The sequence below is a fragment of the Seriola dumerili genome, unplaced genomic scaffold (genome assembly GCF_002260705.1).
Source record: "Seriola dumerili isolate Sdu_G_001 unplaced genomic scaffold, Sdu_1.0 BDQW01000161.1, whole genome shotgun sequence".
Lineage (NCBI taxonomy): Eukaryota > Metazoa > Chordata > Actinopteri > Carangiformes > Carangidae > Seriola > Seriola dumerili.
Genome location: NW_019174416.1, coordinates 4,293,055 through 4,572,759, shown reverse-complemented (window position 1 = coordinate 4,572,759; position 279,705 = coordinate 4,293,055). Strand labels below are relative to the sequence as shown.

The 279,705-nt window shown below is 41.9% G+C and overlaps 5 protein-coding genes across 5 annotated transcripts in view; 4 read left to right on the top strand and 1 right to left on the bottom strand.

Annotated features, from left to right (window-relative positions):
• The window catches only part of LOC111226770 (connector enhancer of kinase suppressor of ras 2-like), a 62,486-nt gene extending 28,912 nt beyond the window's left edge, over window positions 1-33,574 (top strand). The window contains exons 7-24 of the mRNA XM_022752081.1: window positions 1,347-1,406; window positions 1,546-1,614; window positions 6,185-6,331; window positions 12,970-13,097; window positions 13,205-13,416; window positions 14,752-14,838; window positions 15,642-15,850; window positions 22,687-22,724; window positions 22,834-22,876; window positions 24,262-24,310; window positions 25,007-25,179; window positions 26,393-26,466; window positions 26,601-26,672; window positions 29,069-29,139; window positions 29,243-29,343; window positions 30,196-30,793; window positions 32,987-33,249; window positions 33,365-33,574. Coding sequence (XP_022607802.1) covers window positions 1,347-1,406; window positions 1,546-1,614; window positions 6,185-6,331; window positions 12,970-13,097; window positions 13,205-13,416; window positions 14,752-14,838; window positions 15,642-15,850; window positions 22,687-22,724; window positions 22,834-22,876; window positions 24,262-24,310; window positions 25,007-25,179; window positions 26,393-26,466; window positions 26,601-26,672; window positions 29,069-29,139; window positions 29,243-29,343; window positions 30,196-30,793; window positions 32,987-33,249; window positions 33,365-33,574 — 2,604 coding nt within the window. The remainder of the gene's footprint in view (window positions 1-1,346; window positions 1,407-1,545; window positions 1,615-6,184; window positions 6,332-12,969; window positions 13,098-13,204; window positions 13,417-14,751; window positions 14,839-15,641; window positions 15,851-22,686; window positions 22,725-22,833; window positions 22,877-24,261; window positions 24,311-25,006; window positions 25,180-26,392; window positions 26,467-26,600; window positions 26,673-29,068; window positions 29,140-29,242; window positions 29,344-30,195; window positions 30,794-32,986; window positions 33,250-33,364) is intronic.
• Window positions 33,575-37,695: 4,121 nt separating this feature from the next.
• LOC111226498 (MICOS complex subunit MIC27-like) lies at window positions 37,696-45,827 on the top strand. Its single transcript, XM_022751682.1, has 11 exons — window positions 37,696-37,738; window positions 38,724-38,822; window positions 38,934-39,059; window positions 39,541-39,595; window positions 40,082-40,180; window positions 41,774-41,865; window positions 41,979-42,095; window positions 42,461-42,686; window positions 42,783-43,043; window positions 43,394-43,513; window positions 45,186-45,827. The coding sequence occupies exons 1-11, from the start codon at window positions 37,727-37,729 to the stop codon at window positions 45,272-45,274; spliced, it is 1,296 nt and encodes a 431-aa protein (XP_022607403.1). The 5' UTR covers window positions 37,696-37,726; the 3' UTR covers window positions 45,275-45,827.
• Window positions 45,828-50,544: 4,717 nt separating this feature from the next.
• Window positions 50,545-53,111, top strand: LOC111226737 (type-2 angiotensin II receptor-like). Its single transcript, XM_022752038.1, has 2 exons — window positions 50,545-50,735; window positions 51,316-53,111. Exon 2 carries the CDS (start codon window positions 51,382-51,384, stop codon window positions 52,645-52,647), a length of 1,266 nt encoding a protein of 421 aa, XP_022607759.1. The 5' UTR covers window positions 50,545-50,735; window positions 51,316-51,381; the 3' UTR covers window positions 52,648-53,111.
• A 3,545-nt stretch (window positions 53,112-56,656) lies between these two features.
• LOC111226654 (SH2 domain-containing protein 1A-like) lies at window positions 56,657-59,796 on the top strand. Its single transcript, XM_022751918.1, has 3 exons — window positions 56,657-57,114; window positions 57,459-57,522; window positions 59,176-59,796. The coding sequence occupies exons 1-3, from the start codon at window positions 56,978-56,980 to the stop codon at window positions 59,446-59,448; spliced, it is 474 nt and encodes a 157-aa protein (XP_022607639.1). The 5' UTR covers window positions 56,657-56,977; the 3' UTR covers window positions 59,449-59,796.
• A 1,171-nt stretch (window positions 59,797-60,967) lies between these two features.
• On the bottom strand, window positions 60,968-216,222 carry LOC111226769 (teneurin-1-like). Its single transcript, XM_022752080.1, is given in 38 exon segments — window positions 60,968-62,552; window positions 64,039-64,181; window positions 64,929-65,635; window positions 65,979-66,280; window positions 67,582-67,793; window positions 69,696-69,838; window positions 70,596-70,840; window positions 71,999-72,292; window positions 73,071-73,315; window positions 74,937-75,109; window positions 75,705-76,018; window positions 77,317-77,513; window positions 79,171-79,258; window positions 83,185-83,379; window positions 83,860-83,943; window positions 87,071-87,225; window positions 103,424-103,656; window positions 108,799-108,819; window positions 109,583-109,835; window positions 110,591-110,734; window positions 116,450-116,735; window positions 119,328-119,589; window positions 119,677-119,796; window positions 121,024-121,258; window positions 125,961-126,107; window positions 126,474-126,659; window positions 129,256-129,456; window positions 131,771-131,965; window positions 134,746-134,847; window positions 139,281-139,488; window positions 141,536-141,738; window positions 151,172-151,345; window positions 169,854-170,092; window positions 176,497-176,738; window positions 210,092-210,125; window positions 211,926-212,147; window positions 212,426-212,435; window positions 216,006-216,222. Coding segments are annotated over 38 exon segments (8,187 nt in total). The 3' UTR covers window positions 60,968-61,796.
• Between the last annotated feature and the right edge of the window lie 63,483 nt (window positions 216,223-279,705).

Sequence of the window (279,705 nt, the reverse complement as noted above, 5' to 3'; positions counted from 1 at the left end):
ATGTGAAAGGTGACAGTTGTATTGATGAACCCACAGAAATGTATTACCCAGCTCTATGGTTCCTCTCAGTTCTACAGACCATTTGAGCAACTTTTAGCTCATTGTTTTGGTTTTAAGGCCCACAAACTCTGCTCTCATTAACCTTGTAATCGACTGTACGCTACCTACGCAGCAACAAATGGCAAATATACAAAGTTAGAAACTAGCTGATGAGAATATAGAACATATGGAACATACAGAACCTAAAGAACCAGTTATTTCTTTTAGGAATCGATGGAGACCAAACCAAAGCTACAATGACTATTCGATGAATGAATGAATATTCGACTTAAATGGCACAAAGATGCGTCCAAATGAATGCTAATGTTCCTCCGCACCTTCTGTGCCTTCTGGATATGTAAATAAGCAACAGTTTGCCAACAACAACGACACAGTAATATGGCAGTGTTATGTTTTCATCTTCTTCCACTGCCCATAATCAATTAATGCAGCTTTAAATGGTATGGAAAAGTCAAAGTCAAGTCTTGTAATATCACCAAGTCTCGAGTCCTGGGGAACAAATAGCATTGAAGTCACAAGTCCTCATGAGGAAATAGGCATTTGAACTGTAATTGGACTATTTTTCACACAGCAGTTGAGCTTTCTCCTGTAAAAGCTGTCAGTGTTTTTACACAACTGAAGTCTCTTATATGCATAGCACTAACAGTTAAATATTCAAGGTGTGTGAATATGCACTGCCTGCCTTTTGCTGTCTTAATTAATTATTTACTTTACCTGGTCAAAACTTGAGACTTGAATGTTTCTGTGCTTTTAAGTCTCAACTCAAGTCAGGTCTTTAGCAAGTTGTGTGATAAATCAAAGGAAAAACATTAAGAAATATGTGGAAACAACATAAATGCAGACGCTTCTGTACAGGGTTTGAGGGGGTCACTGAACGAGTATGAAAACAGTTTGAATCATACACTTTCAAAGTCAACTTTGCTGAACACCTATGGGACAGAGATTTTGCATCAAGGTGTTAAGACAAATCCACTTCACCAGCATCATCAAAACACCAAATGTGGAATATGTCTTTTGGGAAAATGGTCTTGAGTGGTGTAGTACAGTTCCTCAGTTTTGTGATCTAAATCTGACTCAAGTCCAAGTTTGAAGTCACAAGTCTATCGCTCTGGCCAACACAGAGACAGAGACACAGATACAGACCCAAACTCACAGATGCTGAAGATACATATCATGTTCAATGTTCAAAAAGTCTGAAACCGCGAAAAGTGGTCTCAGACTTTTGGACCTCGCTGTATTTCTCTTCACACTCTGTATGATACTGAATCCTCCTGCTTGTGTTTCAGGGGATGTACATCAAATCGACATATGATGGACTCCACGTTATCACCGGAACCACAGAGAATGTGAGTTTTTATTTCAGTCAGTCTGAAGCTTAACACTCCACCAACCACAATTTATGGTCTCATATCTCACTATGACAATGAATCCACGCTTGCTTTGTTCCCATTGTCCTTTTCTGTCCTCCTCTTTGTGTCTCTGCAGTCTCCAGCAGACCAGTGTAAGAAGATCCATGCGGGGGATGAGGTGATCCAAGTCAACCATCAGACAGTGGTGAGTTAAAAAGCTTCCAATCACAGGAAATGTACTGTCTTTATTCTCCATCCTGTGTTACGTTGAGGAGCTGTCAAGGTACATGATGTCTGCTACCACCACCACCACCACCACCACCACCACCGCCGCCGCCATGGTGCTTCCTGTCCTGTGCCTGTGTCGCTATGTAGGCTAATTAGGCTTGCTGTGGGAGCAGATTATAGGATGATTGTTACAAGACCTTTGTTCAGTCCGGCGTGATTGTCTGCTCACTCTTTCTGGAATTTGTTTCCATTGTCGTAAGAAACCCCTGAAGGAGGCGTCAGGTTTGAAATGTGAACTCGTGTTCCACTTTCAGACTTGAATAAGTTGTACTTCTGCCTTCAACTCGTCACATCAGAGTGAGGCACGAAAATGGGCAGCCATTTTAAATGGAACGGTGGCTTGTGAGCGCATGTGATTGAGCGTGCTGTCTATTGCCTGTGCTGTCAGCTTTGGCACAAACGATTTGTTCCAGTGTTTATTTGAGATTTCTGAAGGTGGGGGGGGGGGTAAAATGGTTGTGTCTGTGTGTAGACATCTTTTGTGTGCTTTTCCCTAAGTATTTCCTCGTACGTCTCGGTAGGTGCTGCTCATGCGAAAGTGTGCATGCAGGCGCTGGGGAGCGGCGTTGATTGACGCGTGAGGGAGCTGCGTGTTATCTCTGTCCCTCTCTCTCCTCGGGGTGACAGTGCAGATCGCACCCTGCCAGGCTCTTAGCTCCAACCCCTCATTACTCCCTCAGCTAGACCCTCACCACTCTGATCCCTCGCTCTGGGGGACGAGATAAGCATGGGGGAGACAGAGGTGTGTGTGTCTATGATGGGGGGGGGGGTGTGAAGCAGTCAGGGGATACTGGGATGAGGCAGAGCTGGGAGCGTGGGGCGAAAAAGGGAGGAGGAAGTAAAAAGGGGATTTAGGGAGAAGAGGAAGAGGATGAAAAGAGAAGGGGGAGAACAGCAGAAGGCAGTCTCTAGTCAATATAACTTTTTTTTCAATCGTAAATGGAGCTGCTGAGGAGGAAAGATGGACACAGACTACCAGCAAACTCTCTGTCAACATCATGGCTGATAAGTTTATCTAGCGAGGCTCCATATTTAAAAATTAGATTAGTGTGAATATTGAATGAACAAATTCCATTACATTATAGAATCATTATGTAGGCCTATCCCACGTATTTAGCAACAGCGCTGCCTTCATGTCTATGCATGAGCTTCTGTTTGAGGCCCACTTCAAAACAGGAGTTGCAGTTTTTAGCTCAGCTTCTCTTTTGAGGTAAAATGTGGAATTTGCTCAAATAACAAACTGATTGTTTGAAGAGGCAACATAATTATGTGGAGGTAATAGCATCTGGGAAAATAATGAAGACCCCAGGGATTCGAAAAACCTCTCCAGCAGCAGTTTATGCTCTATTATTACTTTGGTAGGTCTCTCCCTGTTTCCCTTTGCTCTCTGCATGTTTGCATAAGAGAACAGTTCTAAACCAGCCTGGTTAGGACAGGCTTTGTGTTTGCTGTTAACGCACACTGGACAGTATGTCTGAACTCACAGTTTAGTTCACTTTGAGTTCAGTTGATTCTGGATTTACCTTTGGCTTAAAAATGTCCAACACCTTTAGAAGCATAGTGCCAATACAGTACCTTATGTATTGTCAAATTTCTATTTCCATTTTAGCCACGTTGTTGCCACTTTAGTTTGTCTGCAGTTTTTTTTTTTCGACTTCTTACAATTTCACTATGTATCTATCTCAAAATTGAAGGTTACTCAAATTATTCTTTGCTTATTATTCCAGGTCTCCAAGTAGACAACAATATCCTTCCTTTTACACAACTGCAAAAGTAAGAAGTTACCGTAGGAAAACATAAAAAATCCCAATGAATGTAGCCCATCTGGTCAAAAAGGCTTTATTGGGCTAAACTAGGAGGTGGCCTTTACCATTGATGATTAATCACAGCATAATTTAACCAAAAGCAAAAATGAGCAAAGTCTCTCTTTGAACAAAGATTATTCACAACTCTGTAGGAATTATCCTCATATATAATTATTCAATAACAGTAAGAAGTATATTGCAGTAGAGTAAAACAACAAAGAAACCCAAAACCTTGTTAGTACGTTGAGCCGGAGTTGGCATTAGAATAACTACTAAGGCTGTGTCAGCCACTGCCAGTTACAAGCTAACAAGCTAGCACACAATGTAAACAAATAACAGATGCTAACTACGCTTACCGTTCTGATTAACCATGTCTGGAGGGGAAGTTTAACAACAGAAAATTACTTTGTGCAATGTTAAAGGTGTTATTTGTAGTCACAACCCTGACTTATCACGACTCTTTCAGCTCATTGTTTTGTATTACAGCACACAAGCAGCAGACAGCTGCTCCAGTGTTGGAAGGTTTTTCTCCAGGAAAACACTTTGAAAACTCACTGTAGTCTAGCTGCCCAGCACCAAACTGCAGACAGACAAAGTCAGCAGTTATTAACTGGTGTGGAGTGGTACCCAAAGAGCCAGATATTTTCCTTGGACTTGGTTTAAAACAAAACCAGAGCTGAGAGGAGAGTGAATAACATTCTTCACATGTCCAGAAATATGACTCCACTAATGTTGCTCTGTGGCTGCTGGATGTGTTAAAAAAAGGCGTTTGCTTGCTAACTAACCAACAACTTTATAAGGTGATAAATCAGATCACAATTGAATGATTGCAGTGTTGAGTGAGTCCTGGTGCGTCCTAGTACACCTCCTTTTTGTTTTGGACAGTAGTAACCTACCACTGTTGTCGCTGACCATCGCTAGCAGAACTCAGAACTCTGACCTGGGCCAAAGAGAACAAGAACCGGGCCACTAAATGACACAGGCTGGTCATCATTATGTCAGGAATAAGGTCAGAGCGGTTCTGTCTTTGCGTGTGTATATGTGTTGTTTGTGTGTGTGGTGGCCTCTGTGGACACTTACAGTAGCTGAGACCAGTGTAGCCAATCAATGGCCTGACGAGTGCTACGAGCTCTGGAGACAGGCTGCCTGGAACCACGAGGAAACGCTGCAGTCAGCACTCCTTTTGTACTTTTCTCTTTGGCTTCCATAGAACTTAAGCATACTGACTTAGACATGTTTTATTTCAATATACCATTGTTTTGAGACCACTGGTACTGTGTGTGGTTCATTGTGGAAGTGTCTCGCTGTACTGATAGCAACAAGGTTCGGTAGATAAAGACTCATTGTTGTAATCCATATAATAGCAGTTTCCTGGATATCATCTGAACCATATAAAAACTAGAAAGCTCTCAGACAACTTATACCTTACTGCAAACAGATTTCTAAATTTGTTAGATTAGTCATGTTTCAAACATTTTTAGATAAACCTATTTTAACATTCACAGTTTTACATCAAAAGACACATGGTGATGGACAATTATACAGATTTACTGTTGCAGTCCATCCTTTCTGGGAACATTAGGTATTTTTCTCTCAATTTCAACCCTTCGTCCAGAATAAAATGATGTTTTTTTGTTATCACCAGAGCTGTTCCCATTAACCTGGATTTATGTTGATTTTGTCAGACAGCGTCACAGATAAAAATAATCATTTTGTCACCGCAGTCAAACTCATGACCACTTCGTTATGGCTGTTTAAATTTGTCACAGTGCTGTAGTGCCTTGTTGGAGAAATCAAATTTTGCAGGCTTGCTTGAATTGTATTGTGTTATACAGGCCAGTGTGTCTAATCAATAAGCAGCCCACTATAAAAGCTTCACAGTATAACACAATGCAGTTCAACATTAGCCCACACTAAAGCCTCTAAAACAACCACAGTGTTGAATCAACGTGTCTTAAAAACAACCTCAACAAAAAACAAACATTATTATCTTCTTATTATCTATATTATTATGATCTATTACCAGGCTGATGTATTAGACTGCATTAACTTTAGCTAGGTGTACCTAATAAACTGGAAACTAGTCTAGTTTGCCAGATAGGCCACATTTAGAACAATTTGGTAAACAGTTATTGAGAAAAGCTATAGCATAAAAAACTTTTTATGGGCTCATCCAAATACTATCCACCATATTTGAAGACCAAGTTGGCCTGTAATAACCTTACTCTTAAACCAAGGAATTCAAAAATAAAGGAAATTTGGCTCTGCTCCACTGTTCAGGAGTGAAAATGTGAGGTATTTTATAAGGAGTCACATGGTTTACTACTTTCATCAAAATGTCATTTGTTTCTCCTAGGCCCTCTCTCTCCCTCCTTTCCTATCATCTCTCTCCTGTCTCCGTCTAATAAGGGCATAAAATGCCTAAAATAAAAAGATAAATGATTAGTAGCATATGGTGTTTTGGACAGGTAGTATCAGAACCCATGTGTGTGTGGTGGTTAATATTAAGCGTAATATTCGTGTGTGGTGGTTTTCCTCAGCAGATTTATATTTGCTCCCAGTACATTCTGTACAGCATATGTGTGTGTGTGTTTGGTTGGCATCAGTTGTTTCGGTAGCCCGTGTGTGTGTGTGTGTGTGTGTGTGTGTGTGTGTGTGTGTGTGTGTGTGTGTGCTCCTCAGGTGGGCTGGCAGCTGAAGAACCTGGTGAACGCTCTGAGAGAGGACCCATGCGGAGTCATCCTCACGCTGAAGAAGAGGCCCCAGAACACCCTGAGCTCCACACCGGCTCTGCTCAGGAACGTCCGCTGGAAACCACTGGGCCTGCAGGTAAACACCAACAACACATGGACACGGGCTTCGCTGCGGTGTTAGAACAGGCTGTTCTGCCCAACCTCACCTGCGAAGTGGTAAACTGACAGTGGTAAACTGACTCAGTGGCATTTTGCTCCCCAAACATCACTGTATTTGAAATTTTAACAAACAAGCAAGAGAGTGTAATTTGACAATACTGTCTTCCACATTTATACCTGTGCACTTCTGATACTAACAGCTGAGGATTTAAGGGGGGGTGATTTAGCCCTGTGTACAGTAAGCTGTGTACCTCTGGCTTTATCTTTGACTCACTCTCAGCTCTTGTTTTTACTGCCCACACTGCATTCTCCTATTGGCATTTTAAAACAAATCTTTTCAAAGTAAACTTGTCCACTGTTTGACCTTGCATCAATCCTCCTGTTGAGCATTTCAACAAATCTCTTGCTGTACCGCTGGCACACTTCAAAGCCATTCACAAATGTGTTGGTAGCTAAACCTCTACCTGCAGAGAATTTCTGTATACCAAAAGCATATTTTTAGATAGATATCATTCAAATTTGAATTAGAAAAGAGGAAAAATATCTAATTAAATCCTATATTTGCACTTTGGAGTTGTGTGAATGATTCGAATGGTATAATGTAGCCTGCTCAGGATTTAGTGCAGGGCAATACAAGGTCACCATCCACGCTCTCACTCACATTCACCTTCATCTTTACTGAGACTTTACTCTTGATTCATTCAACCTTTGCCCCAAAGGATATCTCTTTTTCAAAAGAGAGTAAATTTTTAATGTACTGTACGTCTAAAAAAAAAAGGAGGTGGAGCGCTTATTTGAAGGCTTACAGCTCAGAGCTGGTGTAGACATTTCACTTAACAGCAAATACTTTGTAAATCTGTCACTCAGTCATTCAGAGTCCAAAAAAAAATCACTCAACAATTTTGGTGCACAGAAAGAACAAGTTGTGCCCGAGACGGTCAGAGGGGTGAGGCGAGGGCTAGTCTGACGCTGCCTGAGTGCTTTGTGAAGCGGCGACTGTCTTGTCAGACCCCTGTGTTCCACGGCTGCTATTTTTAACCTCGCATCAGGCTAATTCATTTACATGCTACACGCATGCTTTGATCTCTGCTCGGCGCACGGCTGCTCTTTGGTATTTTCTCTTTCTTTCTCTGTCTGTTGTTTTTCTTTATCCCCCCCTTTCAGAGTCTCCTCCAGCATGTCTCTTCTTTGTTCTCTTCAAGCGGCTGCTGTTTGTGTTTCTGTTTGTTTCTACGGGTCTGTGAGCATATAAATGCAATATTTAGCAGTTTACTGTACATGTGAGCGAACATGTGAGAAACAGATTCAGCTACCCAGAGTGTTTTGTGGAAATTGTTTCTGTAATGGCCTAGAAACCATTAAACCCTTGTAATAACCATAGAGCTTAATGCAACTTCATCACCATCTCGGTCTTTAACAAGCTGGAGGATTGTTCTTGTTTCCAGGTTGCTGTCTTGTTAGATCATCACTCTTAGTTGTAACCATGAGCTTATCGTTGCATTTGCTGCGTGCTACAGCAGAGGATTGTGGGAATTCTACCCTGATGGGCTGCTAAGACACAAACGCGCCGTGAGCACCCAGATCAGAGCGCTGAAATATCTGTGGGAGAAGAGAAGAAAGGAGTGTTTTAGATTTGTTCTCTCTCCGAAAGACTGGAGCTCTTAATTATTCATAAGCAACTACAGGCAGCTCCACTGGCTCTGAAACAAGAGCCTCTACTCAGCAAATACTGGAGATAATTCACTGAATCCAAAATACCCTGCTAAACAGCCATGTGTGTGCGTGTTGGGATGGGTGGGTGTGCACACACATCCGAGCATGGCGGTATGCATGCCTGTCCATCTGTATGTGTCAACTGTGTTTCTTTGCGCGTTTGTGCAAAAAGATGTTTTTCCGTTATCAGTCCTGTCACTCCTTTGAGAGACAAAGGAACTGGGTCACTGCACTCTGTAAGCTTGGTTTTGGATACATTTTGTACATAGACACTCCCAAAACAAACACACACACACAAACACATGCACACTCATACCTCTAAGCCTGGTTTTGGAGGATGAATTGCGCGGCTGTGAAGTTTAGCCCAAATGTGGCAAACGTTCAGCTGGATTATAACTGAATCCACAAAGGAAACAATTTATCTCTGCAAATTATCATGTGATTCCAGCCCCAAATCCCTGCATGGCAACCTCTTTTATTCTACGAAATAATGGCACATATCTCTCTCTCTCTCTCTCTCTGTCTCTCTCTCTCTCTGTGTGTCTGTGTGTTTGCATGTGTGTCTGTTTCGTCCATGGACAGATGGAGTAAAAGCAATTTGATGATGCACTGTAATTACAATGATGCTGGCAATAATTTTAGAAAAGATGACGAGGATTACTGTGACGATGCATATTACATACATATCTGCTGCGCCGCTGCAAAATGTGCATGTAGGGAGTGAAGTGTGTCCACAATACAGGTCACTTCACCAGTCACACATGTGCCTCACATCGTCCGTGACCCCGATTTCATAAATCTGTTCTATGTTTAGACATATAAATTATTTCTCTTTGTAAATACCTCCTATTTTAGGTAACATGTATTGGCCAGTTATGTATTATTGATGGAGCAGCTGAATAGGTGAGGGGTTATGACTTACTTAGAGTACATTCCTTCTGTCTGTTTTTATGTTTGAGGTAGAGTTTTGGACTCAGTGACACAAAATGCAGACTTCTACCACCCTTTCAAAAGAAATGTTTAATCCAAAATCTTTATCATGATAAATTACTCCATAACAGTAAATCTAATAACAACTGAAACAATCTCACCTGAAGGTTCATGTAGTAGCTGTTCTCCACCTTTCCATCATATCCCATGATCTTCATCAGCAGTCGAGGTCTTAGGCTAAACTTTTAATCCAACATGGATGAGAAGCCCTCAACATGCTCAGAAAAAAATGGAAATTCATCTTCTGATGAAGATCAGGGGATATGACGAAAAGGTAGATACTGTAACAGCTAATAAATAGGAGTCCAGGTGAGATTGTTTTGTCAAACTCTGGAGTTCAGTAATGATACGGTAACTTTCATTTTGAAGGAACAGTTTGACAGTTTGGGACATGTGCGTATTTGCTTTCTTACAGAGTCACTCTCATATCTGTATCGTAAATATGAAGCCACAACCAGCAGCCGCTAAATTTACCTTAGCATAAGGGCTGGATACAAGGGGAAAACAGCGAGCTTGGAGTCTGGTTGCCTGGCAACCTCACAGTGAGAACAAGACTCCAGGAAGTCCCTGCTCCCAGCCAGCACACAAAACCACAACGTGTTGTTTTCATGCTTATATACATTTTTATTTTATTTTTTTGCACAGATTAAATAAATAAGATAATACATGTTAATTGGTAAGTTTTAGAGATGATTGATTGTTTGAGTAATTGATTTTTATGTATTATCAGACACAAAAACCAAAAAATCCAAGGGATAATATGATATGACGTGACGTGAAAAACCCTGATTTCCAACATGGTCCGAAGATGACAAAGAAACATAAAAGGGAACAAGACAGTCAACATAAAAACTAATCAATACAATCCTGACAACCAAAACACATCACCACAATTTAAACAGACAAAAATAATACTACAACATCAAAAACAGTAACAGTGTTATTGCAGATTTCATTAGAAACCTGCTACCCTATAAAACAGTTTTATAAGCCGCTCTCATGTTTAAAAGCTCGATGTTCCATAACATCGTATCAGTGTAAAAAAGAGGAACTTCAGGCTGCATTATTCACTTGAGGCACTTTACATGAACACACACTAGCCCTGGTATTCATAGTCATGCTGAGTACGGACCATTGTTATCTGAAAACAAAAGTATTTGAGGAGCATACCCACTGATAGTATTGAACATATGATACAGCTTCTGTTGTTCCACTCTGAGCTGTACTGGCAGCAGTCCTACGCTTCTGAATTTATCTCTACCAACATGAGTTTGACGGAATGCATTTCCTAAATACAGAGTAATATTATTTTGCATCACCTGCAATTTGTTCCTAAAATTAGCTGTCAAACCACTGTACCAAGAAGAACATGCGTAATCGAAATGACACTGTACCAACGATAACACGAGAAGTTTGTCACCAGGAAAATTGAAAAGCCTTGTTCTGCGAAACAGGAACTTGAGTGTGCAGGATAATATTTTGGCAGTAATAGATTCAGAGGAGAGTGACTGGTCCGATTCCCAAATATGAGACACTTATCTGAGAAACTGTGTCAGTTGCAAGAGACTTTCAACTTGTTTGTTCTCAACAGTTTCTTCTTACTTCCAAACAAATAGCAGCATCATCGGCATACAACAAAAGCTTACATGCCGCTGGCATATCTGATCAATTAAGCAGAAGCTAGCGGGCAGATTATGTTCCCTTTGGACAGAGGCAATTTAGCTTTTTCCACCTGTTTCCAGTGTCTGTGCTAAGCTAAGCTAACAGGTTCGTAATGGCGGCTTGTTTTTCATGCAGTATTTGGTAGGGCCAATATCAGCAGCTGATGATTTTATATTAATTATATTAGATGGTCTTCAGCTTATCAGTATAGGGCTACATGTTGGTTGATAAGTGGAATGAAAATGCAGTTTATAGCAAAAATTGAACGTTTTATTTTAAGCTGTAAAATGTTGTACTGTATTGTACTGTAAAAGTTAATGCAAAGCTTAGTCACAAATATCAAAATCTAAGGTATCTTTATCAAGTTGCATGTTTGTTTATGTCATGTCCTTATGAAAAAATGAAAATTGGCATAAATATCATTATCTACTCCAGTTCAAGTATTATGTTGTTGATTTAATATACCTTTTTTTACACACATTTTAACATGTCGCAGAAGGAAAAACACTGCTGTAAATAATTAAATTAATGATGACTAAATTCCATTTAGCTGCTTCAGTTTCAGGGTCCTGGTATTATTCATGCTGGCTCACCGTCACACTGTCGTGACTGGGACACCTGAATGGAACTAGTTAGTTATTGTGCTTTTCTTATCTGCTGTGAAAAAGGCTAGTTATGTATTGAATATTGCAATGTGAGTAGATTTCATTCACAATGTTGGCAATTGAATAAAATTAATATCAGTTCATCATCCATCCCACTGTAAACTTTTTAAACACAGACAAATATCATGTTAAGCGTATTAGAGTATGTGTGCGTGTTCAAGTGAGCTTGCGTGTGTGTGTGTGTGTGTGTGTGTAAAGGCAGTGGGATGGATAACATTAGTGTGGGAGGGGTTTGAGCAGTGGATTTTGAGGTAGTTTGGAGTGGGCACAGCAGGGGTCAAATGGTTTAAGTGCTGTTTTAACAGACTGGAATTTCTCCTGCTGTGGAAGTCCCATCTCTCTCTACTTCTACGACCCCCCCCCCCTTTCCATGCAGGCAGCAGTGGGCTGTAATCACTAAATTACTGTTTTCACTCTCAGCTCCAGTCACCACACTACACAGCTCCCCCGCCTCACTCTCCCTCTCCTGCACTCTCTCCCTCTGTCTCTCTCTCTTTGTCCTATTTCCTTTGCTCTCTTCTCTCTTGCTCACATCCCTCTCTTTCCGCCCCGTCTTCATTATTTATCGTGAAGCCGTCTTACTGTACGCTGCCTTCATGAGAGGACGACTGTGCGGGGGAAAGAGATGAAGATAGAGACAGGGCCTGGGGATGGTGGTAGTGAGGGAGGGAGAGGAGGGAGGGAGGGAGGGGGAGGAGGGTGGAAAGTTTGGAATATGAAATGAATTCCACTAATGCACTGTTGATGAAATGATGAAACACTGGGCTTCCTTAATGAGAACGCTGCCTGCCTCGCCATCGCTCAGTCTCTGTCTCTGTTTATCCATTCTGTCCACACTCACATCTCCTCCCTAAAATGAAGCGTATACTCCTCCAACATACAGTAAAACACCCCATTCTTCAAAATCTGGGAAGCCTCATCCTTGGGGAGAAACTGTCAGCACAAGCTATGTATTTGTCACCCCAGCTGTTCCGACTGAGAACAAATATAATTCATTTAAAACTTGGAGTGAGTTTCCATGACATCAGAAGCGAGGCGTCCTGTCCTCGCGGAGGACCCGATGACAAAAGAATCTACGTGTCCTTGAGTTAGGAGGTAGGAGGCCACGCTAGCTTTCCTCTGTCCTCCTCCTTCTCTTATAGCGGGGGGTGAGGAGAGGATGGGAGAAGAGGGGTTGTCATGGGAACAGACATGGAGAGCCCTGTGTGAGTGAAGAGGCTTGAGACAAAATGACAGAATAGTGAAGCGATTGAACGTGGGAGAGGCTGCACAGTCAGAAAGATATAAAAAGAAAGACAACATACACAACATGGCAGCTCTGTGGAAATAACTCTCTTGTTTGTGATTCAGTATTAAAACAAGCGCCGGCTGCAGTAAAAGGAAGATATCACAAATAAAAGGTTCCCTTCCCGCGTCACACTGTAAATTGTGTGCTTGTTTGTGTTTCTGTGAGGTAGGGAGAGATCTAATGCTCAGTTTCAGGTTGTGCTCTGAGATCCCCTCACCATCCTCCAGTTATTCTTCAATGAAAAACTGCTGAAATAGAGTCATTCTCTCCCCCTTTCTCTCCTTTTACTCTCTCCAGCCGGTCCCCACCAGCCCCACCAGCACTTCCCCAACACCCGGTGGAACTTTAGGCATGTCCAAAATGGACGCCCCCAGCATGCAGGACGTCTATATCCTCTCTCCTGTCTCCGGACTCTACAGCACCAGGTCAGACGCTCGCGCACACAGATGTTTGATGGTGATCATTATGTTGATTATTATGATCCAGCTGATGATACTGATGACAGCGATGATAACAGCTCTGCTCTCCCCAGGGAGGAGCTGGGTCTCATGTCATGTGACGACATCAGCCGCTACAGCGTGAGCTCCCAGTCCGGCTCCAAAGGTTCAGAGGCAGTCAGCTACTACCTGGACCAGGACAGCGGTCAGTACTTCTCCTTGTTAGAGGGAGATGGACCCCCAGGGCCTGACTATGACAGGGGCCGCAATACAGGGGTTCGTCGGCGGGACAAGACCCCCACCCATGGTAAGACAGAGAGTGCAATCCAACAGTGTGAATGAGGCAGAAATGGCTCCAGCTCCCCGTATTTGTTCTGAGGAACAGCATGCTCTCTCTCACTTTTTGTTTTCATATTTTTCTCAAAACTCCTTCCTTCTGTGTTCATCACTCGCTTCATGGCTCTGCTTCTTTGTGTTTTCACCTCGCGTACACACGTCCCAAAAACACTGATCACATGCCAAAGGGTCAGTCCAAAAACACTGTCTCCAGCTCCCTTTCTGCCCCACCACCTGTGTCCACCCTTGTCCGAGACAGCTTCCTAGACATCCTGTACCTCCCTGGGAAAGCCTCGAGGGACTGCTATGATGTGTGAGGTGAGGGTCATGTGACAGACAGAAGCATCGGAAACCTATTTATGATAGCCTTGCTAGCTATACATATATTAATATATTAATAATATATCAAATGACTCTGTTAAGCGTGAAAGGCATCGCTCATGAAGACCCACAGAGAATTATCACCCGGCTGCAGTTTCCCTTCAGCCACACTGAGTATTGTCTTTAAGCTCATTTTTTGGTTTCACTGCTGACAACTTACTGTTTTAGCTGACTCTCACTGCGTTGTTTCCAGCCACAGCTGTATTTAGCAAACAGTCTACCTGCCCAGCATCAAACAGCAGACAGACAAAAGACAATTGCTATTTAGCAGGAAAAGATATCTCACTTGGAGACCAAAACAGAGCTAAAAGGAGAGCACATATTGACATTAGTCAGGTCGCCAGAAACAACATGCATTGAGGCTACTTTCGATTCATTTTGCTTTCTAATCCACGTATTATAATTCTATAACAGAATATTAATTTTATTTGTGGATGTGTGGTCCAGCAACTTCAACCATTTCTGTTCAGTTTTCTGAATATTTGGCCCGAGCTGAAGTAATCTCAGTTAACAGTGACTTTGTACTAAAATGTAAAAACTTCACAATTGACATTTTTTATGAAAATCCACAGCCTTGTGCAGCTCACCAGTGGTCATCAGCCAACAGTTAACATGCTAACAGATTAGCTAGGAAGCACTACTGCTAGCTCGGCTACCCATGTTGCAGTACAATTTACTAACTGTGAATATTAAACTACGGGTTTAACCGTAAAACCTGAAAATGTGGCCATGTGATCTTTGCCTCCCACGTCAGAGCAGTTCCTCAAGGGTCTTCCGTACCTTCCCCCCTCACCTGCACACACTTTGTCTCACCTGTCCACCCCTCCAGCTGTCTCCCACGCTGTCTCTCAGCCACTGCCTTCCCGAGACACCCCCACTCCCTCCCCCCACAGCCGACTCTCTGATTGCTGATTGGTCGTTCCAGGTGACCTCAGACCTGTTTCCATGCCTCCCGAATATAACTGGATGGCCGAGGCCAAGGAACCCAGCATGGGCAAGAGAGGGAGCCGAGGTACACACACACAAAAACACAAATACATGCAAAAACACGGGCCCTCACAATCTTGACACAAACGGGTCGGACTGGTGCCGTGCTTTGCTCCATACTCAGCTCAACACATTTCAGCTCATCCTCTGGTTATCCATGGTGGTGTGGTTGTGTGAGGATACATATCTGCCAGGTATGTATCTGACGGAGCGACAAATAAACATAAATGCAAGAAAATTGCATTTATACAGCCGCTCTGGAAATGAGGGTATTTCTATGTGACCAGTTCTAACCAGCTTCACCCTTTTGCGGCGAGACTCGATCTGTATTCAACCGCGGATCCTCCACTCTACCATCAGAAAGTCTATGAATAACATTAAAGCACAATACTACTGTCGAGGTCCGCCTTTCTCCTTCTCTTTCTCTGAGTCACTTTTTAGTTTTTCACATTTAAGTGTATGGATAATAAACAAATAAGGTGAGAAGCTTTTTCTATCCGGAGTCAAAGCAGAATAAAACTTTCTGTGAGTGACAAGATTTAGCAGTAGTGCCCTCCAAATCAGCATAATCACTGCAAACAGATTAGCTGTGTGTCCCCAGCTCTGGATCCATATCAGAAGCTCTGAGGCACTTTTATCCCTTTCTGTTGAGTTTTTATCTGTAAGGGTCTATTCACCCTCATCTGTTTCTACTCTGGGGTTCTCCCTCGACTCTACGATGATATCTCCCTCCGCCTCTGTGGTTTTCCTCTCTCTGTCATTGGTTCTGTTTAGCCTGTCCATCCTCTAACTGCTCCATGTTACCTCCATTCCTCCATTTCCCCACAGATTCGGACAACTCCCTGCTGCGTTACCTTAGCGACGACAAGATCCTGGTGATCGAGGAGGAACCCGAGGGTCCAGGCAGAGAGAGCCGGCGGGATTCCACCAGACGCTCTCGGCGCAAGAGCCGCAATCCCAGCAGCCCTAGCTTTCCCATCAGTCCCTCCATGCTGTCCTCCACCCTGCGCCTTGACCAGCCGCCAGACGCTTTGCCTGTATGTACACAGTTGTTTCCAGCTGCTTTCTGTAGAATAGCACTTTACTGTCCCTGAGGGGATACTCGGCTTGCAGACAGCAGTAAACAAATAATCAGCCAATCAAATCAGTCCATCATCTGCTCCTTTGTAAATGTAGTTATAACTGTGTTTATATGTCTAACGTTTTGCACTGCTGGTTGCACTTATCAAGTCATCATCATGGTAGATATATTTTATGGTCACTTCAGTCCATTGGGCAGTAAAAAAAAACAGCTTCTTTACTTTTGTGTATTACGTGGTCTTTGAGGAGTATGGTTGCTCATGAAGTTGACGTCTATTATGTGTACACATGGACAAATGCCTGCACATGCCATGTTAATTTATAGTGATATTCTATACTTTTATTCTGATCAAAAAATCCCATGAAAAGACCAAAACCAACAATGAATTGATCCTAGTAACAAGTATTATCTATGTAAATACAAATTAATACAGCTAATTCCTCTGTGCCTTCGACCTAGACTGTTGTCCAAAAACTATTAAAAACACATCAAAGAGCCACACTGTCGGGAGGCACATGGGCACTGTAGTTTATTTTGAATCCCAAATACATTATCCTGCTGCTGTAAATACTCAATTGTGTATTGATCCGTGGCCGAAAAGTCCTCAACAAATGCCTTCCCATTTGAATATCATTAACTAAAAACTACAGTGGACACATTATTTTTTTAATATTATTTTCATTGAGTTTTGTAAACAAAATAAATTAGAGGAAATGGTTACATAAACAATTATAAGAAGAATAAGAATAATAATAAGTAAGAATGAACAAAACATAAATAACAGTAAAAAAAAATAATAAAAAATGACATAACTTGAACTGCACAAAAAAAATGAAACTGTACATGTGTGACCTAGTTTTAAGATTTACATCTTCAGTCGGGCTAAAAAGGGCCTGGGTGTGCATCCCCTTGAGGGTTGTGACACCAACCATGGGCTGCAGCATCCAAGGGTCTGGTCCAACTGGAGACTTGTCATTTCACTGCTGTCCCTATCTAATAAATATAATCTGGAAAAAAAGCCTTGGCATAGATTTGGGAGGAGGAAAAGGAAGGGTGAGTTTGGATTTGATCTACTTTATAATCTGCACATGAATATTCCAGACACTCAGATGTGTCACACCAAAATGAGCCTCATATCAGATATACATTACCTTATGCCTGCAAAAGGGAAAATCCCCAAAACCCATAATACAATGGCAGTTTCACAAATGAAAGTTGGAAAGAGCTAACTATTTAAAGTTCAAGAGGTGTTTTTGTGGAAAATCTCACAAACGGCAAAAAAAAAAAAAAGATGAGAAGAAGAACTTGAACTGTAGCCTCAAACTTTGACCAATTTGAAAAATTTCAATGGATTTGTCCAGTGGATTATCTCAGCTAACACTTTAAGTGTCATAAAGGGAATTATGATTCTACAGTGGACACTAATGGGTTAAATGAAATTACTGAATTTATTTGCACTTAAAAGAATGAAAGAAGCAGAACTGTGTTCTCTGAAGCTAATAAACAGTGCTTGTAAGAAAATGAAAACAGTCTTTAAGGAAGTCCAAAGTCCATTAACTAATTACATCCAGGTATTTACAGCAATAGGTTCTTCAATGGTTTTCCAGACTAAAGATCTGACTAAAAAACACAGAGGAGCGTGTACGTCTATCTAAACCCAGAAAGAGTACAACAAGTTCATGACAAACAGGAGTTATGAAACAAAACTGTGCGGTAGCTGATATCTAATGTACCAATTTGCTAATGAAAGTTATATTCTTTAGCTTGATAAATAGTCTAATTCCTAATCCATAAACGTAGGTTATATAGGCTACTCCATAACAAATGGAAGTGAAGATAGTGAAGGCCTTAAATGTTTATGTTATATGAAGATAATGCACTGCATGTGTGCTTAGTGTGTGACTGTATATGTGAGGGCGTGCGTCAGAGAGAGAGAAGTGAAGGAAGGGGTTGTGACCGCACTTCTTTTCTTGGTGCTTTGAGGGTGGAAGTGCTGGGCTGAAGCGTCTCGATTTTAGCTTCGCAAATCTGTTGATGACCTCCCCACATTCGCCACCATCTCCCTCTCGCTTGACATCATAGCCAAATTACTTAGCCTGTCCTGACCCATTGTATACATGTGTGTAGTCAGCACTTAAAGACCTTTCATAACTGCAGCTGTTGACTGGGACAGTCAAAGAAGCTTGAAATATGCCCCAAAAGGGAAAAGACGCTTTGAATGCTGGGTACTGTCTTTTATTTTTCTGTCAAGGAAATGCTTTGCAACAATAATGCCTTCAGGCTGTAGGTGGATGCTGTAATGTTCAGCGAGATGTTTGAGTGCCCCTTCACTCAGGAAATGCTGTGAGGCAGGGTGACATGCCTGTACGCCCATTGAGATTTTCTCTCCCAACTCCAGAAAACCCATTCTTAAGCTCCTCTAGTGAACTTCATTGAGGTCTAATCTGGTGCCACAAGATGTTTGGACTACATGATCCTCCATGTTGTTGCTTCCACTGTGTTGCAGTAGCATGAATATCAAGATCTTCACACAGGACCTTGGTCCTCTCTTACACTTCATGTTTCTCATGGTTCTGGTAACTCTTGAGTATAATCTAAACTTCCCTTTTATATTTTATTGCCTCCACCAAATCAACTGTTTCTTACTGTAGGTATTTGTGCAGACCCTGAGTTACTGAGAGCAGTATCCGAAACATGACAAGCGTGTAGATACTGGTACTGAATCTGCAAAGCTTGCCTTTTCATCCAATAGCTAGAGGTGCTGAAATACTCCCTAAGGTCTGGATTAAGGCAGAGAGGTTTTGTAGAGTGGCATTCAGACTGAATCTGGCACACCCAGCCAGTCTTGGGCAGCAGGACAAGTTCTCTGTCCCCTACCCTTAGTTGCTTCTTAAAGGTTTGTAATTTATGGTGGTGGACATGAGAGGTGGAAAATAAAGAGCAGAGACACTCCAGGAGATCAAAGAAGTTACATGCCTGTGGGATTGCCTTGTAAGTGGGGCAAAGGACAAGATTTTGTTCATGGGCAATGGATATATAGTCCCTCTGGATGCTTTTGTCTGAATCGATCTTGGTACACCTCTCACTGCTCCACTGGCACCATCGTAGGATTGAGTGACTCATGTAAGGTGTCTTATTCCATGTTTCTCAAGTTGCTTCTCTATGGTGTCAGTGACGGAGCTAGCATCAAATGCCTCAAGGTGGTGGGAAAATTCAAGGAATCTCTCTCTCAGTAAACCCTGTGGACTAACGACTATCACACGCACTATGCAAGTTGCTCCGAATGATGATCCCTTGCTTCATCCACCATTATCGAGAAGAGATAATCCTTGAAGTTTTAACACCAGAGGTGCTTTGAATCTTTCCATGAGAGTAAGGTTATATATGATGCTGCAAAGGCTCAAACTTCTCGAGAGGCTGCATACGCTCCATACAATTCCCTTTATTGTCACTGTCTGGGGCCTCATTGTGACCTAAAAAAGGCAACGCCCTGCTCTTTCAAAGGAAGGCTGTCACTTCTATACGTCTGAGATACTGCGTACAATCCACAGTCTCACTGATGTTTGCAGCTTGTAGCTTGTAGCTGCTCTGTGATGTCCCTGTGGAGCCGTGTGTCTTTAAAGCTCTTCCAACTCATCACTGAAGCCTTGTGCTTGTTGGATGTTTCATGTTCCCTAAAAGAATCTAATTCTTTCTTCCAACTTGTGGTGGTGAGTGTGTCCATTTGATCTCTCGCTTGTTTTGGTTATGCCACATGAAGCAAAATGCTGCATTGGCAGTTAGACAGTATTCCAGTCACTCAAAAGTATCAGATCAACTTGGTAGGAAATGATCTTTTTTTGTTGGCCAAACATGCTTCATGGAAAAGCAGAGATGTTTTACTTGCCTTAGCCCTGTATCTGCAGTCCCCAGACCCACTAGTTCAGTTGGGTTTCCTGTTGCCTCTTGGGACATTCGCTGCCCTCTGTTCTGGTCTCCATCATCTTTGCTGTCTATGGTTTCTCCTTTCCTTCTCCTGTTCTCTCTTCCTCTTCTATCCTGTCTGGCCCATTTGTAATAATTGTATCAGTAGACACAAAAAATAATGGTCAAATCTCCAGCTCCTGTTAAATGTGTCTCCATTAAAACGAGCCAGCAACCATTATCATTATTACTATTTAACAGAAGATCCGCAACACATAATACAAATGGCTGAGGACGGTAATTTTCCCTCTGCAGCTTATTTTCATGCTGATCACCAAAGAAATCAGTCTTAAAAAAGCCCACGCATGGACTTCTTTCTGTTTTTGACAACAAGACATAGAATAATACAATACTTATCCCTTAAAAGCAACTGAAAAATCTGCACACTGTGAAAGTATAGGAACATATTGGTTAATTAGCAGCACGTTCCAGCCTTTCCTCTGCATTCTTAATATCAGACACCAGACCACACACAGGTGGCAACAATTAATCAGTATTGAACTGAGAAGTCTACAAGATGGATCTAGTGCAAAAAACAGCGACAGGATCAACAAAAATGGAGAAGTATTTCACAATAGAAGCACATCTTGCTGTTGACGTTCATAAAAAAAAACATGTCAGTGAAAAGTCTTGGCACCGGGTGTGAGGGATTTTAAGTTCTAGCAAATGTAGAATACAATGGGCATTGTCATGGAACTGATCAAATACAAGTACTATTGAATCATTCTTATTATCGAGTTTATTTAGTTTATTGTTTCACATGCCATTTTTTTGCTTTTAAGAGTTCTTTTTCACAGAAAACATTTTGACTTGTCACAGTAGGAAAAGCGCAGGTGTAACTAATTACAGTAACTTCAGTTTTATTATTTACACCTGTGCTATTCCTACTTTGACATGTCAAAATGTCTTCTGTGAAAGTGATCTATTAATGTCACTAAAGTCACCTTCAAGGCTTTAATCCTGATTGTTTCATTTAGCAAACTGGAGCAGAGTTATGTCACTCGCTCACACAACTTTCTTCATCTCACAGTTGATGTCTTTGTCCTTGAACAGGGGACTGTTTGTGGTTGTAGGTCATGGTGTTCACAGATTCACACACATTGCTGTGTGTGTGTGTGTGGGTGTGAGTGTGTATGTCAGGTAGAGGAGACAAAGGAGAGAGAGGATGATGAGTGTTATTGCATGGCTGCCAGCATCACGGATTATGAGAATGACAGTGACACTCTTAGACACGCCCCTCTGTAACCAACACACACACACGCACACGCACACACACGCACGCACGAACACACACACACAGAGGCATACAAAAACAAACACACACTTGCACACACAGGAGTGCATTTGTATGCATGGTAGCCATCTCACGACTCATCCTAACTCATCCTAATATCCCCATCTCCTCAGACACGCCTGAGTCTAAATAGGAGTTTATTCTGGACAAACACACACATTTGCACACGCGCACACACATACACAAACAAGTATCCCCGTGAGTAGGTGTATGACTCAGCATCAGCCAGACCAATTACAAGCGCGACTGACAGACTGTGCTTAAAACACGAAGCACGCAAACACACACACATTCACAGCTTAGCTCACACCAGCCCTCTCTAACCCTCTCAGCTGTGTGTTTCTCATGGTGGTGACTCATATCTATTCAGTAGCACATGAAGTATACTATCCTGCACTAACAAGCATATGCTAACCCTAATGGCCTGCTCGTTTCCCCTTACTCATTCTCTCTGTAGGATTCTTTTCCATTAATGCAAAACATTTTGTCAAATAAAATGCTACACAAACTCATCGTGAACATTTGTGGAGTTTTCCTGTCTTTGTCTAGAATTTGTGTATTTTACCACAGTGCGTGACAATACATAGCTTACACAGTTAAAGAGGCATAAGAGGATTTTATGTAGCTTTATGTAGCTTTAGGACTGTGTGACTCCTTGATCCCCCAGCCCTGTGCCCATTTAGGCCCGAAATGTTAACGGTTTAAAGGACACCACAAACCCTTTCAGTAGAGTATATTTTGTGGAGAGAGCTATATTAGCACTTCACAAACGATTGAATTAGTGGTGGTAATGAACTATTCTTTTACTGCTTCACCTTATTGAATTATAGTCATCTGGACATCAAGCCTGTAATCTGCCAAAAGTGCTGTAGGCTGGCGATGGAACTGTTCAGATACCTGTAGCAGCTGAAGTACTAATGACAGGAAAGAAACAGTACAGTACCTTGTCCTGTTCATTATATAACAGATTATATTATAATGACATTTGAGATAACATAGTAACATGACAAATAAAGATTGATCTTCAAATACTGTACTGAGTTTTACTTCCTAGAGTTGTATTGAAATGTGTTTTCATTTTCTATTTTATTTAGGTACCTGTTTTATCATATAAAACATCCTTGGTATAAAAAAAATATTAATAGCCTTTTAGCTAATCAGATATGTAGCATTTGGCAGGAAAGTAATACTGGACCCATTAAATTATTAAAACAATTTTGAATGCCTGGCGTTACAACTATATATAACATATTCAATTATAAAATATGCACAATATTAAAGAGTTTAAAATTACAAAAAAAGTGGAAGCCATCTTTTAAATTTCAAACATATGTCCTACCAAAAGTTATCTATGCTTTCAATACATTTTCAGAATAATGATAGCAAATAACAACACAGATGCACAATAGACGTGTGTGTGTATGTATCTGTGTCTGTGTGTGACTGTGTACGTTTGTAACCATGTACAGAAGGTAGGGAGGGTTTCTGGAAGCCCTTAGATTAAGTCTTTGTTTCTTTTTTCCTCTGTCCACCAGCGAGGTGCAGACACACTGCGAGCAGACACAACAGACAGGTGAGTTTGTATTTGTGGTTGGTTGTGGTTAGACCACATGCTTGTGATTGATAGAAGGAGCGGTGAGAGTTGTTTGTGGTTATATTTAATCCTGTCTGTCCCTCTGCAGGTACTCGGGCTCAGGAAGCTCAGGAGGGGCCTCCATGAGGAAGGTAGGAGAGCAGACAGTGTCTCGGTTCTGACTGTCTATTTATTGTTTTTTTTTTATCTATGCACACTGGTTCTGATTTTTAAACAATGCTGTCTTTCCAGTACGTTTTGATTCTGACTCAAACCCCATTTTAATGAAGCAACAGTGGCTTCACACTTACATCATCAATCTCCTAGCAACCACATCCACAGTTACATGGAGATCAATTGTGTCCAAATAACGGCTGAACATACAGCCACACAAGAGTAGGAGAGATACCTGAGATTAAATCCATTCAGGGCTGTGATAATTAAATAAAAGATAACAGTCGGATTAGGTAAATTGGTTTCCATATTTAGGTTACTGTGACACAGGAAGCTGCCGTAGTCATTAGCACTAGCCTCTCCTTCAAAGCACTGTGAGTTGTAGCATACAATGAGTCAGCGTAGATGACTATAAACAGACATTTATTCATCTTTGTCACCTAGATAAATAGCCAGCAGACTTATTCAGCTGTGTCAATGTTAACACCTATAGCCACCAGGCCTACTCACACTAGCTTCTATTGGCTACATTAGCTAGTGCACAGTTCAGTAGTGTTTGCAACAACATGCTAGCTTGCTGACATAATCTAAACACAAAATACATTTTAAATGAATAATAATTAAATAATTTTAAAACAATGCTATGTAACTTTTAGAAGAAGAGAGAATATTTTTCTTTCACAAATGAAAAGTTGAATTCATAAGCAATAAATGGCACCATTGTTCAACTGTGGTTTTGCTGCTACAACCATAGTTGGTCTAATATGACCAGTAGCTTGTGTTGCCTAATGTTAGCTAATGTTAACTCACTTAAGATAGCCATTGCTGTGTAACAGACATTAGCTACTGAGTTACTGACTTCATCACTCTTTTGTTTTGCTACATTAATACACAGCATTAAATGTGTCACAGTCACTTGTGGTTGTAGCCACTGTTCAGCAAAAGTCATGCTGGCTAAATTTTGACCACTGTGGGTGGATTTCATTATCAGTGCGCTTTAATTTGAGAAAAATTCAAATTTCTGACCTAAATATCGACAATCCGACTCAACATTTTCAGCTATGCTGTGGCAGGCAGCTTTTTGATCTCCGTCACAGGTTGTAGGTCACTTCCCGGCTGTAGCAGTTTTAGTATTGTGATCCCTCTGTGCTTGTAATCCTCTCTGTTGTTTGCCTGATAAAATGAAAATAAGATAAAAAAAAAAAAAAGAGAGAGTGAACTGGCTGTTCCTCTTTATGTGGGAAATTTATCAACAACAACAACAAAGAAACTTTCACCTGAACATTACTTTCTCCTTATTTTTACTTGTGTGTTGTCTATTTCAGGATTTTTTTAGCTAACATCTTTTTTCTTTCTTCCCTAGTCTTTCCATTACACCTCTCTAAGAACGAAAACCAAAAAGAGAAGTAAAGGTAGGCACTCTAGTATTGCAGTAGTATTTACCCTATGTTAGCATATGTGGCCCAATAGAGACTCAAATGTTTTACCAAGAAAATATGACTATGCAAATGTCTGAACTCAGACAGATTTTAGGTGCTGCGAATTTTCACTGTGGTGCGTCATTGCGAGAGAATAGCTTGACATATCAAAAGGAGAGCTGAGACAGGCTTGATGATATAACACAATGCTTATGTGTGTCAAAAGCCCAGATTTACAGTACATGATGAAAACAGTAATGCCCACACTATAATAATAACTCTGCGCTTACAAAATAGATAATTTACATTTACAGAGTTTCTTGCTAATGCCTGCCATCTCTGTTTTTTCCTTCATTTTACTTGCACTGATTGACTGTTTCCTATTTTTGGATACTCCTAACTTATCACTGTCACTGGTGTAATACTCTGGGTATTCATCAGAGTTGCAGATGTACTGAAAATCCTTTAGTTTGGAGGGATTCAACAGTTCACATTGCTGATTTTACAGGAATAAAATCCTACTGTGAGCTGCTGCAGACTTAGAGAGAGTACAGACATTTGGATTCAGTCTGTTAGATTGGAACCACTAAATACATGACCACACTTATACTTCTCTACTAGTATTTTTCTCAATTTAGTTCCAAATGCTATGAAAATCACTTTCATTATCAACATTTTCTTCCTCCTCAGGTTCCCTCACTAGTGCCAGTCGAAGGAGAATCTCCTGTAAGGACCTGGGCCACGGTGACTGTGAAGGCTGGCTGTGGAAGAAGAAGGACGCCAAAGGCTACTTCACTCAGAAATGGAGGAAATACTGGTTTATCCTCAAAGAGTCCTGCCTCTACTGGTACACAAACCAAAATGTAAGGCATCACATTCAAATATTGTTAAATGCTATCCTTATTATCAGAGTCAAACTCATCATTTTCATTATTCTAACTTTGCACTATGCTTTGAATGCTTGTTTAAATTTCCATTTAAACCACTTTCTTAACAAAGTTACTGTAACACTAACATTACAGCTTAAACAAAAGACAGATTTTACACATAAAAAGTACAACTCAGAATATAAAAACAGTCGAAGGAGACTGTAATGTCTCATTTTAAAAATCCACACATTATAACAATGTCCCCAGTTAGATTCTAGCTGAGGATTTTTACAAACAACCAAAAACATGAAAACACACAAGACATTATTTGAAGGAATTAAGTATAAATGTTACAGATAATTAGTGTAACATTTAGGAATTCATTTTCCATCCTATTCACACAGTGGTGTTTTTTGATGGTCACTATTTCCAAAGAATTTTTATAATGAATCATTTGTAAATAAAAAACGTTGAAGGTTTAGGGATTAAAGAATATAAATGTTAGGTCCTTTTTTACTTGCATATATGGGGAATCCATTCAGTTGCTTTTCATCACTCAGAATCAGTTTTTTGTCATTTTGCCATTGCAACTAACAATTATTTTCAGTGTTGATTAATCCACAAATTGTTTTCTTGATTAATCAGTTAATCATTCTGTCTATACTCCAGAAAAAAGTAGGAAAGCGGCTAATTCTCACATTTGTGAAGTTGCACCCTTTAAATGTTTTGCATTTTTTTCTTGAATATTGACTTAAAAAGAATAATCGGTTATCAACATAGTTACAGATTAGTATTCTGTCAATCAACTAATCAATTAATCAACTAACTTTTGCAGCTCTAAGTCATACTTTTAGATCCGTTCAACACATTCAGCGCATTTTGACCTCATTCTGACTCACTGTGAGACTCGAGGATGTTGTTTAGATGTTTGGATCAATGGATTGAATGGAATAATTGTAATATTATGAAGAAAAAGACAACTGATCCAGACCTGATCGTTAACTGTAAATATGTTTTGTTTATACATCTCAGTTTTTTCATGTTAAGTGGTGAAAGGAGTTTATCCCGCCAATGTAAACAACATATGTTGTTTTCATATGCTTGACTAGAGTACTACTATCCCAAATGTAATGGATATTTCAGTATGCATGACATTTTGTTCTGTGTTGATGATGTACCTCCACTCTCCATCTGTCTCTGCCTGTAGGACGAGAAGGCTGAGGGCTTCATCAGCCTCCCTGAGTTCAGAATAGACCGAGCCATAGAGTGCAGACGGAAATTGTGAGTGTCCCTCACATGTCGCCAAAATTACTAATCAAGCACATTTGCGCTCGCCCACACAACACGAACGCACACAAACCCACCGCGCATAAACAAAAACACTAATCAGTCTTCTTCTCCCTGTCTGACTGCAGTGCCTTCAAAGCCTGTCATCCCAAAATCAAGAGCTTCTTCTTCGCCACAGATTGTCTTGAAGAAATGAACAGGTGAGCGATTGTGTGTCTGTGTGACTCTCTGAGTGTGTGTTTGTCGGAGACTGGAGATGTCACGTGTTCTTACATGAATACTTTAACTGAGTAAACCAAGTTTGCACAAGGCAACGGCTCGCTCAACACAACACTGTGCATGAATAAGACATGAACCGGGCCCTGTGTTGTTAAATGTAGAGCTGTGTATGTGTGTGTAAATGTGTGTTAGTGTCACGTGTGTGCTTGTGTGAGAGGGAGAACATAGTGTTATTTGATGAGCTCTAATTATCCTCACCTCTCCTCAGTGACATGGGGAGATAATTGGGGGAGAGTAATTAACCAGCTATATTTGACTTCCATACTGTGTTTGGAGTTGTATGTGTGACACCACTGTTGCACACATGTTCGCATGCATTTGCATGTAAGTATGAATAGGTAGTTATTGGCATAGGAACCAGAAAATTTGTCTTATACATGAGCTTCATAAAGCATTCAGACCCTTCACTTTTTGCACACTTTATTGTGTACATTTAATTTTAAATTGATAAAATTGGCAATTTGGCCGATCAGTCTACACTAATCAAAACATTGACCCTTTACTGTGGTACTCCAAACTGTGGTCACGTGCATCCTGTTAATTATCCTTGAGATGTTATCTGGAACTAGCTTGGAGCCTGTGGCACCTCTGTCAAACTGAATTGATTGGACACAGTTTAGAAAGAGCACACACCAAGGTCCCACAAGTCACACTGCATGTCAGGACAAAAATCAAGCCATGAAGTCAAAGGAGCTCCCTGTAGACCACAATAGAATTGTGGTGAGGCATGGATCAGGGCAAGGGTATAAAACCGTTTCTAAAGCTTTGAGTGTTCCCAGGAGCGCAGTGGCCTCAATAATTGTGAGATGGAAGAAGTTCAGAACCAACAGGATTCTTCCTACAATGGCCAAACCGAGCAACAGAGCAAAAAGGGTATGGTCATTGAGGTGACCAAGAACCCAGTGGTCACTCTAACAGAGTTTCAGAAGTCCTCTGCAGAGATGGGTGAACCTGCTGGGAGGACGACCATGTCAGCAGCTCTCCATCAATCAGGCCTTTATGGTAGAGCGGCTGGACAGAGGCCACTTTGAGTAAAAGGCACATGACATCTCACTTGGAGTTTGCCAAACAGTATTTAAAGGAGATAATATGATTCTCTGCTCTGATGAGAAAAAATAACTGAACCCTTTGAGTACTCCAGACACTGTCCACAGTCAAACATGGTGGTGGCAGCATCACGCTATGGGAGGCTTCTCAGCAGCAGCAACAGGGAGACTGGTCAGAACAGAGGGAAGGATGAATGCAGCTAAATACAGAGAGGTCCTTGACGAAAACCTGCCCCAGAGTGCACACGACCTGAGACTGGGGTCGTGTGCACTTAAAGTTAAATTTACATCACAAGGGGTCTGAATACTTTCTGAGGCCACTGTATAACCAGAAGTCACACTGAAGGTTTATTTCAAGGAAAGGACTAAACTAACATTCATAACTGACAAGGATAAAGCAGGTGTCATTCTATATTTTTCCTTATTGTCAACAAATTCTATGCAAAGAGTAAAACCTTTCACTAGTGCTACACATCCTTCTATAGATGTAATCTTTTTACGAAACAGTCAATAATTTCCTACAAAAAGTGGGCACTGTGGTTTTTAGAAAACATTACTGAAACAAGACAAAATAATGCATCTGGTGGGGACTATTTTCAGCTGTCGAATAATACAAATTGTTGAATAATTATAGCAGCAGGATGTTGTATTTGGGATTAACTCAACGTAAACTGCAGTGCCCGTGTTCAACAATATGGACAGTTTATGTGTTTTTAAGTTTTTGCACAACAACAACATCAGGACTGGCCACATTTATCCTACTTGTTATTAGGACCAGTTGATTGTCAGTTTGGGTCTTTACATGGGATTTGTTGACAATTAGAAATCAGTTCTGTTGTTCGTGCCACAGACTGGGCCTCTATTCTTGGTAGCGACCTTATTATTAGGTGTCTGCAGAGGACAAGTCAGGACGGGAAGAAGACAAGTGTGAATGCAGAGAAAGAACACCATCTGAGACTCAGTGTTGAGAGACAATGGGACAGAGGAGTGTCACTTCTCTCTTTTTGCATTCATCTCTCTAATTATCTTGATTCTTTTCTCTCCTCGTCAGGGGGATGGAGTCAGCTAGACAGATATCAACTGTTAAGAGACAGCACTTAAATTATTTAGAATGAAAGTCTTTATTCATCACCTACCATTTACCCACTATAACCCATCCTCTCCTCTCCTCTCCTCCTTTCTGCTACTTTTCTAATACATCCCCTGATGCTTTCCTTTCTCCTAACTTTTCATCCCTCCCCTTTCCTTTCTCCTTTCCTTGTTTCCTATAGGTGGATGAACCGACTGGGGTTAGCTGCTATTGGCTACACACCAGATGACAAGGTGCCACGCCCTGATGAAGGTAAGATGAATTGGCTTGGTTTGAAATTATTTCTTCTAATTTTTCGCCAATGAATCTCTTACATTTGTGTGTGTGTGTGTCTCTGTTCTTATCTCAATATCAGACTACTGGAGTGAGAGTGATCAAGACGAGGTCGACGGCTCGATGACACTCAAACAGGAGGGACCCTCATCCCTCTGTGATACTTATCACCGCACACCATCAGTAAGTATACACACACACACACACACAAACACACACACACACACGCACACACACACAAACACACAAACTCACCCACACTCAACATTTTCTTTGCAGTGTTTCATTCTGATGGAATATTTTATTCCTAAAAGCCCCACAGTTTTCAGAGCTGCATAGACCAGAGCTCTAAGCATTAATAAAACATCAGAGTGTGAGACTATCTGGTTCGGTAAGCAGCCAAGACCATCACTTCTCTGTGTTCTGTTGCCAGAACTAAGACACAATCTGACCTCTAGGGGGTGACAATTGACAATGCACATTACATCTTGAAAATAAATATGAAAACATACCCTTATTCAGATGAAACTCAGACATTTATATTAAGGCGCAGTGGCATTGCTACCATGTTTTCCCACTGAGCATTTCAACAGTCATATCAATCCTTCCTGCAGTAACTCATCTGCCATCTCATTGCTTCTTTTTTCTCATCTATTGGTCTCTTTCTGTCCTTTATACTTTCCTGTCCTTTCTTCTTCTCTCCTCTCTCTGTCCTTGCACACCTCCTCCTCCTCCTCCTTGTTTTGCGGGTCACATTCTCCTTGTATCTCTGTATCTGTGCTCACACTTCACACCTTTCTGTCAACTTTTATCTGTCCCTCGTCAACCCTCCCCATACTAACCAACCCTGTCCACCTCACCTACCCCTGGGCCCTTCAGTCAAACCTCCTCCACAGTTATGACCAGTTGCCCCGCTCAGTCAGCTCCATGAGCCTCATGCGTTCCACTCCGTCCCCACTCCCTCCACCACTGAGTGCCTCCACCTCCCCAATCCCTCCACAGATGGTCTCTTCCACCTCCCCTCTCCCTCCCCAGGTCAATTCTTCTAGCCCCTTCCCGGAGCCCAAGCACGGCCGACACTTCTCCAGCGAGTCCACACACTCCCACTCCTCAGCTGAGGACCAGCGTGGAGACGGTATGGGCATGGGCACGGGCACAGGCAGCACCAGTACACACTCATCCGGCTGCCGCTCTTCCCATCGTGAGCGTCGTTCCTGGCAGGACCTCATTGAGACCCCTCTGACCAGCGCGGGGCTGCACTTCCTCCAGACGGCGCCGGGGGAGAATGATTACGGAGGCCTAATGGGGACCATGGCCGGAGACATGGGGCTCTACGGAGGCCTGGGCAGACAGGGCATGTCCCCGGAGAGACGCAGGCAGGCCACTCTGCCCGTACGGAGACATCACGCCGCAGAGAGGGACAGGGAGCGGGACGGGCCCTTTCCTCTGGAGCGGGGGCCACACACACACAGTCACACACACCGACGCTCCCACAAGCAGCGGAGCCAGAGTCTGCCCAGGAACAGGGACCCAATGCCAGGAAAGCTGCTACACACCTCAGCTCATATGGAGGAGAGGAGCGAGGATGAAGAGGCAGAGGGGCAGGCTGGAGATATGTTCGAGGGTGAGGAGGGTAAGAGAATTACACACAGTCTGAATTATACAGTACAAAGAGAGCAGCAGGAATATCTACAGGAAGAACAGACTATTAAGTAACAAATGACTCAAGAACATTATACTATTCATTATAATACATACAGTATGTACTGCATATTCATTATGTTGTAATTAGTAACAATACCACACTGTCAAAATACTTCAGTATAAGTAAAAGACCTGCACTGAAAATGTTCCATAATAAAGTACCTAAGTATTATTAGCAAAAATACCTTCAGCATCAAAAGTAAAAGTTGCCATAATGCAATTTGGCTCCTCTGCGTGTTTTAGTATTAAATATTACATTAGCAGATTATTATTACTGATGCAACAACATGTAAGTAGCATTTTATTGTTGTAGTTGCTTGAGGTGAAGCAGATTTTTATTTTTTAATATACTTTGTGGTTTAGGTTGAAGTTAGGTAGTTTAATGGAAGAGCATATTATTTTGTACATAAAATCTCTTGTGGCTCTTGGAGACCCCAGGCCCTCTGCAGCAGCTCAAAAAATATACTGTATAATATTGTTGAACTGATATGTTGACATGTTTCGGAAGTCAGCTTCGGTTTGTGGTCTCAGAGACCCCAGCTGTAAAACAACGTTTAATATAACAGATGTTCATCTGTTCTTTTACGTAGCACTGCTCTAATGAATCTATTAGGATTTCTAATAGCTACGTGAACATGAAAAGTACGATACACTGTACATTTTTTGGGGGAAAAAATAGAATAGAGGATATTTGTTCATACATAGACCATGTAGATTTGAAATATCTCTTCAGCTGGTGTAACAATGATGCTTTACGGTCATTTCTGTATTTTAATACCTTCATATATATCACTTCACAAAGGGATTAGAATTATGACCTCACTTCATGTCTACATATTGGGTTTTAATAAAGTCAGACAAAAAGCAAAGGAGTATGTAATGGGGAAAGAAGAATTTAATTTTGCATTCATTATTATTATTGTTTTACACAAAACAGCTGTGCAGTCTTTGGGGCCACAAACAATGAGGAAGTGATGTCAGTCTAAACAAAACACAGGTTTAATCTTCAAAGTAACAAGTAACTAAAGCTGCAATATTTGTGGCTGGAGTGAAGTAGAATCATAAAGTGGCATAATCTGGAAACACTACTACTACTAAAGTACAAGTAAATGGGGTGGTGGTGGTGGTTTTTGGGAGGGGAGGAGGGGGTGTCAAGGACTCACATGGGTCCTCACTGACTCTCAAGGTGTTAAAGACCCCACAAGAAGTTAAATGCCTGGAATTCCCCACTAGTCTGTTAGAAGTGAAGAAGCCTTCTGGATGAGAGGTGAAATGTCTTCAAGAACCTCATGCAAGTCTTGTCAAGCCTTCATATAGCACTGGGGATCCTCACAGGCCTAACTAAATGTATTTGTTTTGGTGGCAGTGTGTGTGTGTGTGTGGTGGGGCGGTGTCTCTGATATTTACTTTTTTCTAATCTATACCCTCTAACCTCTTCAGGCCTCCAAAATTGATTCAAATGAAAGAGTCTGAGGAGGGAAACTCAATCTTTGATATATATGCAGTATACGGTACATGTATATACACACATCAGTAGCCTGACAGGCTCTATGAAGACAGGTCTGGTTAACCATCCATCCTGCTTAGAGTGATAAACATCTCAAAGCAATTACAAAATCAAGAAGGCACATCTGACAGAGTGGAAGCACAAAGGCAGTACATCACAAATATCAACAACACATCAATAACTAAGCTAGAAGAAGGAGAACATTAAAATGTTGCACAACAGCATCTTTAAAATGCATTTACATCCCACAAAAGTGACATCAGGAAATCTCCACACAGACGTATTGTATTAGTAGGGATCAAAGTGGTTCAAAAAAGCAAAGAAAGATCATTTGTGAATGCAACAAGTTTTGCTAAATCCCTCATATGTGCCACTTAAACACTATTCTGTTTGGATGAGTGGTTCTTGCATGAGGCCTGATGTCAGAAGAAATAAAAATTAAAGTACATTTTTTTAAAGGTTTTAATTTGCTACATGAAAATGGCACAGTGCCACTGGGGAGGAGCACGAGGCAGTAGGTCATGTTGTTTGGTAGCATTTCTGCTCTGTTAGCATTAAACACACCAGTGTACATTATGAATCTGACTCTTACTGGTCGTCTCCTGGCTGTCTCAGACCTGCGGGAGTTGAGAGTTGAGAGCAGAGAGAGGAGGGTGTCAGAAGGAAGGGAGCGGCGGGTGTCAGAGGGCCGTGAGCCAGAGCCATTAGATGGTCTAGAGCAGCTGTACCGGGCCTTGGAGCAAGCTAACGTGACGGCCCTAGGAGACCCCAGACCTTGTAGCAGGCAAGAGCTTCGACGCTGTTTCACCCAGAGAGCCAGGGACCCTCTGCTCAACGACAGGCTACACCGGGTGCGAGCCCTCCGCAGCACCTTGAAGGTAGCACAAAGAGGGGATTCTGTCACAAACACAGCAAAGATTTGGGGATTTAAAGAAGATTTAGATGTGCGAGGACACAATGTGGTAATCTCTTGGTGTCTCTTTGCTCCCCCAGGCCAAAGAGTCAGAGCTGGCAGTAATCTGTGCCCTCCTGGAGGACCCTGGCCTGTGCTCCCAGACCTTCAGAGAGTGGAAGCAGTGGCACAGCGAGCTCTACTCAGACATCTGCCAGCTCAGCCCCGGCACCAACGGCCAGGACGACCTGTCCCCGCTGGCTGCACCTCTCATGACCCACACACACTCCTTCATTGAGACACACGTGTGAGACAGAGAAGAGAAGCAGAGACTGAACTGATATGCACACTCACTTACACACACACACACACACACACACATGCACACACGCACAGACACACACACACACACACACACGGAGCTTTACATTAGCTAAACCCTCTCCCCCTGATCACGACTCTGAGCACGCACTCACACAAACACACATACAGGAACACACATTGTAAGATGTGTAAATATCATAGAGGGAACAGTCTGAGACCTGCGTGTATGAACTTTTGATAATCCTGAGGACCCCACAGGGTGCCTATTGCATGCCTGAACAGAAAGCATTAATCTTCCTTTGTCTATGGAACTCAGCATAAACTCCACACGCTTGTCGAGCAAAATGGAAAAAAAGGAGACTTTTTAACACGTTCGTTCCTTTGTATTGGTTTTGCTATTTTTTTCCGGTTGATTTAAGGGGGCAGGGGGAGCTATGTAGCAGCAATACAGAGGAGAATCCTTTTCACCACAGCACTGTACTTTTGTACTGATGAACTTTGCACCCAGAGCCACCAGTTCTCCCCCTTTCTCTCTCTCTCTCTCTCTCTCTATCTATCTCTCTATCTCTTTTTTTCTCTCACTGCATATCTCACTGATTTACAGGGACCTAACTGTTGCTCCAGGCTGATCTGACGGGACAGTGTGGGGAAAGTAAGGGCAGCGACTTTACTGTAAGACTGTGAAAGGTAGCCATCAATGCTGGTTTATCTGTTTTAGCTGATGAAAACACGTGTCACGAGCATTGTGCTGGCTAGATGCACACTATTTCAAACTGTGAACTGTTAAAAAAAAAAAACACACAATTTTATCTGCAGAAGGAGGCTCCTCTGATAGAGTGCAATTCTACGATTCAGTTTGCATTCTCTCTCCCTCTCTCTCTGTGTTTCTCTCCATCTCCTCCTTCTCTTTTCTTAATTTTTTCCTCTTGTTTCTTCTCTCTCTCTCTAGTCCTCAAAGACTTGTGTATATGTGTATACTGCTGTGTATACTGATGTAAATGTTTGCGTTCCACTACCACTGTGATATGCTTCTAGAGGTAGCGGAGGGAAGACGGAGAGTATGTATTTGCGTGGGTGCAAAACAATTTGTTATTGTTTTGTTTTGGGTTTTTTTTCTTTTTTTTTCTTAAACAGCGAATGCAAGAGCTAGAGAGTTCTTTTCAAAGGAGTCACTCACTACAAAGAATGCACTTTCTATATCTCTATATCTCATTGGCTGCATCACAGGGTCTATGTCTCATCGGCCTCTTTACCATTGCTGTTCAAAATATCAGGTAAAAGCATTTGCCGTCTCATTTTCTAAAGATTTGTGTACAGTCTACAAATATATTTAAACATAGAAGAATATATAAATCTATTTACGTTTTGTGTCATAGATATAATGTAAAGTATGATGTATTCTATGCCAAGGTTTTGCAGTGTCCCCCTCTTCACTCTGTAGATGCAGGGTGTTTAGCAGTTGAACAACTAGGAGGCGAACAACAACAACCACCACCATCACTGACAGATGATTGACAGTTTTTACTGGTTTACATCACAGCTGACTCTTCTCCTGGTGATGTGTTGCATGAGAAAAGGCCTGGGACTGATTTGATTGGACAGGGTAAAATATCGTGGATCATTTGTGTTCTTTTTTGTTTCTTTTTCTTTTTATCTTCCTCTCATGATTGCAAGATAATTAGACTTGTAGCGCATGGTACATGCAAACGTATTGTTGAAGAATTACTTTTTATTTGTATGTTCATAGGTTTGAAGTCTTTTTTCATTAGATGGTGTTTGAAGACACAAACTGTACAAAAACTGAGGGAGGCATTTTTGCCTCTCAGTTATTCAATCTAATGCAGATCCTTCTTTAGCATCTAACCAGGAGCTTTCAGTTTGATGTTTTGGTTTACATAGAGACTGACGCGCATCCAAAGGGTTCAGAAGTCTTACCTGAGAGACAACAGTACAATTACTTCCAAAACAAAAGCTTGTTTTTGACATTCCCTCCAAGCATTTGATTGATACTGGGTGGTCAAAGACCTCTATATTAATTGGTCTGTAATGTCTGTGAAACTCAGATGAATCATTTCGTCTGCAATATCAGGCCAAGGACTCAATGGTGCCCCCCAGTGTCGAAGACTCTGAGAGACATGCGTAGCACCTGCTGCATCCAGCACTACCTGTACTTATTCTTCATATTTTAACTGTAGTTCTTTGAGTGTAGGTTCAGGTTTTTCATCATGTCACACTGTCGTGAAATATCAAACACACCCCAGAGATATAGCTCATGTTTTTTTGTTTTTTTTGAATGGTTGATTTGAGAGTACCACAAAGAAAACTAAATGATGCAAGCACTTTCCCTGTGCCTCCCAACCCTCTCTTTGGCAACGATGGACTGACTTTACTGGCGATCCTACACACACACAGCTGTAGAAGAGCTACAATACAGTTTTAGTCTGCGGACCTCTCTCCGTTTCTCATCTGTAGTGTTGGTCTTCTTTTTCCAACCGCTGCTCCACTGAGCAGGCGACATACTGTAGATTAAGGAGCTATGTGAGTTATGATTTGTAGGCACAGACTGTGTTATCCCTCCCAGATCTTTGTGTGTGTAGACCTGCAGAAACAGGCCGAAAAGGGAGATTCCACTGTGTGTTCTTTCAGGGGTGTACACCTCATGGTACATTGCACAGGTGTTTAAGATGTAAGTTGCACTGCGACATTAAAAAAGGAACATATTGCTCTTTTTCAAGGATAATATTAGCTTACTGTTATTCTGTACATTAAACTGACTAAAGATGATATTAAAAAAGAAAGAAAATGACATTTATTCTTCCTAAAGTAGCCTTTTTTTGGTTTCATATATATGAATATATATTACAAAAAATACAGATTGTAAACTTAAGTTGTTAAACTTTGACTTCAATAAACTGAATCCTCTGCACTATGAGCTATGTTCTGTTTATGAGTACCTCTTCTTGGATTTATTGGAACAGCATTGCAGTGTCTTCTGAGCTGATGTTTCCAGGACAAAGACGACCAGATTTCAAATTAATGGCAGGTACAATATGTTCTATTCTGCAGTAACTAATGTGTATATCTAAAATGTCTTTGAGCAAACTGAACCTTTACCTGTTCACTCTTCATAATCTTCCATCTAAAAATAACCACTTTGAGTAGCTATTATGCATGCACTACTTTACATATATTCATGGCATCCATCCTTTATTTATATTGCTTATCCTGTACAGGGTCAAGGGGGGTAAGGAGGCTGTTCACACTGGGGGCAAGAGGTGGAGTACACCTGAAACATACTGACAACCATGCACAGTCACAATCAGTTCAAAAAGTTGCTGTTGGGTCCATTCTTCCTGACCACCCACTCACTGCACTCTGTGTAATGTGTATGTATCCTATCACTTCCAATTTACCAGCAAATGCATTATAACCAGTGCTCTGTGCTATGCTGGAACAATACTTTACTTGGGTTAGCTTGTGGTAATGTGATTGAAGTTCATTTAGGAGCATGCACAAAGTGAGCACAATTTACTAGATTTTAACAGAGAGTTAACATTGCACTTAAGTTGTTGCAGCCAGTTCCCTAATAACTTTTTTAGTTAATCTTCTCTTTGGGTTGTTGTTGTTGTTGCTGTTGTTGTTGTTGTTGTTTGTGTTTTGTTTTTTGTTTTTCACTGTTATTAGTTAATCAGAAAACGTTCTCTCTCTCTCTTTTTTTTTTTAAGTTAATCACATTACCAAACGCATCAGACTTGCAATGAATATGGTGCCCGTTTGGATCTAGGACCCTTGGGTAATTTTCTTGCCTCTAATAAATCGCGAGTATCATCATTAGCAATTGCTTTACATGCGGAACATGTGGTACCAGTTAAATAACTTCCATGCAAATGTATTGTAAAATAAAATGTGATGTTTAAAACTTTAGTTACATGCATGCACATTTACAAAAGTCATCACCTACAGTTACAGTGTACTCAGAGCTTGAGAGCACTGCGTGAGCACGTTTTTGCTGGCTGAGATCACCTGAACACCAAACTGGTGCAGGTACCTCCTCAGACCACTAGGTGGCAGCAGGTGACCATGGTTTGAACCAGTCGAAGCTGTTCACCAGGGCCCGAAGAAGACGGAGGAGTGCTGTCATGGCGGCCAAGGTGAATCCTTGACATTTTCTCTTCGGCAAAGTTTTTATTGTGTTTGAAATGTATATTTTCAATGAAAGCGTATGTGTAATGTTAACGTCAACTGGCCCCGAGCCGTCAATACTATCCTGAACTGACTGTCACTTTCCAGGATTTCGTGCTGCATGAAAACAGCTTTGCTAACTGTGTGTCCACTGTGTTAGCCTCACTAACAGAGTCTATGCTAACTTGTACTCCCACCATCAGGTTAATAGTCTCCTAATCATGTGTAACAGCTGATAAACCTTAATACGTGTCAGCCCTGGCCTTATTAGTTGAAGAAGAATTTGCACACATTTCGCTGTTAGATAACGGTACTGTTGAGCTTAGTTAGCTTAGCAGGACGCGGCTGTAAGTTGTCCACAACATCCATTAGTTTTACACATTGTAATAATGACTCTTATTTACGTTGCAACATATTTCCATAGTAGTGATGAAAAGTAACTAAATACATTTACTCCAGTGCTGTGTGTAAGTACTGTTGTCTCCACTAACGTTGCATTGATTTGACAGATAAAGGTGCTGTATGTTACATACAAAATGTAAAGTGCCGTGAGATAATGTATTTTATGATTCGGCGCTATACAAATGAAATTGAATTGAATTGAATTCAAATGATGAACTTGTGAAATGTGACGCATTTTCTAATTTAAAATAGTCAACATTTCACTAAGCCATTAAATGAGCCCCCACTGAACCTGCTGTAACATTAAAATGCAGTTTAGCTGTCAGTGCTTTTGTATGTGAATATATAATAATATACAGGGAGAGCGGAGTAGTGTAACTTCACTGTAAATTTCACACTGTGGTTTTGCTACTTTAAATAATGCAGAGGATTTACTTCTTCCGCTAATGATCCACAGGAGTCACTTGTCTGTCAGTGTCTGCCCGAGGTTTGCGCTGTTTCTTTGAGCTGACAGATAGGTAATGACAGACGTGTACTTCTATTGTGCACCAGGTGGTGATGGTGGCCGTCCCGACGGTGCTAGGAATAGCCTCCATCCGTGTGTACACTGTGAGTGAAGCCCCCGCTGATGGGCTGGTTACTCGAGAACAGGTACGTCTGTCCCAAAACATCATCAGATGTGGTGTATGGGGGGAAAGCTTATTGCCATTCACTGAAATGTTGCATCATAAAATAACATGCTGACTCTACATCTGTCCTCAGCTGAACATCTACACACCGCTGCCACAGTCTGCCCAGGTTCAGTTTGTTCAAGAGAGGCCTGGTGTTATTGAGAGTGGGTTAACTACAGCTAGAGAGAGCATACTACCATTGGCCCAGGCTGTAAAGGTATTTATATTTTGCCATTTGTATCTAGCATTAGTTCACATCCTGTGTAACACTTCAAACACAAAGAGATCAACTCTTTTACAGATATAAATAAGTGTTATGTAAATGGAAAAACAGCTAAAACACATCGAAGACGTCTTATCTTGCACCTGCAAAGTTAGTTTTCCAACCCTGATTTTTGTTCCTCTTGTTTGTGGTTACAGAGCACAATCCCACGTGCTGCAAGTGCTCTGTGCAGGTACAATTTTGCAAAAAGCAAAGTTGAGGAGTCAGACAGGAAATAGTGTTCATGCAGTTAACTCCGCAGCTGTAAGGTCTGCTGCAAGGAGATTTGACAGTTTGATACAGTGGAAGATGGTGGAGAAAAAAAACATCACACTGACAGTTCACACTCAGATGCATCTGTGTTAGTGTTGTCTAGATATGTGTTCTTTCAATTATATATTGCAATGATTTCAGTTTTGTCCATCGTTTGCTGCAGGGTGCCTGTGTTTCTGTGAAAAGGGGAAGTGTTAATCTGTACCATGCAGGAGAGGGTGAGTCAACAGTAGGTACCTTAAGGTCTCATTTATAGCTAGGATCCTCCCTTCACGATAGTCAAAACCTACATTCCTTCTGTTCCTTACAAAGCAGAGTAGAATAATATAGTTAAAACATATCTTACTGTCACTTACAATCACTTACTGTATGTAAGCCATTTATAACAGGATTCATTTACTTCTATAAAATAATTTTACAGAATGTAACATACTTAGATATGCATAGTTCCCATTTCACAAGTAAATAAGGAATTTGTGACTGTGCATTTTTCTGGTCTTTGTGGTAGTGGGTGTGTAATGAAAATATGCATATTACTGTCGCCATCATGTTGTGATACTGCTGTGCATCGTATAGCTGCTATTACTCCTGTTGTTGCTACTGCTAGTAAAAAGTAAAGTAACAATCTGAGTCAGATGTCCGCTGAAGATCAGATGAATATTTGGCAGCATGTTGACTGTGTTCCTGTCTTACCTGTTTCCCAGATGCATACTATTACCTGAAAGACCCTCCCCCAGGTTTTCTACCCAGATTTGGCACCATCACCATGGCTGGCCTGCTTGGAATGTTCTTGGCACGGAAAGGTTAGGGATCCCCTGTCTCTACATCACAAACACTTGAGGCCTGCTGGGAACAATTATTATGACACCTCTTAATCTCTCCATTTATTAGTGCTTACAACAATATTACAGTAAAAAAAAAAAGGAGAAAACAAACAAACAACAGTTAAACATGGGGAGGTATCATCATAAATGAACATGTCAAATACTGTGATATAATATATGTTTAATATCACAGTATTTAAGCATATAATCATCATAAAACTACATTTTGCCAACATACATACATACATATGCCGAATGTTTTAGCACTAAGCTGGGTGTTGTTCAAATTTTCAGTACTATTGCCAGTATGATATCACAGGAGTACCTTTTCAGTACTACAAGTTGCTGAGCACAAAAAGGTCTTCCTACAATTGTTTTCATTTAACAAAACAAATCAAATTTATCCAACTCCAACAAACAAAGTAAAAGTAAAGAGGACAAAAAAACTCTGACCAAGCATTTGGTGTGGGTCTTTGATACACAGTGCTGCATACACAATTTGGTTGATGCTCAGAGAGGATTAATGGTCTGACACCCACATCTGTGATGATCAGAGACCTTTGTTTCTTCCTGTAAGAATTCCTTTTGTACCACGATAGACCGGAAAATAACAGATATTTTTTGTAAGAAATTTGTTCCACCAGAAATCTAAATTTTCAGTATGTAGTGTTAACTGTAGATGTTTCAGCACTGTATTTGAATCAGGCTATTTAGCAGTAATAAAAAGGAACTGCCTCGAGTCCTTTGCAATATTATAGTAGCATGAAAACTAGCTCAGTGTCATTACAGCGTACAGTTACATTTGCCATGCAGCAGTGTGGTAATGTAACAGCTGTAAATGAAGCATCACATTTGTTTGTTTATGTTCACAGTGTTGAGTGTTGTCATATTTGGGACTCAAGATATTTTATATTCAATCTCAATTATCCACCCTGAATCACCCTGAAACAAATTCACAAACAGAATGATGTCATATGTTTATGTGACGTACAAATAACTAGTGGAATCAGAAGATCTACTTGCCTTTCCTCTTTCTCATACCGTCTTGAATTACTCATTCACTTTCACCTCTTGCATCATGGAATTGCATCTATGATGCAGACCTATCTGATGCGCACTTAACCTGAGGTTGATCTGTTCATATGAGACAGCAGTCACTGATAATATCTGGTTATCAGCATTTCTTAGCTATAGCTCACTACTAAACCACATTAGTACAACACATAAGAAACAAGTAAAGTCAAGTTTCCATTTGCTTTCTTGAAATGCTTTGTTTTTGTCTCACCCTCTCTGTCTGTCGCTTTGGGGTGTCGGTTAAATGACATTTAAACAGTTTGTAATGTTTTCTAAATCTAGGCAGTGTTTGGTTGATGTACAGACTGGGCTGGGAAGAGGGTTGTGAACCACCGATCCAGTTTTAACCTGTGTTTTCTGTGTGGGTCTAAATAGGTTATAATAGCCTGTGTGTGTGACCTGTGTGAGTACAGCAGTCCCAGATGAAGTTGAAGTTCATTATCTAATCTGTGCCAAGTTCGATTGATTGCCATTCTTCTTTGTAAAACTTAATTTTAGGCTCTCGTTTCAAGAGGTTAGCTGTTCCGCTGGGCCTGATGAGTGCAGGAGCTTCAGTGTGCTACCCAGCCCAAGCAGTGGCTGTACTTAAGGTGCCTACTTCTTCAAATTCTGACATTTTGTTAACTACTCCCTCCATCAGTACCAAACACAAGCCTCTTTATTTTCAGAGTTTGACGCAGTTATTGTCTGTTGTGGTCCCTAGGTGACGGGTAAGAAGGTGTACGCTGCGGGGCAGTGGAGCAGCGCTGCAGTGTCTTCATTACTCACCTCCAAGCCCAAAGAGCCTGTTGCCAAAGAAATTACTGCTTCACAAAAACAGGTTAGCAGTCATATTGAGTATGTGAACAGATTGATAATGATCATCATGTATGGATTCAGTCGGCTGGTTTTAAAATCGAAACAACTGTAAAGCCGTTTTTCTGAGTGTGACTAAGACCAAAACAGCTGTTCAACCTAATTAATTGTAGCTCTCTCCCCACTGTTTTATTTTCCGTTTACATAATTTACTTTCTCAAAAAAAATCCCTTCTGTCTCTTAGTAGGTCATATTCTATTTCCTTTCCAAGCAATTTGCCTTTGATCATTGTATTGTTACTGGAATTTGCACTTTTTGCTTCATGTGAAGTCACTTGGAAGTTTTGTGATTTGGAAATTAAAGCTTATACTGTGTTATGCATGTTGTCAGTCATCTACAGTGTCAAATCTAGAGTCTGCAGTGGTTGAGGTGTCAGAGCCCAGATCTACCACAGACAGCTCATCCCAAAGTGCTACAAGCCCAGAAACAGAGGTGGAATCAGCTGAGTCTGTTCCTCTCTCTGACGAGCCCATCGCCGCTGTCATAACAAAGGAGGCGTCATCAGTAACACTCTCAGAGATCTCCCCCGACCAGGCCCCCACAGAGACCAACACAGGTATCATAGATATTAATCTCTGTCTCCATCTCCGTTTCACACACAATCACACAAGGGCCTCTTCTGATGATGTGCTGTGTTTCCTCTCCTGTCCAGATCCCGTGGTACATTCAGTGCCAGCAGAGACAGAAGCTGCTTCTCCGTCTGAGGAACGACCTGCCCCTGTTGAAAGTAGTGAGGAGCCCTCAGACACAAAACAAACACCACAGGACGTCTCAAATGAAGCCAGCCCAGCCGAGTCCACGGCGGGTGTAGAGCCAGAGACGGTACAGGCAGCCCCGGCTGAGGCTGCCGAGGTCGAGTCCGCTCCTTCCTCTGAAGAACCACCTGCTCCACAGGCTTCAGATGAGCCAGCAGGTACTAGAAACATTCTGCCCCTCCATATCAAAGAGCAGAAAAAGCACTCAAGATGCTCAAGATTAAATTTCCAGAATTAATGTTCTTCCTTGGAAGATCAGTGTTGGTACAGAGATGGTGTTCATTGGAATTGAAGGAACTAATTAAAATATGCATCTCTTGCTTTACTTCTTATTAGGACCATCCTGCACAGTACACTTAATTTATTGTAACCTGCCAAATGAGAACTTTCTAAACAGCATCACTATTAGTAATACTATTCTAACCTCACAGTAGCTTTTATAAAGGTGGCAACACATGAGTTCATGTCTCTGCTGCTGAACCTGTGTTTTATTTTGACTTCTCCTCAGTGCCAGTTGTTGAATCAGCTGAGCCAGAACCCGCTGCTCAACCAGAGGAGACTCCAACCCCGACACTCACACCACCACCACTACCACCTCCTGAACAGCCTGCAGCAGAAAACAGCAAAGGTACTGTGATTACCTGCGGCACATACACCACTGCTTCAGTTTATTAGCTGGGCATTGACTTACTCAAGCACACAGACTCACACATACACGCAATGAATCACTTCTGGGAATGAGCCGAATTCTTGTTCTTTGTTACTAGGTGTGGTGTTCGTTCTCCAGACTTTTGATGAGCTGAGATTTTCTCATGCTATTATCAGTTTTTGCCCAAAGTTGACGTGCGTCACAAGCTAACCCTGAAACACATGAAAAAAACTGCAGTGCACTCAGTTTCTTCCCATAACGTGGTCTTAGAGCAGTTTACCTCTTACATCTCATCTTTCAGCCAAACACACACCGCCTTTGGACTTTGGAGAGCCCATCTATATTTTAACAGTTAAACAGATTGGGGAGTAAATGTTCTGCAGCCATTTAACTTTAATTTACTTTACTTTACTTTACTTTACTTTACTTTACTTTACCTTTACCTTTACTCTTCTATTAGATGGCAAAGAATAATAAAATAAAATGAGTCAGCATTTAGAATGTGCAGTTTGAAAACTTTAGTCAAGCATTGGACTCACAGTTTGTAACAGTCAAGATGGTCTGATTTTAAGATTAACAGAAAGGCAATTTCACCAGGCAGTGATCCCATATTGCAGGACCCTGTAGAAAAATAATCAAATCTGTCTCCAAATAAACTCAGTCTCCATGGAAAATAAATTTCCTGTCGCTGCCGATGTCCTCCATATGTGTACTCCAAAACAAGTAGCATCCAAATAAATTGCTAAATATTTATGGATTGTAAATGGTGAATAATAAGACTCCTCTGGAAGAGCAATGTGGATTTATTTCTTAATTTGTTTTAGTTAATAGTAGGGGTCTATTAGTATTCAGTGAGAGTAGGTTGGTTGGGAGATGAGACTTGAGACTTAAACTGACAATATGTATGTAAGAACCTCTTTATCTTTGCATATAAATTATGTCTAAATCAAATAGGCCTTTCACATTGCATTAATACACAGTGGCTCATTGTTAATCTATTGCATGCATCTTAAAACATATCTTTTAGTTTTCTGTTTTCTGATCAAATTTTAATCCATGCTTTTATGTAATGGGTTTAAATAAATCATGTCATATTTGTATCTCTCCATCCATTTTATTTTGAAAGTCTGAGGTCTTTATCAGAAGAAGAAATTGCCAAGGTTTATTAATCCTCTCTATTTATTTATAAATTTATTCCATTATGCATTTTTTTTTACCTGTGATGCAAGATGAATTCAATTTGTATTTGATAAAGTATAAACAAAGTAATTTAGTCTAGGAATTGTATCAGAAAACAGAACACCTACACACAAGCACAAGACCCAGCGCATGCAGGTGACCTGGAGTTCATGTAATTCTAGGAGCTCGGGTGTGTCTTTGTGCGTGTCAGTCGGTACGCTTGAAAAAACCAATGCCCATTTTCCTGAGCACTAGCTAACCAGTACTGTGTGGTCTCAGGAACATTGACAGGACACTGTGGCTTTGACTCCAGTGCTCTTTATTTTTTTACCAGTTCTAATTTTAGAATCTAGTAGCTGAGGTTTATTCTACTGATGCTTTAATTGTCGTTGTAGGTAAAGAGGAGCTGCTCCATTACCTTTAAGTAAAAGATGAAATAATTCTGTGTTGCATTTCTCTTGCCGCCCTCCAGAGGGCTCTGGTTTCAAAGCAGACCCTTCTCTCATGGACTTTGGTCAATCCAACCCTGAGGATGAAGACCTGTACAGCACACGCAGCTGAGAGAGCAGTCGGCAACAGGACAGACCTCATTCCCACACTGCCATCTCATCCGGGCTGACAAACACTCTGTCATTATGCATTGTAAATTGCCATTTTGCAAGCAAGCATAGTTAGAAGGTCTTTTATCAATATTTCCATTCTCATTTTTTTCTGCCTACATCATTTATATTTCCACAGAAAACAGCCAAGTGAATTTGCATTGCAAATAGCAGCAAGCAGTGGCAGTTTATGTAAAAGAACTGAAACCCAGAAAAAAAATACACACCCACAACTGTTTACAAGTCTTTTAATTCACAGATGGCAGATTGTGAAAATTTCTCTCTGTTTGTGTCATTTAACAATCACTGGCTTTTGTGCTAGAGCTTTTACAGTCATGAGTGCATGGTGCTTTTATTTATTGTAATTTAGCCCACTGTGTTGGTAAGGTGAAAACACTGCTCATGTGCTGGAAACAGTTACAAGATGGACTAGTGCTGTTCCATTTTGTTACATCAAAAATGGTCTTCTCTTTGTTGATTTGAAGAACTCAAAATAAATCTATATTTTTCAGGGATTTATGTTGTCTTCTTGACTAAGTATTCGGTTTTTGGACTCCAGTCAAGTTCTCGACACATCGTGACGATAATTAAAACAAAAAGGATGAACCTGGCCACAGTTTGGAGTGCCACAGCAAATGGTCTGAATATTTTTGTAAATGAGAGATTTCAGTTTTTGATTTTTTTAATAAATTTGCAAACAACTATAAAAAAACAAACAAACATGTTTTCACTTTGTCATTATGGGCTCTTAAATGTGAATTGATTAGCAAAAATGGCAATTTTATCCATTTGCAATTAAATCCACAACACAATAGTGTGCAAAAAGAGGTGGGGTCTGAATACTTTCTGAAGCCACTGCAGGCACACAGATATAGATATATACACACATATATTTTCTTTTGTGAGCCTGTGCATGCTGACATTAGTATTTAGCTAAAAAGCACCAGTGTGTCAACATACAGCTACACAGAGCTGCTAGCATGGCTGTGGATTCATCAGACTCATTTTACAAGTTGGAATACAATTTACTCATTTAGTAAAGCCAAGTTAAACCAAGTCAGAAACTGACTGATTTGAACTGAACTGTTTCATTGGTCAGTAAAGTAACTGCCAAACTGGTAGCAATATCTCGCTCCAAGTGATACAGTCATTGTGGTCTCCTGAAGTAAAATCTGGGACGTTAAAGTCATTAATATTTAAATAGTAGATGTAATATCTGTATAGGATGTGAGCAAACATTAGTCATGGAAGTTATTATTTCAAGGCGGTCTGAAAGTTTGAGCAACAAAAACGTGTGTATGAACCCTGAGAATTTCACGTACACTTTGCAAAGCATTTTTGGTGCCACATGTTTTTGCTTATGTCCGTGAGTGCACTGTTTGTACCAAGGGACAAGGCTATCTGTTAACATCTTTATAGCCTCTTTACTGCTCCTCAGAGGAACCAGAGCTGCCTGGACCTCATAAACTCTGCATGAGGTTGACCAGAGTCATGACCCTCGGGCGTGTGTGTCTTCATATATGTGTATAAGAGAGAGAAAAAAGAAAGGGAGGTAGATGGCAGATCAATTAGACGTCAATACTTTTTTCATCTTCCTTCCTGTTGTACATGGAGAAAAACACACATATGGGAACCAAGCTTTCTGTAGCATCTGAGATTTCTTGTTTGAGTTGAGGGGTTGAGGGATTTGCTGGCTGGTGTGACTGTGCTGTGTTTTAGACAAACACTACCAAATGTTGTGATAAAAAAAAGTTCAGAAAGCTCCAGAAACTCTGTGTCCTTCCACAAAACAGTGTTAATAAAACCACATGGAACATATTGACTCAGTTCAAAATAGAACAGAGCAGAGAGAGTGGGAGTGCTGGAAATCTGTGCAATCTTTTCTTCTCACAACTTGTTAGGAAGGATGGACATCTTGTAGCTATAAGCTGAGGGCCACATTGTTAGAGGTTTCAGAGCCCACCCTGCCCCCGCAAGATGTGACACTAAGTATAGCCTCATCTCACCTCTCTCAAGGGTCCCCTTCACATATGGGGCCCCATTTCCTTACAGTATCCCACACAAGCAGCAGCTATGATAATGTCCTGAGAACTAACGTTAGAGAGTAGTCCAAAACTCTCTCAGATTTTTTTCTTGACCAACAGAGAGGAAGTGGGGCTCACAACCCTGACCTTTCACCTTTCACCCCTGTGAGCCAGATTTTCCACAGAGGACTTTGCAGGGGTTATGGTTTGTGGTGGCTATCTTCCCAGGGTCCGGTTAGTGAGAGAGACCCCCACCATCAAATAAACACATAGCACATTTATCAGCAAAATATATAAACACAACAATTATGTAAGCCATTTCAGGGCGTTTGTGAATATAGTGTATGTTTACTTGTGCACATCTTATTCCTTTTTCGTCCTGTGGGTCCGTGTGTGTATATAGTATGTGCACATGTTTTTGTACAGTTTCCTGTTCCTGCAGATAAAATGAGATTATGGCAGTTTATTCTGTTTATTGCAAACATACTGAGCATTATGCCCGCTTAGAGTCACTGTATGTGTTATTCATTAAAAATAAATAATTAGTTTGGCAGTTTTGCAGACTGCTGTTATATAAACTGTGTTAACTTTTTGGTTGCTCAAAATCCACTGTTATATAATCATTACATCTTGTTCAATGAGTGGAAAGAAAAAGAAACTTTTGAAAAACAAGAGTAGCAAAGAAATTAAATGTCATTAAAAAAAAAATTGGCCAGGAAATTGATGTCCAGTGAGGGCTGTGATGTAAGTTGATGTTTGATACTCTCTGCTCCATTGCTCTTCTTATCTACTGACTGTACAGACACACACTCCCGCACATGCTCAAACTATTAATCACTCAGCCTTTCAATTTGTGCATGCCATGTAACAACCAAAAAAAACATGGCAGATATTGAATTTGGTAATAGAAATACCTTAAAAAGTGAAACAACTATCTATGTGCTCTACAAGCTTGTTTCATTGATTGGAAATAGGATAAAGTTAGATTGCCATTCCAAATGTAGACAAAGGTCAAAGGATGGCAAACAAAAGCAGCTGAGATAAAACAGGTGAAAGTAAGACTGACTGTAACAGAATGAGATGTCTCATTATGAAAGTCAGTCATGTTTTCACTGTGTCATGGAGAGTTAAAGCAGTCGTGGAGGAAGTAGTTTCCTCTTTTACTTACACAACAGTCATAACAACACAATGTGAACATGCTTTGTTAGCAGCCTTGTAGACACAATGGTGTTTTGAGCTAATTGCTAACACTAACACAGCACCATGCTTACAATGATGCTAACATGCTGATGTTACCTTACCTTATTGTGGTAGCATGCTAACATTTGCTAATGAGCAATATACATAAAGTAGAGCTGAGGCTGCGAGAGAGTCACTCGTTTTCCAAGTATTCAGTCATAAAGCAAAGTATTGGATTTTGACATGTGCTAAAGTGGTCCACTTAAGACAGATTGACATTGCTGCTAGCATGGCTAAAAATGTTACTTAAGTAGAGGTATTATCACCAAATTGTACTTAATGTATTAAAAATGAAATCATTATGCAGAATGCGCTCTTTCAGAATGTTATATCATTGATATCGGCCTATTAAATTACTGGATGTTTAAACATGTCACAAGGATTTTAATGCTGTAGCTGGCGGCAGTGGCTAATGTTGGGTAGTTTTGTCTATAAGAATATGTGGTTTTATGAACTGATCATATGTTTTGAATGTTAGTGTGCAAGATAACTAGCTGCCAGATAAATGTAGAAGAGCAGACTACAATATTTCTACAATATTTCTCCATCAAATGTGGTGAAGTCGAAGCATAAAGTAGCAGAAATTGGTACAGCTCCTCAAAATTCAAGCACATTAAATGAAATGTGCAATGTGGAGGCAGAGACACATTTGTTTGTTTTCTCTCTTCATCTATTTATCTTGGCCGGCATGTCACCACAAATTTCTGTTTTTAGTTGTTGCACGTCATGACTAAGGGCCCTTGGCTTCTCTCTCAGTGTGTATGTGTCTGAGAACAACTGTGCATACCCAGCATGCCAGTAAAAGAACACTGCATTATGAAGTTTCCATTTTGGAAAGCATTCCCATTTTAATAGTTCTGCAACAGCGCATTCCCAATTTCTCATGTTCTGCAAGTAGGCAACAGCAGAGCTCTTCATTTGCAGCCTCCAAATTCCGCTGCTTTCTTTCTCACCTTCATCTGTCATCCTCACCGTCAGCTTTCCCACGGCTTTTAGAACATGGCACATCCTGATAGATACTCAATGGAGCAGACACACACACACACACACACACACACACACGCACACACATCTGAACACACAGAGAGAGGCAAGCGCATTCTGTCAATGCATTCATGCCAGGCTGAGATTTAGATACAGTTGCACAAGTATTGAGGCATAGATGTACACACGCACGTGCACACGCTTGTGCACACGTAGGGATAGATGCATGCTCACACTGTTGATCAAAGGAGCTGTGATGTAATCAGTCTCAGAGCTTTGCACGCATCCCTCATTAACTTTCACCAGAGGCTTTAATGAAAAACCACTGGAGGGAATCTCCTCTTTCTCTCCCTCTTTCCTTCTCATCTTCTCGTTCACTCCCTGCAGTATCCGCTCGTCCTCCTCCTCATTCATCTTCCGCACTGTGCCCCCCCCCCCCAAACTCTCCCTCTGCCCCAGTGGCTGGCTTGACTTCCGCTGAGACAGAGTAAATATTTCCCATGGCTTATCTGACCGCTGGCAGAACGAATATGACACAAAGTGCGAGACTCTGCTAATTAACGCAGCCTCCATTCCTTGGGTCAGAGGCCCTGACGGGGACAGTTTGACACCTCAAACACACTCGTGTCCTATTCATAATAGTAGTATAGGTATGGCATGTGATTGTGTGTCTACAGTCATTTGAGACGCAACTTTTACTGTAACACACATCTTGATTTGGTTTTCTTAGTTTTGGCCTTTTCTCGTTGAGACTCTGAGAGGGATGGAAAGAAAGGGAGGATAAAATGAAGAACAGGGAGAGAAACTTTCTCTTTCTCCTCCCTCTCTTGCTGCAGGCTGGCTTGAGTCCAGGTAAGTCCAGCCCCTTGGTAATGTTGAAGGTATGACGTTAAGCAACTTCCCTGTTGTGCAATAATCAAGAGGGCTCCTGGGGGCTATAAGACCCCCCAACCTCATCTGGTTTCTCAGAGCCTCCAATCTGTTTTCTCCAAGCGCACACACACACATGCACTCACACACACGCACATGAACACAGAGGCATGATATGGTCCAGGGTGCTCAGCTGCGCAGATTTCACTTAGAGGGGTCGAGGAGCAATTGTCAAGACATGGACTTTAGCCAACAGAAGCACTGAAAACCGCTTGACTGGTTGGACTGGATGCTCATTAACTTCAGGTAAAATTAATTCTTTATATAAATAGAAATTATATATTAAGTCTGGTTGATTTGATGATACATATCCTCTCTTTTCTACCACTAAACGTTTTTATCTATAAGATGTTTTTTGTATTTCAAAAAGTTATCTGAAGATTTCCCCTGTATTACTGACTGCCTGCTTTAAATTCTATTTGTTGTTTTTTCTGTTATTAATAATGAATTCTTCCCGTGCACTGGATGGTAATAGGATCACTTTCTGTGGCTTTTAAGATTCCTGTAAAACTATTAAAACGAAAATTAAGCTGACACTTTCTTAATCTAAATCATGAATGTTTCAAAAACGTATTTCAGCCATTAATACAAAATACATGTTTCTGAGGAACCCAATAAACAGACAGCTTATTACAGCCCCTTCATTTGTATTTCATTATTGCCCAGCCTCGAAAATGGTGTAATGTATTGTTGCTGCGATTAGTTATCAAGAAGGACAGCTAATAAACACTTGAGCCAGCTACAGATTACCACGTAGGAATACTTTTTCTTCATCCATAAAAGGCAGCAGAATTTTTTATGCTCTCCTATTTTGTTTTATTTCCAGCTGACCTTGGAAAACCGAAAGGAGGGAAGTCAAACTGTGTGACGCAAGGGTACATCCAGTTCCATAATGGCGATCCCAAATGACCTCTCCATTTTCAACACCTCTGCCCCTTATTTAACTACAGAGATCTATTCAAACATCTCTTTTGCCCCTTCTGCCCAACCCTGCGCAGACTGGCCTCCTGTACCCATGACCACAGTCATCCCCACCATCTACAGCATTATCTGCGTGCTGGGAACTGTAGTCAACGCCCTGGCGGTGTCTGTGTTGGCCCACGCCGGTACCTCAAGGAGAACTGTTGCCAACACTTTCATGCTGAACCTGTGTGTGTCTGACCTGCTGTTCTTGCTGTCACTCCCGCTGTGGGCTGTCTACTACTCCCGGGGCTACAGCTGGCCCTTTGGCCGGGTGGCCTGCAAAATCTGTGGGTTGCTCCACAACCTCAACCTCTATGCATCTATCTTCTTTATCACATCCATGAGCATGGACCGCTACCTGGCCATCGTGCATCCGCTCCGCTCCCAGAGTGCACGAGACCCCAAACGTGCCCGGCTCACGTGCATCCTGGTGTGGGTTCTGGCCTGTGCTTGCTCAGCCCCCACCTTTGCTTTGAGGGACACACACCACCTCAAGTGGCTTGATGTGGAGGCCTGTGTGATTTTATATCCTGACCATACATGGTATATGACCCTGATCTGGATGAAGATTGTTCTGGCCTTCCTCCTGCCGCTGCTGATCATCTCCTGTTGCTACTGTGCTATTGGCAGACATTTGTTGGCTGACACAGGGCTGGTAAGAATGCAAAATCCGTCGCACCCCTCCAGCATGCCCTCTTTTAAATCGTCGGAGTCCCAGGAGAGCTGCGGTAAACCAGAGAGACCTCCGACCCCCTGTGTGAGCCCCAGCTACAGCGGGGGCAGACCCCTGGAGGGCAGGGGGCTGGAGCGGGTTTTGTGGACTGTAGCCGCTGTGGTCCTGGCCTTCTTCCTCAGCTGGTTTCCCTTTCACTGCGTGACCTTCATAGATATGTTGAAGAGCGAGGGCTGGTTAGACAGCTGCTGGGTAAACTGGACCATCCACAACCTGACCCCTCTCACCCTCTGCTTGGGCTTCTCTAACTCAGCTATCAACCCTGTGCTCTATTGCTTCATTGGAAACCATTTCCGGGGCCGTCTCGGCAGCCTCTGCAAGGGCCTGTGTGCTTGTTTGAAGGCGCGTGGGGAAGATCACAGCCAGAAGAGGGGCTCCTTCAGCACCAGACTGAGCTCCTTCTCCCGAAAACTCAGTGACCTGAAAGACCTTGCAATTCTGGAGCCCAGTGGTCCTGCTTAGCCAGCTCCCAGAGAGGACACTTTCCTTTCCCTCCACTGGCTTCACACCCTAAAGAACGAATGTCAAATGACTGCTGAACTTGGGATGTGTGAGACAGAGCTGGTACTATAAAATTCTATAAAGCTATAAAACTATAAAATTCCAGCAGAGCTCAACTCTGCCCTACAGAGCTAGAAAAAGTAACTACAGAAAAGATGGAGATGAGAAAAAAATGGGTTGAAAGTTTTGAGGCTGGTGAAAACAATGTGACAATGTGAAAGGGGTCACTTGTAGTGATGAATTATTCACGACATCTGCAGCTCTACGCAGCTTCACTGGGCTTTATAGTGAATTTCAGCTCAGTGCTTAGCCGTCCCACCCCCAGCTTTCCTGTTTTGGTTCATTCTCATCGCTCTCATGGTGTTGTTTTCTGCAACAGCAGGCAGCTGCCTGACTTATTTTCGGTCAAAAAAAAAAAAAAAAAAGCACTAAAAATCCACTGTACACTATGTGCAGACAGACAGTTAATGACTGGTGGACATAGTGGAGCATTTAGTAGCTAAAGATCCAGATATTTCCCTAAGGAGTTGGTAGAGACCAAAAACAGAAAAACAGAGAGTGCATATTGGACCCACATTCATCACATGGACTGAGACACGACTCCACATGAATCATTATGTTGCTCTGTAAATGCTGGATGTGTAAATACACAACTGTTTGCTAACAAGTTCTCCATATCAACTTATGTTAAAATGTGATGATGTGTCCTGTGTCAGTGTAAATAAATCAGTTATTAAAAGGTTAAAAGGTACAGAAAAGAGCCTTCAAACCTGTAGCGAGTCCAGCTGAGATGACACTTACAACTACTCTGCTAAGCTAATGTTAGGCTTGTTAGCTTTTAGCAGGACTAGTTTAGCTGCTGCTACCATTTCTGTTTCTTCATCATAGTAAGATTTAGCTGCTGCCTCATTCATGTGGGATGATTTCTGTAAGCTATTGGATGATCACAATTGATTTTTCAATTACAGAAAAGGAGTACAGAAAAGAGACGGTAAATTTAGCATGTGGTTTGTGGCTATCTCACCAGCTTTTTTGGCAGTCTTGCTAAATATACATGCAGTTTTCTCTAAAAGTATACTTTTTTGTACCATAATAATGTTTTATATCGGAAAACAAATATGAAAAAATCTTATTTTGCTCTTAATTCAATTTTGACTAAATGTGTAGTTACCCTGTTTTGGCTTTGTAAGGCAGAACAGGCCAAAAGAGATTGAAATAAAGCTATATAAGGATAATTATTAACCAGTCGTAACAATGCTATTTTCACTGTTCTTTTTGGGACCAAGATATTATATTTGTAATCATGTAACTTGTACCATTTATTTTGTATTATTCTCTAAAGATAGTTTAGAAATAAAAAAATCACTGCATTTCTTTGACTGAGGAAGAAATAAAAAAAATGCAGTTTCATTGTTTGATATCATTCTCTCTTCTAAAATGGGGCATTTGTTGAATAATTTTGGTCCAGCTCCACACAGGCATCGATTTTGTGAAACCCATCCCATTTACAATTTTATGTTCTTTTTCCCAATCTTACCCTCCAACAGCTGTGACTGAGAGCTTCCCCCACCTGGGAATGAGAGTGCTGGGATTACTGTCGGCCTGGCAGATGGACATTCAGTCTCCCCTCTTTTTCCTCTCGTCCCAGAATGCCTCACATGGATTCCGTACATATCAAGGCCAGATATCATAATCTCATACTAATGTCCTTATGAAGCATTCCAGTCAGGCCACTTGTGTTGGTTGAGGGAGCCGCCAGCTAATCAATGATGTATCTCTGTCTGCTATTTGTGTCCAGTATAGATCCAAAGCATTCTGCATTGACCCTGGGCTGCCTCTCTGAGCTGAGGGCCAATGGAGTATGGTGTAATTTTGTTTTCTGGGGAAGGGTATGAGATTATTACTGTACACACAAGAAGGTTAAGTGGCTAACACTAGGCGTGCTTTTTTCTGTGAAGCTGGAGTTTTTCTATATCATACTTATAACCAAGGTAGTCTGAATGTTTTTACACATTAATATAGCACCCAAAAGGTATCCGGTCCATACTTGAGTCTCCTTGAGGTACATCATTCCTCATTAATCCTCCAGACTTTGCCACTGGATGGCGCTAAAGTGCTGTAGAAGCAGTGAATAAGGTGCCCCTGGCTGCTAATTCAGACAGAGCCCCCTAGTCCCACCGCTCATGATCTTTTTGAGCTGAGGGAAAAATGGCTGTGACACAGACTGATGACTCATGTAGGCTACAGTTCTGAATGTATAAAAACAGACATCCTCAACAAACGCTGCATTAAAGAGAGCCACAGGCTCAAAGAACATACCAAGTGGTAGAATCACATGCTTTGACTTTCTGTTGGGTCTTGTGGTGGTCTGAAGGACTCCATGTGGTCGTGACCACGGTCTAAATGAAAAGCATTGAAACCCTGAATAAAATACATCTTCACGACAGATTAAAATACCAGATGCAGTGCTATCACCTTGGTAAAATCTCATGCCATGTTACTGCTGCAAACATTCAATATTTGATTCACCAGCTCCTTAATTTGACACAACAGATCTCTCCGACTGACAGGACAGATTGCAGGATGAGTTTGTTGCTGCGCCACAGTATGTTCATGCACACAACTTCATTAGCTGACACCTCACTCTTCTATAGAGCAGGTGTAAGTGTCCTTGACACATGTTTAATAAAAAACAGGCCGGTGATGTGACTGAGAACATGTGCTTTGCCGAGTGGATGTGTGATGAGACAATGTGAGCCGAGTACGTATAAGGAACTTCTTTAAACAGCACCTAAAATGTCTTCTGACACTTTAATCCAACATGTGAAAATTGTTAATCTGATATTATTAGAGTAATGTAATTAGACTAAATGTAAATTAGTCTTTTTTCTTTTCTTTTTTTCTTAAGTAAAATAAAAAAATAAACTGTTAAATTGCAAGTTTAGGTAAAGAAATGAAAATATTGCAGATGTTTTTTCTAATTTTGCCAATGGAGGAAAATAACTGAATACATATGCTCAAGTACAATCTTCAGGTATTTGTACTCACTATATTTCACTTCTTTTGGGAAATATTGTCCTTTGAATGTGTTGCATTAATTTGACACCTATAGTTCTTTTTAGATCATGATTGTACATAATTAAACCAATGATTCCCAACCTTTGAAAAAAAAGATTAAAAAAATCAGTGTGTACTTGATGCCTCTTGTCATATTTTAGATGTGTATGAGTTGTTAATAGTTCCACCAAAGAGATTTCCCCCTCAGATGTTTTCATTTAAATAAATGTTCTGGATCTAAAGAAGTAAAATGATCCAGAATTTCAGAATTCATATCAGATATCAGAGAAGAGTCCAAACACTTTATACAAATTTTAGGATTCAAATATTAAACTAGTTCCACCTATACCAACTATAATAGTGAACTACTGCTTACACATCAACAACATAATTCTTTCATATGTAATAAAATATCAGTCACAGGGGCCATTTTTCTGCTGAACAGGTACTTTATTTTTTTTCATATTTTAAGTACATTTTGCTGATAATACTTCTGAACTTAAGTTGGATTTGGAATGCTGGTCTAACTTGTGATGAAAGCATTTTACATTACTGTATTTACTTACTGTAGATAAAGGATCTGAATATTTCCACCACTGAGTTTTACACATCACTATTCATGGAAATCGTGGTGGAAACAGACAGGATAAGCAAACTTCTCTTAATAAGAAAACAAAGCAAGGCCTCCAGATAATTGAACTGGAAACAGTGTAAGTCATTGCATAAGCACAATATACGTTTTCCTGTTTGAAAGGATTGTATTGTGTTTTTTTTATCCCTCTCTTGTGCTTTCTATTGTTGTGGAAATATTCAGTTTGAATCTTTGAAGTTATTTCCTGTTGAAAAATACGATCATTTCCTGAGAGATACACAAACCCACATTTTACGCGTGTGTGTACGTGCACATGTTTGTGCCTTGTTGAAAAGAGGAAGACTGCGAGCACCAAGCCATAAAGGTTAGAGGTTAGACAGAGCTGTTATCAGTCTCGGCGAGAAAGTGGAAAATCAGAGAGCTCAGGATCCCAAACAGACATTTGAAACAGCAAGGAGCAAATATCAAATGAGAGGCTTGACAGCTGCCTTACCTGTGGTGTTCCCAGTCTACAGCATATGCAGTGACGACCAAAAGGCTTGCCTGCAGTGAAAAGTTGAAGACAAGAAAGAGTGAGAGCGAGTGAGAGAGAGAGTTGGCACTTGGGAGCAGAGCAAAAAAGCAGATCTGGGGATTGCCGTGATGGAAAACCTGCCTGTCTACCATGGACCCATCGGCAAGGAAGAGGGGGAGAGGCGGCTGGCCCAGGACGGCCGGGATGGGTGCTACCTAGTCCGCAACAGTGACTCTGTACCAGGCGTCTACTGCCTGTGTGTGCTGTGAGTATAAACAAAAATTGTACAATAGCTCTTTTTGTTCTGCTTCTGCTTAGGCCATTACTGAAACCTCAGCAATCACATCAACACATAATCCTATTTTCTACTGTTGTAGAGATTATTGATCTCCTCACATTTAAGAAGATAAAAGCACAAAGGGATAAACAAACAATCTGGATGTTAAGTGAAACCAAAAAATATGGTGACCTATCTTTAAAAGTGTGAGTCCCACAAATAAATAGAGCATTCATGTTTACAGTATTGGCAGATACCTATTTCATTACTCGATAAACTCAGGGTCAAAGGTGTCTATGTGTGTGTGTGTTTCTGTATGTGTGTGTGTGCAGGTGCAATGGATACGTCTACACATACAGACTCCAAAAGGATGAGGCAGGCTCATGGGCAGCAGATGTGAGACATTTCATCTTATTTTAATTTATTTTATATTTTTGCTTTTTTGTCTGCAGTGACTAAAAAACCTAAAAGCTTACGGAGCCAGCGCAACAAGCTGCACATCCACATCACATCCGCCTCACATCCGCTGGTGTTTATTAGTTTTAGAGGTTGTTTTGGGGACAGTTTAATTCAGCAAGCTGTAAATTTGAGGCGAACATGTAATTTTTGGGCGGAGGGAAATGGCTTCATTTCTTTTCCTTTAGCAATAACACCGTCTGAGATAGCCCACCCGCACCCCCAACCACGACTCAAATTTGAGACACCTCAGCATCAGCATATACGCCAGAGATGGGAAACGTAGAACTGCATTTGACAGCATTTCTGATGGGATATGTAATTGAGCGCTGAGGATTGGCAAACACCCAGAGATGTGAATGTATAGAGACATCTGAAGGCTGTGTCTCTCTCTGACAACTAAGCTACACGTTGTTGTAACTACATTTTACCCTCGCTCATTTTCACTGACAGCATCAAACAGATGGGGGTGGGGTGGGGTGGGGGGTGGGGACTTGAATTACAGGAATTTCACTACAAGCTCAATAACAGTTTACATTATTCATGTGCAATATCAATCACTTTAATGAAATATTCTTGAGAACAGAGGTAACACTTGTGGCCGGAGACAGAAACATCCAAAGTGCTTTGCTGTGGGAAGTGCTCTCTGCGTTTGATTAAGTCACTTTAAAATGCATTCAAACAAAATTTTCACCATTTCATACAGCATGATTGAAAGAAGAGAATGAAAACACATAATGCTTTTTTAAAAAGTACTTACTTGACAAAATTAGAATACTCTGAAAGCTTTAAAACTTTGTAGTTTAGAGAGATTAAATATTAAACTAACAGCTTTAGGCAAAGTGGAAAATGTATGTGTGTTTTCAATTAGAAATAACCAAAAACGCCCTGAAAGATCCTTGATTAAGCTGCATTTCATTAAAACCAAACGAAAACCGACAGATAAGACATAAAATCTTTGTTGCAACAAAAGATGAATTCTAGACATTATATTTTATTTTTGTTTACGCCACAGATCATTTCTAAAAATGATCTTTGAGCTATTTCAGTTTGATTCAGTCACAGGTAAAGCTGTAGAGATAATGGGATACTTTAAGCATCTTAGATGTCACACATAAATCCTAAAATAAATGCTTTTTGTTGACTAACAAAATATAAAAAATAAGCCCAGGGGAGTGAATGCTTTCAGAGGCAACTGCATCCTGAATTTTCTGAATTTAGCTTTTAAACCCCTTGAGCATATTATCCATCTGGGTCTACAATAGTGTTTACAGCAATCATAGACCAGCTTCTTTTGCATCATCTCATTTATTGATGTGTGTCCTGTTGTCTTTAACTGTGGATCAGTGGTCAGATATACATTAAAAATAATTGCCATGATTCCCGACCCTTTGCACAGTGTTTCTGTCTGTACTTTTAGCGCATCTGATGTCTTCTATAAAAGGTGAATCTGTGAGAGCTCATTTCAAGCCGGCCCTGTCCCGTCCTCCTCATTTCCCCTGTGGGGGTTTGATGTTGAGATGGAGATGATGGAGATGCTGAATTCTCTTCTGCCTTTTTTTTTTTTTTTTTTTTCTTCTTCTTGTGTTACAGACCACTCCTGGTGTGCAGAAACGATATTTCCGGCAAATCAGGAACTTGATAGCAGCTTTCCAGAAGCCTGATCAAGGAATTGCCATGCCTCTGCTCTACCCTGTCACCGCTCAGAGACGGGCACAAACACACACAGAGGCACAGACACCCAGTAATAGCCTGTCGCCGACACACAGCAGCCCAAACGCATACCTCCATCTGCAGCAGCCGCCACATGCAGCTCAGGGACAGAAAAAAAGGAACAAGAAGGAGGTGCGGAAAGCTTTCGGTTAGGCGCAACCCCTTATCTCACTGTTGACCCAATTATAAACACAAATACTGTCTTTGCATGATGCCTACTGCTGCACTTTGCTGGCTGTGTGTGAAGTAACTGTCATTTTTTTTGCAATTAAGCAGCTCCTGTTTGTTAAATGCAGTCATTTAGACTCTAGCAGTGACTCAGATCTCAGTATCCATCCAGTCTCTTTTTCCTTCTGCATATGCGGCAAAGAGAGGGGCTCATAACTTTCAGGGATGTGATGTAAAATATTCAACTTCTCCAACATTAATATCCATTACTGCATACGCAAGTTGACAACAAATATTGTGCTCTGTTTTCTTAATGCAATTCAGTTGTGTGAATGGCAAAGAAAATAAATGATATTGGTTGAAATAAACTCTTTTAAATGAGGTCATGCATACACAGCCATACACACCCGAGCCTCCGTCTGACATATAATGTGGAACAAAAATTCAATTTGACATATTGAAGTACTGATTTCCATGGAGAGAGTGCTGACTGCTGGAGTGGGAGGGGGGAGGTGGGTGGGGTGGGGGGTCTGTCATTCATCTGATTGACATCACTGGCTCCTCATGAAAAAAATGACGGAGAGAGAAAGAGAAAGAGAGAGAGACATTGAGCATCCATTCAGCCCATACAATTCTTCAGTGCAGCCGTCTCCTAGCAACCGGACACTCCATCTTTTCACCGCCGAGATGAGGTTGGACAGTATCTAGCGGAGCATATGGTTTAGAAGGGAAGGTGCATCGCAGCTGATCAGCAGAGTGCTACTCAGGAACGTATATCACCTGCTCGCAGTCAGAACATATGCATTGTGTGGCTCTGTCATCCGCAGCCCAGGAGAGAAACACAAACAATTAATGGTGGGCAGATGGTGGAGTGACGGTGGGAGGGAGGCGAGCGGGGGATAGGCAGACGGACGGGGAGGTGGATTAGTGGTAGCTAGATTAAAAAAAGAAAAAAAGAAAATGACAAACAAACAAACTTCTTTACTTTCTTTTTTAACTTTTTTGGTGGGGAGAGGCTTGGAAGTGGTTCACATGTAGTCTGATTGGCATTTCCTAATGAGAGGAGACAAGCTGTAGAGAACAGCACAGCCAACTCCAGGTCCTGCCCCTTCTGCACTCACCACCCACTCGCTGAGCCTCAGCTGTCACATTTCTTTTTCCCTTCCTCTGTGCTTTTTTTTCTTCTCTCTCTCTCTCTTCTTCTTTTGACAGACGCAGGTTTCTCATGCATATCTCAGTTTGAGCCATAATGATGGGTGATAATGACAGCACAAGATTTGAAAGTTACAAACTTCCAGAAACAAGAACAAAGAGCACACAACAAATGTGTAGAGTGAAGGCACAGAGACAGAGGAGACGCCTGAGAGAGAGCGAGAGCGAGAGAGCGTGAGAGAGCGAGAGAGAGAGAGAGAGAGAGAGCGAGAGAGAGCGCAGACACAGAGACACAAATATAATAAGGAACAATGCCTATGAAATCCCAGGGAGCAATCTGGTAATTCACACATAATAACTTTAATCAGCATTGTAACCCAATAAAGTCAGAATTTTCAGCGAGAATATTTACTATAGCCATGTATAATTCTTTGCAAAAATGTAACTGTTTTTCTATTGATTAACAATACTGACACTTACTTATGAACAACAGAATTTCCAGTTGAGCACTTTTTTTCAGTGTGAAAGCACTGGCTATGTACATTCTTGATTTTAGTATACACACTCATACAAACTACTGTTGGAGCACACCAGAGGTGGAAAACCCCATGAGGTTTCCTTCTCTAAAGGGGAGTGTCAGAGTCGACAAGGCCTCTCTTACACAATATGTAAACGATAGTATTTCCGAGGTAAACCATGTAGGAACTCAAATGGCAACCGGAGAGCTCTTGATTTGAGTCATGAAGAGGATTATTCACTGGCAAATCCTAAAGTCTTCATCTCTACAGTTCAGTGAGTTTGAACAGTTTCAAAATGATGAACAGTGTTGAAACAGCAAATGACAGACAGACAGTCAGTCAGTCAGTCAGTCAGTCAGTAAGTCAGTCGGTCGGTCGGTCAGTCCCAGGCCAGTTGGGATACAAAAAGCAAAGCCACAGCCAAACCACACTGCTTGTGCCACTGTTAGAAATTGGAGAAACTGGACGATAATAATAAAATACCATCATTTTGTCACAATTAAAGGCATTTGGAAATCATTTTTTCCCCCAATCTCTCTTCTTGTTCTTCTTTGTCGTCATCTTCTTCTTTTTTTTGATACAGTATAGAAACAGTAGAACAAATCAGAGTAGAGTAGAAACAGGCAGTCTTTGGTGGGGTGGGGGGCTGCTCGTGTGTCTCTGTTACCTGCCCCCCACCTCGCTCAGTGTCATAAAGTGGATGTTGGAGGGGCAGTCGGACAGCTCCGGCTGCTGCTCTATAGGCAGGGAGTAGTAGCCGTCGTAACCCTGAACCCGTCCTCCGGACAGCAGCTGCTGCTTCTCCGCCTCGCTCCACACCCTGCTCCCTACGTCCCCTAAATCCACCCTTTTCCTCTCCTTCTCCCATGCCCCCTCTACCGCTCTCTTCCTTGCCTCCTCCCTCACCCGTGCCCTCTCCTCCTCCTCGTTCCCGCCGTAGCGCACGCACAGACACAGCGCCCCCTGCTGGAGAGTGATATCGGCGAATCGTCGAGTCCTGCCGTTCACCGTGGCGCTCATCTGAGACACGCTCACGTTCACACCGCTCTCTAGGACACGTCCCCCAACTCCCAGCCCCAGGGCGAGGTCTTCTTCGATTGGCCGGGACTGGAGGAAGTGGTGGGTGTCGCAGCCGTGCACAGTGAAGCTCAGCCCACTCAGGTGGACGGCGCCATTCAAAATGGCTGCCACGCGACGGCTGTCCTCGCTGGCTACGCCGATGACTTCAGCGCTGACTCGGCCATGGGCGACTGCAAATCGGATGCTGGGGCCGAGAAGAGAGGGTCTGGAACCAAAGGGAGGAGGGCGTGTCGGCCTGTGGCAGGTGGAGCCTACAGGCTCTGAGACCAGAGGTAACCTGTCCAGTGAAATGAAGCTCCTCAGCTGTCTCCGCAGCTCACACTGGATCCCCAAAACCACCTGAGAAAATACACAAATACATGAAAGTGGTTAACAAAAGGTATTACAGAGGTTTAAATGGACTTTGAGAGGTAAAGTAAAAGTCTCATCCATGATAGATGCATTTTTACAGCAGACATTTAGACTTAGTCATGACATGAAAACTACAGGTTTTACTAATAACATTTTAAAAGACGGCTCTGTTCCACTGGAGTGCTGTAGTGACCTTCTGTCAGTGAGGCAGCGTCACAGAAACACGTCCTTCAAGACAAATTTACAAATTTACAATTCATTTGAATTCATAAAAAAAATCACCAGTGAATTTCCTGCTATGACTTGAAATGGCTGCTGTGAAAATTGTTTATTCAGAAGTGATAAAAACATATTTTTTATAGTGTCTTTTTGATTTAAAAAACACTGTCCAAATTAAGTCCAAGCGAACTGTAGTTAAAAAAAATAGTTTTTGTTTTATTTGGTAGAAGAGTCTTTTACACAACAGGGACACATATTAATCGCATTAAAGATGCTATATACAAGTTTTCTCTGTTGCAGCAACAGAGTAGCAACTGCTTTGGTATTTGTAAGAGCACTTTTTATGCACAAATCTTCCTTACGAAGACAACGAGAATCGTTTACCAACATGCTAACTAGCTTTCAAAGCTCCTCAGACTACGGTTTGTTGTTGTGCAGCCCTCTCCTACTGTGTAACGATAGACAGATGATTCATCCAACCAATCTTTGCAGCACTAATATTTATATTGGTAAACGATCTAATTGTGAAAGTGGTGTATATTTCAGCCGTTTTGCTCATTTGGATCAACGAATAAAGTCACAAAACAGTTTAGAGCATCTTCAGGACTGATGGCCCCCAACCATATGAAGGCTTCAATATTAAACAAACAAATAAATAAATAAGCAATTATGAATTAAACACTGCATGAATAAATTGTGTAAAATGTAAATGAACCAATATTTTGTGAAATCATTTTTATGAAATATAATTTTATCATGATATTAATATTAACAGTTTTACAGGGTTTTTTTGGACCCAAATACCCATTTGCGTTCCCGAGTTTAGTTTTTACTACATTTTTTTTTAAATGACATGTCATCTCCCCTCACCTTTCAGACAGTCACATCCCCCCAGCATCTCTTGAGCAATCTCAATTTCTACCACCACATTTAGCCAGCTAGCTAAATGACTAATGACTAATAACACACCTCCTATTCTGACACTACTGGGTACCACAACCCATAAATTCAATGATCATGCAAGGTAAGATATGTTGAGTGGGCTTAGTCAGTTACAATATGTGAACACGGCCAAGGTTAAAATGACTCATCAAAAGTATTTAATTGTTCTACTGAAAGAGAAAAGACAGATAAAAGTAACAAACATATATGTGGCATGAGAAAACTGAACTATAAAAACATGGACACAAGGTTAGAGCTAGGAAAGAGTCTTGTTCCTGCAGCTGACGGGGGTTTTTAGTGGTGAAAAGCTCACCTTGCTGGAGTCCCAGTCCTGGGTCTTGGTCTGGGTCTTCATCAGTTCGTATGTTTGTTCCATTCTGCCCACCTCAGGCTTTGGGAAGCCTGGGACAACATTATGAAGCTGGAAACCAAATAGCTGCAGCCAGCTACCGATGTCTGGAAAAAGACACACACACATGTACAGACAGAGAGAAAATTGCACAGAGGGAGAAAAGTTAGAATATAATGTGTATACTGTGAAGCAAACAAAAAGTCATAAGGCCAGAGAAACAGCACCTTGTACAGGAAATCACACAATATTTGAGCATAATACGCAGCTGAGATGTTTCGGCTGGTGTTTCTCTCACAAACAGATTCCTTCTGTAATAAACAATACTGCTGCAGGAAAACGTGACAGGCCAAATGAATGTTCCATTAACCAGAAGGACATACGCCCCCGGCAACATCCTATATTCATCCTCCTACTCTCCTATTCCATCTCTTTCCCTTGCTTGAGTTTCTATTTTGTCTCTCGGGGAAACAGTATGTTCTTGACAGACAGAGGGAACAAAACATAACAGCCTGTGTTAAAAAACAAGATGATCACAGGCATGGCTGTCCTTTCTGTTGCCAGTATTTTCTGTCTGTCACATCTTTTCTCTCTGTAACACAGCTCACCTGTGGTTAACTGTGGGCCCCGTTCACTCGCTCTTTATGGCAGATGTCTCTTGTGTAGGTGTGTTTGTGTGGGAGTAGGTGCCGCTGAGAGAAATATCAGCCTGTATCTGTGTGAGAGCTGCAGTGTGGCAGCTTGTGTGCATCAGTCAGTGATTCGGTGTTGGAGTTGGACAGTGAGTGACTGTGTGTGTGTGTGTGTGTGTGTGTGTGTGTGTGTGTGTGTGTGTGTATGTGTGTGAAGCTCACCTGTAGTAAACTGTGTCACCTCCTCCACCCTCCCAACTGGGCAGTTGTTTTTGAAGGCATACAAGTTAAACGGCTTCGGTTCCTTGCCCAGCTCGCCCCACAGTTCATGGTTCGGCGAAGTCCATCGGCCTGCTAGTGTGTCATAATCCCGCCTGCCCAAATGTACCAGCCGTGTCAAAGGGTCATACAAGCCTCCGTGGAAGCCGATGACAAGCTGGAAGTCAGGGTTGGTGTCCTGATAGACCTCTCCATAGGGGGTGTAGAGGATCTCTTTGACCAATCGCCCCTTGCTAGAGAAAACCGCCCTCGGACTCCCCACGCTGTCGCAGGCGACGTAGTACTCCTCTCCGCTGCTCAGCTCCATGGCAATGAGATGGCCCTGGAGGTCGTAGTACAGCGATGTGATCAAATTGCTGCTGTGGTTGTACAAGTGGCTGACCCTGGTGGGGTGTGACAGGTCAGCATAAAAGAACTGCAGCTGCTCGCCCTGGCTGCTCTTGGTGGCCACACGTCGACCCAGCCCGTCATAGCGGTACACCACGGTGTGCTCAGTCACTCGGTTGAAGACGCGGGTCAGCAGCCCGTTGGAGTTGTAGTCGAAGAGGTCATTCGCTCGCTGGCGGAGAAAGCCATCGTCATCTACGCTGTATTGTAACTCGCCGAGGTGTGTGATGCGGTCTCTTTGGTCGTAACGCAGCGGCGTCAGCCTGCAATGAGACCACACGGGTGTATGTCACTGCTGTGTACTTGTATAACAAACTATGTATAACATTAATATATCAATGAGTCCAAAATACTTCCAATGATAATGCCAACATGCAAATGGTTAGCATGTATGAAGTTTATCCAATCACAATTGTAGCGCAGCGTGTTAGCAGGATAACATTTGCTTGTTAGCACTAAACTAAACAAAGTCCATCCAACAGTTAATGAGCTATTGAACCAAAGTGGTAGTCTAACTGACCGCATTGCTAAAAATAGGATCATACCACATGCATGTTTTGACATGTTACCTGCTGTAAAATGTAAAGCTAGTTGGTGCTAACTCACCTAGCGCTGGTCCCGTGGCTGAGCAGGTTGATGTTCCCGTTGAGGTCGTAACTGTAGCGCCACTGAGGCCGCTCATTGACCGAGGCACTCTGCAGTTGGCTGTCAGCGTCGTACTCGTAAGTGTAGCGGGTGACGTTGCTGTCCACGCCCACCCTGATATCACAGGTGGTGGTGCGCCCTGCAGAGTCATACTGGATGGTCATCCAGTAGGCGATGGATTTAAGGATCTCATACTGGACCTCTACCACTTGGCCGTAGGAGTTAAATACCTTGGTGTGCTTCATCAGATGGGTGGTGATCACCTAAATGATCACAGACAAAATTGGTTAGACATCTCTGCAATTGAACACACACACACCTAAATAAAATCAGGAGGAAGTGCTTCATGTTGCATTATAGCTGGATGTTTTTAGGCGGTATTTATTGATTTCTTTTTGGTCACTTGAGAGTAGTGCAGTCAGTGCTTCCCATCCCATTATATCTCTCTAAGGTCCAAACCATTTATAGTGTAATATCTTAGTTAGTTTTTATGATGCACAATTTGTCTTTAGTTTACAAGCAATACAAGACAGACACACACGTTATTTGCACTTTTTATTATATTATTGAAGCTCGAGCATTGAAGCACCTTGTTTCTCTTTGTTAAACTTAAATGTATTTAATTTTTTTTTTGCATTGTCATGTGATGCTATTTTATTTGTTTATTTAATTTAAATTTATGTGTGTGTACTAACATGTTTGGTTGGTAAAATAAATATGTTGTAAATTCAAATCAGAGCGTCTTGTGTGTCTGGAATGGATGTATTCTTGAGTCTATAAGGTAACAATAATATAATAATAAGATAACCTTGTTTGAACTGTGAAATGGGTTTGGCTAAAAGAAAATTTTGGTTTTGTCTATACTACTAGGTACTTATACTATACTGGGTTAAATAGAATTGCATTACTAGAAAGAGACTAAAACAAAATTTTCATTGACTAAAACTAGACTAAAATAGTCATGGATGATTCTGACTAAAATAAGACTAGAATGCTCAGACTTTTAGTCGACTAAAACTTGACTAGACTAAAAAGAGTATGAACGTGACTAAAACTAATAAAAACTAAAATGACAGCTTGACACAGAGACTAGACTAAAACTAAAATTAAAACAGGCCGCCAAAAACAACACTACTACTACTTGAGAGCAGCAAAACAAGCCTGGCACTAAAGCAAACACCTTATAAAGTTGCTTACACATCCAGCAGACATGAAGCAACATTTCATTTGGAGTCCTGTTTTTGGCCACCCAACACTAAACTAATTTTCTATATTCATTTTTGCTCTGTTACGGTCTCCACCAAGTTGTGAGGAAAATATTTGACTCTTTAACTGATAAATGCATAAAATGCTTCTGGTTGCTAACTTTGTTTGTCTGCTGTTGGACAGTAGTCTTAGTGTATAGTGGGTTCATCAGACCAAAGAAGAACGGCTGCCTGTTGCGGCTGGAAACAAGATTGGTGAGAGTGGTGAGAACATCAAAGCCATAAAGATTAAAAGGTAGAGTACAAGAGGCATTACAATTCATGCAGTTCAATATTTTAACTCTGAGCACTTTGCCTACCTGGTTGAGGTCATAGAAAATTACGCTAAACTTTCCAAACTGCTCCACTCGTCCGGATACGTCGACATAACGGTACAGATCTATAGGCAGAGGTGTCTCATTGATTACTGCCTGCATGCTTGTCACTCTGAAGTTGTTGTAGCTGTAGTCGAACCTGGCGTTAACCAAACCTTCCTCACTGAAGCGGAAGATCTGCCGGCTTGTCAAGGGACCTATGTAGAGAAATCAGAGTGTAAAATTCAGTGGCATTGAAATTTGGATTATGCACATTAGCATGTGTGGACTTTATGCATAATGCGTGCGCACACATGTGCACACACACACACACAGTACTCACACGCACACACACACACACACACACACACACACGCACACACACACACACACACACACACACACGCACACACACACACACACACACACACACACGCACACACACACACACACACACACACACACGCACACACACACACACACACACACACACACGCACACACACACACACACACACACACACACAGCACTCACAGTTGGCCATCTCGCTGCCCATACAAGCCTGCCTAATTAATTCAAATCAAGGACTAATTCAACATCATTAACACAGACACACACAGCGCAATCCATTCAATCTTAACTATCCCCACACCTCTATGGCATTTCCAGTAGTGACCTTTAATATGGAGAGATAATGAAATCTAAAGACAATAGCCATGATGGGCCAATGTGCTCCTTAATGTCAGAACATCAACGTTAACAACACCATTCATCACCTCCGCTGCTAGCTACTAAAGCTCATCCTCCATTTGGAAAAAAAGGCCTGCTAATGAAACACCATTATGATGCTATTTGAGATGACTCTGATTGCAGTTAAAATGAGAAAGTGTCTAGCTTTGGAGACTAGAGAGCTGGATCAGCATTACATCTTCTATTTTTATTTTCTGTGGAATGTTGATTCTAAACCTGCGCTAATGGGAAAATGGCAAAAGCAGCGAGAGAGAGGTGGAGGCTTTCCTACAGCCCTAGGGAACTCGCAGTCTGTTCGTCTCGCTTCTCTGGCTGTCACTTCGCCAAGCTGTCATCTTTCCCTCTCCTTTTTCTGTTCCTTTTCTCCCTCACCATATCCCTGTCGTCCCTTTTTTTTTTTGGTCCCTTACTTTTCCTTGTCTCCTCTCAAGGGACAATTACCACTATCTCTCCTCTCTCCAAGGCTCCGTTTGTTCTGCTGAAATGAGATCAGTTAAAGGAAGGTGAGAGTCTATTCACCGTGAGGGCAAACCGATAAACACACGCGCGCGTGCACGTGCACGCACACGCACACGCACACACACACACACACACACACACACACACACACACACACACACACACACACACACACACACAGCTGTGCCTCACAGATTAGTGACACCTGATCATGGCGAGCCAATCACAAAGCCATGTGAAGTGAACCAGCAGCAGAGATGAGAGTGCTCTCAACCACCCTGGAAAGATTCTGTAACTTGAGGGAATTGGTGAACTGCATTAACAATGGCAGTATCCTAACATAACAGCTAAAGGGGCCCACTGATGGCTGTGCCTGCACTGGGTAATACTGAAATTTATGAACTGCAACGTCTTTCTGAATCAGACCTGGTACAGTTGACAGATAATTAGGGTTATAACTGATTTCCTGTCCCACATAGACATGCATGTGTACAAACATGAATACAGGAGTGCAGGCATGCAACACAAATGTAGTACCCACACGCAGCCAACCACATATTAGCTTATATTTATACATTCACTTATTTACTTTGATCAGGCAGCCTGGTTGCGGAGGTGGGGAAAAGATAGCAAGGCTCAGAGCCCAGGGGGTGGTCTCATATTCACTGCTGTGGTAGACCACAGTGTCTTCCAGTTGAGCATGCTCGGCCTGATTCACACTTCTAACTGTGGCTGTGTCAGTCTCAGTGTAAACGATCATAGCACTAAGGCTGCCTCAAAAGCCAGACATAGTTTTATCACAAAAGAAATCCATGATCCATTTAAAAGACTCATTGCACATAGTCAATATTTTAAATTTGTGGCTGTTGGTCCCTTTAATGTATATGGTGTAAATGCATGTGTATATGTACCTGTCTGTCTGTATCGTATGGAGCTTATGAAGCCGTTATGGGTGAGATGAATGGTCTTGACGGTGCCAGAGGCCTCGTCATAAGTGAAGGTCACCAGAGTAGAGTCATAAACCACCTCAGAGAGCCGCGCTGCCGGTGTATACCTTGAAAAACAGATTAAAAAAAATTGAAATTAATTCTTACAAAAAATAGAGCAACTTGTGGAAGACATGATAAATTAGTTAGCTGTTAGCTGTGTCAGAAGTGTCTAATGAAATGGTAACACATACAATAAAATATACATTTGAACTTCAGTATAACTAAACATGCTTTACCTCATGAATAATACAAAGATGCCTTGCCATTAAGGAACAAGTTGCATCATCCTTCAATATTTCATCAAAATCAGACTGGCTGCTGTGGCAGTTATGGCCTTTCACATCTTGAAAATGGGGCCATTTATTATAGTGTCCCCATCAAGCCAATGAGTATTAAAAATGTTAAATGCCAGAACAGTGCCCGAATCAGTCCTCCAGCTTTCATCAAAATCAGATCAGTGGTGTCTGACATAGTATGATGATAAAAAATTTGACCTTTAATCAGTCTCCCCCATTAGTCCAATCAGTGTAATTTGTAAGGACAGATGTGTGTGTGTGGCATGTTTTGGTGTCAGCTAGACTTGGTCCTAATAGGGCTTTTAAATTTCTGAGATTAGCCTTTAATTAAAGCACCTTCATCAAGCCAATCAGTGTTATGTTTTTATATGCCTGACTGTCGTGCCAAGATGCGTAATAATGCCTCCAGGCTTCATCAGAATCAAACCACTGCTGACCGCAATGTCACCCCTTCCAAACTGCATTGCCTCCCTAAATGAACTGATAAAACCGACAGCCAGTAATATTTCTGTGATCTGTGTCATACCTGTAGATGACGCTACGCCCTGTTCCCAAGTACTGAGTCCTCATCAGCCGCCCATCGAGGGTGTAGTCCTGCATGAAGGAGGCTTGGCTGTCAGGAGGGGTGTAAATGTTCCGATAGTAACCGATGGACAGGAGAGACTGCAGGGTGTGTTTCACCATGCTGGGCATCGTCACAGCAACCAGACGGTCCGTTTGGTCGTATTCAAATACGTAGCGCCGCTGGCTATGCAGGAGCAGCATAATGGACTGAAAGAACACAGACATTAGAATACTGCAGCTCTGTTGTTTGATGAGCTTCCCCCTTGTCTGTCTGGTGTATTTTTGTATTTCAGTGCCATCTGGTGAAAACATTTTATCACCAAAATAGGTTAGCAGATGCAACCTTGGTTTTAGCTTGAAGTTTTCACATTTTTATTTTTCTCAGAAAGCTTTAAAAACCTGTACCTGCAGTCCTGTGGCGACTGGAACAGTCTGAACTGAAGCAAAATAATGTTGTGCAAAAATGTAACTGTAAGGTATAATATTAATTTATTAATAATACATGCAGGTATAATTCATTTCTGGATGGTTCTGTAATATAAGCTCATTTACACTCTCTCTTAGACCAAAACCTGATACTAAATATATTTCAGGCTGAATATAATTTCATTAAATATTTCAATTAATTTCAAGTACGGAAATTATAACCTCTGGTGGCTTTCAGCTTTGTCACACACTTAAATGAATGTAGCTGTCTTGGTGTGTTTAAGCCCATTGACTAAAAATCACATGGATTGTACATTACTGTCTATTATTTCTCACCATTAAGAGCACGATAAGTGTTTACTGTGAAACCCACTTTCAGTAAACTGCTGGTTTCTTTTCACCACTGAAAATCTAGCTGCAGAGCCTTTTTTGAGTTATGTAATCCATCAGAATGAACAGCTTTTACTGTGCTCGAAGCTGTGTTATTAGTTATGCAGCTATAAGTGCAGATTGATTCAAAAAGTCTGTACAATAACTGAACTTAAAAAAAAAAAAAAAAACCTTGAACTTAACTCTGCAAAGTGATTTTCATAGTTTTGTAAAATGAATGGAAACCAATGGATGCCTCAAAGGAAGTAAAAATATTTTTAAAAAATAGTTGGCAGTACAGCACTGTGAATTATTGTAATGTGCTTTCACTTTGTTACTTGTATTTCCCACAACAAAAGTACTTTTTGTACTTTTTACTGTTAGTTTTGGTTTCATATAAATGCAATAACACGTGAAGCAGCAGACAAAGAAGAGCAGATGTGTTAGATTTCTTCTAACAGCAGAAACAAAAAGAACAAGTGAAACCATCAAACAAATCTTAGCATGATACAGACAGAACCTGTCTATCACATTCCACCTAAACCTGTTTTCTATGAGTGCAGCTCTTACTCTGTCTGCGTATGTGTAGCTCCAGATCTTGCCGTTGACCCAGGCTCTGGAAACCACCCTGTCATTCTCGTACTCCAGCCGTTCAGACCACTCTCCACGGTGAATAGCTGACAACAGACCTCCTCCAGAATAGCTGATATTTACTTCAGTGTATTTGCTACTGGGAGACCACACCACAGGCCGGCCCAGCAGGTCATACTGGATATGGAGGGTGAACTTCCTGTGGTCATCATAGATCTTCCCTACTCTGGTGCTCTGATCAAAGTCTATGGACAGCAGGTTCCTGTTATGTGCCTGGAAAGAAAAACAGTAAAATGTCAGTGAGTGGTAGCAGAACAAACTAAAGCTGCTTTCTAATCACCATAAATTCGAAATAAGGCCACAGACATGCAAATAGAAATGAAGAGGCATGTCTGAGACTAAAAGAGATTTCATTAGTTAAGATAAATTAATTGTGACATTTAGAGCAAACCAGGTCTGCATAAAAACAATAAAGTGCCTGGTGAACAAGTGATGAACCAAGTCCTGGGGATTGCTAATTAATTAGTAGACATCAGATAAAATGCTCTATTCTTATGAAATATACTGTTTGTGTGGTAGACCTTGTGCAGAGGGAAAAGAGAAGAGGTGTTGCAGTTGGCGTGTGATTTGTGGAAAGTACAGCCAACGGTGACGTCATCAATAACTCAAAACTTCTTAACATGCTGTGTCAAAACAGGCCATGGCACTGTTCAAACTCACAACAAATGTTAAGATCCACTGAAAAGATGTGGGTACACTGCACTTAGAAGTGACATTTCTTTGTCACTGTTAATGGAGTGTTTAAAGGTCAGATTGCACAACTTTGGCTCAACACAGCATGCTTCTCAGATGTGGTTGCAGTGATGTAATTTGACCTATTCACACAGGTTTCTATGATATTTAGTTGGTGTTGGAAGCTTTACTGGTTCCATTGTGTATTGGGCATTCTGTTGCTAATGCACTCTGCGTTCGTGTAGTACTCCATTTGCAGGACTGGATATTCTATATTATCTGTGTTAACTGAAGAATATGTTAGTATTTAGTGTTTTACCCTCAGCCTGCGTTCATAAGTGCTGTAGTTAGTCTTGCTCTGCTCCTTCCTCTGCCTCCACTCTATCAGACTCGGGGCATGGTCTCCTGGCAGGCTGATGTTACAGCGGCTGGCTGTGGGACTGACTCCTCCGCCGATGCCTCCGGGAAGGAGGGGCTCTGTGCTGAGTGACAGCTCCATCCCACTCGCCAGCGTCACAAGGAACGACCCGTCAGCGCTCACTCTGTATGAACTCTGAGCATGGTCTGGGGGTCGATCATATATCATGGGGGGGTCACACACATGCAGAGAACAAATGAAGAGACACACAAAACCACACGTGCACAAAAGGATGTTAATATGCAGCAACAGATGAAAAAAAGTGTGAAAAAACATCAGTCACTGTCACTCAAAAAACAGCCTTGAAAAAAATCAATGAGATAGAGCAGTAGACTACATGAATGCATTGAATACATGTCTGGCTTTTTTGTATATTTGTTTTGTTTGAATTAACTGCTTAAATCTCTGTGCTGAGTGGGTTTTTTTCCTAACATTTTCTCTGCAACATCGGCCCTGTACTGTATCTGCTATTGTATCTTTTGAAAACTGTAGTATACATGTCTGTATATATATATATATTTAAGTTTATATATATTTAGAGAGAGAAAGAGAGAGAGTGAGAGAGAGAGAGAGAGAGAGAGAGAGAGAGAGAGCAATAAAAAGAAGAAGAGACAGACAAAGAGAAAGCAGAGGGGTTAGGGTGGGGTGCTTGGCTGTAACAAGTTTTCACACATTGCACAAGTTTCTCAGAAACTGTTCTCTCTTTTACATCTACCAAGTAAGATTTCATGCAGCATTTACACATCTCAGTATCAGTTTGCATCGTGCCTTTACTGTTAGTAAAACAAAATTAATTTTTAAAAAATAGCAAAAATAATCATAAAACTATATTTTAATCATAAAACTTAACACAGCTAATAAACTGGATAGTAACTTCTATTCCCTCCACCACTATAAAAGGTTATTGTTGCCTCAGAGGCAGGAGAAGACAGTGAATTTGTGGGTGGCGGAAGAAGAGGGGGCGGTGGGGGGTGGGGGGGACTCTGAAATAAGGGGTCACTTCAATTCTTCCCTGGCAGCTCTGTCATACTGTAGCACCGTGCACATGCCTGCATGCGAGCAAGTGTATTTATGTGTGTTGGAGCAGCTTTTCTCTCCCTGCAGTCCTGTCATTGTGACAACTGCTAGAAAGCAATTAAAGGGATGACATGAGAAGAAACTGCTCCCATGAGCGGCTTCTCCACTCCACTCTCATTTTCTCCTCTTCTCATCTCTGCCCTCTTTTCCATTTTTTTCCTGCAGTCGTTAAGGCATTTCACACGTCAGTCGGATCTATCTCTTCTTTTGTAAATAAAAAAATTAAGCATTTTTTTTACTACCCATTATTCTGGCTATGTAAAGAGGTCATATCAGATCCATATTTGAATTATTTACAGAAAGAAATAAATCCTTTTTCAAGCTGTGAATCTCCTGCACATACCTTCAGTGCAGCCGGTGAAGGAGGAGAATAAGAAAACCACAGGTCAGAGCGTCTGACCTGACCAGAATAACAGCCACGTTATTGCAGTTTGTCAGTCATAAATGTTTAAATATCACTATAACCTTAACAGTCTGCCCTCTTTATACATCTGAGTGTGTTGTCTATAGTTTAGTCCCCCCCAGATGAGTCATAGCCTTTGCGGCATGTTTGTGGTGAAGTAGATGGCGACAGATGCATTGTGTTGAGGCTGTAATCTTTCCTGCATGTCAACTGGTGAATACATTATGTTTTCCTACTGACCTACATGGAGTAAAAAAAAAAATAAAAAATGCACCATGACGCTGTACCTTGTCTGAAGGTGTAGATGGTGTCACTTGCAGACAGGTTGGTGCTGGTGATGAAGTTTTCACGGTTAGACACCTCAACCTCCACCCGTGACCAGCGCTCTAGGTTGCCGTGGAAACCACTCACTTCACCCGTGGGGAGGGTGATGTTGGTCACACGGCCCTCGCTGTTGTACCTTGGAGAATAGACACAAAGACGATGATATACAAGCACAAACGCACACATACAGATAACTGCCGCTCTGGATAAAGGAACTCAGCTGTACACACAAATACACACAAGCACACAAACACATACATGCACACACATGCACACTCACTATCACTCTGTTTTTGCCTCTCATACACAAACACCAACACAGAGTAGGCGTCAACTGTGATATATGTGTAATTAACCAGCTGTGGAATTTGACACAGAGACTTGGTCGGTAGTGGTGAATAATTCAGACTGATGTGTCTTTGCATGTGTGCTATATGTGCTAAACGTGTGTTATCAAACCTAAAAAGAAAAAAAAAGTCTCAATAGCTCTCTGCACCAGTGATGATGCAGTTGCTACCACCAGATGGCACTCACATGTCACGCCGCTTACGTAAGTTCTATCTCACATTCACACACACGCACATACATGTCATCCCATGTCCACACAAACATTCAGTCAAGCAGTAAAGCATGAATGAAGGAAAAAGTGAAAGAAGGAAAGAAAGAAAGACAGAACGAAAGAAAGGAGAATAAATACAACAATAAATAGAAAAAAACAACTATAAACTTACTCATAAACAGTGGTCCAACTGTTCTCATCACTCTTGGTTGCTAGGAGACCTGTGTTGCCATGGTAAGTGATGTGGGCGATGTCATGGCCTTGGGCCGACACCTTCCTCAGTGTTCCACTGTTGCTAAGAGACAGCCAGTACACCTGTCCTCCAGGTAGCGCCAGCCAGAGTGGAACTCCATGAGCATCTCTCCTCACCTGGAGCCCGTGGCCGTCGCGACACGTCAACCCAGACAGCTGACCGTCTGTGCCGTAAGAGAAGTTGAACAGGAAGTGGCCGGTGATCAGGTGTTTGGTGTACATGTGGGAACCGTTCTGTCATGGAAAGGAAGAGAAAGAGAAAGTGATCAGGATTGCTTTGCAGCTGCTAGTTATAAATCCATTACTAAGTTTGTGTATACAGTCCCTCCTATGTTTTTATTAACTACGGTTTGAAACTAGTGATTTACAAAATCTTTAAAACTTAAAATACCACCTCCCACATGTGGAATGCTTTAGCCTTGGTACTGCTACTATAGGTGTGCTTTGGTCTGTACTGGACTCAGTCCTCACACAACCTTGACAAATTATACATGATTTGAAAGCTCTAAGTCTCCTGATTCCAACTGTGCAAAGCATTCTAGGATCCTCATATCACTGAGACAGCTGGAGACACAGAATTGGTTCAGACCTGTGCCTGGCTCCAAAGTATTTTCCACACATAGTGTACTTCTACAGGCCTTGTATTCCCATGTTTATGTGAAAATAAATGAATAAAATAATTAATTAATACAATTGTACTTTGGTTCTGCATCTCTTATACTCACTCTGACTCTGTAGTTGTAAAATTTATAGAGTTATCTTTCAAGGGAAACCAGTGTTATGACTGCAATCACAAGGTTTGAAGAACAGTAACCTTTTTATTTTGAATATATCATTTTCATGCTTGTGCACAAAAATGAGGGTGTCTGGTAACAGGGTAAAATCCAAAAATAACAGTTTTAGAGGGCAAATAATATATTACACTTAACCGCTAATCCTTTGTAAATGCAGGTTTTACTTTGTTTTATTTGTGCCTGCATAGATGGAGAGTTTGGAGTGTTTCAGAGTAAGTATTATTAACGTAGTTTATTGGAATATGCTAACCTAGCTAATATGCTATTGGGTCTTTCAGTCTAACATTATTAGCATTACATTTTGTAATTTGAAGCATGTTGTGTTATTTTTGTGAAATGTAATTCAGATATATTCAGATATGTCAAGCACGTTTCATCTCTTTCACGCTTCATCTAAACAGCTTATATTAGCAAGATAACGTTAGCTTTGTCAGTTGTTTCATTTGCCGCTAAGCATTACATATTTAGTGACAAACAATGTCTATGTGAGAACTAGTTTTTTTGGCTCAACCTGTTTTAATTTAGTGACGTGTGAATGTCAGTTAACACAGTTATAATGTCTGAAGTCTAAATCTGAACCGCACGAACCGCACACAGTTACACTAAATTAATTATACAGTGGCAGTGATGGTGCTCTTACAAAGGTCTTCCTTCATTTTGACCTAACTGAGCTCTCTGGTTAATATTTTACATGCACATACACATTTTATATAAAGAGCTTATAGAGACATTGTGTACCTGGCTGAAGAGATAGAGCTCCTGGTCCAGTGGGGAGCTGATCTCCACCAGTCCGGCCGGGCTGGGCTGAGGCTGGTTGGGGCTTACAGCTCTGATCCGGATGTTGCCCAGATCAGCAATATACAGGGTACCATTGGGGGCCACGGCCAGAGAGGAAGGGGCTTTGAGACGAGCGTCACGGGCGTAGCCTCCATCTCCTGATAAGACACAAGAAGACATTATTTCAATGAGGACAAACCCTTTATCAACAAAACAGAATAAGTGAAGACACCCCGAGTTATAAACACACTGAGAAATACAAATCATTCTTTAGAGAAAGGGAGAAGTTGCAACCAGTACACACAAGCTTTGCAAAATATGAAGATCCCATGGTGCCGCTTATCGGTTTAGCTCAGGACTTGGACTTGTTGGGATACCGTAGGTTCCCAATGGAGTGGATATGAGCACCTTGATAGTGACCTCAGTCTTATCAGACGGTGGTAGTGGGTGACTGAATGCATTCAGATGTCTTTGGAAGCACAGCGGGATGATAGCTAGGTGAAGCCCTTTAGATGCTGTCAGCAGTAGGCCCAGGGCCTCTGATGGGTCTGTGCAGACAGCAGGGTGGCAGTTTATCTCTTGACAGCATGCACATTATGTGTGTGTGAGTATGTTTTTATGCGTGTGTGCGTGCTCATGTCTGTTTGTATTTGCGGGTGTGTGGTCACATATGTGCGCATGTTCAAAGTGTGAGTGTTTATGGTGAAGGGATGGAAACGGAAAGCCTCTGAAGAGAGTAATCATCTGTTAACAGCAAGACATGATTGAAAATATGCAAAGTACAACCCAAGAAATAGGGATGGTTACAGCCCATTGGCTTGTGTCATGGGAGAGACACTTCCCTCCATTTTGAATAGAAAAGAGACTGATTTTTATGAGCAGAATTAAATGATAAAATCACCTCCTCTGACACTTACAATGAAAGCATGGCCTAACTGTCAAAAGAACATCTGCTTATTTGTTTGGTCCTTTCCCTCTTCCCTTTATTCATTTCAGGTGCCCTTCCATGATACACCAACTAGTTAAAACCTTCAGCGGCTAGACGAGAGCCTTTTCTTTCCCCAGCTGTAAATTTGAATGGATTTGAAAGGTTTTTTTCGAGCTGGTTCCTACTGAAATTTAGCTGGAGGTTTCTGTGAAGAAGGAGCCTCCCTATGAATACAAATACAAATACAACCCCCCCCACATACACATATGCACTGTCTGCATACTCAACACACATACATTCACAAAGTCAAATTACATTCACTTTCTTTTCTGCTGTGACATTAGAGATGGTCATATCTTTCCTGAGCACTGTCATAATTCAAACGTCATTATCATACTTTTTTTCACAGAGTCAAAACAGCCGTGCTTCGATATTAAAACTCCATCGGACTTAAATAATTCAGACAGATTGAAAGGAGGAGGAAACAGTGCAGGAGACAGACGTAGAGAAAAAGTTCTTCTCTAGCTCTGATAATAAAATCATTGGCCAGCAGGGACACACAGGCAGCAAGATTTAATCACTCAATATAAAACACACTGACTATCTCATCCAAGTAAGTTATGTCAAAGCTTTTAAATTGTTCCTGTTTTTGTTTAATTCAGATATACGTCTGAGCCAGGCCATGAGCGATATGATCTGGAATGATGTTTAAGTGCAGTTACATGTTGTTTTTAGGAGCATAATCTTATTTGACATAATCTAATGCTCTCACATTACTTAATCCTGCACGCATATAAGAAGTGGGTATGTGTGTGTGTGTGTGTGTGTGTGTGTGTGTGTGTGTGTGTGTGTGTGTGCGTGTGCGCGTGTCCTGCCTGATGACCCACCAGAGAAGCAGTCACAGTTGGGGTCTATCTTACAGTCACAGTCCGTGGGGGCTCCAGAGATAACAGATATCTCCCCGTTGGTCGACACCTGTGGAGTGTTCAGAAGAAAAAAAAAACAAAAAAACAACACGTCACACACAGCTATGAAAAGCTGTCGGAGATCATTGTTGGAAAGAAGATAATGTTCAACAACATCCTTTGTTACATTTAATCTCCCTGGCAAAACAGATAATGATGACATTTCATAAAAACCTGAGCTGAAAATGCAGATGAATGATATTAGAATGAAATAAAAAAAATAAAAAAAGAAAAGAAAAGAAAATGACAACAATGTGTTTGGCTGTGTTTATCCACCGGTTTTTCAACCGCCCCCCCCCCCCCCCCCCCCAAAAAAAAAAAAAAATCTCAGATGATATCTTAGATGCCTTTTTTTAATTTTAGGAAAAACAAAAGGAGCACATGTCTTCAGTGTGTGGGAACATTCATTGTTTGGCCTAAATGAGGATTTGTTGACTAATCTTTGCAACATTAAATCCAGCTCTCCAAACACTCGAAACTGAGTGTCCTGATGGCGTGTGTGCTTAATAAGCGATTATGTATTTTAAATGATTTAAATTAGATGAGGAGATTGATACACCACCCTCGTGTCTGTATCAGTGTTTCTCATACATTGATTTATTTGTGGCAGTCTGCCACAGTATCGACATTGACAGCCACATATTACATTTCTTTCTTTTTTTTTTTTTTTTACTATTTCAAATGGGTAAAATCTTACACTGTATTTCATTGTAGTGCTATGCGCAGTGCATTGATTCGCTCAGCTCCTCCTTGCCCCACCCCTCTCGCAAGCACATTGACAATGTGCGTGTCTGTCAGTCAGACTGGCCAGGGAGAAATCCCGCCACATCAGAGGGCCGGTGGCTTGTCAAATAATCCATTAAGTTTTACCGTCCCTGTCTGAGTATTTACCGGCCGTCTCTGTGTGCCTGTTATTCAGAGTGTGGGGACTGGGCACAACGTTAAGTAATGGAGCTGTACATATTGTTAATTTGTCCCAAAGTACTTTTTGCAATGGAGCACCTTAATAACCCCACCACCCCCGCTTCAGCTACTGCTACAAATAAAGTCTAACTCTGGGAAACACTGCTGTACGGTACCTTTAAAGCTCAACAATTAACACATTATATCTTTATGTTTAATCTGTACAAAAACTATGGTGTAAGAAAAATATATAACATGTTATTTAATGATATTTAGAGATGCTGGTTGGTGGATTTTGTTACGTTTGGACAGAGCCAGGCTGTTTCTCCAATTCCAGTCTTTGTGACATGCTAGGCGAACCAGCTGCTGGCTGTAGCTTCATAATTAACATACAGATACGAGAGTGGTATCGGTCTTCTCATTGCATTCTTGGCAAGGAAGCGAATATGTGTATTTCCCTAAATGGTGAACTATTACTTACAAATTCGATAACCTCAGTCTGTATTTATTCCAGTTTCTCAGAGTAAGAAATCAGTCGTAATTGGCAAAAAGTTCTCAGAGACATGAACATTTGTTCCTGTTGTTTTAGGCTCGGGTGTGAAAGCGTTTCATCAACATTCTTGACCTAGGAAATTACTCATACTGTATCTCCTCCAAGATTTAGGAGAGCTGCACAGCTGTCCTAACAGTTTTGAGTTGCAACATGAGGACAGTGATGAGTAAAACATTCAAGGAGAGAGGGGAAACACAATCGAGATTCTTTGATTTAAAATGATGTCAAGCTTTATAAAAAATATCAATTGGACTTAAAAGTATTGTCTGATTCGTCTGCAATAGGAGCTCCACAGTTCACCCTTAACTGAAAACAAACACACAGCCGCAACAGAGCTAATTTGGAACATAATGAATGTGATTTTAATGCACCTCAAAGCTCAAATACCGTGCACATTCAATGATTTCCCTGCCTCTATACAAGATTAAAAGCAATATTGGTTATACATATTTGTTATGCATATGTGGTCCTTTAGGTTTTGGCCAAATGTTCTGGGTTTGCGTGGCAGAGAGACATGCCTGGGCCATGGGAACAGACTAACAGCAGTGCCAAAGCATAGCCTATATACTTACTGCAGCCAAGGCACGTTCACGTTTAATAGAGCTTATAATACTGCGAAGATAGACTCACTAGCTAAACAGTACAAGATGCAGCTGGTGTCAGCCATTTAAGATGAAATGTAGTGGTTAATTTATGTGTCATTTTTTTTTTTTTTTTTGATCATTTTTAAACATCCTGTCAGTCAGTACATGTGTGCAGCTATTTTGTCTTACAAGTGACACAATGTTCTGTATTTCATTTTTTTCCTACATGACATTGTATCTGCATGAGCCTGTCAGGTTTTTTAATGTGTTGATTGCAGAAACCGCTGAGTAAATCTGTTACACATCATCATTAATTTTATTTTTCGGTTCACTGTCACGGAACAGTTTCATTCACTCTCAAAGTCCACTCCACTTCCTGCTGCTGACAGTGTGTGTGTGTAGGAACTTTCATAAATAACTCAAGTTCTACTCTGACGCAGGAGGAATTTTCACTTCTGGTTTGACTTTCTGTGTGAGTGATTCTGAGATGCTTGACAAATATCAAATATCAAACATTAAATCGGTGTGACAAATACAGTAAAAAAAAAAGTGTATTTTCATTGCCTTATCCAACATGGCTGCCTGGTCTCCATCAAAAAGCATTCGAGGCATTTTATGTTCCTCTCTGCCTCCACATGGACTCAGCGTGGTATTGACCACAAAGAGACTATCGATTGAATCCAGCAGGCTGTGTCTTTGTGGTGCTGGTGCCCAAATGCCGTAGGCCTGTGATAGCATGCTGCTAGCTAATGGAGCTAACAGACAAAAAAGTAATTTTTTCCAAAAAATGAAAAATAGGCTTTTAGATGATCTTTTTGATGCACCAGAGTTTTGTACAATTTTCAAACCTTTTGTTTTTATGCACACTTTATTGTGTTGTAGATTTAATTCTTTACTGACAAATTGCATTTTTTTTCCCACCAATCCACACTCAATAACTATATCATAAGGGAAAACATGTTTTCAGAATTTTTTGCATATTTATTAAAAATCAAAAACTGAAATCGCTCATTTATAAAAATGTTCAGACCCTTTGCTGTGGCACCCTTAATTATTAGAACTAGCTTGGAGTCCAGTTTAGAAAGAGCACACGACAAGGTCCCACAATTCACACTGCATGTCAGGACAAAAACAAAGCCATGAGGTCCAAGGAACTCCCTGTAGACTATGATAAAATTGTGGATTGCATGGATCAGGGCAAGGGTATAAAACCATTTATAAAGCTTTGAGTGTTCCCAGGAACAGTGGCCTCAATAATTGTGAAGGTTTGGAACCATCAGGACTGTTCCTAGAGTGGCCCGTCCTGCCAAACTGAGTTACTGGATAAGCAGGGCCGTAGTCAGTGAGGTGACCAAGAACCCAACGATCCCTCTATCAGAGCTTCAGTCGTCCTTTGCAGAATTGGCAGAGGCTGCTGGAAGGACAACCATCCCAGCAGCACTGCATCAATCAGGCCTTTATGATAGAAGGCTAGAAGGACTCAACTCTGAGTGAAAGGCACATGACATCTTGCTTGGACTTTGGCCAACATCATTTAAAGGACTCAGAGCATGAGAAAAAAGATTCTCTGGTCTCATGAGACGAAAATTGAATCCTTTGGGCAGAACTCCAAACACTGTCTGGTGGACACCAGGCCCAGCTCATCACCTAATACATGTCTTCATGATGCAGCCAACATGAAGAAAGTAGTGGCTTTAAGGCTCTCTCATGTGAGAGCTTTCTGTAAAGACGTCTAAAGACGGGAACCTTGTGGTTGGTATCAGATCAGTTGATTTTAATGACATTAAATCCATCATTGCTGCCCTACAAAGAACAATCAGAGCAACCCTCGCTAAAAATAAGCTGAGAGTAATTACAGTGTGTGTGTGTGTGTGTGTGCTGTGTATTTTTAGTGACCTGCTGGATGCGGTTGATGCGCCGCTCATCAGTCTCTGCGATGAACAGTGTGCCCAGGTGGGACAGGGCGATGGCCTTGGCAGCCTCCAGTGTGGCGCGCACTGCTGCCCGGCTCACCAGATGGTGGTCAATACCCGGAACCTGGCAATGGATGGGACGTCCCGCAACAATACGCACCTGAAGACCTTCTGACACCTAGAGAAATACACTATCATGTGTTAGCTATGTAAAAGAGAGACAGAATATAAACAGTTACAACAGCTGCAGTTTCTGTATTTGTTTTTGGTAAAAAGAATCAGCCACTGACAATAAAGCTTTGTTGATCCAGTGTATCAAACTTCAAGAGACATAAGTCGGCCTCGTCCTATGACTCATTAATTTTCTTAAGATACACTCAAACAGGTTGTTCATTAATTTTGTAGAACAAGTTTTTGGGTCATAAGGAAACGCTGAGTGACACAGCATGTTATTTTTTTTTTAACAAGGTGCTCTTTTCCTCTCTTTTATGTTAGCAGCCACACTCACTCTGAATGCACCTATAGTGACAGCACTGCAATTTGCAAGAAATATTTTATTACTCTTTCTTCCTCTGTTACATATAGTGGCAGAGTCTCTCACAAAAGCATAAGCTTGAATAGGAAACAGGTTTAGAATTTATTCACTGTGTTTCTCTACCTGTAGGACAATGTTGTTGTCCAGGATGTAGAGGGAGTTGTCCAGTGGGTTTATGGCCAGGTCTGTTGGCCACTCTAGCCGTACCTGTGGCATAACACACACACACAGACACACACATTCAGTAACTGAAATGAGAACAAAAGAACATGAAAGCCTTGGTGGCGATCGCCCACATGAGTCAGTTACAGCTGATACAAATAATATCTCCTTAATAACATAGCATTAGGCCTCCTGACCCTCCCTGCTCATGCAAAGGTCAGTAGCGGGCAGGGAGCCTTCCCCGTGTTTATTCAAGACTCACACTGGCTCGCCTCGGCACTGTTCCAAATGTCAGCCAATAACCGTGATCGCCGCCTGCTCAAATAGCACAACCTGCCCGTGAACACTGCGGGGGTCAAAGGCAGACAAACCTACACTAGCGCATGGCCACCCACATCATTGTCTATCTCTCACACACACACAAACTGTGAGCTGCATGTGCTATGAAACCGAGGCGGCGCGTCTCAGGGATCAGTGAGGTGATTGATGACTCTGAGGATGGATTGGTAAATAAATGGATCATGTTAAATTGCCACTGACATGTCCAATTACAGGCTCTGTCAAATGAGAGAGAAGGGGGTTCACTCTGAAATCCCGTTCGAAGAGGTAAAGAGATTCATCAAGCAGGACTCACCCTGTCCTTAGACAAAGAGGACACGCATCAAATCTCCCCTGCTTATGATACTGAACTTTGCAGTGATGCCAAGCGATCACTTTTACAAGTTAAATTGAGCTGCCCTGCTGAATTTAAAGTCAAACTGAAATTAAAATAAATTTTCGCCAAGGAATGGATATATATTCTGGTGGTTTGCTATTGATTTGATACTTACTTGGCCCAACTGGTAAAAACTTGTGAAAAAAAAAGAGAGAATTTTCTTTGTTTTAAAGTGAAGGAGCGGGGGCACTATCACTTTAAAACAAAGAAAATGATATTACTATAGGGAACTAATATACGCTCTGACATATACACTGACATACAGTATTGATATTGGTAATTTAGTTGGTGCAGTGTGTGGGCACCAGTGGTGGAAGAAGTATTGAAATCCTTTATTGACAAGTAGAAGTCCAGCATTCATAATCCTACTTACATAAAGAAACAGAAGTTACCACAAAGCACTTTAAGTATCAAAAATAAAAGTACTCAAAATGTAAATGTAAATGTAGTGGAGTAGAAGTATAAAGTATCACATCATGGAAATGATTATGGCAAGTACAAGTACCTCAAAATAGTACTTAAGCACACCACCCATCCTTCTATCCATTTTCTAACACTTATCCTGGGTCAGGTCACGGTGGCGGCCCAGGCTTCCCTCCCACCAGCAACATTTCCAGCTCCTCCTGGGGGATCCTGAGGCATTCCCAGGCCGTGTTTTATGTGTATTTTATGACTGAATTTGTCTTCTTTTTAAACGCCTGGCTGCAATCAAATGTCCCCTGGTGGGGTAATAAAGTTTGACTTGACTTGACTTGCCTTGACATATGTAATCTCTCCAGCGTGTTCTAAGTCTGCCCCGAGGTCTCCTACCAGTTGGACATGCCCAGAAGTCCTCCAATAGAAGGCGCCTAGGAGGCATCCTAATTTCCTAATCACTGCCCGAACCACCTCTACTGGCTCATTTCGATGCAAAGGAGCAGTGGCTCCGAGCTCCCTTCGGATGTTGGAGCACCATATCCTATCTCACCCTGTGGGCCCACCACCTGCAGGGATAAGAATCAGGGTTGGGTGCAATGCAAGCAAGGTTGAGGGGCTTGGGTGTGCCGATCCCTGGCATCATAGTCTTAAGTATAATACTTGAGTGAATTATATTTAGTTTAATCACTGGTGGGAACCAAAAATAGTTCAGAATATCACTTTAATTCCAGTGCCTACACAGGCAGTTAATTAACACACCGATGTTTTTGGCTGTTGATGAGCACCATCTGTGAATCGAGCACTGTGTATGTTACTTCATGACTCCATATGTCTGTAACTCTGTGTCGTGTTTCAGATCATAGGGTAATGTGCGGAGGGCTGTGGTTCCAGTCTGGTCGTTTGCCATTTGCACATTTGGTTCCTTGAATGGGAGACGGCTAACACTAGCTAGCTGCTCCGTACGCAGGAGGAAATTAACAGCACAATGGATCCTCTTAAATACTGAATGTAGTAAAAGGATAGATGACCAAAATTTTTGGCAGCCAACATTATTGTATGTGGGCTTGTTGAAAAAATGGAGAAAATGAAACAAAAAATGTCAAGTATCATCATTGGTATGTGGCTCTAGTCCAGAGCATCGCAGAAGTTGAAGATACCAATTACACACTTACGTCCAGAAACGATTTTATCCGTCGATGTTTGATTTGGAGAACAAAAAAAAAAAAGTGTATACATATAGAAAAATGTGCACAAGATCTGCAGTACTTTGTACTCTGTACTTTATTTCACAAAAAGTGAGAAGAATCCAGATTAACTCAACAAACACTCAGCCAACAATTTAGCATAAATACCTACAGTGATTTTCATCTAGCCATTAATCATCAGTGTCCATCACTAGGACGCCAGACTGATGTCAAAGCCGCTTATAAGAACAAACTGACGGAAGATGAATGCGGCTGTACACGATCGGACGTGCTGCAGAGGCCGATGATTTACAAAGAGGACTGTTGGGTATCATGGGTCCCTTTACATATAAAAGCACCACTGGGAGTTCACCTGGGCTGTACATGCATATTAACATACAGGTACACGCACACACGCACATGCACAGGCGCTTGCATCCCTATGTGTGGGCAGTGATGCCTCTATAGAGCCAACGGTTCATCCATAATTCACCCTCTGCTCTAATAGGCCTGATAAGTCAGCAGCGTGATCTGAGGGCTGGCTGATCAAATCTGTACAGTGGCTGTCTTTGGTCTTACTGCGCACTCTCTCTCTCTCTCTCACACACACACGCAAACACCCAAAACCTTAAAGAAGTCATTAAGAGTTTCTATAGAGGAGGTCAGGCAATTTAGATTGACACAACAATCACTGACTGTAGACCTTTTTGATCTAATTAGTCTAATTAGTCAACACAAAACATATGCTGGAGAAATAATTTAAACAACACTTAAATGTAGAGGATGAAGCCAATTTTAGAGCCAATCACGTGGCTCTAGCTTTCTACCAGTCATTTAAACCCGACTGCATTCTTACCTGGCTGATGTCCATGCGTGCATCACAGCTTAGTGGCTGCGTCGACATCAGTCCGTTTGAGCCAATCACAGTGGAAAGCAAACCCCTCTCATTAATCTTCTGAATGGTGGTGCCATCAACGAAGTAGACAACACCTCTTTTATCCACTGCAATACCTGGGCGGGTGAGAGAGAGAGGCAGAATGAGCTTTTGGAGATGACAGAAGGAGTGAGTGGGGGTGAGAGAACAAAAAGGGAAAAGGAGAAAAAAAAATCGCAAAAGAGAGTATGAGAGAGAGGAGAGAAGAGAAGAGGTGGGGAGGAGTGAGTAAGGGAGAGAAGTAGAAGTGGAGAGAGGAGAGGACTTCGGAGAGGCATCCAACTCGGTTAGACATTCAGCTCAGCAAGCGGCTGTCTTATCAAAGGCACTGCACCACAGAAATGTAATTATATTTCCATTCCAGAGCCCACTAAAGGGATTAGAACAATGCAACTGGAGGAAGAAGTTATTTGTCACATTAGATGTGAGCAGGGTGCTGCAGTGAACTTTTGACATTTGAAGCTTGTGTAAATGTGCATTATAAATGTGCTCCTACCGATGTGCATTTGTGCAGACGCTTGCCTGTATTTGCGCAGCACATGTGAACACGCGCTTTTGCAATGAACAGCATACACTTGAACTCTCCTTGCAGCGTGGAGGTCTGCAGCAGACAGTGAGCAGAGGGACAGAGAGAGAGAGGTAAGTCCAGGTACTAAAGGTCAGGGCAGACTATGAATCATCTGTTATGGATGAGGAGCGACCTTCATCCCCGTCTCATCTCCATACAGAGAATAGCCCTTTGACTCAACTCCTCAGCAATAATATTCCACGACTTTACCCTCACCTCTCATACCGCATGCTGCCAATTCTCCTTGATTGCTTTCACTTAGCATCAGCGAAAATAAGCCATATTTCAGTATTCCTACCTGCCATCTCCAATACATGTGGCTCATGATTGCGCCATTTAAAATACATTTTATTTATGGCTTATCACCGAGTCATGGCAAGTTTATCTCAAGCATGTCTTAAAGGATTTAATGGAGACAAAGCCCACTTATATCTAACTACACAACAATCAATCACAAAACTAAATGGTGCAATACAATACTGTCAAAGATCTGGAAAGATACGCCCAATATGTTTTGCTCTCCACCAACTCCGGAGGGAAATACAATATGGCTCTTTAGCTGTTAACTGCTTTACTATGTTCACTAACTAGATGCTTAATTTGTCTGGCTGCCCTTTGCTTCTCTCGAGGTAGCGTGCATTTGGTTTATTAGAGCTTTTGTGCTGAAAACAGCTGCCTGCTGCAGCTGGAGAGCAGATTGATTAAAGTGGCGAGAGTGAACCAAGATATTAAAGATAAAGATAATAATAAGATGAATGAAAGCAAAAAAAAAAAAAATTTAAATGACAGAAAGAAGTGAAAAATGCCCATCGCAATATCCCTGAGCACAAGGTAACAGCTTCAAATTGCTTGTTTTGTTCGACCAACAGTCAATAAACGAAAGATATAATTCATAATTCACAATATGAGACAGAGGAGAGCAGAGGGGAAGCTGGAACCAGTGAGTATTTCATATTTTTCCATACTAAATTACACTGACTATCAAGATTGTTGTTCATTAAAGTTCTGTCCACTGACTGAATTTTAATTCTAGATATAGCAGGTCTGGCTGCTTTCCCAGCACTACCCACATTAGAGGAAGAAGGAACCTTCTGAAAAAGATTCAAAGAGTGATCTGACCATGCAGAGGTGCCAGCACATCATAATAAAAATGGACAAGACACAGCTCCAACTACTCTTCCCTCATTCAGTCATCTTGTCCCATTTCCCTTGATTTTTTTTTCCTCATCCTGTCCATCTTTCTCCTTTCATACTCCTGTCATACTGGATTATGTGGGGATGTGTCTGTGCTCACGCTCTGAGCCCAGGATAGAAATCACTACTGCTCTTTTCCCTAGGCAGCACTAAGATCGCATCCTCCTTGACATACAATGGCTTTCTTTACAGGTGATTTCATTCAACCTGTGCACACACACACACACACACACACAGACAGACAAACATGCAAACATGGCCCACCGCCACACACCACAACTAGATTCACAAATGTCCTCAAAGCGAGCAACCCTGGATCAACCCTGAGAGTCATAAATCGTGCAGGTGGAGAAGAGAGGTGGGCAGGGGGAGGGCCAGGGTCAGTGTGTTTCCTCCAGAGGCCAGAAGGTGAACTGCAGAGCTCTCTCCCTCCTGGCCCCTTCATCATCCCTCTGACACAGACAGATTACACCACCCACACAGCCTCCCCCCCCCCCCCCCCCCCCCCCCACCCCCCCCCCCCCCCCCCCCCCCCCACACACACACACACACCTCACCAACACCTTTCCTCCCCTCCTCTAGCTTACCTTCGCTCTCCATCCTCCCTAACTTGATCTTCTTCAGCTCTCTTTTTTGCTCGCTCTTCCCCTCTCCTTTTTTTTTTTTTGTTCTTGTTGTCCTTTGCTTTCTTTTTGTTGCTGCACTCCCTCTCTCTTGCAAGTGCTAATCAAATCAGTGGCCTTTGACCCTTCAGTAATGTCTGGGCTCCGTCTCCTTCTGTTCAGCCCATTTTTTATTCTTTCTTGTGTTCCTCTCGGCCTTGCCATTTCTCCTCCTGTCACCTGGCATTATGCAGGAGGGACGTCTCAACCCACAGCGCAGTCTGAGCCTACTTAGGTCTGAAATTCAGCTCACTCTCCCTGCTGTAACGCCATCCTCGGAACCTTCCTACTTTCCTTTCACTTTCCCATCCATTCCTCCTCCTAGCACCCTAAACCTGTCCCTGATCTTAGAGCTCATAAATCCTGCACGAGGACATAACGAGGCAGCCAGGACTCACTCTCAATCCTGAATTCTGTCCTCCTCCTCCTCCTCCTCCTGCTCCTCTGTCCCTGGATATTCGTCTTTCTTCCCCTGTGCTTCTCTTCCATTGAATTCCATCCTAAATTCCTTTCATTTCTTTCTTTCTTTCTTTCTTTCTTTCTTTGTGGTTTTGCATGCTCAGGATCTGCATGTCTTATATTCCACACAAGCAACTTCGAAGTAGCTGCCAATCCATCATCAACAATAAATACAGGACTCGACTGACAACTTATCCTCACAACAGCGCAACAGTGTAGAAAGATTGCTATTATTCCTCGGCATTGGCAAAACGATTCACAACAGTTTATGTGTTGTTTAAGAGTATTTCTGCCCTGTTTATTGAAAAGGCAGCAAATTAGTCCAAATTCTCCTTGTCAGGGGCTGGATTTCCTGCCGCACTGTGTGCTGGTGTAACAGTTGCAAGCTACGGCCCCTCCATACAACCAATGGATACTCACAAGACATCAAAAGATTTACCGTTTCTCCCTGGGTGGACTTGGCACTCTGATAGTCATGTTTAGAAGTTGGCAGACGTACCAGGGGAAAAATAATGGCGATAAATCTTAACTCCAGAGGGAGACAGACATTTGGCTAAAGTTGGGACTGGATTTTTACCATCAAAGAAAAGTGAATTAGACTGAGTTACACTGACCTTGGAAAAACAAGGGAAGGGGAGAGGAGAGGACTGAAGGAGAGGATGATACAGTGATGCTATTCACATTAAGCTCAGATTTAGGGACAAACGCATCCAAAGAGATAGAGAGAGACGGTGCCAAAAGAGGTGGGAAAGAGGAGAGAGGTGGTGATGAGACAAAGGGACATGATGAAGAATTGCTTCAATTAACCATTACAGGCCAATCACTCTCAATCAAAGAATCTCTTTGTTCTCTGTCCTTGTCAAAAGAATATCAGTTATAACGGCCCCCTGTGGCATCGCAACACAATCCAATCTGATTAATGCCTTGGAGAGGGGTCTTAGAGAGCATCAGTGTTGATTACAGCTATTTGAAGAGAAGGAGCCACCAGGGATTTTCCATGCAGAGAGCAAGGGAGAGGTGAGGAAAGGTGTAAGGTGAGAAATTATATGAAGTGAGAAAGACTAATTATAAGATAAGTTGTGGATTGTGTATCTTATTTAGCAGCAAGAGCAGACAGCCCTGTTGGGATACAGTAACATCAGGATGTGGTGCATTTGCGAAGTGCAAACTGACTGCTAACACCTGAGCCCTCAAGAATGCAGGAAGTCAGCCTACTGGTTTACCGTCTACAGTACTTTCACCCTTCAAATGTTGACAGCAGAGTTGCTGAAAGAGCCGCCTCTATGGATGAAAAGCAGTAGAAGTGTAAAATCGTACAGAAAACAAACACATCATTGGCTGTCAGCTGGTGGAACGGCCACTCAAGTGCAAAATAAGCACACGCTCTGCAGAGGAGACCTATTTAAAGGATCTGCGTATGGAGGATGGAGCATAATGTGTGCATGTATGGAAATTCCATTTATACCTGAAAACTTTTACACCCACACAACCGCAGCATGTGAACACAAGGGTGAGTCGGGCACACACACACACGTGCGCACACACGTGAGCACACACACACGTGCACACACACATGCGCACACACGCATGCGCACACGCGCACAGACACACACACACACACGTGCGCACACACATGCGCACATACGCGCAGACACACATGCGCACATACGCGCGCACACACGTATGCGCACACGCGCACACACACACACACACACACACACACGTGCGCACAAACACAGAGATTGCCAGCAGCCTGAGGAAGAAGTCATTCAATCTGCCCTCCCATATCCCCAGGCTCAGTGGGTGTTAATGATATGGACTGACATATTATTACAACATCTAAATGATGCTAGCTGTAGCTGATTATGGCCTATGGCATTTCTGTACAGAGTAACTGTGTGTGACTGACAAGTGAATGTAGACAAATAGACAGCTTCACCTGCACAACTGGCCCCTGTGAGGGACCCTGGCCATAAATAAAGTCAACCATATTAGCTGGGCAAAAAGCCTGGAGGGTTCACTAACTGCTACAGTCCAACTGTAAGTGAAACTGAACAACACACACTGTTTGAAGGAGTCTTTAGCTGGCTGTGTGGTTTACTGTTCCCTTTCATCATTTCTCCTTGAGAACGCACAATGCTGTTTGTATCTGAACGTGTGAAAACATGTGAACGTATGCGCATTGCAAACCCGCGTGCAAGTGTGTGTGTGCATGCATGCGTGTGGTGAAGTAGCTAGGCGAAAAGATAAGGCATGGCAGTTAATCACATTGTGCGCGTATGCAAATATAGAGAGGATAAATCAGAGTGTCTGCAGATGAGAAATTCACACTCCCACCCACGCACACACAACTTTTGCGAAGACACTGAGGGGGGAAATTAAACCTGTTCACTCAATCTCAGACCTGTGAAACGGCACTATGCACCATACTAATTTTGTGTGTGCGCACGTTGCTCGAGTGTGAGTACCCGTGTGTTCAGATGTGTTCACTCTATACATTCTACATCACATACTGCTCCGTGATCTATGACACACACATCTATGAACTGCAGTGCTGTAGTACTAGTGGTACACGCGATTTCCAGTGGTCTTTATTTTCCCCAATCAAACACTTATCATCAATCAATAGAGAGATAGCACCATAAACGAGGACGGGCGTGTATTTCTGGTAGATCTTTGGTAAGCAGAAATAATTCATGCTTCTTGTAATTAATTATTCATTAAAGCCCCACAGAACAGACAGTGGCTTAGTAATTAAGTCTGAATCAGACACTGTGGCTCATCTAATTATCAAGCACTATAAGTTTGTTAACATATTAACCCGTATTAATTAATTATTGATAGCTGCCTGTTTTTTTTTTTTGAGCTGGTAGTTGCCGACTACACATGTACGGTGAAGCGAGACATTACGAGAATGCAGAGAACTGGAAGGAGATTTTGCAATAGTTGCATGCTAATTTTTGTGCAAATCATTTTTTTTTTTTTGAGAATATGCGACTTGGCAGTAATTGCCTTGTTTGATAGCAAAAGAGAGATCCAAAGCAATCACACAGGCAGCAGACAAACTCAATTATAAAAGCAATTGAAATGCTTTGGACTAGAAAACTCCATGAAAGGCTGAGGGGTTTGGATCAGTGCAAAGCGTCTGCAGATTATGTTGCACTGTTTAGAACGTCAAACAAACACAAGGAGGTCTATCAATAGAGGCTCTTTTTACCAAACACGCCATCGCAACAACCAGTCAGTGAGGCTGTGCAGTGGCAGAAAGAGGAAATGGGATCAGATGGGAGGAAACAAATGTTTTTAACGACTGAAAAAGTGGAAAAGAGGCACTAAACTACTATGGATTCCAAATCTGTATGCGCAGCTTCCACCCAAACAAAGTTTCCCCACATACAAAGACATCACAGCAACTGAGCCAGAGGCAACTCCAGTACAGTCTGTATCACAGATCGCTGGCTTTGCAACCATTTCAGATGCTCGCTTCCACATTTTCCAAAAGAACAGTGTGAGTGCTTCTTTGGATGGAGCTCTGGCCATTGGCTTGCTGGAGAGCTGCAGGTGATAATGGTACCCAGGTGCAAACATTTACTGGCTCTGTTTTCCCATCCCCATAACAACAGCTGACCCATCCCTCCCCCTCCCCACTCTCACGCAGGCAGGTTCAATTGGACTGCCAAGCCAAACTGTGCCTGCCACCATCACTCGTCTTATTCATCTTTTTGTCAGTGTGCTTAAAGAATCAAGGTAGAAACGACCTGCATGGGCACAAGTTCACTATCTCTCCCCTCATCAGAACCCCATCCACTCCCCCTGACCGAGACAAATGCTTCCATCTGTATGTGCGTGTGTGTGTGTGTGTGTGTGTGTGTGTGTACTGGGCATTCACCTCGAGTAAATGCAATTTATTCCTCCACAGTGGCGTAGCTCCACTCCTCCTGTCACCTTGCCAGGCTCCCAGTGGAGGTTGACAGGCCAGCTGCCAGCAGCGGCCATCTCGACCAGTTAAAGGGACACGTGTGTCACATTTCCCATGATCACGCTGACGCTGACAGCCTGACATACTTTTAACAAGACACCCATAACTAACTCAATTCACTGGGAGAAGGAGAGTAGGTCCAGGGACCCAGAGGCTGTCAATCAACAACAAGCATGCACAAACACACGGACTCCCACAAACGTAGCACCTTTGATGCACAGGCTCAGCCTTTGGCCTTGAGCCTGCATCTCTTATTGACTCAGGACTTCATTACACACACAGCGAGCTTCAGTAATCTCTCTGAAGCTACCCTACACACTCCGACTACAAACAAGGTAGCTGTCAGTCTGTATAGTGTTCTACCTAATACATTACTTGAATAGCAGGCATTTTACAGGTAGAGCCTTGTTTTAAGTCAGCATAAATTTGCCTCTACTAAGCCCATTGGCTATATTTTCTTTGGTCCTTAGGAAATCTTGGCAGTGGGTTGACTATTTCCTCCCAGAATATCTATGGCTCCTCCTCTGAGCCATGGTGATTAGAAAGGCAGAATACCTACTTACTGAGATGGATCCCTGTTTTGGGGAAAAAACTAAAAACAAAACAGATTCTGGTCAATGTCAAAAAATGCATCTGATGCAAAATTGCAAAAAAAAAAAAAACTGTGATTCTTCTACTTGATCTTATCTTAACCACATGCAACAGGTAGAAATATTGCAATGTCAGAATTTCAGACCAGTTTCAAAGTAACAGTCTTCCCAGTGCCACCATCAGGCCAAATCTGAGATCACATTTCGGGCTATAACATGCTTGTGTATTTGTTCTGCTGTGTCTATAGGTCAAGACAGACCCCGGTGAACGAAGTTTGATCAGTTTTCTGTAAAATCAGCAACTATTTGGAGTTTTGTTGAAACCATTTTTTGGTGTTTGACAGCTGAGTCCTCATTCTGTCTGGAGGGAGCTGTCTCATCACATTCCAGACTGTCTTTACCAGAAAAAACATTTGTTCAAATGCTTAAATGACCTATGTCTACATTTCCCGACAGGCAGACTCCTGTGGTAGTGAAATAATGATTATACAGAAGCAGTGTGACCTTGTTGCAAGCCAAGAGGTGGCTTTCACGCCAAAAGCTTAGGTTCCGACACTGCACACAGCAACATTATTTCCACTGATGCTCACTGCCTGGATTTTCAACCAGGTTCTGCAATTAACATTCATCTAAATTGAACTTTGACCCCAAATATACAGAAGTTAAGATGCAACAGTTTTTACAACAGAGAGGAATGGAGGGAGTTAATATCGTGCATGTCTGAATTTGAAAGAGTTATGTAACTCTATTCTGCAACACAACTGATTCTGGAGTGAAAAGTCTCAAGCATGGCAAAAAATGTGAGAAAGCACAGCGTTGGCAGGTTAGATAACTCATAATGTTTACATTCCACTGTAGCCTGTAACATCAGAGGATTATGTGTTGCTTTTTATTTAACGCCCTCCCTTGTGTAAACTATTAGCTCGTGCATATGTGGTGACAAGCTATTTTGTCTTTTGTGGATGTGAACTTGTTGCTTTATTCAACAGTTTTCAAACTGCACAGTGTTTGGCCTTGAAGTTGACTTCAGCTAGATGAAAGAGCAAATTCTGGCCTATCAGTATAAAGATGCTAACACATCTCACACATTTCACAGTGTTTCTTGATAAAATCTTAATTCCATCTTAAAAAGGAAAAGATAACATAATTAACATTTGGGTCACTCAAATTCCTACTTTATTTTAATCAAGAGTTTTGTGACATTCCTGTAGTATGACTGTTATACAGTACTGTACCATTTGTCCTGCACATGAGATGTCATATGTTCAGGACCAACGGTCAGCTCGGAATTTCCTTTCTTATAGTGCGAGGGCAGACATTATTTACCAAAACTGACTTCCTAATGTGTCACATGCTTTACATTTGATTGGATTTATCACAGCTTCGTAGCAGTGAGTGAATAGTTTTAAGACTCCTGCAGCTCTGTCAGGGACGTGCATGTACTGCAGACTGTCACAAAGTCAGCAGTAAACACACAAACAGGACATGGGCTGTATCTCTGCAATTCTTTCTCCAATCATGTAAAAAATTGCTCAGCGGCTGGACAAGTCCTCCATGTACCTGTGCGCAGCGTGCTCTGCTTGATGCTCTGTTGCCTGGCCCTCCGGATTTGCCGCTGGCAGCTTTATTATTAGCATTAGTGTTTGGAGAAAGGAGTCTCTGGCAGAGCCTCATATTGTGGCTGCTCAGTGATGCATGTCTGTTGCACAACCCATTGCCGATCTTCTAATTATCATGGATGCTGCAGTGAGAAAACAAGCTGTGGTAGAAATAGCATGACCCAATGGCGTCTCTCTGTTTTGCATTATCATAGAGTATGCTGCTGTTTGCCTTGCTGTGTGATTAATTCATGTGTGTATCATTAATGCAGGAATGTCCAGGGGCAAAGACAAAAGCTCGGTCAATGTGGAATGAAACACAGGAGCAGGCTGTTAAAAATTGCGCACACATATGCACACGCTCACACATAAACCAAATCTTGGAGATAAAAACACAGTATGACTTATCTGATGCCCTTGTTTTGCGAAGCAGTGCTCTGTTTAAACCAACAGAAACAATGATAGTTGACCCTCTGAGAGGGAAGGCAGCCACAGGGCCAGTTTAATATGCAGATGAGGTGTGGGACTGCTGCTGCATGCTGCAGGATTTAGACGCAAAACACTGAGTTCTCTCTCTCTCTTTATCCATTTCATTCACTCTCTTGTTCTCTCTTTCCCTCCATTCCCCATTTTTCTCTATTAATTTCATATTATTTTTGTTCTCTGTTGCACACAATTTCTCCCTCACTCTCCAGCTCTTTCGGTTCTGAGCTCCCTCTTTTTCTCTATCAATTTAATCCTCTCTCCCTCTCCCTTTCTCTATTTTGTGAGACGCAACAATCACTCTGCCCTAAATGCTATGGGAGCCAGAGGTAGAATAACAATGGCATATTCATTCCAAAGTTATAACACAAAGCAGCTGGCATAGAGGCTACACAGCCCTAGGAGATCTTATAACTTCACTGCTGCAGCCAGCAAATACAGTTTGGGAAGTGGCAGATTCGGGAAATGTGAAAGGCAAGCTGCAGTGATTAAAGCTGTGCAGTTAAAGGACACTACCAGTCGTATGACTCCACTGCTGGAGTAGAAGCAGGGGGCAGGTGTTTGCTGAGTTAATGGTTTGAGTACAGGCTTGCTGACAACATCCAATGCTTGATTCACACTGATGAAACAAACTGGGAAACGCTCCTTTGCACACTGCCAATGTTTTCCGCCATCTCTGTAAATGAGACCGGCGCCCAATGCGTGAAGATATTCCTTCACCTGAGCCGCGTAAACGTCAACCGCCAGCCAAGACACATACTGACAGATACTGTACGATGCGAAGCCTGGCTGGAGTTTGGTGGCTGAGCAGCAATGTGCCATGTGAAGCAATATTTACCCCTGGCTGTGTCTCTTCTTTTTAAAACTCCCTGGCTGTTCAACATGCTAATAACCGCGACCAGTCTTAAACCCTACTGCTTCATTCGGCACCCTGGCCCTGCTATCTCGACTCTGATGGCGTGCCTCGCAGCTCTGGGGCTCAGTGAGATGGGGACAAATGTGTTGTGTCTGTCTGTGTGGGGAAGAGAGAGAGATGGAGAAAGAGACAGAAAGAAAGCAGAGGAAGAGAGAAAAGAGGAGGAGAGAGAGAGAGGCCGACGGGGCAAGAGGGAGAAATGTGGTGGCAGCATGTCAGCTTCTGATAAGGGCATTAGTCTGCCCCCTGTGGGTCAGAGTGAGAGACTGACACTGCAAGTGCTCACACACTGCCATGCGTGCGCGCGCACACACACAGACACGCACACACACACAGACACACACACACACACACACACACAGACACGCACACACACACAGACACACACAGACACGCACACACACACACACACCTCTCTCTGTGGATGTCAGCTTTGCTGTCTGGGAGTAGTCAACAAAAAATAGATAAGACCTGCGCATGGCAAACAACAACAACTAAACTCTCAATCACTGGAGTCACTCTGAACTCCTCTGTCCAAACCGACACATGAAACACAGACACAGACATTTTTACTTCCACATATCTATTACTCACCAAATGTGTACAAAAAAAAAAAAAAAAAAGGGCCCCTTCATGTTGTGAACAGAAGGAGTCCAGAGATGCGAGCCAAGGCTGCAGAGTCCTGTGGGACTGACGTCTCTTTCATGTCAGACATGGGATCCATCCTAAATGGAGCAAGGCCTTTTATTTACCACACTAATTGACTGCAGAAGCACATGCGGAGCCAACTCTAAACAATGCCCCAGATCTTGTATTCATAAGAGAGTGTTTGAAGGACACGAGATAATCCCGGCAGCTTACGCTATGGAGAGACTACAAACTTGGGCAATGGCAGTGTGCTCAATGGTGCTGCAACATTGTTGGCTAAATTAAAATTATGGATTACTATTTAACAACTGTTTGCCATGTTGTAACAATATTATGCGTCGCAGCAGGCCTACTGCAGCTATGTCAACACTGGGGCACAAGGATGATTCATCAATGAGACAGGGGGAGGGATAGAAAAAGAGAGTGAAGGGAGTGGGGAAAATGAAGGAAGGCTCTAATTTGGTGCGAGGAGCTCACCAGAGGACACAAGACAAGATCAATGCCGGAGAATCACAGAGCCACAGCTTCAAAAAAGGAACGGACAGATATTTCTCTGTGAAGTCTACCACTCATTACCATTGGTAAGAGGGTGCGAGGAGGAGGAAGAGTGTGGGCTGTGGCAGATGGATGACAGGGAACCAGGGGGCTCCAGGCAGAAATCTCCAGAGCCTTTATAAGAGCTGGTTAGTCGGAGCACAATGGCCACAGAAGAGAGTCTGTGAAGTGCAGTGAGTCAAAGAGTATAAAATACCTGACCGTGAGAGAACAGGCAGTCATGGGACAGAATATTCTATTACTGTATAAAGGCAGGGATACAGCATGTTCTAAAGCATAAGGGGCATGAACACTGAGAATAATAGTCTTCTGATCGTTCATCAGATTGTAACAGAAATCAGATCCAATCTTGTTTTTCTCTTATCATCTTCTCTTTTTTCCCTTTTTTATTTTTTTCCCTTTTCTGTCTGTATGAACTTAGGACGTTCGGGGAAATAAATATCAAAGTTCTGCTATCAACTGTGGAGCTACTTTGTATTTAGAATCAGTGACATTTGAAGAGTGGAGACACTTGTGCAGTACATTTGTTTATTGTGCTCCATATCGACTGGCTGTCTGCCTCCGACGTCAGACTGCATTGCACGCACAAGCTGAGTGTGACTGACGGGGAGAGGCCACGTAGGGCTGTGGGCGCAGCCTGAGTGACAGGCCTGTGGCTAAAACTCCTGTGCGACCTGGGGACTAAGAGGTGGCCAGGTGTGTGGGTGTGATTGGTGAGAGCGGTAAACAGATTATTTCTTCTTCTTGGCAGCTCATGTTTTTTGTACAAACGCAGCCCCCACAAGCCAGATCTAGTTCTATTAGGGCCTTTACAGACATCAGTACGGGATATTAGCTACACAGTGGCCTGATTCCACCGATTGCTGGGCAGTGGAAACAAAAACATACGCTTAGGAACCTCAGCTAGTGGAAGACAAACCAATGCAGCATATGATGCTCCATCAAGAAGTGAGTGGGGAGTTCAATGTCACTGAACAAAGAACAGAAAACTGCAGCATTTCTATTTGAAGGATTTCATTCATTCAAGTGTTGGAAAGGTAGATAGATTATTAGACATACTGTCCTCCTCTATGCTTCCGTAAACAAATGCAGGTTCGTGTTTTGCTGTGCATGGACACGCCGATGACGTTGATGAATGATAGATAATGTCGTTCCCTCCTCCCCCGACTTGTTCTCAGTTCAACCCCCTCGTCCTTTTCTCTCATTTATATTCACGGTCGTCATTGTCAGGCATGTATTGAAAATATACTGTATGTCAGAATACGAACCAAAGCAAATATACCTAGGATGAAATATAAGCACAACACTATACACAAATATTACACATTTGTCATATCTAGAAAAAAATATGTGATCACAGCATACGCAGGATAATGTGATTTTTTGGGGGGAAATTGATCTCGGCTTAGCTTTGGTTGATGAGTGTGATCAAAAATGTGTCAGTACAGCAAGAAAGAATCATTAGTGCAAGTTAAAGTTTGGACTTCATTTGTCATTTCAACGATTAAAAAAATATATAAAACATATAATAAAAACAAATGATGAAATATTGTTTATCTCTCAACACCACAGGCATGCTGCTTTCACTGTTTTAGACAAACTGACACTTGATGTCTACATTTTACTTCTAGGGCCTTGTGCAATGAACAAAAAAAAAAAAAAAAAACTTTCCAAACTCCAGCTTTCCCCTGGGTGACAATGTCTTATTAATGACAAAAGTCAGAAGACACTAGCACGCCTTGTTCCAGCCAACAGGCAGGGCAGAGGAAAGGAAATAGAAATGTAGTGCAACAGCAGAAAAGACACATTGCTGGAATCCACTCCTGTCAGCTAATAAGTAAGGGTAGAACGATTAACCAATTCAAATCGACACTCCAGGCTTAATGTCTGAAATATATGTGCATTAATTCAAATAGCTCGAACTGAGCTAAAGCTAGGAGGGAATCAGAGCTGAATCTGCAGACTTCTCTGTATTAGAAAAGCTTAATATGACAGGCGTATTTTGGTTAAGTTTAGCGCCTACAAGTGCGGTTTTCTCCCGTAAGCCAGGGGAAGCCATGCTTACCCCATTAGTCAGGCTATTATTGTCATTTTAATAAAAAGATCAAATAACTTGTCTTGTCATGACAATTACCGTATTCTTATCTTGTTCTCACGGCCAGCTACTTTCTCTTTTTCACCGAATATCTTCAAATTACTGAAACGGCCTCCCTTTGGACGGCAAAGTGCGCAATTATTGGTCAGTTTGTGCAGTGTACTGAGCTGCTGCCACGCAGGCAGAAGCTCATATAGTGGTTAGATCTGTCGCCTCACAGCAAGAAGTTTCTGGGTATGAAGCTGCCAGCTGACTGGGGCCTTTCTGTGTGGAGTCTGCGTGTTCTCCTCTTGCCTGTGTGGGTTTCCTCCAGATACTCCGGCTTCCTCCCACAGTCCAAAGACGTGCAGGTTAATTGGATACTGTGAATTGCCCGTAGGCATGAATGTGAGTGTGACTGGTTGTTCGCCTCTATATGTCAGCCATTTGATAGACTGGCGACCTGTACAGCGTGTACCCCGCCCTCGCCCAATGCCAGCTGTGATTGCCCCCCCCCCCGTGACCCTAAAAGTATAAGCAGTATGACTAATGAAAGAATATATATGTATATATATATATATATATATCCACACAGACAAAGAGACAGTGGGAAAGTCTGAGACCACTTTCCCATGCTCAGACATACATGTGTGTTCGTGTGTGTGTATATACACTAACATGAGCACAGCACCTCTGTGTGTATGGTACTTACAGTAAGTACACTGTTGTGCCACTGTGTCGCTGGGAATGATCAGGAGGAGAAAACAAAAACAACCCATTCATGGGAAAGTGGTCTCAGACTTTTTGGACCTCACTGTACTTTTGACGTATTTCCTTATGATTCTTGTAATTCAGGCTTTGTGGACGAGTCAGTGCAACCCAGAATAGACTGTTCCATTTCCAGGGCTTTAATTGTAGTGAGTTGCACACTACAAAGCTGACACAACAAACTATTTTTCTTCACAGTAAACATTTTGACATTATAGCAACAGAAGCACAGGTGCAACTAACAGCATTTATAATGGCCTTATTCCATTGACATGTAAGCCTTGACAATGAGCCAGCAAGCACAACACCAGGGAACACGTGAATGGACTGCAGCCATGATTATCGGTTTTATTAGCCACACTTGTGCTTGTCCTGCTGTGACACGGCAGAATATCGGCTGTGTGAGAGGACCAGCAGTAGTTTGGCAGACAAGGCAGTTTTCTTGTTGTAAAAACAACATTTTGCAACAGTCACTTATCTTTTAAGGCGAATCACATGAAGAGAATTAAATAATTACCTTTAAGTAACTTTGACCAACAATGATAATTACTGAAGAGTGGGAGAATTAATGCTGCCTGGTTAAATCAATTTTTACTTAAAAAACGCCGGCAGGGTCGAGAAATAGAAATAGGCACAACCAGCGTGAAACCATCAATCCATCATGCCAGGTGACAACAATACAGGCTGGTGGTGGGGCTGTGATGCGGTGTTTATGTGCCAGCGCACAGTAGGATCCTTGAACCTATTAAGCATTATTTCAATGCCACAGCATATCTAAATATTTGAGGGCTTACAGTCAGTAAGTGCAATTTTATGGATTAAATGACTGTGTGTTTTAGTCAAAACATAGAAATCAGCCATAACATTGAAACTTACATTGTGTTTAGATATCTTATACAAACATTTTTACATATGAATAATAAAGATAAACAGCACTGTAATTTATAGAGCAAAATTAATTAAATTTGACTTGGACCACAATTGTCTTTTGTCTGATATAATAGAACACTAGTTCACTATGTCTGCGATCCAATAATTAATAATTTACACATAATTCAAATTGTCAAGAGTCAGTCTGGAATGAAATAATATAAGTATCAAGCAGGTTTCTGACTACTCTACAAAAACAGCAACGTCCCACAGGAAGGACACGTCGCAGAAGGAATTTATAGATACCGATATATGTTCTATGATTATACAGTTTGTAATGCGGCATTTTGACCAACTTGAATTGGTGGATGACAAATTCTGTGTAAAATGTGAGCACAATATTGTTATATGAAAAGAATCCTACCACCCTCCCACACAGATTACGATTTTCCAAAAACTATACTTCAAGGAGAACAATGTTCAAAGCACACAGATAGAGCACAGAGACAGTTCCAGGGTTATCAAAGTGACTTTTTATGAGATCATGATAGTAGTCTCTGTGCGTCCCATGAGGATTTCAAGACAGATACTCAAAGTGTTGCACTCGATGTTATGAAATACAGGCAAATCTGAAATTTTTTTTGTCATGAAATCAGGAAAACACTAAATTATTGAAATTGTCAGTGTAATGAGCTGCTTCAATACAAAAATTCTGACCTTCAGGAAACTTGTCAAAGCCTAGGTGTACCGAATATTACTGAATACTGATCGGTGAGTACTGATTACAGATTACTGATCTCCATATATTTCAACCTGGAGGGATTGTAAATACAGTTCACACTCATGGCAAAAGTGTGTCGTGACTTACTGAGGAAGTGAGCTCTTCAGATGTAGTGCGTCTTTTCTCTTACCTCGAGGGTTATTGAGAGCAGCTTCGGTGGCCTTCCTGCCCTCTCCACAGTGGCTCTGGTCGAAAGGCAGACATTGCTCTCCCGTCCCGGCCACCACCTCCAGGTTACGTGACGGGTCTTTTGGCTGTCCAAGGTTCCTCACCCGGTACACTCTGCGACTGCTGGTGTCCGACACGTACAGAACCTCCCCCATCGGGTCCATGGCCAAGTAGTACTTATGAGCAGGGCTGGTGCTAGTAGGAGAAGGTTAATCAAGGTCAATCAAGTTAGAAAGCAGAGTAAGTTTAGGTGGTAATGTGTGTATGCATGTATGTAAATCTTACCATGACACACTAGTGGCAAATAACAGCGTTTTGATTTTTTTTTTTTTTTTTCTGTTGTTCTATTTCCCCAGAGTGACACACACTGATGCTTCTTTATGCCATGATATGATGCAGTTTAAACTTATATTGACAGTGAGACTGGCCTATTTCAGGAAATTCTAATAATACTCAGTATTCACAACCACACAACACCATCAGTTGAAGTCAAGGCATTTAGCAGTAATCAGGTCATCCCAGTGAAAAGCATTAGTGTGAGAAACTCCAGGAGCCTGTGCTGGAACAACAAGATTAATCTCTTCTAATTTAAATAGTACAGATGGCCACAGCCATGGCAGCCGAATAATAGTTCTCAGTGATTATCTCATTCTTAGGATTTTGTATCAGTAAGTTTGTTAAGAAAAGAAAAATTAATAAGCTTACGAATTCAAAGTATTAAACCAGAGTCTCACATGTTCCTTGCATGTCCCTGCTAACACGAATAATCCCATGCAGTGAAGCCTACCTGAGCTAATCTCTACATACCTTCAAGATACGACATTTAAACCACTTAAAAAAAAGAACAAAACATTTTCACATTCACACGTCAGTTGAAAAAAAAAAAGTAAAATTCCCCCCAAAACTACAGTAAACCATCCTTTAAACAAGGAGAACTAGACCTCTTCAACAGGAAAATAGTGCCCCTGGATCAAGAGGCGGGATAAGGCTCTCGGTAATGTGCTCCACCTTTTCTACATTACTCTTTTATATGTGTAAAATAGACTGTACGCTGCATAAACCAGATAGTCCTTATATCAAGGTGAAAATTAAGTAAATCCTTTTTTTGTGGTATATCTATTCACTGTAACAATAAAACAAAACATGGACCTTTTTTTCTTATTTCAAACTGAATTTCAGTTACTCTGGAAAATAGCAATGCCATAACTACAGAAAAGAAATACACTCATGTTATAATACTCACTCATTTTTGCTCTTTTTGATGAGGACATAAAGAAGAGCTCTCTTTGGGGCCAGATGTACCCCCCTGTAAGCCTCTCCTACAGTATTGTTATAAAATAGTGCTATAAAGGGATGTACACTTACTTATGATGAAACCATGAGGGTATTTTTGTATGAGCCTAGATTTTAATGCATTAGTCATTTGTTCATCAGCATTACAGCATCCACATGTCAGGCAGTGATAAGGAACCTTATGCATAAATGTATATGCAGATTGAATAAGGTAGGTCATATTAATGCCTTGGTAAATCCTACCAATAGCTGCATCCTAATATAATGTTTCTGTGACATGATACCTGTTTTGCAAGAGTCTACTGGTGCATTATGACCGTGTGTCATGTTCAGGAATCATATGTTATGTATGTACTGTATGTCTTTGATTTTTTGATTTTCTGCGTTGTACATAATATGTCACAAATATAAAATGTTAGATGCTAGATTGTGAATGCTTTCCTTCGCTTCTATGGAACTTGCAAACTAAAGTGGGAGCAACAGGAGAATAGGTGGGACAATAACAGGGAGAAGGGATAACATGCAACAGAGGTCCAAGACCAGAATTAAACCCAGAACATTCATATGGCCAAATTTGGTCTAAGCCAGATGAGCTTTGAGGACACATAATTGTTTATTGTTCTAGTTGTAACTGTTAGTTTATGGGAGGTAACAGTTGACATAACACTGGAAGTGTATTCAGCATAAGGCTGAAAAATACACTATGTTTTATTTTCATACTGTTTTAATAAAACTGTCTTTTATCCTCGGTGTAACCCCTGGATTACACCTGGGACAGACACGTTGCCTTCCAGCTGCGACGCGGCCTTCGGAGCTGATTGCGGCCACTCTAGATTTGTGATTTCACCAGATGCGTCGCAGCGAAGTGTCCCAGAAGCAGTTCTCCGCTCTGCTCCACTAAAATTACGCACCTACTCTATTTTTGACATAAGTCACATCAAGCTGCAACGAGCGGATTGAGCCGTGCAGGAAGTCAGACACAGGAACAGCATTGAACATCGATTTAAAACACCCTTTCCAGATTCCAGACCGTATGTTACATCATTACATCAACACCATAACCACCAGGCCAGAAGTTAACCAGTCCTTGTGGGGTGGGAAGCCGTGCAGAGGACGGACCAAAACACAGTGACAGACGTGATGTCATACACTGGCAGCCAGTGGGATCCAGGGGTAAGCCTCAGGCTTCAGTTGGCACACCATGAGCACTGACTTCATTTAGTCTCATGCCGACTGCGAGCGATGTACTGTCCCTTGAGTAGGAGCGCCAACACTGTGCGCATGTAGCTGAACAGAGACGACTTTATTTGCTTCAATACATATAATCTTCAATTCATTAATCACAGAAAACCTTTTTAGTAGATTATTGTGTTGTATTGTTGAGAATCTAAATTTTGCACTTTGAACATTGTAGCTACCTTTTCACTGGCCATTTAATGAAAAACATCTTACGAGGGAAATCACAATGTCAAGAAAAATATTTCTTTTGTCATGCTTGTCAGTGGCATGTGCACCGCTTACAGCCCTAAAAACCCTTTAGACGTTTCTTAACATTTTTCTCAAATTTTACTAACAGTTTCCTATAATTGTCTGTTTGCCTTGCGCAGCAGTCGTGCACTACGAAACTATTCTATCCTCACTCTCTGAAGAGAAAACTTCCCTCTGATATAAGCCGGAAACTTCTCACAACCCAGAAAAAAAAGAAAGAAAAAAAAAAACACAGCAATATAGGCAAGAGTGCTGTCAGTCATCTAGTCCATTAAGTGCATAACTGTTTACAGAACTCTGCACTGAACTGCACATACATAATTTAAGGTTGATCCTAAGAGAGTTATTCGCCGTCTTCCAAAGTGTGCCACTGCTCTGCGCAGTATATCATATTTGTTGGGCCTCTTGAAGCAACCTCGAGCGTCGCATGGTGAGTACAACTGATTACAAATAACTTCACCTGTCTTTTCCTCAATTAGATGCTCACAGCTCGGAATACATTTATCCAGTGGACGGGAAATGAACAACAATAACAACCACAACACAAACAATCCCACTCTAGCCTCCCTTGTTCCCCGCACACATAATAACAACAACAATGATCAGAGTTGATAGACACAGTAATCTAGCTGTTCCTGACCGTCTCTCTGAATCGAGCGTCTGGGCTCTCAGATAATATTGCAGAGGACTTCCTTCCCTATTTGCTTTACTCTTTGCTCAAACTCTTGAAGGGAGAGAATAGACAATGGTTTTACAGTGAGTACATCCCATATTGTCTCCCCTCGGAGAGCACCTTGTTTTGAAGCCCTGTTGGCTGATAGGCACTTTGCTGGGAAGAATGTGGAGTGAAAAGCTTTGAAAGCTGAATATGGATGAATAATTAATGTATTTGACTTGGGAGAACAATAGTATAGAATAAAAGAGGAACAGTAAAAAGCTGGTGTGGAGAAAAAGGAGGAAGCGGGAACTAAAGGAGAAACCTCCGGGGTGAGGTGAGGGTACCCAAAGTGCCTTCAGAAGAATCCAGTTGCTACAGGCTAAGACCAGTGCTTCTCCACCTTTTTTTTTTTCTGATGTAAAGTTTCCCCACAGGTGTGTAGGATTAACTACAGCACCCCCCCACTGACACCTCTCCCTGTGCTCCAAATCTGAATCGATTTTAAACTGGATGTTACTTTACTATTAATAATATTAAAGTGGATATAATAGTGCATGGTACAATATTTTTTTCACATAATTCAACTGTGGTTTAGTTAAATTTGCATTCATACCATTGGCATAGCAAAAAGGACTGATGGATGTTTCAACCATTTAACCAACAGGCCTACTTTGAGCTATTTTGACCATTTAGCCAATACAACTTTACAACTGCTTATCCATAGATTTTAGCTAATTAGCTATTTATTCATACCTTTAGCTAACTATTTTAACTGGTTATACATTATTGATTTTATCCATTATATAGTAATTACATATTACTTTTAACTAATTAGGTTAATATTTATTCATTACTTTAAGCTATCTCTTTAAACATTTATCCAGTTCACACTATATCAGCCATTCATCCAGATATGTAATTATCTGAGCTACTCCACAATCTTTCTACTTGCCCCCTGGCAAGGCCAGAAGTATCCCCCCAGGGTACAAGTACCCCTGGTTGGGAATCACTGGCTTAGGCTTTCCAGTAGGTATTTACTATGGTTTGTGCATCACAGGCACATTTACATTTTCCCACTTGCAGACATTTGTACACACCCACCTATACAGTGCAAGCATATACACTCAGCCACGTTATCCTTTTTGCACGGTTGAAAACTCTGGCATGCTGGAGATATGGCATCTTGAAAACCCTTTCCCTTTTCAAATCGGATAAACTCTCTCTGTCTCTCTCACACCCACAAACACACGCACACACACACACACACACAAACACCGGCTCGATATAACCCCTGATAGTGGTGCACACGCAGACAGGCACTCAAACATCCGCGCGCACACACACACACACGCACGCACGCATGCACGCACGCACATACACACACACACACACACACACACACACACCCTTTAACATCTGTCTAATCTTCTGTCGAACATGGTGTATAGAGCTCACACAAACATCACAATGTCGAGGCCACACCAGGCCTCGCGCTTTTAGTCCAGCTCAGGAAGTGAATGAACCGCTGCATCCTCTAAACAGAGTTCTGCTAATCCTCTGAAACGGGAAATCCTTGACATTTTGGCTGATTTCCAGTTTACAAATTTAATATCACCCAGTGATATTCAAATGGGATTCAATAGATCTAACTGCAACCTGAGAACATGAAGATTTTGGGTGTTTTGTCTGTGTATGTGTGTTTCTGTGTGTTTGTGTGTGTCTGTGGGACGCAGGAGAAGTCAGGTCAATCCAATTTGCAGCAAACAAACCAAGATAAAGTGCTGTGAGACATTTTGCAACATATCCTATCTTTTCTCTTGACACATGTCTTTTGTGTGTATGTGTATATTTTTCTTTTGTCAAGATATATAAAAGAGGTGTTAATCACCAGTTCTCACCTGTGTCTGGTGTCCCGGTTCCTGATAATAAAGGAGTGTTTAAAAAGGAGAAAAGAGAAGGTAAAACAATAATTTGTGATGTTAACAAGAGTCACTTAGAATTTCATTGGCTACAATGAGTCAATTCTCTCCCTATAAATTGAGATTAGAGCTGATTTAGACAACTGTATTGTTTCACATTAAATATCAACCTAAACAGGAAATTTCTTGGCATTTCCTCCCAGAGGGCAGGGAAGTATCAAATACAGACACCATGAAACCTCCGTCTGAACCAGGAATATTAGTCAGAGATGATAATAATAGAGAATGAGAGAGTAAAGTTACATAAGAAGAACACATTACAGGACAAATGACTGTGCAATCCCATCGAGATTCTACGCTTGAGAAAGTACAGAAATAGAGACTGTAGTGCCTGCAGCGCAGTAGGAGATATCATCGTCATAATCCACGGGTAAAAAATATCTTTGTTTCACAGCAAAGACTTTGAGCTTCTCTCACATCCTAAAGAGGTAGATTAAAGCCTGTGATGCCTGAACCTCACATACTTGGCTTTTGCATGAAGACAAACTTCAGAGTGTATTCTGTTGAGATCAAAAAGATCACAACTGCAGATGCCAACCCGAGCTAATGCCATACTAACCCGTATCAGCCACACTAATTTTGTTTTAATTGTGCTCAAGTCAATCCAGTGTTCAGAATCTCACTGCTTCCCACTATGGGAGATCCCTGCCAAGATCAGACTGGTCTTATCACAGGCATACTCAACAAGAATCATGAGTCTCACTTGAGTTCAAGTATGGTTCTGGTGTATCCATCAGGATGGACCCTGCGGATGAAGTTGAAGTCGCCCACGTAGAGAGAGCCATCAGGGCCGCTGGCCAGTGCCACGGGGGCAAAGAGCATCATGTCTCTGGCTGCACCGCTGCAGCTTGGACCGCAGGGGACACTCCGGTAGAAGCCATTCCCCATTACAGTGCTGATGACAGGAGGCTGCTGGGAAAGGAAGACGTTTTCGCCGTTTCCTTTGTGAAGGATTCCTTGGGGGAGAGGAAAGCAATAAATACCTTAAAGGCCGTTATTACAGTGAGTGATGGGATCCTACATGAACACACAATTTCCTGCCAAAGTTAGAACACTTTTGATTATTTCACATGATTTCAGTATTTTTTAATTTTGTCCGAGCTCCTCTCACTGCTTTTTATGTAGGTGGCTTTCACATGAAGAAAGTCGATGTCACACACCTCTCTGCACCAATCAGGATTTAGCAATATTTGAATCTAAATGTGATGACAGCTATCTGGTCAATCAAATTCAACTCTTAAATCTTAATAAAGAATAGCTAACAATGTTGTTTTTTCCCCATAATATATGCATTGTATATTTAGTGAGGAATATTTAATGTTACAGACAAGTGCTTAAGATTTGAAACAACTATTTCCGGGGTTTTAATGCAATAGGTATTTAATGAGATGGTTTATTCATAGTAGGATGTAGCCTTCTCAGCTGGACTACTTCCTGTAATGTCAGATAAAGTAAACTAAAATATATTTAAAGTAGGAGCATTCTGATCCTTAGTCATATGGCTACAATGTATGAGACCGACTCAAAGGAAGCAAGATATCAGTGCTACTTCTCGAACAAAAATGAACAAAAATTCATTTAATTTCAATCCAGTTGAATTCAATTAATTTCAGTTCATGCATCTGAAACTAAAGGCAAGTGCAGCAGCAAAACAAAACAAAAACAATACCCAGGTATATTTTGTGTTTATGAGACTTGTGTTCGTCCTCACCGCTGCGTATGTTGAGGGTGTGGTGTTTGTCCAGAGACCAGCCTCCCAGGTTTGAAGGGACCAGTTCAAATCCTTGCATCAGAGCGGTCCTCCTCTCCCACTGGATCACGCCAGGACACGACTCATACTCGTAGCCGACCGATACTGAAATGCAAATATACACGAGAGGGCTTGATGTTATGCACGGTAATAACTATGTACTGTTCACCTGCTGTGCGTAACACTAAAGTAGCAGCAAAATAACTATGTGTGGTGGTATTTGTACAGAACTTGACAGCCAGACTTTACACACAAACACGCACACACACACACATATTCTCCATTGCACTCAAAACTACATTGTATCGAGTGGTGAAACAGATGAAAGGCCTGTAGCGAGCCCTCATCAGTGTGCGTGTTTGAGAGAGATCAGTGAGAAGTGGAGGCGTAATCAGGAGGAGCCCGTCTTCATGAAGGAGCCCTAGAATTAGCTGCTTGGCCTCTTAGTTGTAATGATACGCTGTGCAGCATCCCACTACAACTAACAACTATCAACAGCTTTTTTTGGCTTGGCAGGATTAAATATGTCTCAACAGTAATTTACCACTTCAGACTTGGAATACGTTTAAAGGCAGAAGGTGTCAAAGCCGTAGGGGCTCTCAAAAACATGTAAACACACAGACACGCTTCCATACACGTCATTCTGCAACTCACAATCACACATACATGTAGAAAGAAATGCATGTACAAAGTCACCGGTCTTTTTCAGAGGTGAAAAATACTTTCACTAAACTGTACTTAAGGACAATTACTATTATGAGGGATTATTTCTAATTCATATGACTTTCTAATTTAACTCCACTACAATCATTTGACAGCTCTAGTTATTAGATACATACATATTAGATACATCTTGCTAATTCAGTTTAAAGCTGCAGCCATTGATTTCTTTTTTTTTTTGTTGGCTAACTGAAGGCAGAGGAAAAAGTCAGTGACACTGAGCGACATGATGAATTTAAGTCAGATATTTATTTTGCTTACCAAATATCTTGCTGTTTAGCAGCTAAATGCTACATTCACAAGCTACATGCTAACTTTGTCCATCTGCTGTTTGGCTCTGGGTCTATCAGAGCTTTTTTCATTGAGAACAGCTGCCTGCGGTTTTTGGAAACAACTCTGATTGGGGTTTTAGGGCTGGAAAAACCCCCCTAAAAAATGAGCTGAAAAATGCTAAAACACTAAAATGTAAAGCTGGGATGAAATGCAGAGTTGGGTGATTATTTTCTGTGGCCTTATCGCCTTCAAATTACACTCAGTAGTTTAATCATTTGTTAATATAAAAATATTGATCAGTGCATCTTTATGTAAAGCATTTATTAATGTAATATGCACATTTTTGATGCGGCCAATGCTTTCATTAAAAGTACATTTTTACAGGGGCTGCAAGATTAATGGAAATATAATAAAAATTGCAATACGGCCAAGTTGTGCATTGTTAGCACCACAACCGTTGTGTTGCTACACAGATGCCCCGGCCTATAGATCATATTCTCCAGACGTAAGGGAACATACTTGTTTGGTACTAGACTCAACAAAAATCACATCATCATCTTTAAATTCTTTTCAGTAAACTCAGTGACTCATACTACAATTGCAATATGATTTTTTTTTTGCATATTGCGCAGCCTTACTTTTCACCAAAGCTGAATTAACCTAAAATAAGTTGTTGCATATCTCCTTAAGTAACCAAATGATGTTCTAATTCATTTGTTTCCAACTTAAGTGTATGAAATGAAAACAAAAAAAACACACTTTAATAATTTGTATAATCAAAGCAGTAAGAGTTCAATACAGTTAACTTTTCACACTCACATTTTCACAAATGAAGATAATGATGTACTGTACAGTAAGAAGAGCTTGACAAGTCTGACACAAAAGCTGTATAGAAGAATAGTTGTCGCTGTCAGTCACTGTTGGCACTGATCTCTCTAACTCGCTTCGTTGTAAACCAGCACGCCTCTGAATTGATGGGCACTCAAGGGGAACAGGAGAGCACAGTCAGCATAAAGAACAGCAGGGATGGTGGAATACGTTAAGTAAAGGCGCTCACATTATGCACAAACTCAGGAGATTCCCTTTAACACGGAGAGAAACTCTCAGCAGGCACACGGGGCCAACTTAAAACTCCAACTCAATGGGTACAATCGATAAAGTGATTGGGGAGGGGAAATAATGGGTAATTTGGGACACAGGAGATTCTGAAAGAGAAAAAAAGAAACCTGATAGTGGACAAAAGTTCTCAGTCCAGGAACTATCTCTTAAGTTCATTCAAAAGGCTCATTTATTTCAATTTTATGTGTCTTCAGCTCTGATAGGCTTGTGATCTTGTGTTTTTGAAGGACAGAAACAGAACTGAGAGCCTATGAGTTTAAACTTATATAGAAGTAATGCTTGGATAGACAGACTTTAATACAAAAAAAGACTTTCCTAAAATAAAAGCACGTTTTAATATGTAACATTCATTTCTGACCCTTAAATTCACATTGCACCCCCCTTGAAAAACCGGTTTCATGACCTGGAAACCAATCCATCCTTATGAAAATGCATCAAAAGTTGCCATAAATAAATTGCCGTCAACAGGGACATTGTCTCGTTTTTATTTTAAATTCTACAATAAAACTGACTTTATTTGAGGAACAAGGCTTTTCCAGGACAAAAGGGGCAAAGCAATCTCAGAGGGAAAGTGTCAGTGTTTTGAGAACTGCTTCACAACCTAATATTACTGTAGCTATATTACAAGAAATGACACAAAGGCACACACACACACGCACCAGCACATACACACTCTCTCACAAACAATGCACATGCACACCATAGTACATAAATGCACACTCAATATCTCACAGGTGAAAGCTTTCATTCCCCTCTGCTGAAGCCTCAGGCAATGTGTTCACCCCAGCAAACAGAGCATGATCTCCCTTTCTCTGGCTGTGTGCGAGCACATGGAGTGAGTGAGTGAGTGAGTGTGTGTGTGTGTGTGTGTGTGTGTGTGTGTGTGTGTCTGTGTGTGTCTGTGTGTGTCTGTGTGTGTCTGTGTGTGTGTGTGTACGCGCGCAAAAACACCTTGGTGTGCTCGCGTGTGTGTCTGTGCACGTCTGTGTCGTTGTGCCAACAAAGCACCAAGAACTATAGAGAGGGAAGGATCAGGGGAAAACATGGGAAGAGAAGAGAGAACAAGGGAGGGCAGAGGAAAACAGGAGAGAGGTAACAGGGGAGATCAGAGAGAATGGAGGAAATAACAAGCAGGGAAGAGAAGAAAAGAGAGTTCAGGAGAGGACAGGAACACAGGAAACACTATGAGGGTAGAGGAAGACGGCAGACGAGGGAAGGGGGTAAGAAGGGCAGGGAGGGAGATGGCTTGGCAAAGCAGGGCAAATAAGAAAACAAGATCATTTGAGTTGAGAAAAGGTGAGAGAGCTGGAGCAGATGAAATGCAGCTCTGGCAGATAAGGAGAGGGAGGAGGGGATGGATCAAGAGAAGGCCTAGGGATGCAGAGATGCAATCTGTGTACGAGACCATACACTTGAGTGGACAAAGCTTCTGGTATGCCTGCGATATCTCAGTGCTTATGGAAAGCTCTCGCTCGCAGCTCCACTGTTTGTCTACAACCTTCCACAAAGAAAAAGTAGTGAACACAGATAGTGGAAACATAATCTCTCATATCACCAATAGAAAGTTCAAAGGTTTAAGCCTTTATGGCATCTTTAAAATGGCTGTTTTTTTCCCATAATGAGCCCAAAGTGCAATAACAGTAACAGTTCTATATCCAGTATATCTTTTTTGCACAGGTGGGAGACGACCCTGGTGAGAAAGAGAAACGGGACACATCCGTGAAAACTTTCCATGCACATATTTGTGTTTAGCATGTGCACACACCTGACTCCATAGAGCCAGTTCTGTCAAAACTATCCAGACGTTTGACAGTATCGCTCTGCCACTGCAGACATTATCTTTACTGCCAGGTACTCCATGGTATATTTGTGGAACCATCCATCCTGCTATTCCTCCTCCTCAATACAACTCCTCTCCTCTGTCAGTCCTGAAGGTCCTGCAGAGGTCGCACAAAGTCTAAACAGTTTGTTGTTCCCTTGTTCACGTCATCCACTTCCCACTGTGTTTGTTACAACTTTTTAATTTCCTGGCCTGTGATATTTTAACGATAGTGAACGCTTTGTTGCAAGCTGGTAAAGCTGCAGTTGTCAAACCAATTATTCAATAAACTAAATCCAGATAAAGCTATAATTATTTTTTTTCATAATCAGGCAATCTCCAATTTTTAATTTCTCAGTAGGAGACTGATTACCTGCTGAATGGTCAATCATTTATATGACGAATTCCAATCAGGCTTTTGTGCTAAGCAGTCTCTCAAAGACCTAAGAGTTACTGTGGATGACAACAATATTTCTGTCCTAGTTTGTATTTGAGCATTCAACACAGCTGACCAAAACATTTTATTTCAAAGGCTGGAAAGACAGTGCTAACGAGACTAAGCTGTAAAATCCACTTTTCCATGAAAACCCGAGTCCTGTTGTAAGGAATGTTCAAATATTTTGGGAAGTATCCTTATTTGTTTTCTCGTGGAGATTCATACCGCTCTCATGTCTGCGCTTTAACTACGAAACTATTGCAAGGGGGCAATTAGCTTAGCTTAGCATAAAGACTGGAAATGGGGACACTGTGTAAAAACAACAAGTTAAGGTTATATGGTGTACGCTGTAACAATTTGTTCGACACAGCGGCTAAGAAGTGGCTATTGTCTCTGCCAAGAACCTTCCAAAGTCAATTACAGCACTTAACTCCTAGTAAAACCATAATTTGTTCACATTGAGGATTTAAAAGATACCAACTCACTGAATAGTGAACTTCATAGATGTTCACAGACAATTTTTTAAAAACTGGACTAGAGACATCACAACATACTAGTACTGGCGATGGCCGTGATATTAAAAACATTGTTGATATTGTGTTAATAATGCACAAATGAAAATATAATGATGGCAGATGTTAGGCCTTGAGGATCTTTTGTTTATCAGACCATCTGGTTGCCTTTTCTATCCATTAAATGTAATTGTTCTTTTTGCACACTTTTGTACAGTTGTGGTTACAGACTCTCTCTCCACCTCCCTGCACTCGTATTCAAGTCTAATTCATTTGCCAAAAAAGAGACATATTATTTTTAGTTTTCTATAGATATCGTGATAATATCTTTAGTGTGAATTCTTTTGCCAACAATAACTGTGTCGTGGAAATCTGACATCGTGAAAGCACTATTCTGTACACAGCCAGGCTAGCCGTTTCCCACTGCTTCCAGTCTTTATGCTAAGCTAATCGCTGTACTTTACACACGGACATGAGTGGTACTAATTGTCTGGTCTAACTCAATAATACTGGCAACTTACCTAAAACTCCCTTTAATCACATAAATCAACTTATTACATTTGCAGGAGGACTGATATAAGAAATGAATTATCATCATTTATGGTCTTATGTTCTTCTTATATTTCCTCACGTAAGATGGTTTCCACATGGCCCAGACGGCTGCTGCTGTCCTCAATGAATCTGAGACTATTTGAATGTTTCTGTTTTTTAGCAGATGTTCATTTATAATTCATGTGAGTGAGATGAAATCAGTAGTTTGCACACTTTTCATAACCCAGATGTTTTCTGATATTTGCCTTTATTCTACAGAGAGTAGAGAGATTACATGAAATGAGGAGAGACAGAGGACATCACATACAACATATGTCTTTTCTCTTATTTAAGATAGAAAAAGGAACACATTTGTGGATGGGAACCATTGTATTTCATTTCCTACCTACCAGTTGCATGAGTGAGGCCCCAGACTTCCTGGCCATAAACATCAGTCTTGTTCCACACCAGCCTATGGACCAGACCAGGCCCAGCAGGATACCAACGCTGGTACAACCTTCCCTGGACTGACGCACGGACGTGCACCTTGGACAGACCGCCCAGTGGGGAGACAGGGGACGACGGGGAAGGAGGTGTGAGGAGGATCCGCAGCAGGGAGAGGTACCCAGCAGCACGGGTGCTCAAATAGTTCAGCTTCACAAAGTCTCCTGGGATTGAAACTTCTTCTTGCACTGCCTGGGGAGGACATGATGGAGATCAGAGTGAGAAATATAGGAGAGAATAATTTAGTAAAAAAGGTGTTTTATCTTTGCTTTGCATTTGAATAATGAGCTAACACAATAAGTGTTATTGGCAGGTACAGGTATATCAAATAATGTTAACCATGTTGCACTGATAATTATGAATATGGAGACACTTCTCTTTTGTAAAGAAGTGTTTTTCATGTAAAGATGCAACAGTTAGTCTATTAATCAATAAGTAAAGTAACAGAACATCAAAAGGCAACTATTGTGACTAAGTGAGTGATCAGAACTACAAACATCTGCTAGTTAATGTTTCTAAGTTGATGATTTGCTGCTTGCTGCTTTCTCATATCTGACTGTATGTATGTTGAATATTCTTGGGTTTTAGACTACTGGTCGAATAAAACCAGCAATATGAATATGAATTCATCATCTTGTGCTCTGGGTAATTATAGCAGGCATTTTACAATTTTTTTTCATAGACAAAATGATTAAGCTATTAATGTGGAAAATAAACTGCATATTAACTGAAAACAATTGTTCATTGCAGCCGTATTGTGATGAATGAAATAAAGTGTGAATGATGAGATCCGTCTGTACCGTGAAGGTTTTCTTGTAATGGAAAAGGTGGAAAAATGATTATGCTTCATATACCTTACAGACTAGCAAATAAACCATAACGTTTATCCTTCATAAACATTTAACAAGCCACCGGAGGAAACATTTGTTCATCCATCACAATATTTCTGTTTGATAACATCATGCCATTTCAGTCAGTGATTACCTCAAATCAAATTATCTGTTAGACGACGATACATTTTTATCAAAAGTCTAAATCCTTTGATTCCTTTTATTAACACAGGTGAACACAGTGGGTGTTGCTAAGCTCACTGTGAACATTAAGTACTGTTCTTTCCATTTATTTGCTTGCTGCCTGTTTGTCCTGAGGTGTTATTTGTCATAAGGATAAAATGTTCCCTCATTTTAATGATCTGTTCGTTCCAATCATCTGATTTTGTAAAATGAGGCTGAACTCAAAAGAACAGATGATGTGTTGTGGGTATGAGTGATATGTACAAATAAAAAGTTATTTCTTTCCTCTGCCACAAAAGGACGGTGTGACCATAGCACATATTGGATATGACATTTTCTGCAGTCTATCATGTGTCCAGGTAACAGGAAAACAACTTTCTGTGCGCCAAGAATTTTAGTTGGAGCTGAAATAAAATCTTGGTGGTCACAGTGAAAAAAATACATTTGGAGCCACATTGAAGGGTGAATACGTAATCACCAGTCTGACCTCCACACCTGACCTTCAGACACCTAATTTGCTTTTGTGGTGGGGAAGTATATGGATGGAGCACAAATTTGCATTTTGCTCATTTTTTTAGCTCAGTTCATGTTTGCATCATGCAAATATGAACTGAGCTATATTTGCAAAATCCTATGAGACCAGGTTGGTTTGTTGCTGAGCTGTTACAAATTGAGTCTGAGCATCACTCTCACTGACTGACATCTGTACACATTAGAGTGTGTTGTTACATTTTATGCAGGTTTTTACCCATGCTTGTGCTTTTATTTGTCCAACACAACACTTATCACCAAATAACTGTAAGTCTAATGACATTTCCATCTAAGGCTGCAACTAAAGATTATTTTGATGATGGCTTTTAAAATTAATGAATAGTCAAAGCTACAATATGTAACTTCTTTCTCATTTTTTTTTTTTTTTTTTTTTTTTTTTTTTTTTTGCTGGAATATGCTTCAAAATGTATCAGTGTGAAGAGGTGCTGTCAAAGGCTTCTGTGACACAGACCCATTGAACAGCCTGACAGCAGTGCAGAAATATTCCTTATATTTTTGGGTGAGCCTCGCCCTTATAACCAATCAGAGACGGCCAAAGTCATGGGTGGGAGCTCACAGCTGCCAATCAATACATGAACATGTTTCTGGTCTACTGCTCCTGTCGCACCAAGGCCTTAAGCTAGTGTTAGCTGGTGGAAGACATTGCTATGGCTGACCCATAGGCTAGCAGGCTTCAGATTCCAGCGTTAGCAGAGACGGACTATGGCGAGGATGTAGGTGTGGGGCTGGGCGGAGCGTGAGAGAGCAGGAAGAGGGAGGGAGTTGTGGAGGGTGGTGGTCTCATGCTAGCTCATGATTTCCAGAACTTTTATATTTAGGTCTATAAAATGTCCAAGTTGAAGTTCAGAGTCATGTCCAAAAACCCAAAGACCTTCTGTTTACAATGATATTAAACAGAGAAAAGCAACCTGCAAACAACAATTAAACAATTAAATGATTATCAAAATAATTAGCTGGAGTAGTTTCAGTCTAATCCATTTGTCGACTTATTGATTCAGCTCTATTCCTGCCAGCCTCAGCTGTACATTATCTTTAGTATTAACTAGCAAAGGTTAGCATGTTAACACGCTAAACTAAGGTGGCAAAAACAGTAAACATTATAAACATTGCTGCTAAACATTAGCATTTTAGCACTGTCATTATGAATCGGTTTGCGTATTAGCTTTCAGCACAAAACACCAGCGTCACACAGCTGCTAGCAAAGCAAAGTGGACAGTACCTGTAGCTCAGGTACAGCTGGTCCCTTCTCTGCACATGCTCCCGTGTATCTGGGAAGAGGGTAGGGCAGGACCAGCGGGTAGGGACTCAAAACACTCCTGATGTCACATTTAGGAGTTTGAGCTTCGTCCCTGGACATTGTAACCTGATCCAGAACCAGGAAGTTGTTGTTTGGCGTCCAGATGGTGCGTGTTTGTGGGAGGAAGGGCGGGCGCTGGAACATCAAGGTCATAGACATTGCGCCCAAGGTCACCAAGTCAAAACTAGAGATAAATGAGAGTAAAACAGAGTAAGACTGGAGGAAGACAAAAAGAAACAGACAAATGTGTATCTTGTATTTGTGCCTGTACCTTCCATCCTGCCTGCTGATAGTGTAACCATACTCTGGATGCTGTGGGAAGGTGATGTTGACTCCAACCAGAGGAGAGCCGTCCTGCAACACGACACTACCTCGAATTACCGCTACCCGACTGGAAAAACAAAGACGGGAAGCAGGGAGAGACAAAGAGGGGGAGAGATGACAGGTTTACAATGATGGAGAACATAATCATTGTTTGAAGAGAAAGGCATATTGTGATGCACTAGCCAAACAACCTTGTGCGTGAAGAGAAAGCAACTGCATTTATTCTGCTCAGTACAATTCCCTTCTGTAGCACAGAGAAATCTGCCAGAGATTGCCAGGATACAAGGACCATAAATATAGCTTCACCCACAGTAAAACCTTTCAACACCCTGTCATATTAAAAGCAAAACTTCCACATCATGTTTATATTACAGTGACAGTGGTACCTGCAGCGAAAGGGCTGTGTTGTTCTTTACATAGCCCGTAAACTATCAGTCATATCTGCGCTGTTTTAAAATATTCATCTTGATTTTGCAGGTAAAGTGTGAAATACACTGCTCAAACCTGGAATAATCGCTGAACTGTTCAAATGAAGACAGATTTAGACCCACACATGTGTCACACAAACACACACACACACACACACACAGGTTCCCTGATGGAGTCTATCTGTTACTCCAGAAGAGGGATAAATGAAGGATAGTGAGGTTTCTCCGGGTGGCTGTGTTGCCCCGTTTGTTACTCCAACCCTGAAAGCTGCCATCGATTTCCCCTCGGAAAAAAACGTTCACATAATTAATTTATTTGTTTATTCCACAAGTGAACCAGGGAAAAAATGCCCTTTGTCATTTTTTTCAGAGGCATCACTTCTTGTTTTCCAAACTGAACTTTCTGGGTCATCATCACGCCGGCAAGATGTATTTCCTCTGTTGGATGGCAGTGAGAGGCCACTGAAAAATTTATGGTGACACCTTTACGACTGGTGTAACTGAATGACACATTAAGCATAAATATGTAACAAAGAAATACTCTGCAGTTGTAGCCTGACACTGATAGCGGACGACACTGCACTGCCATGTGACTGCTAATCTCCAGGGGAACACAGATTACTAAGATGTGTGCAAAGGCATGTGAACGCACGAAGAGCCTCATTCACATGCAAACACACACTCTCATTAAACAAATAACAGGCAATGGGCGATTAAATGCATTAATACAGACGCATTTACTTCATTACTGAGTACTTATGTCTTTGAATATACAGTGCAGCAGGACAATTCAAGGACACAGACACACAAAGCAAATACATGAGGCTATTCAGACTCAGGCGAGCAAAGAGTAAACAAGCACATACCTGGTATCAAAGGGCACATCTCCAGGGAGAGTGTGTGTGGCTGCCTTGCCAAGGAGGAAGCGTATGCGGCGGTAGAAGCTGTGTGTGTGTGTGCTGGTGGGTGAGGGCGGCGTGGTGGGGGTCAGCGGGCTCTGCTGCAACAGGGCCAAGGGGTCGGCCGAACCGTGGCACAAGGGGTCAGAGCCACAGCTCAGCTGCTCGCAGCAGTCGGGGTCCACGCAGTCCATCAGGCCATCTGAAATGGACAGGGAGTTTAAAAATGAAATAAAATGAGACAGTTAAAATAAAATTAAACACACATTCACATGCAATATTATGTGAGGAAATGTTTAGCGGGTACTTGAGTTTACACAGTTAATATAGGCAAGACATTAGCGTCTTTATTATGCATAGTTAATGAAGGATCGAGATTTAAGTGACAAAGGTGCTGAGAACACGTTTCTCTTCTTAAAGGTCGAGGTGCTGTATATATGTGCAGCAGAAAGAAAAGAAGAAGGAACCATAAAACCTCAGAACTGCACCGCTGGCAGGTGAGAAACTCCGCTATAGTGATCTGATCTACAACAATGAATCGCACATGTATCATCATTATCACGAGTATCAATCAAATGAGATTCATCAGGGGCCATCAGTGCACGATTGTAGCATCTGTTGCTATAAATCAGACCCGAATCACCATTCATTATTTGAATGTGGTCTATAAAAGTCCGGCGTAAACAATGGGCCGCGGACACCAGCCAATGCGGCAGGTAATAGGAGCCAGGCTAGCATTTGTGTTTCCCATTTCAAGCCTGTTCCTGAAAAGGCAGGAAACACTGCTGACATTTAAATGCATCTGACCACAGAGCAGAGAGCTAAAGGCCAACAATATTCTATTATAACCTCCTTCTACCGAGGTAGAATAGTACAATGGTTGATTTCCATAAGATTCACTACTTCAGCTTGAAAGCACACTGTTACTTGTTATTAAAAGAACACACAGGTCTGTAGCGTATTACGCAGGCATGGCTATTAAAGATTAGGCACAGAGAAGCACAGTGAAATGTAGGTTTTAAGTATAGATGTGCATGTGATTTCTCTGCCTTGTGTGTGGAATAAATGCTGTTTTTTCACGAGGAAGACAATACGTGCACTCCTCTCTCCCATCCAGGCAGAATAATTGAAACTCTCTCTTTAAAGTTCCTCTTTACTCTCTGATTACTTGTGATAGCATCTTTCCATCTCTGTCTATCTTCAGAGACAAAAAGATTACTCTGAGAGAGGGCTATGAGAGCCTACAGTATATCTGCCAATTAAGGGAGATGGCTGAATTGTGTGGTAGAAAATTATGGTATTTGAAAAGCTGTGCACAGAGGTGGAAGGATAGAAAGATAAGAGAAGTGTAAACGGTCTCCATACGGCTTTGTCAGTGAGTCTTACCGTAGCATTATCATACCTAAACTGAACAGTTTTGCACCTATAGTACAGACACGTGAGGATATTCATCAATATTCATACGGAATCATAATACCATATACTGTAATGCCATTCAGCGTGCATATACTGAATTCTCTTTTGCATATAATGCCATATATATCATGCTTGGCTCTTAATCCACCCACTCATCACCTCAACCTCTAGTGCCTCTCCTCAACCTACTCATACAGAGAGAAAGAAAACATGATCAAATCAAATCAACACATATGTATCAAAGGGCTTGTCCAGCATTATGTATAACACTTGCTGGGTGTTATACATAATGCTGGGTGACTCATAAAAGACAGGAAAAATGGTCATAATCAAGGCAGCAGAGCTATATATTATGGGAAGTGTGTGCCCACATTGGAACTAAAAGGCACACTTCCCGTAAGAAAATTCAAAAGCACCTTTCTGTGAGACCTCCCAGGCCTGCCAATGGAATATTTTGACATTTTGGAAAATATGACTCTTTGCTTTCTTGCCGAGAGTTAGATGACAAGAGTGATACCCCTCTCATATCTGTCCATTCAGAACAAGCCTGCAGCCAGCAGCTGGTTAGCTTAGCTTAGCAAAAGGACACAGAAAGTCTGGCTCTGTTAAAAGGTAAGAAAATCTGCCTGCCAGCAACCTCTAAAGTTCACTAATAACATAGATGTTACGTAGTATGTTGTTTATTTGAAAACAACATTTTGTTGTTTTACGTTTTAATAGTAAAAAGTAATAAAAGTAATCATCATAAACAGTCACTCTTTGAAAACATTCGGGTCCTTTTATACTGTATATGGAGGATGCAGATTTGGTGTGATGAGGTGCAAATATAAGTGGTCCTTGGCAGTTGTGTGAAATACTTTACTTTCTATAATTCCATTTTAATATTCAAATGCTGTGTTTTCTATGAACTACTGTATGTTTGTAGGTTTGACATTATTGTTGTTATTTACATTTTGTCACTATATATATATATAATGTTGGGACTATGATCTACTTGGTTTTGATATATTCATTCATACTGGATGCGAACACATTTGCTTTTTTATTGTTGGATGTGGAAAATATCGAATCAATGACAATATCAATATCTTTATTGATATTTTCAAATTGATGGAAAAAAAGGAAAGACATTATCCAACTGTTTTCACAGACTGAGTAGTTCACCCAATGACCAGTAAACTGATCTTTATGTGTGAAATCAGGAGGCAAAATGAGAGTTTGTTTAAGGTGTGACTGAATTAACTCATATATACGATGTGTAAAATTTATTGAATGCACAGTGTGACAATCCTTTTACTGTTGTCATAATTATTATTGTTATTTATTCCTGAAAGACCATAGATGAAACACACATTAGTAACAAAAAATATTCAGAACAATGACACGGAGCATAATCCATTAATATAATACAGACACATAACCATTAGTGCCTACACTGTTGGCAGGCCGCAGTCCTGCTGTGACTCGTTCCCTTTATTCAGCCCATAGTTTTATAGTCCACAAGACATTTTTTATTGCATGGCTGCGAGGTTAAATCCAGAGTAGGGGCCTGTAATTCACATTTTGAGCAGCCATCTACACTGGTTTTCTGAAGTGTTGGCTCAGTCAGTCATGTATCTTTGGTAAACAATGTGCAGGAAAAAAAAGGTTACATTGCAGTAACAGCACTTCGCACCACAGCCTGAAAAAGCGATGACAAAACAACTATGTATGTGTTTGAGGTTTCCTGCTGCTGTGTGTGCTGACTGAAACGCCGCTGTTCATGTACGCCTTGTCGTGTGTGTGTTAATGTACCAAGCTTTAGACACTTGAAGGATTCTGGAGGCCAAGGCAGCTGTAGTATTACATATTGAAGAATGAAATGCCTCAACACAGACTGATATGAAAATTCAAATATGATTTGACTAACAAATTAAGTGTGCAGGACAAAGTTGCACCAGTTTGTACATCGACAAAGTTGGCGATCATGATATCAATAACACCAATTTAGCTCATTTGTGCACCGTTTTTGAAAAATTAAACATTACATTTTAATCATAGGCCTCAGCACCCCATTAACGTCCAAAGTGGCCAATCATTTGCTTGCACATCGTTTGTATACAATTGTGCAAACAAACCCAACATTTTTGCTCCATTAATTCAAGGCATTTGGCCGTTAATGGGGTGCTGATATAGGTCTTTCCTTAAAAGTTTAACATTTAATTGCTCAAAAGTGGTTTGTGCAAAAATCTTCATTTAGTGCACACAAATAAACTGAAATAGTTTTATTCATATCTTGATTGGGGTGCCGACCTGTGCACAAGTGCAATGTTTTTGCACAAGGTTTGGTAGACGTCAGTAATTGAGTACATGATCATACATTCTGCCCAACCTGAGTAATTAATGTGAAATGAGCAAGTATTATGGCAGTGGATGGAATAGGCTACACAACAGTGTGAATAGTAAGTAAAAGATTTTCTGTTAGCGAAGGTACGCAGGTCTACCTTGTCGCTCTGCCGAGTCATTTTGACCAGCTGCTGCACACGCATTCACAAACAGCCTATGCTGAACCACTAAATGGTGCCTTCACTGTGTGTATTTGTTTTTGGGTGTTGTTTCATATGAGCCCTAGTCAGCTGTGCGCAGTGTAGAAAGCGCAAATTGCAGTGGTTACATTTGGCTGTTAATATTAATGGACAGAGTGAAATTTCAGCAGCTGCATTTAGGGACAAAGAGGAAAAAAGAGAGAAAAAAAAAAAAAAACCATACAAAGAAGCTTTTCCTACAAACAAAAGCGACACTACCTTGTTTGCCATGATGGATTACAGCAGCGGCTTAACAGGCATGTCCATAATGAATATTTGATGGAGTTTGTGAATGGGCACAATTGAAAACAATGTAATATTGCACTATGTTTTTAAAACTTGTTGTTATGTATTGGAGAAGAGCTGCAGATGATATGATGAGGAAATGATTGTAATGAGCAGCGCCCCCGTTACTGTGGAAATGTTGCTTTCTTGTCTCTACACATGAGGATAGAAAAACACAGCTATGAAGCTGAGCAACACACGCACACCTCTCACCTGTCACCACACACCTCATAACCAAAGAAGCAGAAATCTATTCTGCATGGTTTGCTGTATTTAAACTTTTGAAAATTTCACTGAGTGCCTTTTATCCTAGCAGGTGGTATGCATATTAGACATTTAGCTGTGATAAGAGGAAAAACCGACATAGACACTTGCACATATGCACACATGCACACACTCAAACACACACACAAATACATATTCAGTATAATAATGACCAGCAGGACTCTACAGGAGTCTCAGCAGGACTGGGACAACACAGAGGGATGAAGGGGGGGAACAATGAGGCAGATTTTTCGGCGGGAGAAACAGGAGGAGAAGTAATGGAATGGAATGGACAATCTGCTCAAAAAGACAGAAGTGAAGGAGGTAAGAAAGATAAAAAGAGATAGAAAATGATAGATGATGTTAGAATGTCACCTCCGTCGTTGTCTGTTCCATCACTGCAGTCAGTTTCCATGACAACGCTGCATCCAGGCCCACTCCATCCAGCCTGGCAGACGCAACGCCAGCCGCTCTGCTCCAGGGTACAGCGCCCATGCCCACTGCACAACCCTGGGCAGCCGTCTGAAAAATGCACACATGTGTGCGCACGCATGCACACACACACACACACACACACACACACACACACACACACACACACACACACACACACACACACACACACACAGTTTTGGTATTTGTGACAAAGTGCACAATATGAAATTTAAATCCTAAAATAAAGATAAATTACCTTTCACAACGACGTCCAAATCATGAGTAACTGTGGAGAAAAAGAAGAAGTGAGAATTGGTCAAGAAAATGAAATTGTAGAAGGAAATTAATCCAACAACAGTCACAACTTTTTTTTATCCTATTAATCATACTAATCAAAATATCACAGGGAATAATTCAACACTCCCACATGCTAAAACACAACACACAGCTCACCAATGTTACAGTGCTCTCCCTCCCAGCCAGGCTGGCAGATGCAGGTCCCGTCGTGGCACTGGCCGTGTTCTTCGCAGCGAGGGTGGCATGCTCTCTGGTCACACGCAGCGCCGGTCCAGCCCTCCTCACACTGGCACTGGCCCTCTGAGCAAACACCATGGCTGCCACATGGCACCGGGCACAGCTCTGCCAAACAGGTGGGTGGGGATATACGTGAGAAAAAAGCGTGTAAGTGTGAGAGGAAGAGAGAATGAGAGGGAGGGGAACAGATGGAGGAATTGAGCGTTGGAAGAATGGAAAAGGTAAAAAGAGGCACAGGGGACACGGAGAGAGGAGAAAAAAAAGTTTAAAAATTCAGAATTGGGGGTGAGCCATCGGATATAGGTGAGAGAGAAAAAAAAAAAACAAGCGATAGAAGAGGATAACCTCAGAGGCTAAAAAAGTCTACTTTCTCACAATACACAATCTTCCCACCTCTAATAGCTGAGCTCCCTTAAGGAGGAGAAGAGTGAATAGACTCATAATAACAGCCAAATGATTCGTATTTGCACCGCATATTTAAACTACTGGGACTCCAGTTCAGCTCTATTATTCTTTTCTGACATTTTGATCAGATTTGCTGGGTATGTTAATACCCTTTCTTTTTCTTCATCTCTCCATCTTTGTCTCTGTCAGCTTTCTCTTTTTCTCTATATCTTTCTCTCCCTCTCTCTCGTCCTCTCTTGCAACATCCCTTTAAAATTCTTTGCTCCTCTTTTTGTCTATTTCCTTTTCTGTGCACTCCTCGCCATCCAACTCTCTCTCTCTCTCTCTCTACCCCTCTCCCTCTCCCTCTCTGCAGAAGCAAAGCCTCATCCATCAGTAAAGAGAGCAAAGTGCTGGAGGCACATAAAGACTACTTATCCAGCTGCAGTAAAAAGTTATTTCAATTTAAATATACATAGCATGGAGAGGAAGGAAAAAGTGGATTAAAGTTGGAGAGTTTTTCAGCTCTCTATTAGAATTACATTAGCTTAGCTATGCTTCAACAAGACCAGGATGTAGAATTGCCGGGTCCTTTTGATTAAAAGCCCGGCAGGTAGAGAGAGGCCGCTCATATCTCAGATATTCAGCCACGGTCTATCATTATCATGGGCTATATCACTGTAATAAGGCATGCATACACCTGAGAGAGGGAGCTAATGCCAGCTGCCTTCAAATCATTTGTCTGCACGGTAAAGCGGATCCTTCCCAAAACCGGCATTGAGTTCGGGTGGTGGAAACAGTGGAAAGTCGGTCTTATAATGGCTATTTTCCTCGCTGTCAGCTTATACTGCAAGGACAAGGACACTTTTCTCACTGTGCACCGCAGAGTGCTGCACGTTATATTTGAGACACTGCGGTACACACGCTTTACTGGTCTACTACAATGGCTGGCTCACTGTGTTTTCTTTATCTTCAGTGTAGAGTGTACTGGGTGCGAACAAAAAGTTAAGGTAGAATCTTTTAGAACTATATTCAAAGAACAGCACACTAACTAATATCTAGAGTACAGGTAAATGGGTACTCTGAATAAACATCAGCAAGCTTTTAAATGCCAAGCTGAATGTTCCTCAGAGTAACAGTCTCTGAAAGGCCTCGGAGCAAAGTGAGAAGAGAGGTCTTTTTTTTTTCTCGCCTGGCTTTTTTTCTTCGTGTAGCTGAAGGGAATATTTGTGTGCATGAGTATGTGTGTCACAGTGTAAATGCACAGTAAAGTGAGTGCTACTGAAAGGGGGGGGGGGGTGGGCGCGGGGTGGGGCCGGATGTGTGGGGGTGGGCGGGCGTGGGGGCGGAGGGGGGGGCGAGGTGGTGATGGGGAGAGGGGAAGCGGGGGTGGGGTGGGGGGGGGGGCAGGGGAGGCGGGGGAGGGGGGCGGCGGGGGGGTGGGGGGGGGGGGGAGGGGATGGGGGGGGCGGGGGCGAGGGGGGGGGGGGGGGAGGGGGGGGCGGGACGGGAGGGGTGGGGGGGGTGGTGGGGGGGGGGCGGGGGGGGGGGGAGGGGGGGGGGGGGGGGGGGAGGGATGGGGGGGGTGGGGGGGGGGGGGAGGGGGGGGGGGGGGGGGGGGGGGGGGGGGGGGGGGGGGGGCGGAGGGGTGTTGTGGGGGGGGGGGGGGGGGGGGGGGGGGGGGGGGGGGGGGGGGGGGGGGGGGGGGGGGGGGGTGGGGGGGGGGGGGGGGGGGGGGGGGGGGGCGGGGGGGGGGGGGGGGGGTGGCGGGGGGGGGGGGGGGGGGGGGGGGGAGGGGGGGGGGGGGGGGGGGGGGGGGGGGGGGGGGGGGGGGGGGGGCGGGGGGGGGGGGGGAGGGGGGGGAAAGGGGGGGGGGGGTGGGGGGGGGGGGGGGGTGGGGGGGGGGGGGTGGGGGGGGGGGGGGGGGGGGGGGGGGGGGGGGGGGGGGGGGGGGGGGGGGGGGGGGGGGCTCCAGAGTGCTGCCGTCACAGAGTCATGAGGGGAAATCTCATTTACGACCAGCATGAAGGGACTGCAAAAACACATGCATGTGCGCTCTCTCTCTCTCTCTTTCACTCACACACACACACACACACGCACGCACACACACACACACACACACACACACACACACACACACACACACACATTCCACAGAGTGGCTCAAATCCATATTCCTCTCTCATGTCTATCAAATCCCCAGAAAATAGAATCTGGCAAGACCATGCGTGCTACAAGAACACTGGCAAACTAGTGATGTGCAGTTGCAATTTTCAGTGTTTTTTTCTGTGTGTGAACAATAATCCTCAGGTCTTACCAGTGTAGCAGTCTGGTCCCGTCCAGTTGGGTTGGCAGGCGCAGGTGTCTGACTCAGGGAGATAGGTGCCATGTCCTGAACACTGCTCCTGACAGGCTGGCAGCTGGTCATCACAGCTCACTCCTGCCCAGCCTGCTGAGCACACGCACTCGCCGCGTACACACACGCCGTGCCCGCCGCACTGAGGGTCTACACAGTCCACTGCGGAGAGAAGGAGGACGAGAGGGAAAAGCAAGAATGAGTCAGAGGTGAGCGGGGGGAGTGAAAGGGTGGGGGGTGGGGATGTGGGGTGGGGGTGCCTGTCTCATTATAATCATCAGTTCACCGAGTATGAAAGCAGTGTTCTTTGCATCCCATCCAGGAGTTAACCACCCTCGCTACAATCCCTGTATCTGTTCCACAACATTACACTTCATAGGACACTTAGAACTGAGGCTTTGATAAGGGGTGAAATGGGTTGGTTTGTGTGTGGGTGTGTGTGTGTGTGTGTGTGTGTGTGTGTGTCTCTCAGGGTGGTCCGCGCTACACTGTGTTAGTGTGTGTAATTACAGCTCTGAGCAGCGAGCCAAAGCTCAGCATAGTTCGGCTCAGCTCAGCTCAGGTCAGCTCCGCTGCTCAAGGTCAAACACCTGATTCAGTCTCTAAAGGCCCAGATACTGGAGGCAACAGCAGGGCGGTCTTTAGTACGTTGTGCCATCAGGTTATGTTCAAGTGTAACATCATAATTGTTTTAAATATGGCTTTGTTTGTTTTCTGCTAATTTATTGGGTGATTTTACAGTGAGCAGCTGCAAGCAGATGAGAAAGAATGATGATGAAAGAAATAAAACAAATCATTTATACTGTTGAACCCTAGGCCACTTGACTTTGTTTTCACGTACTGTACTTAAACATTTATGTCTCGGCTAACGATAAATAACATATACATTTGCTACTTGTTTTTTTTTTTTTACAATTGTTCAGGTTTTTGGGCTGTATCTCCTCAGTTTGTCTGTCCTAATAGAACCATGTTGATAGGACAGTCTGTGCTTTAGTACTGATGCAAAATCTATTGTAAAATGAATGAATAAATTTAAAAAAAGCTATTTTAATAGATTGTGTCATTCCTTTTATTTTGTTTTTTCTTGTATCTGTCTGGGTTGAACGTTTCTTGAGTTCTTGAAACTGTGCTTCCCACAATGCTTTAGGTGATGTAACAGAAAGGAAAATGTTGCATTTGAGTCCATGCACCATGAAAAGTCATGCTGTATTGGCTATGAGCAGTTCCTGTCAGTTCTGTAACCAGGGGTGTAAACAACAGTCTGTTGCTTTTGATACTGCACACAAAGTCTAAATTTGATGTGAAATGATTTTGAGGTAAGATCTGAGTGTGTTTTTTTTTGACATTGCAAGGTGGATTTATGGACATTTATCCTTGATGGGCACTGAAAAGAGAAAGTTATGCAGATTGTAGCAGTACATATGATTTTTATGGATTTCAGTCTGACATTGGCGCTGTCAAACTATGATACTGAGAAGAGGGAGAGCAAGTTATGGATATGTATTTTATTTGAAGCCAATTGATGCAATTGCATTGAATTTTAACTTGCAATTTTAACTGATGGAGCCTGCAGAATTGGGTGGTAACCTCTGTCAAATTACACATAGTCATTAGATCCAGTGTCAAAACAAAAATACTGATTAGCGCAGCTTTAAATTAAATAATTCAAAATAGTAAAATCATTAATTAAAATCATTATTAACACTGCATTTACTGATTATTGGCCACTTAGGGGTAAATTGAACAAGCAGAACACTCACATATTATTACTTTATTGATTTGTTACAGCTAATAGGTTAACAAATAATGCTTATTTATACATCCAGCAGACAGGTTGTAACATTATCAGCATCCATAACGAGTTGTGTTTCTGGCAACCTTATGAATGTTAAGTCGAATATTCACTCTCCCTTTAGCTCAGTTTTGTTCTCCACCAACACCTGAGGGGAATATCTGGCTCTTTAGCTGCTGAATGCTCCAATATGTTCACCAGCTAGTCTCTAACTGTGTCCGCCTGCCATTTGGAGCTGAGTGGGCTGAAAACAGCTGCCTGCTGCAGCTGGAATGTGGGTGGATTTGCTGCTAGAGAATGAAAACTATGATGAAAATATATATATTTTCACTGAGTTTTTTTTTTTAAGAGTCTGATGGTCTAAGGATAGAGGGTGTTTGAAAGCTATTTGAGGTCAATTTTGTTTTGTATATGGGCCATATGAATTAAAACTGATTTGGCTGATTTCACTTGACGTGATTAAAATGTTATGTAGGGCTGATGGAGTCTGCAGAATCGGGTGCTAACCTCTATCAAATTATACATAGTCATTTGATCCAGTGTCAAAACATGGATATTGATTAGTGCAGCTTGAAATTAAATAATTAAAAATAGTAAAATCATTAATTTAAATGCGTGTAAGTGGAGCCAGTTTTTGGTGTGCTGACATTTTGAGGTGTGTGTCTCTGCTGTAAAACTTCTTACCTTGTTCACAGTTAACCCCCTTGTAGGCAGCACTGCATATGCAGATTCCCTGGATGCAGGAGCCGTGGTTGGAGCAGGTGGGGTCGATACACTGACCTTCCTCCACATTACACTCTGCCCCCTTCCACCCCGCCAGGCATACACACCTTCCTTTCTCGTACACGCCGTTGCCGCTGCACAACACGGGGCATGAGTCTGCAACAGGACAAACACAGATTACACCCACATACACTAGTAGTACACACATGCAAACACGCACACGCACGCACACACACACACACACAGTGCTGCAGTATATTAGCTGGAGACCGCAGTAACCTACCGTGAGTGGGGCTACGCTCTCTTATCTCAGCTACAGCGCGGATTCAGCAAATCCTCAAGCAGCCTCTGTCTCCCTCTCTTTCTCTTACACACATACGCACATACATACACACTCTCCAGCTTATCCCTCACGCTGTTTCAATTTACTCAAGCACCACCTGAGCCCAGCTACCACGGCAACCCAGGAATTGTAGAAAATCCCCCCAATGTCACCTCACTCGCTCTGAACAGGCCGTGAAAACAATCGTGAAAACTGAAGATTAGGAAAGAGAGCATTAGGGGTTTATAGAATGAGGGTGGAAAGCAGAGCTATCTCCATGCAGCGATGGAGAGCTGTGTGGCTAATGTAATGACAGCCAGGTAGAATAAAGTCAGTGAGTGTCTGATGATGCGCTGACAGTTACATCCCCCCTCCTCATTGCAGCTGGAGGAGGTATGGCAGCTCGAGACTTCAAATGGATTAAAAAGACGATCCAGAACCAATGTCTTTTTTTCTGGGATAATTTGCAATGAAGGCCCGGTGCATTCATGCGTGTGGGCATGTGTTATGTGTTTGTTTGATCCTTTGTTAAATCCAACACTATGTACTGAGAAAATGAAGAAAGAAAATGAGCAAAGATGAGAGGAGCATATAAATAAATGATGAGCCTAAATAAATTATAGGATGTGATATCATATCACCTGTTTTTACACAATGAGACAGATGCAACTACAATCATTTTACAAAGAAGGACAGAGGAAGAGCGGGAATGGAAAAACCGGCAGAGGTAGAGAGCAAGGAGGAGGAAGAGTGGAGGAGAGACACCAATAGGGAAGAGAGTCAAAAATAAAACTCATTGATTTCAGTTGTTTCTACTCTGCTGATTTTCAAGCTCAGTTAAAGTTGCTGTCAATAAAACTCAAAACTTCCTGCCGATGTTTCACATTAAAAGTCTGCCAGAAATGACAGGGGGGGTGGGGGTGGGGGGGTGCCCATTGAGACAATAGAAGGTTTTTAATGTGAAACATCTCTGCAGGAAGTGATGAGTTTATTGACTCTAGTTAAGCAGTGCTTGTACAATGGAAGCGACTGGAGACGATTGAAAATGTTAACCCTACGTCTGCTGACGAAGACAAACTGGGAGCAGAGCAGAGGTGAGTATACAGTGGCTTCATAAAGGTTTTGCACACTTTGTGTCGTAGATTTAATTATAAATAGATGAAATAGCCATTTTTGCTGATCAACCAAATCAAAAACTGAAGTCTCTCATTTTCAAAAGTTTTTAGATCCTAAATTCAGTACTTTATAGAATCTTCTTGGGTAACTCTCTACAACCTTTACACATGCAGATCCTCTGAATATCCGACAGACTGGATGAGAAGTATCTGTGAACTGCCATCTTCAGGGTTTATGTCTGGGCTTTGGCTCAAAGACAGTTGGAGACTTGTCCCAAAGCCTATCCAGCGCTGTCTTGGCTGTATGCTCCGGGTCTGTGTCGTGGTGAAAGGTGAACAGTCGCCCCAGTCTCAGGTTGTGTGTGGAGCAGGTTTTCTTTAAGGACCTCTCCGTATTCAGCTGCATTAATCCCTCCCGCAATTCTGACCAGTCCCCCAGTTCCTGTTGCTGAGAAGCCCCCCGATAGCATGATGTTGCCACCACCACCATGTTTCACTGTAGGTGATGAGCAGTGCCTGGTGATATAGTGCTTATAGTGCAGATATAGTGCTTAGAGTTCTGCTCAAAGGGTTCAATTTTGTCTAATCAGACAAGAGAATCTTTTTTTCTCATGCTCTCAGGGTCTTTTAAATTCTGTTTGGCAAACTCCAGGTGGGCTGTCATGTGCCTTTCAGTGAAAGTGGCTTGCTTCTAGCCTCTCTACTCTCAACTATAAAGGCCTGATTGGAGTGCTGCTGAGATCGCCATTCTTCCACCTGGTTCTCCCATCTCTGCAGAGAACGTCTGAAGCTCCGAAACTCTAGGAAGACTCCTGGTGGTCCCAAACCTCTTCCATTTCACAATTATTGAGGCCACTGTGCTCCTGGGAACACTCAAAGCTTTAGAAATGACACTTAAGAAATTTTATACCCTTGCTCTGATCTATGCCTCACCACAATTTTATTGTGGAGGTCTACAGAGAGTTTCTCGAACACTTGAAATCGTGTCTTGGTTTTTGTCCTGACATGCAGTGTGAAAAGTGGGACCTTGGTGTGTGCCTTTCTAAATGATCAATTCAGTTTGCCACAGGTGGACTCCAGTCAAGTTCTAAGCACATCTCAAGGATAATTAAAGCAAACACTTTCTGAAGCACTGCGTATGACTCTGTTGGTGCCCTGATGGAATTGGTGCTGTGGAAATGTACATTATATAGAATATGTCAAGACCACAGATAAACATGGAGGAAGTGTTCAGTTTTCATTAACAAAAAACAGTATCAACTGTCAATTAAAATGGGGGAGCAGGTCAGAAAACAGGATAGGTCTTATTTTGAAGTCCTGGTGCTATAAATATCTACTAGTACACCAAATGCGTAATCCCTAGTAATCCATAGCTGAAAAATATTCCTGTTGGAGTATTGTTTGCTGTTTTAGAAAGCTACTGAGCCTTTTGACAAATTCATATATATAATTGTGTCCCATTTAAGAAACAATTACAATTGAAATGAATGAACTCTCACCTTTGGCACAGTCAGGACCCAAGAATCCAGCGAAGCAGTGGCAGTGTCCAGCCACACACTCTCCATTTCCATTACAGTCCGTGGAGCAACCGTCCATTGAGTCTGCACAACCGCACACATTCACAAATCAGACATAAAAGGCAGAGAGAAAAAACAAACTTGAAATATTCCACATGTAACTCCATAAGCTGGCACAGCTCACTGTTATTGAATGAGAGATCTGATAAGAAATGGATGGCTCCCCAGACACAGGGGCTATATTAGATTAGTCTGATCCAGCTGCTATCGCTCTCTGGGGAATGGCCAAGCACTCACTTACACTCAGTAGCACTAAGCACATTATACTGCATTACAGGTTGGAAACACACTGCACGCAAATTTACAAACATCAAGGCTTAATCAACAAACTGTTTACAAGGGCGCAGTTTGGAACGAGATTGAACAACATAAAATCTGACATTGTGAGTGCAGAAGTTAGTGCAGAATGGGTAATACTGTGTCACTACAGTAGCTGCACTCTCAGCATGGCGAAGATCAATGTGATGCTTGTTCCTCCTAGCGCTTTGTCTCATCTGGATATGTGTGTTTCATCATATCCTTCTGTAGGCTATATGTGTTTCATCATAGTCCTCTATCGGACTTCAATTAGCTGCTTTCCTTTTACCGGTCTCCTTTTCTCCCATTGATATGTCCATCATGTCAGATCTCATTCTCAGGGTACAGATAACATGGCAAAGACAGATAAAGAGGGAGAGCACTTTTATGCTTTTAGAGCATTATATTAGCCCGCCAAGCTCCGTCAGCTACACTCTAGATTGAAGATTCTGGTGGAGAAGTACCCAGAGGCTAGCAGGGTTGGGGGATCTGAACTGTGCTGCTGGTTGTCTTCTGCCAGGCGAGCTCTATCTAAGCCAGATAGAGTAATTAAAATGGGTGTCAAGGATGTCATCCTTTATTTGACCCTGTGCTGTCCTGCTCGGCTCCTCTGAACAGGCACCGAGTCCAGAATCAAACCACTGCAGTCCCCTGGCTCGGTCTGTTCAGGGAGCATGGATGACAAATCCTTCAGTGGCATGGCCGGCGCACACGCGCACACACACACACACACACACATTTACAAACACGTGCACGCAAAGTTATTATGTGACACCCGCCTTGAGGCGCATGTGACACATGCTAATGAGACAGGCCCTGCCAGTAGCCGGCAGCGCGGCGTTATCCTCCACAGCAGCGCATCACTACAGAAACCAAAGTCATTTTCACCTCCATCACCTGTCATCGTCACACTGATGGAGAGAAGGAGTGGCAATCATCTTTTCTCCCACACAGTCAGGAGAGCTCACAAACCTTTCTCCATATGTGCGTTGCTCTTGCTCTTGAGAAAAAAAAAAAAAAAAAAGCCTCACATACACAAACTCCAATATTGTATCTGGCACCTGACACATACAATGATCAAAAGCTCATCTGCAAGGTCACAAAGTCGCTCTTTAACCAGAGGAGATGAGTGATCCGTCAGAAGGCTCACGGGGCTGTAACGGTGATATAAGCTCTGTATCCTCCAGGTCAATGTCTCAACTATAAAAATCTCCAGGCAATTAACAGGTAATGTATTAAGAGTCATGTCTTTATTTGTTACAGTATAGTAAGTGTGAGTGTGTGTCTTTCTATGTGTGTGTGTGTGTGTGCACATGTGCGGGCATCCGTGAGACACCCGCTCGGCTCTTTCCACTGACTAAACCCTTTCCAGTTAGAAATCACTCATGCCATAAGTTATTGCAGTTAAATGCTATTATAAAATGGGTACTTCCAGCCAAGTGATCTGATTGGTCAAATAAGCATTCCAATTGTACTTTATGAGCCCGTAAAGTTCCAGCCACGCTTTATGACCCTTGCGCTTTATGAATTGATGGAAAAATGAAATGGCTGCTCAGCTAACTAGAAGTACACTGCCGCTAGCTAACCATCGCTTTTGTTTATCATCTATTTTTTGTTCAAAGTTCCAGTTATGTACATGAAACTTTTTTCTCATACTTTGTTGGCTGTTGTATAAAAGATATAATATTCGAGAGGACGTGTGATGACGGGTGAAGTATAGCAATTATGCATAATTAATAAGCCCGCAGGAAGCACCACTCTCTGCCTGGGTCCAGGCTGAGTAGAATTAAAGAAGATGAGGCTGGAGTGGAGGTGGCAAAATGGCAGAATTCATGAAGCTGGAGCTTTTGTGGATCACAGGTAAATGTCAATAACTATAGAGGATGGAAAAAAAAAGGTTTTATCTGCATCTGCCACTGTTTTTGTCAGGGCAAAATATGCTTGAAAATTCAATCTCTTGCCACATAATGATGCTTTTTTGAAATCAGCAGATGCTCTCTCTCCTTTTTATACAACATTTATGTGAGAGCCATTTATGCATGATGGTCAGAATCAATGAGAAATGTATTTAAGTAAATGGGAAAGACCTCAGACTTTGGGACCCCACTGTACATTACACTACGTACAGTATATTAGCATTTGTAACCGACAATTTTCTGTCCAACTCAGCAGCAGCACTGAGTTGGTTGTGTATTGAGATGTAACTGAAGGCTGTGTTTGTGTGTGTGTGTGTGTGTGTGTGTGTGTGTGTGTGTGTGTGTGAAATGGTGTGTGAATAGATGACAGAACAGCGTAATGTCTTTCGACTGATGCAGGTCAGTTACCAGCTGACCAAACACATGAAGCTTTGAAGGTTCTGCCACAACTCACTTCTTTCTTCTTTTTATCTTTATCAGGCTGATGATTATTATGATTGTCCATGACAGCGTTTTCTGTCTCATGTAATCACAGACTTCATTTCTCTCTCAAGCATGTTGAAACATGTGAAACATGTTATGTCCCCTTATTTCTGTGAGGACAAGCATATTTTGGTGCTTCAGCATCAATTCTCCAGGTTCTCATATTTTCCTTTTTGTCATACTGTACTGTACATTGTATTGATTTTATTTTATTTTATTTATTTATTTTTACGACAGTCTTTTGATATTCTCTTATTTATGCTGAGTTTCTTTGTTGTATCCAGTTACTATTTGCTGCGGAAAAGCTCAATTTCCCGACAGAGATCATCTCATTTCTCCCCCATCTCCCCCCATAAAGCTCCACTCTGGGGCTACAGCATACTGTGTCTCATATTAGAATTTATCGCACTGTAGCTCAATGATTTGTTTCTGCCTCCAAAACAACGCAGTGTCTGTTTGTAACCCTTGTTAGAGGTGTAAATGGGCAGTGAAATGAACTTTGACATCAATCCATTAATATTATTTTCCTCTTTCAAGTCAAATCACTTGATTAATTATTTGAAAAACCTTAGCAGACTAAGAGCTGCTATTCTCAGCCCATCTGTTGCATGTATATTTGTTTTGATTATTGAAGAGAGGGAAATAGAAAAAAAAAGAAAGAAAGAAAGAAAGAAAAAAAGAAAAGAAAAACGGAACGTTAACTCTTTGTAAACGCTGCTGTTTCCCGCTAGGCTCAAAATATGTGACTCAGGATAGGTCTGGTATATTCCAGACTTTACAGACAGCACACGTGTCAACAAATGTTTGACAGCTCTGAAATAAAATCTGTCTTTAGTTGTCGCATGCTGTCAGTCATTATATAAAGGACTCTGTCAATATGAAGATAAAAGATGTCTTCAGTACAAATGTTTTGGCATTGCGGAGCTGTTTACTGATTGGCTTACAACTTGGGTTTTTAAGACGTTGGTGATAGACATATCTAACTAATAAGCATGGAGAGTGCTCTGTTCCTTATCATTTACTGAATGACATAAAAACTGTATAATGGGAGGGCAGTTAAAGATCGCTGGGAAAAAATTCAAAAACAGTGTTTTTCATGGAGTGCTTCTGTATCTACTCATCACATACTGCATACTGTAATTGCCATATTACCTGTCTGCTCCATAAAAATTCCCCCCATTGATGTGACTGAGATGCTACACTTCCCAACACTTTTTTTTTTGCTTTTTCAATACTGTATTCTCTTAAGGGCTACTGGACAAAGTGGGAGTGAAGAAAATGCCCCGGTAATTATCCACTTGTCTATATTCAGCCACGTACTCTTGCATTATTCACATCCTTCAATTTACACTGCCATCCGTGTGTGTCATAGCAATGAGCTGCAGTTAGCAAGCCCTGTCATTACTACAGGAGCTGTCCTCCCCTTTCTAACGGCTGTCTGTTGCCATGCCAAGCTCACTCTTGTAATAGGAAAAGTTCCCTTCAAATGTCAATGAGTTTCAATCCACTTTTTTTTTTTAAACCACTGTTTTTTTCTTCTTTTTTTTTTTGTCCTGTGTGGTTTGTTGCTTTCTGCAAGTCAGCAGATGAAAAGGGTGAAAGGACAAAGAGAGTGAAGCAACCATGAGCTACAAAGAGTGGAATACATATATGATACAACTGTATAACTAAAAAGAGGACACATACTCATGCTAGCACTAAATGTCTAAGAAAGGAAAGAAATGCCACTACTTTGAGTGAATTTGCACTGATCCTCCTCACCGATGGGGCTGCTGTGGAGTAACACTTGCTCCAGGTTGCGTCCGTCGTTGTAAACCGCGAGGTGCCAGGTACCGGGGTCCATGTACTCGATGAAGCCCGTTTCTTGGAGGCCGCTCAGCAGCAGGCCTTTGGGAGCTTTGGCAGTTGAGATGGGATCGGTCAAGGACCTGGGCAGCGCCTTCCCATCCAGCAGTTTCACAAAGTCGAACTGAACACAACACAGTGACACAATCAAATCAAGCTGCAAAAAAATGCGATGGATACTTACAAGCCAAGCATCGGGCAGTGGTGTGTGGCTGTTGCTGGGTTAAACTGCCAATTGAATATTATTGGAAATAATATATAATATATTGGAAAACTGCCTACATACAAGACATGCATGTAGGGGAGTAGCATTAGAAGTGGATATCTGCAAAACAGGAATCCACAGAAAGAAGGGCAAATCATCATCCATGGCAGCTCAGTCCTCCACCACACATGTTCCACAGCAGTTGGTTCAACAACTTGACGTGCTGCTAATAGCATGGGCAGACTTTACCACCCAAGGTTTCAAGTGGATCAGACTATTATTTCATCCGTCTCAACCTTTCTCTGCTTCTTTCTCACCCTCTTTAACTTTCCCCACCACCCTCGTCTCCCCCTCCCTTCCTCTCCATCCTCAGACCTCCTTGAACTACCAAGCACTCGCTGAGTCTTATTCCCCCTGAGGGCTGTGTGTCACACTAGTGTCAAAAACAGCTAATTAGACCTCTTCATGCAGGCAAGAGCAGGGGGGGCACGGATGTTAAAAAGCAGACGACTCAGTGTGTGTTGTATTTTCATCTGTATGCGTTCTTCTTGCATGACACAATGCTGTTCTACACTGTGTACAACGTATGAGTGTGTGTGTGTGTGTGTGTGTGTGTGTGTGCGTGTATTGTTTCTGGGAGTGAGACTGAGACTCAATCAGACACACAGCTGACTAAATCAGAAATCACTTTCTTGTGAAAACATTGCGCATCCATTCTTTTTGAAGATCTCTGCCCATGTGGGGAAAACAGGCAAAATCTCTTCTTCCTCCGCTTTCAGTTGGCAACAGAATTTTGCATCACAGCCAACGTTTGTTAGGAGCAGGAGACACACAGCCTGATTACTCTGCTGAGTATAAGCAAGTACAATCTTTGTTCTCCATCATCTCTTTTACTGTGTTTTATAATACGGCTGAACTCAAAATGTATTTGTTTTCATTTGCACATTTTGTGTTGCTGTTGTCGGAACAAGTATAAAATAGTGATTTGTTCATGGCTCATAAATGCAACCTGTTTAACAGGGAGACAACAATTGCTGCTCTGGTGCACTGAGAAGTCGATCAAATCATTATTTCAGTCTCGCAAATCTGTCTGACAAAACAAGCCTAAATACAGTTTATTGACACCTGTTATTGTGTAACTGGCTCCACTGATATTTAAAATGAGTGATCACAGACAAGGTTAGAGGTGACAGGAAGTTTTTTTACTGCTACACAACCCCTGACCTGTCAGCTGAGTTAAACTGCCTCAATCAAGTGTGCAAGTCAAACAAGATAACAAGGTAGACATGCTTATTTACCTTTTTCACAGCGCTTCCTTACTTACCCTAGTACTGTATATGAATCCTTAACACTAAATCTTCAAACTGAACTGACTTTACTGAATCAATCTAGTGACTGCCCGAATCACCAGTTGTTAGTAACGGACCCTTGCAACTTTTTACTTCTATTGTACAAGCAATCTACAAGCAATTGGATTGGAGACAAAACTGTGAATCGACAAAAGCCCATTCCAATTTTCAGATTGGGTGAAAGTATGGCTCACTATGACACATTGTCAGGTTGAGTGAGCTTGCAGGCAAAATTGAGAGCGTACCAAGCAGAGATTGTGAGAGAGAAAGAGAGACAATGTATGTGGATAGTAGGAAACACACAAAAGAAATGACATATATTGAGTAAAGAATGGATTTTTGTCAGCTCAAATTAAATAAGTAAAAATTTCTCTACAAAATACAATTAACATGCCCCCGAAAAGTCTTTTTTGTGTGCTTAAAATGGTGCCTGTGTGTTCAAAAATAGAGAGATCAGGATTTTAGAGTTAGTATTAGAGTCGAAAACACTGCCTAAGTGTAGATGAAAGGACAAAGCGGAGAGAAAAAAGGTGCATTAGTCTGGATGTGATCTGAGGTAGCTGAAGCAAACAAGCCCATCTGGGCAAACAGCATGCTACAACAGGAGCTTTCTTTACCTGAGTGTGTGTAGGCGGTATGTTCCTGCGTCCATAGACCCCCAGCAGTGCGTTGTGTGAGAGAGAGAGGTTGAACTTGATGTAGGTTGGATGGTGCACAGTCATATGAAACCTCCAGAAGAGTCCCGGTGGGATCGCCTGGCTCTGCTGGGTTCCGATGTCGACCTCGCCGCGGTCGATGGCTCGGCCTCGCACCCACTTCTCTGCAGGTAAGAGCCGCAGACAGGTGACAGTGTTAAGTCACATACTGCAGATTTATCAAGGTGGACAGGGAGTTCTATTCAGTATCAGAGGGAGCAATTAATAACCAGGCTGATGTCCTCAAACATTAGTGTGATCAGCAGTCGTACTAATGAAGTGAGACTGTATAGATATCAGGAATGACTGAGAGCTGGTAAAAATCCTGCTTTTCAAGAGACTTTGCTTTGGCAGTCCTTTGGATAGGGTCTGCATAAAGATGAACTACTTTAGAAAGGAAGTGTTTTGTCTGAGAGCTGTCTACCGAGGCTTTGTCATGTGCTGTATTAGCATCTTCTAACAAGAAAGAAAGAGTGTGTGTGTTAGCATGTGTGTAAAAGGAGAGACAGAGGGGTGGATGAGAGAAAGTGAGGAGTGCAGGGGCACACACACACACGCATGCCGGCATTCACAAACAGCGTCACGGCACACAGATAGTGTCTTGAGTGAGAGCACGTCTTTGTATGTGAAGAGAATAGGTCTTTCCAGCAGTCCCTAGCCATCAGCTGCTCCCCTCTCCATAAGCCTTTATCAACCACCAGGCCTGAGTCTTTTGTGCAGGGGAGCAGGCAAGGCTCTCCAGCCCTCTTTGTGTCGGCCTTTATGGAGAGATATATCTCTGCTTCTAAACTAAGATGGAGGAAATACGGTGACAGAGGGGAGCCAGCCGATCGTTACGGCCACAAAGGCAAAAGAACAGTTAGGGGCAGATTCATGGACGAGGCCGCTCGCTCTCAATCTATAATGCCTGCAGCTTTACCACTCCATTATGGCGACACCATGCACACCCACAGGCTAGCTGACATATATCACATGTACTGTCACAGGGACAGGGAGGCAGAGAAGTCAGGTCTGTGAGGAGCTCCTCTTTCTACTGTCACTGTTTCTTTGTGCTTTGTGTTCTGTTACTTTATTGTTTGTTTTTTTCTGTACTACTTTTATGGTGCTATCTTTAAGAATTTTACTTTTGTGAAGCACTTTGTGACTCTACTCTGTGAGACTTTACTTTTTAGCTGTGCTTGAGGCGTGGTTCTGGTGACATGGTAATGTTGATCTGCCCACCACTTTCCAGACTGAAACGCATTGATGGATTGCCATGAAATTTTGTGCAGACATTCATGGTGCACATTAAAAAGCTAAGCGAAGATGACAGACATGGTCAACTTAAACTATTTAACTCAGTTAGCTAGCATGCTTCTGGTGTCACTAGCATGAGCTCAAAGTAGCACTGTGCTAGAGCTGCTAGCATGGTGACAAATGCTTACTCTTGTTTCTTTCAGACAAAATCTTTCACATTTAACATCTACTCTCACAAAATGTCAAATATTATTCTAGTAAATGCCAAAACATTGTATTGTTCTTTTATCTTCCGTCCTTCTTTATCTTCGTCTTATATGGACTATGGGATTGAGAAAGTAAATTGATTAATTGGTTAATTGATTGAACTTGACTGAGCTGTGACATGAGAGTGGGAGAGACTAAAAGGAAAAAAGACAAAGGGAGAGAAAGATGAGAGGGGGATGAGAACAAAAAGAGAGTTCAAAAAGGTTTGTAATGAAAGAGAGAAAAGAGACAGGTGTCCTGTGAGAAGCATAAATTGTCCCTCTACTAAAATCTCTACCAAACAGAATAAAAGCTGCTTGGCAGAACTAAGGTATGCATTCATGCTTCCTGCAGAGTCTACCTCAGCAGTCTATTCCTTTTAATGCTAATCCTCACTCCTGTGCCTCACCACAAAAAAATAAAGGCCAGTAGAGGGATGGATGTCCCGAGGAAAGCAGCCTTTTATTCAGCACTAGATGAATAGGACATGAATAGGGCATGGCAGTTGGCAGAACATTGGCAGGCAGGCAGGCGTGCAGGCGGGACGGCAAACAGGCTGACTGGCAGGCTGGCGGGCAGATGAGCAGGCAGGTCCTTCTGATGCTAATTACTGTATAGCGCCTCTCTGAGTCTGATGCAACATGGGGACAGAAAGTGCTGCTTGGGTCACCCGCGAGGATGGGTGGGTTGGGGTGGGGTGGTGTGTGTGTGTGTGTGGGGGGGTTGGGGGGGGGTGGGGGGGGTTGGGGGGCAGGAGTTGTAGAAAATAGGATGAAAAACAGGAGGAGGGAGAGAAGAGAGGACCATGTCCAAAGAGGAGGTTGCGGTGTCAAGTTACAGCTGCTGATGCAAGAAAGAAGAAAACCCCTCCAATAGCAATAGAGAATAATACTGCAGCTGCAGTAAAAAGATTGGGGGATTGAGGCATTTTTGGGAGTCCCACAGAAACCACACAGATCGTGACAAGGGCTCCTCCAGGCCTCCCCAGCTGCTCAGATTACTGCTGTCAATCAATGTGCTCCACCAGCAACGTAACCGTGTGTGTCCCAGCACAAAACCTGAGACCATACTTTGAAACCTATCTTTCAAAACAGCAAACCTGTTTATTCCTATTTGGCAGGCAAAAGGAATACAAGCTTAAACAAGCCAATATGCGAACAGAGAGGTAAAATTCCTTCACACCTTGCTATCTTTAATAAGGGAAAAGCAGCTTGAAATTCACACTTGGTTACTTAAAATAAAAATAAATGGCATCGCATAAATCTCCTCTTGTGCTTTTCATCATTAGTTGGCGGAAGAAGCAAGTTGTAAGCAAAAAATGTGTTAAGGTTTATTTCAAAATGTTGAGCTTGTTTAAAGGGGCGATCAAAGTGATGCACAGTTTATTCATGTCCGCCATCAAGCACACCGTGCCTAGTGGGCAGGTCTGCTTATAACCAACACACTGTACAATATAATAATGATGCTGCCTCGGCCAATTACAGCGGTGGTGCGATATGGTGTATATGTAATAGCGTTAATGCCCTCATTGACACTATTCAACCACAATATGCAAGCACATGTACACATTGTAATCTTCTGTTAAATTAGCCCTTGAAAGGTTTCTGTGCCACAGGACATCTGGACAAGGATGGTTAGATTTGCTCCTTTAACTTCTCACATTTCTAATGACTAGCAAACATCTCCACACTCCAAGTCGTTGTGAGTTTGACCATCTGTCTGTCTGTTGTGCGTCTCTGAGTGTTTTGTGTGCCTAGTGTGAGTGTGTGTGTGTGTGTGTGTGTGTGCGCCAGGCCAAAGATGGAGATGAGCTACATTAGGACTTGGGACACAAGGTCTAATTAATTTCTCTTGCCTACGGGTTATTCAGGTAAAACAATTACACCTGTAATCTATTTTCGAAGGAACTAAACTGTCTTTGCAATTAATGTTATTATCCTTCAGATTCTAATGAAGCAGAGAACAGACTAAAAGTGCAGTCAGGGTCTTGGTGATGGGACATGTCTGGGGGGACCGGAACTGTGTGTGTGTGTGTGTGTGTGTGTGTGTGTGTGTGTGTGTGTGTGTGTGTGTGTGTGTGTTAGTCGATATTGAAGCATAGGCCTGTGTGTGAATCTCACACACGTTGGTGCAGACAACATTAATAGTGTTCCAAATGCAAGAGAGATTGAGTTTGCCGCAGGATGAATAAAAATATCACAATGGGCAAGGTCTCTATAATTACTTGAATTCAATTAAGGGCCTTTTGAGCAGGTGGCTTAATAAGCTTTCAGCCTCCTCTCTCCACTGTGCAGCCTAATGAGTGTCAGTCAGAGTCAGGAGAAGATAATGCTCTTGGCCGTAGGGCCTTCCATTACTCTCGTCCTCACCTTCTACCATCAGGCCTCGGGCTATGTCTGTGACAGACATGTCTGACTGTTCACAAACTCATTCACTCCGAGGCACTCCGAGTGCACTTACATTGTTACACATGTAATATGTGCTGTATAAATTGACATGTAGATAAAGCACTCGTGTTTTTTTTTTTGTTTTTTTTTATTGCCGTCTACAGAGCACATACAAATCTAGTTTGGACAAAAGCCTGGAAGGAGTGAGAAAGTGCTCAGTAGATATCCATGCTGCTAATTTTGATGAAGACTTAAATGCAAACTTTTTTTAGTCCCTTAATAGCCAAGACTTCAGTTACCTCAAGACAGTGGTGAAAGTACTTTGCTTTTTTTACTTGAAAACTTGTTTCAATCAGTTCACCTCTATGTGTGATGGGATCACTTTTATACACCAATGTTAGATCCGTCTTGTTATTTCACATAAGAGATCTCTGTATTTGTTTCTTTTCTCCGTGCTCTTGTCACTAGCTTGAAGTGGGCAGGGCTCAGCTAAAAAAAGCTGTCACATACGTCCATGCAACAATCAGAATTTAGCAACACTGGAGTCAGAAACTGACCCCAGTTTGTGGGCTGTCAGTACTTTGAGTGAAACTATTCCACCATGACGTCATTCTCCAAATATGTAATATTCATGACAAGTTTTGGCTAGTTACCCCTTTAAAGAAATCAGTGTCTGCTTGCGACCCTTCATTACAAGCGCAGAGATGCCTTTGTGTGGAGTTCATTTTCCTTCTTAGACTGTTCCGTTTGAAGGATTTTTAAGTATTCAGTATTTTACAAGAAAAAAGCAAAATGTATGCAGAGAGTCTGAAAAAGCAAATAATAATTTTGTGAAACAGCAATATTTTAATCATCTTTTGAATTACTATGGGAGCACTTGGGGAAGTGTTGACCTGCAGGTGTGGAACCACTGTTAGAGAAAAATACTTGAAGCCAAGTTGTTAACTAAAAGTAACAATACAACTATATAAAAAATACGTAATTAAAATTAAAAGTCACGACTTTAAAATCTAGCTAATATTAATTGCTCTATATAATATATGTACATATAACCTAAAATCCCGTTTAACACGTGCTGCCCACACTGTCGTGAAAGGACTATTTTATTTTTATTTTATTTTTTATCAAAAATCAAATCAAAAATGAAGTTCTACTCTGTTTCCCAGAAGATGAAAATTGACTTTGATTTTTTTTTTTTTTCTTTGATGTCAGAGCCTAAGACTTCAATCTCCCACTCTCAAATGTCAAGAGGCAGTACTACAAAGCCCTCTGCCTTTGATAAAATGTGTCGTCTACACTGTAAATACTGACTGCAGCTTGAAATTATGTTTAATTTCTTCAGCAATATTTGGATACGATGTTTTGAATGCAGGCTGAATAACAGATAGACACGTTGCTGCTGTTAGGCTTTCTCAAGATGAGGCACTCAAGCAGGGGGTTCACTAAATGATCTATACTCTGTGCGTTTGTGTCAGAGTGTGTGTGTGTGTGTGTGTGTGTGTGTGTGCGTGTGTCTATGCATGCATGTGTTACATCCTGAGACTGTATCCCAGCGTGAGAAAATCAATGAGACCAGTGTAACAGGGACCAGTCCATCAGCATTTGCACACATGCATGAACTCATGAACACTCATCTCTCTCTCTCTCTCTCTCTCACACACACACACACACGCACGCACGTCTCGTTTCCCCACATACATGCATACAATATGCACACTTCCTTACACTTGTGCACACATACACACTGCTCAGCCCTCTCTCGCCTCCACTCTCTCTGCACGCAGTCTAGAATATTGATGTGCTCTTTAAGAGCCCTCCTCTCTGTCTGTGTCACATTCCATCCATCTACTCACCATTTCCAACCACACCATCAGATAGAGTGAAAACAATTCAGCACTAACTCTCCTTTCATACAGTGGTTTATACAATCATCACATAGGCTCAGATGGCATTCCACAAGCTCCACATTTCATCATCTCCGCATTATAATGAGGCAATATGCCGCTCTACTGTATGTCAGTTTGTATCATTTCATATCATTAATTTATCCGCCGTCCTACGGTGAGTGAAATATTATTCCCAAACTCCGACGTACTTCATTAAGGCAGGGAATCCACTGACAGAAAAATTTCATCTCTGGGCACTTCTTCTTTCATCTGCACCAGAGGAATTTCTATGTGTGTTTGTGGGCGTGTCCGCATGCTCGTACGCATGCATGTCCAATATAGTGTCAGCCCGAGGTTGATTATCATGGGGTGAGTGGCAATTAATGTAGCACTAATTAGAGAGGCTTTTATGTATGGAGGACTAAGAAGGGCTCCTGGTGATCTCTCGAACCTGCAGGAGAGATAGCAGGAAAGAACATAAAACACAGCGCGCCCAGCTCGACAAGACACTAGCCTTACACACCTGACACAACATGTCAATTAGTATCTACTGCCGTGCTGCAAGCTGCCTCGTAAGGTAGATTAGAATTCTGCTGCTTCGGATCCTGACTCCGGCGCAGGGCCAACAAATCAAACAAAAAGCCTATCTTTATGGCATTGAAGTCGGCATAAAAACAACACCACTAAAAATACATGAGCAAGAATGCAAGAAGATTACTACCTTCCAATCATTCCACCGAGCTTGTTTCATCTCTCCCTACTGTGTCATCAGTTTATATCAAAACAAGCAGAAACTGATAACTATCCTCCAATCAGTCTCCTCAGCTATCTTTATGCCCCCACTGTTATGCTACTTGTGTTTATAGCAGTGCATCAAAAATAAAGTCATTTATTCCAAATGTAGAAAAAAAAAGACATTTACTGCTGCTTTGTTTCTTTGTTTTGTGGACAAAAGTCATGAAATTGGCTAATAAATTGTTTCTTAAAATTTTTATTTTAATGTCAGCAATTATATAGATCCCTCAAGGTGATTGGTGTCCATCAATCATTCTCCTCTCCTCCCATCACTCACTCTTCTCCCTCCCTACCGTGTCATGTTTTTATCCTTTCCGTTCCCTGCAGCCTCCTCTCACCATCCTTCGCTGTGTAATCTAGGGGATTGTGTGGTCTCTTGGTGTGAGAGGTGATGGGTACAGCAGGATGAGCGTGATAATCTGCCACACTGGATTACAGCCTAATCTCTAATCTCTCTGGCCCTCCTCTGCCCGGGGACCACCTCCACCGTGCCAATTTTAATAATCTGAACCCCCTGCATCAAAGGCTTAGCTTTGTCCATTTTGATTTCCCAGCTTTCATCAAGCACATAAAGCAACAGCAGTTGAAACAATAGATTGTTGTGACGCAACACTTGGAAGTGAATGCCGTGACCCCCGCGTGCTCTATCGGAGGATTTAGCTACTGATGAGAGTGTTAATCTGCAGAATGTGAGGATTCATCAAGAACAGTTGCTTTAGGGATGTCCCAGGTTGCCTAAATTGCAGCGGGTTGCAGTTTGGCTCGCACATTCTTCGTATAAGTGCTGAACATGGGCTCCAACAGCATCCAATGTAATATCCATCAGAGTCAGACTAAGCGTGAAGGTTGCTGTGTCCTGCCTGACTTCATGACCTGGAACACTCACAATTAATGTCCCATATCATGGGGTTAAATTGGTGTTAGTAATTCCTCTGGCTAGTTGAGAGACAGCCGAGTGCAGAAAGGCTATTCTAGTCACGTACTGGCTAAGAAGGAACATGATTAACCAATTACCTTGCCTTTCTAATAAATGAGTAATCAGTTCAAGGCTGATCTCTGCACTGATGTCTCTCTAACGTATTGGAACATTCATTGTGCCAAGTGTGTTATGTATGCAAGCCAGGATGCTAATGCAATAGAAACTGATTGGAATTCATGCCAATGGATATATAGTCAGTCTCAACATGGCCCAATCATCATGTTTAAATGCTTGAATTTACATTTGAAGAAGATTTTCTCGTCTTGCCACTATTTTAATAATCATGTTTCAATTAAATCCTGTAGCAAAAGAATTTGTGAGTGTCTTGTCCTTGCAGAATTTCTATTTTATCAAGTGAGCAGACAGACAAAGAAACAGCAAAGCAGTGAGATGAGTTTAGGAGTTAGAATAACATGTAACCGTGTTTGCGTTCATGGATGTATTGGAGCTGACCTTTCTAGTGTGTGGGCATGTGTGGACTGGGCCCAAGGGTGTTTAATTTCATAAAGTTATCCCAGAAAAACAGGGCTTATTGTGAAAATCCTGCTTCATAAATCTTACTTGTAGCTAATGTGAGCAGACTAAATCATATGTGGTTTATTCCATGACCTTGAAAAGCAGAACTTTGACATCGGGAACTGATCACATCAATTCAACGCTGAGGAAAACACACGTGCGATGGGAAAAATGTGGAGCTCACAGCCACAAAGCAGCATTGTCGAATGAATGAAATGGAGAGTAAAATATTACAGCAAGAATAAACAAAATCATTACCTTGATAAAAGCAAAAGAACAGCTTTTGTTGTTGCCCATCGGTGAGCTCACACTCCAGTAGACATTAATTCAATAAATAAATGCTAAAATCCATTGTTAGCTAAAGGTGTTGCAGTGCTTTGCTTGCAAACATTATATTTTGGGTTGGCGTCTCGTGTCGGTAACGTAGATGTACAGGATGCAACATCAAATAGGATTTTTGTGAATTTGAAAATTTGACAATTAGCATTTTTGTTCCTTTTGTATTTTCATAGACTGATTCGTGGGTAATTTCATTCAGGCGACATAAAAAATATTTCTTACTATGAGGCTACAGGTTGGGGTGGATGTTATTTCTTGGCGTTATTTTCATTGCAATCAGTTTAAAAACACATATGCTGACTGGAAGACTGTGCAGATGTAGCAGAACTAGAGACATCATCTTTTTCATTCCACACATTCTGCTTCTCCATCTCGAGCAGAGATGAGGAACGGGCTACAGAGGTCTAGCAATCTCATGTCCTTCTAACTACATCCCCCCTCCACCCCCCCATTTTCAAAATTGTAGTCTTCAGCCCCAACCGACACTTCCTCCAGAGACATCATTTGCGGCAACTTATCAGATTTCGGGAAGCTCCAAGGAAGTTATGTGGCTCCAGAGGGGTTTTTTTTTTTCACATGTGCAGTAGAACTCCCCAAAATCTGTAAACACACTTTGATGTGTAAAAACCAGTGGAGTTCCCCTTTAAAACTCAAAAAGATATGACCTCAGATTTTAATAAAAGCAGCATGTGCAGCCCATGTCAAAATGAGATCAATTTCATATACTACAAACTGACTCATGTTCACCCTGAAACCAGGAGCAGGCTAGTCTGGAGGGATATGTTTCCATGGTAACTTAAGTCGGACGTATTTGGACCTTAATGAAACTGAATTTCCTTAAAATAAGTCTGACTTACCAAAATAAGTCTGACTTAAATAGCAATCTGACTTTATGAAACACCCTCTGATTTAACTACACACTCGCCTTATTGCTTTAAAATTGTCATGAAATTACAAAAAAAGGAGCAGCCAAGCTGTGCTGAAATGAAGTGAAATGCTTTAAGCCAGTGTTCATTCAATACATTTTATATTTACAAATTGCTGTATTACATTTGTTCTGTTGTTACTGACGGGCAAATCTTGTCAATAGTTGAGTTCAGAACATCTGTTATTGTGGTGCAATACTCTGTGTGTGTGTGTGTGTGTGTGTGTGTGTGTGTGTGTGTCAGCTCACCTCTGTCACCAGTGTGCGTGTTTTCAGGGTTGAGTGTGTCCAGCAGGTGGATGGAGCTGGTAGGTCTGGTTTTGCCGCGGTCCTCCTGTTGATGGTCCGCCGAGCTCAGGCCGTTCTCATACAGCTGGCTCTCGCCGTGCCGCAGATGCCAGGTCAGACCTAACAGGTGGACCGCTACACACACACACACACACACACACACACACACACACACACAGACACAGACACAGACACAGACACAGACACAGACACACAGACACACAGTGACAGCCAAAGGGAGAGGAAAAGCAGAGAGGAAAGATCATTATTCAACGCATGCAGAGGGGTGTGCCTGAATCTTCTTTAATGCCCATCTTAGAACTCTGACTCAGTTTATGTGCTTATTAGCGCCTGGCAAGACAATGGACAATTAGCAAATACACTGAGAACACAACCACACAGAATTCTCTCTCTCTCTCTCTCTCACACACACACAGACAGATACGTCCAGTTTGTGCACGTACGCATGAACACTGAGCATGGCAGAGGTTGGCAATTAAGGCAGATCTTCAGAGCCTGAGCCTAGGGCTGGTATTAAAGCGCTAACACAGTCTTTTATGCATGACTAATGATGCTTTGAAAGCTGCTGCCGATTCACAATCCATATGGGCCTTTTAAACAACAAAGGGTATGGGAGTATACTGGGTTCCCCCTCCCACTTATAAAACTGTTTACTAGGACGACAATCCAACATGCTGTTAAATAAAAACAACTAACACCTGCCCATTAAGGAAATTAATTAGTGTCTTGCAAGTCTGTCAATAAAATGTTCAGTAAAACATTCACCTTGCTCTGACCAATCATCAGGTTCCATTCATGTGAGATTGTACTCCAACACTGCTTTAGTTTTATACTTTAAAAGAATCTAAAAAGGTAATGTCTCCTTGCTGATAGGAAGAACAAAGCAAATGAAATAAATCATTGCAGGTTTTTTCTCCTCTGACACATTCGGAACATCAAACAAAAGCAAAGACTCAAATCAAAAAGTTACTAGGCGCTGGTGGCAGTCAGAGGATGGCTGCTGCATGCAGATCAAGGTAAGGAACTTCTAACGACTTCAAACATCTTCACTGTCTGTCTTCTGTCTGCTGATTGCCGCGCCGACACCCAGAAAAAGCACTTGACACGCGCTTGCACAAAATGGCTGCTTAGAAAAACAAATCCACAATTATACATCATGACCAACACAATCACACAGGTACAGCACAGCTCACACAAGTGCATTAATGTCCCCGCTGTTTTCATCTGTGCATGCATGGCAGCACACACCCGCACACCTACACACTCACCCACACTTGAGCCCCGGCTGATGAGGAATACCTAATTAAAACTCCAGATAGTTCAAAGCCATTTGCATTCACTTTACCATTGCAGAAGCACGGGGGGGGGGGGGGGGGGGGGGGACTATTTCCTCTGAAAAATACAGCAAATCTATGATGAGCTCTGAGAGTTGAAGCCAATTTGGTCCCGTGCTCCACTCTGGCATCTATGGGGATCAGAAAATCATACATTTCAACATTTCAACTTCTGACTAGCCCTAGCCACTGTTGGTTTAGCTATCTACTCATGCACAATATGAGCTCTTCAAAGCAGAACACTGACGATTACTAGGGCCATGAGGGAGACGTCATGCATCATTTAATTCAGACTAATTGAACTGTCAGCCTGTGACGAGACCAGACTTGGACACGTGCAGATTCTTCCCATCAGTGTGGGTACGAGTCACTCATTTTAATTTTTTCTCTTTTTCCTTCACTGTAGTTTTCTTAATTTTCCTTTGAAAAGATGCAATGTGGGGGATTTTCTCATTAACACGTCGGTGTGAAATTAGTTGTGATGACTCATTCTGATGCTCGAAAAAGAAAAAAAAAAGTATGACAAACAGTAACCCAAATGATCTGCCATGTACATTCAATTTCATGGGTATAGTTTCCAGCAAAATCCCTTATGGTTGTCTGGTGCTTTAAGTACTGCATATTTAGCAGACAGGTGGGAGAAAGAAAAAAGAAGCAGGTGGAGAAAAACTGGCAGAGAAACCTACTGATGATAGTCAGAATCATATTTTATTTAACAATGACAGATTTAGAGACAATACCACAGAGATTTCCTTTAAAATATGACCCATTATCAACTCTCTGCTATTAGAATTAAACATGAAATATAGTGTTGCACCTACAAATGTTGGTTTGTATGCATCATCACTGTTTGTACTGCATTATATTATGCAGCGGAGTGGAACAACCTATCATGGTTTCATAAATTAGTCTGTAAGAGTGCTCGGTAAGGGATAACAAGTTATTCCCAAACTGAAACATTTAGCATTTTCACCATTCAATCTCTCATGCACCATTCTCTCCACACTTCCTCTCATCTGAATTGCTTTTCTTTCTCTCCTTGTACTCTGGTGCCCCCCACACCTCCGTTAGCCAAGTGTTACCCACTCCAGTAATGACTCTGCAGCGACAGTCCTCATGGGCTCTCCTATCTTCTCCTCTTCACCATTCCATCCCTCCTCAAAAGCCCCTCAGACCACACTCCTCCTGCTCCAGCTCATCAGCCCCTCTCTCCCTCCGTCTCTCGCACTCTCTTGTTTTATGGCTGTTGACCTTTTGCTAGAACACTTAGCATCTAGAGTCACAGAGCACACACACACGCACGCACACACTGAAGCGAGGTTGGATAAGGACCTGTAAATGTGATGAGGAGAGGATAGCGGTGGAGAGTGCAAGTTTGTGTGTATGCTCTTGTACTTTTGAGGACCTGATGTACTCACGCTAATCTTAAGTCTAGAGAGGACATGTTTGTTGCTTTTCACTTGACCATGTTAATTCTGGGTATTTAAAAACTACTTTTGGAGCCACAGGCTAGGACATGAATAGGGCTTTAATTTAGGTTTATATTTGGAGATACAGTTAAAGTGGGACTTGTTTTGGATGCCTGGTCCCATTCATTTGCTGCAGGTGACAGGCACCTGGAGCATTTCTGAGTCTTGGATGAACATGAAACTCGCCTGCTTGAATCAGTACAAAAGATGTGCAACTGCTGAAGGTTCATTCTCGACCTCAGAAACATTTTTTGACATAATAATCCGAAGGTTCACTTACTAGCGCCTGCCCATGGACAGATGGAGTTTGCTCAGTTGTCAGGGAGACACGTTGCTGTCATAAGATATGTTGTTGCCATAAGCTCCAGAAAAAGAAAAAAGAGTGGACCTTGAGTTTGTCAAAGGAGCAGTTGTGTTACTGTATATCTCGTTTGCTGTAAGGTCAAACGTACATGTCTATGTACATAAAAAACTCTTTAGAGAAGTCAGTTACAATGTAAACAAGAGCAGGCTAACCCGCAGTGGGGGCCAGCGTCAAATATTTGATTAGCACCTCTTGATGCTATATAGGCATGTTACCCCAACCCATTTTGGCCTAGTCTTAGTAACTAACCAGTATTTCTACACTTGATAGCTCCCCCAGATTTGCTGTGATATGAGGTTGTGGTAATTTGATTCAAATTTAATTTTTTTAAGTAGCGAAAACTCATTTTGACACAGTGTCCCTCCAGAAGACTACGTCCCAAGGCAAAAAAAGGCAGTTAGCGGTTAAGTCATCAGTTAAAAGAAAGGGTTTGAAATTTTGGGAAATACACTCAGTCCCTTTTTTGCCATGAGTTAGATGAGAAGATTGATGCCTCTCTCAAGTCAGCTGGTTAGCTTAGCTTAGAATAAAGACCAGGGAGAAACCGCTAGCCTGGCTCTCCACAGGTAACAAACTCCACCTACCAGTACCTCTAAAGTGACATGAGTGTGGTATCAATCTTTTTATTTAAATGTCCCAAAATGTCATATTATTTAAATGAATTTACTGTCACATGTCAGAATTAAAGTTAGATGAATTCAGTAAATATGCCACAGTATTTTGTTCCCAATTGCGACAACAAAGTGAATTCAAAGTGAATTTGCTACAGCTTTGATTCTTGCCACTGACTGGCTTCTTATTCCCGATAGCAATGGAAACTATGGCTCATGGGTGTTGTAGTATTTAGAGCCATCTGCTATACCACAATGGAAACAGCATGATTTCTCAGAATCGAAGATGAAATAATTAAAAGTGAGCGTTGGAACATAAACATATAATAGTAGGATATTGTTTAATTGTCTGGAAACTTCAGTGTTTCTGTTCGTTTTGGCCTTTTTCTTTAATCATTCGTGGACGGGTTGTTGTATTGAAACAGACAGGAAGCTATGTTGCAGTTAACAGTGTATGATTTGCCCTGTGTTTCTATGCCCCCCACCCCCACCCCCCACACACACACACACACACACACACACACACTTCTTAACTCTACTGCTTACAGGATTTAATACATTTTTCATGGTATGTGTGGACACATAACGTACATACACACTCACACAGACACACTTGAACGCAGCATGCAGTCAGTTATACAAGCAGCATGTGCTCAGCGTGAACCTTCACTCTCACTCTCTTTTCCCCCGTCTCTGTCTATCCATCTCTCTCCCAGCGTCCATCTTTCTCCCTCGCTCTCTCACACAAAAACGAACATAACCGCCACACGTTAGAGAGAGAGAGAGACTCCGAGTGAGTCCAGTCATTATAACGCGAGCGGCGGCAGCAGCAGCAGCACAGTGGCGACAGCGAGCAGCAGTGCAGCGAGCTAACAGGCCGAGGCCCTCGCACACATGAACCATTGATCAGTGTGACAGTGAGATGACTGCCAGAGGTAATAGGACAGCACTGCTGTGAGGGGATTCTGTACTGTACCCTCGCTGTCAGCTACCCCGCCGAGATGTGCGCGGAGGATGTGGCAGGCTGAAGAGAACAGCGCTGGCTGTAGTGAGAGACTGAGACAGTTCAGTAGTAAGAGAAAGAGGCACTTGATGTGGCTTTTTCAGGTTTACTTAAACTACCGTGGAGAGAAATAAGAGAACAGAAGCTGGTGGAAATTTGTGAATAAAGTTACGAAAGGCTGCTGAGATAACAACTGCTCCCCTACAGCTGTTGCACATTAACAGCTGGAATGCCTGGCTGTATGGATGGCATATCTTTATTGTGACTGTAATAAATGGCAAGTCTGAACCACTAAAGTCTCTCCACCAGTCTACCCAGACAGCCAGGTTTTAAAAGCAGGCTATTTGAGCTGGAAGACGTAGAGATAATGCTGGCTTGCAGTTGCTGCTGCCGTTGTTACTATTGTTGTTGTCAGGCATGTGTGTGTCTCCAGATTAGATAGAAATGATTGTGGGCTCCAGTGATGATTAGATTTCACACTTGTGGTGGGAGAAAGAGAAGGAGATAGAGAAAGAAAATTGTGTTCGTGTGTGTGTGTGTGTGTGTGTGTGTGTGTGTGTGTGTGTGTGTGTGTGTGTGTGTGTGTGTGCGCGCATGCACTCCTGTTTAATGCATCTGTATCAGTCCTGAGCTGGGTTGCTGGACACAATGGATGAGACTGACTGTGAATATACTGTCTTATCGATAACCATTACAGCCAAGGTAGCACCACAGTCAGTTAAAAATGATTTATCAATACTCTCGCACAAGCGGAAACACACCCAGGCCTGATTGCCAAGTTCTTTTCTCTCATACACATAGCTAACCGCCAACTATATTCCATCTGACAACCAAAGACTACAGCTGGCTTTGCCCGGCAGCAAACACTTTCAAGAGCATCAGTCATTCGATTTAGTGTGTAGTTTAGCATGTACAGTAAAAGCAATTGCTCATCCGAGTTCTGCATGGCTGTGTCAGCCTCTAGCTAAGCCAAAACTTCTGAGGGATGGGAGAAAGAAAGGCAGAGCGAGAGAGTGGGGCAGAGGGAGATAAAAGACGGAGGGAGAGGGAGAGAGGGGAGCAAGAGAGAAGGAGAGACAAATGGGGAAAACAAGTGTGAAGGAGAGTGAAGGAGAGGGACTTCAGAGCCAATAAAACAAATCTGTGTCTTAGTCAACGTTAGAGTAGAGACTGAGAGCCTGAGGGTCCCCCTGCCCTCCTGCCTTTTTGCCTGTCGGCCCTTGCTCCACTCTGACAGACAAGAGGTGCTAAAGTGTTTTTCTTTCTCTCGTCCACCAGCCCCTTGAAAGCTACTAATACCACTGTCATGACTGTTTAAGTGTGTATGTTTGCATGCATGAGTGTGTGTCTGCTGACATTTGCTCGTCTCCAAATGTGTGTGTGTGTGTGAGTGAGCAGCAGTGTAGCAGCAATTTCTAGACTGGTATAAACCTCGGGACTCATCATTGGTGTGACCTTGCTAAACTGGGATGGGAAGTCCTGTTCGGATAAAGGGATAAAATGACGGAAAGAGGGATAAAGGAAGAGCGGAGGTGGTGACACACTTCCCATGTCTTGAATGATGAGATTTGCTGTATATCCTGGTGTTTATTTACCAGTAAAACTCGCCGTCACTGTCATCTAGTTAGTCACGGTAGCATCGGTACACCAAGTCCAACAGATCACAGCTTTCTGCTTCACGCATTTCTCTGTTGTTCTTTCATTTCTAATCACGCCCCCTCTCTCTCTCTGTCAGAGTCCCCCACTCTCTCTGTCTATCTCCCACTCGCCGTCTTGCGGATCTGGCCCCTTTCTGAAAGCTGAGTCATGTTACAACAGACAGAATAGTGTTAAATGAGCAGGGGATCGGCGCCATGTTAGATTCCCCTCCGGCAGCCACCATCTACCACCACTGAGAGCTAAAACACTGCAGACAAACAGCGACTCACAACTGCCGCTCACAGTCACATACAGCTCAATCCCTGCGTGCTTGTGTGTGTTGGTGCGTGGGTGCGTGACCGCGTACGTGTGTGTGCGTGTATGTGAGTGTCATAGAGAGAATGGGAAAGAAAAAACGGCGCACGTGTGAGTTAGTGTGTGCCCGCGTGCATGTGTGTGAGCATGTTCTTGCCCGGTGAACTATTGGAGCTATTGAGGCTATTTTATTGCAGCCTCTCTGACCTTCTGAAGACATTTTACCAAAGGGCTCTCTCACCATTCAGAGCTTTCTGACCAGAGACTGTCTCGCCATTTAAAGCAATTTTACCAAAGGCTTCTGTAGCTGTTAGGGCAGTTTTAGCAAAGGCCAGCGGGTTTCTTTGAGTTGCATTAGATGACCAAAATAGAGGACTGAAAACAAAGAGAAACTGGACCAATCAATACAGACCCCAATGAGGCATGAAGCAGCTGGCTGAAAAGAAGCTGGGGTGAGGAGCACACACACACACACACACACACACACACACACACACACACACACACACACACACTTATACACACACCCGATTGCAAGTCAGGCACACACCTTCACATACACGTCCACACACATTTGGACTCAGATACAAGAATATGTGGGGCTCATTTTTCTTTACCGATTTGCACCAGAAATAATACTAAGATTTTGTGAAGGAGCAGAGCATTTTCAACCAATTTTCACCTTGAATTTCTTTTCCCATGCTCCAAGGCCCTCAACACCAGAGGTTACAGTAAACAAGCCCAGAAAATGCTCCTATAAATAGAAATTGAAGAGAAAAATCATGAGAAAAACCCAAATGTGCTGCTTGTTGAGCACCAGAGTCATTCTAAGTTTGTAAACCCAAAAAAAAAAAAAAAGTAATTAAACAATAAATGGTTAAAAGACAGAATACAAATGGGATTTTTTTTTAAAATAAAACCCGTATATTTTTATTACTGACTTTGGAAAATTTGTGTAATAGCTGCAATAAACATCAATAGATCAGCTGATTTTCTTTTTGTTTTGAAAAAATAATGAGCCCTTAACATACACATACATACATACATACATACATACACACACACACACACACACACACACACACACACACAGCCTTAAACACAGACATACGCACAAATTGAGACACACATAATGACTTAAATGTGAAAACCCTCTCAGTGTGAGCTACAATTATGCAACAGATTAAAAACATCTGTTGAGACAAAGACATTAAAGCGAATAAACGACGCAGAACACGGCAGCCTCGCTCTACTGTGATTGAGTCACGGTGTGTGACAGTGTTTTTGTGTCCAGCTGAACTGTGCTGAGCAAGAACACTGCTAATAGAAAAGGGTTCTGGTTCCCAGGCCCGACTGGAAACAAGTTGTAGCGGCCAATCTTACCCCACTCAGCATTGCTGAGTAGATAATTGGTTGCCGGTTGCCCTCCTTGACAGAGCAGCACAACGAAGCCGATCACAGCTGATCCCAGACAATCAGGCGACCACCTGTTCAAAAACTTCCCTTTGGGAGAAGGTAACATTTCATTAGGAGCCGGCCGACTGAGCGCTTGAACGGCTTCATCCAGACAGCCGTCACCGGACTCAGCCGACCCTATGACTTCACCTGTACACAGTCTCTGGCCTCCTGCCCACCACCTGCTATCAGAACAGACTGCAATCCCCACTCCTCTGACTCCTCACTCTACTGAGGTTATTATAACTATACAATGTAAAAATCCGCTAATGAATGTACTGCAATCCACATAGCATCATCATAGACACCCATATTCATCACTACCCAGGGCTCGCTCTTTGTATTCCTCAGTTTGTCTGCACTTTGTGCTCTATACCACCTACCTATAGCTTCGGGAACTGATGTGACTCAGTGTTCAAAACGTTTTAGAGCATTTTTATCCCACTCAGTGCAACTACCTCAAAGAGCAGTACAATATGCTGTGCAATGGCCTGCAGATTGTGCTGTCTGATTGCATATGGGGCACAGTTCAGGGTGAATAAAAGTAGCAGATCTTCAGCAGACTGAATCAGCATATTTGAGCTTCATTTCCAATTTGAACTTGGACTATCTTTTTTATTTTGGGCATGTCTTTGCTTCCACGTAGATTTGTTCAACATCTTTGCCTCTTTGTCCTTCCCATCGGTACACTGGAAAATTAGGCCCAGGAATTTTTCACTCCTGTCTTTTTGTTGAGGTATTTCTTTAACTACTTTGCACACAGTAACTGAATTGGAGACATACTAGTGTTTTTCACATTTTTGCCTTTATAACTGATGTGTTTCATGACAAGTTAAATATTTTCAATAGTGTTCAGATTAAATGGCTTTTTTTTTTTTTTTTTTTTTAAAGACAACCACTTTCACCAAGTCAAGCTGTAATGTTCGTAATACTTATACTTATCAGTCCTGACTGGGTGTTGGTAGGAGGGATCGGCCTCAGCTAAAGCTGTACCTCACTGGTAACACTATTTTTCATGTTTTCTCAGCTCTGTACCAAAGAAAAGTTTCTTTGTTCAGATTTGCTGTGTTTGCTAGTGATGAGAGATGAGAGCCTGGAGCAGTGATGCTGAAGAAGGATGGATTATTACTAGCCTGAGACCAATGTAGGTCATCTTCTCTTATGCCTGACAAAAGTTCCATCATGCACCTCAGTCCAATATGTCCACCAGAGGTTGTGCTGGCTCGAAATACTATTGTCTGTTCACCTAAATAAGGAGGCTGGTTGCTATGACATTACTTTGAATCTTTCTTTCTTTCTTTTTCTTTTTTTTTTTTTTTCACAGTGTTGTCAACAAGAAAAACAACTCAATCAGATACACGATGCATAGTGTCTATGTACAAGACAATTCCTTTATAGCGCTTGTTGAATAATTCTGGTAATGGGTTAGTAATGGTATGGTAAGTTTTTTTCACATCTTACATTTACTCTAAAGTGGACATACCATTTTTAATATATACTTAATATACACTTTTTCTAAGTCTATACTGCTCAGCCTACATCTGCCCTCAACTCCACACTCCTCTCGCCTTCAGTGTTCACAACTTTGTCACTCGATTTGGCAACTTTCCAGAACCCTTTAGCACTTTTGTATCAATAACGAGCCTTAGCAACAAATGTAGCAACTTTTTGAGCAGGCATCAGCTACTTTCCCCAGCTATACTTTCATCAGCTGCAGCTTTCCAGCTCATATAACAGCTGCTGGTTATGCAAGACAAGCCTGGTTCAATCAACCGACCGGTATATGTCTGAAACATAAATGAGCTGCATTTGTGGGAGCCACTGTGATGAACCACCAAGCACTGGGTCACAGTGGTTCCCCTCCATCACCAACACTGTAGTCTAAAACTTCTAGTGCTTTCTTAGCTAATTCATTACAATTAATTAAAAGCTAATTGTTTATTTTGTTTTTCCACTATTCTGCCTTTAAAAACAGAACAAATCTTGACAAAAGAGATTTACACACTCAACAAAACACATAAGACTGTTAACTATCATAAAGCAGACTTAAATATGATCAAATGTAGCAAGCAGCCCGCCTTTCCTCTGACGGAAACATGGTTCTTGCTCCTTTTTTTTCTGTCCTGTGGTTCCCTGCTAACTGCTAACTTTAATTTTAATGAAGGCTAACCGAAACCGAAAGTTACCTAAGTACACACGGTTAGATTGATCAAGCCAAACCTTGTTGCAGTTGCAGCGGAGGACTAAATCATTTCCATCCTATGAAGGTGATCCAGGGAGACACAGGGCAGCCATTTTTTTTCTTTTCTTCTCTTTTCTGTTTTTTTTTTTTTTTTTTTTTTTTTTTTTTTGTTTGTTTTTTTGTTGGGGGGGTGGGGGTGGTATGGCTTCTAAAGGTCACACACGCCGCTCAACGGTGTGTTAAAACAGCCGTACAACCGCCCCCCAGCCCCACCGGCGGAGGCTAGACGTGGCATCCCATCCTGTGATACTTGTTCATCCACGCTCGCTCCCCCTGAGAAACGCATTTTTTTCCCCAGGGAAAAAGCTGTTTTGTGCTTCCCGGCTCCCGTAGCAGCTTGACTTCCCTATCATTACCGCTCCCTGTCTCTGTCGCTGTCTTTAAGGTGTGTACAATGGACGGGGGGGACATTTCTTGTTCAGGTTGAGAAATATAAAGAGCTATACGACCCACAAAGACAATGGCAATTGCGTGGGAAGCCATAGCTCTGGAGATCGCCTATACAGATGAGAATCAAGTTCAAGTAGTGGGTGTCCACTCCACACTCAAATTTAAGTTCCGCTGTCCCGACCTGTGTATGGTCCTGCTGGCGCGCTGCGCTGCCAGTTTCTATAGGTGAGCCGCAAATGATGCACATCATATAAGGTGCCGCAGCAGCTGTGCTTTTTCAGCTTAAGTCACCCTGTTAACTATTTATATTTGAGGTGATATTATTTATTTAATACACGAATTACTTGTACACTTTAGAGCAAACAAAACTATTACACATAGAGCTTCACCTGCAACTTTGGGGCAGTTCATTGTTATAGAGAGAAGCGTTCACTGCTGTTACTCTACTGCATCCATTGAGATTTGCACAAATTTAAAATTACTTGGCTTACACTTTTCAAGTCTTTTTTAAAAATTTAACATGTTAAATCTTATCATTCATTTTTTTCCCTCCATCCTTACAACTTGGTTAATGATGAATGACATGATTTATAATTCATCACTGTCAATAGCCAATAGGTGCTCTCTGCTTGGCTCACATCAGCACAGCAACAGTGACAGCAGGCATGGGAACATGGGAACACCAGTGTTTCCAGCCTAACCTCCTCTGTTACTGTCAGGATGTGATAGCAGCAGCTGAAGGAGTGAAAAATGGTTACGTTTCCAAGAGTGTTACGTCTGCACCGTCTGTGGTCACACATTTTTACTCTCATGAAAATGATGCAACAGCAGTCTTTAGACTATTTGATATTAATTGCTGAATGATGCTACACTTGTTGCTGCATTTCGCTTCAGCTTTTTAGTTTTTTCCTTTCTGTCTGCATGTTGTAGTTCATTGTCTACGAGCCCTGAATTAGACAAGGCTTAATGTGTTCCTTGTGTAATTGGTTCAGCCTTCCTGTTCCTTTCCTCCAGCATACAGGGGTCTAAAAAAAACAAAAAAAAAACCCCAACAACAAACAAGCCAATATTGATGCTCCAAGCTCTCCACAGATCCTTGCAGTCTGAACACCAGCACTAAACATTCATGACTTATGACATATTGTTGTTCAATGTGAAGGTCCTCTTGGTGTAATATATGGTATGCATAATGTGGCCCCTCAGCTCCCAGTTGTAATTTTTCGACTTGGTTGCCGGGCTGGTCAACAACACAGAATAAAAACAAGCACTTAATTCATGATAAACTGTGATCAGCTCGGCGCTTTGAGACAGACAGAGCCTGCTAGGACATTTAGAGGAGAAATCCAGATCAAGAGGGAGCGACTTACTGAAAGAACTCTTATTTAATTCAAGCGGCTTGAATTAAATAAGCTAACTAGGGTTGCAACATGAGCATTATTCTAATAATTGACTGATTGCTCTGTAGATTTTTTTTTTGTGATTAATAAAACCCAAGGTGACATCTTCAAATTGCTTGTTTTGTCCAACCAACAGTCCACAACTCAAAGTTGTTCAACGATATAAAAGAGACACTGATCTGAAATTAGAATCTGAAAGCAAAAAATTCCACATTTTTGCTTGATAAATTACTCACTTGATTAGTTGATCAGAATTGTTGTCAATTAATTTTGTCACAACTTCATTTAATTAAGAAATCATTTTGGCCCCGCTGTAGGCTACACATGCATAAACATTCAAGGTGAAGCAATTAAGTATATTAATTGATTAATGAGTTCACACAAAATAAATACAACTCTATTGATAACTGATCAATCGCTTGTGTAATTCTTCAAGTAAAATTGCTAAATATTTGCTGGTTCCAGCTTCCAAAATGGGTGTGTTGTTTTGTCTAATATTCTTCTATGTTTGGAAAAACAAGACATTTGAAGGCATCACTTTAGGGCTACAGGAGACCAAAAAGAGAAAACAATCTGCTGATTTATTGATAATTGAAGTAATTGTTAATTGTAGCGCTAATAAAGACACAGAAGCACTTTTTTTTTTCCGCTCGAGTTCAGTTGGAGACTGAACAGAGCTTGACCCCCATGATTAATGGCTATCCTTTAAAGCAGATGCTTTGAATTGCCATCAAACTGTGAAAGTAGATTTACTGAAAGAAAAAGCGTGAAAGTAATGAACTTAAAGCCGCTAACGAGTCATTTGGCTCTTTATGGAACCACCAGGGCCCCTGAAGCCTCACGTACCGCACAACAGAGCTATAAAGAAGGTCTTGGCTTAAAATGTGCACTGTCTGTGTCTCTGTGTGTGTACAAGTGACTGAAATGTGATTTGGAGGTGATTATTTGATTGCAGGATGCTGCTGACTTGCTCATTTCACTTGCATCAGAAGCTTCTCCCTGTTGCCATAGAGATGATTATCTTTCATAACTGACACATCCCACCCTCTCCTCATATTCAATTCAACAACTGAGAATTGTAACTGTTTAAAACAGCAAGACATTCATTAATGCAGAAAATACTCTAATTAGCTTTTTTTTTTGACAGCATGATAGAGCAATAGTCGGTGGGTTTTACGGAGGCAGAACTTAAATGAGGTTTAAAATAGAAAATGGGTTACTTGCAGTGTTGTCAGCAGCAATATTCTTTAAGATTACAGATGCAATCTTAATCTGTCCTCTATCTCTCCTTAAATGCCCCGTTTGCTATCATAATGCCTGCTCCTCATATCTGATGGCCGTGTTGTGCTTAATAACAAGCTACGACTGCAGGAGGGAGGGGTACGTTGGGAGATAAACAAATTAACAAAGCTATTCACAGCCCCTGCAACACCAGGGGGTATGGGAGGAGGGGAGAGAGGGCAGTAAAGAAAGAGAGGAGGACTGTCTTAGCTAATCACAACAGGGGGCATCCGCTGCAATCATTTAGGCACAGCATTATCTCTGCAATCATGCATCGTCCCATTGTTGTGCTAATTGGAAACCTTAATTTGAGACATAATATTATTGCCTCATTATTCGCTGGGTTATTTTTCCCCAAATTAATAAACAAGTCCCATAACTTGAACAAAGAGCGTTCAGGACTGGGAGTAATTTGAGGTGGGTACTACGAGCTGCTTCCAAACTGTCAAAAACGGAGGATTTGCTCCAAATCATCAGTGTCAGATGTGTTTAGTGAATTATGAAGAGCTATATCAAGTGTTCGAGGAGCTCACTGTTGCAGCACTGGTCACCCTGTGCCTCCACTTAGCATTTTGAGATCGGTTACCAGCTCTGTTACATGCTGAACCGTGGAAGACTGCGGCAAGCAGTGCAAAGTTTGGCTGAGCATCACGAGAAAAGATGAAGATTCAGCCAAATGTAACAGCTGCGTTAAGATGATTTTCACCAAGGGGAGGGGGCGTCTCCAACATTCTGAAATGTTTGGCTCCAGCTTGGCACGACTGTAAAGGAATATGTCATATTTTTTTTTAAATGTTGCAAACGTCTTGATTCAGTCAGCAGTATCTGCAGTAGGAAACCGACAGACAATACACACTATATTTACCAGTGATGCAGTATAATGACGTGTTAGGACAATTGATGCAACAACTTGGATGTAGGACTGTTTTCATTATCTGCCAATCTATCTAGAAATTGTCTTTTTATAACCCATTAACATTCAGTCTATAAAATGTCAGAAAATAGTAAAAAAAAAAAAAAAAAAGCAGCCATTATAGTTTCTTTAGCCTGTGGGATATCTCTGAGCAGAACACAAGACCTGACACCCCTGAGGTGTGATGCAGTCCAGGCAAACCCCAAAGATTCACCCGCCCCCCTTTGAAAGCCAAGGCCTAGGACCTTTCCCACAGCTGCAAATGAGTTGTGAGGCCAATTGCAGCTCGGACTTGGTACCAAATCGGGCCTGGTGTTTACATCCACCGACAATCAAAGACGTTTTTGGAGGAAGCAGAGATAAGACCGGATTAACAAGCAGCTACTAATGGTCGAGGGGAACCACACTGGACATTTCACAGGCCCCTCCAGCACCAGGGGCTGCTGCCCTGCTTTGACCGTTGGGTAACCTCTAGAAATGTCGGTCATGCGTTTCATGAAAACACATACAGAATAAATATCAAGATGAGATCAAAGAAAAAAAGAAATGGACTCCAACATGAGTTTTGGATTGACAGGGAGAGGATAGAACTGCCACACTCGAATGTTGAACACATAACCTCTTCACAGCTACACATCCCCCCAGATATCTCAAAGCCCCCCTTCTTCTGATGGCCTCTCCTCTACTCCAGAGACTCTTTCAAGAAAACGTGTAATTATGTGCCATGATTTTATTACTTTTAGAGATATGCTGTCATTTATAGTTGAATTCTGCAGGTTGTTTATCTATTACACTTATTAATATTTCCATAATCATTAGAAATGAGCATCAGAGCGACAGATCTTTATTCATTTGTGATTATGGTTACTTGAGTGTGAGCGAGCTGCCTACAGATTGTCCAGGCGTCTCTCTTGATTCTCTGTCCCAAAACATTCCTTATAAAAAAAAAACATTCAATGGAATACAGCTTCAGACTTCCTTTTCTAGGTGTCCTCTCTGTCTCTGCGTTGCTCCGCTAATCTCAACTTCAACAGAATCTTCACCTCCACACCTTCTTCCCCACTCCAGACACTGCCACGCTCAGTCAGCAGTTACACAGACACGCAACCAGCATAGCTTCTTCTCTGCTGCCCGGGTGAATTCAAAAGTTAAAACTGGCTTCTCTATCCAAACGTGATTCTTAAGTTTCTGCTTTTACCAGTAAAAGTTCGCACTATTTTTGTTTATTCCCCTGCTGCATATTTCCTTTAATCTATTCCTTCACTGTAGCATCACTGTGTGTGTAGTTTGTTGTGCCGTTGTTGTGTCAGTCTTTGTAAGCAATGTGTAGTAATAAATGTTTTTAAGTATAGTCATTGCCTTTGTTTTCTGTAACTTACTTTCAGTCACTTTATGTATCCGACTCCTGTGTTTCTTGTTGTATCAAGTTATTTCTTTCTTCTTTCTTATTTTGTGCATGATTGACACTCCTGACTGATCACCAGGGGAAACAGTTATTAGTTTTATTGTGCTGACGCTGAAATTATATCGCTAGTTGAATAATTAAAATGGTTCTGCATGATAATTCAGATTAATGCCATATTTCCCCAAATTGAGCTAATTTTCCCTACATAATGAAATCAAATAGTTTTTTTTGTGTGTATGACCAGAACTCCAAAAGCTAGAGATATTATAACAAAGAAAATCAAATCCTCACAGACACTGGCACAATGTTTGAAAATTTGAAAACTGGCTTAAATGATTAGTAAACTGTCAAAATAGTTTCTGTTTTAAGTCAGCATGTGGTTACACATGAATAAAAGAAAATTTAAAAAAAATTGTTTTCCTTACTGAGGAACATTTTCAATGTGTATAAAATAATAAAAATATGTACAATATAACAACTGCTTACCAAAGTAGAATAGAATAATAAATAGGAGCTGATTATATCTGGAATAAAGTAAAATTCATTATCATATTTTGAAAAAGGAATAAATTAATTTTGTTTTGTATTGCATTATTTATGATAATAAGAATGAATCTTCAATAAGAACCTGATTTAATGAGAGGCGGACTCAAAATCAATACGTACAGAAAAAGTCAGCATGGCTTTTATTTGATGAAGATGAAAAAGCAAGGGAGTGTTTTTTTTTGTCTCTCCTCCTGTCAGTGGCTTTTAATTAATTCATTAAAATTACTGAATCATTATGTAATGAGAGAACCTAATCATCTGGTGGCCTGTGTCTCAACCTCTCCCCCCAGACAAAGACATTAAGTCCATGACCACTTTAATCTTGCTATTTGAATATCTTTGATTTACAGGCGAACATATCATCTATGCTTACATCCCATACATCTTGGTGCAGTTGCCATGGTAATGTCAACATGAAGATCAATCATTACCAAGCAGGAGTGGAGCATGACACCAATTAAAAGGTGATGTCGTCTCCAAGTCATCACTCACACTCCTCACTAATGCACTAATTACCGGGGCCGGGACATTAATGGAATAGCATGGTTCAGCCTGGGGATTAATCTGCATGGATTCGCCAGTGCGCGTGCATGTGTGTGTGTGTGTGTGTGTGTGTGTGTGTGTGTGTGTGTGTGAGTGTGAGACGTCTGTCTGTGACGTGTGTGTGTTCGTGGATGTATGCGTGGGTGTGTGTGTGTGTGTGATTAATGCGAACCCCCGCCTGCTCCGGCGTGACCTTGAGCACCACCACAGGAGGGAAATGAACTGGCTGGGTGGAGGGTTGGGTTATCTGCACTAGGGGCGGTGAAGGGGAGACGATGCGCTGGGGTGGAGGGCCGGGCCAAGGTTGAGGATGAACAGGGAATTGGTGCAATTGGAGGGGATCGATGAATAAATTTAGTATTTGACTTTGACAAACTGCGCTGATGATCTTCCAGACTGCAGGACAACTCCCGAAACTTTCTCGATTTTAAAGATCCAAATTATTTCTAAGTTAGTATCAGTCATAAAAGCTGGAGTTCATCTGCATTCATGAGTGGCTCAGAAATATGGTGCTTACTCAAGCAATGCTGCAATATAAAATACTCCATTACAAGTAAAATCCTGCAGTGAAAATGTCACTTAAGTAAAAGTATGTAAGTATTATTAGCAAGACAGATTTAAAAGTATGAAAAGTAAAAGAACTCCTAATGAAAGAAAAACACCTCTGCAAGTGTAATGAACTACTCCATATACAGCTGGGCAGTTTAATCTGTAACAGGGCATCGTATTCATTCTATGTTCTATATATAAAACCCTGGCAACTGAAGCTGTCACATAGGAATAGTGGAATTTTTAAAGTACAATATTTCCCTCTGAACTTTTGTCGTGTAGATGTTTATCAGCTTTAATTTAACTTATGTTTATTTGCAAAAGAAGAAGACAAAACCAAAGCAATTTATAAATAATCACTGTTGAAATTTGTAGAGGTGTGATAAAACAAAATAAAAAGAGAGTAAGTAATAAGGCCTCACCTTTAAACAAATGAAAAATTAAATAAATTATTTTAAAAAAACAAGATAAACAAATATAAAATGTAAACATAAAAAAAGCACAATGAAGTCATAAACCAAGACAAAGCAGGCCGGATTAATATAATAAGAACAAAGTGGCAGAAGAGTAATAAGGTGAATGTATGAGTTTGTGTAGCTCTCAATGTGTGTGTGTGTGTGTGTGTGTGAGCGAGAGAGAGAGAGAAAAAACAGTGCATGAGTTAGTAGCACTTTTTGGATGTGTGTGTTCATCACAGAATAATTACCAGTTGGTGTGCTTTGGTCTAGAACAGCTAATTTAAATTTTCGAATACCCCACAGAGGGTCACATTTGAAAAACATTACCTGCTGCTTTTAAAGCCCACTCCTTTAAAGTAAGGGTGTAAAATTTTCAGCAGTCCTGATTTTATCCCTATTGATTTCCTTCTCTGTTTTTCTTTTTTTTCTTTTTTTTTTTTGGTTAGTTTTTTTTTTCACCCTTTGATGCCTGCAACATTCTGTATGTGTATAAAAATTGCTGTTAGACTTTGTTTGTGTATTCTTTATTGATTCCGTTTTGAATTAATTAGGCAGTCTCTTGACAAGCTTCCCAATTTCCTTGCTCCTCTAGCAATCTGTTTTGAAAATGTTCATTCCTTGAATAAAATCTGAACAAACAAAGCAGAAACTTCTTGAGCTGTCACACATGACAACCCTGCACTGTTGGCTGATGTGCTCTGTAACTCACCGATGACGTATGTGAGCAGCAGGGCCAGGGTGAGGGTGAGGAGGGACGCGGACAGGGCCGTGCACTTCCAGTTGCAGCAGCGGTGAGGCTTGTTGAAGGTAAACAGTGGTCTGGTCACGCTGCTGCGAGGGAGGGGCCGTGGTGGAGGGGAGTACACTGTCCCAGAGGTCAGGGGGTAACCCTGCCCTGCCCCTGACAGTAGAGCTGAAGAACCAGAGCCTTGTTTGAACAGGAAGTGTCTGTGGGACAAACACACACACAGAAAAAAAAAATTAATCTAACCTGGAACTGTTCGCTGAGCCCCATGCTACACCTGTCATCCGCGCGGCACAATGCAGATTACAGTGATAATGGTGAAAATTGTTAGTAACATTTGAAACAAAGAGATCTTGATTTGCGACAGAGGCAGACAAAAGCAGGCTTCTGATTTCTAACCGGCAACCGTTGATTTTGTCGGCTGTAATGACAACCGTCACTGGCAGAGTTGATCACCTCTAACTAGCTAGCCAATTAAGCCGACGTTAGCTTCAGGAGTTTGCTTAAAACACTGTCTCTGGCTGATTTTTTAATGCTTACAGTTGACTTAGTCCAAAAGGAGATCTATAAAAAGCGCTCTGAGGCTACATACTGTTCACAATATAGGACTAAAAGACTGCGGCTAATGGCTAAATGTGGCATCCTCACCCCTCTATTAATCAAATAGAAGGTGTGGAAATAAAGAAGCATGTAGCATTCTCTTGTTGTGTTGAGCTAATTAGTTCTACAAAGTAAAAGGAAAAATATAAAACTCTTATTTCCTTCCTGTTTGGAGAAGTCAGCTGTTTAGCTTACTTCTAGGCTAATGTCTGTTTTCACTTTTGACATTAAAAGGGGAAAAGCAGTAAAGATGAGGATTAAACAGTGTGCTTGGCAAAATTTACAGTATCTCAAGTAACACTGACAGGGGTTGCTGGAGTGCAAACTTCCTTAAATTAAATGCAGAGAGATACAGAGCTGCTAATTACCCTAAACTCTGACATACTGAGCAGTGAGCTGTGGTGAACCTGTAACCTCACAATCATGTAGTTAATGGTGTACTGTACTCCTTGGCCTTGGGAGAAATGCTTGGTTATTGTAAACTAGGTAGCCATACATGCTACCAGTTGCAGCTCACGTTAAAGCAGACAGGTTTGGTCTTGGGTTTTGGGTTTAGAAAAGGTAATGAAAAAATGACACCATCCTCTGAACTATTTAAACACACTATCACTTTCACTACAGCCCCCTGAACTTTGCTTGTGCTGCTTGTAATGAGGAGAAATCCAAAACTCGTCAGACCTGCCTGTTTACGGTTGAAAAGCTATGATTGGACGATCGCTGTTCTCGGGAGTTGTATAGAGGACGGTCAATTAATGGCTGTTTTTATCTTAGGAGCAGGAAGCCGTTTTCGCATTGTGTCCCACAAACTACTTGCCATCTGGGACCACTTCTTGTGTCTCTCTAAAGTAGATTATGGTGTGAAGATGGAAACAATCACAGTTACTATGCAGGCCTATCTAGGATAGTGGTTCAATTAGCTTTGCACAGCACAGACATCATCTTTTCTCAGGTATCTGGTATCTTATTCTGATTCTATTTATGCAAATCTGCACTCGGTGGAATTCAGTCTCACTCTAAAGTATGCCTGACTGAAACTCATTTAAATGGCCCCCAAGGTGGGAGATTTTAGAAGAGACCCCCTTTTCCTGCTATTTTTTAAATGATGCTTACAGGCTGGCTCAGGATTCAGGTATCACACACATGACAGACTGTTCCACCTTGCAACTGCATGAAAGTCCTACTAAAGCTCACTTGTCTAGAAGTATGTAATTCAGTTAAAGCCTTAATATACCACATGTTTGGCCACATTTGTGTGCTTTTAATTTAAGTGCTCTCTCTAACTTGCAAGTAATGCATCATCAAAGATTAAGCCAGAAAGCTAATCAAGGAAGAAAAGTAGTTTAAGGAAGTCCCTAAGCACCATGATTCCACTTGCAATTTATATTCTGTTCCACCATAAATTCAGCAGGGTGAGCAGTATGTGACAAATGTAAAGCACAGACACTATTCATATTTAGCACACTATAACCAGTTAAACAATAGAAAACAGCCACAAAATGCTTGCTACAAACTGCTCTGCAATATACCCACAACACACTACGGCTGATACAGTCATGCAATATTAAACCATAATCTCATATCCAGCCTAAGCCCTTCATCAGAGAGGAAGCCCAAATTTGACAAAAAAAAAAAAAAAAAAGGCACAGTGTCTGTCTGGTGCAACACTATGAGCAGCTACTGTAATGCAGAGCAGCACTCATATGAAGGAGAATGAAAAAGCCCTGGCAGCCAAGGATCAATGACTTACCTATTCCTTTTTTAACTCATCAAAGCGACTACTTAAGTTATACGACTGTATTAGTTAAACGAAGATGAGGTTCATTTTCATTATGAAAAAGAGCGCGTTAGATGGCAGATGATGATAGGAACCTAAACTGAAGGGCAATTAATCTAGGTAGCATTTCATCTATATTGTGTTTGGATAATGGAGGGCAAGGGTTGGAGGGTGTCATTTGAGGAAGCAGAAATATCGGGGCTAGGAAATTATGCAATTTTGGAAAGTGGAGCTGGGCAGGCAATTATAAGCAGTTCCAGTGCGTTCTGGCCACACTGACTTCCATCAAAAAATGAACAAAGGCTGCTGGTGTAGGGAAACAAAGCATGGGTATGCTGGAGAAAACATCAGAAGCGAAGAACAGGTATGACTCATTGTTTTTTCCCTTCAGTGTGTGTGTGTGTATGTGTTTGTATTTTCCATAACAAAAAAATATCTTGAAGCTGCTGGAATTCTCTGACAGCAATGATTGCCCTAGGTTACTGTGTGCTCTCCGGGGGTTAATACCGGCTGTGAGTGTGATATGTCGGGGCAGACGTGCGGCTTGCCAGAGTGCTATTCTGTCCGTGCAGCGGCAGGTGTGAGGTCACAGGCTGCTGGTAGGATCGCGGTCTCTGAAGGACCCTCAGAGGACAGGCCATTAAAGTGGGGCCAGACAGCAGACTGACAGTGTCGCTGGACACCAGACTGCACCCGCCTTACACCTCGTCCATTTGCCCTCATGCACGGCAAAAACACATCCATCTTCTGAAGTCATTTTATCTCATGTTCTGCCTTGAAGACAGATTGTGGTTAAAAGCAGGAGCAAAAATTCTACAAATGGTTAGAGAGTTTCAAGAATTTTTTTTTGCTGGAAATGAGTTTGAGTATCATGATGCATGACAGAATGAAGCTGATCATAGCATTTGTGTCATGCAAATTACAGGAAAATGTGTGAAACAAGATCATTTGCATAGGAGATTTGAGAATTTATTAGCTATTATCTTATTTCTATAGGACTTTTCAAACATAGAAGCAATTCAAAAGGGAAAACATGCATTGGAGCAATATTAAGAAATACAAAAAAGAACAAAAATAAAATCAATTCATTTAGACAAAATGAAAACAGACAAAAATAGGACAGGAGGAACAGTTTCAGTGTAGAAAGAAAATCTCACGCCACTGACTGGGATTTTTTCATTTAATTTTTGCTTGTTTCAGACTCATTTATTTACTTAATTTGCAATATGATGGATAGTGTTTGTTACTGACATGTCTTTTTTTTTAAAATCTGTTTTCCTTCTTCACTTAAATTCCATCTCTTTTGATTTTGACAGTCATCTTTACTCTGTTTCTCTCTTTTCGTGTTTGTCTAAAACGCGGCCCCGTGGCTGAGACAGATGACATCCATCCCTCTCTGTCTGTCTCCCTTCCTCTCTCCATCCACCCATCCAGCGTCTGCTGAAGGCTGTGAGTCAGATGGGGGACACAGGAGGCTGCACATGGAGCAAGCACACACCTAAGGGTCAATGGTAGTTCAACTCTGAAAGGCCAGAGATAAACTTAGGACAACCACACACACACACACACACACACACACACACACACACACACACACACACACACACACACACACACACACACACACATGAAGATACATAGCTTGTCTCAGAGATGCCTGCACAAGACCAGCATACACAAAAGGATGTCAAATACAGGTGAGCATTTTCACATTTTTGAGGCCAGTACACAGGTCGAGTCCACAGCGATGCTTTTATTGCTCTGCTGAAGGTGCGTTATAGCAAAAGGGATCAGAATCCAGCTGAAGAAATTGCATTTGTCAACGCTTGTGCAACTCTATTCTTCTTGTGTGGCACTTTTAAAAATTCTTCACTGTTCTTCCTGGCTCCCTGCCTTTGATCTTGCCAGACAATATCCAGGGGCGACGCCCATGAAGCTCTGAATTCATATCAGAGGGCAGATTTCCCCGGAGACAGGAAGAAAATGAGAGTTCCCGCTCCGCAGGAGGTCGGAGTCTACGGCCCAGGGGCTGTCTCTACCTGGATATGTGTGAATGACTGTGTATGTGTATGTGCGTGCGTGTGTGTGGAGACCTTCGTGCACAGGTACATACAGATTTATAGTATGTCTGTTTAGGAGTTGCTTTCAGTGTGTAGCTGCAGATGCACACAGTGTATGATTCAAGTAGTCTCATCTCTCAACGATAAGAGGAAGAGGAGAAGGCAGGGCACCAGTCAATTTATTACAGTCCCAACATTTGTTATGCCTCTTAACACACCCAGTGTGAGATCCAGTTAGATATATCGAATATCCATATCTGCATCCTTCCACTTACACAAGCTGCCCTCTCCAGAAACATAACGGATATGCAGCTGAATAGGAAATCTATGCACACTTCAAACAATCTTAATCTCAGTTGACGCAACGTCAATACATTTCAATACAGATTCATCAAATACGCATCAAGGAAAATGGAAGTGTTCTTGACAACAAGAGATATCATCCATTTTTTTTTGCCATCTTGAATAAGGTCATAGCATTACTTATAATTCTGTTGGCATGAGCCCCCGCGTCAAGTTTGTAAATACTTGATAAATCTTTAATCTCACGCCTCAGATTGAGCTGATAGCAGCATCAGGGTAAGAGTAGGAAAATATAAAATCATTATAGTATTAGTAAATCTGATAATATGGAAGAGAAGAGCAAGAGAGGAGGGTGCTTGAATATTAAATCCAACCCAAAATAGTTACGCAGTGAAGACTTTTTTTTTGCCCCCCCCCCCACCCCAAAAGCCAAATAGGAAAGAGCCAATAATATCTGAATTATGTTACGAAGGGACACTATTCTATTGACTATGAATATGATTACATTTTATGGTTCAGAACTAATAGTGCACTATCAAATGAAACTTATTTGACTATAAAGTCCCAAATGCAAAAATGTATTACTACAAAAAGCCACCATCCAATATACAGAGCCACTGCGGAAATTGTGTTTTATAATCACATCTCTCTTTGGGAGAGAGTTCTTTATGTTCAGCAAATATTGTTTGAGCAATTCGAAGAAAAAAAAACAAAAAAAAAACGTATATTTTTGTTTATGGTGGATTTTCATTTAAAGCACACACACATAGATAAGTCATGTAATTACAATGCACTTCTGACAAGTCTTTCACATTGATACACATGTCTCGTCAATGATTAATTTAAATTGTCACTGAATCTAATTTTATTCTTCCTTTCCTTTAAATGAGGTAAGATCTAATTATGGCCTAATGCATAACTTATTAAAACCTCTTCTTCTGGCGTGGCAGCCTGCCAATCTTATCCACACTCATAATACCAGAATTCAGCTGCCGCACCGAGCTCTCATTAAACATGCAAACATATTCTTTTGCACCTTGCTGCTTCTTCTCGAAAGCAGCCCCACAAATGAGGATCTCCTAAATAATTCTCTGATCAATTATTACTTATGCAGCAAGCACATGCCTAATTCTGTTTGATGGGACGAAATTCCAGCGGTTCGTCTCCGGGCATTTGGAGGAAATGTTTTCTTGGGTACTACAATTGAAAATGGAATCACAATGTGTTCCTGAAAAAGAGGATTCCTTCTGGATACGGAATTTTACTTTTATTTTTGGGTAGTATAAACTCAGATACAGATCCCCTGCTAAATTTCTCTGCAGTTGGGGGTAAGAAAATGAAAAGAGCCCAAGAAAACCTGAGAGGTTCCTCATGACTTTGATGGTGTGCAGAGTACTGTAATAATACCCGAGAGGCCTGCACGGTGTTCCACTTCCTGCTCACTACACGTGCAAAACATGTCCATCCTAACAATTTTTTTTCATCCAACATTTATTCTTAATCATTCCAGTCTGATTTCTCTAAGAAATTGTTCAAGTCTACCAACTCCTGATGAAAGAATCCCCTTTAATCTAATGATCCTCATTTGTGGGATTAGAGAAATATCTTTAATCAAGTGACATTATGTTGAAGTAGGGTAGTTTGCCTGCAAGGTATTTTCATTTCAAGGGTTTCAGTGCAAAATGACATATCTGCCGTTCTGGACTGAAAGCATTTTGGAACGAAGCCGTCCATTTGTTCCAAATTCTTTCTCTTTTTTTTTCACTTGTGAAAAAACAGTAAAACAAAAAAAAAAAAACAAAAAAAAAAAACCCCATCATGCTAAAAATAACCTTTAAGAGGGACCTTTCCATTTGTTGCATTCTCTTACCTGGTCTCTAGGGGAATGTTGCTGTTGAGCACCCAGCTGTTGTGAAGCTGTGCCTGGTCTGTGCTCGAGCTGGTGTCTGCCCCCTGGCCGCCCTGACTGGCCTGGCACCGCGTGGGCATGGTCTTCCTCTGCAGGCTGACTTGAGTGTAGGGCGCCGGGCGAGCACAAGTGCAGGCGTGGGGCGGCGGAGGAGGCGGGGGCAGTGGGCGAAACGTGAACTGACCACCTGGACTGCTGGGCAGCTCTGCGCAGAGAGACAGGGCAAAGCGGAGGAGGAGGAGGAGAAGGAGGAGGAGGAGGAGGGAGGAAGGGACAGGGGAGAAATAAACAAAGGTTTATTAGGAGCGCAGTACCATAAATTACAAATAAAAGTGGCATGTTAGTTGACAGTTTATTGTTATTACATTGATTGAGGGGCATAAATCAGCTTGAAAACTGTCCCTGTCCAAAGCCTTCCCTTCCTACCTGCTTTGATACACTTCCAGCTGCCCTATAAATAGGTTCTTGGCTGCCTGCAACATTGAGCAGTCTTTAAAGAGCTAACAGCTCTGGCTTAATCTGCACCCGCCAGCCCAAACTACCCATGTGATGTTTATTATGAGATCTGTAGCTCGACGGAATGAGCTAGCCAGCTGTAACTCCCTCACACTAGTAACCTCAGGGTCTAGCTGGAGCTCTCTCAATCCATCATTTATCATTCTCTTTCACTATAACTCAGCCGCTCCTCGTCTCTTCCCTCCTGCTACTTTCTCCCGCTTTTCAATCTGTCCTCTAAAACCGAGCGCGGACTAATTACAGTTTTGCCAAATGCAAAGTGTGCGCATATGTTTGTTTAATGTGTGTGCGTGCATCTGCGGTTGCAGAAGAAGATGGTTTGCATGTATTTCCATGTGTATATCAAGCATCTCGGGACATTAGTTATCTGTGTTTAGGGGGGGACAGCTCGTGCCATATGGCTGCAGCATGGTTGTACGAGCACGGCAAATCCCACATCCCAAAAGACCAACTCTGTCCAGCTGTATTGACAATGAATGTAACATTAGCCTTGGACCCGTTGTAAGGGAGTCAGGACGCCAGAATCTGTGAGACAAACACAATTGGCCCTCAACTATATTTGCTGCCAAAATGTCAGCGATAATTTAGTATGAGGATATGTAGCCCACCTGGGAGATTACCACAATCTTCTCTATTCAAGTGTTAAGTATTAAACAGACAACATGGGAGAACAGATTTTATGATTCTTGCCAGAGATGAATTGAGAGAAGTAAAGAATTAAATAATCTTCTTCCTGTTTCCTACAGTTTCTATTGCCGGTATAAAAACCTGCATGTTCCCGGAATCTGCACTTCAGCTGCCATTATGTTGAAAATTGAGGCAACATCTTTTCCAAATATTGCAGGGGAACAGTTATGGATCGTTTTATCGCAAACATTTCCATAACACTAAATCTCTGCACATGCACTGACATTATATTGCTACTTTGATCTCTTCATGCCAAATTATTGTTGCGTTTTCGCACCAACATGTCAACCAATATGCTATGTCGTATCCACCAATGAGTACAAAGTTCGTTGACAGACCACATAGCACATCAGGTTTTATGACTCTAAGTTGTTGTGATTTCACATTTACAAGATATATATTGTAGTAGTGTTGCAGGAATGCTGTGGCGAAGCAGCTCTGTAAATGGTCTATAAACATTTCCTCAGTAATACTTCCATGATGCCATCTGTCCAGCTGGAATGGCATTTTGAACATGGTTACAGTAGCAGTTATGGCAACGCCTCCTCTGCTTGTCTTACGTGTGCACGTATCATTAAAATGCTCTTTGAACAAATGACTAGTTTTTTTATCTTGCGAATCGCATTGCTGCTTATTGATCTTCCAAAATGGCTGAAATGTCTTTGTCACATTTCCAGAGCATGTGATAAAATATTTGTCTCCATCCTCTGCATTCTGACACAATGAAATTATCTCTTCATTACTCATGACGCGCCATTACTCATGCTCAAGACATGCTGTGGGTTCTAAACTAAACATTGTCCTCCCTCCATTGTTGTTTATTGCTCTGGGCCATCTGTGATGATGCACATTTCACACTCACACATAAAACTTGATATTTTTAGCATGCTTAACATGTTTCTGTTGAATAACAACAGCTGAACGAGTGTGTCAACTTGTAGTTTGAGAATGTACTTAACCAGCGGATGTATCATATTTTTACACCCTACAACAGACACTGCTCTGCATGAATCTGAAAAGCTGATTTTCTCAACATAATGTTGCATTGGACCATATACATCCTACTAGTTATCACCGCGCTAAATCACAAGAAGATTTCAGCCTGGTAAAAATGACAGGGATGTATTTGTGTCATCACCTGGAGGTACTGTTTAGTCTAAACTAATGGATGTGGAAAATGGAAGTTATTTTTGTCCGAACCACCTCTGAGTATTAAAAATTACACGCTTAGGGAAAACTGACAGCACATTTTTAGAGCACTACTGCACCGTGTGTCATTGTAATGCACCAGGAGCTTTAAAGTGGTGCTTCAGTTTTTAGCACTCTATCTGATTCATCAGTAACTGGGAGTCCTTAGATTTCAGCCAGAAACCTCCTGCTTTCATGGGTTTTGTCTGGAGACTTGACGTTTTTAGCATTTGTTACAAAAAAAAAAAAAATCTTTTTCTTAAAAAGAGCCGGGTACTTCAGTTAGGAATTTCTATTCAAGTCGTTCTTGAGGCACTAAGTCAACTTTAGATTTGAGTTTGTAAATTCAGGCTTGATTCATACTATGTTAACTCTGTAATGACTTGAGAGCAATACAAGCCATTCACAGGCTGTAAAGCAGCTGTGAACGTTTCTGCCAAAGCAAAGCTGTGATTTCTACAATGCTGTCAAATTCTATTACACATCACAATGCGCACCTGCCAGCTAAAGGTGTGACACTGACACTGCCAACTTTTTTCAGGCTACAGCATGCTGCAAATGTCACAAGCAGTGATGGGAGGAGAATTTAGATCCTCCACATAAGTAAAAGAAGCAATTGCACAGTGTGAAAATATTCCATTACATGCATTCACAGTGGTACTGAGGTAAAGGTACAGCAGTGTCATCAGATAAATTTACTTAAAGTTCTCAGTATACAAAATGAGCTTTTCCAGAGTTTTATATCATTACACTTATCAAATCACTAATAAGATGTTACCAACATTTTAAAGATGTAGCTGGTTGAGATGGAGCTACTTCACTACTTTATATACTGTCCAGTAAAATGCTATATAAATAAGTTTATCATTAGGCCTATTATGATATTATTTTATACTGTCCAATATTTTGATCTATAAAAATGTAACATATCTCATAACATAAACAAATGTTATGTATATAAAATGTTAATCTGTAATGTAACCAGTAACTGTAGCTGTACAACAATCACATACATTTAGTGGAGAAAGAAGCAAAAATGTTTTCCTCTGAAAAGCAGGAAAAGGCAGTGAAAGAAGTATAAAGTATCAGAACAATGTAAATGCTCAGGTTAAGACTAAGCAGCAGTTCTTGAGTGAATCTACTTGGTTAATTTCCACTACCATTCACCAGATGGTCACACAAGCTAACTCATGCTAATTTGTATATTTGTGGACATCATATGCGATAATTGCATATCAACATTTATGTTGGAGAGTGACTTTCTGTGAACGTGATAAAAGCAGCCATATGCATGTGAATTTGAACAAGTGCAGCCAGTTACAGGCTTACAGCATTGAGTCTTTCAAAGTCCTTCTGTTTCCATTTGGAAATTCAAAGGGCACTCCATTGATTTAGTATTGTACTTCCCAAAAGTTGGGAGAATCAAAGCATCAGAGACCTATAGCTTCACCTATAGAGACTTTTAGCAATGTAACTCCACAGCATCTTTCATTGGACCTGCCTGGTAAAATGCCCGTGTCTTTCAAACCCCACGTCCAAGTTTGTAATGGAGGCTCCAAGCCCAAGCTAAGCTGACCCTGATGATATCAAGTAAAGTAAAAAAAACAAACAAGACAACAATCATCAGCAACTCATGGTAAAAACTCTTTTTCACATGTGAATTCTGCATAGAAACAGCTATATTTAAAACATCATCTTCTCTAATAAGACATTAAATGACAAATGCTTTTCAATGCAAATGGCTCACAATTATATTGACACCAAAATAATAAATCCCAATCATTTCCGCCTCTTAAATCTCAGATGATCTCTACTTCATTATTAATTGAGTCTTTTTAGAAAACCTGAGCATGTTTTAACAGCTCTGGGTGTACAGTTGCCACAATTTCACCTGCTCCGTTTATGTTTGCTGGCGAGGGGAAAGGGGGAAAGAGTGTAAAGCAGACAGGAAGGCAGGAGAAAGGCCAGGGATAGAGGGCCAGAGGAGAATGTAATCTTGGTGAGTAGGGTGACACAGGGGCCCAGGCTGCCAGATGGTGCTTTAGAAGGCTTAGCTAAGGCAGCTTTGGGTCTCCACTCCCAAAGATCCACAAACTGACTCAATTCCTCTCTTCTCACACAAACGCACAAATGGCAGAGGAACACTTGCTAACCCACATCCCCCCACCCCCACCCCCTGTCTCTCTCTCTCTTTCTCTCTCTCTCTCACTCTTTCCCACAAAGTCATATCAAACACACACGCTGTGATGTTGTGTTAAATAGTAGATGTAACCTAAATAGGCCTGGCAATGTAGGCCAGAAGCCATGCAATATTTGGCGGGCTAGCCAGGAGTTCAAAAACATCAAATTAACTCTGTGGGGAGCAGATAGAGGCCAGAGGAGGGGCCATTACAGCTCGAGATGACAGTCGTGACAGTGTAGAACATCCTCTGCCCTGGGGTTTCTCTGGGACTTAACCCTCCAGAAAAGACACTTTTGGAAAGTCGCTTATGAGATACTTTCCTGGAATCATCAGCTTTTGGTTACATAAGCGAGATATGAGGGAAAGCGTTTTATAGCCAGCAGAGGAGAGATCTGGGGGGATTTACTGGGAAATGTAACAGGTAACAGGTATTGGGGTATTAAAAATGCTTGACTGTAGGTGAGATGGACTGAAAATAGCACAGACATTAAGTATTTGTGACAATTTGTGCATTTAAAGCCAAGTCATACTTATGTAACACGAGGACAGCGTAGTTAAAAAAAAAAAAAAAAAGCCTTACACACATGCACAGTGATTGTGGTGTTGTGTGTGTCATGAGTTAGCTGTCATGATGGTGCAATTCTCTTTGGAGGGGAAATTTACATGCGTGCATGAAACTGTTCGAATGAAAAATGAATCACGTGCTAAATAATCTCATTCATGAACGCTCGTCATGCTCATTAAAATGTTCTACCTTCAGTCTGGATGTGGCTGCCAGATGTTCAGTGCTACCTGAACATGGTGGTTTTGTAATTGGGCAGAGAAAAATTAAAGAAAAAGAAGAAAGAAATGTTCAGGAAAAAAAAACTGTTCCCTGGTATTCTAATTACGGACAGAAAGGGACAGGGGGTCTCTTTGCTGGGAGAAGAAGTTTAGGGTCTTTGACTTGTCTTATCCCGTACTTCATTCATATTTTATTTCAGCCTTGTAATGCGAAAATTTAGTGTATTAAAAAAATGAAATAGTTACATCAAAAAGAAGCTTTTGTCTGTGCTGCTAACAACTAACCAGCTTCTCTCTCTGGGCTTTATTCTTCATCTCATCAAAATCAGCAGCCTGTTCTTCTGTTTACTCGTCCGGTAGCTGTGGCAACCTGACTGTAGAGAGAGGCTGTTTCTTTACCATTTTCTTTTACAAATATATTTTCTAGGGCTGAATGACATGCAAAAAAAAAACAACAAAACAAAACAAACAAATCATATTGCCATTATTTTGATAGATATTGTGATTGCAATATGAGTCATAATAGTGGAGATGGTAATTTTTGTATTTCACTTTCACTGAAAAAAAAAAAAAAAAAGATTGAAAAAGAAAACAAAAACTGATTTTTGCTGGGGTCTGTACCAAACAAGCGTGTTCCATTACATCTGGAGAATATGATTTGTAGGCCAAGGCATCTCTGTAGCACCACAATGCTTCATTTATGGTATGTTGTGACACATTTTCTACTTTTATCAAAAGATTGCAGCGCCTGTGATTTGGATATTGTAATATTTTGATTAAATGTTCAGCCATGATATTTTCTTTGACATATTTAGAGGAGGGTGTTGCCATTTCTTTCTAATTCAGAGGGGAGGGTAAAATGCAATGATTAACAATTCTGCAGTGGGCGTTGCTTTTTTTTTTCTTTCTAAAATTAAGCTTCAGGTCCCTTCCCCGCATCCCAAAAATTTTCCACCCAGATGCAGGAAACACAGAACACACAGCTCCTTTAATAAGTAGCAACCAATACTTTTGGCATGTAGCAGGCCATAAAAACACGAGCCACAATAATATCAAAACCCAATATTTAACCAGGTTTCCGCCTCTACCTCGCTCGCTGTGTTTGCTCGCGCCCCACCACCTTTCTCTTTCTTTTCCTCCTTCTCGTCATTACTGTGCCCGGCGCCCGAGTGCAGAGTTAATTTCACTTATTACAGGGAAGCTGTATAAAATCCATAGAGCCTGACCTCAACTATATCAAACCTGTCTGTCTGACGGAGGAATGTGATTGTTTTAGAGAACATTTAACACTATTGTTGGACCAAGCCCAGCGAAGAGCACATCATCCACCCCACTCTAAAAATAAAAGCTTAATAATTTCCCCCAGGATAGCTTTTCATCTATCTCGCTTCTTAATTGACTTGCATTAAATTGCCACAAAGTTTATTCCACTGCTGTGCTTCGATGAAATAAATAATTAACCCCATAAAAAGGTCAGACAAGTGAAATTAGAACTCACTGGTTTTTGTTCTTCTTTTTTTACGGTAATGAGATGGGATCCTGGCCTATCTGACCATCTGACTCTCTGTAATAATTTGTCTTTGTCTTAGCAGAGTTTCTGACCAGAGATAACACATTATCTCATCACTTGTTATGAGCTCCAATATGACTCCTTTCACTGGTTGGCTGCTGATCAAATATTGCTAATGATCTTGGCGACAATGATGACGTTGATGAAGATGATGTTAGCGATAATAGCGACGCTGGTTGTGATGAAAATAACAAAGATAATGATGATAACATTGGTAATAACAGTGGTAACAATGATGATGAAAACAGCAGTGATGGCAGCAGAAACACTGATAATTACATTGATGACAGTGGGCTCTGAGACAGCAATTAGAATAAAAACAGCCATTGATTCATCTCTGCAGACACCAGGATAAACGGTGGGATCTCCATTTAACAAAGTGACACAATCATGTTGTCCAATTAAAGCAAGAAAATACAAATGAAGAAACAGAGTGCTCTAAGAGCTTTTCCCTCTCAAATGGAACCCAGTCGATTTTCATACAGAGGCTGATAATTAGCAGCAATGCATCATCTGGCTTTTTCATACCGGAGGACACTCCCTGTGTGCATGCAGCTATATGTGTGCGTATTGGTACGTGCATGCATGCGTCTACGTGACGGTGTTTATCTATGAGCATGTTTGTGTAATTGCTTGTTTGTACCCCCATCTTCAAAAATAACTGCGGAGCAACTCCACGATCATGTTTAGGCTGCAGGTGATTCTGAAAGTAGCGTTTCCCTGGAGAGGACGTGAAGCCTCCCGAGTCTAGCTCCTCAGCTCTACAGGAAGAGGCTTACCATCACTCAAACACTTCACTGCAGGGGCCCGCGCTCAAATTACATTTTCAGAAGAGCACCCTCCTTCTGTCCTGCGCTGTTTAAATGATCTGTTTAAAAACTTATGATTAATCATCCGGTGTTTCGCAGACATGAGCTACCTGACCAAACTTTTTTTGATGTTAATGAATTATGGCTGCTTTTGCAGAGGAGGCCAGCGCATGTTTGCCTGGATGGAGCTAATAGTGGAGTAGCAGCTAGCTGAGCTCAGCTCATCTCTCCTGAGAGCACAGCAGTGTCCTGATCCTTCATGACCTTGTCGGTGCTGCAGGGTACCCGGTCATTGCCACCTGCCGTGGAGCTATGCAGGCGTGTGTGTGTGTGTGTGTATGTGTGTGTGTATGCGATGGTGCATGTCATACTTCCATGTGTGCGCATGCATGCTTGCATAAGTATGCACATGAGTGTCTGACAAAGTGTCAGAGCATGCATAGTAGTGGCGTGATGTCATGTGAGTTATTAGCCTTGGTAGACATTTACATCACTAGGAAGAGGGCGTGACAAGGTGTTTGAGGCTTGGGAGGTGAAACACCACAATGGTCATTACAGTGATTAGTGCGCACATTCATCTTTTACAAGTCTCATGATTCTCTCCCTCCTTCCCCCTCGCTCTCCCTCCTATATGTGAACACACAATGCATTTCCCTCAACCCCAAAACAATCACAGCATGCACACACAGAGTATGGCAGAGTTTCACTTGCATACACATACATACACTATATTTCCTCAGACTCCGACACTAAAACAGGAGAAAGTGCCTGGGCTTGACAGCAAACAAACCAACATGAAGAGATTCCTGGCAGGCTAAAGAGAGAGTAGTATCAAAGCTACAGGAATGCACCACCAGCAGCCCATTTTTTCACTGTGTGTGTGTTGGAGAGAGAGGGAGAGAGAGAGAGAGAGAGAGAGTATGCGCAGTGTTGTAGCAGACCTGAGCTGCTGGTAATTAGAATGGGCTCTGAGGAGAGACAGGCAGTGGAATGAATGCAAATGAATTCACTGGCTCCGGCACTGGGCTCCACAACCTCACTTTTCATATAGCTTGCTTTACAGACATGAAGCTACTGGCACAAACAGAGCGGGGCTACACAATAAACACTGAGTGACATGACTGTGCACACAAGCACGTGCAAACACGTCTACACAAACACACACGCACGCACGCACGCACGCACACACACACACACACACGCCCAGAGTGTGAAAACCGAAACGTGAGACTGCATCTGCAGGCCTGACACAAACATGAACCCCGCCGCGCACAATCGAGCAAGCACATGCGAAAACACACGAACGCACAGCACATACACACAAACACATTATACTAATCCCTGCAAATGCCACAGTGTTGCTTGTGAAAAGAGAAAGGGGGTGAAAATGCTTGTTCCAAGCAAACATCCACGGCATGTCCCACAGCGGAATAAACAAACCCTTCTTAATTGGTGTCGATTTGGAATGGAGTGATGATTCATCATGCAGAACTCCCCAGTAGAATATTGGAAACCCAATCATTTCTAATCCATATGACCTTGACAGAGGGCCAGAGTTAGACTCTCACTCCTTCCACGTGCATTGTCCGTCAGACAAAGTCAGGGCATTGTAACTGACTTTACAACTCGTTGAAATTGTAATCCACCAAAGTCAGATCACTTCACTGATTACTCCATCTCAGCCAGCGGCAAATCTTTATGAAGCACTCAATTCTCCACAGCAGTCATAAATCAGGGTACTATAAGCTTTCCGTCTCGATGATGGCACACCAGAGACACTATTTCCATACCACGCTGCTCCAGTCAATAATTCCTATTCCCATTACATCCACCAACGCTGCTCTTGACTTAAAGACGTCCACCGGTGCTACCTCAGCTCACCTCCGGTTCCCCGGTGGTTTGCCATGTGAAACTTTGATCAGTTACTCTGTGGCTCTTCTCAAGGAGAAGCAGGTCATCTGTGAAGGGGTCCTGCTCTTTACTGGCTGGTGCTGTAAATGAGTCTAATTAACACATCTCCTTTCCTTTCGTAACCAGACATCCGAGGCCAACTAGAGCCTTATTATAGTAGATTATGCATGTAATGTCCCCACTGAGATTATAGTATAGAAAAGCGATGCATTCAGAGAGGTGTACACATATATGTACTGTGCACGAGGAGGACAGGGCTGTGTGAATACAGGGGGAATAGCAGAAAGGATGAGGGGCTGCTTGGTATTCCGACTGGAACATATAATAGATGGTGGAGGGAGATAGAGATACAAAGGGTGCGCAGAAGAGAGCGAGAGAGGGAGAGAATGCGAGGAAAAGAGATGTGTCTTCAGCACCACCTGCAGATTCGACTGGCGGCCATCTTGCGGTCAATGAGGTGAGTGCAGCCACCGCCCTGGGTCAGCATTAACACAGACCAATGACAAGTCGGCACTTGCCCTCTAGCGCAACAACACCTTGTCGTTCCACTCCACCGACCGCACCTATCACACCGATCACGACGCGCACACACGCATACGCTTTTGCACTCTTCCTGTGTTCGCCTGTCTCCCCGATCTCTTAAAACACACACATACACACACACACACACACACACACACACGCCAGGAGAAGCTTAACAAATGTGGGAACAGATGCCCCACATCAGACTGCAGTTGCCCTCTGCTCCCAGCGTGCCTCCAGAGAGACAGAGGAATACCGTTAACGAAGATAAGACACTGCAGTCCTCTGCTGTCCCGACACATGCCTTCGATGAACACACACACACACACATTTTTGAGTCATTTGTTAAAGTCCGTATCAGTATAGAGCAATCAGAATATCTCTAAGACCTTCTTGATACCCTCTGTATGCGCTCAGCCCTCCTCCTCGTCACCTTTCTTTTCCAACAAAAACACACGCAAACTTCCAACCATTACTTTTTTATTCTTTCTTTTGAGGACACAAATTATCGTCAATCCAAACTGCAATTGCCCTCCATTCACCTATTGAACTCAAGTGGCTTCTTTGATAGGTGAAGAGGAAAACAAGGCATTTAGTGGTCCTCTTGTGCTCAGACGTCCTACTGAGGCACTATTTTTTTTTTTTTTGTCAAAAAGCCTCAATGCTATCTTCAAAGTGAGAGCGTGCACCTCTCCCTTATCATATGTGATACAAAAATGGCTCAGATACATTGATGTGATACGTAACTCTTCGTAACTCGATATGATTCGAATCAGCTGTGATTTATTACTGATCTGGCTCAGATCCAACAGGATTTGATATTGTTACTTCAGTATGAAATAAAATGTGTTCATCTTGAATCACTGAATAATAAAGGGATCGATATTTCTTCATTTTTCTTTCAAGTACAGGACTAAAATTCATGTCCACACTCACACTAACAGTAGCTAGTACCAAAGAGGATGTATTTTTTTTCCCACTAAAACGCTGTCAACAGGGTGTTGTTTACCTCGGTCTCCACATCAGTTGCATGAGTCTAAATTAGTGTTTTCACTAACAGCTCATGGCTTCAGTTATTGCCTTCAGTCGGGCAGAGTTTAGGGCTTTGGAAGCGTAGCATTAGTCTGTGTTTTTTACTGTCAGTGCACACTTAGCCCTCTTAACTCAGGTTTCTGGTGCCATGTTTTAGGATTTTACAGACTGCAAATGCAATAAAAATATTTCACACAAAGGAGAGTCAGACATTTATTTTTCAATATTTAGCAAGAGGGTCGCTCGGAAGTAGATATGTGATTGGAGAATGTAGCTAGGTAGCAGTCAAGGGGTAGTTCATGCACCTACAGAGGCGGGACAGCAAATTTACATTTATTTGTGTTTTTACAAAGATGAATTTCAACCACAATTTCAAATCTGTGGCTGTGACTGTTGTATCAGTTTTTCAGTATGAATTGGTTGTTTTTAACACATACCTCTATTAAAAGGCGACTGTTTGGTTAATAAAGCTTCATGAGCGCGTGCTTCGATATACAAGGAGGTAAGCGTGGTTTAAAAGTATGTGACATTTAGGGAATACTATATATAGAATGCAGTCGACTGAGGAACACTGGTTGGCCGCAGGGTCAGCCAGGAGATCAGAATAAATAAGCATCAGCGAAAAAGAGGGAAACAAACACACACAAACACACAGACAGACAGACAGACAAACAGGAAATAGTAGCTCATGAGGTTGATGTTTTTGGCCACAAATTAAGCAGCAGCTTTTCATTTGATCATTGGTGGATCAGACACGTAATCACAGCTCTCCAGACACACAGCAGATGAGGGGCCAACGCTGAGGATATGTGGACGGATCAAGGGTTTAGGGTTAACACTTTCTGTGTCGGACTGGCTGACATCAATCTATCATCCCTTCTAGTGTCTCCTCTCTATCTGACATGGCCTGGATAGCCTCTGGTTTCCTAAATGACATGATTAAAGATCCGTCAGCACAATAAAAACTAAACCCTTGGGCTGACGAGATGGCAGGAGCCCACTGACCATTGATCCCGTGACTACAGTCTTGTTCTGAAAGTACCTCAGTGGACTGTTGTGGCACACAAATACCTAGCTCTGCAAACGTGTCAAGAATATGCAGACGTGTCACACTGTGGTATGCAAATGCAAGATGAAAACATGCATTGCATTCTCAATATTACAAGTTAGGTCAATACACTATTACAGAGAGACAGCTAAGTGTGCACTTAAACATAGCCAGATAGAAGGATGTTTAGATAGTCATTAGCTAACAACATTTTATGACTATTCAGAAGCCACTTACAGGACACATACTTCGAGACGCTCACAGCTATTAGCGGCCATTAACCTTCTTGTATATTCATGTGGAATAGTGTACGACGGAGACTCATCTGCGGCAGCAACAGCAAACTCAGAGAAAATTTTAATCCATCCAGAAAACGATGACAATTCCGCAGCAATACATGTGTGCACACAACGCGCACACACCCCAGCACAGTACAGTACATTTCGGTCTCGCATACACACAGGCACACATTGGCACTGATGTTAGGACACGCAACAGCTGCAAAAACTAACACGCCACAGTTGGGGAGAGGCATAAAAAGCCCAGATATATGCATCAACCCTCAATTTTCATACCGACCACCAACAGGGAAAATGTGACACCGCTGCCCTCTGCCTCACCCATCTCCTTTCCTATCTACAACTGTGACTAAAAGGGTTACTAACCTATGACACAGTAATGAAAAGAAAAGCCACAACAACTAGAAAAGACTGCCAGTGACCCCCCTCTAAAAGGGTCAGTTGCTCCAAGGCTATAAAATCTTAAAAAGCAAAAGATAATATTCTGCCTTAGCTATGACCGTGGAGACAGCGATGAATGGCGAGAGAGGGGGAGCTGAGACAGGACCCCAGCCTTAATGTAGTTTGTAATTGTAAGTGTTGGTCTTTAATAAAAGCCCAGAGTATTTGGTCAGGCTAATAGACTGGGCTCTCTAAATCCTGCCTGCCATGCATTATTCAACAGCCATTAGCTATCGCCTCATCTGGGAGGCTTTATGAGTCCCATCATCGGCTGGGGCCCAGGCTAGGCACACCAGAGGTGTGTGGGGAGGGGGTGAGGAGGGGATTAGCTGGGGACAGAAAGAGAGAAAGGAGGAGATGCAAATACAGGTACGGGAGGGGGAGGGGGGGGAGAGGGGAGGTTAAGGAGGATTCAGAGGCAAAGAATCAAAAAGGAAAGCTGACGAAAGATGGGCGTGATGTGGCATAGGTGAGGGCTGTGATATGGAAATGACCACAGGGAGATGAAGAAACAGCTGGATGAAAGCCAGAGGTCATATGATAGACAAATGAAAACGGGAAGAGGTTGACGCAGGGAAATGAGAGGAGAAGTGACCGCGGGAATCGCCGACGAGATGTATGGAAGTAGGTGTGGGAGGTGAGGCTCGGGTCAGAGGGAGGCTGGAGAGAGCAACGGAGAATGAAAGAGAGATGCCAGCCTGAAGTGGCATTTTCTGTTGGCCAGGAACATAAATGTCAGATGCTTCCTCCCTCTCCCCTCTCAACCTTTTCTTCTTTCAATTCCTCTCACCTCCCTCTCAACCTCTTCCTGCTCCTTCCACTCCACCTCCTGCTGCCCTTCTCAATCTGCCCACCTCTCCCTTGCCTCTCTCCATCTCCCCAGAGTAGTGCCAGCGGTAATTTTGCTTTCAGAGACGAGAGAAGGCCATGGAACACATGGAGATGCAGGCTGCTCAGTTACCATGGTATCACTGGCCAACAGGAATGGCGCCAAGACCAGGACGCGTACGTGCGTTTGTGTGTGCACGGGTGTGTACGGGTGTGAGCGTGAGCGTGCACTCTTGAGTGCATCTACACGTCTGGGTAATGGGTGTTTAGCAGGCCTGCCAGACTTGTCCCAGCCACTGCTCTTCCAGACTACCAGGTTCTCCTGACCCTCTGCGGCAGCCCAAGGACACACTCCTGTCTCTCTAATTAAAACACAACCCTGACACACACACCGCACACTGACACACACACACACATGCACACATACACACACACACACACACACACACACACACACCCCGCAGGTCTGCAGCTTAAAATAACCTTAAAAGGAACAAGCAGAGCCATCATCCCCCTTGCACTCAACACCTCTTCAAAATCCGCACACTTTTCTCACCAGGCAGCTCCCAGGCAGCCTCTGCCTCGATCTGCAGGAAGATTTGCAAAACAACAAACAGCATATTCGAATGTAGCACTCATTTATTAGAGGACTCATCAAAGGGGCTGCATTTATTATTGCATGTCCTCTGTGCAACAATAGCACCGCTGTACTGTCACTCTGTTCTTGAAAATAATTGGCTTCAGAACTATTTGGCACCATCAGAAAACCGCAAAAAAAAAAAAAAAAGGTTTCTGCAAAGCTGTCAGTGTGGCCGTGGTCTAAGAAACAGCCAGTTATTTCAGAGGCTCAATGTTAAGTGTCCAATGCATAAAATATTACTGCACATTTATGAGTCCGGCAATTTCAGATTGTTAGGAGGTTAGTATTTTTGCAACAATAAACCTCACCATCGAGAATTCATTATAACCATTGTGAGTACAATTAAGCCTTCCACATGTGTTTGCAAATCTATCATTATGCATAGCCCACATGTCTGCAGCATACAACATTTAACATTAATGTAGTGTGTTCTCATAAACCAATGCTAAAGCTTGCTTATGTTTTCTATTTAAGGAGCAACGATAACTCTTAGCTGTGTATTCTCCCTGTGGTATGTTTATTGCTTCAAGTAAGCAAACGAACTTGTGTGCACATCACACGTGACGCGCAGCATTGAGACAGGCTCTTCACTTCATCTCCAACAGACAATTTAGCATGTTTACTTCCTCGTTAAGCGCATGAGAGACCTTGATGGAGGAATCCCAGGGAGGCAATGGCGTCCTGTCACTGCAGGTTACCACTGCAGCATGATTTAATGGAACTGTCTGTCAGAAGACTGAACAACAGCCTGTCATCCAACCAGCAGAGGTAACGTACACACACACACACACACACTTGCAAGTACATGCACACAGTCAAAAAACACTATGGAGACAGATTATCAAAAACTCTCTCTTTCACTCACTTGCTCTCTCTCTCTCCCTCTCCCTCACACACACACACACACACACATACACAGGCACACATAATCAAAAAGCAAAATCACATATGTCCAAAAATGGTCTGGCAAGAGCTAAGACAGGCGGAGATGACCAGAGAAGCGCTCAGAGCACATTCAGAGAAATCAGCGGTTAGAAAAACAATCATCAGCGGCAGCCCCCCTACCAGGAGAGGAGATGACTGCCAGGAATATGCCTGCTGCATCAAGCGGCACAGGTGTTATCAGAAGCGGTTTGCAGGAGATCCCGCCAAACAAAGTACTACTGTCATCTCTACAGAAGTAGCAGTGTGGAAATCAACCCAAACAAATGTAATGAATGGTTCACAAAGTATTTAGCAGATTAGGCGGAAAACTCTATGCATGATGGGGGCCCAAATCCAAAGCTCATTACATGTGGCACTGCATTAGGAGCTCACACAAGCCAGCATACAGCCCTATTCCCCAGCTCAAGGCTGATTTCTATCCCCTGCTACCCAGTGAATGAGGTAGAGAGCAATCACATCAGCCAGGCATCGGGCATCTGCTATAGAAGCCTTTTTTTTTTTATTGTATATTTCTGCCATCATCCCAAACTAGCAGGACAGAGAGCTCTGATTAGCATCAAAGCCTTTGATTGCCCCACTCAACAATCAGTGTTGCTCTCCTGTATGATGCCTGCTGTGATACATAACAGTGTGTGTGTGTGTGTGTGTGTGTGTGTGTGTGTGTGTGTGTGTGTGACTGGCAAGAGAGAGGGGAGAGAAATCATGAAAAAACATGCTAAGTGAATCGAAATTACTCCTGCATATGCAAGAACATATGTGCATGTGCCTGTGTAAGCGCATGCACTTTAGCCCGTAATGTTTAGAGATGAACCTAAATGGTCCTCTAATACGCCAGCCTCTGAAGCACACCTTTTCATGTTGCACACTGCAGCACCATCCTCTGGTCCGGACAATTCACTCTGGCCCTGCAAATAGGCTGCTTTTTTAAAGATACCTCTCTCTGTGGCTAAATATGATTAGCTGCAGAGGACATTGTAGCTCTCTCCACAGCTAATACATTTAGTATGGATTGTCTGAGGGGTAAGGATACAGCTAGCAGAGGGATCAATATTCTAAGTCAGAGTCTGTCTGGAAAGGAGGAACCATGCTGGGAGATGGTTAACTGTTCTAAAGCAGCAAATGCTGTCTGGAAGCACCAAATGCCAGGAATCCCACGATATTGAACACTTCTTCAAAAGGTAATGCTTAATGCTCGAGCTGGGCGATGGGTTATGTTGAGTGTCTGCATCAGGCTAGGAGCTTGTTGAAGATTTGTTGTGGATATCTCTAAGGATGAGAGATTATATAAGGCAAATCTGGATGATTCCTTATAGTCTATAGTGCACCACTTAAGACCAAAGCCCCATAGGGCCTTGCCTCCATAGGGCTGATGTCAAAGTGGTGCTCTAAATAGAGAATAGGGTGTCCTTTGAGAGAGAGGGGAAAAAAAGACCCAGATTTAAGTGGCTTCATTTGCATGCGTGAATCCCTCACTTAAACCCATTTGAATCGCACACACGAGCAGCAGCAGACACAAAATGGACATGCGCACACCCTCGCACCAATTCCCAAGCACACGAATGCACACACTTAGCACAGACACATTCTTTCCCCTTTTTTCCTGGAGTCAGAGGACATTAGCACTGCATCTATTTCTGGAGGCCCATTAAGGCCGTAAAACATTTAAGATCCTCACAGAGTGATTCCTACTGTCAGAATGACCCGTTCTTTCCCCATTTCTCCTGCTCATGTAAAAAAAGCTGACACGAAGCTTGTGACAGAAACATGTATTTGGTGCCGTTCTGGATTTGGCTGAGTGGGCTGGCACGCCGGCTGGATGGGTGGGGTGGGGTTGAGAGGAGTTGGGGAGGTGGGTGAGTGGTGGGGTTGGGTTGGGGGGTGGGGGGGGTGCAGTTGTTCACCCGCCAAATTCCATTTTTGCTGAAATGTGACGCCTGCACTTTCCTGACACGCTATAATAAATCCATCAATTGTGCGTGTGGGTGTGTCCGCGTGTGTGCATTACGCCTGTATGCACCATGCATGAAGAAGAAATTGGTGGCATCTAAACAGGAAATATCCCCTTCCCTTCCCCTCTGTGGATGTGACAGTCACAGCTAACAGCTCGGCTCGCTGTAACACAGGGTGGCATATGCCTTGTAATGGAAATGCATTGTACCAGTGAGGGACTAACATACACTCACAAGGGCACACATGTATGCAAACACGCACCCAATATGCACACGCACAGCTAATGTGGGATGAGTAGACAGTCTTGTCTGCCTCCCATCTCAAATCTATACATAAATATATCATTTGCTGTCCAGTGAGGACTAAATCCATGAAAGCAGCAATGCTAGGCTACTTTAATGTGAAATGACAGGCTTCTAGGCAGCTCTTAGAAGCCTAACAAGCCTGAATAGTCTCTATTTCCAGAGGGGGAGTGCAGAATGCTAGCGAAATGGTAGCTTTACTATATATATATATATATAGTTCATTATAGCACACAACCCTGAACACCCCCTCAGCCTGTGTTTCACCCACCTCCCATCCTGTTGGAAAAAAAAAACAGATTTGCTTCAGCAGAAGCCTTGTGTCTTTTACCAAGCCAAATTATCTGTGATAAATGTTCCCTGAGCCATCTCCGCATTTTGTAACGCACAAATTTTTGGAGAAGACTTTCAAAAACTCGGCATAAGTTCATGAAGTGAAACGAGTTTTCTTGGTGAGGGATATTACCCTTAATGAGGAAGTATTTTTAGATAACATGTGACATCATGGGCAATGATGGTTTATTATTATTAATCTCCAATATTGTAAGTTTTGGCAGTAATGTGTGATCTGCACTCTGTCCATTTATTAGAAGAAGTACACTACTCTGGCCACATTTCCGGTGTCAAGACACATCCACAGATTAAAGCTTATATTGTGAATACAATGGAAATTAATTGAAATAATAAAATCCAAGAATGTGTCATTTTTAAGACACACACATATTTTTCTTAACACCTAGACCTCCTCCTAAACAGTTTAGGAATGCTTGATAACACTGTATATATGCTACTTTGCTGATTTGTCCACCTGTTGCACCTACGAATTACTTTCCAAGAATGTGCTTTGGAACATTAATTATTTATGCAAAGAAATCAGTGTGTATTCTCTGAAGAGAACGACTGTGTTCTGTGCATTTAGAATCAGCGTCTTTTCCAAGAAGCAGGTTTATCTGGATAAATAAAACAAAGTTACATGGATAACGTTGTTGAGTAAAACCTGGAACCTCAGCAAAACTGGATCATGGACTCATGTTCTGGGGTTAACTCTGCCGAGTTATTACAGAATCATGCACTAACAAATACTTAGTAATACTTGTTAACATAGTTCTCAGCTATTCAACTGAAAGTAAAGTGTGCACTATGTATTCTTTGCTAATACTGATAGATGCTGACAAAACGCCTGTTACAGATTACTATGCTGAACACTAATGTGCATGCTATACAGAAGTCTATGCATTATGGTGTTAACATTTCCTGATACATGCATATTCACCAATTGCTGTTGTATAAGCCTAGTGAGGTTAAGTAAAATTATATATGAATTACTAATATTAATGATATGATATACTAATATTAATGATGCTCACACAATCTGAATATCTGGATAGACATTTCTTAGCGGCAGCAGGGATGTGCTTTGCAAAAACAAAGTAGCTGTTAATTTTTTAACTTCTTTCCAAACATAGTGGTTTAACTGCTACCGTAATATCTGCAATATTTTGTAAATGCCAAGCAAACTTTAACTGGAACCTTTTTTAAGTTAAACAGAGAAAAAAACATTCTGTCACAAATGTTATACCTTAGGAAAAACAAATGCCTCCACCAACCAGTCAAATTGCAGGAAATATGTTCATAAATTCCCCCTCCTGAGTTGAATGATGCCCTGAAGTGTTTTTGCAGAACATTATGACGTCACAGTGAAGTTGACCTTTGACCCTTTGGATACAAAATATCATCTCTTCATCATTTTATTCTGTTAGACATTTGTGTTAACTTGTGTCATAATTAGCGCATGAATTCTTCAGTTATGGCCAAAAATGTGACATGTGAGGTCACAGTGACCTTGACCTTTGACCACCAAAATCTAAGCAGTTCAAGGGTTTTACCAAGTGAGATTTTACACCAAATTTTAAGAAATTCCCTCAAGGCATTCATGAGAATGAGATAGACGGACGGACAGATGGACCGAAAACATAATGCCCCCGGCCACGGCTGTCACCAGCACAGAGGTATAAAAAGAAGAAATCCAAGTTCCGCTAAAGCCTCATCAAACAGCGAGTAGGAGTGGGAAGACATAAGGATGTGGAGAGCCTAGGGAAAGTACGTTATCTAATTGCTTCATGGGTAGTGCACTAGCTCTTTAAAGAAGGAAATCTGTAGAGCCTAAAAACATGTCTATCATAGGTCCCCTGACTTTAGAAAATGTGCAATAGTGAATTGGAGTACTCTGTGCTTTGGCACTTTATACAAGCACTTCATATAATGTGCAAGCTAAAAATACAGAATACAATATGTACAAAGACTTGCTCTTGTCATCAATTAGCTTGGGAAATTTTGTTGACTTCTGAGGTTGGCACGTGGGTTTCCCTCCGGGTACTCTGGCTTCCTCCCCCAGTCCAAAGACATGCACATTAGGTTAAGTGGTGATTTCTAAATTGCCCATAGGTGTGAACGTGAGGGTGAATGGTTGTTTGTCTCTATATGTCAGCCCTGTGATAGACTGGCAATCTGTCCAGGGTGTACCACACCGTCGCCCAATGTCAGATGGGATTGGCTCCAACCCCCACGCCCAAATAAGGATTAGTGGTATGGATAATGGATGGATGGATGTTGACTTTTTTGAGATTATCTAATTTCTGGAATATCGATATAACCAAATTAAATGCATAGAAATGGCACTTGTGGTTTAAGGGAGAACCGTAGCGGTCTCAGCTGTACCATCTTCCCGATCTGCTTCACTGATGAACACCGCAGAGTGTGACATCAGCTGGACAGTTCAGCTAAAGAGGCCTCACTTTCATTTTGAAGATTTATAGTAGCATTAAGAGTTAAATATTTAAGACAATGAAGCTTTTTGTTAATGCTTGATTTGGCTGAACTTCATATGGCCTTTGTGTCACGTTCCCTGTTCTGCCCAGCACTTTTATTCTCACTGTAATTAATACCTCAAGACAGGCAAGGCAGAGTAAAGAATTTACCAAGTGAAAGCATGAAGTTTATCTCCTTCATATAAGTTACTATGTCCTAAGTAAACTTTCTGCCCTCTATTTATAAAGTGGTTTCTGCTGTGGACAAGGTATTATCTCCTGAGAGTTGAGCCCACACCTTGGCCATCACTGACCCACCGCTAGGTTTTTCCTCATATCTTCCTATGACTGCTCGGCTTTCTGAGAACAAAGAATTACAGTATAAAAGCTGTTCCCTGGGCAGTACCCTATACTGTTACAGTACTGTATCTTGTAAGTCACAGGTGCAATTGTGTATCGAAGTGATTGAAACAGCCGTTAAAAGAATATACCCCTTTTCCAATTTCCAGTGGACCCCTACATTTCCAGACTCTCAGTCACTGCTAACTCCCATTATTGACTTGGGGAGGAAGTAGACAAGCCATGCACCTCTCATTAATATAACCCCATCATACAGGTGACCCCATGAGCCAGTAGAAGTTTGTGTCAAAAACATGATCCCACACTGGCTTCCCACCCGCGAACACTGCCAATTATGTTTGATGGTGTGGTCAGCAACGCCAGAAGCACTGTAGCTGTGTATATGGGAAGTGCTTTATCCCTCTGTGCCGCCCCATTCAGAGTTGCACCTTAACCGACTGACTATTGATTTCTGTGGGCGACGCAATTAAAATTCTGATTATACGTTACAGGTTCAAAGTTGGCTGGTCAGCAATAGCGTATTGTCACAGGAAATGTGATCTGTACACACACTTCAAGGTAGATATTTGCAGCCAACGAACATCAGGCATGCTCCAATAATGCTTTTGAAGATTAGAAAAAACCTTTTTGCGTCAGATGACTAAACTGCCATACAGTGTAAAATACCATACCTACCTCACCTGCTGCATACTAAAAGATTACTACTTCAACTCAGACTGAATTGGAACCAAATTTGCACCTTTAGCTCTCAGAAAATTCTCAACAGTGGATCAAAAGGTCTCTATAGAGTCTCATGAGAGCCTATTATGGTACACCTATGAAAAAAGTGCTTTTCGGTACAAACACGAACCCCTCCTGTTTACCTCTATTTGAGTGTGTTCAGTGTTTTTATGTATTGACTGTGAAAACGAATTTCCTCTCAGAGGATAATAAAGTATCTGTCCACTTTACTGAGGTGCAGGTCTGTCAATAATATTCTTGTAGATGTGTTTTCTCAATGCGCCTACTGCAGCACCGGGGACTAGTCAATATCCCACAATGCACCTCTGACCTGTGGGCAAACCTGCCTCACTCTTCCTTTCAACTTCCGATGGACATTGATTTTCTAGCAGCTCCCACTCATATAAATGTGGCAATTGTGGAAAAGTGAACAGGGGTGTACTTTAAGTACAGATCAAGGCTTTTTGAGTCAAGAAGCAAATAAAGGAGAATATTTTTTTAGATGCAGCCAACTCACAACGACAGAGATCCAAAAAGCATCTTGAAGAAAGCCAAGAAGAAGAATATTTGCCGATATTATTGTTCTCCTGATCACAAAGTACATTATGTAAGTGTGAAGAGTGTTACACCATGGATGTATGATATGTGAGGTTCTATTCTTGGGTGAAAATGTGCGTGTGTGTGTGTGTGTGTGTCTTCGTGAGAGAAGGCAGTATCTAGGTCTGTGTGATGAATCTGTTTCAGTGGCAAGCAAGGTGCTGCGAGCAGCATGCCGTCTGTTAATTCACATTCGCCGCGGGTGGTTAGAGTCTGTGGCTGATGATACTGGGAGGTGCTGAGAGAGGAGAGAGAGCCTTGACAAATGAACACGAGCCATGAGCGGGGATGATCCCCGATGTCAGCTGTTGTCAAAACAAAATTTTAAGTATAACCATAACAGTAATGTCCTGGCTTTCACTAAAGAAAAATGAAAGAAAAATAGAAAAGAAAAGAAAAAATGCTTAAAAATTGCAAAATGCAAACTACAGCATGGTGGAATTGGATTCACAAAAGAAATATTTCAGCTCAACGTGCCGGAGTGTAAAGCCACTCTGTGCTTGTATAAGTAAAATTAGCTGGAGCAGCAATCTCAGCTGGAGAGGTTTTGATCTCTGAGCCATCATGTCTTCATTAAAGTATTAACCGATGATTGCAGCACCACCAACCAGCCGTGTTTATTTCAGCAGCGATTACAGCCACACAATCATAACCTTCGCCTGTGATAAACCTTCCCACACAGAGTTGCCTCTCTTGGCCGTGCAACAGTCATGAGAACATTAATCTCCAGATTTCTCTCTCCTTGTTTCCCCTCTCTGCCTCTGGCCAAACGTTAGCAGTGATTGTGCATCACCCTGCATTCATTCCACTAATGTAGCATACAACTGCAAATATACATTTGATACATGGCACCTCTCACCCGCTGGCTCCCCTCGCTCCTTCTTTACTTCCCCCCTGCCTGAGATATCAGGGGAAATCCATTCAGCTAAGACGGTCCAGATGTAAATAGCTCTTGCATAAGCCCTGCCCACTCAAGATCACACCATAGGAGAAAAGAAGTAGCATTGCCCTGGGCTATGAGGACAAGAGGATGTAGTTAGAAACCAAGAAGATTTATGTGTAGTTGCTACTTGGCTCTCTTTGTGATGTACAGGTAGAAATACAACTGCAAAACTGGTTTATAGTGGTTGCCACCCCTCTGTTTCCTGTCTTGTAAAGCAGAAAGAAAAGATACTGCTACATCACCCACATCACATAAATCAGGCATGAAAGCATAATGGTGTGGATTTGACTGAGGGCAACCGGGGGCAAGGACAGACATATGAGGTATTACTCTCATCCATTCTTCCTCCCTCTGTTTCCTTCACTCCGTCTGTGTGGTGACCCATCTCTGGTGCTGACCCAAAAAGACTGGAAAGAAGAACCACCTATCCAACCTATTGTCAGCCGCATAACCCATTATCTCTGTCTCTCTGGCTCTGCAGCTATGTGGGGGCTCGGCTCATGCTTCCCCGAGGTGATCATCTCTCAACACATCTCACAGGCTAGACTCATTTCTGCTTGTTCCCAAATTGTACAGGGATCTTCCCCACTCAGACAGGGCTGAAGTCATTCTCTTTATTCCACCACAGATACAAAAACAATAGATGAATGTACCTTGAATGTAACACCAGTTCCTCCGGGGAGGGAAGGAGACCATAAGAATTGGTGGACCATATCCACTCGGTCTAAGAACTAGAGATATGTAGTTCTTTGATCAGATCATAATCCACCCTGAGGTTACAGATGGACAAAAGGGGAATCATCTTACTGTATCAGCCACTGTTGCTGCATGCTTCATCATGCATTCATCATTTCTCTTTCATATTTTACACTTTTCCAGTGTTTTATTTGAAGTGTTGATGTCCAGAAACCATCTCAATGTTGTTTTACACCTCCTCTCTCAGGCTTCTCTCTGGAGCACTAATAACAGTCGGTGAGACAATCAGAAGAGGAGGCTCTGAGCTCTTCTTCTGATTGGCTGACTGTTTTCTGAGTGATCAAATAAAATTATAGCACATTTCAGGAAAACACTGTGAGAAACTAAATCCTGCGAGGTTGAATTGGTTTGCTTTGTTGTGACATCCCAAAGTTATGGAAGTCCTTAGGGCTCGTTTTTAGGCTCAGTTCCTCAATACAGGCTGTGTGCATTTCTCTGTGGACTGAGCGCTTTGATACTTTAACAGTATTAATATAGAACCTGAAAAAATGGAAATCTCACTTTATACAATATGGGACCTTTAAATCAAACACCTCCTCCGGATGGTCAACGGTCCACTCAGGCCATAAATTAGGCAACCTCTGGATTTCTGCACATGCTGAAGCAGAACACAAGAGTAAAGTTGATGGATTAAACAAGTTTGTTTGCCCTAACGTAAGCATTTCTTGCAAACTTAGTAGTTACCCAGCCCAGCATTACCTCCAAGGCCATGGAGGACTTCATTAGCTACCTTCGTTTCAGTGGGCCAATCCAAGAGTGGAACATGCATGGTTTGGGAGCCGGTCCTGGATGATTCTGTAGGCTAATGATAGCAGTGCTGTCTTGATCTTTATTGGATTTAGGGAAATTTACACTCCAGCAACCCCAGGTAATGTAAGCCGAGATAGTGTTACATTTGCCAGAAACATTGCTTAGTCCTCTTCCGTTTCTTTTTTAACATTAAAAGTAGAGCATAGTGTAAAAAAAAAAAGAATAATAAAGCATAAAAGATAACAAGTATGAAAGATAAGCAGCTAGGCAGGATATGTTAGGATGAAATATGAGTCAGATTTTTCCTTATCATACTTATAAGACGAGGACTAACTAGCTCTGCACTGCAATACAAGAACAATGTCTTCTGCACTGATCATCAGCTGATGGGGATGCTGACTTTTTGCCTTTGACACGTAGCTTTAGCCTCAGTATTTTACACAGATATCATGCTGCCATTGCGCATAACAGGGTTCTAGTTTTAAAATGAGTCAGCTGAAGTCAGCATGGACGTAGCGTTGGCTTAAATAGCTGGTTATCTTACGGCAGATAAAATTTGCCAGCGACATTTCAGCCACTAAAATCGATGAAAAGAAATGAGAGGCTTTCTTTTGTCGACCACTGTTTGAAATCCAAGACCCATTTACAAAAATTACAGTAAATGTCCACTGTAAATCTACCACCGTTATTATCATAAACTATTACACTCCATACTAGAAAGAAAAGTTTGACAGGCGTAGCAATAGTAACTAAGGGGACAGGGTTTTCCTCTTGGGGTATAGGAGCAAAAGTGCAGCATTATTTCAACAAGCACACATTAACAGAAGGGCTATTACAAAGGCTACAGCACATAAACACAGGCCCCTCTGAGTAAAATTAAGTCCACCCATTCATGATATACCCTACAACCACTTCCACCACCTCCTCATTTACTTGTATTTGATTATGCTCTTTTGTTTCCTGCCTACTTTTTCTTAATGACTGCTTGCAATGTCTTTATTACTACGCTACTTGCAATCATGATGATTCATGTTGAGTTAATCTACTCTTGTTTCTACTTATCCTATTGAGTCAGCTAAAGCTTAAAATGTTACAGTAAGTTTAATGTAAAGGTTTTCCTGCATCTGCTCTTTCTACATCTTGCTCTACTAAGTCTCTTCAGTGTTCAGTGTGTGTGTGTGTGTGTGTGTAATATTGGCCAAAGCGTGCAGTGAATATTATCCACCTTGGCCAGACTCACTGCCTCGGCTGGTGTTGATCTGATTCAGCTCGTACACACACATTGGAGAAAACATCTGTTTGGAGCAAAATATACTCACGCACAGATATGAATACAAAGTGCACACTCACTTGGAAGCAAATACAGCGTGTGCATCCACACACGCACGCACGCACTCACCCAACCCCACCATACGCGCACACACATAAACACTATCTGGAAATGGCATTGAGCATCTGTTTGGACGGCACTAGCACATTCAGTTTTTGTGAAACACTGGCAAGAGCCCCTGCATTGGCCATGAGACGCTTGTCTACTGCAGCAGGATGACCGGGTGACCGAGCAGTCTGCTCAATTGTCTGCTCGCCTCATCCACACACACATACAAATTCACACACACTTTCAAGCTCAGAAGCCACAATGCAGATTCTGTTTCCACCCCCCACCCCCCCACCCCCTCCCCCTTAACACCACCACTCTCTTTTCCCAAGTCACCCATAAAATGCTCATGCTTTTAGTGGTATTCTGAAGCATTTTAAGAAGCTATTTATTTAACGGCATGATTATCTATCTGGTGTTAGGGCGATCTATCTAGCAAAGTGAATGGGTGCGCTATTAACGCCCTCTCCTCTGGCACAGGTAGCAGCTGTTCAGAGAATATGCAATAAAAAAAAGAAAAAAAAGTGGGAAAAAAGAAAAAAAGACTCTACTATTTGACATCTTTGTGATTTTTTTTTCCGCACGCACATTGCAATCCTTGCCACGGTGTGACAGCATACAAATGAATCTTAAGCGCGAGGAGAAAGTGGTCAATCAAGAATGCTATGATGAGCACCAGTGGGCACACGCGTATCAACAAAGCCTCCTCTTTTAAAAATAAAATGCTAAAAATAAAACGCAGTCTGCTCAGATGTTGGGGACCTTGGAATAATTCCATATATTGTAAATACGAAGGTGATGTCTTATGCCAATCTGTCACGTCTCATCATAACAAATGTATCCCTTCAGGGAGCGCCAGTTTAGCATTTAGCATGTACATACATCACATCAATGTCACTTGACAAAAGCATCCCATTTGTATTGCTGACAGCATGGTTGGGGCCAAGGTGTGTGAGTCTCTGGTGTGTGTGTGTGTGTGTGTGTGTGTGTGTGTGTGTGTGTGTGTGTGTGTGTGTGTGTGTGTGTGTGTAAGAAAAGAGACAGAGAGGAGAGAGACAGTGGCGGAAACGGAGAAGAAAATAAACAAAAACACAGAAAGAAAGAGAGGGAGGACTCTAAGGCGGAGAGAGTTAAGCCAAGGCCTGGAGGAGTTTTCAGTTATTTACATATGCAGATTCTGGTCACCCCAGATCCCTACCCTCATCAAGAGAAACCAATTAAAACTCTCTTCATTTAATGTTTACCTTAATTAACCGTAACAATTAATGGCTTTCCAAAGTCCTATTGTGGCTTTTTCAATTAAAAGCAGCCTGTGACAAAGGTTGCAATCCAATCCAATAAATCATACAGACAATTCTCCAGTGAGAAGAAGGAGTCCATCCCAGGGCAAAGTGAATGAGTGAAATAGGCTCATATATCACTTGTGTTATTTCTCATTTTGGTTTATGCTTCAACTCATACCTCACTTAAAAAGTTATTTTTTCTTCTTAGGTGTGGACAGTTTGTTCTGCGCTGAAGTCCCGGTACCGCCTGAGAACTTTAATGTCTGTGTGTGCGTGTATGTGCACACGCACACACGGGCATGTGTGTGTGTAGGTGTCCAGCCGTCCAAGCAGCAGTACTCATACTGGTCAGCAGATTGTTGGGTGAGACCCAGTGGACCATTATCTGTCCGTAGCTGCCAGGGCTGAGAGCTGATAATGACAGGTGGTGTACACACCCTGGAGGTCTGACAGGCTCAGGGCACCGTGCCATGTAACAACAGCCTTTACTACTGGCACCACGGCTGTGATGGCAGCCTTTAACACTGGCACTGAGGCAGCTATGGCAGAAGTGTCCCTGGCAGTATCACGACGGCTGCGGCGGAGGAGCAGCCATTACTACAAGCAGTTAAACTAAAATGGCAGCAATTGTTAATGGCGGGGAAACCACTGCGCTGTCATTACTACTATCGCTGACATCCTCTTGGCATTTACATCCCTATGCAGGCTCAGATGACAATTGTGATTAAAAGAATATTAATGAAACTGTAGGTTTGTTATTCAGACAAGATTTTTTTCCACAGCAGAAACCTGCTCGGTGACAGCTCCCATTCATGCACCCTGAGGAGGTTATTGTGCAGGATATAAAGGTCTTGCTTTGCTTACTTTTCTTTTCCTTTCTCCATCATTGTTTGGTTAAGCTTTGTAGTTTCCCATTCATAGAAACCTGCATCTTTCCTCTACGCTTGCATGCAAAAATCTTAGCTAAAAGAAAAAACAGAGGAAAATTTCGATTCAGAAAAATTCAGCATTTCTACCACCCCTCCAAAGTACATACCCCTCTGACCCCTCACACACACACACACACACACACACACACACACACACACACACACACACACAAAAGACAAAACAGCACGAGCGTGTGTGGGCATTTAAGTGTGTGTGTCCATACAGACACCTATGTGTCCTCCGCCCCCTCTCTGCCCCCATCTCCCCCAATTCAGAATACTCTGATTTGCACTAATCTCTCGGTACACTCTCAGGGCTATTGTTCCTTTCTGCTGTGAGCTTATTCATGTGCCACTCAGCATGCTCTCCTCTCATTTTAATACTCCAACAGCGCTGGGAGCTAAAAACAGTTTTAAGCCCGCTTATTCAACTGTTCATTAGAAAAAATCAGCTCGCCTCTCACCTCCTCTGCTGTGTAGGTGATCGCGGAATTGTACGGGATGTGACCGCTTATTAAAAAGCAAGTAGCGGCTGGACCCTGTGATGGAAACATCACAGAGTTTATGTATACAGACAGCCTGTAGGCAGCCAGTGGACAGTGTGAGATGAAAGCTACGGCTGATGCTCTGATTTGATGACTGTTGCCATGGCAGCGAGATGAGAATGGAGGAGGGGCATTCACGGAGACAGACAGAAAATTATCCCCCTCTCTCTCTTTTCTGTCTCTCCCTGAAGCACACACATGCACGCACACACATCCCTAACCCCCCATCAACCAGTAGTACAGTCCAGTAGGTCTTCTTTCGGATCAGTGAGCTGCAAAGGTCCATCATTAGGACAACAGGGCGGGGTCCAACATTCTGACAGCTTGTCAAGAACAGAAGCCTGCATGGCTAACTATGTGATGAGACTGCTATTAAAGAAGAGGAAAACCGCACAACTGCGCTGTTGCTACAATAAGGCACCTGGCGGATTCATGGGAGCTCTTCAGCCTCTCCTGGATGGCTGAATGGGTATTTCAATAAAAACGGTTCCTGGCTCCAGCGGACGTGTTTATAGCGTTTCCTCTGGCCAAGCGCAGCACCAGGGTTAAGTTGATCATCTCTCACTCTGGTAAAATAGCCAGGGGAGTCTGTGTACCACTAGATCAACTCTACAACTTAAAGACCCTAAACGTTACAGCTCAGATGATCGATATGGCACTGAGCAATGTTCTTTACGAGCTAATAGACAAATCCATTCCTGCAAAACCCCTTGGGCCTTGGGAAGGCAAGAAGGGAGTCAGAGTACACGGCTGTTCGCCTGGTGTTGCCACTTAGACCTCCGCTTGCACGCACATACAAGCACGCCAGGCAGGTCAAAGGAGACGCTGGGATGCAGCTTGTGTGTCTGTGCATCTCCATATGTGTGGTTGTGCTGGCACATCTGCGGATGTCTCTGTCTCTCAGGGCATTGTACTTTCCTGATTCCACTGAGTATCGCGGCTGCAGAGCTGCCAAAAGGAGATTTGTGTCTTCCGACATCAGAAGGAGGAAAAACACATAAAACCCATTTCATTCACATTGCTTAAATGCTCTTATCTGACACTTGTGGATAAGAGAGCTTACAGGAAACATTTGTAATTCCCTCACTATCTAATTAAAAGTCCAAGTTGCCTAATAAATGTCAGAATTGCATCATGGAGTGGAGAAGTCCTGAAAATCTGATTCCCATCTGAGAACTAACTCCGTATAACACCTGTTGCTATTTCACCGGGTTCCATCAGTCCATCAGAATGGTATTTCAAATATGGCTATAACATGTGTCAAGTCGCTGCTGGCTAAATTTAAAAAAAAAAGTCTAAAAGCAAAACCTCGCCAAGATTTTCTGATGGCTGCCCAATATCCAGTGCAAGGTCCTGTGCGAGCCCCTCTGTCTTCCCATCTTCTCTGTGCCCTCTCTTTGTCTTTCTCTGTGCCGTATGCTTGCTCATTAAACCATAAGGTCAGTTTTTCACTCCACTCTCCAGCCCTTTGTCTTCATGCCCTTGCTAACCTTCTGCAACACTTACTTGAATACAGCTTGGCCAAACTTGACTACAAAACTTTGGCACATCATTATAAAAATAATGGACCGTGTTTATAAAGGATATGAGGGCTCTCTATGACATTGTGCCGTCCCACAGGCCCCCGAACAACCTAGTTTATAGCCGGCATGTAACATTTACGTTTAAGGTAACATTCATGCTTGTCTTATTTCAAGGCAAGGACAAAAGCTACGCTGTAAAAAATAAATAAATAACTTTATTTGAAGGTCTAATGGCAGCAATCTATTTTTGGGGTAATTCTGCTCATTTACAGTTGGTAAGTATAAACTGTCAGGTGTCTACTCTGTTACAGAATAACTTTCACAGTCATTCATGGTGGAGAACATTCATTATTCTTATCTTTCATTTATTGGACAAGCATATTATGAGAAATTGAAATTACTGGGATTACTTCTGGCCCCTTTTCCTACATTTTGATAGAGTGTGCAACACAGTTGTTAAAAGCTGCACTGAAAACATCTTCAAGTTCTAACATATGAGGATTTGTGAATGAGACACTTTTTTCATGTACAATATATTCTTATTCGTTGATGTCTGCAACCAACAATATCATCATTATCAGATAATGTGACGATTTTGTTTTGGATTAAATGATTAATGTTAATCACACAAAAAAGTGACAGATGTATATCATCATTTCTCATTGCCTTTTGTGATGTCTTCAGATTACTTGTTTGGGCAGACCAACAGCCCAAATCCCAAATGTTTTCCATTTACAAAGACATAAGACAGTGAAACCAACAAATTTTAAGATTTGAGAAACAAAAACTATCAATAGCCTGAAATTGGTTTGAAAAATTTAAATCTAGAGACACAAGCTGTCGAGTGTAAATAAATTACTGCTTGATTAAAATGAACGTGGAAGGAACATTTATTCATGTTGAAATGACTTAGTCTCCATCACATGATCTTAGGTTTTTAGTATTCATTTAGCCACATCCTGCTTTGGAATATTCTACTACTATCAGCCTGCTAATAAAGATAATACCAAATAAAACCTGAATACTGGTGTACATCTTTATTTATTTATATCTGCTAGGTTATATTTTTAATGTGGTTTTATGTCATTGTGTTTGCAGTATTAACACAGTGTCACAGCGCGGTCAGATCAACAGCTGAGGGCTAACACGTCTTCATGTCAGGGGATTACATCCATTCTGAGCCATGTTTTTCAGTGCCACTGCTTTCATAAGACTTGATTGCTAACTTGGGGACTGTAAATGTTTGAGGCAATTTGAAAACCCATTTTCTTCAAACCATTATCTGCAGTGTATGGCAGAAATTGAACACTTAAACCTTTCTAGTGTATTAATTTAGCACTGTGATCAGACAGTTATAAGCGAGTTGTCAAGTTTTTAAAAAATAATGGACGTCCCGCGGCCAATCAGAATCAAGTGCTTACTCAGGCCATGGTAATTACACAGACATTTGCATTTTAGCACAGAATGTTATCTACCATAATGAGTGATAGAGGCTTTCATTGGTCTGCTGTTTGCAGTTGCCTTAGAACCCTCTCTGCTCCAAGGATGATGTATGAAAAGTGCAGTGATGTAAAACCACGAGGCAGTCTGCTACACGCCAATGTGTCGATCCCAAAAGTGGAGGAAAATAGATAAGCTAAAAAGATAGACAATAGGCTGGAGTAAATCTGCAACTGATTAAACTAATGAAAAAGTGGTCAATTAATTAGCATCTCATTTTGGGACAGTGTTGTAACCCAGATAATACAGCTAATGTAGTTTTTTTTTTTTATTATTATTCCACACTGCAGTAATTCAGAGGAGTGACACCAAATCTATCTGCTCCCTCCTTCCCTCTCTCTCCCACTCCCATCAGCCCTCCTCTTCTCTTTCTCTCAGCATTTATTTCACCGCTCCCACCCACTACACAAGCATCATTGTCACTGGTGAAGACTCAAGATTTCCACATTTTTGGAAAAACACTAACTCTCTTTCTTGCCAAGAGTTAGATAAGACCATTTATGTCTATGCCATGCATTGTATAAGCATATATATATATATATATATATACTATATATAGCACAGGACTTTATATAATTATAGGCTCTATAGAGCCTATAATTATATAAAGTCTGTGCGTTAACAAACAAGATACAGCTAGCTAGTGAGGCTAGCTAGTTTCTCCCTTTCTCCAGTTGTTATGCTAATAAGCTAACTGCCTCTTAGCTTGGATGCTCAAGTACCTTTGTCCTGGTGGTGTTTTTAATAGTTTAGTTGGTTTAGTTTCAATAAAAAGGAAATCTTCCTGCTACAGCACACATTATTTCAGACGATAGTGTGCTTCCACCCTTTTGGCAACAGTTCAGGCTCTTACTTGTTTAAATATGACAGTGTCCTCATGCACAAAGCTGTGTCCGAATTTGCTGCGGAAAAGCGTCACTGGCCTCCACAGAGCTCTGACGTCATCCACATCCAACACCTTTGGGATGAACTGGCACTGTGAGTCACCCAGCTTTATTGCCCAGCCTCACTTATGCTGTTTTGGGTTGAATGGGGACAAATCCCTGCAGCCAGGTTCCACAACATAGCCTCCCCACATAGACGCATATTAGTTTGATAGCTGCAGTTGGAATGACATGGCTATTATGGGTATTATGGGTGTCCACATATTTCTGGCCATATAAGTATAGTGTATGTGTGTGCATATGTGTGTGTGTCAGCAGTAAACTCTAGCTGAACTACGTGTTGTCTTTCTACTGCCAATCTCCTCTGTTCTAACGGTGCACTGTCGTCAATTCAGGGTGTTGATGCTTTCCCGAGTTTGTCAGCAGGTCTGACTGGTGCTCGAGAATGCCCCCAGCCTTCCTCAGGGGAGGTGTCACAGTTGGACATGCACCCTCCCACCACCATCACCCTATCACACAGACACACACACACACACACACTCACACACACACATGAAACAGAATAAAGACAGACATCTGTACAAACATGGCTTCACACACAAGCTGAATCTCTTTCTCCTTTACTCTTTCTTAATCTGTCCCTCCCTCTTTCTATTTTTCTCACACTTGAATCCACACATACTCACACACACACACACACACACACACACACAAACACACACAAACACACACACTGACTAAATTGACTTGTCAGCTTCAATCAGACCAGGAACAAAAGGATTCCTGCCAGTTTGAAGCTGACATCATTAATGGGTTTGGGAGGGGGCGAGCTCTGAAGACAAAGGGAGTGCAAGGTCGGGCTGACTTAAAATGCACTTTCATTTTGGCAGGGACGTTAGCTTTTTGATTTCAGCCCCTTTACGCCAACATCTTTTTGCGAGTAGCTCTAACTTTCATTATCGCTGGGAACAGAGGGGCGTGTGAGACTTTGTTGTGCTGATGGAGAGATATGTGACATCCATAATGCATTTCCTATTAGAGGATGCCACGCATGGACACACCTGGCCACGTGTCAGAGAAAGATGGACAGGAAGAGGATGAGAATAAATGGGGTGTCGGTGAGAGGAGAGGAAAACAGCTTGGCAAGCAAAGGATACCAATGCAAGAGAAAACACAGACGTAAGGGGTAAAGCGCGAGCAAAAGGAAGAAGAGCGTCTTCTTGAGATTGTGTCAAGGTTTGGAGAGCCTGAGGACACACTGCACAGAACTTCATGTGACATATGGAATCCACACATAAACCAGCTTTTCCTGGTGCATTGTCGCAGTAAAACCAAATGCTTTGAACATTTTAAATCCTCTCCTCTCACTTCTGTGACTCCATCCATCCTCATTTGCTTCTGTTTCCTCTGCTCTGTGCCCATCTGCCTCCAACCCCCCATATTTGCAGCTTTCATTCTGACCCTGGATAAAGATGGAGTCCCTCATCTCAAATGGTAATAACTTTGGTCCATATGCACACAGCCATCACAAATTGATTACTGTGTAATGCTGCAAGCACTCCCACTCTCTCTCTCTCTCACTCTCTCCCCTCTTCCATCGTGTGATTTTTGCACAAGGCTGACTCCATGTCCAATCTGGCTGCCATTAAACAGCACCCCTGGGTGCATCCCAAACATAAACAGGCACATCCTGAACCCTTCTTCACACGATCCCAGTCTCCTTCTCCCACCATCTTTGTCTACCACTCATTCTAAATCAGCTTCTCCTTCACCTGTTTTACCCTCAACCACTCATTCCCTTTTTATTCTCATTCTAATTATATCATTACATTACCATTTCTATTCTCTCATTAGCATTTTTTGCTATCCCTGTCTCTATTATTCCCCTCTTATTCTTTTTTTCCTCTCTCTCTCTTTCTCCATCACCCTCCCTTTTCTCAGCCACAGAATACGTTCCACCTTTTTTGCAGCATATAAACAGACAGTGCCCTTGGGGATGGGTTGGAGAGCTCTGTCTTTGTTTGTGTGCACCCCTAACTAACTCTCCATCTGCAGGGAGCCCAGCCAAGCCCAGCAGTGCAAGACAGATAGCTGGCACCGGCCCAGACTCTTCTCTAGTTGGCCCCAGATCTTCACCCCCGCCTCTCAACTTTTCTTTCCTTCCAGGCTACAGTCTTCCCACAGAGTCGGTTGTCAGCTGCCCTCATGCAGCCAGTAAGGTACTGTGGATGTCCGACCCCTACAATTCCTTTTCCTCCAAGCCTTAAACCAAAATCTGGCTTTCACTTTCAATGGATATTCATCCTTCTCCAAGCCATATGCTGTGGATGTTCGTCGCCGGACTTTTCCTCAAGCTCCATCCTCAGTTAACCCCAGTTTCACCTCCAATACGAGCTCACTTCAGAGACTAAATAACCAATAGCACATTTTCTGTATTTAGTCACATCAAAGAGCCTTCAAAGAGAGAGGAACTTAAGCATTAGCATTAGTTCAAAAACTGAGAGTTTCAATCATGTAATTGCCCAAGGCTGTAACTTAAACCTTGAAAGGAGTTTTAATGTTATATGTTGTTTTTCTTTGCATTTGTTGGTGAGAAACTTCTCTTTATAATAAGAGGCCGTGAGGATGTAACGTGAAATACAGTCAAGGAGAGAAATTATGCATGCTGCTTCTATGCACAAAATCGAATCATCAAAGGTGCACTACATTGTCTGCTAAAGCTGAAGTTTTATCCTCCCTGGGCTTCTTCCATCCCCCCTTACAGAGTAAGAGGAGAGATTTTTCACTCACCATTGTCAGGCTCAGACTTCCTGTCATGCTCGGTGTCGGTGAGAGAGAGGGCGGAGTTGGCGCGGCTCGTGAGGCAGGAGCTCTGCTCAGACTTGAGGCCGCGCATCCACATGTGCTGCAGACCGTGAGCTGGAGACGGGTCCACCTCCGGCTCAGTGTCCACGTCCGAGCCCACGCCCAGGGAGTAGGCACGGCTGTGGACATGAGCGACCGGTCCAGAGCACAACGCTTCCTCCTCCTCCTCCTGATGCTGCTGCTGCTGCTGCTGCTGCTGCTGTTGGTGGATGTGGTAGTCTGGGCTCCTCATCTGCCCGGCCTTGCAGAAGTCCCAGTCTGGAGGAGGAGGAGGAGGAGGAGGAGGAGGAGGGAGAGATATGCAGATTGAGAGCTGTAAAGCCTTTAATACCGGCATGTGTTTTTATTTGCTTTAGCAACTAAGCTGACCAGGTGTTTGTTAGCGGGAAGCACTTACAAGCCAAACACTGAACACACCCCAAATTATGTCAAGGGACAGGCTGTTATTTGAGCAAGCATTTATTAAAAGTTTTGCAGCAGAAGTCCAAATCAAAATGCCACCCTCGATTTTTCTTAACCATTTGCAGGGAAGCTATATCCTGTTCATGCTGCCTGATGTGTGTTATTGAGCTCAAGATGTATTGAACTGCTGCTCAAACAGAGCACTGATCTCATCTATATTCTCCTTGGTGAGGTGAAGAGATCAGATAAAGATCAAACCTTATTAATATTGACTCAGACTGAGGGAAAAATTGAGCCCCCTATGCTTTCAGGTATTAGAATGCCCTCCAATCCCAAGTATCAACCAGTTATCTGAGAACATCAGATATACTGTGTTAGTCCTCTGGTTACACTTCAATTCAATTCAATTCAATTGAGTTCTAGTTTTTTTTTTCCTGCAGAGGCAGTTGAGTAAATTTTCTTCCTCGCCACCTCCTCGAGTTTTCTGTTTAGAATGTATAAGTGGAAGTGATGGAGCTGATGTAATTTCAAAGAAATCAAGGCATAAATTGAAATCTATACAGATACCACTGTAGCCAGGCCACATATATATACTCCACCGAATGCAGACGAAGCAAGGAAAGACTTCCTCTCCTTCTCACTTAGTGCAGTTAATATTTGTGTTAGGTCAGGTCCTCTGAACACGAACCACAGTGTTTCAATAAAAGCCACAGCCCTGTTGACCACTCCATTGACCAGCGATGTATCCTGCTGTGCCTGTTTGATGGGGTCAAGACCAACTGTGGCTCACATACTGTTCTGCCGGAATTAAACCGGCGCAAGATTGGTCACCGCTACACACTTCTGTTTAGCTCAAATTGGCTGCAAGAGGGCAATTCAGGAGCAAATAGGCTATTTCCTCAAGGCAACAAACATGGATCGACTGTGAACTGAAAAGTCGTGTAAACATTTTGTTTTGAAACGAATTCATAACACACAAAGAGATTTTAGCAGGTGATTAGAGGGACAATATATTTTCTGAATAACTTCCCATTTCCTGCCATTGCAGTTTGCCGCTTCCGACTCATTTCAGCAAAAAATTGACAATTTATGTATTTAACACTACTTTCGCCCAACGTCGTTATTACTTGTTATAAGCAAATATCTGCCAAAACAGTCTGGGTTATAATTTCATTGTAATGCAGTCCTGGATGTTATGGAAGATAAACACATCTAAATTGTGTTCACCCAAGGGTTTAATTACTGTTACAAGTCCCCCTCACCAAGGCAACCGCACAAGGGCCCCAGACTTACAGGGGCCTTGAAACCATGTGTCAGATGGTTTTGTACTCAATTAACTGACTATTGTTTGGATGCATGCAACACTGGTGCTTGATATCCACAAATCCATGATAAGGGCCTTTGACTGACATATTAACTAATATCAAGGCTCTGTATTGCAGAGGTTTCAGTTTTGTGTTTATATCTTAAATTCATCTAGATGAACGTGTTTAATCAAATTACCACACAGCAAATGTGGGACCAGGAAGTGCTGTATACTCAAGTTTTATCTCTCAGGCCACGTTTAGGTTGCCGTACCATGTGGTGTGACCTGAGAGGAAGGGCTTCAGACACTGATGTGAACTGAAAAAAGTATTTCATCACCCTCTGCATGTTTATCACTCACAAAATTTTTTTACTTTACAGCTTATATTCTTCTAAAAAAGTTTTAAAAAAAATGGATTGAATAAGCCAGTAAGGGACAGTGCTCTTTTTAGTAAAAATGTGGATACGACATAATTAGCAGTCGAACAGTAGTGCAGTCTATCAGTGCATTAATAATACAACAACTTACATAGAAATTCTCTTTTTGGTCTCAGGCTACCATTATTTTGGAGAACACGATAATCAATTTCATCCTATTTGCTCAACTGATATTAACAGAATTCATAGAGCTGCGTGTTTTTTCTCCCACTTTGTTGTGTCCAAACCCTTGTGTTTACCCTCTTGTTAAAATATATGTATTAAATGGAGTTTAACTTCATGCATTAGGTGGTAAGAAGGTCCGTATATACTCAAATGATTCAGTCCTTGTAAGACTGTGAATACTTCAAAGATTTATACTGTAACTAATTTCTGGCTTTGTAAACAAAATATTGGAAAGTGCAAATTAATTCATTTGAGTTAATTAACAGGCAAAACTAATTATTTTGGTCAACTCTCTTATGTGCTGGAGATAGATAACAGAGCAGTGGGTCTAGCTGACTGGCTATTCATCTATCAACAGTATCTTTCTAATGGAAAGAGATTTTGGGTAGAGACAGGGCAATGTAGAGCAGAGAAAAGGCTTGATGTGCGATTAAGTGGACAGAGAGGAATTCGTAATATTAGGGAAAATAAACAGCTGGGAGAAGAGAGGAGAAGAGAGGGAAGGAAGGAAGGGAGGAGAGGGTGAGATACGGCAGTTTAAAAGATGAAGGGAAATATGAAGAACATGGGTGGGGAATTAGAAGAGAAACGAACTGTCTGATCTTTGTCAGGAACACCATAATCCATTAAAAATGTCACTGGAGGCAACGTCCCCCCTTAACAGTTGGTTACTTAGGTAGGGTATACTATATATAGCTTCGTTGCCCAAAGATGAACAGATGTGCTTCGCAGAACCGGCTGCCATTGACATTTCAAAGGCCGCTTTGGGGGGTCTTTTGCGCCTTACCATATGACACTGATGGCAGGGGGATGTTGTTTGTGTATGGAAACAGAAAGGCTGAGCAACTGTTGAAAAAGCCAAGTGCTCTTTGACACCACAACGCTACGGAAGACATCGAACCAACATGATGATGACTAACGGCCGTCGATGGGTTGCTGCGCGGCGAACAATACGACAAAATCCATAGCAGGTGGCATTCAAACCATGAAATCCCGAGCGGCATGCTTGTCAGGAGTTGTAACTGTTATGAATGGCTAATGTTGCTTGTTAGCATGGTGGGTAGGTCTTGCAGAGTAGCAGGAGGTTGGGGTGGCGGAAAGAGTATCTATTGATCACGATGAACCCTGCGCAGCGGTCTGCTCCTGAAGAGGTGCGGCTTCTGTCTTAACGCCACACATGACCTGCATAAGGGCCATCCATCACAGCACGCGCTGGCCCATTTCTCCTCCTGTCACCGGCAGGGAAGAATTTTTCGGTGTGTATGTGTCAACGTGCGCCTCTACATGTGCCTATGTCCACCCGTGTTTGTATCTGTGAGTGTGTGTGTAATGAAGGGTGGTGTTCCACCCCAGGTGAGGCCAGAGAGGTTTGGGGTTGACCTACTTTAGCTGTGGGAGAGAAATATCACCTCCGTGGAGAAGAGGTAATTGGCTGCCTCCGACTGTCCTTCTGGCTCATTGTGGACTGTAATAGGTAATTCACATAGGCTCTTTTAAAGACCTCTGTGTGTGTGTGTGTGTGTGTGTGTGTGTGTGTGTGTGTGTGTGTCTGCCTATATGTGTGTTTCTTTGTGCCTGTATCCATTTGCGACCACATACAGTAACTGTACAAATGCGAACATATATTCAAAGGTAAACACATCCAGCTTAAACAATAAGCGTGGTACCTGGCTGGGCCTGGCTGTAGTTGCTCTGTCTCTCCCGGTGTGACCCGAGGGTGAGGCGTAGCTCATGCGTGTAGTCCGGCAGGGTTTCGCGTGAAGTGTAGGAGCGGTGGTGGGCGCGGCCGTCCTCGCTCTCGTCAGACGAGCTGGTGTAGGACATCTCCATCTCATGGCGCCCCTTAGACAACGGCTGGTAGGGTTTACTGTCCATCTCCTCCATGGCTCAAAGCGCTCCGCTTAGTCACTCAGCACAGCCACAGCACAGAGCACACAGTCTGGAAGCAGGTAGGAAGGTGGAGGGGAAAGGTAGTGAGGACAGCAGGGCAGAAGAGGGATGGGCCATCGGGGGGAAATGAAAGGGAAAGAGGGGATTGAACAGACAGGGTGGAGGAGAAAAATAGCACAAGAAGCCCGTTATTGAGCACAGTGGAACAATATTGCAACATCTGCTCATTTCAATTACAGCAGACATTCATAAACAGTATTTGGCTTCTCTCACTAAAGGTTGCTTCCAAATCAATACACTCAGAAGGGACCGCGATCGTGCCCATTATGTCCGGATGCGTTTGAAGAGAAATTGGCCAAAATCAAACATGGCTCTCTGTTCTGTCAGTTGTGGTTTCTGTTTTCTCGAGCTACTGTACGCTTTATCTCTTTCTTCCAGACAACATTGACAATTTGCAGATAAATCAACAAATTTGGAGGCGAGTCTCACGTCTGTCACTCTCATTAAACACTGTGACTCACGCGATTCTGTGGTAATGACGAAACCCTATTAGACACCAGTCTTTACAGTGCCATTGCCCTCCAAAATACAGTAGTGATAAATCAGCTCTTTTAGTTCTGTTCAGCTCATATTCTCTTGTTCTTCTCTCAACCACATCAAAATCTCCTTCTGATAACGTCCGGCGCAATATGCTTATACCGCCATAACTAATGATTGATTGGGACAATGATTAGAGCACAGAAGAAGTGATTAGAAAATACTTCATTCATATTAGCTCTCTTTCAACGTGCCCTGCCCGAGGCCTTTCCAGCCTATTTCCTGCAGATATAAAGCTTCTAAATGGAGCTTGAGAGGGTCATTGCTCATAGAGACAAAGTGCTACGGTATTGACCTCTTCAGGGAGTCCTGTAGTCCATATATCAAAGCCATTAGAGCGTGCCTGCTCAATACCTCAGAGATCTGCAGCACAGGGTGATCACCACTAGTCTGATACAAGTTTACAGCTGACCTTTCTACCACTGCAGTAATGCTTTTATTCCACCTGAAAGACTCCTTCCCGTAGCCCCGAATTCACCCTCCTCATTCCCCACATGCATGCACATGCACAGAGCAGTTTGCATGCAAACACACACACACACACACACGCTCACACATACACACACACGCTCACACAGACCGCCCACTGACCCCTGACAGCAAACAGTCGAAAAATGGGCCAAGTTGCTCGCACACTCATCTCTCTCTCACACACACACACACACACACACACACACACACACACACACACACACACACACACACACACACACACACACACACACCACACATACACCCCCTGCAGACATTATCATAGCACAGATGATCTGTAAAAGCTCTGCACTTGTCTCTCCTGCCATCCATCTCTTGTGTTTTCTCTTGAACAATAAAACAAAGCATAACAATGCCTTTAAAATACATAACCACAATTTGCCTCCAATTATCTTCCAGCAATACTATAACATACTGTAAGCTCCCTGTGACTCGCAAACGCACACACTTGTGGTTCCCAGCAATCACGATGCCTTTCATTTTGATTGGCAGGAGTTATTGCAAGGAATCAAAGCAAGCTATTATCTCAGCTGCCCTGTCAGAATGGGATTGACTGGTGTCACCTTCTCTCTGGTACGGCAAGGAGCGAGTATGCATTATCCCGCGAGCTCTGAGCTTGCTGCAGGCACTCACTGCTGTCTGTCTCTACAGAGGCTCTCTGTCCCGTTTTATGTCTGTTACATGCTTACATGCAAGAATGAAAGCGTGCAATCCTGCACACGGGAACACATTCATGTTCCCCTGTCATGTGTGTGCACAGACACAGTCCGTCTAGTGAGCATTTTGCTTAGTACAAATAGTCCTGCTTGTATCTTGCATATACTGCACGTCAATACACAAGCAGTATGTGCACGATGATGTGAATATACTGACTGGTTTCCTTTAAAACACACCTCTCTCCTGGTAAATCCCTGCACTTCTTTCCCTCCTCTTTCACCATCCTTCTTTGGTGTACCAGTCCATCTCTGCTCTCCCTCCTCCTTCCCTCCTATCCTCGCTCTTCCTCCCCTACCTTACACGCTTTCCACCCTCCATCTCATCCTCTGAGGCGCCGGCATTTAGAGAAGTAAGCCCGCTAATTCTAGCCCACAGTGGGGTGCCCATTAGGGGGCTTGATTCTTGGTTTTGATGTCAAAACCTGGAGGTTGTTTCCTAGAGCCAAGCTCACTTCAAACAAGACACATGGGCGTTCTGTAGGACAAGTTAGCATGTGCCACCTGAGCTCAACAACAGCCTGGATTTGCAATTGAGGAATGAACACCTGGGGGTGGGGGGTAGGGTGGGGGGTTACTATTCATAGAAAACACAGGTCAGACCTGGAAAGGTCTGAGGATGTTGGAATAATTAGCATCATGCTAGGATCAATTTTTAATAGCGGAATCTTCAAAACCTTTACTACAACATTTGTATCATCTCCCCTCATCATTTTTTTATGCATGTGTCAAGCAACACGGTGCACTGAGGGATCCCTCAGTGAAGCTAAGTGCTTAACTGATTGCATGGCTATACTTCCAGTGACTAACAACTGATCTTAATCATCTCTATGCCAGTGCAAAATATGTAAAATTCATAGAGTTCAATGATTAATGCACTCTACTGTATTAACCACAGTAATGTAGCCTACTGAATGTGTACTCACAGGAATACTCATTTATTGATAGACTGCTGTCATAAAATACAACAATGAAAATAAAAAATAAAAAAAAGCTGTAAAAATACAGTTGAAAATTTGAGATAGATCTGATGTGAGTTTGTTTGCGCTACAAATTAACAGAGAGTAGTTGTATGCACTGACAAGGTATATGTTATTGTCTGACTTTATTTCTAATTTAAGTCTAATCTATAATTCATCAGTGTGCAATGAACTCTTCACCGCTCGGTCTAAAATTAACACAAAGTGACAACACTGAGTGAAACACATGCATTGCATTACATTGTTATCCCTCCCCCCTACTCTCCCCTCCCCTCATCCATTACTAACCCTTTTCTTTCTGTCTCTTATCACTCCCTCTTTCACACACAAACACACTCATATACACATACAACCACGCGGGAGTGGTAATCCACGGCTACACAGTTGCAATAATATCTAATGGGACCCCTTCACCCACTTGATCCCCTCCTATCCATCCATTTACTCAGTGCAACCATAGACCAGTGGGCTGTTTTTTTTTTCTTTTCCTTTTTTTTTGTTTTTTTTTTTGTTGCAAATCTGCTTAGAGAAGTGATAGAGGCTCACATCCACTGTTGCTTTTAAACAGGATTTATGCTCCAAGTCTTCTCCAGAGGGGCGGGGTTCCCTAAGATGTCCAACATCAACAACAATACCACAAAATGGCACGGCCGTGATCGTCATGTGTAAAGGCAAGGACCATCAGGACAAGTCCAAACTGATTTACACTTTCCAATCTCAAATGAATGTGCTGAAATCATGACGAACAGGAAGAGAGGGCATGCAAAATGGGGGGAAAAAAAGGAGAGAGGCAGAGAGAGGATTGGGGCCAGGCGGAGGCAGAGAAATTGAGTTTCACATTGGTAAATAAACAACGAGGATGGGGACAGCAGAGTGCCATCCAACAATATTAGCTCCTCAGATTATTGATACAGTATAGTTCCAGGATTATAAATACATTTCCGCCATGCAGAGAAGGTCTTATTTTCATAACAGCCCAGAGACCCCCAGTGAGTAGGGAGCTACTTTCTTTGTTAGCTCTGGCCTTTACACATTTCCAAGAAGCTTGTTTGCACAGAGACGAGCTAATCCCGCTCACTAAACAGGCCTCGCGAAGCCACAGGAATGACGATGAGAAACCTTGAGAACTATATTCATGCTAGAGCATAAACTTGTTGCTGCAGATGCTCCGGAGTGAAGTCATAACAGTCCTGGTGTTGTTTGTAGATTTTCATTTTGTCTACCGTTACAATGGCTTAATCATCGGAAGGCATGGAGGCGCAGTCTGTAGCTGCAAATGCAGATCCAGGCTACAGGTCCTACGGGAGTAAACAGTGAGCTGTCAGACAGAGATGCCTCTCCTGGAGTGAGGGTGTGTGTGTGTGTGTGTGTGTGTGTATGTGTGCGTGCGAGGAGAGAAAGATAGGGAGGGATAGGCTTAAAAATCTATCTGTTTCATTCGTTAGCACCACCATAGCTCCTCAGGCATATGACAGGGATACCTCAGACGAGAGGCCCTGAAGGACCCACAGGACCCTGTTATACCTTAACCACCCTGAAACACAACAAAACAGTACGCTGTCCACTGGGAGCCCTCTGCGCCTGGCGAGAGGAAAGAGGGAGGGATGAATGGAGAACGTGGGTAAAGAGAGTGATAGATAATGAGAGATGGAGTGCTCACAGTGAAAATAGGAGGAATTGAAGGATAGAGAGATTGCCAAGTGAGACATGGAGTGATAGAGGGTTTTAATTAGTGGATAAGGGCTAGCTATCTGTGGGCGGCGGCAGCACTCTCGTCACGTAGTTGTGCTTTCATAGCTGACCAAGCCTGAAATCTCTCGCTGCTAATGCCGAGTTTACCAGCAGAACGCATACTGTAGTGTGTACCCACACACACACACACACACACACACACACACACACACACACACACACACACACACACACACACACACACACACACACACACCGACACACACGAGCCCGGACTTCACCATACATACAGTACCCTTGATAAGATGCAGAAGATGAAACACATACAGACCTTCAACCACAAACGGACACACACTCGGTGCCCCGGCGCCTACACACACTAATGGCATTTAAAACAACACACTTGAACACCAACACACGCCACAAAGAGTCAACACAGCCTTTACAGGCTTTTTCCGTAAAGACCGGTTACTGTTTGTGCCATTGCAGTGTCTTTACCATTCCTCCCATGATAGCACCCAAGGTTAATGCATGTATGTACAAAGCAAGTGACAGAGGTGATGCGGTAGCCCAGCGACACCGGGTCCGGATGACAGCGTGACCAAGAATCAGAAACAAAGTGTGCGTGTTAGTGTTTGTCCACGTGCGCAGCAGATCACCGCTTGTCTTGAGCTGTCGGGAGCTTTGAAATCATCCTGGATCATTTGATCATTTATAGTGGACATGGGTCAAATCCCATATCATCACCGCATGCCTGAGCAGTGTGGAGAAATCCATAAGGTCCTGCACTATTCATACCCTCTGAATGTAGCCTTGAGCAAGGGAGTGGCTAAGCTTTAACTTTTCAAAGGCCGTTTTTATATGTTGACTACAGTTAAAACTTTTCTTCTTTCCTTTAGATCTTGACTAAGGTATAGCTTTCCCCCCCCTCTGCTTCACACCAGACTAGTTTTCTTTTCATGATATTCACTTCTGCTCCTTCTCTCTGATCTAAAGCCCTCTGCTGATTCCCCAGAAGAGCCAGGAGCAAACAAAAAAAAAAAAAAAACCACAAAAAAGGACAAGAATATGCAACGGTAGACATGCCCCGCATGTGCATTCACATGCACGACACCACATTCAGGGGAGAGGGGCACACACGTATTTGACCACAAACACACAGACACACACACATGGAGCGACAGACACCACCCAAAACCACTTAATCAATATTCCTGACAAGGCAAAGCCTTATTCAACACATTTGATATTCCTCCTCTCTCGCAAAATAAATACATGTCACTGTCCTCCCAGCAGGACTAAAAGGCTGTTCACACTAACTCGCTTTGCAAATAAAGCTTTACATCAAGACTGACAACCTCCTAAGCTCTCAGCATCAGCCACTGCTTGGTAAAAAGCCTCTTTCAATAACACATTTGACCGCCAAAACCTCCAACACCCAAAGCAAAGCAAAGTGGCAGCATTACAGATGCAGAATTAATTAATAAATCAATGCAATTGATTTCAGAAATAGGGTTTGGTGATTAGTGATTTCAAACAGTATTTCTGGCGCATCTCCTTCATGAGGTTGTTGATTACAGAGAAATGAGTGAGTAAAGAGAATTAGCCCTGCAGAGGACTAGCAGAAAAGATCTACTGGTAGCTGTTGAGCAGCATTGCAGATTGATTTCAGAATGCTAAGTGGGCTAATCTTCCATCTACACCGTTACAATGTGATGCTTGTCACACTGGAAAAACTCAGGAGTACGTGAGAGGAGGAGGATTTTTGTGAGGCTCCCACTCCCAAAGTCCTGAGTGCTCCCTGTGGCTCCTCCCGCGCCTCAGATCTGTTCTCAACCCTCACCTCCTCTCTGATTCGTCTGGCCTCTCGCAGGCTGAGGACACAGATGGCATTCAGCAGGAAAATGCTTCTCAACAAAGAGAGGATCGGCTCCACAAAGGCCGCGGGACTCAGTCGGGAACAAACTGTGGTCCTAGCGGTGCTCTTTTGTGAGCTGATGACAGTGATGGTGCGGGGGCTGAAAACTCTCCATCCTAATGGCTGCTCAGCGTATAGAAAAAAAAAAAAAAAAACATAAATGCACCTCAAGGTTATGGCATATTGGTTAACCATGCTCTCAGAGAAATACAGAGAATTCAAACATCCGCCAATGAATGTGTGGCTCTTAGAAATCTAAGTGATGTTTTCAGCCCTGAAGGTCTAGCCTCACTTGCAGCCCCTACTGCAAGTGTGAGATGCATATCAGCGAAAAAGAGGAGTCGCAGTTTTCTAGATAAACAAATCATTTATGCTTGAAATCAATAGCACATACTGTAAAGTGTATTTGCAGTTGGGAAATGGCACGGAGTCATTTTAAGCACTTTTCTCTTCAATATCACATACTGTACTGTGCTTTGTTTTTCATTTATCCTGCATCTTATTTTCCATTGCAGCCTTTTCTTTCGAAAAATTTGCTAGGCAAAACTGCATCGGGCATGTCCCTTAACAATTTGCATTTCTCATTTCGCTGCTTGTCAGATGAATCATTGTGTCTTTTGAGCACATTAAAGAGAACAAAATATGAATTTTCCAAACAATTCCTTTTCTAGGCACATCGGGTCGGGATGACATGCAATGCAGGCTGTAAAATCCGGGATTTCAGGATTGTTACATCTGGAGACAACATGTATTAGGTCTGCTTTATTTGAAAAATGGCTGCACACAGCTGCCATGATTTTCTTGGAGTAGATGTTGGGTATTTATTTGCTCAAATCATTTTTCTTTGTGCAGTTTGGCTTGGCATTTTGGCTGGCAATCAGCAGAGAATATGTGTCTCTACAGTTAGAAGTCAATTTGGGCAATGATACGCGTACTTGAAATACATCCCAGAGTTCATGGTGGATCAAGACTCATTCTGAAATTAAACCTTAACAACAAAACAACTCCCTTGCAACATATTGCAAAACATATTGAACTCTGCTTTACTGTACTATATATTGTTCTGTATTGTATAAAACATGGCTTCCAGCAGGGATACATCAAGCACCATTTTGGAGCTATTCATCTTTTCTATGACTTAATAATTCATGATCATCTCGAAAGTAGAGCTATGAATATTACTGATGATACACATGAGGCTATTTACCAGTCAGTGGGAAATAGATGAACTCGTTTAGAGGGGAGATGTACAGTACACCATCACTGTGTTTTATGTTGCTAAGTAAATCACTTCATAGGCGTGCAACAAAGAGATGCAGATGCAACTTATTCATATTGAGATATCAATCATGGTTTTGAGGTGCAAATGTAGGTGTATAATGTGTTGCTGATGTTTCACTGTGGGCTAATATGCAGCAGGTATACGTGGTCAACTCACTTTCACTCACGTTGCTAATGTAACTACTGAAGAAACGGTGGGATCAACCATCTTAAAGTTGACCAGGCTTTTCAGAATATCTGATGGAATAGATTTGCTTTAAATCCTCCTCAGATTCCCAATTTCCCTGTATTGATTGAGCTGAAGGTGATGCGCTGCCATACATCTTGTCAGTAAAAGCTGGGCCGGCACCGACTCCCTTTGTGTCCTTTGTGTCAACAAAAGCAGGATAAAAATCAACGCAAATATAATGGATTTTAACTTAATTATTTTGACACCAACGCCGAGGCGTGCACTTTGAAGTGAAGGACAATTTATGTGGTAATAAATTGGGGAAGAAACAAAAATTGATTTTTCTTCTTCTAAAGTTGTCCACTGACTTGATTAATAAAAATTTCACGGTGAGAAATGTGTCCCTGTAGGTGTGCATCGGCTTTCTCTCAGTGTGTGTGAGTGAGTGAGCTAGTGTGCCAAGTGTGTGTGTGTGTGTGTGTGTGTGTGTGTGTGTGTGTGTGTGTGTGTAGAATAGGTGTATGTGTGCCTACTACAATATTACAGTTTACTGTTCTCCACATGTATTGTATACAGAACATGGGGTGGACAAAATAAAATGAACACCAGTATTATAACAGAATAAAAAGAACGCTGTGATGCACAGTGTTTACGGAGGAGGTGGAGAAAACCAAAGAATACATGTAATTAAACCAGCAACTGATTAGTCATTTGACAGAAAATGAATTCAAAAATCTATTTTGATAATCGATTGAAAATTAAGCAATTTTTCCAGGAAGTATGGCTCTCACTTTCACTGGTTCCAGCGTCTCAAATGTGAATATTATCTGGTGTTTTAGTCCTCCGAGTGAATATCTTTGGGTTTTGGACAGCCAGTCGAACAAAACAAGACGTTTGAAGATGTCACCTTGGACTATGGCAACCTGTAACGGACATTTCTTACAATTTGCCGACATTTCATAGCGAATGAAATTTGGTATAATAACTGATAATGAAAATAATCGTTACTCCCAGCCCGAGCAGAACAACACAAGTCCTCCCTGTTACCTTACACTTAAATCATCATCTTTCTGTCTCAGCCCTCTAGCTAGGTGAGTTTCCATCAGCATACTCTTCTCCACACATACACCACCACACACACACACACACACACACACACACACACACACACACACACACACACACAGAGACAGACTCCTCTTGACAAATTAATCTCATATTTTAAAGAGAAGTAGAGTGGGCTTGACCAGTAAGCCTCTAGTGGCTCTGATCATTCTGTCTTCAGACTAGAATTTGAAAGGGGGTGGGTGGGGGGGTTGAAGGTGTAGGAGTGTGAAGGGAGGCTGTGATTGCATTTTCACAATACAAATCTCACATAACACCCTGCTCCTTATTCAACCGAGTATAGTTCCTGACTCTTGCCTATAGCCCAATGGAAGAAGACAAGAAAGAATAGAGGGCTGGAGATGCCAGTGGAGACATAGCCAAACACTTGAAAGAAGAACGCCTCGGGCATATCTGTATGTACCAGAGTGTGTGTGTGTGTGTGTGTGTGTGTGTGTGTTTACAGCACAATTTTGGTTTTGATTCAATTTCTGTCCCTCTCTGTGTTGCTGTTGGTCCCTCTTTTGGTTTCAACACTAAAATAAACAGTATTGTATTTGGATAATTTATCGTAAGGAGAAAACAGATAGAGGGGACTTGCGTGGTTTTCACCAAAAAAAAAAAAAGCTTAGCGATGGAAAAATATTTTGATTTAGGAAAAGCTACACAGTGGAAAAAGATAAGAGAAAGCAAACACACATATCAGGCTCGTTAATAAAAAAGATCTATAATCCAAAACCTAATATGTTACATTGGAAAGAAATTCTATTAATTATGAAACACGTATGAGTAACAAATCAAAGACTACACAGTCCTCAGAAGAGTTCATCATTTCAAAAACATGATACCACTCGTTTCTAAAACTGCTGTCAATCTCTTTGTAAGAACAATGATGATGAGTTGGACCAAAGCTTTTCTTATTCACTGCTGATTATCTGTAAACATGTTATGCTAAGTGCATTAAGTGCAAGCACTGGGCCTCCACTGCCATACCAGAGTTTTATAGGGTAATTTGGTGATATTGTATTGCTTCTGTATTTCACTTTCTTTTTTTTTTTCTTTTTTTTTTTTAAATGGCATTGCTGGCAGTTTCTTTACTGCAGAGGCCAACCACAGTCGAATGAATAGAGGAAACGCTAATTAGCACTGCAGGATTTGTTAAACAATTCCTCTTGAGGATGGAGCAGCACTGCAGCAACAAGGTAAATATTTGAAGTTGTACAATGGTTACAATGGTTACATCTCTGTGTGTGTGTGTGTGAGTGTGTGTGCGTTAGTGTGCAAATCTAGTGGTCCAGCAGTCTGATAACCCAACTTGCACGGGTTCTTTTACTCGGAAATTATCAGCAGGGTGGCAAACATTTTCCAGCTCCTCCAGGCATTACGTTCTCCCCCATATGACGGACATGGAGAGAGAGGGAGAGAGAGAGGGGGATAAAAACTCCCACTGGGCCTCATATCTATCGTCTGAGAGTTGAAACTCTGACTGCAGCACTAAGTGTCGTACTCAGGATTATAAACAACCTCAATGTGTATTTCACATTGTCCCCCTCACTAATTCATGACCCCAATTTTATTAAGGAAATTTAGTTTTGCAGAGAACTTGTGGGGCAGAAGGGAAGTGTGTAAGCGATTCCATGGGAAAAAGTAGCATTACAGTGCCAGGGGCTACTGCATTCCTGGAATGAAAATTCATAAATAATGCAGGGCTGGATAACAAAAAGAACTCCCCCGCTGTCTCGCACAGCACTGCGCTATCCAAAGGCCAAGCAATATCACTCAAATCTCAGAAAAACACAAATTATTAGACACAAGTAAAGATTTTTTTTTTTTGTTAGGGCTTTCTTGACTCAGGACAATGGGATCTGCTGACAGCCAGGGCAAAATGCCAGTATTCTAACAATTGGCAATTCGGGCTTAAATTGTCAGGAAGTTGCACTGAAATAATGATGGGACTCCAAGCCAAGGAGCTGAGCAGCTTCTTTAGATTTCCAAAATGCCACATGCACTAGCAGCTTAACAATAACAAGTCTGAAATTTAAAGAAAAAAAAAAAAAAAAAAAAAAGTGGAGTGTGCAACACCGCTGACCACTGACTGCTGCTCAGGGGAAACCAGAGAGCGTCGGCACAAGTTGAAATGTAAAACCCTGAATATCTGACTGATTGATAAATCATGTGGTTAGCTGGTTGACTGACAGAAATGCCAATGCCTTATCAGTGGCATGTGCACAGCATATAATTGGTGGAGTGACATTTCAATTCAAAGACCTGTCCTCTAATTATGAAGGCGTTGCCATAATGGGTGTGCCATTTAAAATATGCACTTAATCACTGTTCATCACCACCTCCAGTGCAGCAGCCCTGCAGGGCCTAAAAAACATCCACATGAGGACAACAAGCTTACACACACACACACACACACACACACACACACACACACACACACACACACACACACACACACACACATTTCACCAGGCAATAGTATGAACAGCCCCCTGCTATAACACACCGTCCATCAACACTACAGTAAAGTACAGTGGGAGAAATCAACACAGAATTACAATCATCAACCTCCCCAGGTCCCATACATCTACATCATCTCCATCGTCTGTGTGCATGTGACTGTAAGTGTGTGTGTGTATTTGTGTGTGGAAGAGACACACTGGGAGAGGGTGTGTGTATTATCTAACCTCCATGCACAGATGCTCTCTATTAATCACATAGAGCTAAGACAGACTGCCGCATTTTTATCATCTCTATCAATAATGTGCGAGCCGAAGAAGAATTAAGCTCGGTGCCCGCATCATTGTGAGCAGTGTCAGGTAGGGCAGTGACACACACACACACACACACACGCACAATGCTAAACTGACAGAACACAATGCATTCAAGTGTGTGGGCTTGTAATTGAAGCTGTTGTTTTTTTGTTTTTTGTTTTTTTTGTTTTTTTTTTGGATCTTAAAATAATATGGTAGAGAGCAGGTGAGCCTGATGGGTGAAACAATCCAAACATCAATACAGTTCTCTGAAAGATGTGTACAGTGGCTGGAGGAGTAGTGCATTAGATCCATGTATTAGACATATTGACAAATCGTAGTTTCTGATTACAATGCATTTGCATTTTCAAATGAAAGGTATATAGCTCCTTTCCCATTCCCTCAGCCAAGTGGAGCAAGATTAACAAACCATGCAGGAAAAGTATGGGATGCCTTTTCTCCCTAATGGAAGAATATATTCAGACAATTACTCAGAAATATTTATTATTTATTTATTTGTTTGTGCTTATTTTCAATTATTTATTTATTGGAAATGTGCCTTCAGTGGTCTACTCCAGGCAATTATTTATAATCTGCTGTGAAGGAGAGGAGTGAGGAGGTCTAATTTAATTCTATCGGAGCATATCCATCCTGGTGCAATTTGCGCTGCCTTCACAATAATTATGATTTATCAGAATGAATTTGCTGCTGTTAATTATTTACCCTCACACACTTTAAACGCTACCTATGTGAAATAAATAAATAAATAAATAAATAAATAAATAAACATCTCGCAGTTCAATAATTCAGCTGAGGAATGGCTGCAACAGCTGCAGCGTCAATCCAGGAAGGGCAGAAGTTGAGATGTATGAGAAGTAAGAATGTATCAGCAGAATGCAGAGGGTCACAGTGTTGAGATGTGTCCTGACGTGCCTGTTGGACCTGTGGTGGTGGTGGTGGTGGTTTAATGTCCAGCCCGGGCCCCGGTAAGCGGCGTTGATGTTGGGAGACAGAAGGCACGCGTCAGAGAGATCTATACCCCCTGGATCTCCGGTGGCCCTGTTGGCATCATTAGGCTACCTTAGCGCTGATGGAGATGGAGTGGACGAGCCAGAACTGGAGCAACAAAAAAAAAATAAAACAACAACAAAAAAAAAAAAAAACAACAACTCAAGGCTGCGAGCGTTGCTGGAGCAAAACGAATATGACACTTGAACACATGAAGCCGGCAGGTCTGCAGCTACTGTACTCTACCTGAAGGATCAGTATTTAGACTGGTTGTCAAAGAGACCGGCTTGTATAAAGTCTGCATCCATACGCTTCAAAGGAGGCGCACTGATTTTCATAAAACCGCACCACACACACACACACACACACACACACACACACACACACACACACACACAAGCACATACACTCTCTCTAAATCTACCTCTCTCCCCTCTGCCTCTCTCTCTCGCTCTCTCACGCGCACACACACACACACACACACACACCGCAACACTGCACAGCCCATCTGAACAGCTGATAATAACCATTTCCTGTGAACTCACGTTGTCTCAGCATCCGAGCCTCGTTTAGCCAAGCAACATTGTAGCCGATCCCCCCCCCCTCCCTCCCTCCCTCAACGAGCCCACTAAAGGCCAGAACTGAGCGTGCCGCTTACCTTTCCGACGTAAAGCCATTCCTTTAGTCCGATTCCATGCTATAAGAACCCTGCAAATGCTGAAGAGTGTGCAATCCCCCCGGTAGAAATGTCGAGTCGAGACGCGGTTCTCCGGCTAAAATGTGGATGAGGCACCTCTTCCCTCTCTGTGTGCCTGCTGGTCTGGGTTTCGAAGGCGGCGGTGCTGATGCTGATGATGCTCGTCTCTCAAATGCCGATAGAGGACGACGCAAGGAAAAGTGCGGGGAGGAAAGGGATCTCCTCTCGGGGGCTGTAGCTCCGCTGTGCTGTGTGTGTGTATGTGTGTGTATGTGTGTGTGTGTATATGTGTGTGACAGGGAGCCCGGCGCGGTGCGTTTAGCCGCAGTTGAACCCAAGGTGGCTGACGGGTTGATGCTGTTGCTGGTTGAGGCTCGGTGCCGCTATAACAGCATCCCCGGATCATACCACCGCGCGGAGGAGAAGGGGGTGTGGCACAGACCGGCCACAGACACAAGCGCGCACAGCCTCTCTCTCGTCAGGAGGTCGTCTGGATCACTAGTTAGACTCATTCAGGTGATGCCATATGGCTGCACTGTTGTCCTGTGCTGGAATGCTGACTCATTAATGAGGCCAAAATGGGGGAAAGTTTTGGAGGCTATTTTCTGCCAGTGCTGCTGCTCTGGTAACACTCAGGGCAGCATATTTCCAAAAAAAAAAAAACAGCTGCTGGAGTGCAGTTCATTCGTTCTCACACAAAATTTTCCATATTATAAAAGCGAGTTACAAGTGATACAGTGGCTCTTTTATTGTTAGGAGCGATCGCATAAAGTCTCAGATGATAAAAAGCAAAGCAAATATGGTCCTTACAATGCTGTGCATATGAAGAGAAGATGGAATCTGACACTAATTTATTGCAGCGGTGGGCCTGGTTTATGATAACACCTGCATATCATCTCACAAGATCTGTTTTTCTTCTGCTAAATTAGCCACCTAATGATTCTGACCTGTGCTCTTATGTGTGATATGGCGGTGTGGGTATTTACAGCCAGTCAGTAGCTGGTACAAACAACTTGTGAATGACAGGGGTTCTAATGATGCAGTTTATTATTTCCCCAAAGCACGGTACGCGTGGGGCTACAAACAACCATTTTGACAGCTGCTTCAGTCTATCTGCCTTTCAGCCTGTCTTGCCATATCCCCAACACAACATAGCAGTATGCAGCTTTTATCAACAATAGGTTTTGGCACTTTCGCTCAGTTTCACCACTGGTTCTCTCTAAATGGAGGCTGCGAGTCAAGCAGTTGCAGGGAGAGAATTAAATGATCCAAGGGAGAACAGTGAGGGAAAAGGTCTTGAGGGCCAAGTTTGTTTGATAACACTGTACCTCTCTGACGTAGAGATAAACGCCGTGTTTGTCATCTGGGTGTGAGGTTGTCAATATGTGGCTGCCAGGGTGTTGCGAGAGGTTGCTTTCTTGGAACAATGACCGCAGAAGACTGTAATGGATTTTGATCAAGGATCCGAAGACCTCTGGAGTTTGTGAACCGGCAGCCCCGCGCCGGAGAACTATTTCTGCGACTCCATGTTTGCCTGCAGAGTCCTAATGGCAGGCACATTACACCTCCAGCAGCTGGGCAAAAACTGTTTTAAAAGAGCAGTTCCTCTTCTGCCCGACACATCTCACTGAGACATCTCCTTGACAACCAGCTCAATGCAGAGATTTGAAATGTCACAGTGTTTTACTGTGATTCTTTTTTATCATTATGGTCTACAGAGGAGAGATAATAGATGTGGAGAGGGGAGGAGTGCTGGTCTTGCTATAAGAGAGACATAGCTCTCACATATTAGGCCAAAAAACATGGAAAATAGAAATTGAAAGTAACATTTCATATCTAGCTAGAGAATATGTCTTTGAGAGCACTGCTATGTATCTACAGTATGGGGCTGTCATGCTAAGGGAAGTTTGTGGAGGAAACCCAGTCGACATTTTATCTGATAATTAGCATCATTAGAGCTACAAATGCTCTATAGAGCTGGTCAGAGTGCATTTCAGACATCAGTTGCATTACATCTGATGTCATCAGATTAGAATGTAAATTGCATTAAAATGATATAACCTAATTAAACAGTATCTCATCTGGCAAAGAAAGAAATGTCAGTGGAAACAAATGGGAGAGCCCCATCTCCATAAGACCATGTTTGCTGATCCAATTATTCCTGCCCTATTTGGATAACATGCAAGCACAGCTGAGCGTATAGGGAGGGAAGGGGAGCACAGAGGTGGATTTAGAGTTGGTACTCCATAAAAGCGATGTAAGAGGGAAAGCTACTGTTGCTGTGATGAATGCTAAAATGGAGTCTGGTGAGAATAACCAGGATGGGAAGATGTCCGTGGTTCTGATATCCCGACTTTTTTTCCCCTGCTTATAAGCAACTCACGCTTATTCCGTGTGACACATCTGTTAAAAACCTGAGGAGCCGGGATACGGTACACTCTACATAGTGCCATGAGACAAGAGACAGATCCATAATGCATCCACACCTTAATGCTACTTCAAGCCTTAGCTGTAATATTGGATTTTAAGTATCCCTGCACTACTTAACTTCACAGCTGGAGGCAGTTTCCGTGAGCAATATTTAGCCTTGTACATGCAAACTGCAAAGCCAACACAGTTTTTCTCCTCGGAACTCAGTGTTCCTCGTAGGCTGTGATCGATTGGCTGGTGATCAATCCTTCCACTATGGAACACAAGGTGGTTGTAGCATGCTGTAACTAGAAACTAACAATTATCCTCTCAATACTTTTGCTCCACTTCTCTTTTGCTGATTTTCTGATTTTCTTGATATCTCCCCTTTTATTTCCCTCTCCATCTCCGTCCTCCTGACCACGTCTTCATCTAAAAGCTTTTCCTCTTCCCCAAACTCCCCCTCCACCGCCTCCTCCTCAATCCTTCCGCCTAGCTCCATCCCTCTCCAGGGTGACGTTGCTGAAGGGGTTTCTCTCATTCAGTAATGAGGGATCTTGGATCAATGCTATGAACAATGCTCACCAACTGCACCAGCGATACACTCTTATTCTGCCCCTGCGGTGGATGCCTGTTCTCCAGGGGTGTTAAGAGTTAACTAGGGTATTCTTTCTCCGGAAGGGTGTTAGGGATGTGCTCCATCACTCTTTTCCTCTGTTCTCCACCAGCGCTCCAGCTCCACCCATCCAGCCATGCAGCTTGAGTGTCTCACAGGAGACAGTGCCAACCGTTTATTGAAATCTTTTTTTAAATGACAGAGCTATGACCTTTCCTATGCACAAGCTCCACAACCATAAATTCTCACAGATTTCATTTTACATTTCCTCCAAGCATTCGCAACCAAATTACACCTCCACAGCCTTCAACCTATGGGCAAGGATCCAGTATTTTCATCTTCAATTATTGCTTCATTTTTTTTTTTACTTTCAGATGGTACTTTAGCACTTTTGGAGGCAGATAAGTGTTTTGGAAGTGCTAAAAAGGGTGGTGTAATCTGTCTCCAAAAACACATACATTTTGACAGCAGTTTCAAAGGCTGTCCCTTTCTAAGCCCGTCATCGATATCTCATCAGAAAAAGGGAAAGGAAAGAAAAGAAGCAAGCATGGAGAGGTATCTATTGATTAATCACCAACAGTAAGAGCCCTAATGTATGAGCAATGTGAACCAGTTTCAAAGTGTTGACAGATGAAACAGCTATATAAGCTCACCTCTATGACACATTCTCCTTCAAGCCTTTCTCTCATAATTAGTCATATCCCTGAAAGGGCATGACATTAATAAATTCTACATTAAATCCACATGTATAAACTGAGGAGGATTTGAAAGAAAGCAATATTTTTAACCAGCGCTGCTGTGACATTCAATAGGTGGTGAAGAGCAACTGAAGATTGCACTACAGAGGACATGCATTGATATAGGCGAGGACATCACTGCATCAAAGACAAGCAGCAAGCACATGATACAGGAATTATTGATTTATAAGGCATATCTTTATCCTTACAGTATGCATGAAAGTGAAGAGAACATCAAGAGCATCTCTCAATCACCTTGAGCAATGGATTCAAGTCTTTGTTCTGAGCTTAAACAAAGCACCAACACACACTCATGCATGCACTTTTTGGTCTCCAAACCAGGGCTAAAAAAAATGCTTTTTACTTCGGACCCCTAAAATCTAAGGATTGTTCCCATAAGGATCAAAGTGTATGTGTATGTTTCAGGGGCTTTTGTATTTAAGTGTGAGTAGTGCTGAGTGCTTTCCTCAGTCTGTGCAAAAAGCCCTCAGATACCGAATGCCACCCTAAAGCATGGGCACTTCTCCTCTTCTCCTTTTATCACCGTACACTTCTTGCTCTCGCTACCCTGCTTACCTGTGACAGGAGCGCCTTTCAAACGCACCTCATTGCATTTCAAACGCCAGTGACTCCCACTCCCGTTTCCAAGACTCCCACACACATACGTACACGCACGCAGCTGTCAGCTGCCCAAATACTGTATATCCCCTGGCCTTCTCTCCCACCCCTTCCTGAACTAACTCCTCCACAACCTCTAGTTGTTGAGAAAATAATATTTTATGCATGCCACAGCAGCCCACACACAGATACAGCTTATGAAAGACATACCGAACCTGCTTTCCTGCCAACATTTGTGTGCGTGTCGTGCATGTCTCTGTCTGTCTTCATGTATATTTGTGTACAGCTTGTTTTTATATGGTAAATTAAAATATACCTAAATGATCTTGTGATCTTGTTCTTGTATTTTAATGCAAAAGCCATAGCATATTGCTTGTTTTGCAGCATCCGAGGGATCAATATACATTATGTAAATACTCCGTCTCTAAAACTTAAAGGTGCAAAAGGCCAGAAGAGTCTAGTTTTGGCTTAGGTATCCCGTTCTCGGGAGAATTAATCACAGCAACGGAATCGGTCTGCCTACATACCTAAGCATTTGTCAGAGCAGGAGAGGACAGAGTACAATGAATTTGCATCTGTTTGAAGTGGTATTATTAATTCATGCCAATGAGACTTTACATAAGGGAAACTGAGTGAAATTTGAAGGGGGGGGGGGTCCCAGTAAGCACAGTGACTGTTTGATCTTGTTATGTCTTCTTGTTCTTGTTCTGCTTGTGGAAACTATATTGTTGTCCAAGCATCTTTATGTTTAGGTGCCCCATATTGACTGAGCCCCTTGGGAACAACAGGGCTGGTATAAGCACGGGCCTATCTTATTTAATCAGCGTGTGTTGAGCTAAATGACAAGCTATTATCACCGGCCACCCGTTGACTGCTGCTCAGCTTCTCAAACAGCCAAAGCAAAAGGTCAAACACTGATAATGAGTAGACAGAAAGAGCTATTCCTAATTAGACATGAATGTAAAATCTGAATGGAAATTAGGCTGGTATGCACAAGCAAGAGATTCAGCATGCTCATCTGGCAATTTATTCCAGCTGTACTCAGTATGTACTCTTCTTTCTGTTTTTTTTTTTGTGTTTCAACAGGTGCCCATGAGTGCATGTGTGTGTGCATGTGTGTGTGTGTGTTTGTGTCTGTGTGTGTGTGTGTGCATGTATTTTGCAAGAGTGTGTGTCTACATTCATATTGAAGCATCCACAGGGTGAACTTGTTGATGTACCTGAATGTGTATAAGGTTGCAAGTGCATGTGATATTCCACGTGTGTGTGAGTGTGTGTGAGTGTGTGTGAGTGTGTGTGAGTGTGGCACTGGTACCCATGGGTAGCCCGTGCATATGCTGGCACAGCTATTTCCCCTCAGAGTAGGGACGCGGGGTGGTGTTGGGGTGGTGACAAATATACTGGTGGCACATTATCAGCAGCAACACAAACACAGGCTGGCAGTGTCCCAGCTGTTAAAAAGGGTCTTTATTTGTGTATGTGTGTGACTCTATGTGTTTGAATCAAGGGGAGAGAAGCACAGAGGGGTAGTGCCAAGTAGGGAGGATTTGCCTTCAGGGAGAAGGGTAATTACATGAGAGCAAACAGAAGATAAAAAATATTAATGGTATTACTGGTCAGCGGGGTGCTGTCCTTGCTGTGTCCTGGAGACACATATCAAGCATATTCTGGTGTTGATTTAAATCTTCTGTACAACAAATACTATAATTCCACACCCTGTTTCCTTCCCGTTTCTACATGATCTAATAAAGCCGTCATTGCATACCAAGAAAAAGCAGCCATCTTTCAACCAGAGGACCTACACTCAAGCCCAAGTGACAGCAAGGATTTACCTTGCTTAAGTGTCCTTGAGCATTTTACTTAATCCCCACCTGCTCTGGGGACACTGTTGTGGTGGTAACCTGTGCTCTCGGGCCGTCTGTGGAGGCAAGTGGAACATGAATTTACCCTTCAGGACCCCAAGCTTCAACAGGAACAGCAATACACTGCTATCAGTGTATTGCTCTGTCCATGGTGCTGAAATCCAGCAGTAAAATTCCAGACACAAGCTGCATCCTCATTCCATACCACATGCTAATTGTAACAGGTTTTCAGTATGCAGTGGATTTACACTGGAGAAGTGCTGAAATTAAGAATACTCAAAGATAACACTATGCATACTAAATTCTCTTGTATTCAAGTGTGCTGTTGATGGGCTATACTAACCCACAATGCAATGCACAAATGAAATGGAGGAGCTACTCACAGCTGGGAAAAATTAAACCAAATTGCACATAGTAGACACACAAACAATCAATTTTGAAGAATATAAAATCATGGGGAAAGTAGAAGCAATAGTACATGCTGACCCACAGGACTTAGAACCGTCCCCTCTTTATATTTCCATTGTGAGATGACACAATTGCTGTGAGCGTGAGCACACAAACTGTTAATGTAGATAACAGTGGTGGTAAAGAATCTTATCAAGATTTAATACAGTGAATCATGTTTATGTATTCTGAGGCCACACCCACAGTTTTTAAATGTGTTCCAGATTCAGGTCAGTTCATTAAGGGACCAAATATTTCAAACAACAAATGTAGAGCAAACCACAATACATAAATTCAATGATAATAGGCAACAGCCATTAAATGTAGAGCTGCAGCTAAACATTATTTTCATGATAAGTGAATCTGCCAATTATTTTTCTCAATTAATTAATGTCATTAATAGTGAGAAATGCCCTGTTTCATAAAAGGCCGAGGTCAATCAATATCACAAAACCTAAAGAAATTTTCTGTCTCTTAAAATAAAGAAAAATTGTTTGGCCTCTTAAACAAATAACTGATTATCAAAATAATCGCCAATCACTTTCCTGTTCATCACTTAATCTCATGATCTACTAACCATTTCAGCTTTGTGTGATTATATGATGTCGCTACAAGAACGTAATCGACTCAAAGGCTAAATTGCAAAAGAAGTTCTCAAGATGTCAAATTAAAAAGTGAAAAAAAGAAGACTGGTTGTTGAAGGGTAAGGTTACCTACACTTCCCACCTCCTCCAGAAATGGCCAATAACTGCAAGGTTAAAGTGTAGGATTGCCAATTTTAAATAAAAAGGGATTTTCGCTGATATCAGATGAATCACTGAACCTTGACAGAATTTCCATGAATCAAACTGAAATCTGCTCATGGACCTTCTTTTCAAGGGATCGAAATTATTTAATCGGATTAATAATGTATTGACCAAAAAGTCACAATTCATGTAGTTTTAAAAAATTCTATGCTACGCTTTGGTCTCTAGACCTGAAACCCATAAATATCACCAGACTCTTGATAAGTTCTTTTTGCACCCATTTTGTATTTCAGCGTATCAGAATGAGAATTCAGCTGTGACTGGCCTTGGCTCCAAATTACTCTGAGGCAGTTTGCAGTACGTGGATGGGTTAGAGAATAACAATAGTGTGACTTTCCAATCCAGCTCTGAATGATCATGTTCCTACTCCTTACAAAGCTTCAGCACTGAGGGTGTTTTTTTCTCTTTCTCTCCAAATTTCTCTGTATGATTATATTAAAGATAAACAGTTGCAAAAATAGCATGAGTCTGTTCAAATGTGTTCATCCCTTTGACAAAAGTAACTATTTCATTACCCAACTTAATGGTATTTTCTCAGTCGGCTTCTTATTATGAGTGATGAAGTCCTTTATGAGGATGTTTTTTTCTGCGAAAGCTGAGACATAGCGTGTCATTTAGTTTGAAAGATTTCTGTATTTGTGTTTTTGTTTGTACTCTTATGTCTGGTTTTAAATTGGCGAGAATCAGTTGGAAAAAATAGATGTCATCTTTCCACCAATCAGAATGTGGCCCTGTTTGAATCAGACATTGATTACGGTTTGCTGATGTCACTCTATCTAGAGTAACTGATTGAGTTTAGTGTTTAACTTTTAATGATCTTTAACTTGTCATTGTTTCTTATTATATCATGAATATTTAATAATATGGTGAACAAAGAACCCCACACTCCTTTTCCATGGAAGAATGAATACCAAAACTACATCTGAAGGTAATATAAGGATCCAATCTGAGTTAAACAAATCAACTGGGAATCTTCCAAAGTTACTGACTTTTTAGAACAAAATTCCCTCTTTGTCGTCCCTGGAGAATTATGCACTAAAAAGACTGTAACTTTGGAAAGTAGGCTACTAACTTGATTTGATTAACTAAGGCTGCTGAAGGCTCAAATGATCTTCAGTTAACCTTTAAAATGTATTTTTGATCTGAACATACGTTATCACATACGTTAGAAGCAGGAATCTCTCAATGGCGATTAAGAACAGGAGCAATGATTACAGCAAGCAAAACCTGATACAATCTTCAAACAAGCACCTGACTATTGTTTTAAGACAGACCTCAAAAATTGTGAACCTATCCCTCTATTCTTTCAAGACAGAAAGAAAAATAATTAGTTGTCAAAGTATGTCAAAAATAATTGTTGAGTGACCTTAAAATGCCATACTATTTTCTTCTTGTAAAATGTTAAAATGTTTGATGACTCTTGAACTTGGGGGTGTTTATATGAATGTATCCAATCAAATTTGATTTGGGATGACCAGCTAAAATGATCTGTCAAATAAAACGACACTGGACCTTTAAGTTGAGCTTGTTGTAGCTAGCAGAATGATATCATGGGTCACATGTTTTTAGATGTCAACAAAACCTTACACCTCCTTACCAAACAACATGCATGAGGGAGGTCTGGACAGAGGACAACTGTTGTGTCACTGTGTTTGCCAAGCCACACCAACTTCTAAGTGCCCCAATCAAATCTGAAAGATTTTTGTAATTATATATGAATATATTTTGTTTTGCATGGAAATACAAAACATCATCGAAACTAGATGCTAGAACCAGGGGGGTAACCAGGGGGGTACTAGAACCAGGGGGGTAAGTAAGAAGTTACAGTTATTTTGCTGCGCAACATTTTAAATCGATATCAAGAAAAACGAAGTCACATGTTGCAGTATTAACTGTGCGAGAAAAGAGTCAAATCAGTAGCTGCAGCAGAGAAGAGTCTGCTGATTTGATGCACCAACCAGCAACCACAGTACGTGTCCCAAATCAAACACACATGCCATGTTGACTGACCAACTGGTGCATGCTGGGTCTGGCTATATACTAAATACTAAAATACAGATGGTGGATCCTGCACCTGTGACTTCTATGTTCACTTCTACCTTCAGTGAAGTATTCACCACCTTTCTGCTGTCTTTCCCTGTTGTGACTCCAGAGCTCATTCAACTCAGCATCTGAAAACAGTACAGTGCAGTGAGTACAGTGCAGTACAGTGAGACTGTGGAGTCCTTGGCGCTGCACAAGACTCAAAGAGCCGAAATATGTTCTTTAATGTCATAGTTCTATCATATATTATTATCATCACCACAGAACACCCCTCCTCATCTCTTGTAACAAAGTTATGTTTACTCAGTGTATTTTACTTACTTTGTACTTTTATCTGAATACATTTTTACACAAGTAAATTTACTTCTACTTGAGTTGAACTTCTTTTAACTAACAGTACTTTTACTTGACTAGAACTTTCCAGTACTCTTTCCATCCATGGATCTAAGCTCCATTTGATTGTGACCTAAAGATGTGAAATCATTTTCAGTGTTCATCATTATATTCTTGGTGTCTTCTAAAACAGATTTACATGCTCCAATGTTCCAAAAAGACGTTTCTTATACTGTACTCTACTCATCCTCTGTCTGAACAACAAACAAACAATAAGAGCTGAGGGCTCTTGAAGGCCCCCCCAGAGCCCAGTGTGCTCTGATTGGTCAGCTTGCTGGCGGGAACTAAACGTCCCGCCCATGTCTAGCTTCTACGTACAGGTGTAAACAAACAATTGTGGCTGTTACAATGGCGTCTGTTCTGTCTCATCAGAACATGAGAGACCCGACCCACCTTCGCAAGCTGAGCAGGAAAACAAGCAAACCCACTGCCAGGCAGGAACGAGGGAAATCGCAAAAATGTGGAGAGAAGTGCTGCGAATTTAATCTCAAGAGTCTGCAGTGGCCTTCACATGACAATATTCATAGCTTGGAATACTTTTATTATTTTATTTATTTGAATCTGCGGACACTTATGGACTAAAGGAATATAAATAATCGAGGAATGGACAGAGAACCGGACTTCAAGACAAAGGTAGGGAGATGCCACTGTTTTGTCTTGCTGTCTTGCACCTTAGAGGTATAGCTTATCAATATTAACAAATGTTTAAGAATATCCTTGTACGTGTTGCTATCAGGTCATTGGCGACCCGGTTAAACATGCAAATCCACAAATAATAATGTAGACTTACAGGTCATGATCCTGAGTCTACCGCTGGGGTCACAAAGTAGAAACTGTCCCGTCCTTCGGAAATAGTCTTTGCGGCAATCCAGCGTCGATTTTGTGCATGGTTTTTGAAGTAGTCCTCCTTGAAGTGCAGGGCTCACAGTAAAATGTTTGGAAAGGAGGAGGGAACCTGTTAAAAATGAATCCCAGACACTGAGTTCTTTGTGGTTTTGCCACTGGCAGCGCAAACAAAGTAAATTTCTCCAGGGTAGTGTCTTTTTGGCATGGTTACAAAACTAAAACTATTTTTCCTGGCCTTCATTTTTTTTTATAGTTGTGTGCTGTGTTGTGCTGCGTGCCAAGCTTGCAGGGAGTGTCCAGATTACAGGTGGGCTGCACTGAGGGACGTGCTGACGTCAATAGGTCAAGTTACGCCCAGGCGTTGGGGGTCCAGGCATAACTAGAAAGGGTTTCAAAAGTGGATGTTGCCCTGACAGAGTTGCACCTTTGGTGTGTACTCTGAGCCTTGCAAATTTGTAGACCATTTACATGCACAAAAAGCTGTAAAACACACTATACAGGAAAAGGAAAAACAAAGTGGCATTTACTTTGGAGAATTCTGTGGCCTCTCAACCAAATATGTGTGGTACCAGAAACCCTGCAGCCTCTCATGCCAAGTGTGTGTGTGTGTGTGTGTGTGTGTGTGTGTGTGTATGGAGAACTTCAGAACACATTAATTGATAATGGTCTAGATGGACTGGATGTGAGTGTTGTGTGTCAATGTGGGAACCATCAGGTTGATCTAGAAGGCATCAATGATCTCACAGTTGTGATAGAATACTGTGGATCCGTGATATGGCTTCAGTTGGCACGGTGTGAAGCACTTCACTGTTAACACTTTCACACACAGCCTGTCAGTGTAATGAAAGCCCACAGCCTAAGGCACTGACAGACACACGCACACACATGCACACACATGCCGTAAACTCTCCTGTCACTTTGATTTAACCTTGTTAAATTGTTTCACAGATATTTTTCTGAGTGGAGACGGATTTTCTGTCTGACATGTGATAGGTGAGTTAATTAAGACAGTGACATTATAAAGAGTGACTGTGGCATGTTTTTATTAATTCACCATCTGACCTTTCATCTGGATTCAAGCTAACACCTGATACCTTTACAATTACTGTGTCACACCCTGGAAACATTCAGAGGAGAGGGGGAGAACGCTGAATTCAGCTGTTAAAAACTGCACACAAAAGCTGCAGTGACTTTTCAGTTTTGTTTCTGTGTCCTTCCCTGACTGTGAGCCCCATTGAGCAGTGGATGTGCTTTTAAAAAAGGGAATGACGACAGCAAATCAAACTCTGTGCGCGCGCGCATGCGCTCACACATACACACACATGCCAACATTTTCTGCGCATGGTATGTGAGAGGTCTGTAATAAAGCAATTGTGCAAGATATAAAAACAGCATTTTGTTTGAATATTACTTCTCAGAAAAGGTCGGAACTTTAAATAGGAGAAATCTGACATTTACATAAATACAAAAAAAAAAGTCATTTCCAAAACCAATTTCCCACATGTGCAGCTCAGCTTGAAGAGCTCACAGCCTGTAATATTAGGCCAATGAAATTATTCATTGATTAAAAAAAAAAGGCACACTGTTACACAATGCAAGGCCTCAAGCAATAAACTTATGATCCAATGAGACTCAAAGGGCAATGATGACAAACAATGCTGCTGGGATCTCACTCTCTAGTCAATCCCATGACTTTGCCTTAAGCTAAAAGTCATGAAATTACAGTTTGTTATCAGGTGTAAGGGGGGCCAACATTTAGACAGCTTATCCCATGAGCAGAAACGCTGCTATTTTTTATCCAACTCTGTATGTCTTCAAATCCCCAAAATTAGTCATCTTTGACCGCAGGTAAAAATGGTGTGTTTTAAACTTAAAGTGTAGTTGGAATATAAACGCCTCAGAGCTATGATTTTTAGTTTTACAATCCCCATTATGAGACATGAAATAGGATTATTAGCCTTTTATGTAAACTTGCATTTAGCCAACAGCAGCCTGCTGTTGTAGCCTGCAGATCTTCACCCTTCAATAAATTGATGGAGACTCGTAACATAGGTCAATGCTTCCATGTAGGTGTACTTCATAATACAAGTAAACAGTATAGGCCTTTTTCACAGAAGACATCTTAATATGTCACTGTAAATATAAGTGTGAATATAACATTCAGTGATGACTACATTCCGTTTAGCTGCTTCAGTTTCAGGGTCATGGTATTGATCATGTTGATTCACTGTCACTGAGACACTTGGATGCGAAGGAGCCATTTTTAATATTATCAGTAACACCTGTGCTTTTCTCTCTCACTCCTCTGTTGGATACTTCATTAAAAATAACACAAACATAATGTGTTATAATAATGTAATATTTATTTTCCTAATATTCTTAGTTAGCATCGATCAAAGGTATCGCCCGTAGCGACAGACCTACAGTAAATGATCCCCTGAGCTCCACAGAGCGGGTTGGCATCTTTTTCGCTTATTGTTTTGGTTTTACAGCCTGCAACTTTACTGTTTTGGTACACTCTCACCACAGCATCATTTTGAACTGATAGCCAAATATTTTCCTCACAAGTAGGTAGGGACAGCTAAAGGAAAAAAAGGAGAGTGAATATTGAACTTACATTCTCTGTACAGTGAGACACAAAACTCAAAATGAAAGAAATTTTTCTTCGTAACTACTGGATGTGTAAATAATTGATTGTTTCTTAACAAATTCTCTATATGATATATCTTTTTTTGCCCTCAAGTGTTCAAGAAAAATCTATTAATGTAGGTTTAAGTATAAGTAACACTACATAATGTAAATAATACTCCAATACAAGTATGAAATTTGCCTTGACTGAAAGCCGGACCACTCTGTTTTTATATTTCAGTGCATTTATAGTAACAATGAATTCAACAGATGTCACTTGTAGTGATAAACCCACAGTTAATTATCACCCACCCCTGCAGTTTTCCTGCAGTTGAAGAATCTTTATTTATCTATTTATTTGTAATTGTTTTTGTTTCAGTCTAACCATTTATCAGCATTGATTTGAACAGCAGAAGGCAGCTGTTTTCAGCCCAAAAAAAAACAAAAAAACATCACAGTTCGCAACTAGGTGTACATAGTGCAGCATATAGCAGCTAAACATAACATGACTAAAAATGAACACTGATCTTGTTACATACTCACTGAATACGTAACTGTCTGCTGACAGTTCACCATATCAACTTAAAAGTGATGATATGTTAGTCCTGTGTTGAAATCCTAAGCAGTATTTTAACACTGTATTTGAGGTGGACCTATAGTCTTAATTTTATGCAGTTGGGAAGATTAATCTATTACACAGCTTCACATTTTATAAGATGATCAAATATAATGTATGAAAAATCTTAATGTGTAAAGTAACTAATAACTATGGCTGTCAATATTTTCATCTAATGTTATTAAAGAAAAGAAGAACTAACACAGATATTAAAGTTGTACAGTACAGTGATGTAAACGTATCGAGTTACTTTTGTATTCATGTAAGTGTATTGAGTTACTGCGCCAGTAGGAGATTTTGCAGTGGCATGTCAGACAGTGGATCATAAAAACACCAAATGAGGTAGCCTAATGTATTTTGGAAGAAAGGCAATCATCCTAGCAGTAGAGCTCTTGGAGACTTGGAGATCTCAGCCAAGAATCACAGATTGGTAGCCTAAGAACCGACTGAGACACTTAATGTTGCTTTTACCAATAATTTGTCACCCATCTGTATTTCCTCATTGATGAAAGCAGATTGGATGAGCTGTCCCTGTGAAAGAGAGCTGACCACATTCATCAACCACTTCTAATTAACAACTGGGAAGCAACTTAAGGAAAAGCAAAGATCAGAATTGGGCTACTCACTAAAGCAACATTAACTGGCCACCTTACAATAGCTGCCTTTTGATTCTGAACCCCAAGGGCCGGTCTGGCTGCCTGAGACGGAGTAGAGATGGCATTACTGATTCAAGGCCTTTAAGCAAGGTGAGCAAAAGCTAAAAGAGGCTTTGTTGTTTTTTTTTTATTTATTTTCTTTTGGAAAGGGGACTAACCAGTTGGAATCAATAATGCCAAAACATTACACATTATCTGTGTGTGTGTGACTCTAAATTGAAAGTAGCAAGTTATGACACACACTGAATCACCTGGCAAAACCACAAAAATAGCACAGCATGACTGTTTGCCATGACTATTTTTGCTCTGTTGTTTCAGTAGACATGCTGAAAAAGGACAAATGAGAATGAATTGAGTTGATTCATGGCGGCTTTCTCTGTGTTATAATGTGTATTTTGTATTACAATTGTAAAAGGCAGAGTTGTTTATTTTTTGCTCGTTTTGATTTGTTGGAGGGGAGGACAGATAGGCTGAGAAAGAGACAAATACACAGTACATACAGTAGTTACAACATTCCTGAATGTTCAACTACATGTTCCCAAACCCAAACACAGCCTCAGCTGTTTTCATATGAGTTCCACTGCAGCAGCTGATTTCGTCTGAAAAGGCTGCACTGATGATATGATGATATGTAGCAGAAAACTCATGGAGCACAGAGCACCAGAGGTCCCTGAACCCCAGAGACTGCTTTGCAGGCAACCAAAGGCATATCTGCAGGCAGCTACATCACACACTACTATCTGTCTGGAGCTGGTGTACATCATCATGAGCTCTGTAACACTGGGTACTGAAACATCCAAACGCTGAGATTCCCAGCGGAGTGCCGCTTTCTTTTCTACAAAGCTTGAACATATTGCATTACCGTAGTGGGAATATGAAACAGTACTGTATCTGTTGGAGGTTTGTGTTGTGCCTCAAAGATAAGTTGAATAAGTTGAGTTCTACCAAGTGCAGTAGAAGGTGGTCTTTGGTTGTTTCGGCTCTGAGGTTATCTCCACCACAGTGCACCCTGAAAGCAGAGAGGGGGGAAATCTGTAAACAGTGTTAATCACCAGAACAGAATAATGTGATTTGCTCATAATGAGAAAGGGCGTAGCACATCACACTTAGAGCTGTGATTACTGACATCTCACTGAGTTCCGATGTAGCAGAACTAATTCATACATACAAATGTATGTCTAAAAAAATGATGAATTCACTTCAGGCTAATTAATAATCAAACAAACCAATGAGCAGTGAAACACCCAGATGATGCGTCGAGTCCGACTACACCAGGCTTCTTACGATCATAATACACCACCATCAATATAGCCAGGAGCTGTGTTGTACATGTCTTCATCTGCAGAGAGTTGCATTTGATTTCTCTAACACTCACACCAGGCTGTGAATTCAGATCGTCTGCTATCCTTGAGGGATGTAAATATTAAAGAACTGTAAGACCAAAAGGTAAGAAAAAAGATTACACAATGCAGCTGAGCAAGGTCTTTGTTCCTGTTCAAATAAGGCCATCAAACACCCTTTTAACTTGATTTTCTTCTGTTTCCTTTGGTAATGACACTTACAGACTTGGCAAGCGAGGTCAAACTATGTCAGATAAACATCCATGATGATCTTGTACAAAGTTCTTGAAGGGAGATGAAGCTAAAGATGAATTTACCTATGGACAAGACATATTGACTTTAATTGATGAAATGTTTAAACCAGAGTTCATTTACATTTCAGGCATCCAGAGCAAACGACAATTAGTGTAACCTCATTGTAAGCTTAAATTCTCTGACTGTCAATATTGCAGATGAGTAAGTGTGTGAGGAGTGCAAGGGTCACAACTGCTGCATGCAGACAATGGATTCAGTGCAAAAAGAAAAAAAAGTGTGTTTGCACAGGAATGTTTTGCTCTAATAGAGAAATGCTTCCGTGGCACTTCTGCATTGGCACTAAAGAAACTAAAAGGGGGAATTAGGGCAGTGCATTGTTGTCACAGTTTACAATATAACCCAACAATTAGCAGTCCTACTTGCTCTCCCCAGTGTCCAGTGTGTTAATAGTCTTGGGCAGGTTCCAGTATTCCATTACTGAATAATTGGACAGCATAGTGGGCCATCACTGAGCCCCCTTGCTCTTGCCAAGGGAGAGGTGAAAGCCTTATTGATCCTGTGTCTGAATCTCTGATCAATCACCCCAAATCAGCCCCCAGGGATGAGGGAGAGGAAACAGGTGACAAAAGATATCTCTATGACTATGTATATATTAATCACAACAGAGGCAGTAAAAGGACATTTGCGGCATCACAAACAGCATCTCGCTCCAGTTTTCTCACTGAAATCTCAAGGGAATGGGGGGAGGGGAGTTACATCAGACCGCAGCAGAGTGTGTCGCGAGGACAGTCTTTGGTCAGATGCTCGGTGAAGCCGCCGCGACTCTCCAGGTGACATCAGTGGCGGAGGAGCCTGCTGTGGCTTCCTGTAATTGAGTTAAATAAATGATTGCGTTTCCAGTGGCGGTTGCTGTGGCCTTCAGCTTTATGCCTGGCTAGAGCCACAGCCGATTTAATTAATTTTTAATTAGGAGGGAAAATTGCAGGCCTATTCCACCGGGACCTTTAAGACATCTGTGCATTAGAGATAACATTCTTAAATACCCTGCGCCTCCCAACAGTAGGAGCTTTGAGGGCAGCATGGCTGGCGTAGACCAGGGGCCAGGGGAGGTAGACCGTGTGCAGTAAAAGTTTTCTGAGTGCATGTCGGTCGCACTCGACGTGATCAGGGTTTGTTGATTGTTGGCGTGAATGCCACCAAGTCGGAGTGAGTTTAAAGTCACAGACTTGAGGAGATTTGGCCCATCCATCAGTCACACAGATTCTTGTCACTGTCACGCACAGCTTTAATTGAGTGATTGATTGAACTTTCCCTCGTCACGTCACACACAAACACTTATAGATATGCGCAGGCGGCAGACCATTAATTTGCACGCTCACACACACACACTCACACACACACACTCTCACACTCACACTCACTCACACACACACTCCTCCAGATCCACTCTCCCCTGATGAATATGTAGTGCTGTCCTATTTTGCTTCTTGCCATGTAATCCCTCACACACTTAGCCTTTGCATGCTGTGGCCCGGGCTTGATGTATGGCAGTCATGGTGTGTAAGAATGTAGCGGGAGGATGTTCAACAGCCTGTTGGAGGATGTTTTACAGCCCTGGCAAGCAGTATGTTGTGACAATGTGTTCAATATCACAACGCATCAAAATTTACTGCAGACTTCCAGCACTTTCCATTCATTGTACTTTATCGCTATGGCGACACACATTGATCTTGGCAAATAATACTTTTTATTATTGAACATTACCCCACGCACTCCATAATCAGATTTATTTCCCGTCCAGCATGTCTGCGGCGAGGCATATGAACAGATATCAGAGCAGATATAAAAGGAACGAATTCTGCCCTGTACTTGATGTGATAATATCCATGAAGAACATTTTATCTGAGAGGGAGATGCTATCTGTGTTTGTTGTGCCTGAGAAAAACACCTGACCTTCTCTTGGTGATACAGACTGACAAGTTCTTACAGAAATATGGGAGCTGATAGCAAAAACGCCTCGCATTTGATCTCGCAGGATGTCACACAACCAGCTGATCATTTGCTTACTGGGAAGGTGGAGATGAAAAATGGAAGATAATGACCTTTCAACAACGGTGAAATTCTGAAAAAAAAGTGCAAAATCAATCTGTGATTAATGAATTTCAAAGACCTAATTGGACTATTTTCAGAAGTCTCTCCACTGCGGAGCATCGCTTCATTGCGGTGTTACATTTTGTTACATTAACAAATGTGTTTTTGGAGGGGGCATTTTGTTGGAAGAGCTGATGGCAGAGCATGGAAGTGCCTAATTAGGCTGCTGTCCAGGAGGCTGTAGTGTGTGTGAGAAACGCCCCGTCTTTGGCATTTAATCTAAGCCTGTCACATCCACTTTGCCTTCCCCTCAGACCCCAGAAGCACTCTGAACACATGGCTGAGGGGACACCTGAATGCATCGCTATAATTTTCTCTCTGCGGGATACGTGCTGATATGCCTCTCACATGACACCGACTGACGGTCCTCTGGGCTGAACCCTGCGTCGCTCATGAAATAATTGATGAAGTACCACAGTATGTTAGGACCAGTGTCTTTGGGTGTGTGTGTGTGTGTGTGTGTGTGTGTGTGTGTGTGTGTGTGTGTGTGTGTGCATGTGAAATAGAAGTGAAAGAAAAGATGCCATAACAGGTAGAGACTCAGTTATAATTGGACAAACCAAACAATGACTGCAACCCATTAATTATTTTTCAGCTTTGTTTTACCGAGTGACAGACTTGTAAATTGAATTGTCCCCTATTGATCGCAATACAGTAATGAGACATAGAATGAAGTGGACACAAAAACTGCAAAGACAAACACTGTCAAACAGGGGGTGTGGCTGACAGGCAGAGAAAAACAATGAGCACTCTGATGAGACAACAAGAGATGCTTGAAACATATGATTTGTCAAATCATCCACATGTAACTGTTTGTTTTTCAGTGGGAAGATGAACACCAGAGGGGGGTAACACTGCAATTCTGAAAAGACAATTCAGTTCTTTTCTTACACTGGCGCTGCACAGTATCAAGCCCCACACATTGTTTCAGTTTTATATGTCCAGGTTTTGAGATCTATCTGTTTCTGAGGTATCTGTTTGTGATGCTCACAGTACTGAAAAAATGACATTTCAAAAAAAATAAAATTACAGCCGTGATGTCTTTTTCCAGAATCAGTGTTCACATTACTGTGGATAATCCACAGATCTTTTTGTGGACAGTTTCCAATGGAACTACTTTCTACTGAAGAAACAGTCCCTATGAAAACTGATGATACTAAGCTATATCCAGTGCATAAAAGTAACTGTTTCTCGGAAGTTTTTTAATACTATGAGCACCACACACAACATCTCATTCATGTATGTTGTATTGGGGTGGCAGCATGCAGATATTTAAAACATGTAGTAGGCTTTGTAATCTGTAATGTTGGTGAACCAACCTTTGGTTATTAAAAAAGAAAACTGGGCCTCAGAGTCAATATTGCACTTTGATTTCAAGAAACCTGAAACCTGAGGAAAACTACTTCATAAATGTGTGTGTAATTAAAAAGCTAGTCATTGGACCTCAAGTAAAGATTTTTTTTTCATTGACCACTAAAAAATAATTTTAATGATATTTACACTAATGATATTTGATTTCTATGTCTGCCATATGTGTATATATAAAGTCTCGGTTGTGCTGAGGTTTTAATTTTTCTGGATTTTTCTACAACACTAAATATTCATGACTTAATACACAACATTGAAGTTGGAGTCAGATGATCTGCTTCTTCAGGACGCTGTAGGTGTGCTACGGTCAGATTTGATTGGCACTGCCCTGATGACATAACCAAACAACCAACCAGCTGTCAACACAGCTTGATTCTAAATTCTCCTCAATCTGATTGGTGCACAGAAATGGATGACACGCCCTTTATCGAGCTGAGCCCCACTCATCCCAAACCTGTGAAAAGAAAAGCAAGAATAAAACCAGGAAAGCAGAAATCTTTAATGTGAAACACCAAAAACTGTTTTAACCTCAGCAAAATAGTCTGTTGATGTTTTAGTGGATCGTTCATATCTCATCAATATAGGTTTCCAGGGCTTTTAAAGATTTCTGTCTGAGATTTTTGTGGCTATGTAGCCCAAAGCAATAAAAAAAACCTACTTATCATTGGCATCAGAGGTACTAATACTGAGAACACCAAGTTTCTTGATTTTCTAACTGCACTCATGTTAATTTTGCATCTTTGCAGCACCTCTTCACTCACAGTAAAGACTGAGTGAAGCTGCAAGATGAACATAAATTTAATCACGAAAATGAAAAAGAATTGCATCTGAAAATCAAAGAGCATTTCTTTCCAGTGACCTAGTAACTCACAGTGAGCAGTTCTTCGTTGTTACAACTTTATATCAAAGAAACAGGCTCAAACGTTGCTGGCTGTTTAGTTTGTTAAATGTTTTTATTTTTTATTATATTTTATTGCATTTTTGTCTTTATTTGGCAGTGGGTGTGGAGAGACGGGAAAGGAGGGAAAGAGAGGAGATGATACACAGCAAGGGGTTTTATCTTTGGTAGGGACATTTTTTGTCAGATGGCCCAAATAATATGCGCACTTGTTCTCCATCTCTCTTTTCTCATTCATATTCACACATGTACACACACACACAACTCGCCTGAAACTGAACTTGTATCATGATTTTTTTTCTCTGATTATAAAGATATTTTACAATGTTTTTAATAAATAGAATTCTTGATGTGACAGAGTTTCAAGAAAATAAATATTTAAACCCCTGTAGGTGGTGAGCTCCTCTGTTTGAATCAACTATGCGAGCCGCTTTCAAATCTCACCTGAGGTTTTGCAGCTCTGTTCCTTCATTTCATTGAATTCGCGCAACACAACTCAAGAGTTCCATGATGGAGCCACATCTTTGAATTATATATAAATAGATTTTTTGTACCATTTTTCATTCAGCTCCTGAACTTAGATTTCTCACTATGATATCAGAGCTCACCTGAGAGCCTGCAGCTACATGCCTGTGTTGCTGCTGATGGGATTTTCAAAATAAAACGATGCCTGGCATTAATAAACAAATCAGTTGGACAAGTTGAGGCTAATTTAGCTTATAAATAATGTTCATGTCTTAATGACCCACATGCAGTGAGAACTGGGGCAGGGAGGCATTAAATAGTAAATATTTCTCCAACTAATTCCAAGGAAGATACATGTTTGGATTGATTAAACAGCTTCTTTCTTTATTCACTAACTCCACTTACTGCTGCTGCCACTCGTTAACAGAGTGTAATGCAGTTTGAAGCTGAGGGTTGCCAGATCATAGTTGAGTATTCCCCATATCCTAGTCTCTCACTGTGCAATAATCAACATTTTACAGAAAACACACAAATCTGGCAACTCATAGTAGCTGCATTGACCCTACTGGTAACACAGAGGGGAGTTAAAATGGTAATATTGTTTGAGATGGGTAAATATATTGGTAGGGACAATTCAGCAACACTTTGACATGGGTAGGTGCATTTGAACCCAGACTGCTGCAGCAAGAACGCAGTGTTGTTATATGGTACCATAGATTCGACATAAAGATGGACGTAGCCTCCGTGACTTCACCTGTAGGTTTCTGAAGAGTGGTTTTGAAGCTCAGTGGGCTGCTCCTCCGTCGCCATTTTGGCAGTGCTTAATTCCTGATTCCACCAAACTCTCTGCTAATCTGTGGGTAAAGAGGAGAGGTGCATGTGGAGCCCGGACTTCAGTGCATGCCAGTTTGTAGCAAGCATACGCTCACTCACCGCTCACCTGTCACTCAAAGCAGCCTTGCCCTCAATTACGCTGAACTTTAAGCCTTAACAAAATTTCAATGAGTGAGTTAAATAAAAACTCATCCCTCGTACAGTTGCCATGGAGGGGGCAATTAGCTATCGAGGCCGAAACTGTTTTTTGAATCTTGTTTGTTTTTTTGTACCAGGCTGCTGTAGTAGTTGGACATTTTGACATGGGAGTCCATGAGGATAGATTCGCTTTTGGAGCTAGCCTCAAGTGGCCTTTACAGGAATTTCAGTTTTTTGGCACTTCAGTGTTGGCTTCATTTTTCAACCCCAGAGGTTGCCACTTGTGTAGTACACACTTGCCCAGGTGAGCTAGCATTGCACCTGTTAAACATTGTATCAATGCTGTTTGCCTCCATTGTGTTGGGGTAGAGGCAGAATCCAGCTGATTTTCAGTCATTTGGGTAAACTAACCCTTTCACAAACCAGAATGCTGCTCTTCTTATATAATTTGTATGCGAGTGGAGTTGCTTCCTCCCTGACAGGAGTAGTTAGAATCTGTATGTACTAATTCCAGTCTCAACATCTGTACTCCCACTGCTCGAGTCCGGTGAGAATGCTGCAAACGTAAAGCAAAACACTTTGCAGTGTCGGTGCAGGTTCCCACGTGTTTCCTCGAGGGATCCTGCCGGTGTCTCTGGTGCTTGCTCCATGGTCACTGACCACATTAACACTTGCAGGTGTAACCTATAGTGAGGCCTGTTAAGCTTGTCAGCCAGCTGCCTCCGCTGTGAATGCTGTCTCAGTGGTGCTGTGCTTTAATAGATGATAATCACAGTAGGACGTAGGGGGGCAGGCCAACACGATTTTAATAGCTTCAGATGGATGTGTCTGTCTGTGCAGCAGGACGAGGAAAAGCGGCAGCGACATTAGCACCTACTCACACTGACTCTGAGGTGACCTTCTCCACAGAGATGTCGAAATGTCATCTCAATTAGACCAATCACATGCTCCGTTTCTGTCACGGCTGGTCAAAGGGACGGGCTGAGGAGGTTTTGACAGCTGGATGCTAAGATCTCAAATTGCTCCATTAGAAACATTTTGGTTTGGAATCTATATTAATCCAAGGATGAGTCACACTGTCTGCAGTCAAATACACTGGCTGGATAAGTGGCTTGATGAAATATACTCCCATTCATCCACATTATTTAGTCCGTCACATTTATTTGTGTTTGCAAGGAGAGTTCAAATGAGAAAATTACACTTAACCTGTCATCCTCATGGTTTAACTTTAAAAAATGGTTTAAATAAAACGGTGTAAACAGAGGAAGAATGAACCTCTACATGTGACACCAATCTGCTACCTTAACCCCCTAAAAGACACTTTCACTTAAATCATTCAGATGCCTCGTCATGGCATTTCTAAATTTAGTTTTAATCACTGAGCTGATATATCTCCATTGTTAAATCAGAAACTCATATACCTGTTAAGCCACATCGTTAATCAACTGGTGATCACTGCGATATTTTTCCTCTGGCATGAAAAGACTCCCAGATACTTAGATATGCACACATGAGCGCACACACACGTGCACGCGCTGACACGCACCAAGACACTCTTGTCTGTGTCTCTCTAAAACACACAAACATACACAAACACAGGCTTGTTCAAATCAGAGCTTCACACCCTCACATGCCTATTAAACAACAGAAAATTGTGACCTTGGTTTCACACAGAATATGAAATAAGCCGGGCCATTATTTTGTTAATGCAGAGTACGTGGAGCCCTTCAAGCACTTTAGTTTCTGCCTTAACATTTAACCGTTCTTTATTGCTTGCTGACTAGGCTCAAGACAGCAAGGTCAATTACCAAGGGTTCCCCTCAGAAGGTACTTTACCTAGCTCATCATTTTGCATAAAGTCTTCAAAAGTAACCATAATGACCCTTGTAAACGCCAGGCAGAGGGATTAAAGACAATTCCTTTTGTTTGGGTACACTACTGTTTTTGTGATTTTTTTCTTCTTTTTTTATTTTTTTTATTTTTTTTTTATTTTTTTTATCTGGAGCCTGGGAGTAAAATGAGGAGGGAGAGTGCTGTAAAAAAGGTTTAAGATCTTACCATATTAAAATATTCAACACGCAGCCTTGAACGGAGGGTCACTACATGAAAAATGTTATAGACCGCATTATTTAAGGCGTTGGGGAAAGAATAGCACTTTCCCTCGGGCTACATTTGGAGGAGAATACGAGGCGAGGTCTACAATTCGCGCTGCAGTTTTAAGCCCGGACAAAACAGTGGATTGTAAACAGCAAATACCCATGAAATTATTTGTGTAGGCCCCCGGTCTTAATGACACTAAGTAACACAATCCACCCCTCACCCCCCTCCCCTCTTTCTCTCTTACACAAACTCTCAGAATCTGTCTCATAAATGTATGCATGTGCATGGGAAATTACACACACATGCACACGTTTGGCTTGTAAATTTCAAACCCTTGCACCACCTAGAGTAATCACACTGGCCATGCATGAAGTGCTCTATACCCTCTACTGACAGAACCTTAATCAAAGGTCACACATGAGAAAAAAAAAAATGCACCACTGTAATTGTTACATGCCTAATTTAGTAGAACATTGCGTAAGCTTTGGGCTGTTGTCTGCCATTGATTTATGTTATTGCAGCCCTATTGACTTTCATAACAGTATTCAGTGAGCTATTCCCCTCTAATGTTTACTACACAGGATATGCCTATTACATCATATACAATAAATGAAATGTACTGTACCTACATGATAGGAGCTGTTTCTACTTATTGCCCAAGATAAAAATGTTTTGTCTCACAGGAAGCAGAATTGCCCCTCTGCCATGGCAGCTGTAATGTAATGCTTTAAAAGAGGAATGATATTAGAGGAATTTTTCATCTATTGTCCTCTGACAACTACATCTGGCTCCCCCCAAAGGCATTCGCTTCATGAATTTGAAAAGCAGACTCAGCTGACGTTATTTCTCCTCCTATTTGCAGACACCTCTGCACACTGGAAACTAATTAACTGGACATTTAGTTCTGTCAGAAGCCTGCAACTAAATGCCCAAAGTTCAGCTTCTCACAATTCAAAAAGAAATCATTCTTAAGCTGCCGTTAACAAAAATGTCATTTATGAAAAGGAAGGGTTTAATATGCAATTCTGCTCACATTTAAATTTGCACCATTCACAGATCGCTACAACTTAATGGACTTTTAAGTAACGATGGCTTTACAAAAAAAGAGGCATACAATCTTTGAATGTTGATTTAGCAGCTGGAGACGTGATCTTGAAACATTAAAAAAATTTTGTACACATTTATTTGATGTTAACAAGGTTAGAAAAGAATGCAGGACTAATGACACAGGTGAAAGGCAGAGGTGAGGATGAATGATGCAGAATATTGACAGAGATTGCTGTCACCTTCTGAGAAACGCACAACAGAGTCGGTGACGGCTGGTAAAGAGTTTTTACTGGGATGTTCAAAACAAGGCAAACAAACCAAGGCAGGCAGCCGTACAAGGGGGAGGCAGGCAGAATCAATGTCACACAGACAGGCAAACAGTCAGGAACAGGCATCAGGCAGGTATGCAAACGATGCAAACTAGGGTCTGGAGAGCTCGGCAATCTGACAACTGGTGAGTTGAAACAGGGAGATGTATAAACACTGCCTATATATATACAGTATATGTACATATATATATACATATACTGTATGTGTGTATATTACAGAGATGCAGAGAGGATGATGAGGTGAATGGGAACAGGTATGTGCGGGGTCATCTGGTCAGAGGGAGCGGCTGGGTCTGAAATGAGATGTGCTGTGTCTCAATTCACGTACATAAATACTCACACTTGCCAATTTGAGCGCATAAGCTTAGTCACACTGACAAGTATAGCAACGTGTAGTGCACCATAACAATCCGGATGGTACTCAAAAAATTTGAGTGTGACATAATGGACACTCCTCATCCTCAGTGGTCACCATTTTGGCTACGTAGCAGAGGAGGGAGGGACCATCAACGTACTTTCAAACCTGTGTGAACGGCGACCAAAGAACGACCTGTTTTTGAAAAATTTGGACTTTGTTAGGAGTTCTTATGTTTGGACATTTGTCCTTTCCTGTTTTATTTTGTAGTACCCTTCCTTTTGTGTGTCTCATGTATGTTTTATTTCCCGTCTTTGTTGCGTTTCTCACCATTGCGATTGTCTGCCCCACCCTAATGTGTATGTGTACCACCCTTGTGTGTATTTAGTCTCTGTCCTCCATGTTGTCTGTCATCTCATCTGTTTTGCTTGTGTAGTTTTGTTCAGCTTCACTTAGAATTTTCCTTGTGTGCCCATTTGGTTTCCCCAGTGTTCACCAGTGCTTTTTGTTCAGTTGCCCCTCGTTTTACCCTTCAGAATTTTCCTGAGTTTAGACTTTTGTTCATGGACTTTGTTTGGCTGACCTCCTTAGTTTGGATTTCTGTTTTACCACTTCAGTAAGTCTTTTGTGTTGGAATTATTTAATAAATTGGTTTATTGCAAGGGCTCTGCCATGGTGGTCTGCATTTTGGTCCAGTTAACCCAAAACATAACAGTCTGCGCCGATGGTGGCTTAATTTCCTTGTCGCATGACACAGTAGGCACGCACGGGACAGTGAAATGTTCATTTTTAAGTCAAGTGATCAAGGCAGCCGGCATGCAGGCGACAATCACGGTCACCTGCTGCGATCGTCATTTTTCGGTGAACAGCAGTGCTTGAAATCCACGCACTACAACAGTGAGTATACTACATACACAGTGCGCTACATGTGAGTGTACTGACTATCCGATTTGAGATGCAGCATTAGTGACAGTGAGAACATGGAACTGTCAGGAACGCTGGATGGAATGTGAGAGTCATGACAGATGTAAGTTCTTGAATAAAAATGCCCTGCTATTGATTTGCTATTTAAGTTTCCCATCAAACTTAATGCCCCCTACCTTGACACTAAAAGGGCGAAGACTTGGAAAATAGATGGGAATCCACTCAGACTGAGGTCTGCCTGCTGAAAGCGCTATTGAATCCAACATCTCAAACACAAATAGCTGCTTCGACGCTGCCGAACATAAACCTCTCGTGTTCAACATCATATTGACAAGCATCACTGGAGTCGGGCTTATTGGCCCTGGCTTCCCCTGCTGCAGTTGTGAGTGTGTTTGATGAGGCCACTGTGTTAGCTCAGCCTCTCAGAAGTCATTTGGGTGCTATGCTGCCTTACAGGATGTAAAAGCGCCTCTCAACACTGTTTCACTCTTTTACCGTGTGCTACATTTGTATGACAAACAAATATCCTTTTCAAAAACCTTCACACGAACAGTCAAAAGGAGAGATGCAGCAGATCTGCAGAACTGAGCCTCAGCCCCGGTAATTTGCCTGAGGCTCCGTGTGGTTTCAGTCATTGTCAATCATTTAGTTTAATGCACTACGGAAGACCGGGGAGGACCTGTGTCACCGCTTGGAGCTGCGCAGCCTCCTGCCTCTGCTCTGCACAGGAAGACAAAAACAACAAACATGCACTCTAAATCACAGACTCCTCTGAATATAATTACTATTCTCCGGGTAATTCCCCAAACCCTTTTTTCCCTCTGCCTTCGCTCCCTTTAGATGTGCTCATTTGAATAGGAAGCAAAAATCATGTTCCTTTAATATATGATGTGTTTTCTTCCTTGGACATTATTATGGAGCCCTTACAGAATGGTTGTAGGAATAAAAACGTCATTGAACATAAAGCTCCAACATACCGTAGGGCTGCAGACACTGACTATGCTAATGAATGCTCCGTGCAGCCTCATTATGAGCCTTGGAGAGGTCGTTTTTCTTGGCTATTTTCCTGATGAAGTATTGCTTGAGCTGGGGAAGTGGGTTGAGGTCTGTGGTGTGTGTCTTCAGGATTGTAAAGGGGGGGAAGGGGGAAGGGGAGGGGGGGAGGGGGGGGGGGTCAAAAAACTAGAGTAAATGAAGAGAGAGCTATCATTAGTTCATGTGATATGGACGTATTAGAGGTCCTGGTGTGTCTCCTGCAGGGTATTTGTGTTTACTCTTTTAGTTTATCAGTTGCTGACAAATGAACAGCAAATTAGTTTAAGATTGAAAAAAAAAAAATCTGTGGGCATTTTATGGACGTAATTATGGCTTAAGTTTCCCTGCCACTCCAGGGACCTTGTGTGGTTTGAACATCTTTTCTTTCTTTTCTTTTTTTTTGTCTTTCCTTTCAGTGTGATCCACATGGCCAACAAATGAGATGAGTGAGTGTACCATCTATAATTTTATGCACAAGTTATCCATATTTTTACGTAATAAGCTCAGGGTCCTGAGGAAAAAAAAATGGAGCATGCCAATTAAGACACTCACTCCCAATCTTCTCTCTTTCTCCCTATCTCTGTCTTTTTTTCTCTCCTTTTTTTCTACAACCTCCTCTTCTCTCCTGATTATTTCTGATGCTGCAATCTCCACCATCCTACCCCCCGTTCCCTGTCAGCATCTCAACCTCATAATTAGTCGGCATTAATTAGATGCACTGGCATAATTGTTAATCATTGGTTACGCTGGAAACATCTTGGAGAATGAACAGAATGCCAAGCAAGGCAGGAGGAAAACAACAGCTCAGGAGCAGAGACAGAAAGAATTCGATGCACACACACACACACACACACACACACAAAGAGAGAGAGGGGGTGTGTGTGTGTGTGTTGTGTATAGATGTGAAAGTCTCATAGAAAATGCAATACAATGTGAACAATTCCCCAAGATGTCAGCTTTGCTACTTTGCCCAAGGAGACAGCACATGCAGCACTGAGATCAGGCTGGTAGGTAATTCATTAATGACTCCCCTCTTATCACCTGATATTATTACTGCCTGCACTCCAGAGCACAGTTGTGAGAATTAAAAACAAACCCTGAAACACAGTCTGGCTTTTGAACACAGAACGTGGATTACAAACACACTTAAACGACCACTTCCCCCTACTGCCCACCCCCCCACCCACAATGGAAGGCATTGAAATGGAGAGTCATGGTGGTCGTTTGCTTATGGAGTCCCCGTGGCTTGCCAACACTGACTGCACCACTGCCTGTCCATCTCCGATTACTGTCTAATCGAATTCAGCCTCATGTCTGGCTGCTCCCGTGGGTCTGCTCTGGCGGTCGACTCCTGTGATAAAACATAAAAACAAGACACCGCCATTTCATTCTGGAGCGAGTCAAAGGGGACATCAAAGACCTGCGTCGCCTCTCTTCAGCTATCACTCCCTCTATCTGTCTTCCTATGCTTCTGTTTATTTACTTCTTTGCATTCTCTCTCTGTCTGTCTCCGCCTTCCCTCTTTTCTCGCTCCATCTCTCGGCATGTTGATGATGATAGTCAGGCTCGGAGTAGTTGGTTGTGTCATCAGGAGGCAGGCGGCATCCTGCAGAGGTTACATGGCTCATTCTTTATTCTCCATGTCAACTGCCCGTAAATGTTTATGGCTTTGTGGTAAGACCTCGGCTATTCAAATTATCTTGTCACAATGCATCCCTGAGCAGGAATAAAGCCCTCCTTTATGGGAAACTGTAAACAGTCGCTGTGTGCTTCATGGGGAACAATACCCATTTATAAGAGTCCAGTAGAGGCCATGTCCAAAGGGGACAGTAAACTTTTTCTTTCTGTATTTTTTTTTACCCCAAGCTTTTCCTTTTCCTCTCCCCTTTCTTTCTGCCCTCCTCTGGTTTTTCTTGCCTTTTTCAACCCTCCTTTCCCAGGGCTTGGCTGAGATCAGGCCAGGTTTTAATGAGAGCTGCTGCCTCTGTCTGAGCCTTCCTCTCTATGCAGCTCCATGAGCCTCGTAATCCGCCATCGATCCTTCCATGAGTTGTTGCTGTCAGCTTTCTGAAATAACAGAAAGAAAAACAAAGCGCCATTCCAATTAGTCCAGGTTATAATTGGGTATTATTACAGTGCCGGAGCAGGACTTGGCGGAGCATGACGCATGTCATCGTTCCTCTCACAGCAAAGCCCCACCGAGAGGTCGGGAGTGACACGGTGCCCTTCTTGCCAGCCCACATCCTGCCCTTCTTGCCAGCTTATATCCACAAGCAGAAAGCTCTCAGTGCCACAGCTCGCAACACAGAGCCAAGTAAGCACTCCATTTGAATGTGACTATAATCCTAATTACACATGGACAACCATTTGGTAAAAGCTGGCCAGCTCACTATATATATATATATATATATATATAAATGTATATATCTACAGAAATGGACTTTGCTCTGCAAAATGTCTGCTGACTTGCCTGAAACGCACAAGGACAGGCGAGGGAGATAACCTTTGTGAGGAGCAGCAGTGTTACAATATGCCTTTCAAAGCTTTTGTCCCATCAGTCTGTCTCACCTTTGAGTAATTCACTAGACAACTTTTGAATCTTTGCTCTGCCTTCATGGTGCTGAGGTTGTACAATGGAATGAATTTGAATAACAAAGAGAATCGTTTAAGGAATGAACCACATACTCATTCTCTCTGGATAATAGCCACACAGCCTGATACGGCAACTATCATTCCTTTATTATTCTTTTTTTTCTACTATAAATATTCTTAAATCTAAGTTTTTAGAACTACACACACACACACACACACACACACACACACACACACACACACACACAAATACACACACAAAGATGTTGGGCTGCTATCTAAACACTTCAAAGTCTATTGTTTATTATCAAAAACTATCAATAGAAAGAAGCCACTTTGTGACAAATGGGACAATTTAGACAAATGGTTCCAGCAATAAATTATATTTCAAAATAGAAGTGAGTTTATACTTTTCTTTGCTTGATTTCCATCTCTGATTCCAAGAAAAATAATCTTCGTAATATTTGAAATACTGGGCAAAGGCAGAAAAACAAATGTAAGACGTCCAGGACTCAAAGCCAATGAAAATAAGTAACATTTGGTACAAAAACTCACAAGTGTTAGGGAGGCTTAAATGAGTCTTCACACTCCTCCTCCCTGAAGTGTATTCAGAGAATTGAATTACACCCCTCTGGAGAGAGACAGAGGAGCGAGAACAGGCTGAAAAAAACAAAAAACAAAACAGACACAGAGACGGAGAAAAACCAAGACAGAGACAGGGAGACGGAGACGGAGAGAAAAATGGAGTTTGCTTTGCCTTGTGTGGCTAGCAGTGTGGAAATACAGTTTTACTTTCACTGCAAAGAGCAAACATCAGGACTATCAACTCAGATGTAGCAGAGGCTGGCACCTGAGCAGGAGCTACTGTACCGTATGTTGCCATGGCAACAACTAAACCAACTGATGTGAGGTAGCCTGATTGTCACAAACACGGTCACCGGGACCTGGCTGTCAAGCTGCTTGGGGAAAAGCACTCAGAGCACTTACAGGCCTATTCTTTTTCCTGGGTTTACTGTACCCTTATCCGTCCAACTGCCAAACTCGGCTTCATGAAGGACGGGATAGTACGCCGCACTTTTACGCCCCTTTTGAAGCGACCTGTGTAAATCTGTGTGGGCTGTTTGAAGTGGCTCTGATTTTGTAGCATCAAGTCTTCCAAGTCTTTGATGTCAGAGAAAGCAAAAGCAAGTACACTGTGGATGTACCATTAAAAATTGTTTCTCGACTTTTATGTGCTGATTAGGTATTCTGTGTGAAATGCCTTTCTGTTTTCTTGTTGGTAGCTATGCAGCCGCAGACCATGAAGGTGTTTAATAAAAAAGAGCAGAGCGACTGATGATCTCTGCCTCTGCCGTCCCTGGGGGAGGCAGACGATGGGCAGCGGCCACCTGCCACTGGGAGCACTGCACTTTACTGGTGCCATGAAAAGACAGAGGCAGCTCTCCACAGGCCAATCAAACTATACCAACAGCTGGCTGGCTGCCCTCCTCAGCCTTGCTCTCTCTCCATCTCCCGCTCTGTGTCTCTCCACCTCAATCTGTCCCCCATCTCTGTGCATCTTTCACTCAAACGCACAATCCCCCTCCACACACTCGGCCCTTCCATGACATCCGGCGGTACGATGGCACTACAGAGAGCTCCTCCGTCCCCTTCCTCCCTCCCCGGTGACAAATATTTACTGTGCTGCCCTGATTTATTCTGGGTTAATTAGTGAAAGTTAAATAGCTATCATAGACACGATTCTAAAAAAACACAAACAGACCTGTGAGCGTGCGTGCACACACACACACGCACGTTGACAACTGGCTGTCTCACACAAACTCAACGCAAGCTCCTGACTTGCCCTCTAGCCCCAAAGGCATAATGTGGTTTATTATAGACATGTGAAGACTTAATTAGATGTGTATAATGCATGCTGTCCAGGGACTGCTTGCTGTACTGCTGTATAAAACCAAGCCGTGTATAAAACTGGCTGTGTTAACAGCCTGCATTAGTAAATCTCTTTGTGTTATGTTAGCGACGAGAGGCAGCTCGGTGGTAAAGCACTGCTTGCTTCTCATTATGACAGATATATGTTGCTTTGCTAGCCAGGAGAGGAAAAGTAGGGGGAGACGATTTCACACACACATCTCCCTGAGCTTTTTTTGAATAATTGGCTCAGTATACAGCAAGGAAAACGGAACAGTGTGAGAAGTTATAAGTAATGAGCATCATCATTAAACAAATACAACTTGACACACCTTTTGGCTCCGCATTTGACAACTCCGGTAGTGACAGCTGGCGCATCTGAATATGTGTGGAAACTTTTTTTTTTTTTTCCTTCAAACTCAGCTCGCAAAGAACTTCTAAGTCTCCAGAGAGTTTCTACATCTATGGCAAATCATTCAGCTAGGCTCGTTGCCCTGCCCTGGAGAAAGCCATAAAGATTAGCAGTTAGATTACAATCTTTACTACAAACAGTCTTTCTAAGAGTGGGAGGGTGAAATAGCAGGCCAAAGCTGTGCCGATGAGGGAGATTAGCCCGGGCCGAAACAAGAGGGACAAAACAAATCCGCTCAAAGGAAGATGCCGGACACACACAAAAGGAAGAGGTGTAAAAAATGGAGGGATGCTGCTGACTCGAGAAAATATTTATGACTTGCAGTGGGCATAAAACTTGAGTGAGAGCTTCAGCGAACCAAACGCAAACAAAAAGAGGAGGGATCAATAAATCCATACAGGTTCACAGTAACACCACGTACCTTGACATTTGTCACATGCATTATTGGCCAGTCGGACAGGGCCGTGACCCCGTGTGACTTTGCTGACATTGTGCTCATCTTCGTCTTCAGAAATGTGCAGCACCCACACAAAGTGCAGAGTCTGTGATAGAAAGTGAGGCTTTCTATCAGACATATTATAAAAACTCACTAATCCTTTTTAAAGGATACGGGTGGTGTTCTTCCGTGAGTTTTATAGAGTGTCAACAAATCCCATGAAAAGACAAAAACAAATACTGTCAGTTTGTCTCCTAGTCTGTGGTTGCCCCAAACCCATTCCTCCCCACTGAAGATATCAATCAATAAAACCGGGTCACAAATGACCAGTTTCTTTCTTTCTTCTTTTTTTTAAAGGCGCAGTAATTTCCTAAAACCGCTGGGCACTGTTGTTTTTACTGCACATCGCTGAAACAGGTGTGAATTGCCCATTTCTTTGGGACTATTTTCAGCTGCGGATCAATACACAAACCTGCACTGAATATTTACAGCATATTGACTGTGTATGTGAATTGATTCAAAACAAACTACAGTGCCCTTGTTCATTATAGGGAAGCAACATGTCTTCATTAATGTGTATTTAATGGGTTTCGAATGGAAGAATGGAGGCACAGAAACAAGCAATAGCAGACTTTGACTACGGCGCAAACACTTGTTAGTAGGCTCAGTTCACTGTTGGCTTTGGTCTTTGCATGCATTGACAATATAACCAGTTTCATCGTTTTATGTTCCTTCAACATATTTCATCAGCCAAATTGAAACGTGAGGCATCTCTGTGAATCACGTCTCTCTGTTTCTTTACCAGTTGAAATTGTATATTTATGTTTGCAGAAACTGAATAATGTTGAGTTGTACAGCTGCTCTCTTGCAATATAAACACATCCTACTCATATTCTGTGTTGCTGTACCAAATGTTCCGTTTAAAGCTAATGCCGACATCTCTGTTTGTCAATAGGTAATATATTCTTCATAGCCAGCAGGAACTGTGTTGCCAATAGATGTTCTTAATCTCATCTAATCTTTAAAGTAGTTTTGTATAGCATTTATATCTATACACGTAAATTTTCTTTTTGGAATCAGTACACCTCTTCTTTCTTTCTCTTCTTCTTCTTCGCACAGTTTTCCTTCCTTGTCTTCTTCATCAGTTTCTGTGACATCAGTTGTTACAAACACTCTATGAGCTACTGATGTGCTTGTATAAGGTTTGTTGGAAGAGTTTGGCATTGTCTCTAAGGAACAAGGACAATCTGTTAATTTAGCATGAACATTCGACTAGGTATTTTGAGTGAAAGTGTTTTTTGTTTTGAAATCATTTTCTGCCTTTTAAAAACTTTTTTAGACGTGTACTGTATTTCTAATGATCTATGAAAATGAATTATACTGCAGCAAAAGTCACAAGTTATCTAAGATACAAAGTACCACCCTTATGTTTCATATTTTCGTGTTTCAAATCCAACACAATTTACATCCACCTTCAGTAGTTGCAAAACTAATTTTGTGGAAAATTTGAACACTATTCACTAAACAAACTTCTTAATTAGGTAAAGCTGAACACAGTCGTGGAGTTGGAGCAAACCAATCCCAACGGACTGCATGACTCGCAACAACAAATTAGCATTTAATTTGTTGTCATTTTGTGATTTAATTTCAGACAGTGAACATCTCACACACCAAATCTAGACTTGTCCGACTGTATGTTCTGCTCTCAAATGTGTTTATTTACAGGTTCTATCATGATAACAGTAGTGGCTAAATGAGACAAACATGAACCTTGTGAGCACAAACAGACGAACTGTGATCATTACTTTCACAGGTGTGTGTCTATGATTACACGTGTGTGTGTGTGTGTGTGTGTGTGTGTGTGTGTGTGTGTGTGTGTGTGTGTGTGTGTGTGTGCGTGTGTGAAGTATTTGTTTGAGCGTGGCCTGGATGTGACTGTCGGCTGTTTTTGTGTGTGAGTGTGAGAAAACGAGAGCTGCACCCATTCATTACCCTGTAAATACAGCCTGAGCCAGAGCCATTATTTAGTTGTGGGATAAAACAGTGAGAGCAGCTGGTGAATGTAGGGATTTACCGAGCACTAGAGTGAGCTGACAGTAAGTTAGTGTCCTCATTTCAATATATGATCATAAGAATGCCAGCGGAGGAAACTGTGATTTTTTTTTTTTTCAATAGATATAATGATGTATTCTAGATAAGATAAGCAAATTAAATTTTTGGTACGTATTTGAAATGGCAAATGTCTTCATCTATGGAGAGCTCTTCTTAAAAACTAAAAACTTGCAGTTTTGCTATTGGACTGCAAACACCCACTGCTTATCCTACTGGAATAATTACCACCTTGAGTCTTCCTGTGTAGCCTGGGTCTGTACAGAGGGTAGTGCATGGAGTCCAGTCTCATTACTGGCCAATTTAGTGCATCACTACATTTGCCTCTGTTATACCAAATGTTTACTGAATCCCTTTGGATTTGGATCCAGTTTAGAAAAAAATCTTTTGATTCTAAGCTCTCTCACATCATGATCCAACATTAAAATGTTTTGAAAATTGTATTATTAATTGCTTTTTCCCAAATGACAGATATATTTGGTATATCCAGGCTCATTTTTTTCAGATAGAAGTCTGACAGTTCCTGGAGAAACCTCTACATTATCCTTTTTGAAATGTTCCTGTCTTTGAACCCAACTCTGACAGGACCAGTGTCACTTGTCAACTATTAAAACTGCATGGGAACTGGACCTAGATTTATTTAATTTCTTACCTTACATATCCAAAGCAAAATTGGCCCAAATCCTAACTTTGACAAATCTAAATGTGCCTTCTGTATATGTTCTGATCTTGTCTTTCTGTAAAGGTCCCACATTTTAGACTTCTCTTGTGTTTTATTAAGTGTTGATCCATAAGAAGATATATTTGTGGTTTTAAGAACCAAAAACCATCTCAGTGTAGTTTTACATCTCCTCACTCAGGCTTCTGTCTGGAGCTCTAGTAACAAAAGGTCTGCAAGCCAATCAGAAGAGAGGAGGCTGTGACCCTCTTTCTACTCATTGCCTGACTGTTTTTTGAGTGATCGAATAAAAATATAGTAGATTTCAGGTAAAACAGTCCAAATCCTGTAAGGCTGGATGGTGGGTATGGTGGGCTGGGCTTGGAGCTTGGCTGAGAGCAGTGACTGCTTTGCTGTGACATCACAAAGTTAAAGAAATCCTGACAGCTCGTTTTAAGGCTCAGTTTCTGAATACAGGCTGTGTGCATTTCCCTGTGGACTGAGCGCTTTGATACTTTGACAGTATCAATATAGAACCTAGACCTGCCTTTGAATCAAAAAAGACATGGAAATCTCACTTTATACAATATAGGACCTTTAACCAAGTTTTGGAAATCAGGCTTCCAAACTTTGTCTAAAACGCTCTTAAGTTGCTCATGTCCAAAACCAAACAAGATATACTGGCTTTCACCTTACTGGCTCACAAAACTATTACTATTGAATAAGAGAGTCATTCTAACCGCATTAGGAAAATTATTCTGTGTTTGAAATTGGAAAAACCATTTGAAATTGTTTATCAGTTTATGTGTTAATAAGTTTATTAAAATTTCTTTTTCAAACATATGCTGCTGTTATCTCTGAGGAGCTCACCCTGACAATTATTATTCTTTTGATTTTAATTTTGTTATTGGTTAATCATGTTTTTTCATATTTTGTTATTGAGTTCATACATTTATTTATTACTTATTATTTTCAGTACTTCTTTCATCTTTTGTTCCATTACTCACCTTTAATGTTCAACCTCTTTGTTTTGTCACTTACGTGTATACATTGTACGCACACGTGTGTGTTGTCTCTTCTCTGGGGTTGTGTTCACATGAAAAATATAACTCCTGTAAAATGTTTGTGTTCTGTTCCTAAATGATTAAAGAAATTTACTGATCAAAGTGATCAAGGACCAACTGAATAATTTTTGTTTATTAATTTTAATTATTATTGTTTATATCAGTGCAATTGCATTCTTGTTTTTTGTGTGCAGCTAGTGCTGCATCAAAATTAAAAGGAGAGAAGTTGTTCAGGGTCCCATTGCTTCATTGTTTCTGTTGATGTAAATTGAGGTGATGGATATTGGCAAACAGCCAGCAGCTTCAGTATTTAATCTAAAAGAAATATGTTTGAGCTAAAGTGACTTTTTCTTCTCTTTTACACTTTAATTGGAAAAGGAAGTCATCCTCAAAACAGTTTTCAATAGACCAGACTGTAATTGTCTGTTTTGGTTTCTCTGCCTTGCCATGATGACTGTCTCTGAGGGGCACTGAATGAGCCGTTGATTAGATTAATAAGGCAACAGATTGAATGTGGTGATGTGTTTGGTTTACAGGTCATTCCCAGAGCCCCTCTTCCTCTGTGGTCGCTATATGGGATCAGGCAGTAAAGCCATTTGTTGGCCGCTGCAGATGCTGATAGGTCCCCTGGGAGTCAGTGTGGTTGGCTTACTGCTCCAACAGGCAGGCGGTCATGTTGCAATGAGATTTCCCTTCAGTTTCTCTCCTCCTTTTCCACATGCAATGCATGCCTCGCTATAGCATCTTATTAAGTCTGCACAAAACACATAAAACCGTGGTGAACAATCTTGAATTTATGGCTGACACCGACCGAGCATAGCTAGTTTACTTTGATATTTCACCAGAAGAACTGAAGTGTAGAAACTTTTAACATGGATTTCTAATATCCTGGTGTTGATATTGCCTCGCTGTTATCAAGGTCCACTGAGGCTGTGCAAAACATTATTCTATGAGATAATGGAATAATGTCCCACAGTAGCCTCCGTTCCTCATTTCTTTTCCTGTATAATCACTGATATGACATGATATAATGTGACAAATGAAAAATATCACATTTCAAAGCAACCAACACCTCGCATTTATCATCGTTTCAGGAAATGCCCAAAGGGTGAAGCCACAGTGCTTACCTGAGACTGTAGCCTATTGATCTTAGCTGGCAACACTAACTGCGCTCTATTCATCCTGCTCCGGCTGAGGTCTCGCACAAACAGAGCTGTCAATCACGCCTCAGAGTAGCATTGGCACACCCCCTGACATTAAGCTAACAATATCATTTGTCTCTTAAGTCACTTTTCTGCAGAATTATAGGGGCATTCACGGGGGAATCCTCTTTCATTTAGCCTCTAAAGATGCAGAATTAAATTTAAAGTTTAATTAAGTCGTAATGAAAGTGGAAGTGGAAGCAATATAAACCTCTTTAAGCTCTTTTTCTGCTCACAACAGCCCTTTAAAGGATTCAGACCTGCATTATCATATGGAAACCACATTGACTCTATTGTAAAAAAAAAAAAAAAAAAAGAAACATGCAACTTCTAATGCATGCTGCTACTATGTAACACACTGCAATTCCTCTGTAAACATGGCTGCCTGGGGGTCTATGGGTGAATGGTGTCAATGAATATGCATTGATGCATGCTGGGTTAAGTATGAGGCTCAAGGTCAGAGCAACAATGTCACTATGTCAGGAATCCTGATCGGCACTTCTCTCTACTGGAGCAATGTCTGGAAATAATATTGACACCTTAAACAACTGACGAATTCATTGGGAGCTCAAAAAAAAAAAAAAAAAAATCCATCTCAAATGATTTCTCCATCAGTAAAAAACAGAATGTGGGCATTAATAATTCATCCAGATTCAGAGGGAATTTATCAGAGTCTTGACGGTTGGGAGGGTTGGAGAATTGCTCCTGCACATAAATTGTGTAGACACTTGTGCACACTTTTTACATATAGACATGCACATGCGCAGAACAAAAATAACACCACAAGCCTGAAAGTCTTCACTGATAAAACACCTGAGCTCTGACATGCGTCGGTTACATAAAAGAAGTTCGCATTAAGATTTTAAAGACTAAACTACTACACAAGTCAAGATCATTAAATGATGATGATGGGGTTTTTTTTAATTCTGTAATTCACAAACGGTATCAGGCTAGCATTCACATCCCCATCCCGAATGTATTCAGCAATGCCCCATTTCTGCAGTAGTTAAATGGTGCCTCACTGTCTTGGTATCCGTGAGCTTTTGCTTTGAATTGAGTTTATCCAATTATCTTGCAGGTGTGACATCACTGAGGCTGTAGAAAGCCTAGGAGGCAGAGAAAGTGCTGCCGGTTGAATGAGAGATAAGCAAATGAAAAAGATGCAAATGGAGAAAAGTTATTTTGAAAAAAATTTCTGAATGTCTAAGCTAATTGGTCGCTAGAAAGAAGGTGCTGACGCGGAGGTTTTGCAGCCTGCTGCAAAGCCACCCACTCCACAACTCGGCACAAAAGCTCAGGGGCGAGCGTGTGCGCATACATCTGCGTGTGCGGATGCATCTGCCACAGCTCCAGTAACACCCCACCTCACTTGCTTAACAATACTCTGTTCTGCCTGGGTTCACTATGAGACACATTAGACGTCATTTTGTTCTTGTCTTCCGAGTCATTTCTCTTGCCAGCCGTCTTTTTGTTCGGTATATGTTAAAAGCTGACATTAGCACAATGGAGTGTCCTGCTTTTGTCCTTTTCATGAAGCATTTCAATCTCTCACCTGCCATTAGCCAACATGGTCTGTCGGCCTGAGTCATATTTTACAGAGAGGAGATGTAGAGCTGTTCTCTCCACACCCCATTAGAGACTAGGAAAGAGCCCCAATAAGCCTGGGACTTTCTGTACTGAACATATGCACGCTCATACTTACACACAGGTGCACAAGTACGCACACATAGACACACGTTACATAGTCAGTCACAAAGCTGCCATGCTGTTTCTTCAAAATAGTCGGCCTACACTTGATAAAGATGCAATAACATAAACCAAAACAAAATGAGCGGAGATATAATGAGCTGCAGAGGGAGTGGAGGACACCTGTTTGTTTATACAATCTCTCACAAACACAGTGCGGTTAATCACCTGAGGTGACGCTTATCTACATCACAATGGAGGGGTCGGCCTGCATTAAACACAGAGGACAGATGCCGTTCCATTTTGCTTTGGCTTTTCAGTTTTAATGCCTGCCTTTTTCCAGCGAGACACGGATGCAGATGTTCTGTATTGTGCTGCACCTGCAGTTCCAGCCCAGCTCCGGCATGCCAGCCATCAAAAAACACAGCCAGACTGTATGTACTCACAATGAGCCGAGTAAAAAAAATACCTCCCCCATCACAGATGGGAAAGAAAGACATCAAAAAGGATTTCAATCTCACCTCAATTTTCTCTCAATAGTTGTCTGTAAAGTAGTTCTCCTCTATCAGGAATAAAGAGAATCCTATTACATATTTCTTATTTTTACAAGGTCTGTTGCCTCTGACAGCCTTTCAACAGCTGTAGTTACCACTTTATTTGCTGCCTCCATAAAGGTGACTTATAAGCTGTTACCACAAGGCCGACAAGAAACGCCAATACAAGATTAAAAGGTGTGAGCAGAGAAAGGGACAGACGTCATTAAAGTTGAACTACAGACACCTATTGATATGTGAAAGACAACTGGGATAGTTGAGAGTTTTGGTCCCTCATTGACACCTATTGACTCCCATTGATTTGTCAGATGTAGCAACCTGACGGGAAAATCTATCAACGTTCATTGTGAGACAACAGTAGATATTGGTAATGCATCTAAAGGGAAGAGAAGAAAGGAATTATTCTTTCCCTGGACTACAATGAGTCTGAGTAATACCAGTGTGTACGTTCTGTTCAACAAGTCCTCACAGCTGCATAATGAAATAAGTTATTTTCTGTGCTATCCAAAACAATCCATAAGGGGTTTCACAATTTGCTGACAGTTTTCAAATGCAAGCTCCACAGTTTTTGGATGTATTCTTTTCAAGGAAACCATAACTTTCCATTTATATCCATACAGTATAAACAGTAATACAGAGACTCTGAAACTTGCTTGAGTTATGTATGCCTAAACCATCAACCATTGACTTCTCCTTTAAAGCCCCAAGGGCAAATTTGTCTTGCAGCCTGGTGAAACACATAACTTGCAGTTAAAGCAATGTATAGAACTGACAAAACCTCAAGTAGATCTAACCCAATTATAAATGGGTAAAGAGGTATTTGTAAGTTTTCTCTCCCGCCGAACATGATTTGGTGCCGGGAGCGGGTGGTGGTGATTGTCGCTTGACAAAAGCTTCAGCCAACGTTGCGTTTACAAGACAAGAGGTTATAATACGTCCTCTGAGCAGCGCTACATCTCCAGGGCAGATTAGAGGCTGCAGTGAGTTGCTATTGATGCTAATGATAATAAACTATACAAAAAAATAAGAATGCAGACTTACAGTATGTTACGCATCGCACAACTTCAGCAAGTCTCAAGAGCCTACCAGCAGATTTTCATCCCACAATGAATTGTAAACAATAGATGGCTGTAACAGCAGAAAAAATGACATACATGATGACATCTAATGTAAAGTGTATTTCATTTGTAGTTCAAGAGCTGAAGTATGCAGAACCACTACAATGGTCAACTACAAACACATAAATATTGCTGCACCGCATGTCACCTTCCCTCATTTTGACTCAGTCACACATACAATGTCAATACAGCAATGTAACCATCCCAATAAATGCAGTTTAATCTTGTCTGAGCTACAAACTCCAGAGCCCAGCTGTTTTAGCCAAATATTTACTAATGTATATGTATGTGACCTGTCTTAAAAGATTCACCTCAGATTTCCTCAGCCAGTGCACACAGGCAGGCCGGGGAGCAGCGCCATATCTGGACATTTTTGTTGCCCTAGGCAAGATGTCTACTGTTATCAGCCTTTTCCCCATCTGTGTCTTTGATGCCTCTACATTACAGACAGTTTCTGTCATTTTTGTACTGAGGATCAGACATTATTAATACGAGACCTTCACATATGGCTGCCCTGACTGCGTTTTATAATCCAATATTTATTTTAATATTTTCTTTCCTTTTTCTGTGTACACTTTACAGCAACACCAAGTTAGAGGATGTCATGTCAGGATGTCAATCTTTTGTGGCAGTGAAGGTCTGGACAGGATTCAGGATTTAGACAGAAACTCTTTAACGTCATAATAGCAGCGCTGCGGAGGTGTCTTCACCTGCTAAATATCACTGAAACAGATGCAAAACAGCCGCTCTCTGGTTTCGTTCCCTGCAGTTATAGAACTGACATTGAAATTGGCTGCTGTTTTTATATATTTTGTGGACCTTCAGTGTTGTCATGGAACACAGTGGGGCAATTTTGACAGTTGTCATTCCAGGAGCAAACATCTGGATTTAAAGCTGATAGCCTTAATGCCTGGATTTGCCTGCCCCGACAACATCATTGACACATTAAATTACTGTCAGCCTAAGACTTCATCATTATAGGTTTGCTTTTGTTAAACCTACTGACTCACAGACTACATGACTCCAGTTGAAGACACACCTGCACACATACAAACTTACCTGTATCCTGATTATGATTAATCCCACTGTGGATCATATTATAATGTTTGTGACCTGGTTACTCATATGTGATTCAGCCCTAACCTGTGTCCTACAGAGTTTAGTGCGGTGTGAGCAGTGTTTTCAGAAGAAGGAGCAGATACAAAATATTTCCTTCTCCTCTTTGGCACCACTCCAGCTGTTGGTCCCCCAGGCAACTAAATAGGTGGTCTACGCCTAAAGCCCAGTCATAGGTCAGGCCCTGCTGGAAAGTACAAAGTACTAGATGGACCAAGATGTTGTTGGTTTTGGTCTTTTCATGGGATTTGTTGACAATAACAAAAATAGAACATCTCTGGTCGTAGCTTTTCAACACGAGCTGAGGAAAGTAAAACTACTTTGTTAGAGATAAAGATCACGGACACGGTCATGGTAGAAAAACATCTTCTTCTTCAATGATTAAAAGAAACAATTGTTGAAAACACACGTATTGTGTGTTGGAGTTACACACTTTGTACGCCCCAAATAGCCACCCTGACCTCCTCCTGAAGAGGTTTTGTAGTTTCAAAACAATATCACACTACTTCTGCCTTGGCGAGTGAGAGAGAGCAATCGTTATTCACAAAGCCCACAAGAGGCAGCTTGTCAGGAAAACATAAGCACAGGTCGTTTCAAGCGTTTGAACAAGCAATTCTGTTGTTTTTCTGGTAAGGACCGTTACCGTAAAAAAAAGAAAGGAAAAAAAAAAGGCATGTCATATCTCTGTTCTGTGGGTCATAACATGCGACAGAAATACATCACAGAAAAACAGTGCTGCTGCTGCTGCTGCGGCTGCCTCTGCGGCTGATTACTCACTTAATGCAGTTTCATACCACATCATGCTGTTCTGGTCTAGTTTGGCCCTCAGCTCCTGACAACAGAGTGAAAGCTGTAGCAGGTGAAAGAGTTCATTAGAGCGGCAAGCTGGGGTCCACAACAAGCAGCCACTTCTCGTGGAATAGCAGAGCTTAGCCTCCAGCTGCGACCTCTCCCATCCAACATGCAGAGATAATGCGGCGGCACAGAAACTCAAGGCAAACGGCGTTCACACAGAGACACACACTTTAGACAAGGCAGAGAGTTTAATAAGTAGCGCAGCACAACCTTGCCTCGCAGCACACTGCCCCCAAACTTACTTCTACCCAAACACTCCCCCAACTCTCTGCGCTGTTCAAATATTTTATTTTATTTATGAATATTTACAAAGGTCAAAGCTTCAAAAGTTTGGAAATTGTTGAAAGAAATATGAAGAGCTAAGGTCAAGGTTAGGGTTGTAATGAAGGCAGAAAACAAAAAAAACAAAAAAATCTCAGCTCACATATTTTACACTCTGTGCATGCTGATGATTTTTGCCCTCCACTAACCCTTCAAATACAGCAGAACATGTTCTCTATCTCTCGTTCTTATGGGCACAGAAAACAAACGTCTACCTGTGTCACAGTGTCACAGGTGTAGAGAAGAACCCAGCAATATCATACCCTAAATCTCAGTGTATTTAACCTAGAAACTGAGTGCAGATATGTGGCAAAAAAAAAACAAAAAACCCTGAACTGATATGTGTCCTGATAAAACCTAGAAACAGCCTCTTGGCCGCCATCTGCTCTGCATGGAGATAACTTGGAACATTTATGAATTGTCTGTTTCGCCAATAGAATGAATTGCCTCGGTTCTAAACATTATTCTTTCAGCTCTTAGAAAAGGTAAATTGGGCTCTCTCAGATTGGGTTTCATACTGTGCAATGAGGTTGAGAAAAGCCAGAAAAGATTTAATCTTTCACCACTGCCAGATGTTCCTTGTAGGTTGCATCACAGGCACACACTCATGTTTGCTCTCCAGCCATTCATCTTGCTCTATTCTCTTTTTTAAAAAAATAAATAAAAAAGAAGGAAACAGTGGCAAACCATTAATGAACTTTGCAATCACTTCTCTGGGGTGTAAAAAGTTTATATTTTGCTGAGTCTTTGTACAGCAATTTTTATAAAATGTTCAGCGTCTTCAGTTTGGTCTGGTGAGAAAAGCAAACAACAAATCAACAAACCCTTAACAAGCTCTGATCAAAGCCAGGGGTCAGCTTGTCAAAAAAACAAAAACAAACATAGCTTTTGCTTTCCTGTAATTCATTGAGAAGCAAGGGTTTGCTTCCCACTGAGACCGACGTGCTAACTCTTGGGATAAGTGTCCATTAAATGAAATGTGTTAGCTTTCCTGCCTTGCCACAATCAACACAGCATGTTGCAACTAGTTATGGCAAATGCCTTGGGTGCCTGACTCACTCAGGCCTTCCTCCTGTCCTTGTTCTACTTGTCTGCCTCTACCAAATGGGTAATGGATTTTGAACAAAATACCAGCCAACAAAACCAGCCAACCAATCAAAATGTTTTCCAACAGTACATCCACTGACGACAGCTGAAGCAGTTGAGTTCAAGCATGAAAAGATCAAGGTGGGTAACATTTCTTTTTGCCCAAACCTCAGACTCCAAACAGCTATGAATGTCTTTTAGATGTCAAGTTTAAAAGCGTCATTCTCAGAAAATCTGACACTTCAATTCTAGAACACAATTTCATTTTCATGAGTAATTATATACAATCAATTCTCTCTAGATAAGTCATAAAAATATTTTGGAAACATGCCAGTAACAACAAACTGATGGAAACCGTGCAGTGACAAGCCTAAATGTTGTTGTGCTCTGTACAGCGAAACACATTCAACACCCACAACTTCAAGGATTGTATTGCTTCTACAGTAATACCACTACTGCTGCTAGTACAGTAGGCACTGCTTTTACAGGTACAAATGACAGCCTGCCATTAATACTGTGCACCCTGGGAAGGTTGCCAATCTATCAAGGGGCTGATAGATAGACAGCCATTCCAACTCACAGTCCGGCCTAATATCCCAAGCAATTACAACCACATTGGATGATTCTGTATCTCACAATTTAGATCGGATGCCAGCGTTCAATAATAATGTTGCGAGGCACAAAGTAGGAAATGTGGAGGTCGGGGGTTTGTGGATGGTCAGTGTGTAGAGTGCACATCTCATCTCAGGCATTCAATTAATCTTTGCCCTTTTTCTAACCGTGACCATGATGTTTTCCTAACCTGAAGCGTGTGTTTTCCTCGCTGTACCATACCTTTACTGCCACACAACCACTGTCTTTTCCTGAACTTAACCATTGGATGTAACAGAAAAACATAATTGAGCACAAGCCGGTGTTTTGCAAGATTGTTCAATATTGATGATCTTGTGTAGCAATAGGGTTAAGCAGATTCAGACAAACTTTTAGCACAAATTGGTCATCCCCAACTAATTTTAGAATAGAAAAAAAATTCCGCTGGTTAGGGTGTCGTCATTTGATGTGGAGTTTACCGTGCCAGATTTATTGCCTGAAAGATCAGCAAGCTGACTTTCGGATGATTGGTTGGATTTCTGGCATGTCAAAAGTTTTGCTTGCTTGTCTTGCAGTTTGAGCAGTTCCACAGTCCAAATTTCCACATGGCTGCTGTCAAAAGATCCATTTTGAACGATATTGAGCTTGTTTCACTATTACTGGAGTAGTATTTTACATGTTGCGGCTAAAATTGTAGTGTTGACTCCAACTGAGCTGTGATAGAAAACTGAACTTTGCTGCAAAACAGAGACTATATTGTCTGTACCTGCCATCTGCGATCCACAGCTCCATATTTTTCCCTCGGAAAACTTTTGATTTCTTTTTTCTCTTCTTACTCTATTTACAATGGAATTGCACAATAGAGATGCTGCCTTTCTCTATTTTTCTCAACATCGAAGACTGAAGTTTGATGGAATTGTTGCTGGATAAAAACTGACTGCGGGTTCAGTGTGAGCAATTGGCCAATTAATGTGTACAGTGTGAGCGTAAAAGTTGCAGCTTTGGGCCGTGCAGAAAAGAACAGTTAAAATGTGTAGTTTGAGTTGTTAAGTTAACACGCAGTGTCTGCTCAGCTTTCCATAATCACACCTACTTTAGAGGCACTGCATCACAGAGAGAACATGCACACTGCATACAGGCACTAGGTGGCCACTGGATTGAAAATCTATGGTTTTCATTCTAATGCTAACCACTGCGCCGCCTCACCATTTCACCGGAATAACAGAAACATTTTCTGTAATTTTTCAAAAAGGCCTAATATTAAAGTGGTTCTCACACAGCCCACTTGAAAATTTCCAGACGTGGTTCTGGCAGTGTAGTGCAAAACATTGAAAGAAACAGTCTGCCCTTGATGAGAAGGTGAGTGTTTATAAAGGCAATGTAACGTCAGTAGAGAGCAGTACACAGATAACAGCCATGAGATGTTCTTCGTAATCTCACCTGAAATCTTCGTTAGTTTTTACACAAACAGTCATTGGTTTCCAGGGTGAAACAGTGATGGTCTCATTTACTTTCCACCGAGCAAGGGCAGATTTTTATATTTTTTGTCACTCTACACAGTAAAGAGACCTTTTTATTTGCTGGCATGGGAAGGGAACATGTCAATATGTCTGCTATGATGCACTGAGAAAAGAAACCTCCAAGGTCACATACAAATTGACTGTCTGGAAGTCACATTGCTGAAACTATCAAGACTTTTCTGCAGAGGCTTGATGACAAGTAAGGTCAGATTGAATTGTTTTTTCACTAAAGGTAAGTAATTGCTGATCCAGGTGTAGAGTACAGGAAACTGATTTTGTGCTTGAGGAGTGCAGTTAGACTTTGAGTTGGGTTATTTCAAAAACAGGATAAAACAAGAGTCTACAGCCATGTTAGCAGCTCTGTGATGGACAGTGGTGCTTTGAGCTAAATGCTAAAAGCATGCTAAGGTGTTCACAGTGACATTGCTAACATGCTGATGGTAAGCTGGTATAATGTTTAAGTTTGGCATCATATTTTAGCAAGTTAGGAAGTTAACAGGCGGCTGTGGTGCAGGAGGTGGAGTGGCTCTTGCATGAATCGAAAGGTCAGTGATTCAATCCCCGGCTCCTCCAGTCTGAATTTGGAAGTGTCCTAGGGCAAGATACTCAAATCCAAACTGCCCCTGATGTATCATCGGTGTATGAATGTGTATGTGTGGTGGAAAAGCACTGTATGAATGTGTGTGTGAATGTGGCTTCCGTTGTGAGCGGTCAATAAGACTAGAAAAGCTCTACAGAAGTGCAGGCTAACATTTGCCATGAAGTGCACTAATACAACACAAATGCAGCAGAAGCTGATGGGAACATGGTTAGTTTTGCAGGTTTTTGGTCATACAGAAAAGTTGAATGTTAACATCTGGTGGTGCTAGATGAAATGTCATTGCATCACCAAGTATTCGTCTCCTGAGCAACAGAGATGTCTGTACCAATTTCCATGGAAACCTGTTGCGTAGTTCTCAATACATTTTTACAAAAAACTAAAAAAGGAGACATCAGACGAAAAGTGGCTCAAATCTACCTGCTGCTTACTGTAATATATTTATTTTATCACCATATTAGCAGAGCTCCCTGAAGGTCCTCTATTATGGGCCTTCTGTTATGGGACAAAGAAGCTGAACATCCAGCGATGTATGAGTGAATGAATCAATGAATCAATTAATGAGCATTTCAGTGGACTATTTTATGGATCCATGAAGTACTTAAAAAATAATAGCTTTGCATTTCATTACCAGCCGTGTTATCATTACTGGTATTGTTTTCACCCTGTGAGTCTGTGTGTGTGTGTGTGTGTGTGTGTCTGTGTGTGTGTGTGCTTGCGTGTGTAGGGAACTACCACAGATTTGCTTTTGAGTACTTTGGCAGATGTTTATATGTTTCTGTCCATGTAATTTTACAGGTGTCATGTAATGTAATCATGTAATAATGTAGTAATAACTACTGAGTCCTCATGCGTCGGAACGTTAACATGTAAATGTGCGTCATGGCTGTTGCCGTCAACTCCTATCTTCAGACATTACACATGTAGCCTGCCTGAGCTGTCGAACGGAAAACATGCACATAAAATATTGAATCCTTATAGATTCATTATTGCTGCTAAAGCGTTTCCTCTTGGAACACTCCTCTGAACGAACAAGACTGCCCTTCACAACAATTATTGCCTGCTTCTTGAAACTGTATTCTTGTGTGAGGATGGATTCCCAGGTTGTCATTAAAAGCAGTAAAGGTAGTGGTGTGTTACATTACCACCAGAACAGTTGTAGGTCTTGCTCAACAGCCCTTTCCTTCATTAAAAGTTAGTTAATTGACGGTGAACTGGATCTACTTGTGAAGGAGTAATGAGCTGGGAGGGAAGGTCAGGTTCAGTGAATCAGCACTGATCTCTCTCGCGCTAATTAATATAAAAGGAAATCCTGTTAATTTGTGTATGGAAGCAGGAAAAACTGCCATGATAATGTGTCTATCCTGGGGAATATGCTCAAGAATATTGATTCCAGTTCAATACTGCATCAATCACAGCTATAATAATAAAATGTCCCCCCTTCTTCTTTTTTTCATTTTTTTTTTTAGAGTAAAACATGTTAAGTTAAGCTTATAAGCACCAATTTTATCTGCTCATCCTTCCTCTCATCCTCTGTCCATGTGACTGGTCATGGGCATATACGTGACTGCCTCTCCCGCCACCCTGCACTGAACGTGTTAGAGCCCGTTTAAGTGAACACTTTATCATCCTCTCCTCTGTCAGCATCTGCTTTTAGAACTACTCCTTTTGTTTCTCCACATCTCTGCTCTGCCGTTTTTCACATTCCATTTTCTTTTTTTCTTCTTTTTACATGCTGGCCCGTCTCCATGCTTCTGTTCTGCATCTCTCCCCCTCACGCCTATCTCTGCTTTATCTCCTCCATCTCTCCAGCTGTCCCTCTCATTCCTCTCTCCCTGCCCTCCCATCTGCTGATCATGCCCTGATTGCTCTGCAGAGGAAGGCTCTTCCCCCTCGCACCGTCCCGCTCTCCTGATGTTCCCCACTCCGGCCTCCCATCTATCAGACTTTCTCCAGACAAAATTGCTCCATCTCTCCATCTCCATTTACCTCTGCCTCCCTCCCTCTTCTCCTTATTTCCTTTCCTTCAACTGTCCTCCACTCCTTCCATCCGTCTCCCTCTTCCTCCCTCCATCTACTGTATTCACAAAACTATCCATTCATCTATCCATCCATCCATTCATCCAGCCAACTACTCTTGTTCCTCCCAAACAGTCCACACCCTCCAGCAGTGGGATCAAAATGTAGGGGAGATAGAGCATGAGCCAAGATAAGCTCTCCCCGCAGGTCACTGTCTATGTACCAGCTGATAGGAATCAATCTGCACCCCGGGATACTGCTCCTTTTGTTGTGTTTTTCCGCTCTGTTACAGGCCCTGTTGTTTTA

What these genes read in the sequence shown, in the direction of transcription:
- LOC111226498 (XM_022751682.1), top strand. An exon ending in GGCTTCAGATGAGCCAGCAG is followed by an intron (nt 43,044 to 43,393) that starts GTACTAGAAACA and finishes ACTTCTCCTCAG; the next exon opens with TGCCAGTTGTTGAATCAGCT. An exon ending in TGCAGCAGAAAACAGCAAAG is followed by an intron (nt 43,514 to 45,185) that starts GTACTGTGATTA and finishes GCCGCCCTCCAG; the next exon opens with AGGGCTCTGGTTTCAAAGCA.
- LOC111226737 (XM_022752038.1), top strand. Translation starts at nt 51,382, where the DNA reads ATGGCGATCCCAAATGACCTCTCCATTTTCAACACCTCTGCCCCTTAT.
- LOC111226654 (XM_022751918.1), top strand. Translation starts at nt 56,978, where the DNA reads ATGGAAAACCTGCCTGTCTACCATGGACCCATCGGCAAGGAAGAGGGG. An exon ending in GTCTACTGCCTGTGTGTGCT is followed by an intron (nt 57,115 to 57,458) that starts GTGAGTATAAAC and finishes GTGTGTGTGCAG; the next exon opens with GTGCAATGGATACGTCTACA. An exon ending in CAGGCTCATGGGCAGCAGAT is followed by an intron (nt 57,523 to 59,175) that starts GTGAGACATTTC and finishes CTTGTGTTACAG; the next exon opens with ACCACTCCTGGTGTGCAGAA.